This window comes from Danio aesculapii, chromosome 18, assembly GCF_903798145.1.
Source record: "Danio aesculapii chromosome 18, fDanAes4.1, whole genome shotgun sequence".
NCBI lineage: Eukaryota > Metazoa > Chordata > Actinopteri > Cypriniformes > Danionidae > Danio > Danio aesculapii.
Window position 1 is genome coordinate 41,133,197 of NC_079452.1, and position 288,358 is coordinate 41,421,554.

General features: G+C 35.6%; 10 protein-coding genes across 13 annotated transcripts in view; 6 read left to right on the plus strand and 4 right to left on the minus strand.

Moving 5' to 3' along the window:
• Window positions 1-25,633: 25,633 nt before the first annotated feature.
• Window positions 25,634-40,690, plus strand: si:dkey-246g23.4 (uncharacterized protein LOC559426 homolog). Its single transcript, XM_056478567.1, is given in 5 exon segments — window positions 25,634-25,874; window positions 28,333-28,476; window positions 33,254-33,583; window positions 33,586-34,062; window positions 39,702-40,690. Coding segments are annotated over 5 exon segments (1,371 nt in total). The 5' UTR covers window positions 25,634-25,654; the 3' UTR covers window positions 39,902-40,690.
• Window positions 40,691-53,333: 12,643 nt separating this feature from the next.
• wfdc1 (WAP four-disulfide core domain 1) lies at window positions 53,334-79,948 on the plus strand. Its single transcript, XM_056478998.1, has 7 exons — window positions 53,334-53,756; window positions 72,367-72,562; window positions 72,733-72,816; window positions 74,456-74,596; window positions 74,739-74,789; window positions 74,888-74,951; window positions 78,611-79,948. The coding sequence occupies exons 1-6, from the start codon at window positions 53,625-53,627 to the stop codon at window positions 74,944-74,946; spliced, it is 663 nt and encodes a 220-aa protein (XP_056334973.1). The 5' UTR covers window positions 53,334-53,624; the 3' UTR covers window positions 74,947-74,951; window positions 78,611-79,948.
• A 1,646-nt stretch (window positions 79,949-81,594) lies between these two features.
• On the plus strand, window positions 81,595-98,953 carry utp4 (UTP4 small subunit processome component). Its single transcript, XM_056478568.1, has 17 exons — window positions 81,595-81,686; window positions 82,522-82,687; window positions 83,293-83,481; window positions 84,347-84,431; window positions 87,663-87,752; window positions 87,835-88,046; window positions 90,900-91,071; window positions 91,170-91,261; window positions 91,356-91,452; window positions 93,861-93,925; window positions 94,049-94,171; window positions 94,336-94,492; window positions 95,717-95,823; window positions 96,426-96,521; window positions 96,603-96,788; window positions 98,508-98,618; window positions 98,707-98,953. The coding sequence occupies exons 1-17, from the start codon at window positions 81,643-81,645 to the stop codon at window positions 98,821-98,823; spliced, it is 2,109 nt and encodes a 702-aa protein (XP_056334543.1). The 5' UTR covers window positions 81,595-81,642; the 3' UTR covers window positions 98,824-98,953.
• A 705-nt stretch (window positions 98,954-99,658) lies between these two features.
• Window positions 99,659-135,149, plus strand: vps9d1 (VPS9 domain containing 1). The gene is made up of 16 exons (XM_056478847.1): window positions 99,659-99,792; window positions 104,330-104,402; window positions 104,787-104,963; window positions 108,483-108,642; window positions 109,450-109,561; window positions 113,543-113,605; window positions 114,221-114,273; window positions 114,430-114,517; window positions 114,963-115,048; window positions 115,139-115,644; window positions 115,861-115,990; window positions 117,828-118,033; window positions 120,621-120,705; window positions 124,979-125,083; window positions 131,041-131,157; window positions 134,070-135,149. The coding sequence occupies exons 1-15, from the start codon at window positions 99,694-99,696 to the stop codon at window positions 131,150-131,152; spliced, it is 2,055 nt and encodes a 684-aa protein (XP_056334822.1). The 5' UTR covers window positions 99,659-99,693; the 3' UTR covers window positions 131,153-131,157; window positions 134,070-135,149.
• A 3,449-nt stretch (window positions 135,150-138,598) lies between these two features.
• On the minus strand, window positions 138,599-145,166 carry si:dkey-238o13.4 (uncharacterized protein LOC560780 homolog). Its single transcript, XM_056478999.1, has 6 exons — window positions 145,042-145,166; window positions 143,918-144,025; window positions 143,685-143,824; window positions 143,448-143,544; window positions 139,494-139,618; window positions 138,599-139,361 (listed from the first exon to the last, which is right to left on the minus strand). The coding sequence occupies exons 1-6, from the start codon at window positions 145,124-145,126 to the stop codon at window positions 139,185-139,187; spliced, it is 732 nt and encodes a 243-aa protein (XP_056334974.1). The 5' UTR covers window positions 145,127-145,166; the 3' UTR covers window positions 138,599-139,184.
• Window positions 145,167-146,739: 1,573 nt separating this feature from the next.
• On the plus strand, window positions 146,740-149,561 carry spata2l (spermatogenesis associated 2-like). The gene is made up of 3 exons (XM_056478228.1): window positions 146,740-146,815; window positions 147,377-147,716; window positions 147,803-149,561. Exons 2-3 carry the CDS (start codon window positions 147,378-147,380, stop codon window positions 149,213-149,215), a joined length of 1,752 nt encoding a protein of 583 aa, XP_056334203.1. The 5' UTR covers window positions 146,740-146,815; window position 147,377; the 3' UTR covers window positions 149,216-149,561.
• Window positions 149,562-150,488: 927 nt separating this feature from the next.
• pdf (peptide deformylase, mitochondrial) lies at window positions 150,489-153,712 on the minus strand. The gene is made up of 3 exons (XM_056478354.1): window positions 153,600-153,712; window positions 152,781-153,397; window positions 150,489-150,675 (listed from the first exon to the last, which is right to left on the minus strand). The coding sequence occupies exons 2-3, from the start codon at window positions 153,367-153,369 to the stop codon at window positions 150,518-150,520; spliced, it is 747 nt and encodes a 248-aa protein (XP_056334329.1). The 5' UTR covers window positions 153,370-153,397; window positions 153,600-153,712; the 3' UTR covers window positions 150,489-150,517.
• Window positions 153,713-155,235: 1,523 nt separating this feature from the next.
• Window positions 155,236-170,141, plus strand: uri1 (URI1 prefoldin like chaperone). The gene is made up of 11 exons (XM_056478634.1): window positions 155,236-155,703; window positions 158,175-158,209; window positions 158,529-158,607; window positions 161,105-161,240; window positions 161,318-161,409; window positions 161,482-161,542; window positions 161,635-161,842; window positions 163,799-164,051; window positions 165,443-165,594; window positions 165,700-165,943; window positions 169,330-170,141. Exons 1-11 carry the CDS (start codon window positions 155,602-155,604, stop codon window positions 169,510-169,512), a joined length of 1,545 nt encoding a protein of 514 aa, XP_056334609.1. The 5' UTR covers window positions 155,236-155,601; the 3' UTR covers window positions 169,513-170,141.
• A 29,466-nt stretch (window positions 170,142-199,607) lies between these two features.
• Window positions 199,608-212,739, minus strand: tshz3a (teashirt zinc finger homeobox 3a). Its single transcript, XM_056478605.1, has 2 exons — window positions 212,207-212,739; window positions 199,608-203,247 (listed from the first exon to the last, which is right to left on the minus strand). Exons 1-2 carry the CDS (start codon window positions 212,325-212,327, stop codon window positions 200,222-200,224), a joined length of 3,147 nt encoding a protein of 1,048 aa, XP_056334580.1. The 5' UTR covers window positions 212,328-212,739; the 3' UTR covers window positions 199,608-200,221.
• Window positions 212,740-236,414: 23,675 nt separating this feature from the next.
• Window positions 236,415-288,358, minus strand: part of mtss1la (MTSS I-BAR domain containing 2a) — a 58,012-nt gene continuing 6,068 nt past the window's right edge. The window contains exons 1-15 of one of the 4 annotated variants that reach the window (XM_056477972.1): window positions 284,387-284,597; window positions 282,868-282,929; window positions 281,934-282,007; window positions 253,389-253,473; window positions 250,930-251,021; window positions 250,752-250,826; window positions 246,940-247,097; window positions 244,678-244,785; window positions 244,454-244,551; window positions 243,078-243,210; window positions 242,401-242,475; window positions 241,370-241,519; window positions 240,964-241,125; window positions 239,921-240,089; window positions 236,415-238,134 (exon numbers count right to left, since the gene is read on the minus strand). In XM_056477972.1, the coding sequence (XP_056333947.1) occupies window positions 237,371-238,134; window positions 239,921-240,089; window positions 240,964-241,125; window positions 241,370-241,519; window positions 242,401-242,475; window positions 243,078-243,210; window positions 244,454-244,551; window positions 244,678-244,785; window positions 246,940-247,097; window positions 250,752-250,826; window positions 250,930-251,021; window positions 253,389-253,473; window positions 281,934-281,952 (2,088 nt within the window). In that variant the 5' untranslated portion in view covers window positions 281,953-282,007; window positions 282,868-282,929; window positions 284,387-284,597 and the 3' untranslated portion in view covers window positions 236,415-237,370. Of the gene's footprint in view, window positions 238,135-239,920; window positions 240,090-240,963; window positions 241,126-241,369; window positions 241,520-242,400; window positions 242,476-243,077; window positions 243,211-244,453; window positions 244,552-244,677; window positions 244,786-246,939; window positions 247,098-250,751; window positions 250,827-250,929; window positions 251,022-253,388; window positions 253,474-281,933; window positions 282,008-282,867; window positions 282,930-284,386; window positions 284,598-288,358 lie in introns of those variants that run through there. The other 3 variants (XM_056477970.1, XM_056477968.1, XM_056477971.1) reach the window with 3 other exon arrangements.

Below are 288,358 nucleotides of genomic sequence, written 5' to 3' on the forward strand. Positions count from 1 at the left end.
CGCACAGCTATCAGCCAATCAGATTCGAGAATCATCAGTTTTTATAATTCATATATTTATATTAGGATGGCGTGGTGGTTCAGTGGGTAGCACTGTCGCCTCACAGCAAGAAGATCGCTGGTTGAAGTCCCGGCTGGGCCAGCTGGCATTTCTATGTGTCGTTTGCATGTTCTCCCGGTGTTTGCGTGGGTTTCCTCCGGGTGCTCCGGTTTTCCCCAAAGTCCAACATGCCCAATAGATGAACTGAATAAACTAAATAGGCCTTAGTGTATGAGTGTGTGAAACGTGAGAGTGTATAGGTGTTTCCCAGTACTGGGTTGCAGCTGAAAGGGCATCCACTGCGTAAAACATATGCCGAAATGTTGGAAAGTTGGCAATTCATTCCGCTGGGGTGACCCCTGATAAATATGGGACTAAGCCGAAGGAAAATGAATGAATGATGAATAATTATATTATAATTTTTGTTTTTACTTGTCACTTCTTCAGCTTTTTTTGCCTTCAGTGTAAACCGACAAATAGCTTGATGTTGCAAATGCTTAGTGACGCTCTAAGCTACAACATGGTCTTTCTCTCCTTAGTCAGGATTTCAGGAGCCTCATTGGGGAGGTGAACTTCTCATTAATCTTACCTGACAGTTTGACCACAATGTACCGCAATGGAATTCTTGAAAGGCACTCAATTGGAAAGTTAAAGTATTCCTCTTTTCTGTATCACTCGGGCATCATCAATGCAGTATTTCTAGTCTAGGTGGAGATTTTATTGATCATCAGAGACCTCAGTGTCTGTGGCAGACAGCCGTGATTGCAGCCATTCCTATTTCTTTAAAGTCAAAGTTTTAAAAAATGAATCAAAGGCTTTCGGTTGCATTTTCAGCATTTTTTTTTCTGAGCCTTACTTCACTGTGGGTTTCCATGTATTATTTATACACCACACAATCCTGAGCAAAAGAGCAAGCAGGACAGTTCCAGCACTCATTCATATGCAGAATAAGTCATGTTCATTTAAAGAGTTCCGTACGATGTGCTGTTGGTTAATAAACTCGCTGGATGTCATAGAGACACATGACTGGATTGCAAGATGAGGATTTTGTCAACTTTTTATGTCAAGAATTAGCTCCCAGTTCGCTAAAATGTTAAAGATTGTGTTGGGATTTCAGGATAGCATGTCATTAGAAATGTTTACTTTTTTTAATCTAATTTTCTATTTTGCAAGATACTAGTATTCAGCTTAAAGTGCAATTTAAAGACTTAACTAGGTTATTATGTTAACTAGGCAATGTAGGATAGTTTGGTAAGTTTTTTAGGCATTAGTGGTTTGTTCCTGCGGATATGTACCCAGGTCTTCATTTCTGAGGACAGCAAAAAACGTAACCGGAGCTATGTATGCTCACAGTTTTTGTTTTTGCAAATCTGCCAGAGGCCACTGTGTACACAGTTTGATGATCTCAAATGTCTCTCGTGGATCCTCTTCTCGCATAAATGCACCAGAGGGCACAATATACACTTTAGTCGACAAGGGGTGTGTTTCTGAAAACCATCATAGCCAACTAAGGTCACAAGTTCTGTCATTACAAACATAGTTAGTTGACTTGGCATTTCCCAAATCCGTCATTGCAACGAACATTCGCAAACTGTGTTGCAAACTTGTACGTTTCCAACTACACCTCTAGAGTTGTAGTTAGAAGCATAGCTCCTGGTTGTTTTATATTTCTAGTTATCCCTATGCCCTATTCATTTAGAATGTTCCAAATTTAAATTTGGATTGATTTAAAAAAGCATTAAAGTCATCTCTCTTAGGTGCAGTGTTGCCAGATTGGGCGGTTTTGAATTTATTTTGCGGGTAAAAAATGACATAGGTGGGTAGTGAAAATATGGGCGGTTTTGCAACGGCGTGCCTGCCAGCCCCGGTCTCCCCTTATAAACCTGTTTTGACCTGTTTACTGGAATCAGTCAGCTACATCTGGCAACACTGCTTAGGTGTAATTTGCTTTCAAAGTATTTTTACAGTTCAGTTTTAGCGATCTTCATGTTTACAATTGTGCTTCTTTCGCAGTGCACTTTGAAAACATTTATGCCGTTTTGAACGCAGCCCTGGCTCATGACGAAAGCTATAGGTGACGGAATTTACATTATGTCTCCAAAGCTTGTGAAATCAAAAATATATAGCATATGTGGTTTTAATGGTTTTAATTTATAGTAGGTTATTTAATAAGAAATGTATCTGTATATGACATGTACGCGTTGGTTAGAACATTTCTGCAGTGGTTTGAATGTGTCAAATTGTAAAAGTAGACTAGACGTTTAAAAAATTTTTTTATGAAATAATAAAATATAAAAATTTTGAATAATAAAAAAATCTATATTATTATTATTATTTAGTAGGATTTTTTTTCTTTTTTTAATAAATAGCCTACTGTAAATTACAATCATTAACAATTTATATGATTTATATATGAGATTATGATACGTGTTAGCTAAGTGGTTTTATGTTTTAGAATAGAATATGGAATATTCTCAATGATATTTAGGAAACATTGGCCCAAATGTGCCGTTTACATATATTTCAGTTAATATGCAAAACGAATGCATACAATTACCAAAACTAATATTGGTAATATATGTTTTTTTTCTAAAGAAGTTGTTACAAGCCCGTTTAGAGCATCATTATGGGCGTTTTATGTTATAACTAACATGGTTCAAACAATGGATCTGTGACAAAGCAACTATGGTTTTGGGAAACACTTGTCACTACATATCTTTTTTCCCAAACGATGCATCGTACTGTGGTAGTTCAGGAGTTATGATGTTGTTTGGGAAATGCACTCCAGGCCTGCTTGTTGTCGTCTGTCTGACTGATTGACCCAGCCCTTCCCTAAACCCAACGATAGTGTTTTCAAAAGCAATCTAGAAAAAGGAAAGTCGTTACAGCCACATGATTTCACCACTTTTTCAACCTGTTGTTTATTTACTAATTGCATTTTTTGCTTTACCTGGTTTCTGGAACCGTTCTTCGCTGGACTCAAACATCGTTGTCTCAGTCAACTCTGCTCTGCGTCCTAAGTCCACTGACATACACAACGAGCCACTGGGCAAACTGGTAACACCAGAAAAGCCGTCCATATGGAGGTAAGCATTTAGCTGGTAGCACCTAAAGGAACAGAAGCCATTGGCGGCGTCAAACCACCCCGTAGCATTCATTTGAAAGACGAAATGCAGCCAGACATACCTCTCTCTCTCTCTCTCTCTCTCTCTCTCTCTCTCTCTCTCTCTCTCTCTCTCTCTCTCTCTCTCTCTCTCTCTCTCTCTCTCTCTCTCTGATTTTTGACAACTGTAAATGCATATACTAGCACTAATGGGAGGATTTATTAAATACTATTTTTAAATGTGGTTTCTTTATTAGCTGAAGATGCAGCATTTTCAGCTCTTCAGCAGGTGTTTGTGAATGATGGCTGTGTCTTAATCCTGCCATCAAATGAGCCCCAAGTGGAGCGGCTGTTCTGCCGATGTCTGCTTGATGTTCTGCTCAGGTACAAAAAGTGTCTTTTTTGTCCCTCAGAGATCAACAACAAGCTGTGTCAAACTGAAACAAGTCTTCCATCATGGAGACAAACTAATATACTTGGCCTTTTTACTGTTTTGTAATGAAAAAATGTGATGCTCTGTCTCTTGGGCTATATTTAAAGTTGCTTCTTTTAAGTGATGCCAAACAGCACATGTTTGGCATCTTACATAAGGATTTAAAAGGAAAGTAGTGCAGTCTGACGTTTGAGACAGAAATTGTTAACAGAAGACAATGAAAGATGCTAGTAGATACTAACACGGTAAAAATTAACATATACAGTAGTACATGACAACTGCAAAGTCACAACTTCACTGCATTGCTACTACTGGTTGCAATGTATAATTATCATTATATAATTTTCCCCTGATTGAAAATAGCACACGTTTTATCAGAGGGTTTATTGTTCATGTCATTTTTTGACTCTTCTAAAGCAACAAAAAACAGATTCTGTTTGCAGATATTTAAGAAATATGCTACTGTAAGTGAACATACAGTACTTGGTTATGTTAAAAACAAGGCAAAAGTCAGTTGTCTTGGTGGAAAACGTAGTATTCATTTCAGTCATGAAGGCCTAAATGAATGCAATCACAGCCAAAACTGCAACCTCCGGAGGACAGTAGAAACCTAAATGCAGATTCAGAGCTATAAAAATACACATGAGGTGATTGTTAATTAGTCAAATAACAATAAATATTAAAAAACGTAAACAATAGCTGTGCATCTTACAATGTAAACTCATCATCACGCAAGCTCACTCCTGTTGGTGTCCTCAATCTGGCAACCTGCGTTTGCATGAAGTCCAAATATATAGTATACAATATTTTAAATTTGGACTGCAGCACCTAGATTAACTAATCCTACATATTGCACCTTTAAAAATCGAGCAGAACAGTGCTCATGGGAATTACACCCAGTAATGCAGCACAAGTTTATTTTTTTGAGACATTTCAAAGAATTACCCAAAAATGAAAATTTCAACATAGGCTCCTTCTGAAAACGTAGCCTTATATACATTTTTGGAGATAATCGGTCTGTTGGTCAGTCAGTCAGTCAGACAGTCGACAGCAGCATCGTGTGGATTTACGTGAGAACAGCAGGTGCGAATGGCACTCGCAAAAGAAATTTAAGATCTCAAAAAGCGTACACACGGGCCTCTGGGCGATTCGCAAAAACAAAAACTGCAAAAAAGCATAGCTCCTTGGACGTATTTTGCTCTCTCCAGAAATGTATATGGGGTACATAATTAGAATGAGCCTGGGTTGGAAAACTTGGTCCCACTTTATATTAAGTGTCCTTAACTAAAATGTACTTACACTGAAATTAATCATTTGTTACAATGTACTTTTTACATTGTGCTTATGATTTACTTAATACATGCATTTAATCAACCCGAGCTCATTCTGAAAACGTAGTCCCGTGGATGTTTCTGGAGACCGCGTAATACGTCGCAGGAGGTACGTATTTGTGCAGTTTTTGTTTTCGCGAATCCGCAAGAGGCCGCTGTGCGCCCTTTTTTGCATCTCGAATGTCTCTCGCGAGCGCCGTTCGTGCCTGTGCCATTCTTGCGTAAACCCACAAGAGGCCGCTATCGAATGACCGTCCATCCGTCCGACTCGCTAAATGATTGACTGGGCGAACGGCCTTTCGGCTGACCCACCCTCCTCCTCCTTCCCTAAACCCAAGCAGTTTTACAGATTGACCAACTAACCCAACAAAAAAAAGCCGTCATTTTCGGATTTTACCACATTCTCAGCCTGTTATGAACTTGTTCACTTTATTTTTTGGATATTGTTTTTGTCTTACCTGATTTCTGGAACCGCTCTTCCCCGGCCTCGAACCTGGTCGTTGTTGTCGTGGTCAGCTCTTCTCTGCGTCTCAAGTCCGCCGACGTACACGACGAGCTAACCGGACAAACTGGTTGCGGCGGGAAAGCCCTCCACACGGAGGTAAGTGGTCAGCGGGCAACCGCGAAAGGGAACGGCGTCACACCGCCCCGTAGCGTTCGCTTAAAAAACGAAATGCAGCCATACGTACCTCCGGCTACATAATTCACGGTCTCCAGAAACGTCCATGGGACTACGTTTTCAGAATGAGCCTGGGTTGTTTTAATTACATCTGTAATTAATCTCTAATTACATTTATAGTTACACTCTTGACCATCCCTTAGACTTTACCCCTTCTCAAAGCTACCCATAGCACCAAACCTGTCCGAACCCTACACTGTAAAACCCAACAGTCAACTTTATCAAATGAAATGCGTGTAGTTAATTAGAAATTAACTGAAAGTTAATTCTACTCATTTAAAAAGAGTTTTGAACTCAGTGTTGAAGGTAATGAGGTAACATCAAAGTTCATGAGATGTTCAATGTTAAAAAACTAAAACAAAAGTCATGTCAGGTCCCAGTGCATGTTTACTACTGGCAATACGATGCTTGTGTGTTGCATGGCTGACTCTAATGGCAATATGTCGTATTACTCATAGTGAATGTGCAACTTGATGACCTGACAAGGAAAGGAAAACATTTAAAACAAAAACAGTTCTTGTTTTTTAGCACACAAAAATTTTATTTGTAAAAAATTTGCATCTTAACCAAGGAAATAACATTGGATGTTTTGACAATGTTTTTGGTTTCTCTCATGACCCTTGCTGTCTATGAAGGATGAGGGAGCTCTCAGATTTCATCTAAAATATCTTAATTCATGTTCTGAACAAAGGTTTCAGGGGTTTTGAACGCCATGAGGGTGAGTAATTACAATCCAGGCTCATTCTGAAAACGTGCCTCTATATACATTTCTGGAGGCTGCGAAATACATCCCAGGAGGTATGTTTTTTTGCAGTTTTTGTTTTTGCAAATCCGCGAGAGGCCGCTGTGTACGCTTTTTCACATCTCAAATTTCTCTCGTGAGTGCCATTCGTGCCAGCTGTTCTTGCGTAAACCCACCAGAGGCCACTGTTGACTGAATGTTTGACTGACCGAATGACTGACTGACTGACTGACCGACTGACCAATCGACTGACCCACCCTCCTCCTTCCCTAAACCCAACCAATTTTATCGATTGACCCGCCCACCCACTTCCCTAAACCCAACCAACGATTTTCAAAAGCGATTCAAAAAAAGAAAAGCCCTCGTCTGATTTTGACCACGTTTTCAGATTTGTATTTACTTGTTTATTTTATTTTTTTTGGATGCTATATTTGTCTTATCTGCTTTCTGGAACTGTTCTTCACCGGACATTGTGGTCAACTCCTTTCTGTGTCTCAAGTCTGCCGACGTACATGACGAGCTAACTGGACAAACTGGTTGCAGCGGGAAAGTCATCCACACAGAGGCCCCGTAGCGTTCGTTTAAAAAAATGAAATACAGCCATGCGTACCTCTGACTACATAATTCCCAGTCGCCAGAAACGTACAAAGGACTTCGTTTTCAGAATGAGCCTGTGTTGAGTAATTAATAACAGAATTTAAATTTTTGGGTGAACTAATCCTTTAAGAGTCATGTCTGTAAACTATGCCCTTAATTGCAGCTCTGGTATATGTGAAAGTGTGCTGAAATCCTGTTATAATTACAAGCCAGTACTACATGCGGATGACGCTAGAATCATACATGAATGAGAGAGTTCAGAAAGACAGGTGGAGGGCCGAAATGAAGCAGGTATCTGGAGATAAGAAGACACTGATGGACACTGATGATTACTGCCTTTAAGGGCAGATTAAAGAGCCGCGTTAATCATCTCATCACCGATGGTAATTAGTTCCAACTTCTAACATCCTTGAACCAATCGATCAAAGCCCGCTCTTAATAGCCTCCGGACAGAGATGAGCTATTCTAGTGGCCATGGTGACCAGAATGATGTCATGTCAGGGAATGTAGAAATGTCCCCGAATCAGTTATGCGACTGTGACTACTGTAATGTATTAATGAACTTCATCAGACCTCACAAAGGATGGCGGTGAATCCATAAAACGTCCACAGAGAAATGGTTCCCTCTATGATTTATTAACACCTTGCTCAAGGTCTGGCTTTTTATACTTCACACAGACTTTCCAACTATACCTTTTTATTTTTAACAGGAGTGGTGGAATGAAAGACAAGAATTCGCTTGGACAAAAATAATTCTGTGACATTCAATATATTCAAAATTTTAATTAAATAAAAATACATTTGTATGTTACCCACATGAAAAAATACTAATTTAAAGTAAATAATACAGTCATTTTAATCCAGGTAATAGCAAAGACTATAGAATACAAAAGACATGTCACTCGTGTAGTTTTAAATGGGGAAAAGTGTAATGGTCAAAATGGCAAATCAAGCCCCGCCTTCTAGTACAGAAGCCAATCATCGATCACTAAAGACTGACGGTTTGCCAGCGGAGGGCCATGTACCAGATGTGAGTTTCTGCAGATTTTCTATGATTCTAATGTTTAGAAATGAAACTAAAGAGACAGTTGTTGTATAATTTTAATGGTGATTCCTAATATGAAAGTTGATCATAAGCTTGGCGAGCAATTTTTTTAAATTTGATGATTCCCCATTCAAACAGAATGACCGAGAGACGTTTCAAAGATGGTCGCCGAGTGAAATGACTTGCCTTAAAGGGATATTCTGAAGTTCTTAAATTAATCTGTTTTGGTGATTCTGTAGTTACTTTGACAAAACAAAAACTAGCAATATTTATATTTGTAGTATACAAATTTCACAGTTCTGTGGTGTTTGTACGACTATAGTGTACGATATACTGCAATACACCACAGTTTGCTGTAGTAATAATTACAGTATACTACAGTATTTATATTTTTATCAGTTCCTTATAGTTAATATATAGTTATTATTACAGTGTTAACTAAATTCATTTACAGTATTAATTAACAAAGAGTTTTAAATATTGTAATATATACAGTATTATACGCTTTAGTATAGTATATAGTTCAAAACACTATAGTATTTACTAAAATGACAATAGTATTTTTTAATGTGGGAAGCAAAATGGAAACGATAGTATTTTATTTAATCTTATTTCTTATATTTTTATATAGTTTTATAGTCTAATTAAGTGCATATAGAGTATAACCTGTTAGTTAATGGTGGTTAGTGCATTTACTAACAATAACTTACATTGTCAACCCAGGCTTATTTTGATTTAGTACCCCTATATACATTTCTGGACAGAGCAAAATATGTCTCAGGAGCTATGTCTTTTTGCGAATTCAGCTACGCTTTTTCAGATCTCAAATTTCTCTTGTGAGTGCCATTCGTGCCTGCTGTTCTCGCATAAATCTACCAGAGACCATTGTCGACTGACTGTCGACTGACTAAATGACTGACTCACTGACCGATCGACAGAACCCTCCCTTTCCCTTTCATAAACCCAACCAATAGTGTTTTAAAAAAGATTGACATATGCAGGTAAGCAGTCAGCTGGTTAGCAAGAAAAGGAATGGCATCATACCACCCCGTAGCGTTCGTTTTAAAGATGAAATGCAGCCATGCGTACTTCTGGCTACATAATTCGCGATCTCCAGAAATGTATATTGGGCTACGTTTTCAGAATGAGCCTGTGTTGTACATTGTGCAATACATTTGCCGAAGGATTTATTAAAGTTGATTTATGTTATTTAATGAAAAACAAAGTCTTTGTAATAACAATGATAACATTTATAAATTAGTAAAAATGTCATGTGCTTCGTAAGTTCAGTAAATCTGGATTGTTTCAGTAATTTAGGTGTTTCTGTAAGTTTCTATTCCCCTAAACATTTTGTATGCATTCATATCTTCGAAAACATTCACAACACTCAGACAAACTAAAATGCATCACAGAAAAGAAAATTTGTTTTTGCAGTGTTATCTTGTCGTTCCATTCAATTTCAGTCACTAGCTTGATATCAGACTTGTAGAACCGGCTTTCATTTCCTTTCTCTGGTCTCTCCTGCGTGGCTCCAGCTGAGATATCATCGCTTTATCATCAGTCTCACTCTGGATCGCTGCCAGATGTTCGCTTGCCTAAAATTAAGAAATCGAATGTTACAAAAACATTCACACCAAAAATGTGTCCACAGGGATCTCCGTGTGCCGCAGAATCAATCAAACCACCGATATCGCTGCCACATTTATCTTCGAACAAAATGATAGTCAGAGTAAAGAAAGCAGTCCAATTGGGCTGAAATTGCACTCCCTCCTTTCTTCTTTCCAATGTCTTTATTAGATATACAGTGTAATTCGTGATCAGTCCTGAGATGGGGAAAGAGCGTCAGAAAAGTCTTTGTGTCCTCTCAGCTGTGGCAGGGCTGGATTGAGTCTTAATCATCCAAACTATCAGCACAGACTGTGAATAAGCCCCTGATGGGCCCTTCATTTCACTCGGGTGGAAATGCACAGAAAAACCATCATCCTATGTTAGTCTCCCGGTGCATGCATATATTCATGCGCGTGTGCACACGTCCACACTCTGACATTTTGATTGGATGTATAGTACGTTTTTTTGTTGACTAAACCTCTCTGTGCTGGTATAAATTAGAAAGCCTTGGGCTTTGAGTGCCATCCGTGACGCTGGGCAGATGGTGAGGTTGAACTCCAGAGTGATGAATCAAGGGTTTGAGTTAAGATCCATGAAGCTGCTTGCAAAACATCAGGGAGTATGCTGAAAAGAACACCCTTAAAAGAACCTCTAGATTAAAGCCTTTATTTATTAAGCCTTTAATAATCAGGGGTCGCCACAGCGAAATGAACTGCCAACTTATCCAGCATATGTTTTGCCCTACTGTAACCCAACACTGGGAAACACCCTTACACTCTTGCACTCACACACATACACTGGGGACAATTTATATTATTTAATTCACCTATAGCGCATGTCTTTAGACTGAGGGGGAAACCGGAGCACCAGGAGGAAACCCACATGAACATGGGGAGAACATGCAAACTCCACACAGAAATGCCATCTGACCTAACTGGGGCTCGAACCTCCAACCTTCTTGCTGTGAGGCCATAGTGCCATCCACTGCACCACCGTGACGCTGCCTGTAAAAAATACTGTGTATATGTTTTACTTGTAAAAAAATGAGGCAACTACTTGCATCCGAGTATTTCAAACTCATTTTATTTTAGTTTGTCCTATTAGACTTTGCATGTTCTCAACTTACACTTTCAAGTAACGTCAACTCAACTTTATCAACTTTATCAATTTTCAACTTGTAGTTTTAAGTTTGTCAAACCTATTCTAATAATCCACACCATTTTTCAAGTAACTATTATTCAGTGAAACTTGTACTTTTAAGTAATGCTAACATAATTGTATTATTTTTCTACCTATATTAATTTTGTTAAATCCCTAAAAACCACACCTTTAAAGTTACGTTTGAGCCGTTTTTCATGCGAGAATGTAGCTGTTTTAAACTCAAATCTGTGGTTTATTTATAAAGATGGTGCGTATTTTTAAATGGTTTTTTTTGTGACCTCCGGTGATGACGGGCGCCAGATCCACATATTACAAATTTTCAGTCAATTCTACTTAAAAGGTACTAATCTAAAAACTCTAAGATAATACATAAAGCATTTAATTGTAAAAAATATGTATTTGCAACAAATTCATAGTAAGTGAGTTACTGAAATGTTAAAAAGTTTTAAAACGTTGTAAAAAATTTATTTATTTGTTGAAAATATTCATTTTTTTCTTGTTACAATTACAAATCGGCTGAGTAATTTGTCTCAGTGACATTTCATACACACACATATCATTTTTCTTTGTTTAGTCAGTGAAATACCTATGTTACATTTTGTTGAAGTTTTTATTTAAGATTATTTTGTTCTGTTTTTAGAGTATTTCCTATCATATTTTTTCTTCTGGTGAAAATTATTTTTTTTAATTTTATCTGTTTTTAATTTTTTAAAACCATTTTATGGTCGATATTATAAGTCCCCTTAAGCAATATATATATATATATATATATATATATATATATATATATATATATATATATATATATATATATATATATATATATATATATATATATATATATATATATATATATATATATTTATTTATTGTCTACAGAACAAACCATCATTATATAATGACTTGCCTATTACCCCAACCCACCTAGCTAACCTAAATATCCTAGTTAAGCCTTTAAATTGCACTTTAAGCTGAATACTAGTGTCTTGAAAAATATCTAGTAGAATAGTGTGGACTGTGATAATGGCAAAGATGAATCAAATCACTTTTTATAAATTAGGTAATAAAACTATGATGTTTAGAAATGTGTTGAAAAAAATCTTATTTCCTTCACAGAGATTGGGGAAAAAATATACAGGGGGGCTAATAATTCAGGAGGGCTAATAGTTCTTCAACTGTATTGAATACATATAATAATAAAAAAACACTAAAGTTATATTACAGAGCTGAAACAGAAATGCGTGTGAAGTGGCTATTAAGACAAAATTTAAATTCTGTCATCATCCCTTTAGAAATTCATTTGTCTTTGGAACACAAATAGGACAACATTTTTACATAAAATCTAAACGATTTCTGTCTCTCCATTGAAAGTCTCCCAAAACTGACACACAAAATTCATACAAAGATAAAAAAAATTAATCCATAGGAATCAAGTAGATTTACTAAGAGAAACTCAGATTTGGGTGAGTAGGCCTTCAATATTTAGACAGAAATATATTTGATAAATAAAAAATGAAGCCAAAAAAAAGTGATCTTGATCATAAAATTGGAAACGGAATATTTATAAAATACAAATAAAAACATAAAACCCCCTGAACTCAGAAAAGTAGCTTCGTATGGTATCAAATAAAAAAGATATTTAAAAAAGGTGATCAAACTCTTCATGGAGAAAAAAGGTAAGGCATTTATAAGCGTATTTTTCATATCTCACTTGGTACTTTTGTTAATGGTTCCCATTGCTCATCAAACACACTACTTCTGAGTCTTAGACTAAGATTTGTGTTTAAGAGCATTCATTGTTCATACGGAATATATTGCAAAACATTGTTTTACTGTATTTTTAATGCATTTACAGGGCTCAGCATAATTGACTACACCCCATTTAAAAAAAAATGAATATTTTGATCCATTTCTCAGTGAATATAGGCAATGTATTTTGGTGCATTTAAACAAAACAGATTTATTGAACAGATATATTTATTAAATTATTAAATAATATTAAATTATTATATTTTAGCCTGCAAACATATTGAGCGATGTAAAGATAATACAATAAATATCAAGCTAAATGTTGCAAAAAATTACAACCTACAAAATTTCAACTAATTTTTTCTATTTTTTTGCTTCTCTTTATTTTTCCTTTTTAAATTTTGTATTTAATATTTTTCTATTACATATAAATTTGGCTATACTAGTTTTTGGACTGTTATCATGTTATTTTGTTAGATAAGCTCCAGATTCGGCATCAATACATCTAATGTATATGCACAAATAAAATATTGTATAGCTTCCTATTAAAATATGAATTTGAAAGATAGATTTGTGAGGGGTGTACTTATATATGCTGAGCACTGCATGTCTTACACTCATCTTCTAGTAAATAAAACAATTGAATGTTTAGAAAACCTCTAATTGCTGTTTATATGGTATGAAAATATCGCAGACAAATTCAGTCATGCAGTTAATGCCCATTCACGATTAAAGCAATTATTATAATGATAATTCTATCAATAACGATATAAACACCACCATACAATAAGCACGCAGCTTTTGTTGTCTTCTTATTTAAATGGTCATATAGATTCTGATTGGCGGCTTTATCAATGTTTTATTGTTACAAAAAATCATTTTAATAAGTGACCCCCCCAAAAAAAATCTTCCATTAACATTGCAGTTGTGGTGTTGTCTTCTGTCTCATTTGCATAAGCTCCACCCTTTCCTCATCCTTCCCTTTAAAGAAGCCTGTGGAGTTCTGACATTATCCCAGCAGACCAGAGAATACACACCTGAAGGCCGCAGGTAAGATTTCTTCCTTTCTATACTGTTTATGTCACATTAACACAGAGACTCTCACAGTCTTTAGGTCAGTTTTCCCTATCAGTGTGTGATGCTAAGCAGTGTTCAGATAAGGGGGGAAGGGATGTTTTTGGTGCTGTGATACCAAATCCCCTCGAGTAGCAGAGATTATCACCAGAGACACCAAAACATAACCATGACGATAACAGGGGTCACTTGTGGTGTCACACCTTACACAGATGAAAACAACAGGATGAAATCAGTTTGAACTAAACAAAATTGAATCCTCAGTTCCATTATTTTTAGCCTCTAGCCTTTAGCCTTGCTAGGTGTAAATTAGCAACATGCTGGTAATATTTTTTTATTTGAAATCAGTTTTTGCCTCAATTTACTTTCAATTTGAATTAATACAATTAATTTAAAACCTGACACTTGTGTTACACGTACAAAATCTTGGTCACCCTTTATTTTAAAGTACAATTCCCATTTAACAAACTATTAACTAAGTTTAGCTCAATGAAATAGAAAGTTAGTTAGGTGGTGGTTGGGTAAGTGGATGGTTGTAGGATCAGGGATATAGAATAAGTCCATACCTTTTAAACTATGCAAAATTCTTAAACAGCCAAATTCTTAATAATAGGCAGATTATAAGCTAGTAGTTCACAGAGAATTGGTATTTAAACTGTTACCATTACATTTAAGTTTAAAGTATGATCTAAATTTTGGCAACAAACATTTCTGTATTTAATTTACATATATACACCATTTTTCTAAATCATTATATTTCAGTTGTACTATGCAGAATATCATAGTAAAATGTATGTTTAACTGTATACTTTATGTATATATTTATGCAAATGTATTTTTACATAAATGAATTATGTATGTATTCATCTATGCATTCTGTCTGTAAATTAAACCTTTGTAATGTTTAGAAATCTTCACCTTTACAAGTGCAATAAAATTGACAAATGACAGACCCTTTTACAGTATTAAATTAATTTAGTTGAAATTATCTTCTAAATTATTTTTACAATTAGCTTAAATTAAGAAATTAATTTCCATTAATTTATAATTCATTCACAATTCATTTTTGAAATAAACCTAACACACGCTTTGTAATCATGTGGAAATTAGTTATAAAATGCAAATATGACATGAATGGCTATCTATGCCAGTTTCCCACTATCTTAAATCAATATATTTTAATGGTATATTTACATTATTACAATGTACTTAATGCCCCATGTACATTTCTGAAGTGGGCTGCATTTCGCATGACGCCGGTGACGGCTTCTGTTTCTTTTCACTCTACCAGCTGACCGCTTACCTCTGTCTGGACAGCTTTTCTGCTGTTACCAGTTTGCCCAGTGGCTCACCGCGTACTTCGGTGGACTTGAGATGGAGAGAGGAGTTGACCGCGTTGACGGGGTTTGAGTCCAGCAAAGAATGGTACCAGAAAGCAGGTATAACAAAAACAAAAGGCAAAAATAAAATAAAGAAGTAAATAACAGGGGGAGAAGGTTGTAATATCTGAAAACGTGGTAAAAATCAAGCTGCTGCGAGGCCTTTTCTTTTTCTGTATTGCTTTTGAAAACACTGTTAATTGGGTTTAGGGAAGGTGGTGGGCGGGTCAGTCGGTGCTTTTGAAAACACTATCTGTTTGGTTTAGGTAAGAGGGTGGGTAGGGGGATCGGTCGCTCAGTCAGTCAGTCAGTCAGTCAGTCAGTTGACAGTGGCCTCTGGTGGATTTACGTGAGAAGAACAGGTGCAAATGGCACTCGCAAGACAAATTTGAGATCTGAACAAACATACACAGCGGCCTCTGGTAGATTTGTGAAAACAAAAACTGCAAAAAAACGTATGGGATGAATTTTACACTGTCCAGAAATGTATGCAAGGGTACATATCAATAATGAGCCTGGGTTGGTATTATGCATACCCAGCCAGTAGATGGCAGTAGATGGCATGTAAAGAATCTGTGCACATATAGTCCTATAGTCCAGCACTGTTGTGTAGCATTTTAGTTTCCAAAATGATGATATCTTGTGAATGAACAGCCAAAATGCATTTAAAAAAATTCTATTTTTAGTTAAAAATGGGGCTGTGTAAATATACCTTAAATAGGCTAGAATAGACTAGTTAGGTTTTTAATATGCATTTCATTCTCAATTTGTAATAACCGTGCACCCCTCTACTGGGAAAGTGATTCAAAAGTTAAAAGCAAGTGTATGCTATTACTTGTAAGAACACCTCATTTGCATTTGCATTACACTGATTTATAACTAAAATTGCCCAGCATCTTTGTGTCCAAGTCAAAATGATATACATTCTGTCTTCATTCTGGAAGAATAGTGCTTGTAGCTTCTGAGAATAGTAATCGAACAGAACAATTTGAGGCGAAATTGAGATTTAGATGATCTTTATGTTCCAAAGAGATGCTGTGCTTCTCATGCTTTTGTGATTCCCAGGTTTTGTAATCAACAGCAAAGCCATCTGGGTAAGTGCAGAGACACCTGTGCTTTTTGGGTGAAAGCCACTGGAGTGGAAGGACTGCCAGGTAAGGATGCCCTTCTAGCAATGACAAAGTTAGAACATACAGTTCAACGTCACAACATGTTATTCCACCAAACACTCACCAACACCATATTGCTAGTACCTGCTCTGTAAAAAATGCTGAATCCCACACAATTCCTTCAGACAAATCGGTTAGGTTAACTCAATTGTTTTTTACAAATTGAAGTAGATTGAACATACTCTAGAAAAAACTCTAGAATACTGTTAATTCAGTTCATTTTAAATATGTAGTTTGAACAAGCGGCACATATCTTTTTCTGAGTGTGGTTGGAACATGTATTGCCTTCGTAACTGCATTCATTCTTGATGGCAAGGATTCAACAAGGTAATCATTGATTTTGGTTCACATTGACATGATCGCATCACACAGTTGTTGTCGATTTGGCGGTATATCCATTATGAACAGCTGTACATCCATTATGCAAATCTGCCATCCCAGCACATCCCAAGGCTGCGCTATTGGATTAAGTTCTGATAGTGCAGGCCATTTGGGTATAATCAACTCATTGTCGTGTTCAATAAGTCAGTTTGAGATGAGCGACATGGTGCTTTATCCAGCTGGAAGAAGCCTTAACAATATGGGCATGAAAGAATGAACTTATTCAGCAACAGTACTCATGTAGGCTTGGTACTAATGGGCCTAATGTGTGCCAACAAAATATCCACCACACTATTACACCACCCCCAAAATCCAGAATTGCTGAATCAGTAAAAAAAAATGCATCCATGCTTTCATGTTGTCTAAATTCTGACTCTACTGAGTATCACAACAGAATACAAGACTCATCAGAACAGACGCCCCTCTTTTAATGTCTAGTTTTGTGAAGCCTGTGCGAATTGTAGCCTCGTATTACTTTTATTTGCTGACAGGAGTGACACCAGTGTGGGCTTCTTCAATCTGATGGTCTGAAGTGTCGTGTGTTCAGAGATGGTGTTTAGCAGATCTCGTTGTAAACATTGGTTCTTTGAGTTACTGTTGTCTTTCTATTTGGTCATTCTATTCTATTGGTCATTCTCCTCTGACATCAAGAAGCTATTTTCACTCACAGAAATGCCTTGGAATCACAGAAGGATGACATCTACCTGGGTTTTGGTTTTCACTTTATCTGAAAGTGTCAGCCTGAGTATTTTTGGGTTTTTATTTACATCTTTTATTTATTTTTAAAACAGTTAACAGTCATGAGTTTGAGTATGTTACCGACCCATCACGAATAGCGTTTATTTAAAAATTGCAGTTGGTCGTGGAACCGTTCATTCATTTTAATTTTTTTTATTTTAGTGTGCCGTGAGTTACAAAAGCCACTGTGCCACTTTCCAATACCTTTTCATTCAATGTTCCACGATCTTCCCATTCCCACACAGACTGCGGATTAGTATCATTCAAACAACAGCTAAAAACAACAGCTAAAAGACACCCTGATCTCTCCTCCACCTCACCACATGACAACTCCAAAACATTATCAATTTATAGTGTGCCTCGCTTGACAAACCACCTGTAGAAAACACACTCTCTGACAATTTAACCGACACTTGCACCAGTTTTGCACATTTGCACCAAACGTTCTTACAACCATTCATTCATTCATTCATTTTCTTTTTGGCTTAGTCCCTTTATTAATCTGGGGTCACCACAGCGGAATGAACTGCCAACTTATCCAGCATATGTTTTACGCAGCGGATGCCCTTCCAGCTGCAACCCAGTACTGGGAAAGTTCTTACAATCGGTCCATATAAAAAAACATTGTCCATTTATAAAGTGTGCTTCACATAGGTGAGTGGGCTTGACAAACCACCTGTAGAAACACTCTTATGTCACAAAAAGCACGTAATTCTTTTTTGAAACAGTTTGTATAATTAGCACTTCTTGTATTGCCTCTTCTTGTTGAATTGCTGAATACATCCTCAATTATAAGTCACACTGGACAAAAGCGTCTACTAAATGACTAGGCTGCATTTACACTGCAGATCTAGATGGTCAATTCCGATTTTGTGACCGTATCCGATTTTTTTGATGACCTGATTACATCATCTTTTAAAAGTGACTCGTATCAGATGGTCTGCATTTACACAGCACATGGCAATGACATTGTGACTAGGAAAAAAAAAGAGCAGGCGCTGACTAACAGCTGATAATAAAAGAGTGCTCTTTTCTCTATTCCAATATGTAATCTGTTCGCAGCTTTTGACAAGCTGTTTTACAATAGTTTATGACAGAAAGGTGCTCAGTTGTCCATCTTCTTTTGATATATAGGATTTTTAAACATTTAGGCATCTTAATGTAATGTCCATGGCGTGATTTATGCACACGATATATGCACTTGTTTTAAATAAGTTGATATTGGTTACGTGGCGGACATTGCGCTCTCTCGCTCTCGTTAACATGCTTAAATACCTGTGCTTAATGACAATATAAAAGCTGTTTTAGTCCTCGTGTATGAGATTTAAGATTTGGGACTCTGCTGAAGTCTGTTCTGAAATGAAAGTGTCAGACTTGACGTCATTCGCTACGGTTTTTAACGATGCGCGACTCGCATTGACAGGTAAAAATCCGATCTACCTGCTTACACTGCAGACACGAGGACACAGATACTATTCATATCGGATAAATTTTCACATATGAACAAGGCCGGAATCTGATTTGAGTAAATCTGAATCCATGTGATTTGTTACTCCTTACACGTACATGGACCATATCCGATATGTGCCACATGGGAGAAAAAAATCGGAATTGAGTCACTTGAACTGTGCGGTGTAAATGCGGCCTAAATGTTACTGTACGTATATTCTCTAACTGTGATTAAGCTACTGTAAGTTTTTACTTCATGAGATGTGTCAAGATTCATATCTGGAATATAAGAACATTAAACAAGATGGCAAGGTCTGTTGACCAAGAGTAGTGTGATGCATATACAGTAAGATCACAGGTAATCAGGCACTCGGCTATATTTGATTACTAACTAGCTGACGGTTGATCATTAAAGTTGATCAACCGTCTGGACAAGCAATCAGTCTGATGGCATCCAGTGTTTAAACCTTTAAAACGAATTAAGCTACATTTAACTTTACAGCTTATCATGTAAGCATGATGTATGTTAACTGTTTTACCGAAATGATCAGTACCTCTATTCATGAAATACACTACTGATCTAAAACTTTGGGTCACTAAGTTTAACCCACAGTATATATTAATATTTGAATATTCCTAAATGTAGGCGGCACGATGGCTCTGTGGTTAGCACTGTCACCTCACAGCAAGAAGGTTGCTGGTTCGAGTCTTGGCTGGGTCAGTTGGCATTTCTGTGTGGAGTTTGCATGTTCTCCCTGTGTTCACGTGGGTTTACTCTGGGTGCTCCGGTTTCCCCCACAAGTCCAAAGACGTGGTATAGGTAAATTGGGTAGGCTAAATTGTCCATAGTGTATGTGTGTGAATGAGTGTGCATGGATGTTTCCCAGTGATGGGTTGCAGCTGGAAGGGCATCCGCTGCGTACAACATATACTGGATAAGTTGGCAGCTCATTCCACTGTGGCAACCCCAGATTAATAAAGGGACTAAGCCGAAAAGAAAATGAATGAATGAATGAAAATATTCATCCTAAAACATTAAACAATGCTTCAATTAATGTTCTGCCAGATAGAACCTTATAAATCCAAGCAGAAAATGACTTTTCAGAATTAGAAGCTTCTATCTGCATTTGCCCTGTTTGTTTCACCCCAATTTGCAAATTTATGAGAATTTTGATCATTTACATTTAGAGTACATTAGGGTCTCTGTCATGTTGATGTATGAAAGAGAACTGTTACACACACACATTGTATGCTATTTGGAATGCAAAAACTTTGAAGCTCAGTATTTCAAAATCATTTAGAACACAGATGGAACCTTATTCCAAGGTGGTGAAATGTACATTTATGGCAAAAATAACATGAATATGTTAGCCAATACCAAGAAAATCATTTCAGTGATTTGAAAAGAACCGGCAAAGACATGAAATAAAGTGGACAACAGCTTTTATGATTGCAGTAGGATATTAATTAATAAATTTCAGTAACAGGATTATTATATTTAAGTAAAACGTTTTTTTTATTACTTGGTGTAAAATAATTGATAGCAGGACATTTTTTTATTTATTTATTTTATTTCCATGAGAAATATCTAATTTTAATTTAGCTTTACATGGGCAAAAATATATTAAAATAATTAGTAAATAAAATATACAAAACTATAAAGTGACAAAAAATACAAAAATCTTCAAATGAAATTATCAAAAACTAATTCATAAATGCCTCACCTTTTTGTCCCCCCCTTCCCGCTTCCTGAAGAGTTTAGCTGGTTAAATATGTTACCTTTTTTAATTCGATCTCATCCTAAGCTGCTTTTCTAAATTAAGGGAGTTTGATGTTATGTATATATATATATATATATATATATATATATATATATATATATGTGTGTGTGTGTGTGTGTGTGTGTGTGTGTGTGTGTGTGTGTGTGTGTATATATATATATATATATATATATATATATATATATATATATATATATATATATATATATATATATATATATTATTTTTATTTTTAGTTTTTTTTCCCTATCCTAATTTTTCTTATTGGCCTGTGATGCAATGTTGTGACTAAATTATGTACATGTGAAATTTCTGTGTATCTGTGCACCAATGTACACGTTCGATGACTGTTTAATAAAAAAGTATATAAATAACTAATTCCAACTATTAATAAATTAGTTTAATTAAAAAAAAAAAGACTTTTTGAAGAAATTAAGGGTTTTAAACAAACATATGGCCTCTAAAGAATCAAAATTGTCTTTAAATCTTTCCAATACCTGTCCAATAATGTTTTAAATCACGATTCACAATATGTGTGTCAAATATTTAGTTATTATTAGGTTGCAACCTGTAATCTTGGACTTAAACTACTGGCAACCTTTTTATAATTTCCTTCTTTATTCCTTTTTTTTTTCATAAACATTATTTCACCCATAGAAATGATAAACAGTCCAGTAGCCTAAATCTCATCTGAGTTTATTGATTATTGTGGGTCATTTAATCTTCCTCTGATGTACTGCTTACAGCAAAAGAAACCAAAGTGTTTCGAAAAACAAATTAAAAGGAAGGAAAATTAAATAAGCTCGAGGGGCAATAAAAACGAGTTTCGTTGATGCTCTCTCCTTCCTTTATGCATGTAAAGTGGGAAAGTGTTTCCTAAAAGGAAGGTTGAACTGTCAAACGAGCATAAAACTGCCAACTTCAAATTCATTCAGCTGTAATTTTTGGCTTCTGGGCAGGCACTTAAACACTATTCATTATGAAATACTGTAGATGGAGAGTGCTATTACAGAAATACTGTGTGGATAAGAAAAACTCAAAGGTGTGGCAGTAAATTAGAAAAAATATGAAAAGCCAGTTATTATAACAAAATATTGAGACTTTCAATTGAATTTAGAATATAAAACTACGTAGAATATAAAATTAGGTTTTCTCTTTGTTCTGTTTATTTAAAATAAGCTGAAACAACACAATTCTTAAGGTATTTTGGGACTACTTAATTGTTATAAGTTCAATATACTTCAATCTTCAAAATTTGAAAAAACGAATAAGTTAACTTAATTCCTTTGTGTTGCACCAACACAAATCGACCCAATAATGTTTTTACCAGCAACCTTCTTGCTGTGATTGTGTTACCCACTGCGCCACCATGATGCACCCGATGAATATTTTTTCTTGTTCAAATTAAACATATAGACTGTGCTAAATATTTTGTCCAATGCAGATGTTAATTTTATGTAATTAATATGAGAATATTTATTGAATTTCTGGTCTTTCCCGCTGTCAACAGAGTCATTGAAATGACAAAGAAAGCTGATCCTGCTGGTCCTCATGCATGAATTTGAAATGCTAATTGGCTTACAGAAAGAACTTTATAGAGCCAAGCTAGAGTTTGACTTTGTAGATAAAACTTTTTTGTTTTTTAAATAAAAAGACTTCAAATGTAAACAACCTATAAAAACATCACATAATGTAAACAAGCTGTCATTTAATAAGAATGTGCCCCCCTCCTTTGCCCACCAATACACCCCCACACTCCTCTAACTTTTACTCCTCACAGTCACTGCACTATTTAACATTTGCACATTTAAAGTTTGCACATATTCATTGCACTGATTCATTTATTTGAACTGTACACACTCACTGCACATGGACATTTGTAATTATGTTTATATATCTGCACACTTCTGCTATTAATAGCATCCTGTATATATATTTATTTATTGAAAATCTCTATTCATAGCTAATACAACCTGTATATAATGTTCATAGTACATCCATCTGTAAATATTACCATAGTTTTTCTATAACTGCACTTTATAACTTATACCTGTATCCTGCACTTGCTGCTATTGCACTGCTGGTTAGACCGAAACTGCATTTCGTTGCTTTGTACTTGTACATGCGTAATGACAATGAAGTTGAATCTAATCTAATCTAATGTGAATAACTCAATTTTTGACAAAAAAATTGTCACATAGAACCTAATAATTCTAAGGTGACGATTTGACTTAAGTGAAAGCATTTAATTATAGATGCTATCACACAAAGCACATTTTAGCTTCTCTAAAAACACAATTTGCAGCACTGAATACACCAGAAAGCTGATCATATTTTATCATAAGGAAAGCATAGTTAGAATTACATACAGATTCAGTTTTTTTTTCTGCCTGGAATGATTGCATCCATTGTAGATTTGCATTATATGAAATATCCAACGTAACAGGGTTGCAAATAAACATGATTTCGTTGATAATTAATAGAGCATTTTTGCACATTTTGTTATTATGCTTTAAGGACTAACTTTCTCCACATGTTCAGAGTAATCCATTTACTAAGCAGCTTGTTTACTTGCCGGTCCAGAGTTCAACCATGTGCGCAAGTTGTGCAACTCCTGCAGCACAACAACAAAAGCTCACAATAATGGGAAAATAACGGAATCATGGAATAACACCATTTGGGATTTTGTAAGTATGAATTTAAATACTTAGAGCCATTCCAGTAAATGCAAATCGTATTCATTTATAAAATGTGCTTTCTGAAAAATATGTACTATAATGAAGACTGTAATTAGATCCTGATTAATCACATTTTTTTAATTATACACTGTAAAAAATGTCTATGATTTCAATGGAGAAAAACTGTAAAATGCTACGGTAAAAAACTCTAACTTGTTTAACAGTAAGTTTCCTTATATATAGTGAATAACTGTAAACTCTCTTTTCTAGAATTCCCTGCATGACACTTTATTTTTGCATGCTTTTTTGTTGACACTATGGTTCGTTTTATTTTTTTCTCTTGAGTTATGCACATTGGAGTTTTAAGTAACATCTAATGTCGATAAATAATGTTTATTGCATAGCTTTAATATTATGTGTGTTACCATAATGATATTTTATAGTTGTGTGAAAGACCATGAGCATCTTCTATATACCAGTATGCTGCTTTGCTTGTGGGAAAAGTTATTTGTGATGAGCTCTCGTTCAGCATATGACCTTCTCATCCACACCTGCTTGTGGTTGAGCTTTTGTCTGTGTAACATTTACTCCTGGAAATGCTATTGTAATCATTAAATAATTACTAATAATAATTAGAACTTTAACTGAAACCTTACTTAAAAACAATACTGCCTACAATAATTATCCACTAACAGTCAAACTATGTGTACACATTTTCAACTGAGTGCTTGTCTATCTGTGTCTACACCTGTGTAAGGTGTGTTTTTCTTTACTTATTTGTTGTCTTTCACATATGTATTCTCTTTCACGTATTCATTGTCAACATTGTTAATAGTATATTGTTGTGTTTTGGAGTATGTTGTTGTATTTTGCACTGTCTGGAGGCAGCAGCTAAGCTTTTCACTCATCTTATTACACGTATTGCTGATGATGTGACAATAAAAGAGATTTGATTTGATATAATTATTATTTTATTATTATATTATAAGATAAATAACAGATAATTATAATAGATAGATTATATTCTAAAATAGAAAGGTCTTTAAAAATTGCACTTTGCAATAAGGTTCATTAGTTAATGCATTTACTAACATTAATTAATCACGAACAACACTTGTACAGCATTTATTAATCATAATTGAACATTTACTAATGCATTATTAACATCCAAGTCCATGCTTGTTAACATTAGTTAATGCACCATGAGTTAACATGAACTAACAATGAACAACTGTATTTTCATTAACTAACGTAAACTAACATGAACAAATACTGTAGTAAATGTATTGTTCCGTGTTTGTTCATGTTAGTAAATGCATTAATTAACATTAACTAATGAACCTTATTGTAAAGTGTGACCATAAATAGATATTGTTTTGTATTATAATTATATAAGTATTAATAAATAATGAAATATAATTATTAAATGATTATTTCAGTAGGATTTAATAATAGTTTCAATATTGTTTTTATTTTGATGTTTTATTTATATTTTTTGTTCATTTGTTTGGTCTATTCTGTAATTTATAATATTTTATTGTACAGTTATACAAATATTTATGGAAATACAATATACTCGAAGAGTGCATTTTTTTACTCTTATTCCTCCTCTAGAATCTCTCCATCTTATATATTTAAAAGTCTGCACACTAGGCAGGTTTCCTCCCACTTTTATACTTCTTCCCGGTGTTTGACCTTTGTATCTGTGTGTGCAGCTCTATGGATATGCAGTGTCAGTGAAGCTGAATCAGGCAGAAAGTGGACACATGAATGAGGGATCTTTCAGCCAGCGGACATCATGAGAGGTAAGATCCAGCACATACAAAACCACTAAAACCTTTCAGCCTTGATCACATTCAGAATATAGTGGCTTATAGTATTTTAATACATAATTCTTATAATATTATTAATAAAATATGTAATAACTATGTTCACACATACTGGTCCGATTTTTACCTGTGTTTTGTTCTTGTTTATTTATAATATATTTTAGAAAACAAAGTTAAATGACTAAAAATAGCACTTTATAAAAAAGCTTTTTAGACATAAAATTAGCTTGCATATATTGAAAAACAAGGTCAAATTTATGCAAGAAACTTTTTTTGATTTGGGTTTCTGGTTTGCCCAGCATGGCATTCTATAACTTATCACGCTATTCATACACGTGCTATATATAAACACAACCGTTAAACTTGTTGGCTATACTCTAGAAAACACCCTTATGTGGATGACAGAACAGACCAGCATAAACACCAGCTGTACTTTTAACTGACTAAACAAAGTAAATAATCATGTACTACTAGTGTTGAGTTTTGTTATTATGGCATGTAATATAGTTAATCATTCTTCAGTTGTGTTAGCACTTTGAGATAATAATTGATGAACTAAATCACTTTCATGTCATGTTCCTGAGCTTGGAGAACATCATTGCTGACGGAGCATTCTGGATTTATGCTTTTCCTCTTATTTTTGTAGTTGGAGGATGATCTATGTTGGAGGATGATCTATTAAGCTTTCAATGGAAAGGAAGAGAGGAACGGTTGGGCCTGCAGGTCCTCCTCCGGATGGTGGTTATGGCTGGTTCATTGTGCTCTCCACCTTCCTTGTGTTTGGACTGACGTTCGGTGTAATCAAGTCCTTCGGTGTGTTCTTCGTAGAAATTCACCACTACTTTTCAACCTCAGCAACTGCAAGCTCATGGATCACATCCATCTCTGTGGCCACTGTACATATTGGGGGTATGTGCGAGTTTAAATGTTCCACCAGCAGAGGGCTCTATCTGCTCACACTCTCACTCACTTTTGCCTTTGACAGAGTATCCGCCAGCCTTGAAAAGTCTTAAATTTCAAAAACAAAATTGTTGGCCTTAAAAAGTCTTCTTAAAAAGTAAAAATTCACTGAAATATTGTCTTGTAGATCTTGAATCGTTTTAAACTGGTGTTACGATTTAAAAAGGTGTCTAGGGAGAGAAAATGTAACAATTAGGAAATTATATTATTATCACTGAATAGAATGGGTGGATACAAACAAGGACAAACAACGTTAACATTTAATTCATTTGTTTGTATGTAAGGGAATATGATAAAGCCAACAAAACAGAGGCATGTATGGGCTCTTAATTTTTTTCCTTTGTTTATGTAAAACTACCCAATCGACCCAACAGACATCCGATCACCAGCAATACATCTCAATAAAACTTTTATCAAAACTACATTCATAACTAATGTTAGAACAGTCTGTTGTGCATACCTTTAGTTTTTCATCCATTCATTCAATTTCTTTTTGGCTTAGTCCCATTATTAATCTGGGGTCGCCACAGTGGAATGAACCGCCAACTTATCCAGCAGGTTTTTACACAGCGGATGCCTTTCCAGCCGCAACCCATCTCTGGGAAACATCCACACACACTCATTCACACTCATACACTACGGACAATTTAGCCTACCCAATTCACCTGTACCGCATGTCTTTGGACTGTGGGGGAAACTGGAGCACCTGGAGGAAACCCCCACCAACGCAGGGAGAACATGCAAACTCCACACAGAAACGCCAACTGACCCAGCCGACGCTTAAACCAGCGACCTTCTTGCTGTGAGGCGACAGCACTACCTACTGCGCCATTGAAAAGTTATGTTGAAAAAAATGTATGGATACAACTAGGGTCTGCTTATTTTGACACATTATTTAAAATGTAAGGCTAAGAAATAATTAGAATGAGTTTTTTGATGGGGCAAGTACACTTTTTTTCTGTTGAGTGATTTAAATAATTCTTAGTGTTGAACCCTACAGTATATAAGTCATTCCTCATGGTCTTAAAAAGGTTTGACTTGGTGAAATCTGCAGAAACCCTGCTTTGAGTTTAAAGAGAAAGTTCACCCTGAAAATGAGCATATACTAACCTGTATGGGTTTCTATTTTTCTGCTGAACCTAAAAGAAGATGAAAGCTGGAAACTGATAACCATTGATATCCATAGTAGGAAAAACAAATACTACGGAAGTCAGTGGTTACAGATTTTCAGCTTTCTTTTGGTTTCAACGAAAGAAAGAAAGTCAAACAGGTTTGTGACAAGTACAGAGTGAATAAATAACAGAATTTTCAGTTAAACTATCCCTTTAACTCCAGACAGACTGTACATTGTAGAGATTTAATTGTTTGTGAATATCAAATTACCCAAAAAGCATGTTTTGTTTTTAAAAGATGTCTAATAGATGTCCAAACATAGTCGTCTTGGCTAAAACAAAGCTAAATTTGGGCTATCATTGAAAATCTAATAGACATCCAGGCCAAATCTAGACTACACTGTAAAACCTTTCATTGTAAATTTAGAGAATAACACTGGCAGCTGGTTTGCCAGCCACATACTTGGCTTCTACATACACCACTTCTGTAAATTCTGTACACTGTAAAAAATTTCCCTGTAAATTAACAGTAAAATACTGTCAATATCCAATGTATGTGAAGTGAAGCGACGCAGCGAAGTCACGTGATCATGACAAAATGGAGGATGTAGTACGTCTGAGTTCCATTCATACTGTTCACATTCATACTGTATAGAACGTACTTTTATAGCGGCCAAGTAGTGCATTTGAATAGAAATGCAGTACCTACTGAGTAGTAGGTGATTTTGAACGAAGCCTATGTCTCTGTATGTGTGGCCTTCTAGTTTAAAACTACTTCAATCTGTAAACCTTCAAACTTTTAGAAACAATCTTTTTAAAGGCTTAGTTCACCCCAAAATTTAAATTATGTCATCATTCATGCTTCCAACCTTTATGAGGTCCTTGCTTCTGAATAACACAAAAGAAGATATTTTGAAAAATGTTGGAGACCTGTAACCATTGACTTTCATATTAGGAAAAACATGTATTTTTTGTTGTGTTCTAAGTTTTTTTTATACATATTTATTAAAATATTGAGGAATTCCTTATTAACATGACCATTTTTATCTATTTGCACTTGTGATGATGATGTAATTTGGTAAAACCTTTGATGTTTGAGTGATAAGATGCATCCCAAGCTTATTGTAATAATTTAATATGAATTAAATACACACCCATGTTCTCTGAATCACACCTTAAAATATTATGAGTCTATAATAACTATTTCAGTTTGCTAGCATTACAGTATCTGATACAGTATCTCCTGCCGATACACCATATCATGCCTGTGTGTGTCATGTGTGTTTGTTTTTCAGCACCTGTAGGCTCCGCATTGAGTGCATACTTTGGTCATCGTCCAGTGGTGATGGCGGGAGGTCTGTTGAGCAGCGTCGGGTTGGTGCTCGGGTCGTTTGCCCAGGATCTGCTACAGCTGTATATCACAGTGGGGTTTCTCACAGGTAAGAGCACAGGAGCATACGGCTGTCCTCACATATTCACGCTTCAATGTGTTTCACTGTTCATTCACAAGTAGAAAAGGTCATTAGCCATTTATAGCCACTGAATGGGATCTTATTCATGAGCCTTTCAGATTCAGGACATTGCAAAGGGAGAGGAAAAATGTACCCACTTTAGAATTCAAGGTATGAAAACAATGAAGGTTTGCTTGGCTCATTAATCAGTGTTGATGCATTTAGTCTAATTCTTCTTTAGTTTTTTTAATTATTCGTGTTTCATTTAGCTTCTTTTGTAAAAGCAAGTTATTTCTTTTGTTAAATTCAGTTGCTTTTGTTTAAGTGCCATGTGGTTTAGCTGTATATAATGTTACATAATATTCATCCATATTCATACACTCACTGGCCACTTTATTAGGTACACCTTACTAGTAGCGGATTGGACCTATTTTTGCCTTAAGAACTGCTTTAATTCTTTGTGGCATAGATTCAACAAGGTACTCTAAATATTCCTTAGAGACTTTTGTCCATATTGACATGATAGTATCACTCAGTTGTTGCACATTTGTCAGCTGCACATCCATGATGCAAATCTCCCGTTCCACCACTTCACAAAGGTGCTGTCATGTTTAAGAAACCAGTCTGAGATGATTCGCGATTCTTGACATGGCGAGTTATCCTGCTGGAAGTAGCCATCAGAAGATGGGTACACTGTGGTCATAAAGGGATAGACATGTTTAACAACAATACTCAGGTAGGCTGTGGTGTTGACACAGCAGGATGGATCCATGCTTTCATGTTGTTAAAGCCAAATTCTGACCCCATCATCCGAATGTTGCAGCAGAAATCGAGACTCATCAGACCAGGCAACGTTTTTTCAATCTCCTTTTGTCCAATTTTTCTGAGCCTGTGCAAATTGTAGCCTCAGGTTCCTGTTCTTAGCTAACTTCTTAGGAGTTCTTAGGAGTGGCACCAGTTGTTGGTCTTCTGCTGCTGTAGCCCATTTGTCTCAAGTTTGGACGTGCTGTGTGTTATTTTTTAAATTATGTTGATTAACATTATTATTATGCACAATTTACATATCTAGTTGGTTAATTAACCAACTAGATATTTGGTTAATTAACCAACAGTTTTTGTTTGGTTTCTTGTCCAAATATCTAAAAATCCTTAAATCAAGAAGCATTTTCTAGATGAGTGAAAGAATAGTCTTGTTTTCAGAAATTTTGGCCAGTTTTTTGTTGCCAAAAGATCATTTTGCTTACCCCACTGGCAGATTATTTTGCTTATTTTAAGGAAAAAATTGCTTAATTTTGTTGTGTAATTTCTGAAAACAGGACCATATTTTTTTACTATGTATAATGTATCATTATTACTGTTTTATGTTCATTATTTAACAATTTTTACAAATAGTCATGGACATTTTTTAAATGATGATGATGATTATTATTATTTTTATTATTCTTTTGTTATTATTATTATTATTATTATTATTATTATTATTATTATTATTATTATTATTATTATTATTATTATTATTAATAATAATAATAATAATAATAATAATAATAATAATAATAATATAGTAATAATAATAATAATAATAATAATAATAATAATCACAAAATGTACTATTATTTTGCACAATTTGCAGGTCAAGTTGGTTGAGACACTTCGTTACTAAGAGTTTTTTATCCAAATATCAAAAAATTCCTAAATCAATAAGCATTTTATAGACGAGTGAAAATATGGTCGTATATATGGTAATATATATGGTTTTGTTTTCAGAAATAATGTTTTTTTTCTTGACAAAAGATTATTTTACTTACCCCCCAGACAGATTATTTAGCTTATTTTAAGGAAAAACATATACAGTTGAAGTCAGAATTATTAGCCCCCCTTTGATTTTTTTTTTTCTTTTTTAAATATTTCCCAAATTGTGTTTAACAGAGCAAGGAAATTTTTACAGTATGTCTAATAATATTTTTTTAGTCTTATTTGTTTTATTTTGGCTAGAATAAAAGCAGTTTTAATTTTTTTATTATTAATTATTATATATTAGCCCCCTTAAGCTAATTTTTTTTTCGACTGTCTACAGAACAAACCATCATTATACAGTTTTTATACATATTCAGTTAAGCCTTTATATGTCACTTTAAGCTGTATAGAAGTGTCTTATTATTTATTTACGTATTATTTACTGTCATCATGGCAAAGATAAAATAAACCAGTTATTAGAAATGAGTTATTAAAACTATTATGTTTAGAAATGTGCTGAAAAAATCTCCTCTCTGTTAAACAGAAATTGGGGAAAAAATAAACAGGGGGCTAATAATTTGGGGGGGGGGGGGTAATATTTCTGACTACAACTGTACATGTATTTTTTTATTTTCCAACAATATTTTTCATTCTTTTATGTTTTATTATTATTATTATCATTAATATTATTATCATTATTATTATTTTTATTGACAAAAAGATTTATAATTTTGCACAATTTACATGTCAAGTTAGTTGATACACTGCAGAAAGATTGTTTTGCTTACCCCATTGGCAGATTACTTTGCCAATTTTAAGGAAAAAAACTTAATTAATTTTGACATTATTTCTGAAAGCAAGACAAATTTTTTGCTTGTCTAAAAAATGCTTCTTGATTTAAGAGTTTTTAGATATTTGGACCAGAAACAAGACAAAAACTCTTAGTGAGAAAAGCATATTTTGCACTGAATGTAACAATAGCACAATGTTTTAAAGTGAAGGTGTGTTCAGAGAGTCAGTGGTAGTAGATGTTCTTATTGCACATAACCTTGCAATGCTTTTGTCCATTTAGCCAGCAGCATTTTTACAATGTGCTACCTTTGAAAAATGAATGGATAGTCAAAGAAATAAATGCCTGCATAGTGTGCAGTGTCCTCATATTGGCAAGTGAAGAAGCCTGGAAAAACTTTTTATTAATTATTTAATTTTTGATCTTTTGCTCAATATAATAACAAAGAACTAACAATAGTAAATATTAAATATTATAGTAAAAGTCATGCTTTATATTAATGTTAATGTAATCACTCACATTGAGTAAGAATGAGCAAATCTTGTACAGTATTTACATTACATTCAATATTACAATCCAAGTTGTGCTTCTTAACATTAGTTAAGAGTTAATAAGGAAAACCAATAAACAACAATGTATTTGGTTTGATTTATATTAATGAATACTGTAAATTGTTTATTGTTCATTGTTTGTTCATGTTAGTAAATACATTAACAAACTTTATAGTAAAGTATTAACAAAATATATTTAAATATGCATGTCCACAATTATTGATTCTCCTTTCATTTTTAGAAGCAATTTTTTATGTATATTCCAATCTGTACAGGGTGGTAGGGCGACGCAGTGGCGCAGTAAGTAGTGCTGTCGCCTCACAGCAAGAAGGTCGCTGGTTCGAGCCTCGGCTGGGTCAGTTGGCATTTCTGTGTGGAGTGGGTTTCCTGCGGGTGCTCCGGTGCTCCCCCACAGTCCAAAGACATGCAGTACAGGTGAATTGGATAGGCTAAATTGTCCGTAGTGTACAAGTGTGAATGAGTGTGTGTGGATGTTTCCCAGAGATGGGTTGCGGCTGGAAGGGCATCTGCTGTGTAAAACATATGCTGGATAAGTTGGTGGTTCATTCTGCTATGGCGACCCTAGATTAATAAAGGGACTAAGCTGAAAAGAAAATGAATGAATAAATTAAATTATTATTTTTCATTATTATTATTATTATTATTATTATTATTATTATTATTATTATTATTATTATTATTTTACTTTAATGGGAAAGAAAATCACCTATTCTTTGGCATAAAATGGAAATTACTGAACATACACACAGGAGCCTGAGAAAAAAAATGTTCATTCTGAAAACGTAGCCCAATATACATTTCTGGAGATCACGACTTATGTAGCCAGAGATAGGTATGGCTGCATTTCGTCTTTGAAAAAAAAACGCTACAGAGCGGTATGATGCCGTTTCTTTTTGGAGCTGTTGCACCGATTACCTCTGTGTGGACGGCTTTCCCGCTTTTCTTTCTGTATTGCTTTTTAAAACTGTTGGTTGGGTTTAGGGATGGAGGAGGATGGGTCAGTCAATCGGTCAGTCAGTCAGTTGTTCAGTCAGTCGACAGCGGCCTCTGGTGGATTTATGAGAGAACAGCAGGCGCGAATGGCACTCACACGAAAAATGTGAGATCTGAAAAAGTGTACACAGCGGCCTCTGGTGGAAAACAAAAATTCCAAAAAAAAGTAGCTTCTGGGACATATGTGGTGCTCTCGGGAAATGTATATAGTGGTAAGTTTTCAGAATGAGCCTGGGTTGGAAATTTCAGATGACACTTTAGTTTTGCATCTGAACTCTTCATATGTATTATATAGTGACTGTTGTATCTAAATACATATAATTTTATTTATATATTTTTTGTAATGTGGACCTAATATCTGAAACCAAAAAAATGCACATGCTCATATTTGTTCATATTTACTAAGGATGTAATAATAATATTGTATATATTATTGTATATTCACATACACTGTAAAAAACGCTAGGTTCCACACAATTCTTTCATGTTGTCTCAACACTAATCAATTAAATTAACTTATTTAAATTTAATTGATTGAACATAAAACAATTAAAGTGTCCTCCAAAAGACTCAGGAATTGTGATGTTTCAACTCATTTTAAATAAGTAGTTAGAACAAGCAGCAAAAAAAAGTTTGAGGATAGTACATGTCCTTTCTCTTCTGTCTTCTGCAGGGTTTGGCTATGCCCTGACCTGGACCCCCACCGTCACCATGCTGGGCTGGTACTTTGACAAGCGGCGTCCGGTGGCCAACGCTCTGGCCAGCACAGGAGAATGTCTCCTCACCTTCATCCTCACCCCGTCCTTCCAGCTCATGGTGGATCAATTTTCCTGGAGAGGAGCCATGCTGATCCTCGGAGCTCTGCAGCTCAACCTGTGTGTGTGTGGGGCTCTTTTAAGACCACTAAACAGACATGATTACATTAAGGACATCACTGATGAGAAGGAGCACAAGCTCTCTAAATGTTCAAATAACAGGGCAGATTCAGATCTGATGAAGGTCAAATCATTCGATATGTCGACTACACACTAATCGCTAACTCTCGCTTCATGGTCTACTCAATGTTTGGCATCTTCGCTGCTCTGGGTTTCTTCGCTCCATCTCTTTTTTTAGTGCCCTACGCTCGCAGTCAAGGAGTGGAGGAGTACCAGGCTGCTTCGCTCATGTCCATCTCTGCCGTGCTGGATCTTCTGGGCCGGGTGTTTTTTGGATGGGTGGCTAATCTGCGGCTGGTGGAGACGGTGCATCAGCTGATCGTCACAGTGGTTTTGTTGGGTGCTGTTTTATTGTTGTGTCCGCTGGCGACTACATTCACACAGCTGGCGCTGTTCAGTGCAGGATACGGGCTGGTGTTCGGAGCGACCGTTGCTATTCACATCACTGTGCTGGCAGAGGTGGTCGGGGTGGAGAGACTGGGCAGCGCACTGGGCTTCTTCATGCTCATCCGCAGCAGTGGCGGCCTACTGGGACCACCTTTGGCAGGTGAGAGGGACTTTAGACAGTAGGGACTGAGAAATGAAGTTAAAGACCTCATGTTTTATTTACATTATACGTTTAATTATGAATTACATTTATTTATTTTTGGGGTATGCTACTTCACCAGTATAATATAATATAATATAATATAATATAATATAATATAATATAATATAATATAATATAATATAATATAATGTAATATAATATAATATAATATAATATAATATAATATAATATAATATAATATAATATAATATAATATAATGTAATGTAATGTAATATAATATAATATAATATAATATAATATAATATAATATAATATAATATAATGTAATATAATGTAATATAATATAATATAATATAATATAATATAACATAACATAACATAATATAATATATGTTTTATTAAATATAATTATATGATGGATATCTGATGATGGATATGATGGAATCTAATATAAAAATTAATAAATAAAATTTTATATTTATTTATATAATATTGTCTATTTTTCTTTTTTATTTCTATTAGCATAAATGTATTAAAATAAATTATTATATTATATTATATTATATTATATTATATTATATTATATTATATTATATTATATTATATTATATTATATTATATTATATTATATTATATTATATTATATTATACTGGTGAAGTAGCATACCCAAAAAATAAATAAATGTAATTCATAATTAAAAATATATTATATTAATATTATATTACAGTTGGTATTGTAATGCAGAGATTATTGATAATATAAATTTAAATTGCATATTAAATCAAATATATACAATGCTGGAAACAGTACATAACAATTACATTCAATATGCATTCACTGGCCACTTTATTAGGTACACCTTACTAGTAGCGGGTTGGACCCCCTTTTTGCCTTCAGAACTGTCTTAATCCTTTGTGGCATAGATTCAACAAGGTACTGGAAATATTCCTCAGAGATTTTGGTCCATATTGACTTGATAGCATCACGCAGTTGCTGCAGATTTGTCGGCTGCACATCCATGATGCCAATCTCCCGTTCCACCCTATCCCTAAGGTGCATTATTGGATTGAGTTCTGGTGACTGTGGAAGCCATTTGAGTACAGTGAACTCATTGTCATGTTCAAGAAACCAGTCTGAGATGATGGCGTGTTATCTTGCTGGAAGTAGCCATCAGAAGATGGGTTTACTGTGGTCATAAAGGGATGGATATGGTCAGCAACAATACTCAGGTAGGCTGTGGCTTTGTATGATGCTCAGTTGGTACTAATGGGCCAATATATCCCCCACACTATCACACTACCTGAACCGTTGATACAAGGCAGGATGGATCCATGCTTTCATGTTGTTGACGCCAAATTCTGACTCTACCAGAATGTTGCAGTAGAAATCGAGACTCATCAGACCAGGCAACATTTTTCCAATCTTCTATTGTCCAATTTTGGTGAGCCTGTGCAAATTGTAGCTTCAGTTTCCAGTTCTTAGCTGACAGGAGTGGCACCCACTGTGGTCTTCTGCTGCTGTAGCCCATCTGCCTCAAGGTTGGATGTGTTTTGTGTTCAGTGATGCTCTTCTGCATACCTATTCTCCTCTGACCTCTGGCATCAAATAGGCATTTGCGCCCACAGAACTGACGCTCACTGGATATTTTCTCTTTTCTGACCATTCTCTGTAAACCTCACAGATGGTTGTGCGTGAAAATCCCAGTAGATCAACATTTTTTGAAATACTTAGACCAGCCCATCTGGCACCAGCAACCATGCCACGTTCCAAGTCAGTTAAATCACCTTTCTTCCCCATTCTGATGCACGGTTTGAACTGCGGCAGATCGTCTTGACCATGTCTACATGCCTAAATGCATTGAGTTGCTGTCATGTGATTGGCTGATTAGAAATTTGCGTTAAAGAGTAGTTGGACAGCTGTACCTAATAAAGTGGCCGGTGAGTGTATATGAAATACAAAGAAGTAATATAACATAAACTTTATCATATAAAATGTGTGATTTGTTTTTTCCCTTGGTTGAGTGTGTATGATGTTCACCAGCTCGGCTCTCTGAGGTTACCCCATGCACTGACATTTTACATACACAAGATGTCCTGTTTTATTGTTTAGAAAGCCCTTTATCATCCTAATGCATTTCCTTCCCTCATCATATTTCTTTTGATAAGGTTTCTCATTAATGCCTGACAGCACTCAATTTACAGTAATACTATGTTATCTTCCGGTAACGCATTGCCTATCAGAGGAATGCACTCAGCTATTGTGTTAATTTCATGGATTATTGGTCACTGCATAAATGGCTTTTCCTGTTTCAATAGCAGACCGCGCTCGGACCAAATTTAAACCATTCATTTGGTTTCATTGGCTGTAATTTTTCAGTGCCACTCAGTGCATAAAACGCACAAACAGCAGTGGGACGATACACCAACAGAGCACTGAAAAAAGTGACCAGCGATTCAACAAAAGAAACAACCAGGCAAGAACAACAATGCATATCATAGCAGTAATTGATTAGTAGATGAAAAGCTCCGATAGGGAGACTTCAAATAGATGAGTTTGTAATATGAGGAAGATTCCATTTTGCCCAGTTTTTCTCGCAAGAACATCTGCCAAAACATGGCACAAGTTGGAAGATTCATCACCCCAAACAGCCAAAAACCAGGCATTTCAGCTCTAAATCTTCCAAGAAAATCTCATCTGTCCATTTAGAGACGTCAGCTGCCAAAAACCGCGACCATGTCTGTATCCTGAAAGACTAATGTACTTAATATGAGTCTCTTTTTGGACTGTCAGCACAGAATGATGTTTGGGAGAAGAGGAGAGGCTTTCTTTAAGCACTACGGGTATTTTTCCCAGCTCCCAATTCCTAATTACACCATAAATGAACTCCGCTGCAGTTTTTCTCAGTGAGTTTGGAAACTCTTTTACTGTGGCGTTATAAAAGACAGCTCAAACACTCACTGTGCCACTGACTGTACAGGGCGCTCTATTTCATGGGGCTTTAACTGATCGATTATTTTAAATGAACGTATAGCGCATTCAGAAAGCGTGAGGTGGAATGATGCACGAACAACTGCAGGCTAATTAGTGGTGCTTGGGCAAGCGTCACTATTATGCACAAGCAATTACCCAGAACAATCTACAACCCCATACAAATGCCCTTGCAGTCACCTACAGCAGCCTGATATTTTTACGGAGAGTTTTGCATGAGGAAATGGCAGTTTCTTTAGATAATTAATCATTTGGATAATTGCAAACTAGAATTATTTGACTGTTCATTTCAGAAGTAAGGAAAAATTAAAGTACATTATTAACCCTTGTGCATCATCATACACTCATCATACACCTAGCGCAATAGGGTGCAAGACATGTTTGGTGCGATGTTTTGTAATTTTTTTAGACCAGCGCAACCCTAATTTTCACGTTTTGCACCGAGTTGTTTAAATAGCAAATCCATTTGCGTCACAGTGTTGATTCATGTGCTGCCACTGTGCTGGTCTATGAAGGAGGTGTGTTAGGGCGCATTGTTGGCACATTGCTAGTTTGAAAAACTAAAATAGACTGCGCCAATTACCAAATAAAAACTGGTCTAAAGTCCAGTGCAGACCGCGTTCGTTATGCGCCTATGCAGGTTCAAATGCTTAATACACACAGGATGTACAGCAATACACAAATAACTTTATTTATTCATTTTCTCTTTGGCTTAGTCCCTTTATTAATCTGGGGTCGCCACAGCGGAATGAACCACCACAAATAAAAACCATTAAAAATAAAGGATTAAAATGTTACAAAAAATAGTATTTTCTACATAAATATAAAAACGCAATGGTGCAGTGTGTAGTGCTGTCACCTCACAGCAAGAAGGTAATTGGTTCAAGCCTCGGCTGGGTCAGTTGGCATTTCTGTGTGGAGTTTGCATGTTCTCCCCGTGTTCAGGTGGGTTTCCTCCGGGTGCTCCGGTTTCCCCCACAAGTCCAAAGACATGCGCTATAGGTGAATTGGGTATTCTAAATCGGCCGTAGTGTATGTGTGTGATTGAGTGTGTTTGAGGGTTTCCCAGTGATGGGTTGCAGCTGGAAGGGCATCCGCTGCGTAAAACATATGCTGGATTAGTTGGAGATTCATTTCGATGTGGCGACCCCGGATTGATAAAGGGACTAAACCAAAAAGAAAATGAATGAATGATAAATATAAAAACCACTACCTCCATGCCTTCTTCATCTCAAGGCACTTTATTCAGTTTATTTGTTTGCTGGAAATTAGGACTGAATTTAGAAGTAGTTTGAAAACAAATTTTTGCGTTTAACAAAGGAAATTAAATTATTAGGCTAATGATGTCTTCAGTGGAGTGTGTACAACACCGCGAACGTAAAGGAGTAAAGAGTACAAGTAAGGGAAAGACAAAGTAAAGATGGTCTGCAGATGGTCTGTTTAACTGTTTTCTTGCTAGTGAAGTGTTCAGTTTTTCCACTTACAAAATCTGCTATGTAAATAGCAAATGCACCATGGCGCAGGTCAACTGACTCTTAAAGGGAATGGGAGATGAGACGCTGATTGGTTTAATGCACATTATGCTCAAAACACACTCATAACTCATTAAGAGAATAAGCACAACCCTGTTAGACCATGTGCTGTGGTGCAAAGCGTATTTTTCCATACTTAAAATTGCAAAAGTGGATTAGGACACACCCTTAATGCTTTTGCGCCATGCCCTTTAGACTTTGCGCCTATGTCGTTAAAATAGAGCCCATAGTCTTTACTATTTAAGTGTTTTGTCATTTTGGCTGTCTTGAAAAAACATTTCCTTTCAGAAATCTTTTTTACACTAGGCATAAAATATAGTTACACTCAGGATCTTTAGGACAAAAATGACCCCTTAGAAATCCATTTAAATTTGCAAAATTTAATCTCGTTTAAGCAAGATGCATATATTTTTGTTCATTTATATAGTAATAGTGATTAGCACTTAACCTCGTTAAAACATCAATAGTTTGAGTGATGGATGATTGTGTGGGATGAGGTGCATCCAAAATTACATTTGAGATTTGGGTTCGAAACATTGTGTATTTCAGTCTCCCGTTTTTCAGACCCATCTTCCGCCACCCTCCTGTTTTGTTATTTCTTTCGGAAAACTCCCGGAATTTCAATTTCACAGCCCCATCCGTAACTCTAATTCCATCCCCGCCTCATCCCCCTTTTTGGTACTAACCCCCGGGTCGCCAACTTTGGTATAGTATTACTTACACCACAGTACACAGTACCCAGTTCTCAACAGTGTTATTCAGACACCTCCCCCCCTTCCCTCGGATTTTCATGGACAAATGTTGCCAGGTATGGTGTAATGTCCCATACAGACCTAGTCAAATACATAGCAGTTTCAGAAAACCTCTGCATTGGTTGGAGTTTAATAGGGAGAAAATGCACATGCAGGATGGATGTCTAAAGTTCATTTTCCTTGTTGACAAAAGAATCCAAAGATATAACAATATAATGGTTTCATGTTTTTTTTTAGATGTATATTAATTGCTTTTTGTTTTCCTGCATTATTTTCAGCATTAATTCAGTGCGTTTGTCAAGCGCAGCTTTATCTTCAGGTTAAATTGACAGCAATTAAGTCATTTCTTCCCCTGTCTACAGGAATCTTCATAGACAAGATGAGTGACTATGGCGCTGGTTTCCTGATGGCGGGTGTTGCTCTTCTGGTCTCCACCCTCTTTCTGATTGTGTTACATTTCATGAACAAAAAAGAGACAGAACACGAAAAAGACATCTGCTTGGAGAATGATGAAGAACACGAGGATCTAAAAAACAGGAATTACGATTTAGGAAAAATTTAGAATTTAGGATGTTTACACTTTTGTAGTTCAAAGTTAGTTGTTTATAGACTTTGTATTTTGGTCAGTGACTATGTCAGATTATGCGAATTTGACTAAATTTACAGTTGAAGTCAGAATTATTAGCCCCCCTTTTCATTTTTTTTTCTCTTTTAAATATTTCCCAATGTTTAAAAGAGCAAGGAAATTTTCACAGTATTTCCAATAATATTTTTTCTTCTGGAGAAAGTCTTATTTGTTTTATTTTGGCTGGAATAAAAACAATAAAAAATTCTGTAAGCCATTTTAAGGTCAAAATTAATAGCCCCTTTAAGCAATTTTTCTTTTCGATTGTCTACAGAACAAACCACTGTTAAAAATGATTTTCCTAATACCCTAACCTGCCTAATTAACCTAGTAAAGCCTTTAAATTGCACTTTAAGCTGTATAGAAGTGTCTTAAAAATATGTAGTCAAATATTATGTACTGTCATCATGGCAAAGATAAAATAAATCAGCTATTAGAGACGAGTTATTAAAACTATTATGTTTAGAAATGTGTTGAAAAAAATCATCTGGGACAAAAATAGGGGAAAAATAAACAGAGGGCTAATAATTCAGGATGGCTAATATTTCTGATCTCAACTGTATGTGTCATTGGCATATTACACGTGGCTTCACAACAAATCAAGCGGGTGGAACTTACAAACTTCCAGAAACAAGACTGTAAAAACAACTAAAAAGAAAGCTACTAAAGGGGTGAGTTTTGCTCCGACTGACAGAAAGGCTGTCATTGGACACACTCCTGCATTGCAGGAGACACGAATGGTGTCAATTTTCCAAATAGAACTTGAGGAATCATTTCAAGCCGGAAGTTGCATACAGAAGACTTTATAATTGTTCAATGTCACTGATGTGATGGAAACAAGTTTGTGGAGAGCTGAAAAAAAAAAATTCTCTCAGAACATCATGAAGCATCAGAGACATAGCATTTATCATGACATAGTGTGTGAGATAAAACAATGGATACTAAACAACCCTAAACATGTCATATGGATCAGGCCAAAATTAGCTTGAAATTGTCTAGCCAGAAGCAGGCATTTATTTTATGTGAAGTGAAGTGAAGCTAAAACCTTTTGAAGAAGCTCCGGGTGGCTGGATGCAGAATACTGTAGTAGGTGATAAACTCTGCCCTTCAATATGACCTGTTCTTAAAAGATTGGAGCATTTTAGGCTAATTTTATACACTGGAAGGAAGTAGAAATATGCTGTCTATCTTTTTTTTACAGACTATGCTCTTAATGACGAGTGAACGGTTTTTCTCACCCAAATGAGGCATTTGATGGATTCTGGGAAGTCTTCTTAGAGTAGTCCTATAATGATGCCATTGCAAGCAATATTTCATCAAATCAATGGCTTCGGCACTGTGTTAATGGACTAATGGAAGCTGACTTAGTGTTTAGCTACAAAAATGATGACATCAAAAACAACATCTTGGGCATAACTTTATTATAGCCTATGTATTTTGGTCTGTCTGCCTAAAATTAAACAGTCCTGTTTATTCTGGCATGGCATCATATTTTAGCAATATTTTTTAGGTGTTCTGACTTATTTAAAAAAAAGATTAGAAAAAATAAAAATAAAAACAGTTACTGAGCGCTAGTAGAGGAGGTTGCAACATGGGGCAGTTGTAACAAGACTTATTCCTCCATTCAGGAATGAGCTAGTGTAATGATATGCATACTACATATTATCAGTTAGATTCTCCTTCAACCAGAAAGAAATCAGCGATAAGTGACAATTCCTTCAGTATAAAACTAATTTTGAGGTAAAAAAAAGAGGATTTTTTATTGTTCAGAAAATTTCTCATGCTGTCTAAGCTGTTTTTGTGAAATATTTATCATTCATATGATTTAAATCAATATTTATTCAGATAGGTATATGACTCAGATAAGTATATCTATCAAGTGTTAAAGGGCACCTAGGTTAGACCTTTTTTCAGATTTAATATAAGTCTTTTGTATCTCCAGAAAGTGTGTGTAAAGTTTCAGCTGAAAACACCCATCAGATTTTTTATTAAATTCCTATTTCTACATTTTTTCACTGGGTGGTGGTTTTGGTGTACTGCTTCTTTAAGGCTAGTCCTCCCGCCCACCGTTTCTACGTGCCTTTCTGCGTGCCTTAATCTCCTCCCTCGGCAGCGTCAGACAACAGACAGACTTAAAGAAAGCAGATCTCACGTAGCGTTTGTGAGAAATACTACAGTAAGAACTTTACCAATGAGTATTTATTGTGCAGTTGCATGGCAGTTTCACACAAAGTTCACGCGCGCACACACACCGCAGCAGACACACACAGACAGACAGAGCGCCCGTTTAGCTTTGCACTCTTTTTGCACGCAAATGTGACAGGATACAGGCTAATCTTCACTGCTGTATGCATATCTGTTATGTTAATGTACAAAACCTGATTTAACGTCCACAAACCGGGATTGAAGCGTCTGCTTTTATAATTGTTCTGAGACGCGGCTGTGCTGATGAAGTAAAGCTAAGCTAAATCGCTGTAATTCATTACACACATGCTCTGTTTTAAAACATTTTAAACATGTGAAATTTACTCTTGATCACATTTGATGATGATTGATGATCCTAACGAATTGAACACACATTTTATTCCCAGTTGCTTTGCGCACGTTCTCTCTTGCTGATATGATTATACATGTGACTACCAGGACATGTTAAAACCTGCAGCTGTCAATCAATTCGGTGGGCGGGGGGACCGCACTCCCTGGTCCACCTTTTTTATGTTGTTAAATTGAAAAAATTTCCACAAAAAACAGTGCCTAAGAAACTGAAGGAAATGCAAAAAGTGTTGCAACTGCCCCCACTCTCCCCTATAATTCCTCTGCCAACAGAAAATAGCCAATCATTTCATAGGATACTGAGCAAAATTACCACCCAATCACATTTCCATATCGATCAAGTTGAAGACCAAGGCTGGACTTGAGATGAAGTCGGAAATTAAAAACAGTTACAAGTGGTGTACAAAAGAAAAACAGGAAGGAAAATTAGAAGCCAAAGGTATGTTGAAAGAATTACACTGAAAAAAATTATTCAAAGATAATTCCTTGGATTTACTCATCTTTTTTACGTTAAGTGGTTGTAAACAATTTATTTGGGTTAAATTTAAACAAACAAATTAAGTTGAACATTATTAAATTTAAATTGTGTGTTTAAATTCGACACAAATAAATTGTTTGCAACAGTTTTGCATGCAACACTTTCAGTGTAGTACAGCATCGCATCTCATATAATCACTGAACTTCAACCACGGAATGACGTCAATAAATCCTTTGGAAAACCATAAAGCCTAAACACAACATGGTATGTTTACATCGGGAGAAACAATTGAGTAGATGTACAGTAGGGATACAATATATCCATTTTGAGGTGGATAAAAAAAAAAGTTAAATCAAAGTTGTCAAAAGACAATAATGGCTGCTCATTTTGGTTTAAGGACAACTTTGATGAAAGATTTTAATCCACTTTAAATGTTGACCTACTGTATATCCATCACTTATTACTCTCTGATAGGGGTAAACCTGGCCATCCTACTTAAATCTCAGTTTGAAAGATGGACTTCGCTCCCATCCACAGGTCTGAGTGTCAAATACACGTCCCTTGTTTCAGAAAACATTCTCGCCCTCTAATGGCGAGTAAGGTGAAACGCTTCTGGGATGACTTCTGAAAACTAGTCTTTTTTAAACATTGTACAAGTTATTATGCTTTTGAAAACTTTACCTATATTTTTTACAACACTCAAAGCCTATAAGTACAAAGTTAATGAGTACACTTTTAGGACAGCATAACTTAAAAGTGCGTTTTGTTTTACACAAACACCTTTAAATGAGCTTGATCGTGCATCTATAAAAGAGATGAATGTGTTTCTGAAAGCATACCCTGAAAGCCTGCTGAAGAAAACCACACAATTGATAGTAGTGTCTAGATCTTTCCTGTTTACACTGTGGGATGAAACGTTAACCGTTCAAAGCCAAAGCATCTTTACGAGATATCAAAGCATATTTCTCTCTTCGCAATAATCTGTTCCCAGCATCTGCACTTTGATGTGTTTTCTGCATGCTGGTCTGTCTCACAGATAAATGACTTTCCAAATTGGAAGAATTAAAATAACAGAAATAAAATGCAGCATGCTTGTTAGTTGCTGTGAATCTAAGAAAACAAACATCGATCTGGACAAATAGAGCTTCCAGCGGCATACAGATGAAAATCTTAATCATGTTTTAGTGTGTTTTTTGTTCCATTTTATTGTTATTTTTAACAAATAAGTATTGACAGCAAGCACAAAAACATGCCACTACATCTGGAAGGTAAGAATTGAACTTAAAAATGTCCATCACCATTTCCGTTGTCCACAAGAGAAGGCTCAAACATGTCTCTTGAATGCTGTTAATACACAAATAAACTTTGGAAGAATTAGCACTGCTGATATGTCTGGTTTAGGTCAGGACTGCCTTTAAGTTTTAGGAATGGTAGTATAAACCTAACTTTAAACCTTTAATTATCTTAACCTTAGGTAATTAGCAATATTGATTCTATACTTTTGTCTTTCATAATATAGACATTTTACAGTGTAATGGAGAGTGTTATAGAATGTATTAACGTTAAATGATCCTTAATTATGTTTTTGGTCATTTTGTTATGAACTTTTTTTAATTGTGAACAGTTTCCTGTAAAATCTACTGTAACTTACTGGCAGCAGCTCGCCAGTAACTTACTGTAAATCAAATACTGCTGAAATGCTGTACAGTGGTCCCTTGTTAATCACGGGAGTTACGTTCTAAAAATAGCCAGCTATAGATGAAATTCACGAAGTAGTCAGCTTTATTTTTATTATTTACAATTATTTTATTATTTACAATTATTTTAGATGTTTTAAGGCTATAAACCCCCTCGCTTTTCTCAGACAGGCATTAATATTTGAACAATTTTCTCTCGTTTAAACATCCTTTGACGGTGCAGAATGTTTTGTCAACATTGTGGGTTTTGTTTGGGAGAAAACTTGCAAACATACTGCACAGCACTTCAGAGATTTATGTAAATTTGGCAAGCTGAACGCATTCTGTGTACTGTACAGGAGACACGACACAAAGGAGATTGGTTGGCAACAGTCTACAGCCAATCAGGACGCAGAACACAATGCGCTGTAAAAAAAAAAGCAAGTCAAATGGCTCAAAAAAAAATCTGTGAGACTGCGAGAGGTGAACCGCGTAATGGCGAGGGACCACTATGTTTACATTTACAGCGCTATTTATCTTGCTGTATATGTATTTACAGAATGTATGTATATCTACTGTAAAATATAGTCATTTTCACAATGCAACTTTAAAATAATGTAACCTATAAATGTCCTACATTAAAATACAGTTAATTTTACAGTTAAATACTGTCTAATTTGCAGAAATTGTTAACAGTGTATTATTTTTTATATCAGCTTATCTTGTTTATATTTGTGCTTTGTAACACAGGCTCATTGTGAAAACGTACCCCTGTATACATCTCTGGAGAGCACAAATTATGTAGCCAGAGGTACGTATGGCTGCATTTCCTCTTTAAAGCAAATGCTATGAGGTGGTTTGATGCCGCCGATGGCTTCTGGTTTTTTTTTCAGGTTACCAGCTGACTGCTTACCTCTGTGTGGACAGCTTTTTTACTGTTACCAGTTTGCCCAGTGGCTCACCGCATACGTTGGTGGACTTGAGACACAGAGAGGAGTTGACCGTAACGACAGGGTTCAAGTCTGGCAAAGAATGGTTCCAGAAAGCAGGTAAGACAAAAACCACAGGCAAAAAATTAAATAAAGAAGTAAATACCAGGGTGAGAACATGGTAAGATCTGAACTTGTGGTAAAAACCATGGCTTTTCTTTTTCTGGATTGTTTTTAAAAACAGTGTCAGTTGGCTTTAGGGAAGGGGGTGGGTTTGTCAATCTGTGCTTTTGAAAACACTAACGGTTGGGTTTAGGGAAGGGCACAGTTGGGGTTATCTCTGGTGGATTTAGGTGAGAACAGCAGGCACAAATGGCACTTGCAAGAGAAATTTGAGATCTCAAAAAGCATACACAGCGGTCCCTAGTGGATTCATGAAAACAAAAAGTACAAAAAAAGTACCTCCTGGGACGTATTTCGCGCTCTCCAGAAATGTATACAGGGGTATGTATCAATAATGATCCTGGTTTGTTTATTTCAGCTTTGAATGATTTCAGTTTTAGTTGACAATATTGTTTATTTTTATATCATATATCTTTTTATTACTGACAATACTGTTAAAGGAGTTATAATTTCTAGCATAAATCGAACATGTCGATCTATATAGTTTTTGACTTGATCGCATCAGCAAATCCCAAAGAGAATAAGGAATAATGCCATAATGAGAGAAAGTAGAACTCCTGCCGTTTTCCTGTGACCTGAGCTATCCTTTCTTTTAAACACGGTTGAGGCGATGAGTCCTTTGAAGTCATGTAATTGGAAACAGTTGATGGGGTAAAGTGGAATAACGGATCCCAGATCTGTCTCTCCAGCCGTAAACCGTGGCAGGCCTCTTAAACTTGACCTCGGTGTAGTTCAGGCTCCCCAATAACCTCAAAAACAGCCGGTCAGAGTGATGCATTATGGCAACATTCAATGAAGTCTTGAACTGAAAACTGAATTAGACCTAATCTAATATTAAAGACAAAAAAACGACCCAACAGAAATGACAGCAAATTTGTAAATCTGTTTCTGAAACTCAAAGTGAGGGTAAACCGGATAGATGTGACAAGCTGTTTAAAAAGTAAGAAATAATAGAAACAGAGTATGTACAGACTCAGCAAACATAACCTTTCAGTGGTGACAGGCAAACACAGACACTCCCGGGCTGCTTTTCCCAATAGTATCATAAGCGTGTGGGTTCTATTGCCTATTTTATTGCCTCTTTCAATACTCTAAGAAAATGCAGCTTTGTATTACTGCACTAAAAAGGAGAGGTTGTGTTTCAAGGTAGAAAAACCTCATGATAGATAACAATTTGAAACCTGCAGTGTAAAAAATATCTGTTATTAAACAGTTCCTGTATTTTTTGATTGTTGTTATTTGGATTATGGGACCTTGATCTTTGCTCTAAAAGTGATTTTCATATATAAATCTAACAACAAAACTTTCTCAGCATATTTTATTGTATATCCTGTCATTTTTCACATTGGAGATGTTTCTGAATATGATTGTGCAGAATATTTAGCTTGAACGTGTATTTCTGTAAATATTCTGGAGCCTAGTGTTTTGCTTGTATTATGTGTTTTTTTTTTCCAAAGTGCTGTTAAATAATTTCATTTTATGAATTATCAAGCCAAGGCAGGTTTACACAATGGTAATTCAAAGTGCTTTACATAAATCAAGGACCACATTTCAGCTTTAAATGTTATTTCATGTTCTCTGAGGAAAAAACTCACATATTGGATGGCCTGAATTCAAGGTGAGTAAATTAAAAGAATAGTTCACCCCAAAAAATGGAAAAATAACTCACCATTTACTCATCCCCAAGTGGTTACAAACCTTCATGGGTTTCTTTTTTCTGCAGCACACTAAATAAGAGTTTGAGCTTGCGAAGTTCATGTCGTGCGGCGCTGCGAAAAGGGGCAGGATTAAACAAGATGATTAGACCAGTGTTTCCCAACCCTGTTCCTGAAGGCACACCAACAGTACACATTTTCAACCTCATCCTAATCAAACACACCTGAATCAACTTATCATAACATCAGAAGAGACTCCAACACCTGAAGTTAATGGGTCAGAAAAGGGAGACATCCAAAATATGTACTGTTGGTGTGGCTCCAGGAACAGGGTTGGGAAACACTGGATTAGACATTTAAAACAGCGAGCGATTGGTCCATGCTTTGAATTTCTGACCAGAGAGGTCATGTTTTGATCCTCGATTAGTTTCACGCAGTCAAGTGATGCAATTTCGCATTGACGAGTCAAGCTTGACGCATGACCTTGCGTTTCCGGTCTGACGCATTTGCGTGCGTATGAATGGAAGTCTATGGGGAGAAAAGTCCAGTGTGACCGCAGCTTCAGTGTCAAAGCCAGGCCAAGTTCTCCCCATTCACATTCACCTAAAGCACCCGGTGCATAGTCACCGCGATCATCAAGATCCCTCTCACCTGCCTACTAATCACTCACACACCTGCACGTCATTCCCACTCATCACTCCAGCTCCGTAAAGTCCCTCATCGTCCCTCGCTCAGTGTCCAGCCTCGTCGCATGAAAGAAGGACAAACCCTCACGGTCAGTGAATCCTTATTTGACTAGTTATACTTATCTGTCTGTTTCTTGTTTATCTCCAGTGTCTGCGTCTCTTCTCCTTCCTAGTGTGATTCCCTCCTGCTTCTGGTTGTGTGTTTCCCTGCTTCCTCCGTGTTCAGTGTTCCTCATCAGTCCTCGATTCCATCCCATTATAGGTCCACTGCTCACCTACGCAAGATAAAGACTATACCTGTTCGCTACATTCCTGTTCATAACTCAAGTACTGTTATTCATACTCACAGCTCTGGTCTTGTCGCCTTTCTGTGACATTAAGGTATTTTGAAGAATGTCTGAAACCAGTAACCCTTGACATCAATGGTAGAAATAAATATACAATGGCTACCAGTTTACAAGATTATTAAAAATATCATATTTTGTGGGTGGCGTGGTGGTGCAGTGGGTAGTGCTGTTGCCTCACAGCAAGAAGGTCACTGGTTCGAGCCTCGGCTGGGTCAGTTGGCTTTTCTGTGTGGAGTTTGCATGTTCTCCCAGTGTTCGTGTGGGTATCCTCCGGGTACTCCGGTTTCCCCATCAATTCCAAACATGTGGTATAGGTGTATTGGGTAAGCTAAATTGTCCATAGTGAATGAGTGTATGGGTGTTTCTCAGGGATGGGTTGCAGCTGGAAAGGTATCCGCTGGATAAGTTGGTGGTTCATTCTGCTGTGGCAGAATGATTAATAAAGGGACTACGCCGAAAATGAATGAATCATATTTTGTATTCAAGTAGATGGTGAGAAAATGATAACAGTATTTCATTTATTTTCATTCAGCTTAGTCCCTGTATTCATCAGGGGTCACCACAGTGGAATGAATCGCCAACTTATCTAGCTTATGTTTTAAACAGCGGATGTCCTTCTAGCTGCAACCCAGTACTGGGAAACATTGAGGGGGAGTACATGACCACAGAATGTTCATTTTTGGATAAACTGACCCTTTAAGAGTGTGTGGCCAATCGTGTCACTTAACCTTCTGTGTTTGAAGTTGAACAGAAAGATAGCATCAGTGGGATATGAATTATGAATGAAAAAAATACAGTGAGGCCAGACAAAGGGAGACACACTGCGTACAGAGAGAGTGAACTTCAAAGGAGTGAAAAATCAAAGTTGGAGAAGAAAAATCTGGAACGCTGGAAGGATTATACTGGATGAAGCCCAAGAGGTGTAGCTCTTCTCCTTAACTCTCTCCTGTCTCTGGCCTTCCTGGTTGTTGGGTGGGCCTATAATTGGGTCAAATGGGAAAGCCTGCCCTAAACATGACAGACAGGAACAGCTGTGAAGGGGTTCATTCATACAGTCTTGAAAATCCAACTTTTCATTCCGTCAAAGGTTTTTATAGTGGAAGAAGATTCTTCAGATTATTGAAAATATTTTATTTATTTATTTAGTTTTACTACTGTAAAAATATTATAATTATTATTTTAAAGTGTACCTATTATGCTATTTTCTACTTCTAGAGGGCTTCTACACCCATGCAAGGTTATTATTATTTATTCATTCATTCATTTTCAGCTTAGTCCCTTTATTAATCAGGGGTCGCCACAGCGGAATGAACCGCCAACTTATATAGCATGTTTGTAGCAAAAATGTCCTGAAGCTGGTTGTCTTAAAACTTAAGTTGAGTCAACAGTGCACCTGAGTGTGAGTAAATGATGAGAAAATGTTCATTTTTGGAAGAACTACACTCAAAATAAATTTGCTGTTGAAACTTATTTAAAATGAGCTGAAACACAATTCTTGATTTTTTTTGGGGGGGGGGGGCTAATTGCATTTTTTACAGCGTATTAGACTTGAAAGTTATATTTTTGTTTATGTTTTCATAACACTAAATGTACTCCCAGTGCTGGGTTGCGGTTGGAACGGCATCCTCTGCGTAAAACATGCTGGATAAGTTGGCGGTTCATTCCACTGCAGCAACCACTGACAAATAAATGGACTAGGCCGAAAATATGATGAAATAATGCATAAATGTACTATGCAGTTTTACTATTTCATTTCACTTTTTTATAAAACATTTTTCAGTCCAATTATCAAAAGTGGTTAAATAGTAGCAACTCCATTATACCTACTGCATTATTAATTTAGCACCATATTAATTACAAAATAAGTTGATCAATTTTAGCAGAAACTCAAATGCAGAAAGCTTCAGTCCTGGCAGCAAGTGGAAATATTTTCATGACCTTATAACACTTACTGATGAATAATATACCTGTGAAATGCACAATATCTCACAGACATTAAACAGCACAATTATGCTAACTGTAACATGCATCAAACTGTACTTGTGAACTATTTCTTAATAGTGATTTTTAGGCCAAATTTCTGTGTTTTTCAATATCTGTTTTTATCAAGCTTTTGCAAAATGATATAAACAGCACTTCATCTTTTTGTTTTTGTAGCACAGAACACAAAGACGTTCATTTTATTGACATGCTAACAACACGAAGCAAACTTTTTTTTTTTACAGCCCTGAAATACAACCGCAGTGTTTGAGGGAAGTAGATATTGATCATCATCAACCAATGAAGACAATATATGTGGTACACCTCCAAAGACACGGCTTTAAAACAATATCCAAAGCAAATTAGAGATTTTTGGGATAATATTTAGTTGTATAATCACACCCACCATATCTACATGTGCCTAAAAACACACACAGTCAAGCCCATATCACTTACATGCACCTACATGCAAGAATTGTATTTGTTTCAAAGCAATAGACATAAAAAGAGAGAGAAAGGACATCATAGCATTCTTTTCTTGCAGATTTATCTTCTTTCTTTCTGGAGCCCAGTGAGGTCGAACCCCTATTTGCTTTTATCTTCACATAAATCACGAAAGCTTATTTCCACAATGCACCAATCATGCCGTACAGATAATAAAAGGCAACAACCCCAGGAACACTGGCTATTTTCAGGATGAGCAGCATTACGGTGTGAAGGTTTTTCACACATCAGATTGAATTTTACGGTGGCGTGGTTTGTGTTTACTCAACAGATGCTTTGGAGTTGTAAGGCAGTTTGGATTTATAGTATGTGATCATTAGAAAAAGAGTTTTATATTGTGACAGTGTGTTCTTGATCTGATTGAGCAGGTTTGGGACTGATTGTATCAGAGATCTGAATAAAAATCACAGATGAAAGGAATCCGAGCTGCTGTGCTTCAGATGACGCATGTGCATCCGCTGGAGTCACTTTAGACATGTTTCATTCTTTCCTACATTTGTTATTCATTCATTTAGAAGTCCACTGTCAAAAATACTACAGCAAATAATTGTGAATAGAAAATCTGTCTGTCTGTCTGTATGCTTGCCTGTTTGTCTGTGTATGTCTGTCTGTCTGTCTATGTCTGTCTGTCTGTCTGTCTGTCTGTGTATGCCTGTCTGTTTGTCTATGTATGCCTGTATGCCTGTCTGTCTGTTTGTATATGTCTGTCTGTCTGCCTGCTTGTCTAAGTATGCCTGCCTGTCTGTCTGTATGTATGTCTGTATGCATGGGTGTATGTCTGTCTGTTTGTCTATGTATGCCTGTCTGTTTGTCTATGTATGTCTTTTCTGTCTGTCTGTTTGTCTATGTATGCCTGTATGTCTATCAGCCTGTTTGTTTGTCTGTCTGTCTGTCTGTCTATGTATGCCTGTCTGTTTGTCTATGTCTGTCTGTTTTTCTATGTATGTCTTTTCTGTCTGTCTGTTTGTGTATGTATGTCTGTCTGTTAGCCTGTTTTTTGTCTATGTATGTTTGTCTAAGTATTCCCGTCTGTCTGTATGTCTATCTGTTTGTCTGTGTGACTGCCTGCCTGCCTGTATGTTTGTATGTATGCATGGCTGTATGTGTGCATGTCTTCCTGTCTGTGTAAGTCTCTGTCTGTCTGTCTGCCTGCCTGCCCATTTGTCTATGTATGCTGTCTGTCCGTCTGTCTGTATGTAAGCCTGTCTGTCTGTCTATGTAGACTTGTCTGTCTGTCTGTATGTAAGCCTGTTTGTCTGTCTGTTTGGATGTCTGTCTGTCTGTTTGTCCTTTGTCTATATGTGTGCCTTGCTGTCTGTCTGTCCGTCTATATGGATGTATGCCTGTCTGTCTGCATGCCTGTCTGTCTATATGTATGTCTATCTGTATATTAGTGTAATTTTTAAAGGTGCTACTTGAGTTAAATATTTGATAATATTAATAAAACAAAATGAATTTTTTTAAAATGACCTGTCCGAAAGAAAACTCACAATTGCCTCCAACATGCAAAAGCAACATCCATGTTAAATTCTGACCACATGCAAGGATTTTATTATTTGTTTGCATTTAGACCACTTTAATCTCTGATTTTAATACTGAGACTTTTAACGTTAACCCTAGTGAAAAAAGCATATCTTTAATAAAAAAAAGCTAACTTTAACAAATAAATGTGAAAAACATTTCTGCCGTTAAACCTTCAAATGTAAATTCCCACATAAACTTCCACTACAAATATATACATTTGTGTATGAAGGACATGGACATATTGTCTGATTTGAAATAATGTACATTGTGTGAAGTTTAGAAAGCCTTTTGTTGTCTTAACATATTTATACCTATTACCCTGGTATCCGCTTCAAGTAAAATAAGTGGTGTTAAAGGTTAGAATGGACTTGGCATTCCTTGTCTTTTTTTTTTTTTCAGCTCCTGCAGCAGGGGTACAGAAGGGTACAGAGAGTGTGGGGCTGGAGGCGGGATGTCCTACTTTTGGAGGGAACGTGAATTTTCAAAGACGAGTGGCCCCTTCCTTAGAATTCACCACATGCTTTCATTCTGTCTGCTTCTTCGCCCAGTCTGTTTCATCCTATGGAAATGAGCACAAATACAGTCCCAAAGAAACCTCAGTGTGATGGTTCAAGGAATAACTTCCTCAAAACAAAAGCAGACACGTGAAATATTATATTTTCTCTTGACCTTTTGCTTTGACAGAAACTTCACAGATGAAATTCCAAATGAAGACATGCAAGTGTGCAGCAGGCCATGAAATGACTTGATAAAGATGCCCAGCTAAAAGGAAAAGTGTAAGAAAATCTCATTCTCTCAACTTTCGTCCTCTTCACTCCCTCCCTCTTTCTCATTCCCTCCCTCCCTCTCTCAGAGTAACCATGTGCTTTTCGTGTCAGTAGACACATTTAACCCTCTCCTCAGTAATAACCCATGCACAGACAGCTGTCTCTTCTTCTTTCTTTTCCTTCTCTCACTCTGTTTCTCACTCACTCTTTATGCTACTAGAATCTCTCCTGGATTGGAATTTAACAGGACAGAGAATTTGGACAGGAAGCCACAACTTATAAACTCATTCAACAAGCAAGAAGAGGACATTTTTGAACAGGAGGACCAACTGTAAAAGTTTAAGGATTATTGAGAAAGAAAAAGGACAGTCAGGCTGAATGAGCAGAATCATGCAGGGCTGTCAGATGTGGACTGGGTTTGTGCCGGTTCTTTTGGTCTGTTTCTTTCTTCTGTTGGAGTCTGGTTCAGGGAATTCACGAATGATCAGGAAGAGGGGACTCAACCAGAAGGTAAGCATTCAGAGAATGTTTGTGTTTGTTCACATGTGTTGGACACTCTATAGAGACTTCTTATACTCACCCAAACATGGATTTATTTGAACAAAATTTAATAAAAACTCTAATATTGTGAAATATTTCTACAGTCTAAAATAACATTTAAATGATTTTGAAATTTTATTCATTCATGTTATGGATATTCGGGTCCCATCTGGGGTGCCAATTATGTTACGGTCCATACTTAAATACGACTCGTGATCCTAAGACAATGTAACATAAGCAATGGCCAAAGTGCTCCAAACGAAATTATTTATTATGATAACATAATCAGCAAAACAATCCAAAATGACAAGAGATGGGGAGCCTAACAACATTATAAATGACCAAACAAACCTAAAGCAGGTTGGGACTCCCCACTCCAAACAAATATCAAAAGAAAAGTATAAAGGAGAGCACAACAATAAAGCCGTCAGAAACTGTGGTAGCGTGGAGAAATGAGCGAGAGCAAGAAGTCCACTTCTGTCCGTTTTAAAAACCTGACGTCACCAAATCAACCATTAGAAAACTGAAAAGAGAAAAAGACAAACAAGATCAATTGAAAGTAATAATCACGGGCAGGAGTAAACGCCACACCTAATTAAAAGATTTTATTTTTAAGATAAACTACACTCAAAAAATGTCATTGCTGATAGCAGGTTTGGCATGCTGTCCCGGGAGAGATCCCTGAGCTCTGAGATAATTGAGCCTAGGGCTTCCACCTGGTCAATGAGCATGTGAGATCAGGAAGTTCTCGAGAGCTCCCCCTGGTAAAGGAGGAGATAGGGTGGATGGGGGGATTCTTCAAAAAACGATGATGAGGGTGTAATGCTAGTCCAGCTATTTATAGTGAGTTTGGAATGATCTGATTAGCTTACAAATTATTACAGATGAGAGACCAGCTGCGATCAATCATATCCCGTGCCCCTCTCTAAATTAGTTTATGAAACTTAACTTGAGTTGAAACAACATAATTCTTCAAAAAATAGAGTTTTCTTTGGGAGGACAAATTAATAATTTTGTTCAATCCACATAAACATGTAAAACCGAATAAATTAACTTAATTCCTTCATGTTGTCTCAACACAAATCGATTGTGTGGAAGCCAGCTTTATTTACAGTGTGCAGAGTATAACTTTAAAGCCACTTTTATCAATTTTAATATGTCGCTGCTGAATAAAAGCATTAATTTAACTTTTTAAAAGATAGCAATCAATTTCTTACCCCAAACAGGCAATGACAGTGACAGGCAATACCATACAACTGAATCACTGAATTTGCACTCTACTACAATAATACTTGTTGGAAAAACATTATTACTATGGTATTACTATAAGGTGAAATTACGATGGTGAATCAATGAAACTTTTTTTTACTAAACAGCAATATTACATATTTGTAGTATTCAGAAATGACACCATCAATTGTACTTCCATTCCCCACTTAGTAAAGCAGATTTTCCAAATGATGCACAAAATTATGTATTGTCATTATTTATTCGACAAAGTGGTTTATCTCACAAAATCTGGAAAGTATGTACACTACCTGACAAAAGTCTTATCGTCAATTCCAGTTGTAAGAGCAACTAATAATAACTTGACTCCTGGTTGATCATTTGGAAAAGTGGCAGAAGGTAGATTTTTCCAATGAATTGTCTGTTGAACTGCATCCCAATCATCCCAAATACTGCAGACGACCTATTGGAACCTGCATGGACCCAGGAGTCTCACAGAAATCAATCAGGTTTGGTAAAGAAAAAGTCATGGTTTGGGGTTCCATTCAGTATTGGGGCATGTGAGAGATCTACAGAGTGGATGTCAACAATAACAGCCTGACATTTGTGCTGCTCATTACATTACAAACCACAGGAGAGGGCAAATTCTTCAGCAGGATAGCGCTCCTTCTCATACTTCAGCCTCCACATCAAACTTCTTGAAAGCAAAGAAGGTCAAGGTGCTCCAGGATTGGCCAGCCCAGTCACCCATGATGAACATTACTGAGCATGTCTGGGGTAAGATGGAGGAGGCACTGAAGATGACTCCAAAGAATCTTGATGAACTCTGGGAGTCCTGCAAGAATGCTTTCTTTGCCATTCCAGAAGACTTTATTAATAAGTTTTTTGAGTCATTGCAGAGATGTATGGATACAGTTGTCCACGCTCATGGGAGTCATACACAATATTAATTATTTTTCCACTGCAGCATGACTTTATATTCTATACTGTACATTATTTCTGTTAAATGACAAGACTTTCATCTAACTAAAGTCAGACCTTACTGTCCTAAATAAATAATTAAAAGTCAAGCCATGATCATATTTTTTAGGTAAAAGAAGCGTAATCTAGAGGCCTTTGCCTTTCATATAAGCCACTTCTTATACCAAATGATTAACTAGAAGTCAAATTATTATTTGTTTTCCTAAAGTGACACGACTTTTAGCTATTTATTTAACAGCACCCATTAATACAGCATTTTCTGTAACCCCTGACCAATCTCTCACATCAGCTTTGGTTTTTTTTGCTGACTTAAAGAACCATTCTTGAGGAACTACGCCAGTTGTGAGATGTTGAATGAACATCTGCCATGCAAAAAAATCACCAATCCAATGTTTGAATCTTCTTACTTTTAAGTTGCATCACCAATTCTTGGCCCAGCTTCAGTTCCCTGACTGATGGATGGAGATTCGCATCAATAATTTATTGATGGGCCTGAGAATTAGAATCCCCTTGGATAATATGAAGTCATCCAGAAAAGCTTCCCCAGACATATAGTTTCAACACCAGGCTTTACTGTTGGCGGGATTTACTTTTCTTAGAATTCCATGTTGGCTTTTCTCCAAGCATGCCGGTTTTGATTATGACCGCATAAATATATTTTAGACTCATCTGCCCGAAGAATGGACTTCCAGAAGGCCTCATGTCCAAATGCTCACTGACAAAGTTGGCAGCTTTGTTCGTTTTTGAGAGCAGAGGCTCCCAGCAGAGCAGAGCAACCCTCCCGTACAGTATATGTCATATCTGTTCTGTTTCCTCTGATTGTAGACACATGAACATTTACAACAGATGCTGTCAGCAAGGTCTGCAGCTCTCTGGAAATTTGTGGCCTTTACCTCATTTATTCATTTTCTGGTGCTTTTTGACAATAGTTTCATTAGGCGTTAGACTCTGCACTTCTATGCAGAGTTGTGTTCATATTGAATGCCCTATAGATGATTTGTCTTACAATGAAGGGATGTAGGTCATAAGATATGGCTTTCCCAGCCAATTTTCAGGTCTGGCAGGACCATTTTTAGCTTAGCTTAGAATCATTGAATTGGATTTGATTATTAGCATCTCGCTCAAAATGTTTTGATAATTTTCTAATTTAAAGCTTGACTCTTCTAGTTACATTGTGTTCTAAGACTGACAAAAATGAAAGGTTGCTAATTTCTAGGCCAATATAGCTAGGAACTTTACTCTCATTCAGGTACAATGATCAAGGAACTTTGCTGCTGTACCATGGCTGCAGCAGGCGCAATAATATTACGCTAAGTAATGTTACCTAGCTGGGGACTACTTCGAGATGTATACTAACAGTTTTGTATTTATTCTTCAGCCACTGGATGAAACTAAATTTCTTTAATAATAAGATTGTATTGGGTGGCACGGTTGCTCAGTGGTTAGCTCTGTTGCCTCACAGCAAGAATATCGCTGGTTCGAGCCTCGGCAGGGTCTGTTGGCATTTCTGTGTGGAGTTTGCATGTTCTCGCTGTTCACATGCATTTCCTCCAAGTGCTCCAGTTTCCCCCACAGTCCAAAGACATGCGCTCTAGGTGAATTGAATAAACTAAACTGATCATAGTGCATGAGTGTGTCTGAATGTGAAAGTGTATGGGTGTTTCCCAGTACTGGGTTGCAGCTGGAAGGGCATCTGTTGCATAAAGTTAAGAAGTTGGTGGTTCATTCCGCTGTGACAACCCCTGATAAATAAGGGACTAAGCTGATGAAAAATGAATGAATGAATGAATGAATGAATGAATGAATGAATGAATGAATGAATGAATGAATGAATGAATACGATTGAATTGATTGTATTTTGACTAAAGGTTACTGGCTCCTGTACATGGACATGACACCAACAAAAATAAACATTTTGTTTTATGAAACTAATATTTATACACCAGTCAGGTTCAGTTACATTTTAGGATTAATTTCAAAGTATTATTATTATTTTTTATTATTATGTGTGCTCCCTGATTACAAGCAGATCATAATGAACACATCAAATAGAAATACCAAAGGTTCCCTCAAAACAAAGAGAAAAGAAAGAAAGAAAAAAAGAAAGATGATAAGAGTAAAGGGGAGCCTGTGGCCATGAGAGCTTTATTTCTAGCAACACCCCTGTCCAATACCAATATACCAGTATTTTGTATCAAGGTGCACGTTATTAAAAGATGTGATGTACATTTCATTGGAAAATTGGCAGAGCCATGTGTCTGTTAGTGAAGTACTCTTGGCAGAGCATGGCATCTGTTAGCCTGTAAGGGGTTTAGGGCCATTAGAGTAAAAAAAGAGATCTGGATACACAGTGTCTCTGACTCCAGCAGAGTTGCTGTGGTTACTGTTGAATACTCAGACAGTATAGTATGCTCTTTCTCTCTCTCTCTCTCTCTCTCTCTCTCTCTCTCTCTCTCTCTCTCTCTCTCTCTCTGTGTGCGCGTGAGGGTTTTTGGGCGGGAAGTTTCGGGGCCTCTGCTCATTAGTCCTGATAAGTGTAGGCTGGATTGATAACAATTAACAAGGGATGGCAGGAAGGAATTTACAGCGGATGGATATCCCTTCCCAGCTGAATAGATTACAGAGTCATTTCTGATTATGGTTCTTTAGTGTAATTCAAGATTGAAAAGATTAACAAATAAAGTCATTCACAACAAGCCACAGGAAAAAAATCATCTTAGTAGCTTATTTTTTCAGAAAACTATATGCATTGTTTTCTCAATTTGACCTCAAAACTCTCTTATCTTTCCAACTGGTGTAAGGAAAAGCATATCTGCTTTATTCCCTCACAATATCAGTTTTTTTTTAATTTTATGGGAAAAATAGTTTCCAATAAATAAATGATCAATATCTACATTAATCTTAACATATTTTGATTCTTTTGTCTGTTTCAGCTCGATTCATCACACCATTGTATGCAAAAGATGCAACTGCATAAACAGACAATTTACAATCTGTTTGGTAATGGACGAAGATAAATATAACAAACTATTTGACATTAAAGTCGCCAATATAACTAATGCAATAAAAACATAAATCACATTTATAAGTGGAGTTTCATACAGTGGAGCACATTTTATTCAGTGGAGTTTAACGCTGAATACACTGGTGAGCAAATAAAGGCAGATTCTACTTGACTAAAGTCCTCTATCCCTCAGGTGACCGTATGCACATTTTAAACTAAATCTGATTATTGACACCATTTAAATTGAAACATTTATTTTTAGTTAGTTTTTTAAATTTGAAATGACAATCTCTAAACCATCCCCATCATTCTCCCTCTCTTCTCCTATGTGAAGGCGGGCCAAATCAAAGTTTACTATGGGCCAACTTTGGCCCACAAGCCCTAGTTTGGGCATCTCTGGTTTTGAGCAATGTCATATGACAATTTAGCAGAACAATAACATTCATATTACAAACTAAGGCCCAATCCCAATTCTACCCTTTCCCCTTACCCCTACCCCTCATTTTGCACGTTCACGTGAAGGGGTAGGGGTGTCCCAATTCTCTTTAGCTTGAAGGCATAGGGCATAAGGGGAAGGAGTAGATGCCCCTTCACACTGCTATTTTAAGGACCACAATCGAAACCAAGGGGTAAGAAAATTTCCCAGAATACACCAGCTACAACAGCAGCATGGCTGCACACGGTATATGCACAGTACAGTTACGATCTTATTGCCACATTATATGGTTATGATAACATGATATATGCCTTCAGTGATTTCCTGAAGATAAATACCAAAAAATAATGCAAATGGAATAACTACAGCAATCGCCATCGTCGATCTCATATGAAGCAAAAGATCGCGATGTCATGTGCAGGTGTTGTAGTGCTGTCCCATTTCTTAGAAGTAAATTTTGAAGCCCTTCCCTCAACACTCAGTTTAAATGGCCAAGGGGAAGGGGTACAAAAATAGAATTGAGTTCTTTTATGGGGTGCCTTGATTAGTGGAATTTTATGTGAAGTATTTTATGCAAGTAAGGTTTTTTTACAACATAGGCTCATTCTGAAATCCTAGCCCTATACATTTCTGGAGATCATAAATTATGTAGCCAGAAGTATGTATGGTTGCATTTCATTTTTTAAATGAACACTAGGGGGCGGTATGACGCTGTTCCTTTTGAACGCAAGTGGGTGGGCGGTTCAATCTGTGCTTTTTAAAATGCTATTGGTTGGGTTTAGGGAAGGGGGAGGGTGGGTCAGTCGATCTGTCAGTCAAATAGTCAGTCAACAGCGGCCTCTTGTGGATTTATAAGAAAAGAGCAGGCGCGAATGGCACTCGCAAGATAAATTTAAGGTCTCAAAAGGCATACACAGGGGCCTCTCATGGATTCGCAAAAACTAAAACTGCAAAAAAAAAAAACATAGCTCCTGGAACGTATTTGACAGTCTCCAGAAATGTATATAGAGGTACATTTTCAAAATTGAGCCTGTGTTTGCTTTTTAAATAAATAAATTAACGCACACATAGCTTAAGCAAAAGCTTATACAATTGATAAACAACTACAAAACTCTGTTCAGTTACAAAATCAGTTTCTCCTTGGAGAAAATAAATGCAGCTTTTACTTCCAGAAGCTTACTGTTGTGCTCTGTCTTCCCCAGCTGTCATTTCTCTCTCACTCTCTCTCTGTTTCTGTGGACTCATTGGTGTGAACTGATGGCTACAGTGCTATAGCAATGAATCATAATTAGGTTCACATTGAGGGTAATTGAGATTATTGCACTGGTGTGACCTCTCTGAGAAATACAGCAATATCGTAAGTCAGAAGTAGCTGAGCTGTGCCGCACTTTCAGGGTTTTGCAGCTTGGTATTGTTTGAGGGAGAGAGGAGGTGGGTTTGAGCCAGCATTCTGCTGAGCTGGATTTTCTGGGTGGGCCTGAAGCGGTCCAAAAGCCAGCCTGGTCCAACTGGCTCTCAGCTCTCTCGTGACTGCAAACCATGAACTGTTTATCCATTTGAAAACATTTGTGGTTAAAAAAAAAAAAAAAACTGTGGCAGAACATTTCACAACTCTGACATTATACGTTACACATTAGCTCTTTTTGGAGGGTTTTCGATTCAAGTTTATTTGTATAGTGCTTTTCACAATAGTTATTGTTCCAAAGCAGCTTTACAAAAGGTGCATATTATTACGTTATAGTCAAAAAAGGTGTTGTGTAGAGGGTGGACAGTATATAAAAATAGTTAGCCTGGAGTTATACAGTAAATAGTGCCAATTCCAAAAAGGTGATGTCTGTGTATAACACATTTTTCAATTGGGCTGAGCGATTTGGGGAAAATATCTAATTTGTGATTTTTACTTTTTGTTTGTTTGTTTGTTTTTTACATATTGTGATTTCAGTTTGATTTGCGTTTTTTTTTTAATTATTTTTAATTTTGTTATTTTGTGGTTAAGCTTTAGCTCAATAATCTGTATTCTTGCAGCTAAAATGCAGTAAGTGTTAGTTAAAAAAGGAACTGAGGACAAATTAACTTACTCCAACATTTATTCAAATTTGTTTTTAAATATTCAGAAATTAAGCACACATTTTTCTCTAAAGCATACAGTAAGCACAAATAAAATTACCTCACCATTTTGTAAAGAAGTTCAACTCAAATTAGGGAGATAGTGTAGCTTATTATAAAAACAAACACTAATAATTATAAAAATACAGCCAAGAGCCTTTCTGTTGCTTATATTGTCTAAAAACAAAAAGATTATCACTACACAAAATATCAAGATATTCAACGTACAGCTGTGGTAGAGGTGTATATCTCATATCCAGCATTCGGATGAGGTTTTATTTGATCTTTTTTTAATCCCTCTTTGGTCACTGCATTAAAAGGCGACATATTTTTAGCGAGGTAATGTGTCATGGCATTAGTTATCTCCTGGTGTCTTCGTGATGTATTTTCATTTGGCGTAACAGTCGCAAACAACTCTGAAGTTGTACTTTTGCTATTGCTCGCTACTAGATTGAGTGTCATTGGCAGTACTTTTTAGTTGACTTTTTAGCAAGACACTCCTCATATAGCCACCTGTGGTGCTTTTTCAGGTGCTGGTCATTGTATTTCCTGGTGATGTGGCAACAATTCTGCGACAGCTCTTACAAATTACCTGTTTTTGTTAAGTGTCTGTGCCTTTGAAACCAAAATATTCCCATATTATCAACATGCTGTTTTTCTTTGATATTACTTAATGTATTAATGCTAATTAATGAAGCGGCAGACACCATGATGCCACTCGTTCACACTTTTCTGTTTGTTTGTTTTTTATTGTGGGCGTTCCGTATAGTTTGGTTGCGCAATTTTGATTGGGCAGAACGAAAGTGTGCCCGCTCAGTTGGCTAGTAGGACTGTCTCACACAGACGGCAGTCACGCATTTGCTCTGAGTGGAGGAAATTAAATTATATATATTTTATATTGCAGCCTCTTGCGATTTTTAGTTAATCGCAATGTTTCAAATCGTGATTGTGATTCGATTTCGATTAATTTTTCGATTAACAGCCCTATTTTTCAATGAAGTGGTTTTTTGTATTTTTTAAGATTTTGTGTTCTCCTTGGAGGGTTTGCCTTATGAGGTTAGTTTAGTGTTTGTTTTCTTTGCTACATTAAAATGCTATGGTCATATTTCTCATTGAACTTTGTAAATATTGTTACAATATATTCTAATAGGGATTAAATACTCTTTGTGATATAACAGGTCAGTTTGTGTGTCTGCAGAATGTGTAGAGTCATAGACGAGATCATTAACTTTTCTCAAAACTCAACTTTTTCTCACCATCATCAATCTCTGAGAGTTTTTCTTCCTATTTCAGGTTCGGTTGACTTTTTAACCAGTTTTCGTGCCAGTTTGTGTAGAGCATGTTAATGTTTTGCACCATGAATTGGTTTTGTAAGATCTTAATCATTAATAGTATTAATGGTTCGATTAACACCCTGAAACTTCTTATCTTCCAGTGTTAACCCATTTGTGCCCAGTTTTTAAAATGGTTTCATGTATGTAGTCTTGTTAATAGTGTCCTATATAAACATTTGCATTTTATTTTCTCCAGGTTTTTAATTTTTTTTTTTTTTTGTCAAGAAAATTGTTTTTGAATATGCGGCAACTATAGCTGCCGGTGGGCAAATATGTTGTAAGAACCCTTCAATGTAAAATTTGAATAGGAGGAGAACATTTAGCATTCTAACTCAAAACTGCTTTCAACAGATCAATTCATATTCATAAAGTATTTTCAGTGAATCTTACTTTTGTAGACATCTGATGGAAATAGTTAAACAGGTTAGTAATAAGTGAAGCTGCTTATTCTGTCTGTGGAGTTGTTTAATGATAACGATGAGCTGAGATTTGAGTTTTCAGTAGAATTCCTAAGGCCATGTACACAGGTATTTTTTGTAAACGAAAAAGTTTTTTCTAAAAAACAGACCCCAGTGCTTTGAAAATCTTCACCCTGACAAGTGTTTTCAAAAATTTGGGTTTCAGTGACCTGATTCTGCATTTATTTTTGTATAGAAAAAAGCTGCAATTTAGACAATACCCATGTTTTTGTGGACCGCAGGACCTAAGGTTGTGACTGAATTCAGTTGTAGTTTTGTGGTTTCTTCAGTGATTCAGCTTTTTAACAGCAGGAGTTCATTATTCTCTGTTCAATCAGCACTTTAACTCTGCTCCATTGATATTTTAAGTGTTATTTCCCAGTGGTAGAAGTGAATTTTTCTCTGAGGATTTTGCTGTGAATCAAATTGTGTATCTAAAAGTCTATTTTAAAGAAAAGATATCAGTTATAGAGTTAAGTTATATTTAGATGGGGTATTATGAAAGCAAAAAACATTAAACAAATTCAGTATTCTTGGTTTATTAACGTATTAATACATTAATCCCTAATTCCCTATGATTTATATATTTACAAGGTATTTGCCAACCGGCAACTATAGTTACTGCTTGAACTTTTGACAAAGTATACAAAAAACTATAGATGTCTTGAAAGATTTGTTTTGTTTGGATGAATCTAGAGACCTTCATGATTATGTTGATATATAATTTGTGAAGGAGAAAAAAAAATTGTAACATGAAAATTGACTTTATTTGGGAGGGTTTGCATCCTGAAATTAGGGTTAGGAAGTTGAAGGCCTCATATGACAGGAAGTAAATCAATTCCTTTTTTTCTTTCTTGAAATCTTTTATTTGGTTGTTTGCTTGCATGTCATTCAGAAATGAAACATGGATGACATGTAGAAAATTACTTATAAAAGGAAAATTGCAACTATGAACTTTGGCAACTATGCCTTTAATGGGCTTAAATGAGTTAAAAAGATACTTGTAAAAGTATAGCTTACCAATTGACAATCTAAGTCAGTTATTAATAGAGTCAGTATTTTATTATTACAAAACTGCAAAACGTGAAGATTCATATTCACTCCTGTAAAAAAGGTGCTAGAAAAGAGCTAAAAAGAACACTTTTTGGTTGTTGTAGAATCTTTTTTGTTTCCTCAAAAAATCTCCAGTTGTTTTTCATTGTTTGAAACATATTTTCATAATCCTAAAGAACATTTTAGAAAGTATTATTTGTGAAATGAAAAGTTACTATGGCTATTAAAGGCTCTTCATCAAACAGTTGATATTATTAAACAATCTTAATTTTTAACAGTGTAACTGTTTAAAGCCAGTCAATTAAACTGTTTTGCTATAACACCAGACAGAAACTCACAGAAATGGAATAATTTATTTGACTAGCAACCTGTTTAAATGAACTGCATGAACTTTTTAGATCATCAACTTAACTCTATATAATACCCAGCATAAGTCCAGGCTGATGCAGTTGTGCACAGTCATGTGTTGTGTAGTGAGTGAGTTTAATCCCAGTCAGCTGAGAAGACTGTTTAAATGCTCTCTGAAATGGTAATATTTAAACTCCATCAACCTCATATTTCTCAAGAAAAAGATGGCAATGCCAAAACTTGGCTGTTTTTGCTAGTCGGTTGCTATGTGGATTGCCCGGTTGCTGCTATTGCTCGGTTGGTTGGTGGTTACTCGAGTGTTTATATGCAGTTGCTAGGGTGTTATTTCTAGGGTGTTTTCAGTGGCTGTTAGGCAGTTTTCTGAAGTGCTAATGATTAAAATTAGGTTTGTTTAGCAGTTATATGCAAAATCCTGGTGAAATTGTTTGCATCACCATTCATTTTAGCAATGTAGGGGAAATAAAGTAATGCTGCTAATTTGATATAGTTCAATTCAAGATTATTTGTATAGCACTTTTCCCAATAGCAGATTTACAAAAGGTGCACATAATTGCATTACAATCCAATTCAGAAGGTTACCATAACTTTATTAGTAACTAATGACTTTAAATAATTAACTTGTAGCTTTTAAATGTTAAAGTTATTAGATTTATAGCATATACAGTTGAAGTCAGAATTATTAGCCCCCTGAATTATTAGACGCCCTGTTTATTTTTTCCCCCAATTTCTGTTTAACGCAGAGAAAATTTTATCAGCACATTTCTAGTCATAATAGTTTTAATAACTCATCTCTAATAACTGATTTATTTGATCTTTGCCATGATGACAGTAAATTATATTTTACTAGATAGTTTTCAAGACACTTCTATACAGCTTAAAGTGACATTTAAAGGCTTAACTAGGTTAATTAAGTTAACTAGGCAGGTTAGGGTAATTAAAGGGGCAGCTTAAAGGGGCCAATAATTTTGTCCTTAAAATGTTTTTTATTCTAGCCGAAATAAAACAAATAAGACTTTCTCCATAAGAAAAAATATGATCAGACATACTGTGAAAATTTTCTTGCTCTGTTAAATATCATCTGGAAAATATTTAAAAAAGAAAAAAATTCAAAGCAGGGCTTATAACTTCTGTAGGTGATGTCAATGTGTACATGCTTAATGAAGTCATTAATTGCTTTAATGCAGTCAGTATTGAGGTAGTCCAAAATAGCCAACATCCCATGTTCTACTGTAAGTTTTACTGTAATCATGAACAACACAGGGGGAAAAGTTTACCAGGAAAAGAGGTGAAACACTGAAGCAAGTGACCTTCACCCTGTCCCTAATCAAGCCTTCTGTTCCAATCCTCAGATCTGTCAATCATCCACAAACCCGCTCACTCCATTCAGCTCAGACCGAGTCGAGACTCTGAAGCACCTGAGAAGTTGTAAATACCCAGAACTTTGCAGGAAATGAACTTGCAGATGTCTAGACTTAAATCACGGCACACTAGTGGAACTTGGGGAGAGAGAGAGGGGAAAGAGGGCTATTTAGTTTTCCTCTCGTAATTATCTTAATGATCTCTTGGAAGACCACACTACGGTGTGCTAAGTATGTCAACATGCATTTAGTTCAAATCTTATTGTCCACACTAACAGGGGCCTCAACCCAGTGAACCTGAAGGATGTCGAGCTGCAATGGGGCGGAGTTGCAGTTTAAGTAGGAATTGACTAATGTTTTGTGACTCCTTGAAGTCTAATTTGGCAGTAGGGATATTAAAGTCTGCATAAACCCGAAACTGCGACCATTTATTTATTTATTTATTTATTTATTTATTTATTTATTTATTTATTTATTTATGTATTATGACATAGTTCCTAGAGAAAACCGTGGGCATGGCTTGTTTTTTTCTATTGTGAGCTGATTTGATGTTGTAAAGTAGGCATTTCATTCAGAAAGATCAGGAAAAGGATTTTGGGAGAGTTAGCAGACACCTCCTCATCATCATCATTTCTGGTTGTTGTCAAAATTCAAAACTGTTGTCAGTTGGAGGGGCTTGGTTAAGTATGTTAGCCACGGCCAATACTCTGTACAAAATATAGATTTTGGGCCCAATCATACACCCGGCACAATAGCACACAAGATGTGTTTGGTGCGATTTGTTGCTATTTTCAGACCAGCGCAACTGTAATTTTCACAATTTGTACCACGTTGTTTAAATAGCGAATTAATTTGCACCACTTTGTGGACTCGTGGGTGTGCCAGTCCAGAAAGGAGATGTGTTAAGGCGCATTGTTGGCGCGTTGCTATTTTGAGGAACTGAAATAGACCAATAAAAAAAACAAAAGCTGGTGTTAGTTATGCACCTATGCAGGTCCAAACGCTTACACATTGCTTAATACACACAGGATGTACAGCAATACACAAATATCTTTACTTATGAAAAAATTAAAGGATTAAAATGTTACAAAAATTATAATTTTCTACAAAAATATAGCCCCCCTCCATGCCTCCATGTCGGGGGCTTTTCAGTTTATTCATAACAATTAGCATTTTTATAATGTTGTTGTTGTTATTGTTGTTATTATTATTATTATTATTATTAGTAGTAGTAGTAGTAGTAGTAGTAGTAGTATTTATTATATGCATATTTATATTTGTTTTAATAAAAACAAGTTTAAGTTTGCCCGCTTGTCGGGTTTTGGAGATGTATAGAATAGGATGTGGGTTTGGATATAACTCAGTTTTTTTTACCACAATTCGTTATTATTGTTAATTTATTCATTTGCTGGAAATTAGAACTGAATTTTGAAATAGTTTTGAAACAAATATTTGCACTTAACAAACAAAATTAAATATGTAGGCTCATGGATGTCTTCCGTGGAGTACGTACAACACTTATCCACGAAAGTAAAGGAGTAAAGTAAAGAGCAAAAGTAAATTGAAGAGAAAGTAAAGAGGCCGAATGGAGGAGGCTCGTTCTTTTTCCTCACGCTGCAGATCGTCTATTTAACTGTGGGGGGGGGGGGGGGGGTTTCCGCTAGTGAAGCATTTAGTTTTTCCACTCAAAAAGTCCGGCATGTAAATAGCAAATGTGTCATAACGCAACGGACTCTTAAAGAGAATGGTAGATGAGACTCTGATTGGGTTAATGCACAATTTGGTCAAAACGCACCCATAACTCATAATTAAGAGAATAAGCACAACCCTATTAGACCATGCGCCGTTGCACAAAGCGTATTTTTCTGTTCTTAAAATAGCAAAAATGGATTCGGACACGCCCTTAATGCTTTTGTGCCATGCGCTTTAGACTTTGCACCTAGATCGTTAAAATAGAACCCATGAGTTAGGAATTGAACTGAAAACAAAGAGGTGCATTTTCAGAAATGCATTTTAGATTACATGGCAAACTTTTTTCCTAATGACATGAACAGATGAATTGTTCACCACAAAACTAGCAATGTGAGCTAACTAAATCCTATGGTTAGTTTTGATTTTATTTGTACTTTAAAATGATAGGCTGCTCTTTGTTAGTGTCGCATACATTTTTCATCAGAAAATAATTATTTATTTTTTAAATAAGCAAACTCAAGCTTATTGTGGGTCCACAATCTTAACTAAATGATTGCTGTTTTAACAATTGTTCTGTTTTTATTTGTGTAAAAACTTTTTAAAATTTGCATTAAGGTGTAGAAAGCGGCATTGTTTTCTGATCAAATAAGAAGCCCAGAACAAGCGGTTGTATAAAGCACTGATATCTTCAAAAGAAGGAGCCGGATATCTGAAAGAGATAAGCAGAAAGACGTATACAGCACATCATCAGGGGACCTCTTCCAGACAGGAAGAGCACACCACCACATCCTCTCTGTTTCATCCAGACTCACTTGGGAAAATATTATCTGTATGTTAAATAATCAAAAGCAGCCGGATCCTAACGGGCGCAGATATTTTTATTGTAACACAGCATGCGTAGCTTGGGTGATGGCTTGCTTCTGTAGTCTTTGCGTATTCCCTTGGTCATACGCTGTAACTAAAGACGATGACTAATACGAGATCTGTGATTGGTCAGTTGTGATGAGTGTGGGCTGAAGTGAGAGCCAAAACGAGGGAATTGGTTTAATTTTCTGGGTTTTTCCAAGGTGTTGGTATGTGGTTGCTAGGGTGTCGCTAGGCAGTTTGCAGAGGTTTCTGTATGATCACTGGGATGTTTGTTCAGCTTTCTGTGTTATTGCTAACTGGACAAGTGCTGTTGTTTGCAGAATATCGGCTATCAACCAATAAGATTCAAGAACCAGACAGAACTGCTGTAGTATTAACATACACACATGCACACAGTACAGACGCAAAGGCACTGCTGTGTGGTTGCTAGAGTGTTCTTTAGAATTGCTAAAGTGTTACCAGGTAGTTGTTAAAATGGTATGGTGGTAGTATTGCTATTTTGTTTCCGGATAATTGCTATGGTTTTGATTTTCTGAGTTGCTATTAAGACATTGCGCCAACCTGATTTCACCAAGTAGGACATACCTGGATTAACATGTCAATCCTGGAACAACATTTCAATCAGCCAATCAGAATGAAGGGATACAATGACAGTTTTATGTTAGGTTTAGGCTTACGGTTTATGCACTTCTACGTTATCCAACTATTATTCCCCTCTGATTTGGGGAATAATTTACAGTTATGGTTGGGTTTAGGTCGGGAAAGTAGGGAATAGGTATGGATTACTTTTTCGAACAAAAATGATGGTCCAGGATCAACATAGATGTTAATCCAGGATCGCATCGTACTTGGCAAAATCGTGACATGCTAAGACATTGCTATGTTAGATTGATAGTTTGCTATATGGTTGTTAAGGCACTGGTATGTGCATTTATTTTATTTTTTTTAGCATATCTGCATAATGTAATCATTTCTGAAGAATCGTGTAACACTGTAACACTGAGTGGAAAAATAAACCGTACTGACACCCAATTTTTTTATTGTTGCGGTAACTGTATTTTGTTCTTGTAAAAAAGACAATAAAATCTATTCTAAACTAATTACAAAAACAACCACAACAGGCTCCTGCCAAACATTTGCTTTCATTTTAGCAGTTTGATCGAAAGCAAAGCTCTGACCTTGCCAAGCAACCATGCTGAGTTCTTAAGATGCGTGTAGTTCACAAACCCATAAATTATTTGCAAACAAAATCACAGCCACATTTCGACTTAAAGTTTAATAAAAGGCTTTGTGGAGAACAATGAAGTGCTGAACACCAGCCCATATCTGTTGTCTGCATTCTCATCAGCTCTGGTCTGGAGTTTCAGCAGGAGTTTAGTATACTTGGCCAAGGTAAGATAAGTGGAAGTGGTGTTGAACTGCAAAAATGAAAGAATGGAGGAGGACTGTCTGAGAGAGCAGAGCACCCCTGAACAGTACCTCAAGTGAAAACTGAACCCTGGCTCAGACAGATCTATGAGCCCATTGAGAAACCCATGGGAGGAAGAAAACTAGAGTAGGAAGACCAAGACTTGGATGAAAATACAGCATCTGTATTATAGGTATTATGTTTCTGAAAAGTAGACCCGTTATGTTCATTTTTTTATCCAGAAACCAAAGCTACTTTAGTGTCTGGTGATTGAATGAATGTTCATTTACTCACTGTTCAGTTACTCATTTATTTGTCCAACCTCTCTCTCTCTCTCTCTCTCTCTCTCTCTCTCTCTCTCTCTCTCTCTCTCTCTCTCTCTTTCACTCAATCCCATATTCATTCATGGATTTATGCACTCACTAATTTAATCTCACTCACTAATTAATTTACACATTCATTCATTCATTCATTTACTCTAACACTCAGTCATGCAATTATTGATTGATTGATTCACTCATCAACATTTATTCACTTATTCTTTCAAGCTGAATAATCACTCATTCACTCACTCACTTTCTCTAACATTCACTCATTCTTTCATTTTCACTCATTCACGCATTTGTTCACTTATTTATTCATTCACTCACTATTTATTTACTCAAACATTAATTCATTTTATCCGTACCGCAAATATTCACTCGCATAACTCAATAAAATATTCATTTATTTATTAATTTACTCGCTCACTTGCTCACCTGATCACCCATTCACTCACTTATGCATTCATTCATGCATTAATACTCATTCTTTTATTTATTCGTTCCCTCACTTACTCAGACACATTCATTTGGTCACTGAATAATAATGACTAATAATCACTAATTATTCACATATTCAATTATTTATTCATTCACTTCATTCATTTGGTTACTGACTAATGACCCACTCACAAATTCATTAAATCATTAATTCACTCACAAAAGTATTCAATCATTCATTCCCTCACTCATTTATTCATTTACTCCCTCACTCACTCACTTACTCACTCACTAATTTATTAAGTCACTGACTAATCGCTCTAATTCATTTAGTCATGCATTTGCTCACTCACAAATCATACATTCCTTCACTCAATTATTTATTTATTCACTCATTTAAACACTCACTCATTTGGTTACTGACTAATGGCTCACTCAATAATTCATTCAATCACTCACTTACAAATTTATTCAATCATACATTCCCTCACTCATTTAGTCATTTACTACCTCACTCACTCACTAATTTATTAGGTCACTGCCTAATGACTCACTAATTTATTCAGTCATTCATTTGCTCCCTTCATAATTATACATTCCTTCACTCACTCAATTGTTTATTCATTCACTCATTTAAACACTCATTCATTTGGTTACTGACCAATGACTCACTCGCTAATTCATCCAACCATTCAATTACTCACTCACTAATTCATTCAGTAACTCACTAATTATTCATTCATTCACTCATTTAAACACTCATTCGTTTGGTAACTGGCTAATGTTTTACTCTCTAATTCATCCAATCATTCATTCACTCAACCCCTCACTAATTCATTCAGTAACTCACTAATTATTCATTCATTCACTCATTTAAACACTCATTCGTTTGGTAACTGGCTAATTTTTTACTCTCTAATACATTCAATCACTCATTCACTCTCTCACAAATTTATTCAATCACTCACTCACTCACTAATTATTCAATCATTCACTTAAATATTTATTCATTTACTCATTTAAAGATTCATTTATTTGGTTACATTTGGTGACATATGACTCATTCTCTAATTCAGTCAATCACTCACTCACTCACTCACAAATTTATTCAGTCTTTTATTTATTTACTCACTTGTGCATTCATTCATTCACTGGTTGATTAGGTCAATGACTAATGACTCACTAATTCGTTCAATCATTCAATCACTCACTCACTCTTTTATTTATTAATTTACTAATTTAAACACTCATTCTGACTATTACTAATCACTTGCTAATTTGTCTGATCATTGGTTCACTCACTCACTAATGCATCTATTTATGAATTCATTCACTCATTCATTAAGTCACTGACCGATCACTCACTTGCTCACTAAATTATTCACTCAGTCATTCTTTCATACTCATTCGTTCATTCATTCATTTGAAAAGCCGCCCCACATCAGTGTCTTGATGATGGTGTCAAATGTAGCCTATATTTTTTTTCATAACATTTCATGCACATCGTTTTTTTTCCTGTCTTTCAGGACTATGAGTACCCGAACCACCCTCAGACCCCTCAGCACCAGAAGAACGACCGATGTCCTCCGCCACCGCAGATGCTGCCTGAGCGAGCCTGTGAGGTGCCAGGCTGTCGATCCGATTCTGAATGTGAGAGACACAAACGCTGCTGCTACAACGGCTGCATCTACGCCTGCCTGGAGTCTGTTCAACCTCCGCCCGGTGAGAAAACACACAGATCTGCTTAGTAATCAATAGACACCACACACATCTGCTTTAGAATTACAGTGCGATATGGATTTTACTGTAAGTTTCTGAGCAGAATGTGTATAAGCTGAATTGTGAGTACTTTTGGCCTTGCTGGTATTGTGTATTGATTTGTCTATGCTTAGTGCTGGACTGGTTGGTGCAACCCAAGCCGCGGTGGTTGGGAGGGAATGGCTGGCTTTTAGACGGACCAGAGGAGGTTCTGCAGGGTGAGTATTGATTAGTCAATCAATTAATGCATAGTGTGATGTGGCACTGACTCACTATTATTTGTTGCTGGATCTTAGTCAGGTTTGACACGGTATTGGATTTTATTTGAATGAGGGTGTGAAAGGATAATTTTTTTTAAACTAATTTATAATATAATATAAATATACAGTGCTCCAATATATTTGAGTACACCCCCCACAAATCTCTCATTTAAATTAACATTTTCTATAGGATGCTTTACAATATTATATTTGTGCATATACATTAGACTAGTTAGCACTTAAGCCAAATCGGCATCTAATCTGACAAAATATTTTACAATAATGGTGTAAAAATTAGTAGCCCAAATTTATATGTCAGGGAAAAATATTAAATAAAATTTTCAAAAACAGCAAAAATCTAAAAAAATAAAATAAAAAATGTATAGTGTATGTATATATGTATATGTATGTATGTTTATATATATATATATGTGTGTGTGTGTGTGTGTGTGTGTGTGTGTGTGTGTGTGTGTGTGTGTGTGTGTGTGTGTGTGTGTGTGTGTGTGTGTGTGTGTGTGTATATATGTATATGTGTTTGTGTGTACATATATATGTGTGTGTATGTATGTTTATATATATATGTGTGTGTGTGTGTGTGTGTGTGTGTGTGTGTGTGTGTGTGTGTGTGTGTGTGTGTGTGTGTGTATGTATATATGTATATGTGTGTGTGTGTACATATATATGTGTGTGTATGTATGTATGTTTATATTTATAAATATATATTTATTTATTTTTATATAAATGAATACATAAGGGTTAAGCACAACGGGGTTTGTTAATGTTTGGGAATTCAAGGGGTTCATGAAAGATTTATATAAATTGAAATGTTATTTAATTTTAAAACATTTTATTTTAAATTTGTATTTATTTTAAAATCATTTTAAATAAATGCAAATCAAAATGAAACTGTAAAAACAAGTGTTTTATTGTATAAATATAATAATAGAAAATAATATAATAAATATATAAATATATAAAATAAAACATCCTTCACTAAATAAAAACGGTTTAATAATTACATAAGAATTATATTAATTTTTATTATTATTGCAAGTCTCTAAAAAATGAATTTCATATTATATAACTATATGTATTTGGTATTATATTAAAATATGTTTAAATATCAAACTATATATGAATATAATCTTTTATATTATCTAAATCTGTCTTTGACTGCCTCTGATTTTTTTCTGGTAAGCAAATAACATATTTCTATTTTTATGAAATGTTTTGTGATATGTTAAACTATATAAATATATTTAAATAACTTTTTCTGTGACACATTCTATTCTATTGGTCAGGATATATCCTGACATCATGTAAAGCCATCCCTATACAATGGCATTTATGACCATTTCTAGCAGCAACACTCTGCCATCTGCAGGAGGACTACTGTTATTACTACCCAGAACACATGAATCTATGTGTGTATGCATAAACAGTGTGCTTGTATATAAACATATATGTACTGCGTAAAACATATGCTGGATAAGTTGGCGGTTCATTCCGCTGTGGCGACCCCAGATTAATAAAGGGACTAAGCCGAAAAGAAAATTAAGGAATTATTTATCTCCACTTTCTTTGTCTTTATGTGTAGCTGAAGCCTGCAGCACCACTGAGGATGGAGATGAGCCTTTGCTCTGTCCCACCGGATATGAGTGCCACATCATCAACCCAGGAAACCCCTCCGCTGGTATCCCGAACAGAGGACAGTGCATCAAACAGAGGGGAAACTCAGGTCTGACTTCATTCACCGTACATCCATACACTCACTCATACATTATGCACTGTCTAGGCTAGATACTATTAACAAGTTTACATTCTCTTCAGATCAGCAGATTGTGTCATTAATATGTTTAAATGTAAATAAATTCTTCTAGATGGACGAAGCCTGAGACACAAGTCCTTCAAAGATTACAAGGATTATATAGGTTGGTACGATCACCTTTTCATATTGTCTTTGCAGGGCAGGGAGGGAAAGAATAAATCTGGCATTAAACTTACAATGAAATGATTCTTTCTTCATCAGGAAGTAACTCGAACAATGCAGTGAACTATGAGAAACATCAACATAAGCATTTGGGGTGAGACTGGTGAGTGGAGATTTACTGTTGGATGTAATTCATGTGGCAAGACACTGCAGGTGCATAGAGGGTAAAGAAATTAAGTAATATACACTCACCGGCCACTTTAATAGGTACACCTGTCCAACTGCTCATTTACGCAAATTTCTAATCAGCCAATCACATGTCAGCAACTCGGTGCATTTAGGCACATAGACATGGTTAAGACGATCTGCTGCAGTTCAAACCGATCATCAGAATGGGGAAGAAAGGTGATTTAACTGAGTATTCTGCATATTTCAGGAACTGCTGATCTACTGGGATTTTCACACACAACCATCTCTAGAGTTTACAGAAAATGGTCTGAAAAAGTGAAAATATCCAGTGAGCGGCAATTCTGCAGACAACCGAGGTATGGAGAAGAGCATCTTGGAAAGCAAAACACATCAAACCTTGAGGCAGATGGGCTACAGCAGCAGAAGACCACAGCGGGTGCCACACTTATCAGCTAAGAACAGGAAACTGAGGCTACAATTCGCACAGGCTCACCAAAATTGGACAATAGAAGATTGGAAAAAGGTTGTCTGGTCTGATGAGTCTCGATTTCTGCTGCGACATTCTGATGGTAGGATCAGAATTTGCCATCAACAACATGAAAGCATGGATCCATCTTGCCTTGTATCATTGGTTCAGGCTGGAGGTGATGATGGTGTAATGGTGTGGGGGATATTTTCTTGGCACAATGTGGGCCCATTAGTACCAATTGAGCATCGTGTCAACACCACAGCCTACCTGAGAACTGTTACTGCCCATGTCCATCCCTTTATGACCACAATGTACCCATCTTCTGATGGCTACTTCCAGCAGGATAACGCGCCATGTCATAAAGTGCTAATCATCTCAGACTGGTTTCTTAAACATGACAATGAGTTCACTGTACTCAATGGTCTTCACAGTCACCAGCACTCAATCCAATAGAGCAGCTTTGGGATGTGGTGGAAAGGGAGATTCACATCATGGTTGTGCAGCCGACAAATCTGCATCAACTGTGTGATGCTATCATGTCAATATGGACCAAAATCTCTGAGGAATATTTCCAGTACCTTGTTAAATCTATGCCACGAAGGATTAAGGCAGTGCTGAATGCAAAAGGGGGTCAAACCCAGTACTAGTAAGGTGTACCTAATAAAGTGGCCGGTGAGTGTATGTATATAATATATGTATATATAATATAGCATTATTAAACCCTTAAATGTCGGCCCCACTATTTTAACATAGACATGAAAATGACGTTCACCTTAAATGTCAAGCTTGCATAGATTTAAAGTTCAAAAGGTTAAAATAAAAGTTATGTGCCTTCAAGTTTATGAAAATAATAAAACAATAAATTTACATTTATTATATTACATAAAATATGAATTCTACAAAACCTTTTTTAGCCCAAATTCAACAGAAAATCAAAGCTAAGTATATATTCCAAATTTGAAGTTGATTTCTCAAAAATTGCTGTCAAATTTTGTTTGGCTGCAGTACCAAATATGACCATCAGATGGCATTCAGTTTCCATTGGTGACCCCATTTCTATGTATGCTTTGAGGAATATGAACCATATTCATTCATACTTTTGACAGTATTTGTAAAGTAGACAGTGGGCGGTTTGGTGGTATTTAATTTGAATTTAGTCTCTAAAAAACATCTAAACAAGTGTTACTTTGGATTGCTGTAGCAAAATAATGCTTTACAACTCTGATGAGTACACTTGTCGCAAATTAATAATTAAATGTTGCTCAGTAATATCTAGAAATCAACTTATGGAAATATATGGATTTTATCCTTAGACTACTATATTATGATTTAAAAATGTTTAAAAATGTAACCACAATTGGTCCCACAGGTTGTAGGGTGACAGTAAATGTGTTTTGATATCTTACTCTTGCTTGAGCTCTTCCAACATATATCTTACTCTTGCTTGAGCTCTTCCTAAAATATCGTCACCTTGGAATTATAAGGTTCTATCTGCGTTCTAAATGATTTTGAGATATTGAGCTTTAAAGTTTTGGCATTTTATAGCAAACAGTATGTGTGTAACATTTGTTTGTTTTTTATAAAAAGTCTTAAAATTTAAACAACTTATAAAAAAACACCCCATAATGTAAATAAGTTGTTATTCAATAATAACATATCAATAACTAAAATTTGACAAATTTCAGATAGAACTTTATAATTCAAAGGTGACTATATTTATTCAGAAAACTTAGACCTTTCCAACGATATAAAGTTTGTCATGATTTGATAAGTATTTAATTGCAATATAGTGAAGTAAAACCAGCATTATCGGAGCGATGATAGTGAAGGGGTTAAACATGCAAATGAGACATTATTTAATTAAATATCTGCTACTTTGCATATAATTCTAGCACAAAAATATGAATATTGGAGGTAGTTTGCTAAAATATTGTGTTTACATATTAGGATCAAAAGATTTTAAAGGGGATTTATTTACTGCCATAATTCCTAAAATGTTACATTCCCAAATTTGTTTCTAGAATTAAAAAATTTAGTTCATTCAAAAATGAATTTCTTCTATTGACAACAAAACATGATATTCTGAAGATTGCTTCAAAAAAACCTTAGTAGGAACAAAAATAAATGTATCCATATAGGAACAAAACAATACTATGTAAGTCAATGGCTGTTTTTTGCCAACATTCTTCAGCGTAATTTTCTTTGTGTTCAACAGAAGAAGGCAAACTGTTTACATTTTTTATGAACAATTTCTTTACATATATAAAACTCTTTTATTCCAGTTTCAGTCACACTGTTGAAAACTAATCAGTAACGTGTATGTCTATGTATGTATTTTTATGTGCATGTTTTTAATTCTTTACTGTATCGGGCTATGCTGAAGTGCTTGAGTTCACAAAAATCCCCCCCTAAGGGACAATAAAGTATACAATCAAATAAACAAACATAATCATATACAATCATATATAATCAGGCAAATCTTTCTGTAAAAACCTTTAGAATATAGGTATGAATAAAACCTTAAAGTTTGATGTATGTAGGTGCTGTTGAAGTGGTGATTTGTGGCTCAGTGCAGGAAAAGAAAACTCATTTTGACAAATAGCCAATGACAAAATACTGTAATTAAAAGCTACCCTACTGAAAAAAACAGCTTAAACCACCATAAGCTGGGTGACTAGTTTTAGCTGATCGACCAGCCTGGTTTTAGAGGGGTTTCCAGTCATTTCCAGCCTGGTCTTAGGTGGTCAGGCTGAAAAATGACCAGCTAAAACCAGCTTGACCAGCCTGGTTTAAGCTGGACATAGCTGGCTTTGGCTGGGCTCCCAGCCTGGCTAGGCTGGTCAAGCTGGTTTTAGCTGGTCATCTCCCAGCCTGACCAGTTAAGACCAGGCTGGAAATGGCTGGAAGCCAGCCTGAAAGTGGCCAAAACCCCTCTAAAACCAGCCTGGTTGACCAGATAAAACCAGCCAACCAGCCTAGGCTGGTTTAAGCTTTTTTTTCAGTAGGGTATATAGACACCAATATTAATAAAGTGTGATAATATATACTATTAAATATGTATTTTAGTTGTTTCTTTCTAATTAACTGAACAAACAATTGGAAAGCTTTAAAATGTGCAGTGTTTTATTGTGTGTTTTCTCTTGTTTGTTTGTTTTATTATTTAGGTGTGGGATCTTTTATTGAGGACTGTAGTACCCAGTAACCGCTGACCCCCACCTGAACCTCATTATTAAATCCAACACAACTGGACAAGCCTTTCTCTTCAGCCTGAAGCAGAAATTGGATCATATGTGGTGCTTTTCTTAGGTGCTTAATGTGGAGTGACAGAAAAACAAAGCTAAATATTTCCTACCTCTAACAAAAGCCAAAAACAGACAACCGAAAGTCTTATAACTGTGTTTTTTATGCTGCTGAACTCTTTGTTTTGCTTTTTTTCTGCTATTTTAACACTAAAATAAGTGTCTTGTGATATATGTCTCAAAAAGGCAGCATTTCAAAAGCAGATCAAAAATGCAATATTTTAATATGTTGAATTGTTGATTTGCTGCTCTGTTGTGATCATTTATTAGTGGTGCTTAGTCGTTAATAATGGTGCTTATTTTCTGCTTCATATTTTGTGGAAACTGCGATACATTTTGCTTTTCAGGATTATTTGATGAATAGAAAGTTCAAAATAAAAGCATTTATTTGGAGAAAAATACTGACACTTTTAATCAGCTTAATGTGTGCTTGATCAAAGTGTTAATTAATTTTTTTTGTCTTGCTTTTAAATGGTGCTTAACACACACACTACAAATATACATCCACAAAAAAATGAGACAGCAAAATGTTTTCAACAATAATCATAATAAATGATTCTTGAGCACCAAATCTGCAAATATTAGTAATTTGTAAAGAAACATTTGACACTGAACATTAGAATAATGATGTTAAAATTATGAATCACGTGAGTAATTCATTCATTCATTTTCTGCAGCGGAATGAACCGCCAACTATTCTGGCATGTATTTGCACTTCCAGCCGCAACCCAGTACTGGAAAACACCCATGCACTCTTGCACTCACACATGCACTCATACATACAGCTAATTTAGTATATGCAATTCACCCATCCCTTTTGGGTCTTTTGGACCGTTGTAAATTGTAATATTATTTCACTATATTACTTTTTTGTTGTATTTTTGATCAACTAAACTCAGCCTTGGTGAGCAGAAGCAAAAAAATTTTCGAAGTAGTTTTCATTTTAAAATTGGGTCACCATAACCAAGTTAAATTCCTGCTGTGTACTCGATTACTGCAAAATATTTGTTTTTCATCTGGTGCTCTGATCAATAACTGTGGTTGTTGTTGTTTACTCACTGTGCAGGTCTGTGTTTTACTCCACAGATGTCAAGATAAGCAACACGAATCTGACTAGTGGGAAAAACACATTACAGTCTTCAAAATATTTTACATCGGTGCTTATTGACTGACATACTTTCAAATAAAACAGTTGAAATATAATCTGATATATTTATATCTGTGTTTTATTGTGTAGCATGTTCATATGTATTGTGGTGTAAAGTATATGGGTCAGAGACATCTCATTTGTGAATATCCCTTCATTAAAATGAAATGACAAAAGAGATAGACAGACAGACAGACAGACAGACAGACAGACAGACAGACAGACAGACAGACAGACAGATAGATAGATAGATAGATAGATAGATAGATAGATAGATAGATAGATAGATAGATAGATAGATAGATAGCATATTATACTTAAAATGTCTAATGATTCAAAGAACTTTTATGAAAGTGAAATAACATGGGTGAAATGTTGCCATAGTGCAACATATTTATGTTAAAATTAAACTACATATTAAGTATATAATTAATATGTACAAATTAATTAGGTATAAAAGACAATATGTACATAATTCTTCATTCATTCACTTTCCTTCGGCTTAGTCCCTTTACTCATCAGGGAATGCCACCGCCACAGTGGAATGAACCGCCATCTTATCCAGCATATGTTTTACACAGCGGATGCCCTTCCAGCTGCAACCCAGTACTGAAACATACACACTCATCCACACACATACACTACGGCCAATTTAGTTGACCCAATTCACCTACAGCGCATGTTTTTGGACTGTGAGGGAAACCGGAGCACTCAGAGGAAACCCACGCCAACATGGGGAGAACATGCAAACTCCACACAGAAATAACAACTGACCCAGCCGGGGCTCGAACCAGCAACCTTCTTACCTGACTATAAGAAAATATGTATAGAAATACTCTTATTTGTACTTATTGTCCATTTTATTATATTTTAATTTATTATCATTGTAAAATTTTGCTGACAAAAATGGTTAAGTTTTGGTTATGCTTTGAATTGTAACTGAAAATTCTGTTGTTACTCACTCTTGCCTTCACTTGTCACAAACCTGTTTCTTTCTTCTGTTGAACACAACAGATAACAGGTTTCCAATATTCTTCAAAATAGCTTGTTTTGTGTTCAACAGAAAAAAGAAACTCATAAAGGTTTCGAACCACTTGAGAGTGAATAAAGTGAGACAATCAAAATTTTGAGGTGAACTATCCCTTAAAAGTTACAATACTGTAATATTTTGGTAGGTCGCTGTGATTCTAAAATGGGGTCGTTTAATACATCATAAAAACATTTTGGAACGTTTAATCTTGTTACACTGAATGACATTTTTAATGTGTCTTCTATAAAAATTTTTTTTAATCATATATGGTTAAGCCGTTACACTTTTATCTTACTGAGACTTGGACCCAATTTTCTTTTAGCCATGCGGTTCAAAAGGTCTTTCGCTTTTTATGAGGCAGTATTTAGCCTCATTATATCTTAAGAAAGAGGAAAAAATAAACTTTATCAATTTATTTCATATTATGTCAAGTTAATACCAAAGTAAGGGGTTTGTTAATGTCTGTTGTAACTAGAATAAAAGTTTTTGATCGGTATTTGAATTCATATAGTATTTATACGACAATTTTGGTAATTATTTTGAAATTCTGTAATATTTAGTTGTGTTATCATTTAACTCGCACTTCGTTCGAATAATAAAAAGTATGGGATTTTCACTATTGCTATGACACTTTTATTTTGAAATCAGTATTTTACTTCCATTCCGGGTCAAGGGAATCAACGTGGTGCATCCTTGCAGCTCAACGTGCACTGGTTGTAAATGGTAAAACATCCGAAAGAGAGTGAAAAACATACAAAACGAGGGTAAGAATCGAGATTGTACATTTGTACTTTTATTCTGCTTTAACGGAGCATACGCACAATCAATGTGCCACCTAAATCAGTAGTTAACTAACTTTAGCTTCAGGGACAAGTCAGAACATGATGTCAGTAGCGAAGTTTTCAGATAGATTTGCACATGTTCGATATTTCAACAGTTAACTTGACATTTGAAGTTATATTAAAAACTAAGCTCTTCCAATAATATATATAACGTTACCAGACTTCGCTATAAGGTTCCGTTTCTTAACAATTGTAAACGTGAGCTGTCAATGAAATGTAGCTGTTACAGCACCTTATCTGTCATTGTTAATATCTGTTGAATTTATTATTAAAGTTACCAGTTACGATATCAATTAGCATGTTTTTATTCATTAGCAAAAGCAACAACAACTAAAGTAAATAAATATATGCTGTATACATACACGGTTCGTTGTTAGTTCATGTTAACTGTCATCAAATAAGCTCTTATTATAAAGTCTTATCAGGATTGAGGTAAAGTTAGATTTATATACACACATTCGTTCGTTTTTGTAAACAGTAACAGACTTTAAAACTAAATTAGCATTAACCTTATATAATTGACTGAACAATGTTGTTCTTTGATAGTATTTGGCTGCTAATGTAATTTCCATATTTTGAATTAGCAATTAATACTTTTCTGAAATTATATTACAAAGGAGAAAGTAAGGAGAATATAAAACAAACTATACCTCGATCTTATCATTTTATGACCTCTCTATTGACCAGTGAACTCTGATTTATCTTCTCAAAATATCAGACTTTTATTTGACATAGAATATTCTTATGATTTTCTCAGGTCAGCGATGGGGGAGTTTAAAGTACACCGAGTTCGGTTCTTTGAATACATGCCATCAGGAATCAGAGCTTTGGCTTTCAACCAGCAAAATGAAAGGATGGCAGCTGCGAAGATGGATGGGTCAGTGGAGATTTTCCACTGTTCGGACAGATTTTTCCAAGAAAAGGTACATAAGATTTCTGTTTTAAAAGGGAGTAGTTCACCAAACAATGAAAGTGTACAAATTTAATAATTTGCTCACAATTTGCTCGAGTTTCTTTATTCTGTTGAACACAAAAGAAGAGGCTGTGAAGAAAGCTACAAACTATTGACTTCCATAGTAGAAAAAATAGATCCTATGGCAGGGGGTCTCAAACTCGACCTTGGAGGTCTGGTGTCCTGCAGATTTTAGCTCCAACTTGCCTCCACACATCTACAAGGATGCTTCTAGAAAGCCTAGTAAAAGCTTAATTAGCTAGTCCAGATGTGTCTGATCGGGGTTGGAGCTAAAATCTGCAGGACACCGGACCTCCAGGACTGAGATTGAGAACCCCTGTCCTATGGAGATCAATGGTTTCAGGTTTTCAGCTTTCTTCAAAATATCTTCTTTTGTGTTAAACAGAAGAACGTCAAACTGGTTTGGAGCTAGTGAAGGGAGAGTAAATATGACAGACTTGTACTTTTATATCCTCACTTGTAAGTCACTTTGGATAAAAGCATCTGCTGAATGAGTAAATGTAAACGTTTTAAACAGTGGACTGTATGTTAGAGGTGTGTTTCCTGTGTCCACAGATCATCCCTGGCAGACAGCAGGCTGGGATTGAAGGCCTGTCCTGGGTTGGGGAGCGTCTGTTTAGTGCAGGACTGAATGGTGTGATAACAGAGTATGATCTTACAAACCAGAGGGTGAAATACACCATAGATGCGTATGGAGGGCCAATCTGGGCCATAACAGGCAATCAGCAAGGAACACACTTGGCGGTAAGTTTGGTTTGGTTACTACGATCATGTATTCAGTAATTCAAGTGTCGCTGAAGATGGGGTCTAATGATTTTGATGTATGAATTCCATTGTATTACACAATGAATTTTGCAACATAGACAGTTATTGAACTAATTTAAATCTACAGTGGATTTACTCTTGTTGAACAGCACTGTTGTCATCTGTAGAACTTCTTATAGTAAAATTGAACAAATTTCTGTACTTTTATAGGGATAGTTCACCAAAAAGCTAAGAATTCTCTCATAATTTACCTTTTACTCATAACAAACCTCTTTTACTTTCTTGTGTTGAGCACAAAAAGATATTTTCAGGGAAGCTTGAAGCCTTAAACTATTGACCTCCATAGGATTGTTTTTTCCTACTATGGAAGTCTACTATGGTTACCGGCTTTCAGAATTCTTCAAAATATCTTTTGTGTTCAACAGAATAACAATAAAGAAACATAAAAGTTTGTAACCATTTGAGCTTGAGTAAATAAATTTTTGGGTGAGCTAGATATTGAACATGACTATATCAATGATGGCAATGTTTGCAGGAATTTAAATTTGTATTATTGATATACTGGGCTTGATTCGCATGATATGACAGTTTTATTATCTTGAACAGATGGGAAGGAAGCAGTGGTTTATTTACAAATGTTTCATATGATATTGTGATTTTGCACATAAACTAAGTTTGCAGCACTGGAGGGAAACATTGCAACTCAACCGTTTGTGTGGAATAATGACACACGTCAAAGAATCATTGATAAAGCAATATGTAAACATACAAATAAAGATAATTTATCTTAAAGAAAGGTGCCATAAGTAAAACTTTTAAAGTTTTTGAATTTTTATGTTTGCAGGTTGGTTGTGAAGATGGAACTGTGAAACTGTTTGAGGTGAATGAAGACAAAATACAGTTTGAGAGAAATCTGGACAGACAGAAAGGTGAGATTGTTATTCATCTGTAAGCCTCTGTTTCCACCTGCCATTATTGTGTTCAGATGGGTCTCCTGTAGGGGTGGGCGGTACACCGGTGTCATAGTCATCACCGGTGTGACATTGCGCCACGACATGGATTTTCTAATACCGTCAATACCGTGATAAATCAATTATGCTCCTTGAACGGCTGCATTTACATCAATAATAGCTAATTCTAAATAATAAGGCATTCAATTTTCTTCAAATGTTCAGTTGTGGTCTGAATACATGTCCTTATACTACAGGGCTCGAAATTGCAACCATTTTGGTCGCATGAGCGCCCGAAATTTAATCTATGCGCCCTCATAATATATTTGGGAGCATTTGTGTGTCTGAATTAGGACTGTGACGGTAATGGAAGAAATCATGCGGTATGTCGGTTAACCGCGCAGATATATAAAAATAAGCATTTTTAACGCACCGCTGTAATTTCTATATCCCAGTCCCTTTATCAACATGTTTAATACAAGTCATTATTTTAAAGATTATGACCTGAGAATATGATTTTATCTCAGCGCTGCACTTTTCTCCTTCGCCCTCCCACTGAGTTCAGGTGACGGAGTGTTGTGAAGTAGTTAAACTCTCCTCAGTTTAATTTACAGTGTCAAACTGGCACAGGAATATCAGTATATTAATATAGGCTTTGCTAAAATGCTGGTCAAATGTAGGTATTTTTTTACAGAAGCTATTAACAGACGCGCATGCTGCAACCGGTGATGAGTCAACAATCGCAAGTATTTTGACTTATTTAAAGTAGGCTATGGCTATAGCATATAATAATTTTGTGTAAAGACATTTATAAAAAAAATGTAGCTAATATATCACAGGGGTTTGTGTAGCAATTACAGTGGAGCATTAATTAAATCCTTTTTTTCCAGTGGAGCGAAACAAACACTACACAGTTGTGTAGCGGATGGAGACGCACAAAAATATACAATTCAGATATTTTCGTCGGCAGAAAAATATTCTTTGAACAAATTTTGTTTTGTACAATTTGTATATTCAGTTTCTAATATGGAATCTTTGTTAACTGTATGATCAAAATTAAAAGAGCAGCCTATTCGAAATATTCGAAACTGAATATTTCACTTTTATTTTATTTATATTACGATTGTATTTAACAGGCCAGTTTGTGTTTTGGCCGCGGCATATAGCGGACCCTGAGGCACATCGCTTCACTTCAGTTTATTAGTTATTCTTGTTTATTTTGTAAATAACTGACCGACAAAAACTAAGATACAAATTGTACAAAACTAAATTCGTTCAAAGAATATTTTTCTTCCGACGAAAATATCTGAATTGTATATTTTTGTGTGTCTCCATCCGCTACACAACTGTGCCGTGTTTGTTTTGCTCCACGGAAAAAAAGGATTTAATTAATACTCCACTGTAATTGCTACACAAACCCCTGTGATATATTAGCTACATTTTTAATAAACTTCTTTACACACAATTATTATATGCTAAAGCCTATAGCCTACTTTAAGTAAGTCAAATATATGCGATTGTTGACTCATCACCGGTCCCAGCATGCATGTCTGTTTATAGCTTCTGTAAAAAAAGACCTACATTTGACTAGCCTTTTAGCAAAGCCTATATTAATATACTGATATTCCTGTGCCAGTTTGACACTGTAAATTAAACTGAGGAGAGTTTAACTACTTCACAACACTCCGTCACCTGAACTCAGCGCGAGGGAGAAGGAGAAAAGTGCAGCGCTGAGGTAAAATCATATTCTCAAGTCATAATCTTTAAAATAATGACTTGTATTAAAAATTTTGATTAAGGGATTGGGATAGAGAAATTACAGCGGTGAGTTAAATTGCTTATTTTCTGTGGAGCGATTGATTTGAGTTAGTAGGTCTGCTTTATTAAAATAAGCTTAAAATAATAACAGCCTATGCTGGTTATAAAAAGGATTCAGTGTTTTCGTTTTGTAATCTAAATTTGTAATTTAAGTGGAAAATACTCAGGGCAGGCCTTTTATTCCTTTTATTTAGTTTATTCTGTTTTTCTATACAATCCTGAAACCTCACCTAAAGTTATAATAATAATAATAATGGCGCAGATGACAGCGATCATGACATGAGGTAAATGTTGATCCGCCAGCTGAGATCAATCTAGTGTTTTCGGAGAAGGTGCCCGAATCTCGATGCGTTGCATTCACCGCGTGTTCAGCGCAAATGTCCGCTAAATATAAAGTCTAATACTGTAGACATCATCGCCAAAGAAACTCACCTTTACTAAGTTTACACTGAAACTACAGCTCATAACAAAGAGCGGAATTGCGCCGGTGGTCATCATGAGAATCCTGCTCTGTCTGCTCATAAATTGGTGCGGCTGACTCGCCTGCTTTATTCCACCAACACAGAGAAATGAAGATCAGCTCATAACGAGACTGAGCATTTACAATGACCCAAACCAAAACGTTTAAAGAGCGATAGAAGTGAGACTTTCTTTTGTCCGTTCTTCCTTGAGGTGTATATTATTTTGCTATTGAAAGTAATACCGTGATATTATACCGTCACCGTTCAAAAGATGAAAAGTACCGTGATATTAATTTTAGGTCATATCGCCCACCCCTAGTCTCCTGTATTTTAGATTTTTGATCCTTCTCTCTTTTGAATGAACTATGTAATATGTTTTTCGGGCAAGCAGAAATGTAAGTGAATTAAAATGATGTGCATGGCAACTACAATTTCAACTGTAATCTATGCAATGTGGTACAGTAGAGCGAAGATAGACTAGCTTGTTTTGTTTATTTTTGGTGCATCTTGTATTGATCGTGTCAAGTCAGTAGATAAAGTGTTAGGTGGTCTATTGTGGCTTACACTTGAATTCAATTCAAGTGTAATTGTAAACAAATGAATTCCTTTTCAACCACATTTAGTAGTGCTTAAGAGAGAATGAGTTTTGTATTTAACAGCGTTCATTAAAAAAAAAATCTGATTAATAAAAAACAGCTTAACACTAAGTGTAAATGGAACATAAGATACCTTATAGTCATTTTTTTCTGTGCTTATAACTTAAAGCTTAGTGTATGCACATCTTGATTTTTCTATGTATTTATACATTATTTACTCTTTTAGTTACAGTAAATGCTATTTATAATGTGCAAAATGCCATAGTTGAGTGCAATCTAACCTTAAAAATAGATAAACTGCATTTCAGAACAATGTCTGATTACTCTTATTACAGGCCGGATTATATCTCTGTCCTGGCACCCTTCAGGGTCCAAAATAGCTGCGGGAATGATGGATATGATCCAGGTTTTCAATGTGGAGACAGGTAAAGAGCATGGCTCTATTATTAAACATGTTGTATGAACTGGTGAGTGATGATGTCATCAAATGTTTGATTGAATTTTTAGGCCACTCCATACATCGGATATTGGTGGACAGAGGGTTTGGGACGTCCCGTGGTAAGGAGTGTGTGGTGTGGAGTGTAGTCTACCTTTCAGATGGGACCATCATCAGCGGGGACTCTGTGGGAATGGTGAAACTGTGGCGGGATGACACTGGTACACTGATCAAAAGCCACAATATTACAAAATCTGATGTGCTTTCATTATCAGTGTCTCAGGTGAGAAAATGGCTGCATGTTGATGTTACAGTATCACATTTATGATTTCAAACAGTACTGTCCAAAATAGGGCTGGGCAATAATTAGATAACGATAATTATCATGATATATATTTTTTCGATAAAACAATAATGACCGTTCGATCATATTTACGCACTATGCGTAACGCTAGGCAGGCATTTTGCAGCCTGCCCTTCCAGGTGCCACATGCAGTACAAGTTACTGTAGTTACCCGGCGGGTATTAAAACGGTCCATGCTTCCAAATACTGATGTCCATGTGTTTCATTTATTGAACATCGTGAAAACTAAAAAAAAATAAACAAACAAACCGAATGTTTTACACAAACACAATCAAAAGGACATCAAAATAAACAAGTAATATACAACAATGGTTAGTTTACCGTGTGGGCCTGATAACCAGCTGTAGAATAAGCAGGAGCATTTAACAGGTGCCTGCGTTGAGATCTTACTTTGCTGTCCATACAAACTTTCACAGGTTAAATCAATCACGAAAGATCATGTGACCTCCGACTCAAGCCAACCGGAAACAAGGAAATTTATAACATAAACAAACCAATACACATTCAAATAGTGAAATACAAAACAATAAACAAAATACAAGCTGACCGATCAGCGTCAGCTACACATACAGTGTTAGTTGCACTTGAAGGAGTAAGAAAAAAATAAGGTAAAAAATGTCACAGACATTGTTGACAAGAAACGTCACTAGACTTTAGTAGTCTGGAGCTACTTAGTTTTTTGCAATCCGACACAAAACAGAGCAACGTGACAGCGCAAACTCCACAGACGACTTGTTTCATCAAAAGCAGGCAACACCACAAACATTGTTTCATTGTTTAAAACAATACCACCCTTATGAAGATGCTAATAAAATTACACACCCAAACAAGTGTTGGTAAACCAGCGCAATCACCCAACAGAGTTTCATGTCATAATTTTGGAAAGCTGTGCCTTACAAGAAAAAAAACCCCGAAAAGACAGATGAAAGATATGACAGACAACACGATCTTAAACACATCTCAATGAACACTTGATGCTTGCTGTAAACTACAAGCTGCATTATTTAAGGGCATTTGTTACAACTTTAATAGGAACTTTTGTTGTCAAGCTTGTTTCCTTTTTTAATATTAAGATATTTTATTTGAAACCTGTAATACCACTATTTTCCCCTATCAACGGTAAAATAACCAGCCTTTATATATTTAAAGGACATCATCACTGAGGAGAAATCAGATGCTCAAGACATAATCTTTAAAATAATGACAGACGTTTACAATAGCAGCGGATCATTAATTAAATCCTTATTTTCGCAGTTGTTTAAGCTGGGAACAAATAAAAAAATATTCACTTTATATATTTTTCTTTGAAAATGTGTCTTTTTGCAACAAATTTCGTTATGTATAATGTGTAACTTAATTTTGATGTATATTTTGTTGGTCAGTTATCTACAACAAATAACATATGAGGTGAAGTGCTTTAAAACAAGCCCGCTATAGTAAATGCTTTAGCGCCAAAACAATCCATTAAACTGTTTTCACGGTTTCAATTTAATTGATTAACGCAGTGCGGTTTGAACAGCATGAGCTGGACAGTCTTTACAAATTATTTGCAGCACTGATAGTATTCTTAGATTACCTCAGAAGAATAAACTCGGTCTTAAGCACGAGAGAGCTCAGAAACTCGTTGAGTGAATAGAGAAGCTTGCCGCATGTCTCGCCGTGATGCATGATGTATAAAATGAGAGTCTGCATAGGACTGGTTAATGTCTATCGATTAAAGGGTTATTGACAATCAATAGATCATCAAGTAATCGTTAGCATCCCTAAATAAAATATATTAAAGGATATTTCACCCTAAATTCCCCATGCTCCCCATTAATAGTACAGTTTATCCAAAACTGAAAATTCTGTCACCATTAACTCACCTTTTACTTGTTCCTAACTTGTTTTCTTTCTTTCTGATGTTGAACAATAATACCCAATAACTTGTAGGTTATGTTTTTGGTTGTTGAAAACTTGAACAGTAAATACTGGATTAAGATAGTTCTTTTGTTTATTATTTATATTTTCAGACAGCTAAAACACTTCACAAAATGTGTTAAACCAGCTGCACAAAGGGATTGGCATGCTGAAAATCCTTTAAAATTGATAGATATAAAGATTTGACATTTATTGTGATAATTATCGATATTGATTGATATGAAAAAATTATCGTGGTAAAAAAAAAAACATTTTTTATTGCCATATTGCCCAGCCCTAATCCAAAAGTTTGAGATTGGTAAGATTTGAAATAAATTAATTAAATAATTAAAAAATATATAATGTTAATATAATGTTAAAAATATATAATATTGCACAAAATGGTTAAATCAGTTTTATTGCTGAAATATTAATAGATTTTTTTTTTAAATTCTTTTAACATTTACAAATATAATATTTTGGTTTTAATGGAAAATCTTCTTTACTGAAGTCTTCAGTGTCACACAATCCTTCAGAAATCAATATAATTATTAGTTGTTAAATTAAAAAATGTTAAAATACAGTGTAATTTAATATTTTTGTGTCAACATGGATCAAACTTTTTTAGGTTTGGGTGATGGGGGTGAAATTTATTTATGAAGAGTAAATGAAAATAAAAAACTGCATTTATTAATCAGAGTTCATCAAATGAATGCTTTCTTGCTAAATAAAAGTTTACATTTCTTTCAAAACAAACCTTACTGATCACAACCTTTTGAAAAATAATATACGTGTACATTTTTGATCTGTTTTAATGACATGCTTCAGGAATACAGACAGTAAGCTATTTTATTGTACCCTCTTGAATGACAGAATGAGGACAGTATCGTGGCTGGGACATCAGAAGGATTTGTGGTGCAGTTCCAGTTTCTCTCTATGGTTTTGGAAAATAATGACAAAGATTGGGTCAGAACCAGAACATTCAGGAACCACACACATGATGTTCGAGCTGTGGCTGAGATCACAACAGCTGTGGCTTCAGGAGGTGAGTTACTTTTTTTAATTCAATGGTTAAAACAGTCAACCAATCTATCAGTTTTGTTTCAGATTCTGAAATGAGCAAATGCATTGTTCTCTTGTCAGGTATGGACACACAGTTGGTTGTGAGACCGTTTTTAGACAAGCATGAAGTGAAGTCATCAGCCTCTAAGCTGCGGAAGATTCAGTTTCCACATGTGAGTATTGTGCATTTGTGTTTTTTTTCCTCATAGACATGTTTGTAATTGACTTTTAATGTGAGGCTTCTTGTTCTGCCCTGTTACATTGCAGAGGAGTTTGGTGTCCTGTGCAAGAAAGGCAGGCACGCTACTGTTTCAGTACCCTGGTCATCTGGAGCTCTGGAGGCTAGGAGAGAGCGAAGGAGAAGGTGAAGATCATATTCAGTGCCATAGCAGATATAGAGGGACACCCTTAATCGTTCTTTACCATAATTTGTAATAGAGAGAAATGGTCATCCATAGTGAAGTCATAAAACTATGAAAAGACAAGAAAAAGGAAGTATGCAAATTAACACAACTATCTGAATATTTATAGCCAGTAAAATATTGTTTTATTAATAAAAACAAATTCTGATGTGTCTCCATCATCGTCAGAGCAGATGACCTGCTTCATTCCGGACGTCTTTAGGGATGTGATTGTAGACCTACTTAGGCTACTGTGTGTATAACAATGATATTGTGTAGTCTTATAATGTGACAAAGCCTCTGACAATATGCAAGGTTATGAAATAGCTTTGAATGCATGCGCAGCTGTGGACTTTTTCCGCGCTCACGTTTGCATGTCACGCCCACATGCGCTCTGTGAACATTAGAAATACAGCTGCAGGATGCACGTTTGTTATTATTCTCTGCAAGTCATCTGTCCTTATGTCTTCATTACTAATTTAATACCTGAAGGTGTCATAATTTTAGATATTACAAATTTATGAAAATGTATTTTATAATTAATTAAAACGGAAAGAAAGGGGAAAGAACTCTCATTAGCGATGTATGATTTATTTTTTTTTCAGGGTGGAATGTTAAAGTATATTAGGCTATTCAATTCAACAGGACTTAAAATTTTTACAGTTTGAGTTGTTGACTGACTAGTAGTTTATCAATTTGGAATAAAGAGTCGACTAAATTACAGGGAAAGTTATATTCTATGGACACAAGAGAACTAAGTTCTCGAGTTAGTTAGCGGCGGATCTGTCTCGACGTTGAGGTACAAAGTATAAGCCTATTATATATTAAACCTAGTATATATTACTTAGGTGACTATTAAACTGCTAAACATTTAAACTGCTAAAACAAAAAAATAAACTTAAATTGTGTGGCCAATAACAAATATTTATATAAAGAATATTATTTAATATGTATTCAGACACGAACGTATTTATACAAAAGACGTAGTAAAGACATTTGCATGAAGAATAAATACTGTTCTTTTTCATTTTCAGTTTATCAAAGTATTCTAAAATCAGATTGAGGGGCATTCCAGGGTGCTTTAAAGGGTCATGAAACCCTCCCTATCTCAGCAGGGTGTTTTCACACCTCTAGTTTTAAAATAAAAAGTCAGGAAAGTGGGTGAGTCCAGCTTTGTTTAGGTGGGAGTGTTAAGTGGCGAAAGAGGGAAGGGTTTGCATGAAAAGGGGAGTTTCAGTACGTGCACAACAACCGGCAACACAGGCGAAGGGGAGAAATACAGTGACAATGTTTACATGGACATCCGTAATCAAATTATTTGCCTTAATCTGAATAAAACAATAATATGATTAAGGTGTTTACATGAGTTGCTTTCTGAATATTCCTTTTATGATCCCACTGATTAACGTCATCGCGTCACCATGCTATCCACATTTCCAGATGTGAAAAGCTCTCGGGTAATAAAAATGTTCCTTACAAACATATTTTTGATGCGTGTTAGCAGACCACTGTAATCCACAACTGTGGGTCCACACATGAGCTGTGCTCTCATTGTGGGGAAATGGAAACAAAACCTTCGTTGTGGCACATTTCTAAACGCAACACTGACGACCCATGTCTCCAAACAATCCTTATTCTTTCACTTGTTTTAATTACGGTTGGCAACACAACGTGTCGTTTCTCTGCTGTCTGAACACTGTAACAGGTAAATGATGCATATTCTTCGAAGCTATATGATGCATATTAATGAAGTTGCACTTCATGAATTCAGTTTGAAAACTCAAAGACATCATGTACCAGCCGGTGCAGACATCCAGTCTCCATGCATGAATGTTCACAAGGATAGCTTCAAAATTTATTTTCAAATCGGAAGAACAAATTTGCCCAAAATTACCCAAAACAACCAATTTTTCACTTTTTAGTGAAATATATGTGTCCTAATGGTGTTTTAGCAGCGTGGAACATGTATATGACTGTCAACATCTCAAAAAATGTTTTTGGTGTTTCGTGACCCTTAACCAGAGTATTTGAATCAACAGCTATACCGAATACTTTTATTTGTGATCCAACTTTTGTATTAAAAAAAATGTCGGCGCCAGTGGTGTAGTTGTTAGTGCGTTGACACCCTCTCTCTGCTCCCCACACTTTCCTGTCAATACTCTCTACTGTCCTATCAATTAAAGGTGAAAACCCTGAAAAAATTCTTATTTATATATATATATATATATATATATATATATATATATATATATATATATATATATATATATATATATATATATATATATATATATATATATATATATATATATTAGACATTGTTATGAGATGAATCAATTTCATGAATGCTCTCTATTGGTCTTGTTCTCAGGCATACCAGGAAGCAGTTTACTTCTAAAAAGAAAGCCAGAGAAACTGCTTCATTTGAAAGTGAAGGTATTTTTAAACTCTAAAATTGATTTCTGTGAATATCCATATAGATAGTATGCGGTGAGGGTTGTGACATAAGAAGTGCTGCTCAAATGAATGAAGTGATTGAGCTCCGATGTTTCTCCGCAGGGTGAAGATCACATCCGCTGCAGTGCTGTGTCTTCCTGTGGAGAATGGATCGCGTACTCGACCACCAGCAGTTTACGCCTCTACAAGCTACACTGCGACAGTAACAACGTCAGCATCACCAAGGTACAGCAGTTTCCACAGAGCTGCATGAAAACGCATTACATGGTTTGTGTAGAAAAGTGAACTTCATGCCCTTTAGTAAAATGCCCCATGAAAAGCTATTAAGTGGTAGTTTTAAGCTATCAAGTGGAAGTAGGACTGATGTTTTTTTTTCTTTCTTCTTTCAGATATCCAAACTGCCAAAGGTACTGGGCTCAGCCAGTCAGCTTTGCTTCTCTTCAGACTCCTCCCATTTGTTTTCTGCCTCCACACAATCATCAGTCCACATGGTCTCTCTTAGCCAATCAGAGTGCAAGTTTGTTGCCACCTTTAAAACCAAGTCAGGTGAGAGGACTACACAGTTTTTCTTTTGAGCTGCTGTAAAGTAGCTTTTCCTTCACGTATGCATTTTGTTAGTCCAATATGACCAATGAAGATAAAAGATTATTTCACATAAAAACTGAAACAAAAACATCTCCGTTTTAAATAACTGTTCATTGTAAACGTAAATTACAACTCTGAATTTCAAATTTACAGTTTTTTCAACATTATCACTTTACATCATGTTCCATAACGTAATTGAGAGATTACAACTCAGAAATTTGTGTGTACATATTAAAATGAAGTTTACATCTTATTGTATACTCAATAGCTGTTTTACATTGAGTATCTGAATAGCAAGGGTACATTTACAATTTTCTATCTTAAATTGGTGAGTTTACACTGAGTTTATATTTTGGAATTTGAATTTAACATTGAGTTTACATTAAATTTTACTTGAAATTGTGATTTGACAATAAGCTTACAAATCCAGATTGTGAGTTTACATCCCAGAAAAGAACATTTCCATTGACTTTGTTGTTTGCATTCAGAATTGTGACTTAACGTCAAATTTATGACTTGGAATTGTGAGTTTACACTCCACAAGTGTGAGTTTACAAAGAATTTCATCTTAGTATTGAGAGTTTTATAAAGTGTACATCTCAGAATTGTTGATGTACATTCATTCATTTTACTTTTCAGAATTGCAAATATTACTTCAGTTTCTTACTATTCAGACATATCGCCCATCCATGCTGCCATGTTCACCAAAGTTTAAAATATTCCAGATTACTGGCAGGGCTAATGGTTGGAATAGATAGGGAATTATCCACTGTGTCTGCATTTCGATCCGGGGATTCAGGAGAAGAGAAGTCTGACTCATTTATAGTGTTTATATAAACATGATTATCTTTATAATGATATAACAAAATGTGGCTATATGTATATATGAAATTACGAACAGCCTATTGTACTGTATATGTAACGACATTAAATTACTTAATGTTTCTTTCTTTGCATTTTAACTTTGTGAACTATAAAATCATGCGTCTCCTCACGATCTGGTTTTTAGTCTGGTAAGCCAACTAACTGACAGTTGTTCGTCCTCCCCCTTTTTCCCCGTTTACAGGTTGCTGTTTTTTCCATGGTGGGAATAACCTTTCATAGTCTTTAAAGTTAAAATCAAAATTTTGTCCTTTTTTATTGAAAATGTAAAGATTATGCACCAATTATGTCCTCCTTTTCTAGGTTCCCATCAGGCCATCCACTTACTTACAGCAAGCGAGGATGGCAAATGGTTGGCATCTGCAAACATTGACAATGAGGTTCACATCTACAACCTGCAGACACGAAAGGTGTGTTGTATGACCGCCACAGCGATTGTATACACTTACGGATACATTTAACTAAGGCTGCATGATATTGAAAAATCTGATATTGGGGTTTTTTTTTTTTTTGCTTTCTGAGGAGTCGAACAGTATTCAGGTAGAGTAATGGAATCATAACAATGCAAAAAAATGCTTTTCTTTCTTTTTGTCTTGTTACTAGTCCAAATATCCAAGAAACACTTAGACCAAATAACAATATTGTTTGGTTTTTCACTGTCAGAAGATATACTTGAAAATTCTGAGATTTGGCTTGTTTTAAGGAAATTATCTGCCAGTCGGGTATGTGAAATAATCTTGCTTTCGATATCAAATGTAGATATTTGGACTAGAAACAAAACAAAAATTCGAAGCAAGACATTTTTTTGCAAAAATCTTATAAAGTCCATATAAATACAGTGATTAAATCCAGTTCTGTAGCTCCTGGTCAACTATAATTCGGACTGGGCATTGCATCTTTGCGATGTGACTATTGCGGATGCACACATTGCAATATCGATGCTGAAACGATATATTGTGCAGCCCTACATTTAACACAAATGCATGGTTAATGAAGACCTTGTGTTTTTCAGGCTCATTGCACAGTTCCTATATACAGTTCAGCTGTCAGCGCCATGGCCATCCATCCAACAACAAACTGTCTGTTCATGGTTCATGCAGATCAACAGGTAATCCGCAACCTGCACATGAAGTGGGTATGATTAGTATATCTTCATCTCATATGTTTTTGTTGTTTCATGTTACCACAGATATTTGAGTTTTCCATCGAGCAGAAAGAATACACTGATTGGAGCAGATTGGTGCAGAGGCAAGGCCTTCATAAGATTTGGCTGGAAAGAGACACACCTTGTCTTAATGTGACGTTTAATCAGAAAAATCCTTCTCACGTCATCCTGCATGATATGTACATGTTCTGCATCATTGACCAAAGCCAGGTGAGGCATCTTGTTTTCTCCTAGGCATGGGCCGGTATAAGATTACGCTGGTATGATAACCTTGGATAAAGATATCATGGTATTGTGATGACTGCTCTTCAATATGTTCATTTTAAATGTCTGGGTAAAAACAATAACTTTTTCCTCATTGAACACAATATATTTTATTTTAAGGAACATTTCACATTTTTTGGAACAGTAAAAATAAAAATTTAGATGATTGACTTCTGCTATATTCATTAGTTTTCTGAACAGAATCTTAAAAAGGCATGTTTGGATGTCTTTTCTTTGGAATTAAAGTAAGCCGCTGCATTGTTCAGGTCTATAGCATGCTTTGATGTTGGTGTATAAGTGAAATTCGCATTTAGAGAGTATTAAACCGGTATAAACATCTACAAATAAACAAACATTTTTGCCAAATAGATCAATGTTTTTTTCCCACGTCACCTCATACTTCAATTTCTCATCAAATCTTGACCAATCAAATGCCGTCTAGTATCTGACATGCCACATCCCCTTCAACACGCTTCTTATTTGCTTTTCATTTGATGCGCTTCAGCTCAACCACTCTCACTGGTAGAGCTGTCATAAAAACTAAATGCTATTGGGTGTTTCATTAGGGGAGGAAATGGTCTATGTCCTACTCTGTCCCACCCTTTTTTCATTTTTCAGTTGAGATTGTAAAATAAAAAAGACTAACATCCGAATACTAACATCTAAAAAACCTGATTTTACTCTCTTGAATTCATGGGGTTGTGAACTTAATATTTCTATTTCAGATGTGTTTGATCTGTATGTATTTATTTATATTAAGAGCCCCTATTATACATTACAAAAAGAGTCATATTTTGGTTTTGGGGTCTTCAACAACAGTCTGGTATGCATGTAAGGTAAAAAAAAAAAACACTTTCATTTCCTCATAATATGCATTTACACTCTCATATGATTCGTTCAGTGATTCATTTGTTTCCAAACCCCTTCTTAGCGTGATGCTAATTTGTGCTGATTGGTCCGATGACCCAGTCTGTTGTGATTGGTTGACTGCATTCAGCGTGAGACAGAGAGAAACGCCCACCATGGCTTATAAACATTATTGAAGTAGTCAGAGTGCAGAGTGTATGTGTGAGCCCAGCATCACAGTTGAACTATTCTTAACCATGACACGCATTCAGTATTAATCCACACAGTGGCAAAAGCTGAACTATTTTGAAACTTGACCGCTGCACGTGTGTAGGAAAAGCTGACTGTGGCCATAGCAATGACAAATGGCAGAGGATCGCGAGCTCACAAGCAAATTTAAATCCGTAAACAAAGCGACTCTTCACAGCCTCATCTTTGGGTAGGGAAAATAAAACTAACTTTCCCTCACACTTGTCGTCTTTTTCTTAGTTTCTACAGTGTTTGTGGGCGGGGCCGGGGGTTTGAATTTTCTTGGGTCTGTGCGTGCAACAAATAGGTGGGGCTAGAGTTCCGTATCAACGTCACGCTGACGTGGCTTAAGATTCGTTACCCTAACGATTCATTTAAACCACTCTGAGTCAACTCTTTTATAGATTAATCAATAGATTTAAACATGGTGCACTTTTAGATTTTAAGTTCAGCTAGATATTTCACTTTACTTAGAGCTGTGTCGCGCACTGCATGCAAGGTCATTTTCAAAAACCCATAATAGGGGCTCTTTAAAAATGCATTTACACAAGTGTGTTTTTTTTTTTTTAGCCACTGCCTGATAGTAAAAGTCAGTTCTTGAATCAGCTTACTCTGAGGAGCCTCCCTGAGGAACAGAGGAAATCTTACAGCCATGCTTTTAAAGTGTGCAAGACATTCAAGGTGGGTGTGTGTGAACTGCATTACCTCTTTTCCAGTTCCTGTAAATTTGCATGGAAAGTGCTCAAGTGTTTTTCTTTCTGTCTTGTAGGAGCTCCTGTGTGTTGATGTGATGTGCGATCAATCTCTGGTGGTTGTTGAACGGCCTCTGGAGGACATCACTGCTCAGTTGCCTGCACCCATCAAACAAAAGAAATTTGCCACATAAGATCAATTTCTCCATTTGTATGTGTGTGTGTGACCTCAATGAGGAAGTGTTTTTAAGAGACTGCAAATTGATCCCTGTTTTCCCCATTGCAAAACTGCTAAGACGGTATTAAAGAGAACTATTTACATTACCTTCTGTGTTGTTATTTTGTTGCTCAGAATAAAAAAAGGTATCTTCATATATGTTGACATCTGTGTTAATGTTAATTAACATTAAAAATGCTGTGTAATAGTTTTAGTGTGCGTATATAAAATATTATTTACTTTAAATTATGAGGCTGTTAAAGTGGTTTGTTGAAGTACTGACCTGTATTTAAAAAAAGATAATATTAAAGTTAGAAATGGCACAGTACACACTTAAACTAAAATAAAATATTAATGATAGTATATAGCCAATATTAAAACAATTAACACTAATTTCCATACATATCTGTCATATTAATCGTCACATTTTTAGATCATATCTGTTGATCATATTGTATGACTTTTGTTATTATTTATTACGTAATATGTATTTCAACAAAGGCACAGTGTAATATAATATGACCCTGAGAAACATTAGATTTTATCTTCAAATAGCATTTTGGGTAACCATGCAAATGATTTAACATGACAATTAGGAGTAAGGTTAGAGTAGATGTCAAAGTCAAGTAGAACATTACCAAAGCCCATGCTAAGGTGTTTAAGTGTTGTGTTTATGTTGTTTTCACGTAATCATACCTTAAATTATATTTCAAAGCAACGACTCATAAATAATAAGCGTATGTCGAAATATACATTGTATTTAATCGGCCTTTTATTTTGAAAGCGCAGTAGTGACGTCAGCAGATGCAGTAGCGGTCAGTGAGGCTCACGCGATTGTTTTGGCAGGATGGCAGCTCCTCTCGGTGACAGCAGTCCGAGACCTTTGCAAAATGCCATGAGACTCGTAAAAGTGGCCATTCAGCTGGACACCGGCAACAAACACGAGGTACACATGTTTACATCTTTTAAAACTGCCGTTTGGTCCAGCTAAGTAACGGGAGTGACGTCAGCGTAAACACTGACAGAAGCCCAAAATTTTACCAGCATTTACCCCCAAAACAACAGCTGCGGGAAAATGTGCTGATAATATCTTGTCAGGGTATAAATAAATATTCAGTGTTGATGTGGAATGTTTACATTTTGATGTCAGTCAGTTTATTGTAATTACCTCTTTTTTAGTATCCTGAAATTAGATCATCTTTATTAAAGGTTTGGCAAGGCTAGTTAGAGTTCATCTTGTAATAAACACAAATACATTTCAAAGTAAATAAAGATAATGGAGTTTACATTACATTATAGTTCTAGGCAAAAGAAGGTGTCAAATTTTCTTTCATTTTATCACTATAAACTATTTCAATGTAGTCATGTCATTCACCCATAAACATTTCCTGCTTGTTATCAAACTATTTTTATAACTGCAACAAGGCAATTCAAACATAATTTAATGTTAATACATCTATCATAACATTATTAATATGTGGCTCTTTTTGCATTCTCAGAAGCTAGATAAATTAAAAAATGTAAAACAGGAAATACGTTGAGACCATTGTTTTTATTTACATCCCTCAATATGGTCTATATACACTATCTCTAAATTGACATATGCTGTTTTATTTTATTGTATATTATTGTTCAAATAATTATTGTGTATTATAAGTAGGGCCAGATGGAATCTGCGGACGTTTTTTGCTATTTCTGTGGAGAAATTTGGTAAAAATCTGCGGATTTCTGCTGAATTATTTTGGGAGTATCATAACTAAAACCTTAATATGTGAAATAAAAAATAATATCTTTTTAACTTTTATTTAATGTTTAAAATGCAAATCCAATTAGATTAACTTTATTTGGTAAACAAAGCAAGTCTCTCATATAATACAACTCTTTACTTTTACTTTACAAACTGCATTGTATATAAATCAGATGAACATTTTCATATTAGTCAATAATATTACTGTAATTAATTTAAAAACTGAATAAATATAGATTTACACACATTTACTCAAGTAAATAAACAGAACTAAGGATGGGCTAAAAATCTGCAGAATTCTGCGCGTGCAGATTCCGTGTGGGCCTAATTATAAGTAACATTTTACAACAAGATCTCACTAAACATTAGCTAATGCATTAACAATATGGATATTTTAAGGGACCCTGAATGTTTAAATAAAACAATTGTTCATAGTATATTGAAGTGGCAGCAATAACAGCATCATCATGCTGTGTTGTATTATTCGTTATCAGCATGTCTGTGTTGTTTTTCTTCCGTCTTTACAAAATTAACCACTACATATAACACCAATAAACCATGGAGGTTGTTGTTGGTTTTCCCACACTAACCATAGTTTAACAATGGTTTTTGTAGTAAAACTGGTTATACAATCAATGCACTAATTACCTCGTTTTTACACATTTACTTTAAAGAGCTTCTATTATGGGTTTTTAAAAATGACCTTTCATGCAGTGTGTAACACAGCTCTAAGTGAATGTAAACATCCAGCTGAGGTTTAAATCGGAAAGTGATTCATGTATAAAATAAAGAGTCAACTTAGAGTCGTTTATATGAATCATCTTGGTTTCAAATCTTTAGCCGTTTCATGTTGACGTTGACACAGAACATTGGCTTATAGGTTGTTTTCAATCACATGGTTTTGGTGACAAAATTCAGATGGAGGGCTGGAATTAAAAAACTGAGTGGGAGACATTCAGTTTTTTTAAAGTCTGTATTTTTACGATTTATACCATATTTCAAAGGAGATATAAATAGAAAATAGCCACATATGTTGGGCATTATCCTTATATCATGAAGAGGGCCGAGATTTCTACTGAACTAAAATATATTTGCCTGTCATCGAGGCGGTATATACTGTATAAGCTATTATGTTATATGAAAAATACTATAGTAAATACTATAGTGTTTGGAAGAATACTATAGATAATTACTTGAATTAAACTGTAGTAGTAATTATGTTGTTGATGTGGTATAACACAACTGTAGTAATAAACAAATGATTCAATAGGCTTCAGTTTTCTATGCTATAATTATACACCGTCACAATGCACCACAGTTTATACTAACTTTATTTATTACAGTTTATCAGTTTGCTATACTACAGTATTCTGTAGCATTCACTAACAACGAGTTGTACACATTATACACTTTACCGTGTGGTTCAAAAACATGTTTATTTATTATAAATTACTATAGTTTTTCCCCATGTGGATATCTTCCAGACATCATGACATAACAGATGACAGCATACAAAAGCGTGGACGCATAGTCTGAATTATTATTAATATTTTTGTTTTGTAAGGGGGAAAAAGTGCTCCACAATAATGACCTTCTTGTTTTGTCGCAAGGGTTGCATTTCTTTTTTGTTCAGCCAATGAACTTCCCATCCACAAACATTCACCACTGCTGAGCATATAGATGTTAACGTTACGGTTGTTTATTCCGCCGAAACCCCAGATTTGGATTATTACAAAACAAGACGGAGATTTCATTGCAGCGATTACATGGCAGGGAGAATTATTTATATTCTGGATTTTGTATGTGTGGTGTTTGTATCTGATTTTCATATAACACATCTACACAGCTATAGGCCTGTATATAATCTTCATTAGTGCTGTCAAATGAATTATAGCATTCAAAAAAGTTTGTACACGTGGATGTATTGATCAAATGTTTATTACATGCCACATTTTCTTCTGTTTTTCAGCCAGAGTCTTGAAATTTCCCCCTTTTATGAGCAAAAACTTTTGGAAGTCTATAAAAGCTGTTTGGCATTTCTTATTTCGGCCGATCTTAACAATTAAAAACAACATAAAACATATATATTTTGATGTTCTGATAGCGATGTAGAAGACATGGGCGTAGATTTGCTTTTGATATTGGTGGGGATCTAATTTGACACCAAACCCCCCCAATTGTGAAATTGAAATGTAACTTAACATTTAAGATGTAAAGTTAAAGGAATGTCTGACAAAAAAAGTACTTTAATAGAGACTTCCATTTACTGAGGGCTTATTTGTGCGTAATCACTTACCACCGCATCTGAACACATCTTTGCAAGTTTAATATTTCCATTTATAAGCTAAAAGATGACTTTACATGTTCATGTTCTTTTCCTTCTCTGAGGGTGCAAACATAACAGCACATGTTCTATTTCACACTTAAAAAAAACGTCAATAATAAATAAATCAAATACATTCATTCATTCATTTTCTTTTCGGCTTAGTCCCTTTATTAATCTTGGGTCGCCACAGCAGAATGAACCGCCAACTTATCCAGCATTCGTTTTATGCAGTGGATGCCCTTCCTGCTGCAACCCATCTCTGGGAAACACATACACACTTATTCACACACATACACTACGGACAATTTAGCCTACCCAATTCACCTGTACCGCATGTCTTAGGACTGTGGGGGAAACCGGAGCACCCGGAGGAAACCCACGGGACTGCAGGGAGAACATGCAAACTCCACACAGAAACGCCAACTGACCCAGCCGAGGCTCGAACCAGCGACCTTCTTGCTGTGAGGCGACAGCACTACCTACTGCGCTACTGTGTGGCCCAAATCAAATACAATTAGTAATAAAAACAACATTAAATCAAGCATGTCTTATGGTGCAAAAGTAAATTTACATGATTTTACTTTGACAAGGAATGGATGCAGACTTCTGGAAAGGGGGGAGGCATATGACACGAACCATTTTATCTCGATTGTTGTTTTTTCATAATTGTCGTGGAGGCCAAAAACGAAACAAATTTTTTTATTAATTGCCCATTGGTGGACATATGGTAGCGAACTTGACTTCAAGTGACTGACACTTTTCTTTGAAATGTAGCTGCTTATCTCCATGTCTCTCCTGAGTCTTGCACAGTAAGCCTGACTGGAAAATTTCCACAAAGCATTATTTTATTTTGGAGGCGATCAAACTATTGGTGGGGACATTTTAATAACCTGTGGATATTGGTGGCGACATGTCCCCTCCATCCATGCTAATTCTACACCCTTGGTAGAAGACTCACTTCCTGCACTCCATCTGAATTTCCCACAACATCAATGACGTCATATTAAAACAACCTATATGAGGTGCCGGACCCTGGAAAACTTAAAGTCACCCTGCTTCCCTGAAGGTGATCAGACCAATCATCACAGATTAGCACAATGCAAAGGAGGGGTTTAGAAAAATGAATCGCTGAACAACACATATGGGAGTCATTGGGATAATTAGGTAAAAATAAATGCACATTATAAGACAAAGAAAGTGTTTTTTTGACCTTGCATGCATATCAGCCTGTTGTTGGAGACCCCGATACCAAAACTAACATTTAATAAAGCGTAATAGGGGCTCTTTAACAAAAAAGGTTAATCAGAACATCGAGTAAAAACTGCAACTTAACTCTAAAGCGCTGAGTTGATGAATAGGTGCAATAAAATCTTCTTTCCACCCACTGTGGTTATTTATTTCCTTTTACAGGAGGCATACTGTGAATACTTAAGAAGCATTAACTACATCTCTCACGCTCTGCTTGAAGACGCCACATCTAAACGTAAGTTATTCACACTTCAAACCAGATATCTATGCTTTTAGAGCGCAGAGGTTATGTCACAACACTTTTAATTTCCTCTGTTAGTCATTGTCATGAGGTGTCAGCCAGCTTCCTATCTCAAAAGAGAACAGTAGGACCTTTACGGAAGAGATTTTATGTGTCAAACAACTTAATGTGCTTCATCATGACTACACAGTGAATGCATATCTTAACTGCTGATTGCATTAAATGGTCCTTAAAGCTACATTAAGATAAAGGTTTGTTCATGATTAACAGGTTTATGGAGATTTGCCTGATTGATCACACAGGAATACATCTCCAAATTGGGATTGTTTGAATAAGCAGTGTGTGAGGCTCGTGACTCTTATGCATGTTGTCTTGCAGAGGAGGGAGAGATGGAATTTGTGGAACTGGAGAAGATGGTGAAACTGGTTGAGCAATGTCTAGAGAGGGTCAAATCATGCATAATAAGAAAGCAAACGTCCCCTCCGGCTGCCACCTCCTCCGCTCATCTGACCATCGTTCCAGCTATGAATGCATCAAGCCAGCCCAAAATGACAGGTGAGACTTTATTTTCTTATTTTAGGAGATTAATGAATTACTTTTAATTTGCTTAAAAGTGAAGTGTGTAGGTTTGTCACCTAGTGGTTGAACTAGGTATTGCAGTCCAAATTCAATATATTATAGAGCAGGGGTTCTCAAACTCGGCCCTGGAGGTCAGTTGTCCTGCAGATTTTAGCTCCGCCTTGCCTCAACACACCTGACTTTGGTCTTTTGAATCTATTACTTGTTCTCAGGTATCGTATTTTGGCTGAGCGCAAAGATAAGTTAATAATGTAACCACATACATTTTGTATATTGACAGCTTGCCTTTATTTCCTATAATGTATAAACTTATTGTACATTATACTTTTATAATGGCCATTACTGATTATTAAAATTGATATTCAGCAAAAGAGAGGGTATGTTTCATTTTTTCAATGAGAATGAAAGTAGGCAGTAATGTTATAAGCTCCGTTTTGTTATAAATATGAATACAGTGAAGATGACGGTCATATAAATATGTCCACACTGACACGGAGCAGCAGTGTTTTAGAATGAAAACGTTTTCAAAATTCTCTGCTTTTGCGGCTCGTAGTGTGGACGGATGGCGTAACCGTAGCAAAACTTATGCGTTTTAAAACTAAAACGTATTAGTGTAAACGGGGCCTGAGAAAGGGTTATTTTCCACCCGGCCCCTCCTCCTATGACTCCACACAAACAAAGGTTGCCAGATTGACGACATCAGTAGGAGCAAGCATGCCTAATGATCAAGCCGTACACTGTTAGCTGCTCAGCTATTGTTTACATTTGTAATATTTATATTAATTGCTAATTAAAAACCATTGCATGTTGATTTTTATAACTCTAACTGTGTCTCATTTCGGAGGCTGAAACTGTCCTCCAGAATTTGCGTTTGTTTGGCTGTGACTGCATATATTGCGGAAGCCTTCATAACTAAATAAAATACACTGTGTTTTCCATCAAGGCAACCCATGGTGCTAAAATATAATTGGGTACGCTGGCAGTGGGCGGAGTTTCACAGATCAAAACAAAGACATTCTGACATGGAGCGCACATTTTCAAAGGAGAATAACTGACTTTAGCATTGTTTTATTTACATTTTTTTTTTTGTTAATTATGTTTACTTACCATGTTTCTTAAATATCTTAACTATATATACAGTTGAAGTCAGAATTATTAGCCCCCCTAAATTATTAGCCCCCCTGTTTATTTTTTCCCCAATTTTTGTTTAACGGAGAGCTGATTTTTTTAACACATTTCTAAACATAATAGTTTTAATAACTCATTTCTAATAACTGATTTATTTTATCTTTGCCATGATGACAGTAAATAATATTTTACTAGATATTTTTTCAAGCTTAAAGTGAGATTTAAAGGCTTAACTAGGTTAATTAGGTTAACTAGGTAGGTTAGGGTAATTAGGCAAGTTATTGTATAACGATGGTTTGTTCTGTAGACTATCAAAAAAATATATAGCTTAAAGGGGCTGATAAAATTGACTTTAAAATGGTGTTTAAAAAAAATTAAACACTGTTTTTTTCTTGCCAATATAAAACAAATAAGACTTTCTTTCTCCAGAAGAAAAAATATTATCAGACATACTGTGAAAATTTCCTTGCTTTGTTAAACATCATCTGGGAAATATTTTAAAAAGAAATATATATATATATATATATATATATATATATATATATATATATATATATATATATATATATATATATATATATATATATATATATATATATATATATATATATATATATATATATATATATATATGCATGGTGTTGTAAAAATCTGACATTGCAATATTTTGTTTCTCTGCAATATAAATTGTGATATGAATACAATTTCACCAGATGGCTTGAATAGCTCTATTTAGAAAGAAATCCTCATTTTAGATTGATTGGGTTGATTTTGTAAGGGAAAAATAATACAATAGAGCAAAGAACAAAGTCAAATAAACAGTGCTTTATGGTTTTCCGGTGAATCAAACAGTATTCAGTTACAGATATTGAATATTGATTTGTAAAATAACTCTGTATAATCTCTATTGTATAATATAATAATTCAGCAATTCCCGAATGCTTTAAACTCTATTGAAATGCCTTTAAAACACATTCAAATGATAAACTTTTAGTCTGTTATGGTTATACTTTGCAATTGCTCCACAAACTCATATATTCTTAACTTTTGTGCTGATCAATTAAAAAGCCAAATCAACATTTTATATCTTGCAACGTGAATATTGCAGACAAACACATCGATATTGAAAAATGTATATTCTGTCATCATTCACGTTTTACTTGTTCCAAATCAGTTTGGAGTTTTTTCCCTCCTGATAAACACAAAAGGTGATTTTTTTTGAAGAATGTTGGAAACCAGTGATTTATATAGTATTTGATTCCCCCACTATCAATGTCAATGGTTACCAGTTCCCAACATTCTTTGAAACATCTTCTTTTTTTTTTTTTTTTTTTTGAGTTTAACAGAAAAAACAAATCAAACTTATTTGGAACCACTTAATGGTGATGACACCATTTTTATTTTTGGGATCACTATCCCTTTAATGCACCACAAGCAACAGCAATGGAAAGTTACTGCTTCAAAACATCATGCAGTGACGTTGCAAACCTTGAAATGGAGACTTTCTCTTATCTCTTACTCATGAAAAACAAGTATTCCTTGAAAACACTCAATAACAAGATTATAACAATAAGGTTAGAGAAAAAATAATGCTAAAGAAATAATTATAGAAAAATATTAATAATAAAATAATTTTTAAAATGAAAAAGACAAATAGTAAAGTGGTTATTATTAACTATTAACTATTATTAATGATTAAATGATCAAATAAAAAACCATATATTAATAAATAATTATTTTCAGTGAGTGATTATATGAATAAATAAAATAATACATTTTTTTTAAAGAATATGAAAGAAAAGAACATAACACATGAATGGTTGCTTTCCTGAAGCAACACACACAGGTTGCCACAATGATCCTCAGATCCCTCATTAGATGGCATATATGCGTTTCATTTAGAATGATTTGTATGTATTATAATTATTATAAATGATTAATTATTTGTAATTTTTCTTTTTAAAATAGACTTTTTTGTTCTTTTCTATCATTAATTCTTCCATACTTAAACCAAACGTTTGAATGGTATATTGTACTATAGTTTATATTGTAAAATATTGATATAGACTTGTTTAAATGTTTCATCTATTCCCCACCATGCAAGATTTGTGAAGAATCATGTCATACTAGGACTCTAAAAAATCACATAAATAAATTAATAATTTTCAAATATAAAGGGTTCTTTTAGGCTGTAATAATATCTAACAATATTTACTGTAATCAATTAATGCAGCCTTCTTTTATAATTCTTACAAACATGTTTATAAATGTTTAACAGCATATACATAGTTGTTTTTATGAGGTTATGGATTCATCAAAGCTATTATACTGTGTTATATGTACAATGTACAAACTTTCTTTCTGTAGAAACACCAAATGAGGTATCGTTGCTCTCTGAAACTCAAGATAAGGAACTGCCCACAAGACATCGTAGAGTCCTCTCTGAGGGAGGGGAGGTCGGATCCCCCTTTCTGCCACCTGAAGTTTTTCAGAAACTTCAGACTGTGGAGTCACAAGACAATCGAAAGTAAGTCAGTAAGCCACAGAGTTTCATAACAGGAGAATGCGGAGGATCCTTTAGGTGCAGAGTCCTGATATCCATTGATTGATGAGTTCACATCTGGTTCCCAGAGATATGCTGTGATGTATGACACACAAGATAAGAAACATAAACATGACATGAATATCTCTGAAGAAAAATATGTTCAATTTCTTCTTAATTATGCTATTATGTCTCTTTATCCCAGAGGTTCTACATTTAATAATGGTGTTATATTTAATATTTCACTTTACTTTTCTCCATTGTGGCTGTGCTTTTTATTTTATTTTATTAAATGCCCCAAGAACATAATGCTTTTACAAGAGACAGAATAGCAACTGCTAAAAACTTGTAAGAAAAAAGTATACCTGTATTTTTTATATATTTAATGTCTTATTTATTATGTTATTTCAGTAATAATTCCAAAGTTATTAACAATACAATATGTTGAGTTTGTGTTTCATCTGGATGATGCCACTGGAAGAGAATGTTTTCTTTCAAATGTAAATAATTATTCCTATTTAAAAAATCCAAATGTCTTGTCCACAACTTTCAATGTTTGGATGTTCAGTTATTTTTTTTTTTGGAATTCGTGGTTTATTTGATGCACATAATTTAGTTACGTGCACTTCCACCGTTCGCTGACCCAGACGATTGATCTTTCAAGGCTATCAGCTCTGTGAAAGAGAAGAAATCTATTCTGCATCCATATGAAGGAAGTTTGTAGAGCACCACATTCTTTACTTGTCACTGGGAGTAATCACATTAAGAGGTCTGTGTATGTGTGTATGACAGGGAATTAACGCCTATTGAAGAAGCATCACGTCTAAACCAGAAACTTAAGGCTAATTACGAAGCACGGCTGGCAAGACTAACCCCTGGTCAGGCCACTCAAAAAACCTCACTGGTAAGTCTAAAATAAGTACATGTAAGTTTGTAAAAGAGGACTGTAAAAATGTGTATGTTTACTCTGATCTGGGAAATGAATACATCAATGCGTATATTCTTTGTACATATGGTTGAAGTCAAAATTAATAGCCTTGCTGTGAATTTTTTTTTTACTTTTTCAAATATTTCGCAAATGATGTTTAACAAAGCAAAAGATTTTTCACAGTATTTCCTATAATGTCTTTTCTTCTGAAGAAAGTTTTAGTAGTATTTTTTTCAGCTTGAAAAAAGCAGTTTTCATTTTTTTAAAACATTTTAAGGTCAATATTATTAGTCCTCTTGAGCTATACATTTTTTTCGATTGTCTACAGAACAAACCACTGTTATACAATGATTTGCCTAATTACCTTAACTTGCCTAGTTAAGCTTTAAATTGAACTTTAAGCTGAATACTAGTATCTTGAAAATGGCTAGTAAAATATTATGTACTGTCATCATGGCAAAGATAAATGAAATTAGTTAATTAGTTATTAAAACTATTATGTTTAGAAATATGTTGAAAAAAATATTTTCGTTAGGCAAAAATTGGGGAATTAATTATTCAGTGGGGCTAGTAATTCAGGATATCCAATAATTCTGACTTCAAAATCTAAAATGAAAGTCTTATTTTTAAACTTCAAGTTTTAAATCTTTAACTCTTTTTTTGAGAGAAAAACCTATCTTGGTATTTTAAGTATTATGGCAACAAATAAAAAAAACAATTATAATAAATGCTGGAGAAGGAGAAAAACTAAATAAATAAGCTTATAAAAAGGGCAGATTCTGTTGTGGGGTGTGTACTACCCACTATAGAAGAGATTATACATAATCGAATGATGGACAAATTTGTCAGTCCCCTTTTTGATACAGTCCAAGCGTGTGCAAGCTCTTTTAGCTCAAGATTAATTCAACCTCAGTGTTACAGGGAGTCATTTTCACCAGCAGTGATCAGATTGTATAACTAATGTCATACTAGGTGAGTTATGCTGAATTGTAATAGCATTGGTTCGAGCCCTGACTGGGTCAGTTGGCATTACCGTGGAGATTTGCATGTTTCCCTGTGTTCGCGTGGGTTTTCTCCGGGTGTCCGGGTTCCCCCACAAGTCCAAAGACGTGTTATAGGTAAATTGTCAGTAGTGTATGTGTGTGAATGAGTGTGTATGGATGTTTCCCGGCTGGAAGGGAAAAATGTGTGTATAAACAAGATACTAAACCAATAAATTAGTGTTTTTTACCCTATTATTGTTATTATTTTTTATTGTCTTTTAACAATACAATCATATTAACCATAACAATGGATGACATCAAGTGCAATAATAAACAAGGACAATTAATAATAATAAACATAATAAAAAAGATAATAAAAAACAGTGTACAGAGGAAAACTATCAAATTAAATAATATTTACAAAGTCCATATAAAATTTCATGGTTTTAAACACTTTTTTTGCTGTAAACATTTTGTAAAGTAGTAATTAAACAATTTAAGTCACAAAGAAAATTCTGCAACTTAGGTAATGATGAAGAAAATTTTGATTTGTGAATGTAATATTCACCCAATAAAATAAATAAATTGCCTATAATTTGTCATGAGAAACTACAAATTATATCACAAATGGAAAAATCAATGTTAAACTTACATTTTGATGTAAAAAAGACAGGAAAATCAGACCAAAACACTTTTAACGTGGGCATTTGACAAAAAGATGATCAATCGAATCGATACTTGAGTTACAGAAGACACAATTTGAATTAGGATTACCAAATTTAGATACAATCTCGTTTGTGGGGTAGATATTGTGTAACACTTTTAAATATAGTTCTTTAACTTTGTTGGGAACACAACATTTGTAAGATAAGAGCCAAGCTTTTTCCAATTAATTTGATCTATTAGAGAATTCCAAAGAAATTTCCCCCTCGGAGTGATTCTTTTCTTTGACTGAAACACATTTCTTAGATATTTATTAATACATTTTTGGTCGTAAATGCATTTGTCGTTTGTTGCCTTATTTTGCGCTTGCGTGGAACAGCTGTGACGCCACACCTCCTGTTTTAAATGGCTTTGCGCGATTCACTGAGCTCACATGTCCTTGTCCATGTGCTGCTGTGACGCCAGGGGTGAATGCGAGATTCAGCCGGGCGAACAGAGCCAAAGTTTGACCGCACAAAGATACTTTATTATACGATTGCGGTCGCTTGAACAGCTCAACACTATCGTAGTTTAATGAGCAATATCGCCTGTGCTTTCGTTTGAGTTTTGGCGGCGGGTCAATCTTTGTTTTCGGCGGGATTCAGTCTTGTCAAGTTATCAACAATGATCCGTAGACGCAGAGAAACAGCAATGGATCTCCGCTTATATTGGAAGAAACTCAAGACATTTTGGAAGGTTTGTTTTTGACGTTAAGGTTGATTATTATTATAATTTTTTTTGCGTGTTGTGAAGAGAAGATAACTGCTGCTGTTGTTTTAAATGTGTGTTTTTTAATGTTACGCGATATTAAAGTTATTTTAGGCTATTCGGGTTGTTTTATACAGTACGTGCAGATTTGTTAAACTTTATATTACTGACTGACAACTTTGTCATTTTTGTAGTTGTTTATATTGACATTTTGCAACACTAATAAAACAATATTAGGCAAAAGTTAGTGGAATGCAATGCATCACTTGTAGAAGCAGTGGTGTCCAGGTAAAGTCTGAGTGAAATCTAAAGTTAATGTAAAGAGTTCAGATGCAAAAACCTTTAAGTGCCGTCTGAAATGTGCAGCGAAAATGAACATTTTTCTCAGCCTCCTTTTTGTTGAGTTATTTCACTTTAAAGACCATGAAAATGACTTTTTATTTGCTATAAAAGTGATATTTATTTTGCTCCTGCACATTGGGAGAATAATTAATCTGTTAATCCTCAGAAAAAAAAATAATAATATAGGTAATCTTTAATCAAAGACCAAAGTCATTCTGTTGAGGTCAGTTTGATGGCTTCAACCACAATTTACTTAACCACGCCTAGTTCTAGTTCTGAGATCTCTTTACCTGTTTGCATAGGTTTTTGGAATAATGTATTTGGTGACATAGATTGGGAACAGTTTCGCCTTCAGAAAATTTTTCTTATCTAATAAAGCTGTCGAAGTCTCAGTCAAAATCATTAACCCAATAAATACCAAACTTGCTAAATTTAATAACAATATTCCCCCTAAATGCTCATTTTTGTACTCAATATGACTAAACTAAATCATTTATTTTGGGAGTGGACTTACTGTAAAGTGTTTTGGGTTGACTTTTCCAATTTCATAAAAAAATTCTTATTTCCCAACTTTTGTATTTCCCCAAAAATTGTATTCTTTGCTTACTCTCTGAACTTAGAATCTTCTCATTGTAAATTTTATATTAATTTATTGCTTTTTCTGGCTAAATTTTACATCCATAAATGTACATTTTCAAAGAAACATACTCTTTTATTTTCAGAAAGGACTTTGATTTATATGTAAACTAATTTTAAAAATTACTTGTAAATTCGTGTTATTTTTTAAAATTTTTTTTATAAAAAATTAACCATGCCCCTCGTTTAAATTTTAAAAGGTTTCTTTTACAACATTGATGTAGTTTAATCAAAATATGTTAAGTAGACTTAAGTATTTGTTTAATTGTTTAAGTGTAAAATCCTAAAATAAAAATACTGTGGTGAAATAAATGTACATGTTTTAAAGACATGGCGAAGAGCAATGGTATTTATCGCAGTACTAGTCTGGTTTGAGACCCACTTTATATTGCATCTCGATCAGGCAGAAGATCATTGATTTTAAACAAACCAGATCCTAAGCCAAACCACCAGGCACGATAACTATAAATATTCTTTGTTTTCTTACACCAATGAATAGTTAAAAAAAATGTAAAAAAAAAAAAAAAGCTTAATATTGCGTAACATGCATAATAACGATGGTCTTTGTTTCTTTTTCTTAATACAGACTCTTTCACTCCAGAGGCAGATGATGGAGAACCTGATAATAGCTAAAGCCAGACAAGATGCCGTATCCTTTCCAGTATTCTCATTCTGATGATGTGCTTAAATTCATTGCACTGGAAAGCAACTCTGTTGTATGTTTGTAGTTGAACATGTTAAAACATTGTAGCTTGTGATGCTCTATTTGGATTGTTCTTGGGGTTGTTTAAGATCACTTTTTCAAGTCAATAACTTGTCAATTAGTTATGCCATTGTAAAGAATATTTCAGAAGCTTGCAAGTTCATCAATGTTTTTTTTTTTTGAAGTCTTTTTTTAAGTTTAAACATCAATGGTTGACCTTTGAGATGCTTTTGTTACAAATGTCTATGAGGCAAGGTTTCAGATTATTAACACTGCTGTCATCTTTTATATTTTCCCTGCTAAGCATAATATTTTTATGTATTTATTTGTAAATATTCAATGTAATTTCAGGACAAACTTATCTTTTTTTTTTCTTCAAAATGCTCTGCCTTAATACTATGTGGAAAAACTGAAAAGCAAACATAATGCTGGGCAAGTATAATCAATATGTATTGAGCAAGGTTTGCCTTTTACTGATTTTTAAAAATTATTTTTGTTTTTTTGTTTCTCTGGATGTGGTAATTTTATCAAAGTGTTGAGAGTTTTCCTGAGCACTTGCAGCTTCAAAGGAAAATGGAGGAGAGGAGACTCCGGTTGCAGGAAGAAGCTAACAGGTGAGGCTTTATAGAGCTATTCAGATGGTCATTTGTGCCTTATATAGAGTTGCTTGCATTGTAGTGCATGACATATGAATAGCAAAAGAAGCCCTGTTTAAATTTTCTATAATTTTACTGTATTGATTTGTGTGCATGAAATTGTTCATTTTGTAGGAGGTTTGCCACCTGTGGTACAATGACACCCGAGGAACAAGAGCAGAGAGTTCTCTATGCAAGTGTGCTTGAATATGAACAGGATCATGTAAGTATTTATATTTTGTAGCATATAGTTTGTATGCATAATTATAATACGCTTGTGCACACACTTGTGTAAAATGTTTTGAAAGACACCTTTTCTTAGCAAATCTGTAATTATTTGATCAAAAATACATTTATATTACAACATTATACCTATATTGTCAAATATAATTGCGATTTAAAATAAGTTTACAATCATTTTTATATATTTTAAAATTATTTTGTGACTGAACTAATATTTGTTGCACAAGAAACATTTTTACAGCTCAAAACACTGACATTTTTTGTGGAAAGTTTTCATTTTAAATCTAATGAACAACGTTAATTTGAAATGTAAATATTTTGTAACTACAGTTTTTACTTTCACATTTGATAAGTTTACTGCATCCTTTCTAAATGAAAAACTAATGTATACATTTCCTCTAATTATTTAAACAATTTAATCTCAGGAATGGCCAAAAATTTGGAAAGCCAAGCTTAAAAAGTCTCCAAATGATCCGGCACTGGTTTCAGGTCTTATCGCCTGCCTTCTCAGGTAATTCCTTGGTGTTAGATCATTTGTAAGAAAAAAAAAAATTTTTTTCAATGACTTGTATCATCTGTTTCCATCCATTCCCGATCCCAGCTACCCAGACCACCCAGTCATGAAGTTACTGAAGAGGCTTCAGTATCGGGTGTATAACAGACTGTATCCCATAGTGAGCCAGTGTTCTCCTCTAAACACAACACCTGGTCACTCGCTATCCTTAAAGCCTTCCCGAAGTGCCCATAGCCTCCTCCTCTCAGACTGTCCTATCTCTCCACATCATCAGCGGAGCCCCTTTAAATCTGCCCTGACACACAGCTTATCTGACGCCTCCATCTCCCTTTCCCCGTCTCACGATCTCAACGCCAACGACACCAAGTCTGAGGCCGACCCTGACGATTCCTCAAGTCTGCTCACCACGGACAGAGAAAACTCTTTTGAGGATCTGGAGAAGTTTCTTACTCAGCTGGACTGGGTTCCTTCTCACAGTGGTGATGATGATACAGACCCTGATGTGACCTTTGAGTCTCAGATTCATGACCTTGAGGAACGTGCTCTAAAAGAGCATTTGAAGGCCATCGTCAAAGACATCCACAATGCGATTGGTAAATAATTGATGGTTATTCTATGATTGTAACTATATACGTGCAATAGTGAGCCTTGGAAATCCCCTGTTATAGCCGGGGGTATCTGTACGGTTGTATAATGCGTTTATAGAGTGTCATAATCTACCGTAAACGTGTTGGTCAAAAGGCTCTTTCATGATATGTACTAGCCGGCTTATTTTCTGTGGTTAATGGATTTGTTTTTGTGTGAAACAGATCGCCTGCTGTCTCTCTGTCTTCTGTCTTTTGAATGTCTCAACACTGCAAATTCTAAGGACCAATGTGTAGCCAGCATGGAGGAGGTGTTTTTCACACCTATTTGGCGCCCTCTGTTGGCACTGTTTAGGTAGGCCACAAATAACTTTTTTTTTTTATGTAATTTGAAGGGTTTTCAAGGTTTTCAACATTAATGATGATATAAATGTCATTTTGCATTGTTGCATTATATATTATTATATTTAACCATTGTGTGCTGTTTGGGAGGTTTTCATCCTCTCTGGGCTGATTTTAAGTCTTAATTTGGCCATAAATTTCTCTGTTTCAAAAAATGGAATGATTTTTGATGACAGATCTTATTTTGACACATATTTTGGGAAATTAAAGAGAAACTGTACACTCTGGGTTAATTTACTACCCTTTCATTATGTTTGTGGCTGTTTTTTCCCTATTGACTTCCATTGCAATGACATTTTTGATCGCAAAGCCTTGACACTATATTATTATGTATTCATAATAAGGGGTGGGTTTAGTATTTTGGGGGCCCTAAGCAACTCTTTCTATTTTAATTTTTATTTATTTTGCTGTTTTTTTTAATGTCATTCAATCTTTTTTTCCACGTTTGATCTTAATGCAAGCTCTACATTTTAAATGATTAGTTTTCTTAAAATAAAAATATTTTATACATTTTTATATATATATATATATATATATATATATATATATATATATATATATATATATATATATATATATATATATATATATATATATATATATATATATATATATATATATATATATATATATATATATATATAAAAAATTTTAAATAAATTTGACTGCTGAACTGCTCTATGATTGGGGCTAGTGGATATTTTATAATATAAGTACATTATTATAATAATATTAAAACATAATATGACAACATAATATAAAACTGACAACAACTCTTGGATGATTTTTGAAGAACGAAACGATCCTTGATCATGTCAATCATCAGCTAATTCAGTAATCCACATACGAAGAATGGACCCCAGATCTAGGAACAATATATAATCAAATGTCCATAGAGAAAATAATGAATGAAAACATGACATGAAAATAGGGCTGGGCAATAATTTGATAACGATAATTATCACAATATATATTTTTTCGGTAAAACTATAAAGGCTGTTAGATTTTTATTATTTATATTATCAGACAGCTAAAACATTTCACAAAATATGTTAAATCAGCAGCATTAAGCGATTGGCGTGCAGAAAATCCTTTCAAATTAATAGAGATAATATTTTGACATTTATCGTGATAATTATCGATATCGACTGATATGAAAAAAAATTATCGTGATCATGACACTAGTTCCTTTTTTCCTCATGTTGTCATGTTATGTGCTTCCATTTCCATCACAAGAGTTAAAAAAAGGTTGCCAGACCTTATAAAATGTCTCAACAGACCCTTTGATTGTATGCCTTATTTTTTCTACTTAAGCTGAGACATCACTTCTCTTATCCAGTGATTGTGTTGGTGGAATCTGGTCCTTCCATTTAAACTATATCAGTCTTCTAGCCAAAAGAGAACCAAAGGCTCACTGTAGCACAGATTTAATGTTTAAATAAATATTAAAACAATATAATACACATAAACATGAACTTAAATGGCGTTTGTCATGAATATATATTGTATTATTCAAATTTCAGATTACTACATTGGAGGGTAGTGTCATTACAAAAATGATCTAGACCTTGTGCAGTAGATGGCACTATTTAGCTAAAAATCAGTACTTTTAACTTGACAATTTATATCATATACTTGGATTTCAAGTTACAGCATGCTGAAAGTAAATCAGCAGTGATCCGAATAATCAGAAATGAATCCTTCCTTTCTGCTGCTCTCAAAAATTGGTTATTAAAGCACTTTATGGTTGCTGTATGGTAATATCTTGTATGCTTGCTCTTATGCTTCAGGAAGGTGCATGGAGAACGGGAGCTGGCTGTGGAGAGCAGCATGCGTCTTTACCATCATGTTTCACCTAGTGATGTTGGTGTTGCCTCCAAATTGTTCCCAAGAGACCCAGCTGTGCTGCATGGTTCCTACCCATACGAGTCAGCAGTACAGGAGCTGAAGCTTGTGTGTAGAGAACATTGCCCTCAGAAGAAACTGGAGTGTATTGGTAAGATGTCACACGTGTACAACTATATGGCATTTCAGGACTGAAATGGAATTAGAATTTAGATAGATCACACTTTTTAGGGGAGATCAACCCACAAATGTCTTGGCTTCTGTTTATCTCTGTATGTTACTGGAAAAAAAGAAAAAATTTCTACCACAAGATAAACGTCATGGTTTGATCAAATTCTAGAATCATTCATTTCTTTATTTTTTTTTTTTGCTCTATTTTTATTTCTCTTTTTTTATGGAAGGAAAAAGGAAAAGAAAAATAATACAAATAAAAAAAATTATAATAATAAAAAATTCAGTAACACATGACTTAAATGAACAGTTGACTGGTCACATGTTTCCTTACAGGTCCCATAAACACATATAAAGATTAGTTTACACTATTTAAAGGCATAATTACAGTCCATGTCTCCCAATATTGCAGATATTTGTCCATTTGTAGTTTTAAATAAAAGGTTATCCTCCATATTTTGAACGTTAGATACGATATCCAACCATTCAGATTTTGTAGGGGCTTCGAGTTGTATCCACTTTCGAGTTACAGTTTTCTTACTGGTTGCTAGAGATATTTTTAATAAATACTTTTACCATTAAGTTGGCTGCAATTGTTGTAAAAGAAAAGTCCACTCTATCACCAAAAATATTTTGTATTTCTTGCATTTCATCCTGCCAGTATGACGGAATGACTGGGCAACTCCAAAATATGTGAAAGGGGTTTGCTGAGTCTTCCCCACATTTCCTCCATCACTGTCCCCTGTCCTTTTCCGGTGTGTGCATGCATGTTAACTTGGGGGTTATAAAGTATCTGGTAAGATTCCTCCTCCAGAAATCTCGCCACATACCAGAGCTGGTTAAGCTGCTTGTACAGAGCAGATATTTAACCAATCTTCCTCTGAGATAACTAGGTTGGATTCTCTCTCCCATTTTAGTCTGATGTCATTTTTTGATTGTTCCTTGGTGGATTGGATGGAAGAACACAATTTTGAAACAAGTCTTCTATTGTCTTTGTTCTTATAAATGTCAATAACTAAATAGTTAAAGTGGGGGAATGGTTCTCCAAACATCTAATCTCACCAATAAAGTAGGTCCTGGTTTGCAGATACCTAAAGAAATCACATGTATCCAGACCAGAGATTTTCTGAAAACGATTTAATCCCCCATTTGAGGAAATTAAACTGAAATAAGTGATGCCAGGCCTGTAGCCAGCCTGGTGAAAGGGGTGGTTCTTTTTTTTTCCTCAAAAAGTGGACCTTTTTGCGGTTATAGTTCTCATTTAGGCGACTATTTAATTATGAGATTTAAATACTTAAATATTTAAAAAGCAGTTTTAGTTGAAAGATTGTCGGATGGTCATCATAACCAAAAAAGGACGTTTTGAAAATTCAAGGATAACAACAAAAGCCAGGGTAGTATTCAAATTAATTTTAATATGGGCTGCTTTCGGTGCTTCACACCTTTTCTTTGGTCATTTTTTTGATTCCAAGGTCCAAGATGTAGAATAAAAGTTCCTTGTAAAATGTTTTCTCTTTTTAAAAATGATACAGTAGCGAAAGATGACTTCACTTACATCAGATTGTATGTTTTCTTGCACAGTTGAATGTTGAACTCATGAAAAAAATTTGTTAGCGTTGGCCAAAACTGATTAATTGAAGTCACACCAAAGTCACAGCCAACAGAGGATTCTACTTAAAGGTCTTAAAACGTTTTTCGATGGCATAAAATTATTATTTTCACAGTTTGTGCTGGCATAGCACTCAAAAAAATACAAATGAGCTCATGTATTTGACAAATTTTGGACCCTTGTCGGTAAGGGGTGAGTTTTTCGAACCACCCGAACCCATCCCACCCCCCCGGGCTATGGGCCTGCAAGCCTATACCAAACTTGAAATCTACCCTACAATCATATTTCCCCTAGAGTTATATTCTTGGGCTCAGTCTAAATAATAGCAGTATGTAATAAGTTATATTTATCTCAATTGACATTTTATATAACAATTTGATTAATGACTGTATTATCGGACCATGAAGAAAATCGGGTTTAACAATTTTTTTTTTTTGTTTGTTTGTTTTTTATTTGTCACAAATTGACTGTCATAAGACTTGGTATATCATTATGACTTTTTATAATTATAAAATCAAGTCTGTTATCTTGGTTGTAATTGTAGCAGAATTAAATAAAGGCTATTTTCATTTATTTTGTTAATACTAAGCTGAATTTGAGAAAATCACAGTTAATGGCGAAATTGAGTTACTCTGTTGTCACGTATAACAAATTATGATATTTCATAATTAATTTGGACTAATATGACTTGATGTCAATTAATTTTGACCACCATCATGATCACATTAAGAAGGCATGAGGTCGAATCAGAAAAGGAACAGGAAAAGGAAATCAGAAATCTCATTGTTTATTCCTAATAGAGATGTTTTTTTTCTGTTTTTCAAATTTGTGTATTGGTGTTTGTAAATTGTACCTTTCCATAACTTTTGAAAGATTGATATGGTGTATATATTTGAGAAGTTCAATGATAGGTAGTGTTTTCTTTTTTTTTTCTTTTCCATTGTGCTTTTCGTTATAGTTCGAACTCTACGAATTATCTGTGGCTGTGCCGAAGACTACCGCCTTCTACAAGAAAACGACCCACCACCCAGATCAGCCGCTATGTGAGTCTTATAAAGTGATGTTGTGATGCTCTGTTACTGTCATTTTTACAGAAGTAGAAATAGAGATGAAGGAACTTAATGCTGAGTTTGGGAACACTATTGAGAACAATCTCCTGCTTGTCCGCTGGCCTTGTGTCAGACTTCATCAGACCCTACAGAGGCCAAAGCTCAGCAGGGGTTTCGTCTTGACCCTCTGGCCCCCGCGGGGCACTCAGAGCTCACTTCCTTTCTAAGTGGGTCGCCCTGTCTGGAGCAGACTTTGGCCTTGATGCACTTTGAGGGAGGGTCTGAGTGCACAGCTGCTGAGGTCAGCTGATCCAATTATTATATTCAAAAGTGAGCTTATATACTGCAAGATAGAGACTTTTTGCCTCTGAATTTGTTCTAGTTCGTTAAAAGTTTAACATATTTGTTAAATGAATTGATGTCATTGAGATTAAAGTGTCACTTTTTCTAATTCAAAAACCTTGAATTCTGTAGACACATCATGAATGGGTGTGAGAAACACTTTGATTTGTGGGTTTATTTTGTGAGATGATTCAGGTTTGTCAGGGTGAATGCATTTAGCTCAAATTCCCTGTTAAATCTCCCACAGACCTCAGCTTCAGCTCCAGAAAAACATCTTAAATTTGTTCTGTACTGGGAGATTACGTGGGCCGTTGTGATGTTTGTAACCTCTTGACTCTGCCACACCCATCAAAACCAGCTGCATGTTCATCTTTCTCACTCGATTTCCTGCAATGTACTAGGGAATATGGATAGAATGAACATGTGCATCATACAGTATCTACATGTGTCTCTTTGCATCAGTTTGCAGAGCAGTGGCTTGCTGCTGACGCACATGCGCAGCGGTTTAGCACCCCATGACAACGGATTATGTAGATGCTTGTTTTTAGAGCACCGTCTCTAACTCTTATGGTTGACTTGCAGTTGTGGTACTCAAAGATCAATGTTTAGCTGAAATGTATCCGTTTGTCAAGTGCTAATCTTGTATATCCATGAAACTGACTCCTTCATGACACATTTTTCAGATTTTGGGGTAACATCAAGGGGATGTTTATAAGAATGTCATGAATATGAATGAGAGTTATGCATGCTTATGACGACTGCCATTTAAGTGTCATTCGGTCAGCTATGTCATTTAAATGCACAGATGGGGTCGTTTGAGATGACTATGACAACACAAATACATCACAACCTGTCTTTGAAGTAGGGCTGCACGATTGATTGAAAAAAAGATCATGATCTCGATTCGATCCTCCACACGATCTTAATTTTGCTTTTCTACAATTCAGCCAAATATATTTTCAAGGTCAGGAGGGAAGCGTAAAGGCGGTCACACAAGTCTTCACATTGTTTTGTATACGTTGCTCAACAACATGGACGCGGTGTTCAAAGAGTCAGGGTGCTTTCACACTTGGTTCAATTGCCTTAACCGTACCCAAGTTTGATTGTCCCCCCTTGCCACCTCCTTGATTGGTTTGTGTTCACACTGTCTTTTTTTCTTCTGAATCCCGGTTATCGAGCTGATGTTGTGTGTGTATGGCTGTTGCTAGGTGATGGACATAAAAGCAGTCCTGTTGTCACCAAGGTACAGTACTTGATACACAGACACATGAATGAAAATGATGAAAACAATAGTTTGTTGTACAGTTGGCGGTTCACTTTTGTTATTTGGTATGATTGAATTCATACCAGAAGTGAACCGGACCCATAGCTTGCGTGAACCATATCCCAGACCACCCAGGTAGACTCTGGTACGGTTCGTGGGTGCGCACCCAAGTTCAGAAGACACATTCAGAATGCTTTTATATTTGGTTCAATTGCCTGGACCATATCCAAGTTTGATTGTCCCCCCTTGCCACCTTCTCGGTTGGTTTGTGTTCAAACTGTCTTTTTTTTCCTTCTGAACCCCTGTATGCTTGCGTCATCGAGCTGCTATTGTGTGTACAGCTGTTGCTAGGTGACTGACATGAAAGCAAAGCGCCAAAATGGAAAGACGTCTGCACATCGCGGTCGTTTTGCTTTTACTGAATCTTTTGGTTTTGCACATACAGAAAGCAACTCATGTCCATCTGCCGCAAAAATATTATAAACGTTTATAACTGCAGGCGATGTCTGCAGAAGCTGTTTTTGGAGAAGACAAGCAGACATTATCACTGTGTTTGCCCTGGCTCACAGACATATACACACACACACACGAATGAACGTTATGAAAACGATAGTTCGTTGTACTTTTGCCGGTTCACTTTCATTATTTGGTACCATTGCATTCATACCAGAAGTGAACCAGACCAGAGTTCACGAGAACTGTATCCCAGAACACCTTTTTTCAGCTGGACTCTGGTACGGTTCGTGGGTGCGCACCCGAGTTCAGAAGACATGTTCACACTAGTTAAACGTACCATACACTGACATCAAACGAACCCAGGTGCGGACCAAAAGTGCTAGTGTGAAGGCACTCACATACTGTATTTATAAGGTATAATTCACCTAAAATGAGATTTCTGTCTTAATGTAATGACGTATTCGCGGTCACAAAATCACACATGAGCTGATGCACGTGTTCCTGCCAATGACTACTTTAGTGAACAGAAGCTGTATAGGCTGTGAATAGCAGGTAATTCAGTTGTAAAAAACGTTCAGTTTGTTGCAGAGTGATCATTTGGGTGCATGTATGAGTTTATTTATTTTTTGTTCCCCTCCGTGACGGCAGCCATGACATGAACCGCACTCTGCAGTGAAAGTAAAACTGAAATTGTGCACATCATTTAAGCGATCATATTGCATTGTAGAATTATGATTATGACAATTATTTGATATCTTTTTTTCTTTCATAGTGAACAGTGTTGTGCATGAAAATTAAACATTTACTGTGTCAGTATAACTATTCTAGCTTATATAATGTTGAATATAATAAAAGAGGCAATCAGATAATGACAAATGTTTCATTTTACCAGTGAAAAATGGTCTAATAATGGTAAAATGACAAGCAAATGTCTCAAACATAATTCAACTTCTGAATAGTTGTATTCTCATGTCATCACTTTACTGGCAATGAACAACCAGGACAAAGTCCACCATTCCAATTCTATACAAAATGTAGCATTTAAACCATAAGTAGACCTACACATAGGCCTAATATTATTATTGTTGTTTTACCATATGTTTGGCAAATAAAAATAATAATGGCCTACTCATATTAACTTTTTTTTATTAATTCTTAAATGATTCTCATTTTAGCCAGAATCATGCAGCCCTACTTTGAAGTATTTGAATAATCCATTTAGTCTAATTTAAAGCTATTTTTGATAACTTTATTGTTATATGATCAATTGTGATATTCATTCTTGGCCATTCTCCCCACTACAATTTTATTTTTCGGGCCATTTACTGTTGGGTGTTTTCCATTCCGTGCTTGAATATCAGTTTAATGATTGGGCTACAAAGGCATCTGTGATCCGAGTGTGTCATTGTGAGACTTGCCCTGATTTTGCCCTGGCATCACAGCCAAGGCGCATTCTGCCTTTTGTTTTGCTTTTAAGTTTTGTTTGGTTGTGAGGGAGAATCAATGTCCTCATGCATGCATGAACATGAACAATTTAGCCATTCTCACCCTTTTTCAGTTATTTTATTCTATTGTTTCTCCTCTTTCTCACTCGTTCTTCTTTTTGGATTACATTTGCTCACACTTGAGTTTATATTGTTGTGTCTCTCTGCACAACAGTCATTTCCTCTGTCTCTCCATCTTTGTCTTATTCTTTTGTCTTTTAAGCATGAGTGGGCATATTAGTCCTCATTACATCCTTTTCTTGCAAAGTTCATGCGTTGACTCGCTTTTTCAATTTAATGGCTCTTATACTTTGGTTTTATTTATTCTAAAGTTCACATGACTAAACTCTCAAGCAGTTGAACTTCTGCTCCGATTGTGCCGTAATTTAACAAACAGGCTTGAACAAGCTAACATTGGCGTTCTTCAATCACACCTTCCTTGTGCATGAGTGTTATTTTATTAGCAGCAGAAGTAATGCTGAAACTGAAACAGAAGTAATGATGAGGATGGTATGTAAAGCTATTCTCACCTGGATGAAACATATCGGGTGTCCTGCAGTCTGACAGGAAAGGGGACACCCGGGTGCATTCTCACGCAAGCGTCCATTTAGTGCTCAAATCATGTTTGTGTATTCCTTGAGAGTAACTTATCCTTTAAAGAAATTAATTCATCCGTCTACTTCATATTTAATGGTTTAATTTCTTCCATTGTTTTTTCCAGAGGTGCCGATGACCTGTTGCCCATCCTGGCATTCGTGGCTTTGCGCAGTGAAATGCCTCAGCTTGTGTCTGAATGTGCTGCATTAGAAGAGTTCATCCATGAGGGGTATGTACGCCGAGTCTGTACCTCATGCCTTGTAGCTTAAAATTATAGTTCCCGCATAAAATGATAATTTAACCACCCTCAAGCCATACTATGTGTATGACTTTAACATACCAAACCCATTCAACTAAAAGAATAAAGTAAAAGGAAAAATAGGAAATAAATGAGGAGTTCAGATGCAAAAACCTTCAAGTGCCATCTGGAATTTTCTTCTACAACAGGGGTGTCCAATCTCGGAAGTTCGTAGTATATATAGAAAATGCTTTATCTTGTTAAGGTGTGTTTAATTGGGGTTAGAACTAAAATATGCAGGACATCGGCCCTCCAGGCTGAGTTTGGACACCCTTGTTCTACAATGAGCATTTTTCCTCAGCCTCTTATGTTTATGTTCTGTTATTTCATGTAAAAGTGAGGAAAATACCCTACTCTTTGCCATGAAAGTGAAATTACTGAATCGAAGCATAGGAGCCTAGAAAACATTTCAGATGGAACTTTTTTTGCATCTGTTTTTGCATCTAAACGCATCAAATTTTCCACACAAGAAAATGTTTAGCAGATTTTTTTCATGACTTATGGTTTTGGGTTGGTCGACGAAACTGCATATCAATTTTGATGGATTTTTTATTTATTTATTTTTTATTTTTGGTGGAGCGTCACATATAAAAATTACTTCCACTTACATGCTTATATTCACAACCATATATAATTGTATACCACAAAACAACCACTTATAATTGCTTGATTTTAATTGACATGGCCTTTTTAACATTACAAATTTGAAGACTGTTGTTTTTGTTTAAAGGGGTGGTCCAGAGTGTATTTTTAAGGCTTGTTTGTGTTTATGGGGTGTGCTCAATGTGTGCTCATGCTTCACTTGTAAAAAATGTTTTTTTCCATAATCTTTGATTATGTACAGCTACTCAGCTAACATGAAAACGATTGTCATATTTCCTAGTTCCTCTGAAAGGCTTGCCCTCAAAACGCTCTGATTGGTCAGCTAACATAATGTGCTGTGATTCGTGGATCAGCTCCATGTCATCATGAAGCGTTATGCCCCTCCTAGCACGCACTGTGCCTCTGCTGTGTAAACACTGTCTGTCAGAGTAGATGTTAGCAGTATCAGTTTGTGCCTGAATCAGACAGTAAATGAAAAGGACACAGCTGAACCTCACACCTGCTCTCTAAATTAAAATCTCGTTATTTTCGATGTAGAACACACAAAAGTGGCCGCATAGAGAGACACTGCAGTGCTAATGAAGATTGTAGCTGTTTACAGCGGTTTGACGGATGAGTATGAATTTGTAGCTAATTTAACGGTTTACATCCTTTCTACAACATGCCATCATTGCTAGAGACTATGCAGGTAATAGATCAATTTTAACAAATAAAAATACTTACAGGTTGTGGCTCTGAATCCACAGGAGTGTTTAGCCGAATCCAGCACTGAACTGTGAGAGATTCAGGAAGTTGTCCTTTGTCAAATGCTAGCTATATCTTTTTTATAATTGTCTGGAACATAAATAAAATTAAGCTGTAAGCACTTCTCTCTTTAAGTCATGTCTTTTGGAAGCCCAAATACAGAAACAGAAGAAGCTCTGTGGAAAAAGCAGCGTTTGGACAGCATTTTAGCTATAATATTACAGTGCCTCTGGCCACACCCCTTGGCTACGCCGGGTATATGCGCATAGTGAATTCGCGTGGTGAAGCGTTGGTGATCTCACTAGCCCGGATATATTTTTTTGTAGTCCCCAAACTTCATTTGCTGCTTTGCTAAGCTAACTCTGTAAAAGCCAATGTCTCCCTTTGCATTAAACTTTGAGTGTATTACATTCAGAGATGTTGTTTATGCTCACACAGCTACATTACACATCAACTAAAGTTTAAAATATTATGATCTAGTGGACCACCCCTATAAGTCACACTTTAATGAAATATTGCATGTTTAATTGGATTTTTTTATGCACTGAGTGCAATTATTATTTATTTTTTGGTTTGTACTAATGATGATTGATCGAAATGAGAGGGAATTTTTTTTTCCAAAATGTTTGCAGTTTGTTAAAACAGCCAAACTGATTTAAAAAAATTAAGTCAATTTCCCAAAGAAATAAATACAATGTAAACTTAACTGTTTTAAATACTATTTTCTAGTATATTAATGTATTTGTGATGTTTATCAATTTTGATCATTTTAGTGCATTCTTGGTAAAGTGTTTAGAACAAAATCTCACTGGCATGAAAATATAGCAGGAAATGCAAGAATGTAAAAGTTTGTCAGTTTGATTATAAGCTAAATACAATTTGTCACAATGGGTTAAAGATCTAGATTTGTAGCTAAAGTAAATATTTTGCAGTGGAGAAGGGGATATCTCAGGCATTCTCTAAAACAGATTGGCTTTGTCATTTTTTTGGCATCAGTTGTTGATAATGTTGGGTTAGATGAGGCTGTTTGGGAATTTTGGCTTCTCTCATCATTTCATGTGCCAGTCATTTGGGCATGTATCAAGTATCGACAGAACACCAGCTCGCTCACTACCAATAATCGAAATGTCAAGTATCTCAGAATATTTCAGCTAGAAAATACCCTCCAGTCTGAAACGTGGGAATGAACTCCTAAAACAACATTGCAGTTCACACAGGTAATGTTACTCCAACTTTCGTGCCAGCTTTCATTTTTGTGTGTGTCTGATTGTGTGTGAAGAGTAAATCAACGAGATCTTGGGTCAAACGGTCACCTACAAAAATGGTTTCCTGAACGGCATTGTGGGTATTCCTGTCACCCCTCCTGCGCTGTACTCTCGCGTGTCTGCTCAGACCACAGCCCTGAGCTCTGTTTATCAGTATAAAACTGGACATTTTTACAGGCTGGTTAGATCGCCTCTTAACAAGGAATGTTGGGGATATTCTGGTTTGGGTTTTCTCTCCCTGTAAAAATACAAATAAAATCTCTTTAGATGTTTATGCAGCTTGGTGGCTTTGAGCTGAGGGTGGAGCTCTCTACAGCGTGAGTGAAACTGTGATTAGGAAGTGTGCTCCTTTTTAGACCCATTGGACAGGTTTTGTTTTATAGGGACTACTGTATGTACAGGAATGCAGATGAAGTGTCCCCATTAATTTAATGTTTTAAAAAATAGCATTAGGCATAGGGCGGGATAAGATTCTAATGGTATGATGACCTTGGATGAAAAATAAAACCCTTTCCTAGTATTGTGATTGCTGCTCTAAAATATGTTTTTTTTTTTTTTTTTTATGCTTAGGTAAAAAAAAACAGCAGCATTGAACACAATATATTTTATTTAAAAAACATTATTTTGGAAGAGTAAACATGTGAGGCTAAAGAGTTAAAATACATCATTGATCCTCTCTTATCTTCGTTAGGTTGAAAAACACAGATTTGTTTACAACGCATCTCGAATACCTTGAAAAGGTATAACAATTTTAGCGGTTCTGGTAAACCTTGAATCTGGTTATCATCACATGCCAAATATGGAAAAAATTATGTTTCACTAGCTATGTTTCCATCCTAAGAGGGGAATTAGATTTATGCGCAAAAACTGAAACTTCTATTTAACTAGTCATAAGCTGCATCCCAAATTGCACACTATATACACGCTCAACAGCATAGTTGTATGCATATGTATGTAGTGTCGTCCCAAATAAAACACAATTTTTTTTCTTTCTAAGTGGAAATTAAAACCGCTTCCTACATGTTTGACGATTGCCAAATTTAGTGAAATAAATGACCAAACTACCAAATAATGCCTGCCATTAGTATAACCGTCGGGAGGCGATATAATCACTCTCGTAGGATAAAAAAATGAAGTAATCCAACATCAGTGCCCGAAAGCTCCGCCCCTTCCGCTAAGCTGAATAAATGCATCAGCTGGGTAATTAAAGTGCACTTGTTATTTTTAGTTTTCAGTGTGAATACATTACTTACACTATACTACAAAATGGTGAAGAATAGTGCATAGGTATGCAATTTAGGATGAACCTACAGAGAACAAGATCATATCTTTCTGATAAGCTGGTGCCAAATATCAAAAGGAATTTGCTGTGGCAGGAGAATAAACCGTGGACTCTTTTTGTTTTCTAATAATAAATTACCTAAACCTCAGATGACAAGGTGAACTCAATGAATGCATGGTGGCTTTTGGAGGCATGGGATGCTCTTTGGGACAGTTCTAAAGGGTAATAATACTGAAGCGCTGTGATGGCAAACTTTGGCTAAGGCATTTTAGAATGTCCAAAACAACATTTTAGATATTGTGTAATTTTGTTCATTAAAGCAACTTGTTTTTTTTTTGTTATCCTAAACTTGATTAAAATAATAAAGATTAAGTGATCATAGTGATCACTACTGTTTTAAATATTTCTATTCATATATTATTAGTAGGTCCACACGGAATATGTGCATGCAAAAATTTGCAGCTTTCTGCAGATTTTTAGCCCATTGTTTTGCGTGCGTGTGTGTGCGTGTGCGTGCGTGCGTGCGTGCGTGTGTGTGTGTGTGTGTGCGTGCGTGCGTGCGTGTGCGTGTGTGCGCGTGTGTGTGTGTGTGCGTGTGTACAGTTGAAGTCAGAATTATTTGCCCCCATGATTTTTTTCGCCTATTTCTGTTTTACGGAGAGTTTGTTTTTTTTCTAAACATAATAATTTTAATAACTCATTTTTATTAAGTGATTTATTTTATCTTTGCCATGATGACAGTAAATAATATTTGACTAGATATTTTTCAAGACACTTCTATACAGCTTAAAGTGACATTTAAAAGCTTAATTAGGTTAACTAGGCTGGTTAGGGTAATTAGGCAAGTTATTGTATAAACATGGTTTGTTCTGTAGACTATCAAAAAATATAGCTTAAAGGGGCTGATAATTTTGACCTTATAAAGGTTTTAAAAAAATTAAAAACTGCTTTTATTCTAGCTGAAATAAAACAAAAGACTTTCTCCAGGAGAAAAAATATTATCAGACATTCTGTGAAAATTTCCTTGCTCTGTTAATTCTGACTTCAACTGTATATTCAGTTTTTAAATTAATTTAGCTATTATTATTGTGATTATAATGGTAATATGAAATTGTTATGCGATTTATTTACAGTACAGTTTGTAAAGTAATAATTTCTGTCTTTTAGTAGTTATATTATATGGGAGACTTGCTTTGTTAACCAAATAAGTGAATCCAATTGTATTTGCATTGTGAACAACAAATAAATGTTAAAATGTATTTTTTTATTTCATATATTACGTTTTTGGTTATGATACTCCTAAAATCAATTTTTTACAAAATTCTCAGCAGAAATGGCAAAAAATATCCGCAGACTTTGTCTGGCCTTATTCATAACTTTGCATTTTGCTTGCATTTGGTTTTGAAGCATTGGAGTATTACATGTCTAATTATAACATTTTGCTGATGTTTGTATTATAAACTGAAAAATAGAAAAAAAAAAATTACATTTTCCTTTCAACAGTCTATACACTTGCTGGCTATATTTCCTGGACCGCTGTTTTAGGCATCCAAGACCTTGTCCTATTTGAATCCTCAATTCTTAACTATTTGACTATCTTCCAGTTAAATACATATCATATTTGAAGCTAAATTAGCATTATCTGTCCCACAGTGCTCAACACCTATTTTATTTTTTATGCTCCTAGCATAACCGAGATAAATCAGCTTTAAAATTAAAGGCTTCATAGCTTAAATAGTTTAACAAGACGGTAGATATATAGACATTCTTGAGTGAAGTGTTTTTTGTTTTTTTTGTTTTTTGAAAAGATCCTGCTCTTTGGATTTCTCATTTTCTCCTCTTTTCACATTCTTCGACACTTTACATGATTACTCTTGGCTTGAGTTTGATCTCGTGTCTCTGTCTCATTAGCAGAGGGTTCATCTGAAGTTGGAAAAGCTCTTGTTTTCCCTTATGAGGAGAATCACTAATGTGGTGTTTATTTTTGTGCGCAGGTATCTGATCGGAGAGGAAGGATACTGCCTGACCTCGTTGCAGAGCGCGTTGACGTATGTAGAGTCAATGTTGCCGAGTGGAGCTCCACCGCCGGCTGCCAAACCCACCTGACAGAGGTACAACCACTGACTTTATACACTCACACTACCTCAACATTGGTGTAAACTAAAAAACTATAGTCAGCCTGTTTAAGCTACGTTTTGGATCACAGCCTTTTTTCTTTTATTTAATTATTGTTATTATTATTTTTTTTAACCATAAGTTTTTAGTTAGCTATACTAACTCTGCTCTGAAGTTTTTCAATATTAATTGTCTAAGAACATTTAGCAGTAGCAAATGTATATAACACAAGAAGCTAGTTTAAGACATGTTTAACCCTGTAAGACCTGAGATGTCAGAAAATAGGCAGAAAATTCACATTTTCTGGAACTGAGATGTTTATTAAACCATCTAGCAAACAAACACATTTTTGCCATATACATTTTTTTGCATGAAATTTATTTTAAATCACATTTTGAAACAACTTTTTGCTCTCAACAAGTTAATTTTAATTACAAAAAATAACTTTGCCCTTGACATTTTGACAACAAAGAACATTTCAGGCACTTTGTTTTAACCTGTTACCTGTTGTCAAATCATATACAACATGTTTTTTAAAAAAGTATTGATCAGGTTGATATTACATATACAGTAGGTCTTAGAAACTCGTGTATCAAATATGATATGTTCAGCTCTATTCACCTTATTCTTCGTGTACGAGCGGGCGCAGCCATTGGAATCTTTTTGGCTTGAGACTTCCGCTCGCATTCATTTTTAGACATTAAAAACTGCTCATTCTGCTGCTTGATGTTGCAAACTGATATTTTCTTATTATATGATTCTGCTTTGTCTGTATAATCATGCAAACACTTGTTTGTAGAGCAAGTAGTTTGACCGTTTTCTGAAGTTTATTATTCCTAGTCATTTCTTCCATAGGCGACTGAATCGAAAGGTCTAAGACAATTGCAAAAACAAGCGCACTTCCACATTGACGAATAAGGTCAATAGGGTTAACTGATCTTTTTAAAATGTCACTTGTATTTTAGGATTTCTAAATTGAAGTTTATAAATATTTTAGTCTAATATTAACCTTAAATGTTGTTTTTATTTTTTTAATTGTACGACTATTTAGATATTGATTAGATATTGATTCATCATTCTATCATCATCCCCTGTGAAAATCTATCATTTTCTCACACTAACCTCTGTTTTCAAAAGACCTTTGGGAGAAAGTTATAGAAAGGCACAGGTTAGAAGGCTACAAAAATATTTCAAAGGTTAGAAGAGTTATTTGGATTGTGATTTGATTTCAGACTATATGACAAAGTAATAAGAATTATTATTCAAAGGGATATGATGATTTTCTATAAGCACTGTATGTATCTATTATGGCTAGTGATAGAATAATAATAATAAAAGTACTAGAATATACATTTAATTTTAATAATAACTGAAACTAATAAAAAACACCTCAAATAACAAAAAAAAAAAAAAAAAAAACTATTTAAACCATTAAGTAATTCTGATCACGTAAATACTGAATTGTTCAAGTTTTGAAAACTGTAATTACTCACTGCTAAATTTAAAGGGTTATTTTCCCTATCATTACACAAATATATTGTGTGTTTTTGTTCATGGATGTATGTTTGGTCATGGATGCATTAGTGTGCATAAGATAGGGGAGAGCGGGGACGAAAGTAACGGTTAGCTCCAAATTTTAGTTTTTAAGTGCAAAACGCAAATTATTGTATCTGTTCTTTTTCCTTATTACAAATTGGGTTTCTCTTTTTATGCATTACAGTAATGATCAATCTACAGGTTATAGTGCAGTAACACATCCTTAAGTTTACAATGTTCAAAAATAAATCAGGTTTAAATGGCAAGAGTTCCTGAAGGGACGAAGGTAACAGTTATTTATGTCCCAAAGACACCTTATTTTTCACTTCCACATTAGAGTTTGCAGTGTTTTGATTCAGATGTTTATAAAATGAATGCATGTTGGCAATAATAATAAAAAATATTCAAAAATAGTAGATAATTTGAACATTTTGCATTGTTGGATTGCTTTTGAAACATTTGATGGAACTGAAATTTAAAATAAATGTTATTTAATATTTAATATTTTTTTTTCCCCAAAATAAAGGACAAAATGTTTAAAATAAACAAGATTATGCCAGTAAATCTAGCAAATATTGTTGTTACTTTTTGATCCACCAGTGTGTTACTTTTGTCCCTGATAGGGTCAAAAGTAACAATCGATGTGCAACTTTTGTTTGAGGTGAAGTTATACTGGAGTTGTTCTGCATTGATACAACAGGGGTCTATTAAAATCAGCTGTTATTTTGTGAGTTAGTTACCACAGCAAAAAATATATTTCTGCTACAATCTTTTAAAATTAGTTTATGTAAAATGCTACTTCCGTCCCTGCTCACCTCTACTACATTCATAAAACTTTTGATTCTTATTTCGCAGGATAAACTAAACTAATTCTACATGACCGTGTTTATCAGAACTGTTAATTTGTCTGTATATTTAACTTAACAGCTGACATTTTGATGCTGCCTCACATTTAAACTCATGTTCAACTATTGCTGAGCCATTTTTAATGAAATTGTAAAGTGAGTGTCAGGGTGGTGAATCTGGATCTTCTCCACACGTGCTACTTTGGATGCATTACATCGACCTCACTGAACTTTGAACTTCACAACTTGAAGTGTTTGTTTTTTTGGCCACAGGGTGAAATTTCTATTTAAGGTCGTGTTACTGAAATAATGATAGTCTACGGTGGCTTAAGTTCTAATTAGATTACCCAATGGAGACTGTTAAACATGCCAAAATGTCAAACAAGCTTTCAGCCACTGCCAGAGCGATTGAGAACACTTTCATTCACTTTTACTTGAGGAACAGTCTCAGCTCTTAAAGTATCTGGCTGGCTCACGTTGTTCTCGTTCACCCAGCTTAATTAGAACCGCTTGTGTTTTGGTTCCAGGTGCTTTAACCAACAGAAAACATCCCGTCTTGTTTTGAAGGAGATGCCGCATCTCCTTTGCTCAGCCTGTTCAGTCCCAGATCAGGCCAGGCTTCGAGTTCTGTTCGCATCGTCCCGATCTGCTGCTTTTGAGGGACTGGAGGGGGCTATTCGTCCTGTTTGGGCTCTACAAGTTCATCGCAATGTGGTTCGAAGCGAGATTGTGTTAGTACCAAAGCAGAAAAAAAGAAAAAAAAGAATATTTATATGAGCGTGATTGAAATGAGCCAGATGTTACATAGGGAAAAGATTAGCTAAAGTTTTTTTTTTAATGTGTATATTTTGTAATTCCATTGGCTTTTTTATTTTTTGTCAATTTAATTTCACAAAACTTTTATGAAAGGAAATATAAATGAAAGACTAAAGCACTATTAGCATTTGTCATTCTATTTATTAAACAAAAGATAAGAGATGATCTTTTAGCTCAGGATTTTAGCCTCAGAATGGACAGAGTCGTGCTAGAAAATATACCACTAAGCATCAAGTGATGTAGTGTAGGTTTTATGTAGTTTTTTATATATGAAAAAAAATCTTAAATCATTATTTAAATGCGTTTCACTACTTGTCAAGAGTAAAATCAATGTGAAAAAAAGTATAGATGTGCAACAAACACTAATGCTGCTATGCCGTCTGTAAAATCAGACATTACTTGAGGGGATTTGATACAAAAAAAAAAAAGGCTTAGTAAGTTGTGTGCAAAGGCAGTAATAAATGTAAACGTCTGTTAGAGCAGAATGTTTGTTGCTGAAGACTGATAATGTGAATTATGATGATGAATGTAAATATAGCCTCTTTAAGAGATGGCGACCGTGTATTTTTTTTTTACAAACCCTTTCTGAGTTCGTTGAACTTAGGATTGGATCCTGCACATGAGCATGGTTTAAAAATGCATGGCATGTGGATTTTCTAACAATAAAGACATATGTAACTCTTTTGAGAGTTCCTGGATTTATTTTAACGCTCCCGACCACCTTTTAATCGATCGGTTGAAATATGTGAAGGGCAAAGCGATGGCTGGGAGAAGCGATTGCGCGGAGGGAGGCCGGGACGCCTGATGGGCAGATGGCTGGATTGTTCCGAAAGTTTCCGGGCCAAAGGAGAAAACATGCCACTCTGAATCAGGAGGCTTAACCTCTGTCCTAGAATACCCTCTGTGTGGATGACGATTACTCTAATGGCTTCACTGTGTGACTCTTTGTCTATGGGCGGCCTTTTAAATCCCTTCCAGTCCACTTGTCTTGTCCCTCTATATAAATGCCCCAATTCCTGTCTGTGTTTTTGAGTTGGCACCCAAAATAGTCTGTGACAAGCCTTGGGGTTAAGCATCAAAACACAGCAAGAGTGCTTTGGGAAAGTTTGCAAACGCTGATCTGCAGTATACGAGTTTAATCCAATCTATATGGAAATAGATAATGTGGGTAGATGGAAACTTTCATTCGTCAGTATGGCTGTGAAGTAATGAGTTAGTCGATCTATTCAATACTTTTGTGTTTTCTAATTGCAACAGATTCTGCATCCATAACATTTCAGGGATTACAGGGATAATTCAGAATTTTGGAAACTGGTAGCACTTTTAATAGGTTTAAATTTTCAGTAATTTATTCCCTTCGTATATACTATTTCGATGTTTTATTTAGTAAAGAAATATGGAGCTTAAATGCGAGTAAATTTTCATTTTAAACACTTAACTTTGCTGTTAACTGTAATTTTCTCATCCTCATTGTTCAGACTGATGTTAAAAGGTTTGTAAGAACATGAGGGTGAGTAAATGAAAGAATTTTCATTCTGAGATGAACCGTCCCTGCGAGTGTGAGTTTTGTGTTTGAGAAAACTGATCAGGAACCATGACTTTCTGGCTCTTGTCCTGTATGGTCTCACGGAATGGGACGCCTTTGGTTGCCAAAGTGGATACTTGGTTTTCTGTTGTTTTTCATTTTTCAATTCCCAAACTATTTTTGAAATAAGGACTACAAGTCAGATAGTTAATGAAATCCAGGCAGCTAAAGTCATATCACACCCACAACTTTGTGGCTCATGTCACGATATTGGTTACTTCAAAGAAACTTGGAGTCTGGGAGATTTTTCTCCTTTTTTTATTATTTTTAATTTCATCAGACACTCAATATAAACGTGCTGGTAATTAATTATTTCACTTGTACATGTACTAAAGTAATAGACGCTATATTTAGGTTGTGTAAACAGACTGGTACACTTATTTTGGTGTGTAATTCAGATTTAGAGGCAGTGTTCACTCAACAATGAAGATTGTCATTGTCTACTCAACATTACATTGTTTCAAACCCTTGTGATTTATGCAAAACACAAAGATAAATGAAAGCTTGTTTGCATCATAAAAAAATAAATCGGTGTGTCCACGGGGTCTTAAAGTCTTAAAATATCTTACATTTCAAAAACTATTTTAGGCCTTAAAAGGTTTTAAATTTTCAGAAATTTTGTTAATTTTAATTTTAAGCAGGTCTTTCGGGCTGATCAACCACCAATAATCCATCTCAATAAAACTGTAATTACCTTCCTTACAAAAGCATTTGTTTAAACATTCTCCATATATTTTAGACAGACTTTTCTGCACACATTTTTTTATATTGTTTTTGGGCTTAGATTTAGCTTGTTTTCACACATTTAAAATATGTGGTTAAGAAATGACTTAATTACTTTTTTTTTTTTTTTTTTTGATGAGGCAAGTTAAAATCTTTTTGTTTTTTTCAGTGGCCCAACCATGACATTAAAAAAAAATCCTTTGCATTTAGCCCTATAAGTCTGAAACTTGCTTCATAATGGCCTAAAAAAAAAGTGTTAAGTTTGACTTTGTGAAACCTGCAGAAACCCTGATAAATGCAACTTGTGTAATGATTCATAATTTATAGAGCCATAATCAAGAATTAATTCCATTATCTCACAATTTCAACTCAAGAACTCGCAAATTAGTGTCTTGCAATTATAACTCTCAGAATTATGAAAGTCAGAATTGCAAGATTTGCAATGCATTAACTTGAAATTGTAGTAGCGTCGAAATTCATTCATAACAAAGAAATTGCTAGCAGTTGCACAGAAATTTTTCACAACTGATTTTTTTTCACAGCACTGCAAAAAATAAAAACTGCAACAGACTTTAATATCTCTCAATTCATCTTGTCTTGTAATCTTCAGAATTATGATGATCAGAATTACAAGAGATCCTCAAATCATGAGATTCACAGGATTAATCAGATTTTTTGCGAAATGTGAACTCAGGAAAAGTGTTCTTGCAGTTGAGTTCAACTAAGAATTACAAGTTTACTTCATTAATTGTACATCCTTTTTTCAATATTCACATTTTTAATCCATTTGTGGAAACATTCATATACAGTTGAAGTGAGAATTATTAGCCCCCCTGTTAATTTTTTTCCCCCCAATTTCTGTTTAACACATTTCTAAAGATAATAGATTTAATAAATCATTTCTAATAACTGATTTGTTTTACCTTTGAGATGACAGTAAATAATATTTGACTAGATGTTTTTCAAGACACTTCTATCCAGTTTAAAGTGACATTTAAAGGCTTAATTAGGTTAACTAGGCAGGTTAGGGTAATTAGGCAAGTTATTGTATAACAATGGTTTGTTCTGTAGACTATCAAAAAATATATATAGCTTAGAGGGGCTAATAATTTTGACCTTAAAATGGCTTTTAAAAAATTAAAAACTGTTTTTATTCTTGCATAAATAAAACAAATAAGACTTTTTTTTCCGAAAGAAAAAATATTATCAGACATACTGTGAAAATTTCCTTACTCTGTTAAACATCATTTGGGAAATATTTAAACAAAAAAATAAATTCTAATTCTGACTTCAGCTATATATCCATCCATATATTTTGTATGTTTTTGAGTAACATCTTGAGAATGTTTTTATCTTTTTTGTTCTTGAGCAAAGATACCCAAAGTTGGCCCCTTGTAACCTTTGATTTGGCCTATCTGAGAAGATAGTGAGAATGATTGAGTGGGTTGGGGGATTTTATTGAAAGCAAAAAAGCAACCTGAAATTACATGTTGTAAATGAATCTGAGCTTTTAAAATGTAAATACTGTCAATCGACTGATAGAGGACTACGCAGAAGACATCGCCGAGCAAATCAAGGCCAAAACTAGTGTAACTCAATTCTGTTATAAATGAGATATACTGTATCAGTTAATATAAAGCAATGTTTTCTAGTTATTGTTAAATATTCTTTAATAAATTAGGAAATTACTCATGGCAACTCTAATTACCTTCGGCCCACTAGCCTCAATCAACTTTGGTTTTTGGCCCTTCATAAGAATAAGTTTACGCAGCCCTGTTCTAAAGTCAGTCATACAGTTTTAGGACCACGCATAATAACAGACTGTTGATTTTTGGTTGACCCATCACTTTTAATAAGATGATACAATGCAAAACCACAGCCAACACACTGACAAAACCTTCTCACCTCCTTTCCTCTCATTAATCAGACACATTTTCCTTACTTCAGATTCTTTTAATGGCAAATTTACATTCTTTACATTCATGTCGTTAAAGCGTTTATGCAAATATCATGACAACAGTAAACAAAGACTGCAATGTCCTTCAGTCTGGAGGCCGGCCATTTCTGAATCCCTCTTATTACGGGCCACACGGCTGGGAATAATTGGAGCCGTGGAAGCAGCAGCCAGATCAGTGAACGAGGGCAGAGAGTCACGCTACGGGGACGCAAGTGTGCCAACAACCTGCCATGTTTTTCTTTTCTTTTTTTTCCTCTCCCCTACTCCAAGCACGAAAAAGCGTTTGTTTTCAGATCCGTTCTCACACACGTCTCTCTTCTTCAATGTCAAGTTTACATGTCTAGGGCTGCATTTACGCTCGACTGCACTCCAAAAGCATCTGTACCATTCCATCGGCTATTATACTGATTTGTTTTGAGCACACAGAGTATTTCAAGGCTATGACTGTACTATGACAAAAAGCTGAGGACTTTTCCGATACGCAAATGTTTGGTTGACATGCAATAAAACGATACACGCAAGACTAACAGGATACAAAGAGGAAAATCTGACAGGGCTTTATTACAGCTTGTCTTCCAACATGACTGTTTTTAGATCGGCAGGACAGCTCACGGGGAACACTGTGTGGGATGTATTGCGCCGCTCCACCAGCGTAGCCACAGCCTCCCCTAAATCCAAGTGGTTCAGGTACCCAGGGGCCATTCGGTCTGGGGCCGCCACACCTGTGTTGATTTTCACCTGTTGAAAATGAAGACCGAGGAACAGATATGAAGAAATACTTTCATGAGGCTTCTCCAGTCATTCTACAAGTTATGGCTGGAGTTTTACCCTGTAAGTGACATTGTTTGGGGACACACATTGCAGACGTACCTGGTTGAGTTTGCATGGCACCTCGGGATACTCCTCACGCAGGACTTGACAGAAGGCCAGAGCACTGGCGGCTCCTACAGTCAGAAACCCTGTACCGGGCATCAGAACTTTCTCTCCAGCTCCTCCTGCACAACAGAACAAGCATCGGTATTAGTACTTATGGTCCCACTTTACAGTGCCCTCCGAATATTGGCGTCCTTGGGAAATGAGCATAATGAATAATGGATTTGTGTTGTTTAGCCTTTTGATCTTGCTCAGAATATAAAAAATAAAAGAGGCTTGAGTTTATGGATTACGCTTAAACAATTTGTGGTGATAAATGTCCTCGATTTGTATTTTTAGACTAAATCTGAATGAATTTTTTGCGAATTTTCTTATTTTCTGGCCACTCGTGCAATACTTTTAACAGTACATAGGGACAATATCCTCTTAAGGCCCAAAATGCATTTTTTTTATTTCTCTTTGCTATTTGGGCTTTTTAGAAGCTAATTAGAATAAATACCTATGTATCATCTTTTCATACAATGTACTTTTATAGTAAAATGATGTCCATATATGTGGACTCGTGGTCTGAATTTACATAAAACACTTTTTCTTGAATTTTTTTAATGCATATTTAACATAGACTTTTTTTTATTTATTTTTTTGCAACTTGCTTTGACTATCAGAGAGTAAAAACTATTTTTTTCCCCATTTTGGACTGTTAAAAATAGTGTTTGGGACATTTCATATGCTGCATAACAGTTGCAGGATGGTACTGTATGTCTGTGACAAAATATAAAACATTCAAAGTATTTTAAATAGCCACTTAAGAGCTAAAATGTCCTGTCCATGTATGTGGACACTCAAGCCCTTGGCGGATATAGTCACACGTCCTCTTTCATGTTTCTTTATAACACTTAAAGGTGACTGGATTTTTTTTTTAAGTATTGCCCTGCTGGTGGAAAATGGGTATCAGTCATGTTTTTACTGTTTTATTTTAGTCACTTTCCAGTTTGTAAAGCTCAACAGCCTTTTGCCACAAATCACATCTGTTTCTTTGGTTTTATATTTTGTGCCAATCAGGGGTGTCGCAGTAAATGCTTTGAGCTACAGTTTACTTTATATGTAAGGGTAATAATTAAAGAGTGGTAATCCCAGAATTAAGACCTTATTCTCTATGTACTTCTGAACACGTTCCTCAGTAGAGCTTTATGTCTAGCAACACCAATCACATGTTTTTTTTTTTGGTTTTATATTTAGTATTTATATATTTAATCAAATTACATCTAATTTATTAATCAAACTTATGTTTTCAGTGTTTTGAGGGATATTGAGTGGTTCTCAATGACATTTGTGACATTAAACCTTTTAAGGGATGACCATGAAAGACTGCACATATTTTTTATTTTACTGTTTAACCTCTATGTGCAAGCGAATGCATTATAAAATACAAACTACGCATCTAGTTTTACAGACACCTACAGTACAAATGCCTATTTTACAAGAAACATGTTTGGTGAACACTTACGCTGTCTGTTGGTGCTCTAGATTTGCTGGTTTTTGGTGCAAACGTGCATTCACAATGGTATGGACCTTCATAGGGGTGGTCAAATGTATATTTAAGTTATCTATTATTATTATTAAAATTATTTAAGATCAGAGCAAACTATTTCTTAACTATTAAAGGGCAGACCCTCATACATCGTGTTGATGTCTTTCAGCGGGGATCAAGTGTTAGTTGGGGGGTCTGTAATTCACTCCCTGGTGGGAATTAAGATGTTATTCTCTATGTACAACCAAACTCATGCCCCAGTAGAGCTTTAGGTCTAGCAACACCGATCACATCTGTTTGGTTTTATATTTGGCGCCAATCAGGGGCATCGCCACAACCCATTTACTGGGACATGTGGCCCATTAAATGCTTTGAGTTACAGTTTACTTTATATGTAAGTGTATTAATTAAGAGTGGTAATCCCAGAATTAAGATGTTTTTCTCTATGTACATCCAAACCTGTGCCCCAGTAGAGCTTTAGGTCTAGCAACACAGACAATATTAATAGGCGGACATTGTATATTACTTTACGTGTCTGTTAATAATGCATACTTCCATTATTATACAATTTTAGGTACAATTTCACTTTTGTGTTCAAGTTAGCGACAGGTTTGGGGGTCTCACTGGTCTGGGTACATGTTTAAGGGTTGACTATGAACGACTGGATATGTTAAAAATAAAGGTTTCAAACCAGAACTTCACTGTGTATATAATAACTGATTATCACTACCCAAATAACCTTTAATGAGAAAGTGTATAGTTTGAGGAACTTTTAAATAGTCTAGCTTTTTCTGCTATGTAAGACCTTTAATGAAATGAAAAGTTTTCATGGATGTTGAAGGTTCTTCATGAAATCATCAATGTAAACTTTCATTCATTCATTTTCCTTTGGCGTTGTCCCTTTATTCATCAGGGGTAGACAAATTCATCAGCGACCCCTGATGAATAAAGGGACAAAGCCGAAAGAAAAAAGAATGAATGAATGTTTACATGGATGATTTCATGAAGAACCTTCAACATCCCTGGAAACTTTCATTAGTCCCTTTATTCATCAGGGGTTGACACAGTGGAATGAACCGCCGACTTATCCAGCATATGTTTTACACAGCGGGTACCCTTCCAGCTGCAACCCAGTACTGGGAAACATCCGTACACATACACTTTGGACAATTTAGTTTATTCAGTTCACCTATAAGACATGTCCTTGGACTGTGGGGGAACCCGGAGCACCTGGAGCCCGGACCACGCCAACACGGGGAGAACATGCAAACTCCACACAGAAATACCAACCCAGCCGGGACTCGAACTAGAAACCTTATTGCTGTGAGGCGAGAGTGCTAACCACTGTGTTGCCCTTAATGTACACAAAGAAACCATCGTTTTAGTTTCCATCATTTTCAAGTACTTAACAAATAGCCAGTCTTATCTTTGGCGCTGTTTGCACCTGGTATCATGTATTTTTGTCAGTTAGACCACAAGTGGACAACACTAAATACAAGCATAAATGGGTCCTAAAAGTTTTGAGTTTGTCCGCGTTTGACCATGTAAAATAAAAGGTATTCGAAATCCATTTGATCAGCTTTTAGACATATAAATGCTTGTGTGTTCGAACATCCATTGAAGAGCATCCCCTCTCTGCTTGCTGACCCAATTCATAACCCCAATAAAACCTGTTAGTGAAGCACGCTTGCCAGATGAGACTCAAACGTTTCTGTTTATTTATTTTGAAGGCAAAAATTCTCGTACCGCTCCTGATTCTAATACAAACCCACAGCCGTCTTCGTAACTCCATATTTTAAAGCAGCTTTTGCGTTCAAGTGTATATTGGGCGTGGATATATTGCGACATTAGATCAACTGATCAGAGAAAGGCCATACATACACACTCACCTCAAATTAATAAAGCAAAGAAGATTAAAACAGCAGCAAGTGTTAATGGAAATGTGAACATAGCTGTTCAATTAATCGAAATTTAGTTTGATTTTGGCTTCCAATGATTATTAAAAAACATGAATGAAAAATGTCTCGTGATATATGAGCATGTGGAAGTGAAAACAAATGGTGACAGTGCACTATTCCTGCTATCGAGTGTCTTTATCATTATTAATCAAACATAAATGACAAGGACAAAATCACTCATTGCCCTTGACTGGAGGATTTTGTAGCTTTAATAAGAAACAAACCAAGCTTAATTTTGACATTGAAGAGGCTTAAAGCAGAGTTTGTTTCATTAGTATATTTGTATTCTATCAAATTTCCTTTCCAAAATTGTGAGTGTTTTTTGTTAGTTTGTGCCATTCTGCTTTATTATTAAAAACTGAAAAAACAAAACACATTACCAGCCGTAAACAGTGCCACAACATTTTTTTTTCTTCTTCAAATAACTAAACTTTCACTCGGCATATGTTTTGCTGGACCTACCTGTGATAAATGTGTAGGTGCCGTTAGGATCATCTCTCACTAGGGGAAAAAATGCTTTCCAGGACACAAATGTGCTGAAAAGAAGAGTCTCAATAACCTGTTGACCAGAGAGGAAGAGTTTGAGCAATGACTTGACAACATGGAGTAGCGGATACACAGATCAAAATGTGGATAGGAATGCTGCCATGTAAATTTTACTAAAAAGGATCAAAGAAAGGCTGTGAGGGTTAGTCTTACCCAGTGCAGTTCCTTAAGAGGCTGTGTGTGCGGTGGTCCGCCCTGCCACCAGCTGAATCCCAGAGATGACACCACATCTGTGATCTTTCCCACCGACTTCAGCAAGGCCTGTTTCACCTCCTCAACTCCGTCCTCTGAACCTGATAGTCATCCCAAATCAATCAGACCTCAAAGTGTTGCAAAGATAACGCAGATTAAAAAAAAAACTAAACGCAAAGGGTGAAGATACCTACCAACATTCCCAACAAAAGTAATCAGGTTACTTTTTGTGCCAGGTGAAACGAAACCTTTGAGTTTCTCCAACTTGCTGCCGTCTCTGGAGATCACAGCGACCTTGAAACCTAAATGTGTTTGCGTAGTTACCAAACATGAAATACACAACTTTTGAAAGTATGTTTTTTATCAAAGAAATTGATTTGAGCTGTTTAAAATAAAAGAGAGACAGCGGTTTACATTTTTTGGACTTGAAACTTCTAATAAACTAAAATGGCAGGATATATGATGACTTTACTTTTTCTGAAACACTTTAAACAGGAAACTACAATTGATTTGTGCTGGGACAACATGAAGGAATTAAGTTAACGTATTAGTTTTTACAAATTTAAGCGCATTGAACATAAAACAATTCAGTTGTCCCCCCAAAAAATTAAGAATTGTGTAGTATCAGCTCATTTTTAATAGGCAGTTTGAACAACCAACATACGTAAATCTTTTGAGTGTAGTGGCCAAAATGTGGTCAAATTAGTGTTATTATGCTTATTTGCTTGCCACTATGTTTATATAAAATAATAGAGATATAGGCTATTATAAGAGATTAGAATGGCTCTATCACTATCTATTATTAAATCACTCCTACAAACATACCTATTTAGCTTGGCTTATTCATATTATTTTAATAGTCCTTTCTACTGCTTCATTTATAAATTTAATCAGTCATTTCTCTTGGCTCATTTTTATGTTTTATTTTCTGTCTTTTTATTTTGTCTGTTGTACAGCACTTTGGTCAGTCTTGTGGCTGTTTTGAAATGTGCTTTATAATTAAATGAACTTGAATTATTATATTATATTATATTATATTATATTATATTATATTATATTATATTATATTATATTATATTATATTATATTATATTATATTATATTATTATAAGTAACAAATAATTTAACATTCAGGGCAGATATATACATTCAAACAATGCCCATTTATAATTATTAACATTAATACTATTAATAAGAAAAAAAAACTGTAGCTGTAATGTATTCATACATAACTATAATATATTAAAGTATTATAAAATAATTAATATAATGTATCATAATGCTAACTAGGTAAATATTGTGTGCAAATAGATCTTACCTCTGTCCAGGAAAGCTTTAACTATCCCGGATCCGACAGTTCCTGCTCCACCGAGCGCTAAAACCACCCTGTCCCCGTTTGACATCGCTGCTGCAGCCGTCAGACGTCTGAGATTGATTATGGTTTATGGGGCTCATGTCTCCTGCTGCTCAAGATATTTAAATCAAACCGCAGCAGGAAAGCCACACCCACTTCTGAAGGACACTCCCACAGATTATACATACTTTTATTATTTATTACAAACCGTTTATTATTATTAATTTCAAACAGTTTTTATATGTATAAATGTTACGACTGAAAGAAAAGTGATACTGAATAAGTAATGTATCTGTAGAGAACAAAATTTCAATATTTAACCTTAAATGTAAGGAGTAGGAATAATATCATGTTCAGAACTGAAAATACCAGCAGTTAATAATATTATTTAATTATAATTAATAATAATATTAATTACTGTTGCAGTCGTTGCTATAAATTACCCTTATATATTATTACCAACTGTTTCATCAAAGATTATAGCGCCCTCTTGTGAACAATCACGAATATTTACTAAATTAAATAAGCATTGCAAACCGGAAACTGCAAACAAGTAGTACAATTTTTTTTTTTTTTTTTTTTTTTTTTTTACTTTAGTCACAAAATTGGTTTATTAATTTTGAAATATAGGCCTATAAATAAGGCCTATAAATAAATCATCAAATGGTGAAAACATTTTTTACACTTTTATTATTTAAAATTAATTTCATTTTATTACATATATATATATATATATATATATATATATATATATATATATATATATATATATATATATATATATATATATATATATATATATATATATGCATATGTATATATACACTTATACTTATATATATTTACAATCTCACAAAACCAAAAGGTATTACAAAATCACATTATTAACATTATGGGTTAATATTGTCAGTGTTTTTTTGTTATTATTTTTTTATTTAGGTGTCTGTATTTAATTTACATAACATACATTGTCATAAAATAATGAATCAAAATGCGATAATTAGGCTATTAATCAATATTAAAATGCATAGTAATATAATTAGTATACAATCTAATTAATAAAAATAATAATACATTTCATTATATAACGAGTATAAAATAATTCATTATAAATTTGCGGATAATGTTGGCAAAGAGCTGATTTCATCTGTAGTTTAAATCATTCCAAAACATCGTAAAATATCCATTAAAATTAGAACACTTTAATACAGTTTTGAAAACAGTTTTCTATATAATTATATATCACAAATATAAATCATTTTCCAATACTAGGTTGAGGCCGGAAGGGCATCCGCTGTGTAAAACATATGCTGGAATAGTTGGCGGTTCATTCCACTGTGGCGACCTCTGATGAACCAGAGACTAAGCCAAAGGGAAAGGAATGAATGAATATAATTCATATGTCTTTGTTATTCTACGTGAACTAATAGAACATTATTGTGTTTATTAGCATAGTATCAATAACATAATTTTGCCAACAGAAAAAAAACAGCTCAACATCGTCAAATCAATGCGTTCAGATGTGATAAATATATAACACATGGGAGTTTATTTATCCTTCATAAACTATCGTTCATTAGTTTTCAATATCATAAAACAGTTCTTTTTAAGATATGACGACCTTTAATTTTTCACGTGAGCCGAATACGGAAGTGATGTCATAAAAAGTTTTTCTGCTGTGAAACATACCGACCTCCTCGCAAGCGACTTGTTTTGGACGCAAACGAACATTATTCAGGTAATAAAAATCGTTTATGTCTTTCATAATAGTGCGGTGTGAACGGGGATGTTGTGTCATGAGCTTTGTTGATTTGAACTCCGCTTATAAAAACCGTCAGTGGCTGTTTGTGTTTGAAAAGTCAACAAGATACAAAGTCTGTAAAAGTTTTAACGCAATTTATGTAGCTTATTTTTTTAAACAATGAGATATAGATGAAATATACATACAATTTTCAGTTATTAATTACAAAAATAAGACGCTACGTTTAGATAATTACGAAACTAATGTTTTCCATCTTCACTTTCGCTTTAGTAATTGTCTTAGAACTAACGTTAGTATATCAAATTATCTCTAAATATTTTTTTTCCCACACGTTTTCACATTTCAGCAGTCGAATTAATTGTTTATTCAGGTATTTTAGTTTTGGGGTTTGCACACTGTACACACTACGACTATTAATGACTTAATTGGGCTCTTTCTCAGCTAAATGTAGCACATGAACACTGTATTTTGATCAGGAAGTAATTACTGTTGTGGCTAATTTGATTTATTGATCAGTTGTTGTTTTTTGCTTTAAAGGATGAGTTCTTTTGCTCATAAAAAGACAGAAGACGGTCTCACCAATAAGTACCATTATAACTTGAAAAGACAAATTGAAAAGGGGGATCAATTTTTAGTATGTCGAAACGAGGATCTTTGTAAAGAAACACAGGCACTCCTTCGCAATGCCAATGGCCAGAAGATACACAATCTGTTTAGATTAGATACGCTGATGGTGATGGACAAATCTCTCCGATCGTTTCACTCAAAAAGTGGCCAAAAGGGGCTTGAGAAACTTTTCAAGGCCTTTGAAGTGTTGGAGCTCGCCGCGTTAAACCTTTACATCTACCCGTGGAGAAGAGAGTACAGACTTGTGAAGGTATGTTGTAAAACTGGAGTTAGGCTTACGTAATAACATCTCGTTTGTTGTTTTCACCGTCTTAACATAGTCTCCTCTCTCCCAAGATGTTTTCAGGTATGTTCACCCATTTAATCAAACCAACGTTGACCCCTCAGCAAGCTAAAGAGCTTTTTGGTTTGCTCGGATACGAGCCTTCGAGTAATAACCAAGAAGAGGAGTTGGCATTGAACTCCAAACCAGTTCCTGCTGATTTCTTACTCAGCCTGGCCTGTGGTTTCTTTGTGGCTCGGATGGAGTGCCAGCTGCTGCTTTCTGCCTCGGGCTCTGTGAACAGAGACGTGGAGTGGGTTCTGCAGCTAATTAAGGAGAGGCAGGTGGGCCATAGTCTTCAGCTAGCATTAGAGAATACTAACGTCAAGTCAGAAGCTGCTAGAGCATCTGATGACATTGTGACAGGTGGAATAGACAATGAAGTGGATCTGTACACTGCACAAGATGCTTCTCATGGAACGTCAAGCTCTTGTTCGCCACCTCACTCTCCTTATAGCAAGTCTTTTCGCAGAGATCCCTCACAATCAGACATTGGGAATAATGATGATGCAATGTGGAGAAGATCACTCAGCATTAATAACCCAGGTCCAGTAGAAAGCATTGGTGAAGATCAATCTGAAAGTGATGCACAAAGGCGAGCAGCAAAAGTCCCATGCAAATGTATCACTCCAAATGCTTTTTACATCTACGAGTGTGAGCAGTGCAAAGACATCCACAGTTCATCGTGTAGCCATCATAAGGAGTGTACTATCAAAGGGCATACTTGTGTTCTGAGCAAATACAAAGTTGAAGATCTCAATTTAACACAGGCTCAGCCAAAACCGAGCAGGGAAAAGTCTAAAGATTCCATGAAGACACATAGTTGTGTGGCCGGTTCTACTTCCAAATCTTTTTTAGTGTGCTACGACTGCCAATTTATACATGATCATAACTGTGACTACATTAAAAAATGCAGTATGAATCACAACGTGCAACCCACAGGACAACTACATCTCCCTCAAGAAGATAGAGCAAAGGCCCCAAATCAACATACTTGTCTTACCGCCAAAACCGTTATCTATGCAATCTGTCACACTTGTAACTATGTCCATGATTGCAAATGTGAATATTTGCAAATATGTATGAAATATGTACATCATGTGGAGTACTCCAAGGAAATGGGTGATTCGGAAACAACTTGTGCACCAATACCTTATCATCCCGGGTGTTGGAAAGGTAACCATCGTGTACCTGAAATCATATGCCTCACTTGTAAGGTCTTTCATTTTCCTCTGTGTCATGATGGACAACAATGCTCTAAACTACACAACATACAAGTTGTTGGAACTGAGTGTGTCATTTGCCACAGTTGTGAACTTTTCACTTTTTGCAGGTATTGTGGTGCCCCCCATTGCAAATTGTGTTTCTATAAAAACACCTTGTTATGCAGATGTGGAAAATCTTTAGTTAGCTGTTCCGCTGTTTAGCTTGACCACGTCTGGTTGAATTTTAAAGTCAAAAATGAGCAAAATGAGTCTAAAATACTGAGGGAAACAATGTAATCTGTTCTCTTATTTCTTTGATATCAGAAATATCTTAAAAGTTACAAAGTTCACTAAGAATAAGTCTGACTCTGTAAAAAGTGTCTATAATTGTTTTTGTTATTGGATTGTGTGATGGCCAGTCCAATATTTTAATGTTGTGGAAGATTATGTTGTTGGGTCCTAGATAACTAAGCATTTTTATGTGTAAAGGAATATACTGCCATATAATTACGTAATAACACATTATCTGTTATTTTGATAGAATTACAATAAAGAGACTGAAAGAGCATTCTAATTCGTTTATTTTATTATTAAAAAAATAATATCCTACTGGAGATGAAGAGCTGGATAAAGTCTCCATATACTGATGCAGTGTCAAATATGTGAAAAGTGTATGGAGTCAATATAGGGCCATTAATACTTAAAGAATATAAAAAAATAAAGTATTGAGCACAAAATAAAAGCAAATCTCCAAAAATCACAAAGCACAAATCTAATTTTGAGAAATAAAAGTGAATTTTACTAACAAAGAAAAAGGACTGCAAAGGGAAAATTACGTTTTGAGAAATAAAAAAATGAAATTTGCAAACAAAGACTGAACTGCAAATAAAAATCAAGCAAAGCAAAAAAAACTAAAATATTTGCAATAAAAAAAAAAAACTTTTTATAGCTTTGCTGTAAATACCCAAGTTCCCTTGACTCAAATCAGGGCCACAAAGTGAAACCTGCAGAAACGTGAAGTGCAAAGTTAAAAAAGCATCGCCTAATCACGGTTGACTAAAAAGCTATTCAAAATGAGCATTGCAATTGACTGGAGTTTTTTTTTTAAGGCAATGCTATAAAAAGGTTTTTTTAATTGCAAAATGAAAACAGTATCGCAAACTTAAGGTTAAACATATGCAAATATTTACGTTTTTTTGCTCTGCTTGATTTTTATTTGCAGTTTTTTCTTTGTTTGCAAATTTCATTTTTATTTTTCAAAACTTAATTTTTCCTTTGCAGTTTATTATTGTTAGTAAAATGTATTTTTATTTCTCAAAAATACATTTTTGCTTTGCGATTTTTGGAGATTTGCATTTATTTATTTATTTTTGCTCGATACTTTTTTTGTTTTCAAAACTCTTTTAGTATATATGGCCCTAGATTGACAAAATTCATCTGTGGTTGTGAAACGTGATACAATGGTTCTTTCAGATAATACTGTATTGATGAGACATTTTCTCTGAAATCAAAGTTCCCAAATCTTTATTCGTTATGCTCCTCCCATTTTACATTAATAAAGGTTTTGCTGTCCATGTGATCGATATATAACACTCCATTAAGATGATCCATCTCATGCTGCAGTATTCTGGCTGGCCATCCACTGGCTTGCCAGCTGACCTCCTCCGCTTTCTCATTAAGACCTTAGGAAAGAAGATAAACTGCTTTGATTTGATGCACAGAGGATAATCAGGACACAGAAAATCTTTGTCTAAATCAGGGGTGTCCAAACTCAGTCCTGCAGGGCCGGTGTCCTGCAGATTTGAGCTCCAACTTGCTTCAACACAACTGCAAAGATGTTTTTAGAAAGCCTTGTAAAGCTGCAGTCACACTAGAGTTTGATCTTGCGAAATTCTGTAGTACGGCACTGCGAAAAGGGGCGGGATTAAACAAGATGATTAGACATTTAAAAAAGCGAGCCATTTTAAATTTCTGTCCAGAAAGGTCATGTTCTGATCCTCGATTGATCTCATGCAGTCAAGTGATGCGATTTCGCAGGTCAGAGTTCACCAAGCTTGAACTTTGCAATGCAGCGAACTGCGAAACATGTCGCATAAGCTTACGTTTCCAGTCTGCCGCATTCATGTGCGTATGAATAGACGTCTATGAGGAGAAAAGTGCAGTGTGACTGCAGCTCAAAAGCTTGATTAGCTAGCCCAGGTGATAGGGCTGATTGGGGTTAGAACAAAACTTTGCAGAACACCGGCCCTCCAGGACCGAGTTTGGACACCCCTGGTCTAAATCATAGGTCTCAAACCTGATTCCTGGAGGGCCACAGCTCTGCACACTTTTGCTCCAACCCTAATCAAGCACTGCTGATCTAACTAATCAAGGTGTTCAAGACTACTACAGACTATTAAGCAGGTGTGAGTTGGAGCTAAACTATGCAGAACTGTGAAAATCCAGGAAGTGAGTTTGAGGCCACTGGACTTAAGAGGGATAGTTCACCCAAAAATGTAAATTGCTATTAATTTACTTAACCTTATCCCATCCAAGACATAGGTGACTTGTTTTTTTTTCTTCAGTAGAGCATGATGATTTTAAATTAATGGCTACCAGCACTTACAGAGACATATAAACATATATTAGCAAAACTAAACTAATACCCTTGGTTTCTGATGAGACATTAAGGTTTGTCTAATGAAGCTAAACGACTGTACAAGAAATAAAAAAGTAACAACAAAACTGTAAAAATGCCTATGTCTTCCACATCAGGACGAGTGTTTACTGTGGACAAGTGCGTTGTACTGCCCATAGCAAATGCACACCCTTACATGTCATGGAAGAAAAAAACATTGGCATTTATACAAGTCATTTATTATAAATCATAGAGATTTTTGGCTTACAAAATTGTTCTTGGAGTTTTGAATTATTAAAATGAACGACTGAAGTCACATTGACCGTTTTGACAATGTTTTTGGTTCCTTTTCTGGACTTTAAACTAGGGCTGCACAAATTTGGGAAAATCTGATATTCCAACGTTTTATTGTTCTGTGATAAATATTGTGATATGAACACAGTTTCGCAAGATAGTTTAAATAGCACTATTTGACGGTATTCATGTACAGAAATTAAATAATCACAATGCAAAACATGCTTTTCTTGCCTTGCTTTGTTTGGTTTCTAGTCCAAATATCTAAAAATTCTTAGATTAAGTCAAAATATTGTTTTATTTTCAACTTTTGAAGAAATAAGTCAAAATTAAGAGTCAAATTATCTGCCAGTGGTGTGAGTAAATCTTGTTTTCACCTTGAAATGTCTTGAAATGAAATGTCCTGCCTCCTGGTCAACTATAATTCAGACTCAACATTGCATATCTTCTTGCATATAGCGGATGTGCACATTTCGATATCGATGCTGAAACAATACATTGTGCAGCTCTACTTTGAACGTCTTGGGGATGTTAAAGTCTATGGAGGGTCAGAGAGCTCTCTGATTTCATCTAAAAATACCGTAATTTGTTTTCCAAAAAGAAATGAATGTCTCGGAGGATTGGAGGGGCATCAGTCTGAGGTAATAATAACTATTTTCATTTTTTGGTGAACAAACCTTTAATCTACAGCCTTGACTAACAGTCCTCAATGTAAAGACCTTAATGCTTCATCAGGACTCACATATATATTTATTTTGTTAGCCTATACATCACAGATTACCACATTTTCTGCTAAAAAACTTCTTTAAAGGTCACCTACATCTTGGATGAGCCAAAGGCGAGTAAAACCCTTTAATATAGGTTGACATCTTTTACCTGAGACTTCTACAGACACATATCGTGGGACAGATGCTGAATACCCAGAGATGCTCTCACACGCCTCTTGGAAGATGACTGTGCGTCCGTCTAATACCCGTAACTGTGGGTTTATAAAAATCATAAGAGGCACTGCCACTAGACCTCGAGCTTCAACAGAAGCGGTTGAGCTTTCCTCCAGCATTTTCTTAGGATACTCCAAAGCTAATATTCGTAAAGGAACACCAATCTGAGGTGCGCTCAGACCGACACACTCCAGCTTTCTCATCACCTTCACCAGGGTTTTTATGACCTTCTGTACTTCTGGACCCTGAATGGCTCCGGGTTCGACTTCTGCCGCATGTGAACGTAAGACAGGATCTCCAACCTGGCAGACGTGATTGTATGGAGGAACTGGTGCACCTTGGACTTTCCTTTTCATGTACTGTAAGTATGAGCGCACCTTGACGTTGGTAGAATGAGTGCGTGGAGATGCAGTACGTGTGAATGCTGACAAGGGCAAGAGTATCCTAACTGGATTTGACTGTACAACATGATTTGTCTGACTTCTTAAGACAAGATGGGAAAATGTCCTGCAGTGTCTGATCATGACTGGATAGAAAGCTGCTCTTTTTCAGCTAGAGAAAGAAACAAGGTAATATTTAAAAAGACAAAAAAATGATTAGAGCAATGGACGTGAATGCAATGACTTTCAATAGTTTGTCTTGTTTTAGGTCAATAAGCTGAATGCACATAAAAATAAGTACAAATATTTTCCCCTGACACGCTTCAGAATTGTTTTAACTCGCAAAGGATTTATATTCGAGTGTAATTACTCACCAATTCTGTAACAAAATCCTTACGTTAATAAAAATAATGAGTGTGGAAATGTGTTTAAGCGCTTAGATACACTTCAATGTGAGAACAGACAGGGGCCATTTCCGGAAAACGTTACTACGAGCTGCATTTTCTTCAAAATAAAAGTCTGCGGGCATACATTTTAAATATCTATGGGTATACACATCGAAATATAGAAAGAGAGACATTCTCAGTGGGTATATGCACACGGACTTAAGTGATCCCAAGTATGGCCATTACCTCAACTTTTTTATTACAAATAAGGCTAAAAATATCATTTAAATTACTTCATAGAGTTTATTCCACAAAAATATTTCTACGAAAATGTAAAATTGATATTGACTTAGAATGCTGTTTTTGTGAAAGCTTTAATGAAACTATTTTACATTTATTTTGGTCTTGCCAATATACCCAACTTTTTTGGATTAATGTTGAAGCCTTTCGCTCATAAAATTTTAAAATCAATTTCCTTCTCTTATGAACGTGATTTTGGATTATTATGTTAAGGATCACTCTTCAAAAGATGCTGGTTTTATTATAAACTTTATTTTATTATTATGTAAATTTCACATACATAAATCCAAGTTTGCCAAAAGCAAACTTCTCTTCTTGGTGCTAGAAAAAGAGATTCAAATGTATATAAATGTATATGATTTCTTAGTCTGAAAGTAGAAAAGCAATTAAAACAGTATGCTCCTCCTTTAACATTTGTGCATATTTTTTGTATACATGCATTTCTTGTAGTAAAAGTGCATTCAATAACTCTTGTTAATAAATTGGAAAAATGTGTGTAACATATTTGTATGTACTTCGATAATTATGTACAGTCCTGTTTTTTTTTCTTTTCTTTTCTATTTATTTAATTTCTTTTTTCTCATTTATTATATTCTTGTTGAGAAATGTAAAGTGATTTTGTTGTATAAAAAACTGTACATGGTTCTTGTTAATAAAAAAAAAATACATGGACTTTTAATTTTCAGCCAGCTTTTGGTCAACTGTCTTTACAAAATCGCCACGTTTAAGATGTGTTTTCTTTAAAAATCAGGGACATAATCTTTTATAAAATTAAGAATATCACATCCAAAGTGAATGAACAGAAGCTTCAGGATTCACTATGCAAAAAGAACAGTTAATGTTAATATCATAAGCCTTTTAAGATTGCACTGGTTTGGATGTCATCTATAAATCAGTTTAAAGGTAACTTCTATGTTATTGTTTGCTAAAAAATGTGTGGTGTAATGACCAAACTTTCTTTGTATAGAAGTCTTTTATTTTGGTCGAATCACAAATTATACAACTTCCTGTTTCAAAATGTCACGTGATGTCGGCGTGAGGATTGTTTACATCCTCTTATCAGCTATCCATGTTTTCATTTAAACAAATCATAAAGTTAACAGTACCTAGTTTTACTATTAAAAATATATATACACGTGTTTTTTCCCCAAAATAAGCGACCACTTTCGTTTATTATCAATTTTATAGAGTGACGTTAATACTAAAAGTTGTTTATTTAACTTAGTTTCCGCCAATAATTATGTTCAATCCACGAATAACAAAACAAATATAATGCAGTTAAGCATTTAAAATGAAACGAAATGAAACGAAAACTATAAGGTAAATGAAAGTGAAATTAAATAGCAAAAGTAGGACTAGGCAATCACGTGCTTGCGTCGTAGACGGAGAGCGATATCCAGAGCACGTACTACATCCGTGAATAGATGAACATGGCGCAGGGGAAACAGGCCGTCGGTGGACTGTAAACAAGAGGAAATTTCGGGATTAGATTGACATCGTACCATGCACGTGTGAAATGGTCTCAATCTCGATATACTGGACGACTCGTTCTGCTTCATTGATGACTACGAGGCGACAAATTGAGTGCAACACATCACATTGCATTCATAAACATTTCTATAGGACTTCAAACCCCTGAGCATTCATTGTTTTGGATATTTAATCACACAAAAACCTTGCTTGATTGTGGATGACATCCTTGCACGAGCAAATGGCTGCAATTGGGAAAGTCAAACGGAATACGAGTGATTTGCCTCGAGGCGTGGAGAGGTTGAAGGATGAGCACAGGAAGGTCAGGAGTAATGTTTATTTTCCATAACAACAACGCATTCATGCATATATTATTGTTGATGTTCATGAACGTGATTATTCATCAGCGTTTGAATGATTTGTCGTCGATTTTATGTTGTTTTTGTAGTATATTTGCAGCGTTGCGCGTTTCATTCTCTGGAAAGTTCTTTGTGTATCACGTGTTGCCGTTGGTTTTCTTTTTGCAAACAGTTACTACATTTTGTTTGCATGTGTGTTTTTGGTGCTTTGCTGTAAAATCCACCTGTATGTGTTTACATGAAGCGTATCTTGATGTTAATAGCAAATATTACATGTAACCTTAAGTTTAATCAACCACATGGCACATGCCCACGTTGCCCAAATGTATATAGAGCAAGCAAAAGCTTATAGTACTTTTACAGTAGAAGGTGAAATGCAAAGGAGCCATTGTGAAGGTAAGGTTTAATTGCCCTATTTATATGTGCATAGAGTGAAAAAGAGTAGGTGAATGGCGCAAACACAATGACTTTGACCCATTTGTTCACAGTTGAAGATAAACCCCAGTTGGCTGGATTTGAAAGTTACGTTTGACCTGCTTTCATTGCAGCATGGACTTGTCTTTGGAAGATATGAAAATCACTGTTTTAGAGTCCTTGAGCAACAACATAATAATTATAGTTTTGTCTTTTACATTATCATAATGGTTACATTTAGCTTAAGACATTTCCCATAACAGAAGTGTACGATCATCTTGTCAGGTATATTTAGAACATGTATCAATTGATGACATTAAAATACTTAAGCATTACAGTGCAACCCCAAAACAAAATATTTGTAACTTTCAATCGCTATTCTCTGCCAGTATCATTCTAGCCACGTAAATTAGTTTATTTATATACAAAAGATTGTTTTATAATTTTCATTTCTATCTAGATAGATAGATAGTGAGACAGACAGACAGATGTGTGTGTGTGCGCGTGTGTATGTGTATATGTATGAGCAATATCACACTCGAAGCAGTGCAATATGGCTATATATCGGCACTTGTGGGAGGATACCCAAATGTTAACCGTACCATACCATTCTTTTGGACCGTTTCCACTGAGTGGTACTATATGGTTCGTTATGCTTTTATGGCTGTTTCCACTGGCAAAAGGAACCTTAAAGCGAACCCTACCATACCACTTTTTTGGCCCGTTTTCACTGACTGGTACGATATGGTTCGGTATGCTTTTATGGCCGTTTCCACTGTCAAAAGGAACCTGAAAGCGAACCGTACCATACCACTTTTTGGATATCCTTTTGCCTTAGTGTCCCACCAGTGACCATATACAGCCATACCACACTGCTACGAGTGTGATATTACGTTTATACAACAGTTTGACGGCATAATCATGCAAATAAAAAAAGAAAATCAAACACGGAGAGTCTAAAAATCCTTTTGTATGTGGAACTACTTTCTTCTGGCATTCCTTCAGGGGGCATGAAATGCCATCAGTCTACAGAGATTTCCCAGTATTTTTCTGTTGTAATTGGGAGATCACAATAAATAACCCCGAAAAAGCCAAACACTACCAGATTACAATGGTAAATATACAGCACTACAACATTCAAAAGAGAGAGAGATTGTGTAGAGATTGACGTAGTGTCACTGATTTATAATGATTTGATTAGCTGTAATTTGAAAATTTTTCCACCTCTAAGCGCTTATGTGGTCTCTGTCGCCATATTGTGGCGAAACGTCAGCCCACTTTGCTCTGCTTAATGACAGACTAATGGCTGCTGACTCACTGAATCTCCGAAATTATAAATATTTAAAATAGGCACTATCCTTATAAATAAAATGCACAGTTGCAATCTAAGCAACTACATTCTCGACTAAAAAAAAACTTCAAAGTGCATTATGTTGTCCAACTGCTGCAATATTTGTCAAACTGTAGTGAGTTTGTTGATCTGCTGTCACTCTATGTGGGTGGAGGAATACACAAGAGCGAAGAGGCAGTACGAGTGCTGATATTGCAGAATATTGTATGGCTGTCATATTAAACAGGGATTTGTTTAATTTTTGCGTACTTTCATTACAGTTTATTTAATCTTTCATTTTCTGTGTATACAATCGTAAAATCACATTTTTTCTAGAATAAATTTGGATGCAGACACCATCTTGTCTTTTACCTGTAGAACCTGTAAACATTGTGTATATTCCACCCCAATATTTATTCATATTGCAAATTATAATAAGCATACTTTTATTATATTATTTCCATGACTGTTTAGGACATAATTATTGAGAAATGACAGAGTAATGAGATAATATGCAAAAACTTGCCCCACTTTTCACAAGGAACTTTCTTGACTGTAGTTCTCTATGATGGCCAGTTCACGCTTCTAGAACATTACTGATAGTTTAGCAGTGATTGTCCATTGTTGTCTGTGGTATTATGAGAATTTCAATAGTTATGAAATGATGCATTGTCTTTGTGTCCACAACAGGTGGTAAAAGATTGCAGAAGTCAAATTGAGCACTGGTGAGTGTCCTCGTGTAGTTCAGCAAGTTTCTCTGTTGTCCATAACATTATCATCAATGTCAGTGTTTCTCAGAAGCTTATTTAATGATTTATTGCTTGTATCGTGTTTATATTTAGAATTGAAATGCTATTTATAGTCTTGAGTATGACTCTCTATATAAATGCTTGATGGTTATGACAAAAGATTTGGCAGGTCTTTTTATATTCCTTGTCAGTATTTTAAAAAGACATTCACCAGATGGGACAGAAATAGAAATCGTATGGCAACAAACAAGTATTTTCCTTTTTAAGTGATTTGTTTTTTTTCTGTGACTGACAGGGAAAAAGTGGGAAAAGACTATGAATCTCTTCAAGATCGCCTGAGGACCTTACCTGACAAGCTGTCTTATGATATTATGGTATGAGGCCACACTTTTTAAAAAGCTCAAAATGAACATTTACTGACTATTTACTCACCCTCAAGTGGTTCCAAACCTTTGTGAGTTTCTTTCTTTTGCTGAACACAAAAGAATATATGTTGAAGAATCTTAAAAACCTGTATGAAGCTTGTATTTATTAGGTTGCATTTAATACACAAGAAAGATTATCTATTAATCTACACCTCAGATTATTATAGGGATGGAAATTTTCCACGGGTAAATCATATTTATCGTTTTCAGCCAATATAGAATTTTTGCTATCGCATTGGTTCTGAAAAACATGGAATTGGATCATCCATCCCTGAATGATAATTCAATTAAACACTCATTCAAGTGATTCATTCAATTAATTTATTTGTAAACAAAGGAACTATGAATGTTAGGGGTGTGACAAGACGCTAACTCCACGGGACACAAGACAAGACAAGATTTTTACACAACAAAAATATATGAATGTAAAATATTTTGTTCAACTGGAAAAAAGAAATCACAAATTGCGAAACTATTTAGGTGCTTGTAATGATTGTTATTTTACTTTTATTTGAATGAATTCCATGCTGTAAAGGACATGCAAACACTGCAAAATATTTAGCTAATATATGAATGGAAAATAGTGTTTATATATAATTTTAAATATTAGCAAAATAAGTAAGTCCTAAACATTGGTAATAGTACTGCACTTCAATAATGCAACTGAAATAGGATTATTCCGCATGTCTTTGATTTGTGTTTATGACGATTATGGCTTTAAGCATATCTAAAGTGCTGTTACATCGCATGTTACGAGCCGCGGTTACTGTGTGGCTGCAGTCGTAGCAGCCGCCCTCTGCTTTTGGATGCGGCAACTTTTGAACTCCAATGAAGAAAAAAACGGTTACGTCCACTAGGCTTGGGCGGTAATATGGTATACCGCGGGATCTAAAAAAAGCAACGCTGTCAGCTTCAATACAGTTATACCGTCATAAAAACAATGCACTTAAATAGGAGACAAGTATTAAATATTTATTTAATGCCTAAAAATGTGTATGCGTGATTATCATCATGGGACAGTGTGGAGGAGAGAGAGAGAGGTGAGGTAAGATTGCGAGTCGCGCACCAAGTGACCTTGTCTCGAAAAAGAACACAACCTCTGCAGTTTGGCAGTATTTCCGGTTTCAACTCCCACGAGAAGGGAGACGTGGTAAAGACGAACTAGAGGTCTGCATTCCCGCTGCTGTACTGCGGGAGCTGTGGGACCTGACCAGATTTCTTGCGGTGCGGGAATAAGTTTCCGAATAAAGCGCGGGAGCAGTCGGTAACTGGTGTAATATAAACGGGAGCAGGCGTGCGGTCTAAAAATATCGCTCCCGAGCGAGCATGCGTGTGGATGCTGTTTGTTTGTTTGTTTTGTTTTGTGTGTGTGTGTGTGTGTGTGTGTGTGTGTGTGTCAATGAGAGTGAGCGTGATGTCGCTTAGTTCTGTCTGTGTGTGTGAATGAGAGAGAGAGAGAGAGAGCGTGATGCTGTGCATCGCTTGGTGGTGTGTGTGTGTGAATGAGAGAGAGCGTCCCACGCAGATCTCTACTACAAACAAGACAAACAGGTGACCGCGAACCTAAGGTCGCATATACATTATTCAGTTTCTGATTGGTTTAGGCACAAGCCAACAGTTTGGTGACGTCTGAGCCTTACATCATTTTTTTTTTTTTTTATTATGCACGGTAATACCGGATACCGAGGTAAAATAGGCAGGAGGTTTGACGGTATTAAAATTTGGATACCGCCCAAGCATAACTTCCACTCACCCATCCAAGCAAATGAGTGATGCACAACTTCGAGGCCAGCCTGCCAGGTGTGTGCAAAGCACTTGATTTGAGGTTCAAATCCAATCCTGCCTCCAATCTTAAGTGCTAAATTCACCCTCACGCTCCATCATAACATCACAACTCATGAGACAACTTTTCATCTCGCTGAAAAATCTTGTTGCGAATTAGACTCACTAATTCTCGTATTCCGAGATCTTGTCACATCCCTAATGAATGGATTATTAAGATACTGAATCAAGTGATTAAATCAGTAACTGTTTAATCCGAATTAAAAAACTGAAATGTTCCTCTGAGACACAAATGTTCTGTTCCAGTTAAGGTTGGTATTTTCATAGCTTTAATTAAAGAGTCATTCTAAATGCATCCTAATAATCTTCATCACACACTGAATCCTTTTGGACTCTGTAAGATGTGTTTTTGTGAGTGACGTTGTTAAACAACACATCATTAAAACGACAATTGCAGTATTATCATAGACAATAATTATCTTACTCCTCTACAGACAACATAATTGCAGCACATGCTCATAATAACAATGATAATATGTGTTGATTTTGATGACATTATAGCTATCTATCTATAGTTATTGTTTTTCTTATGAATGGGCCTTTGCATGTCAAATTCCTTAAAGTCCTTTATGTGCTCATTATATGGTGTTTTTTTACACTGTAGGTACCATTTGGTCCCTTGGCTTTCATGCCGGGGAAGTTAGTTCACACTAATGAGGTAACGGTGCTCCTTGGGGATAACTGGTTTGCAAAATGTTCTGCTAAACAAGCCGACACACTTGTGGAACACAGAAAGAAACGTGAGTTCGCATTTTTCTACTAAAATTTCCCTTTACTCAATTCATCTATTGACCTGAAATATATACTTGTTTTCCAGATGTCGAAAATGCACTAGACGACTTACAAAAAGTGATGAAGAACTTTCAAAATAGAGCCGATTTTACAGATGACCTTAAAAAATTGTCTGGCGTAAGTGTCCGTAGCATGACCTCAATACTGTGTGATTTATATGGAAACCTCACATTATTATTTTCTTAACAGGATACTGGAGATTATGTGGACATAAGAGAAGAGGTAGTAAATGAGGAGGAAATTACCAAAGGTAAATCTAGTATTCAGGTTATCTTTAAATGTTATAAGGCTGTTTGTATCTTTTATTAATCAGTAAGCTGAACCCTTTCTATGCTTTGCCAGGAAAACATCGCTTGGCCCACAAACCCAACTCCAAGCCGAAGCAAGAATATATCTTGGAGCTGAAAGATAACAAGGAGAAAGAAGATGAAGAAGATGATGATGATGATGATGATGAAGAGAGAAAGGCCAAAGTGCTGTCAGAGGAGGAGCTGTGGGCTCGACTTGATGAACTAGAGAGACAGGAGGAATTGCAGGACCAGAGATACCGGTAAAAACGCTCATTAACTAACACTGTGTTAAAAAAATCTGTAAAAATATGAATTAATTGTTCTAAATATTTACAATATAAAATGTTTATTGAACCCAAAATCAGCATATTGGAATTAGGGTTGTCACGATACTGAAATTCAATTCCAATCGGTACTGAATTTTAAAAATGTCTATTTCCTGCAAACATTTAAGCGCTGTGGAGCACGCTGATTTGCTATTGTGTTCACATGCTCAACAGAAATGACTGTGATTGGCCGTAAAGGTCATCGGTTCACCAAACTCACCGCTGTATTCTGAGTGTAACCACAGATGCAGGGACAATGGAGCATTTCAAAGTCACGTCGATCAGCTGGTTTGTCTATAAGCTGACATAAGAGCGATTTGCTGATGAATTGCGGCTTTAAAACGCTCCAGTGTTCCTGGATCTGTGGTTACACAGTAAACCGCGGTTCGGTTCGGAGTTCAGCGAATCAATGACCTTCACGGCCAATCACAGTCTTTTCTGTTGAGCATATGAACACAATGACAAATCAGCTGTGTTTAAGAACGTGCTCCACAGGTTAAATGTTCATGGGAATTTTAGTACCGATTGGTATCGAATTCCAGTATCGTGACAACCTTAATTGAAATACGTTTTTATGGGTTGTGTAACACTGAAGCCTTGAAACGATGCTGAAAATGTAGCTTTTATGTCACATGAATGGATTACATTTTAAAATGTATCAAGTCAATCCAATAAAAAAAAAGAAATAAAATTTAATATGCAGCTGGGACAGTAAGTATTGAACACGTTATGTTTTTCCTGGGAATAATTTTTCTAAAGAAGCTGTTGACCCAGATTTTGGTTAAAGCTCAAACAATATAAACATCTGAGAAATTTGTTGTGTGTAATAACAATGAAATGACACATGGAGACACATGAAAACTGAGAAAGTACTGAACTACTAAAATGAATTTAATACTTTATATAAAAGACTTTTTTGATGAAGGCAGCTTTAAGATCCCTCTCATATGGAGAATGAAAATCACATGAATTGCTCAGGTGTAAGTTTTTCACAGACTTCAACAGAGGGTAAACATCTTGTTGCTTCTGTGAGTCTCGTCTATCAAATCTGATCTTTAATTTGTATTCTCTATTGGATTCAAGTCAGGTGATTGGCTGGGCCATACTACAGCTTGATTTCCTTTCTCTGAAAGCATTTGAGAGTTTCCTTGACTGTGTTTTGTGTCATTGTCTTGCTAAAATGTACACCCTAGTTTCATCTTCATCATCCTGATAATGTAGATGTTGGACTGAAGCAGCTAATTTACAATGATGATGGGTAGAGGGTTGCTGAATAACTACTGAGAGATTTCAGCTGCTGTCTGGGCTTTCACTGCCTTTCTAAAGCACCCTTTCTTTATGTGTTCAATACTTTTTTACCCAGAGTCATTTTTTCATTTTATTATGCATAACTTGTATACTAATTAGATTTGTTTTCTTTGCATATATGTCTTTCTTTGGTTGTTACCAACATCTGGGGAAATTAAGTCAACAGCACCTTTAAAAAATATGTTTTCTGAGAATAATTCTGACTTGTTCAATACTTATTCTCCCTGCTGTATTTACTATGTTTCCACCACTTAATTGTGATTTTAATGGCGTATTTATATATTCATGCAATCCTAAACCAGCCAAGGTACCAGCAAAACAACACAGTAAAATATTATATAATTGTTATGTAAATAAATCCATGTACAAAAAAGTATTAAGAGATTTAGTTTTTCTAGCATGCTAATGGAAGATTGACATTTATTTGAAAAGCAATCCTTATCCATTAATGACAAATATGCATAAGTAAATTAAAAAAAATACAATAAACATACTGAAAAGTTCTTGTTAAACCTTTTACCTGCAGATTTTTAATAGTACACTCACAGATTTGGTCTATTTTGTTTCTCCCTGTTATACCAGATTGGACAGCACAGACACTAATGGAGAAGACACCACTTCCTCCTCAGAGGAAGAGAAGGAAGCAGATGGTGGCAGTGATGTCCAGGTTAATGGCCATCAGAAGGAAAATGGCTGGAAAGTGTCATCTCTCACAGCTCAGATGAACGGCACTAATGGCTCGCACCCTGAGGAGGAGGAGGATGAAGACTGTGAAGAGGAAACTGACAATGGTCTTCCAACTATCTACTTTTCTCACACTGTGGAATTCAAAAAGGTTAGTCAATATCCTCAGAAATTCCTGTTAGATCATTTTACAAAAGCTATATTGAAAAAAGCTTTTAATCATAGATTTAATAAATCATTTAAAAAAATTCTAATTGAATTCATTTACTCCACCTCCATTTGTTTAAAACCTGTTTGAGTTTTTTTTTTCTACTGTTCAGCACAAAAGAAGATATTCTGAAAAATGTTGGAAACAGTAGCCATTGACTGGCATAACATTTTTTTCCTACTATGGAAGTCAATAGCTATGTTTTCATCCAAAGATGTGAATTTAATGTATGTACAAAACTGGAATATCGCATAAAATATTTGTTAATAAAGCAGCGTTTCCATCCAACAAGTCAAAGAGAACAAAATCGTCATTTCCTGATAAACTGGTATCAAATATAAGAAAAGCAGAATTTGCTGCAGTAGGAGAATCAGTGTCAGTCTTGTATTATAAATTACTTGTGCTTCACATGCTCAATACAGTCAGTGCTGGCGGTAATAATACAACAAACAACATTTCTGACAAAAACAACGTTTCAGATATTTTATATTGTGGTCTGCCTGCTGGTTTGGCCGTTAATGCTGTCCGTATCAACTATTTTGATAGCACTTGGTAATCTCCAAAAATCAAATTCATTTATTAAACTATTAGAATTAGCATATTTTATCCATAACCCACAGAGGATGGCAGTTAATTGTTACATTAAAAAACATGTATGTGTTGTGACCCCTGGGTGATTACATTATATTAAAGACACAGCAATAGCTTCGGATGCAGCAGATTGATTTTATGAAAACAAGTTGAAGTTTTACGACACGCAGACTAATCCAACATATGTTTTACGTAGTGGATGCCCCTCCAGCTTCAAATAATAAGAAGTTATGCTTTGCAAATGAGTTTATTAAAATAAGGATCATATGACACTGAAAACTGAAGTGCCTGCTGAAAATGTTTTTCTGCCATGGCAGGAATGAATTTTATATATATATATATATATATATATATATATATATATATATATAATATTATTATTAATTTTTTTTTAATTATTTTTCTTTTTTAACAGAACATAATTTTTGAGGTTTTACAGATATTAGTCTTTTATAGTCCACTCATTGAAATACTATTAATGTTTTATTGGATGACTTTTGAGGTTTTTTGAATCAACCTAAAAAAATGAAAAATCATTCTTGTAATCAATTTCAATAAGATCAAATAAATGGTTACTTGCTCAATAAAGGGAAAATTGTGTTTTTTTACTCTATTTTATGTTAAATTCCACCCAAACCCGTTTTTTAAAACATTTTTGTTTTGAATTTAATTTCTTTCTCCTGTATGTCTTGAAAATAAAACCTTTAGCATAATTATTATAATTTTTCTTCTGCCCTGTGAAGGTAAGGATAAATACAGGCAAGAACACCACCCTGAAGTTCAGCGAAAGAAAAGAACAAAAAGAGCAAGCCAAACATAAAAAGAAAAGTGGCAAAAACAATGGCCACTCTCCTCTTGAAAGTTACAAGATCACAAGCCCAGCAGACATTTATAGGTAACAGGAAACATCATTCATTCACTTTTAGTCACGTCTTTTTCTAGTTTGTTTCTAGCTTCTAGGTTTCAACACATTGTGTGTGTGTGTTTGTGTTTGTTTAAGGGTGTTTGTGGACCTCGTGAATGGAGAGCCAATACCGCGAAAGTCCATCCTGAAGTCTCGCAGCCGTGAGAACAGTGTGTGCAGCGACACCAGCGAGAGCAGCACAGCAGACTTTGAAGAGCGGCGTGCAGCTTTTGGACGTTCATGGAGCCATGATGACGCCATGCACAGCGATACCAGCGATGGCATTACGGAGGAGGACAGCCCTACTGGGACAAGTCTCCACATGAACGGACGCTTTGAGGTACACCTCTATTAAAATGCTGAAAATAGATCTATTGTCTGATTACAAGGTTTAAAACTTTTATCTGATGATGTTTGCAAGACTTTTCCAATCATGTGTGCAGCTTAAAGGCACTGTTCACCCAAATATTAAAACATACGCTCAAGTGTTTTTAAACATTTATAAAATTCTTTCATCTGTTGGACATTAACCAAGATTTTTCTAAAGAACCAGCACCCATTGACCTTCATAGTAGGAACAAAAAATATTATTGTGTTCAACAGAAGAAAGTCAAACAAGTGGAGAATGACTGAATGATTAGAGAATTTTCTCTTTATTTGGGGTAAACTGTCCCTTTAAGCCCTCATCAAGCATGAATAACGTCCCATTATATTTTTACTTTATTTAATGATAATCTGTCACAATACAGAACATTTTACTACGTCAAACTGTGTTTACACTAGTCTGTGTGTTTTTTTAAGCAGCATTATACAATGAAAACACTCGTCCATGTTTTTCAGTAATATGATTTCTGTCCGCAATATACAGTGTTAAATGCATGATGCGTGACCATTCACACTCACTGGGCATGTGCATATTTTGCGGACATCTGTACATGTCCTTTACCAGTTGTGAAACTGAGAGGGAAGAGATTGTGTGATGATAAGGAAATTGGCGAATCAGGGAACGATAAGCAATAATCCAGAGGACCAGTCTGAGATTAACTGTGGAAAGCCATTTCATTTTCAAAACTTTGCATTTCAGTCTGTCTGTACTGAAACGGTACGCCAGCATTTCCAAACTAAAACTTTAGCATCTTCAGCATTTTCAAATGCTCATTTTTGCAGGATGAAGATGTCCGAGAAGGGTGGTTGCCAGGATATAACAAAACCTATAAATATGCACTAGTGTAAACAGTACCTCATATTCATTGCAACTTTAAGCTTTAAACCTCTAACTCTACATTAATGTATGTAACTCATAATTAAGTCTTTTAATTAAGGAACCATCAATTCCACTGGAACACCTTTGTAACCATGTTGCAGTTTGCTTTTAAAAGCCATTTGAAAGACCTTAGCAACTCCCTAGACAATTGCTGCTGTGTGTTTTGCACTGTTTGTTCTAGTCAGACCCCATTGGGGGCTTAATTTTTGTTTCATGATTCATCTACACAAGAACTCTAATAAGTAAGAGTTTATCAGACAAATCAGTTGATGAGATTAAAAGTGAAAGTGATGAAAGCAAGCACAGACAAAAGCCAGCACTGACTTTGTCTTTTTGATTGAGCATTTCAGTATGCAAACATTCATAACAATATTGTCTCATTCACACTAGCAGCGACTTTGTAGCTGCCTGTCGCTCTGGCTGGCGATCTGCTGCAAACACAGGTCTACAGCACAGAGAATACAACCAGCCTCTGAGTGAGCTGAGAGAGAGTCACATAAGCTCTACTGGTGCTCCTGTTGGCTGTTGCTCAAAGTCGCTCTTCATTTGCATAAAGTTGAAGGGTTCTTGCTCGACACGCTCACCTGGTCGCCAGCGGTCGCTGTCACTCGTGTAGACTGAGGCCACCGGAAGTCGCTTGCCCTCCGTTGAAATGAATGGTCGCTTGTCGCTTTGCTGCTGCGAGTCACTCGGAGTGTGAATGAGGATTATCAGTTATTTAGCAGTAGCCTTTGTTTGTGTGTGACTGCATGAGTTTCTTGCTCAATTTAATTATATTTGTTGCTCTGGCTTTGGATAGTCATTGCCAAGGTTCTTCTAAACTTCATGGCAATGCTTTAGCAACCACTTAGAGAGACCATCATGGAGACCACTCAGAAAAGTCTAGAAAAAAATCTTATTACTGACCTACAGCCTAGGTCTTACTACAGAGAAAATGTGAGGGTCTGTTGGAGAAAGTCTACTATAAAACTTGGATCCCATCTGCCTTGATAGTCAATCATATTACAGCCTTGATCTCATTGAATTTCTTTCAGAGCTGTGTCTAATTACTGTTCCAGGGAGAGACAATAGAAATGCTGTAATCTAAATTATATCTAGTGCAGAATTGTTACTCCTATAAATAAGCATTTTTTTTTTTTATGTCAACCTATGAATTGTTTAACGGAGAATATTGGGACGTCTGCATTTTCTCTATTAGTTTATAGCATAGGTCTCAAACCTGATTCCTGGAGGGCCGCAGCTCTGCACAGTTTTGCTCCAACCCTAATCAAACGCAGCTGATGCTGCTAGTCAAGGTGTTCAAGACTACTAGAGACTATTAAGCAGGTGTGAGTTGGTAGTGGTTGGAGCTAAACTGTGCAGAGCTGCGGCCCTCCAGAAATTGAGTTTGTGACCATTGGTCTATACACTTAAAAATGATGTTTGCTGTGTGTTTAGACTATTTGTTTAAAATGAGTTGAAACCACACAATTCTTGAGTTTTTTTTGTTTTTTTTTTAAATCTTTAGAAACTACATGGATTTGCACCAGAAACCGCATAGACCTTATTTTTAGTGAGTGTTGCATTGGAGAAAATGTCCCATTTCTTTTTAAACCTTAGTTGCTACCAGGCCGGTATAAGATTCTGACAGTATGATAACCAAGGATAGAAATATCACGGTTTCACAATATTGATATTACTGCTCTAAAATATATATTCTTTTTAAATGTTTAGATAAAAAACAACTACTATTTCCATATTCAACACAATTTTTTTTAAGAAATCAATTTTGGAACAGTAAACATGTCAGGCTAAATAATTAAAATGAATCACTGACTTCTGCTGTCTTCATTAGTTTCAAAAACACAAATTTCTCTGCAACTTGAAAAGCCATCTTTGGATATCTTCCTTTTCTTTGGATACAGATTAAGCCACTGCACTGGTCAGGTTTATAGCATGCTGAATGTTGGTGCGTAATTTGTATTTCAGACGTTTCCTGAATCGTGGGTTGACCAGTAGCTTTTGATCCAGCTTTAGCTGCTGAAGATATTGTTGCCCTAAAAAACTAAATAAAATAGTTGTAAAAATACACACAAAATTGAATATACTGTAGGCACGGTATAACAGAAAATTTTAGCAGTTTTAAAAGCTTGACTTTTCCAAACCGCTGTAAACCTTGAAACTGGTTATCATCCCATGCCTTCAAATATTGTCAGCGGTTAATTTCACATCCTCTTTGACTTAAATTGCCCAAATGCGTCTCAAATAAACGTACAACGTCGTCTTAATAATTTTTAAAATTAATCTAATGTGGATACACTAACACTTTTTTTTATTATTATTTTTTTAAACATCCCTCTGACATGGACCACATTGTGGCCTGTTAAGTTTCCTCTACAATCACAGCAGTGCGTTTTGCTTGTGTTCTTGCTCAGGCGAAAATAATATCATCAAATATTTAAGTGCCTTTTTGTGTTTTTTAGGCTTTTACTGGCACAGTGATTGAAAAGGATCCCTTGCCTTGCTCAATCCCGCACCTGACCATCGCCCCTCCTGCCCTTCCCACAATCCCAGAGAGAAAACTGGAGGAGGTGGTGCCAGACGTGCCTCAGGAGCTCCCAAAAAGGATGTCCAAATTCAAAGCCACTCGTCTGCATCAGAAATGAGAATCACGTTCATCAGGACTCTGCTTATGAATTCGGTTTTGTACAACATTAACACTTATATTAGACTTCTTCCTCTGCTTCTTGTTCTTCACACTGCTTCTATACTGTCATCTGTCTTATTGCTTTTAAATGGTGACACACAGACTGTTTCCCCCCCAACACATTTTTCTTTTAAGGTCAGCATGGACAGGCTTTTTTTGGTATCTTTTTGAGTGTTGGTTTAGATATATAATGGTTACAAGTAGAATGGAAAAATGTAAAGGCTAAAAACAAATATCAACAAACAAAATAGTGTTCGTGACATCATGACTACTGTCTTTGTTGTGATGTGTGAATTTGTTTTGGGAAATACTTCATTTCCATTCTGTTAATTTGTGAAATTTGTGCAATTTGACCTTTGTTGGCAGTGAAATGGCTGTCAATTTCTTTCAGCTTAAAAAAAGAACTTTTTATTCCTTCTGGGTCCTCTATCGTCTCTTTTCACACCCATTTGTATTATGTTTTTGTATTGTTTACAGAGTTTTGGCTTGGTTTCTGACCTAATGTACATCAACTTTTCTGTGACTCCTGGAAAAACCTTGATGTTACTGGAAAAGAAAATAAATGATTTGGATTATACAAGTGTTTAACTTGGTTAAACTTTATTTGTTTGACTTCACATCAGTGAAGAAGCAACGCGTCATTGTAGTGTTGTTCAGTTTCAGCCGTTAGAGGGCGCTAAAGCGTTGTGCTTTTCAAAAACGAGATGCTAGTCAGTGGAATAAAGACATTTAGCAACTGAATACTAAACATAACCACACTAAACAAATGTAGCTGACTCAAATGACTTTTCTAGTCATCTCAACGTACATTGATCAGACTGACTAAACATTAGGTTAAACTATAATTGTATAATGTATGTGACATTTCTCAGATCTGATATTTTTTGCATAGCTGTTCACATTGTTGTGTTAAACAACCAATATCAGATTTCCAGTGTGAACAATCATGGTCCTAATCTGACATGTGCAGAAGTACAGCTACACAAACCTCAAATGTCTGATTAGCACACAACATGTATACTGCATGATATAACTGAAGCAAGACATCAGATTATGTTCAATATGATTATTATTGCCATTTTTAAAGACAGCCACGGTGTAGCTGTAAATGGTTGTTTTGCTAGTAGGCTTACCAACGTGTAATTTTTAGTGTCTGAAACCTAAAATAAGTGTTTTGCATTGAAAACACTGATAATTTGTCAATATGACAAGCATGGTGCATGTCTCTGACCACTGGTAAATTTATTATGGGTTAGATGAGCAGTCACAGTGGACAGAAGTGTTACTGTGAAGGCTGGTCCATGCTCAGTCCTTATCATGATATTGTTTGCTGAGTCTGATAAATTACTATTACTTCATTTTAATTTGTCAAAATAAACAACATAGACCATATCCAGTCAAGAATTAATCAAAATGAAACTGAACCATTAACATGAACTGTTTTGTTAATGTATTATTTATGTGAAATATTTCATGTAGGCAGTATTTTATTCATTTTATATATGGAATTTTATTATGGTGGTATAAATGTTTATTAAATCTAACTGAACGGTGTATTTTTAGGTTAAAGGTTAATGGTTAGTTAATAAACAGTTGTAGTTCTAGAAAATAAACAAAATGAACTAACTTAATTTTCTTGAGGTATTTGCCCTGCATGCCATTTCACTACTGATCAGCCGCCTGTTTGTAGTATGTAGAATGACGTACCTCGATCAAAAACATGGAAAAAAAAAAAAAAACACATGAATTCCAGCATAACCGTTCACACTTCAGTCTCGTTGAAAAACATCAGATCTGTATCAGATTTAATACCACATATGAAAGTGACATGAATCAGAGTTGAAAAGATCAGATTCCACAGGGGTTTGGGCTGTTCACACTGCCCTGACAAAATCACATGTGAACAAAAAATCTGATTTGGGCTGCATTTGCCTGCAGTGTGAACGTAGCCAAAAATATTTGTTGTCTTGACTTTGTCATTATTTTTTACAGTGTAGTATACATTTACAACAAAATGTCCTTAGGCTTGTCAGAATTTAAATCTCAAACATTTTAAATTTTATTTAGAATTTTACACATTCTGAAACAAAATCCAGAAAACTAAAAATCTAAACTAAAATCTATTTTAAGCACAATAATTAAAGATTTTTTTTTCTTTCAGTAAATGTATAAATGCACATCAGCCAGTTTGATTAGTTATCTGAAATAATGAGCCAAAATATTATATAAATATTAGTATTGTTGATTACGCTCCAATTAATCGTGAGCACCCTGATTAAGGCTGTGCGATATGGGCAAAAGAAACCTATTACGATTTTCTTGAACATTATTGCAATTACGATTTAAATCACGATTTTGTCACAGATGTTTTACAATGTGAATCTGAAACATATTTCCAAAGTAAAATAAATAGACCTTTATCAAAACCTGTAACATGTCTCAAACAGACAGCAGGCAACAAAAATAAAGGTGTAACAAATTAGGTTTAAAACAGTATAAATAAATAGACTACTGTATGTGTGTGCGCACTCTGTTGAACTCAAGTAAAGCCTCAATGTTCTGCTGGACTAGATATCAAAAGTAGTTGAGTATAATTTTCTACGTGTCCACAGATTTTTTTTGCCATGCACAGACCCGTGAAATTGGTAGTTAAAGTATTGCATCTTTTACACATACAAGTCCGTTATTTCCAATATTTCTCAATTATTTCCATATTTAGAGCGACGCGCCTGCTTATTCCAGGGGTACGCAGTTAAAAAACATTTATTTTCAGACAAATTTAATTTAAATAGTTTAGAATGCTGCATTGCAAGTCATATAACAAGAACTGACCAATCAGCTTCATACTTTGTATGTAATCAGTAGCGGATTGTAATCAGTACCGCCCCTGTATGGAATACACGCATATTCTATTAGTAGATTAATTGCCTCACACAGAATATCCAAACACCCAGTGCTTTTTAATTTTCCTCATAAATAAAAGTTGTATCAGCGCTGCAGCAATGTTTTGTTAGTTTGTCATCCTCTGAGAAAACGGTTAAAGGTCACATAGCAATGAAAAAGTAGTGCTAGCGCAAAGCGCGTTGAAAATGCTGAAGGAAACGATGCACATCTTGCTTTGCACATGCTTTTGGACAGAAGATTTGACTGACTTATCACTTGGTTTACTTCCTGTTTCCAAAGCAATCCCACACTACAGGTGTTGACTTTTTTTTTTTTTGGCACTAAGGCAAGTCCTCCAGTGCTGAACTTCATCCCTGTTTTTGCAAGCTATTCAGTCTCCTGTTCTCGTGTTGTTTAGGCGCGCTGTGTTATGATTGGTTCAAATAGCATACAGCGGGAAAATCATGCTGTAAGGCGATTTGGAAATCACGCCTGTCCAAATCACAATTTCGATACGATTTCAATTAATCACACAGCCCTAACCCTGAGTAGCTGCGTTCACACTGTAAAAAATACTGGGTTCCACACAATCAATTTGTGTTAGGACAACATGAAGGAATTAAGTTTACTTATTAGTATTTACAAATTTAAGTGGATTAAACAATTAAGTTGTCTGAAAAAAAAGAAAGTCTTAAGAATTGTGTTGTTAAAATAAGTAGTTTGAACAGGCAGCAAAACACTTTTTTTTTGAGTGCAGATTTAATAAAGATTGGTATTAAACTCAATCCAGGAATCCAAGACCACTTCCAATATTGGAGGATATACTTGTGTTAACCTTAAAAAGCAACTGTAGCTTGTAGGCCTGTTAGCCATGTTAGATAATATACATTTGTTGAATGATGTGATATTTCTCAGTAAATCAATCATGAGGCACATCTCAAGAGTCATTTATAAGGTTCATAAGGCATCATGCACCATGGCATTTAATAAAAGTAGCTCAACCTTCTTGGAAACAAGTATGTCAGAATAGTCCCAGAATGAGGTGACTCGGGGTGCTCCATTATTACTTCTGGCATTTAAAGGCAAGGATTGAGCACTTCTGAGAAGGAACTGCCTCTATCAATGCCTTTGTTTGCGCCGGTATCAGTCACTTATGTTTGACTGCAGACTTATCCATCAGCACATTGACATTTGGACGTGGACAGGTTCTGACTCAGCAGCTGGGCTGAATGCTGCACAGTCCATTCAATTAATTTCTGTCTAGGAAGACTGAATGATTAACTCAAATCTACATTTTTCAAGCATGATATTGGCGCTAGAGGGTTAGATCATCCCAAAATGAAAATCCTGTCATTTACTGTCACTCATGTCAATGCAAACTCATTACACTTCCGTTCATGTTTGCAACATACAATAGGTTTTGGTCACACTTTATTTTGATGGTCCATTTGTTAGATTTAGGTTACATTGCATCTACATACCAACTATTTCTCATTAGATTATAAGTAGACTGTTAGGTTAGGGTCGTTAAGGTGGACAGTTGTAAAGTAGTTGTGGAATCCAAACTGATGGGGTGGACACACGATACAGTTTTCAATTAAAAAGTGAAACGGTTTTCTGCATTTTGGTCATTCATTTATAGGACAACTTAATTTTGAGGCCTGACAACATTTTAAAGCAGGTTTCAAAGTGCAAGTTACTCTAATAGTAGACTGATTTGGAAGCTGAGACTGCATATCTCAGACTTGCAATGTCAGACACAATGCACTCAATGCTGCTAGTGATGTCACTGTGAGGGGTAGGGTTAGGGGTGGGGTTAGATGTGTGCATTAAAGCCATTCCATGCAGCCCACCTTACTACAACACCAAGTCTGCATTCAGTTACTCTTGTCATCTGCATGTAAACTCGCTAGGTGTGGGAGTCCCCACAATGCAATTTAATCATGCTTTTTGTCACAATACAACTATTTATCACGTATGTTGCAATGAATTGAAATTCCTTTTTATAACTTTAAATTGTTCCCCAAGGAAAACTTTTGCAAAATCTGATTAAACTAAACAGAAACCAACACTTTTCTGACCAACACTTTAATCCAGAAAAAAACTCTTTCGAAAAAAATAGAACCAAATAGTATGATAAAATAATCCCGGGATATCAATATCGGTGTCCGTGTGTTGATATATAGTACCTGAAAAAAGTCTTGTCGTCGATCCAATTGTAAGAACAACCAATAACAACTTTACTTCTAGTTGATTATTTGGAAAAGTGGCAGAAGGTAGATTTTTCTGATGAATCATCTGTTGAACTGCATCTTAATCATCACAAATACAGCAGAAGACCTATTGGAACTGCATGGACCCAAGAGTCTCACAAAAATCAGTTAAGTTTGGTGAAGGAAAAATCATGGTTTGGGGTTACATTCAGTATGGGGTGTGCAAGAGATCTGCAGAGTCGATGGCAAAATTAAGTCTGAGGTATCAAGACATTTGTGCTGCCTATTACATTACAAACCACAGGAGAGGGCAAATTCGTCAGCAGGATAGCACTTCTTTTCATACTTCAGCCTCCATATCAAAGTTAATGAAAGCAAAGAAGGTCAAGGATGCTCCAGTATTGGCCTGGCATGTCTGGGGTAAGGAGGAGGCATTGAAGATGACTCCAAAGAATCTTAATGAACTCTGAGAGTCCTGCAAGAACGCCTATTTTGCCATTCCAGATGACTGTTAAGTCATTTGAGTCATTACAGAGATGTATGGATGCAGTCCTCCAAGCTCATGGGAGTCATACACAATATTAATTCTTTTTCCACTGCAGCATGACTTTATATTCTATACTGTACATTATTTCTGTTAAATGACAAGACTTTCGTTTAAGCAGTCAAACCTTACTGTCCTAATGAAATCATTAAAAATCAAGGCATGATCATATTTTATTTTGGTAAAAGAAGCGTAATCTAGAGGCCTTTGCCTTTCATATAAGCCACTTCTGATACTAAATGATAAACTAGAACTAAACTAGGGTTCAGTTTATAGACTTGTGTGAATATTTGACAATCTAAACCCATGCTGGTCAACAATGGAACCAATGAAGCTTTTTAAATCTTCAAATGAATTAAATCAAGTGCTTCACAAAATGTTTCAAAGGGTTCGAAACACCACACACTGGGAGGAACGTCTGCTGGTAAAGACTGTGTGAAAGCAATAAAAAAATCAACCAATAAAAAACATGCTAAATTATAAAAAAAAAAAAAAAAGATAAATGTTTTTGTGAAAGTAAAGTTTGTCAAAGGCTGTTAGATAATAATCTAGATCAGTTTTTCTTAACCACTTTCCTGGAGGACTACCAACATTGCATGTTTTGAATGTCTCCTTGGTCTGTTACACTCATTACAGGTCTTTCAGTCTCTGTTAATGAGCTGAGAAAATGTGCAGAGCTGGTGGTCCTTCAGGAACGTGGTTGAGAAACACTGATCTAGATCTAGCCATTTGTTTGTTCTACTCAGAGCTCCACTAAACAGGCCATAAAGACACCACCAACTACCATTCTTTTTAATTAGGCATATTTTGGTAGGATTTTAAGTAACACATTAGGGCGGTGCAGTGGCTTAGTGGTTAGCACTGGTTACCGTTTATGTATGGAGTTTGCATGTTCTCACCGTGTTTGCGTGGGTTTCTCTGGGTGCTCTGGTTTCCCCCACAGTTAAAGACATGCGGTAAAGGTAAATTGAATAAGCTAAATTGGCCATAGTGTATGTGTGTGAATGCAAGAGTGTGTGGATGTTTCCCAGAGCTGGGTTGTGGCTGGAAGGGCATCCACTGTGTAAAACATAAGTTGGTGGTTCATTCCGCTGTGGCAACCCCTGATAAATAAAGGGACTAAACCGAAGGAAAATGAATGAATGAATGGTTACACATGTTCCATGCACTAACTATAGTAATTACAATGAATTTTGCTTAGTTACATGTAACTAACCCTAAACAACCCACATTCTAACCTCAACCGTAAGTACATTTAATTATTATTACTCGGTAGTTAAAGAAATAGTTACACTGTACCTATGTCATCTTAAAATAAATTGTAGCTCACACTTCATTAAAACTTATACCAAATTTTTTGGCCAAAAGCTGCAGACATTTGTTTAGTGGTTAATCTGGGTAAATATGCATAACTCGGTGAGGTCAATAGGGAGCAGTCTGACATGCATTGATTGAAACGCTGATTCAAAACAAAGGGTTCATAAAGCTTCCACCAACTACTGGCCTGCCATGTATTTAACAAAATTTAGTCGTTTTCACAGATCCATTTGAAAGGGGATCATTTTGGCTATGTTGAAAACATACTCACTGGCCACTTTATTAGGTACACCTGTCCAACGCAAACTTCTAATCAGTCGATCACATGGCAGCAACACAAAGCTTTTAGGCATGTAGACATGGTCAAGATGATCTGCTGCAGTTCAAACTGAGCATCAGAATGGGGAAAAGGGGGATTTAAGTGACTTTGAATGTGGCAAGGTTTTTTTGGTGCCAGATGGCTGGTATTTCAGAAACTGCTGATCCACTGGGATTTTCATGCACAACCATCTCTAAGGTTTACAGAGAATGGTCCGAAAAAGAGAAAATATCCAGTGAGCGGCAGCTCTGTGAGTGCAAATACCTTGTTGATGCCAGAGGTCAGAGGAGAATGGCCAGACTCGTTTGAGCTGATAAAAAGGCAACAGTAACTCAAATAACCCCTTATAGAATGGTATACAGGAGAGCATCTCTGAACGCACAACACATTTAACCTTGAGGCAGCAGAAGACCACACCGGGTTCCACTCCTGTCAGCTAAGAACAGGAAACTGAGGCTACAATTCGTACAGGCTCACCAAAATAGGACAATAGAAGATTGGAAAAAAGTTACCTGGTCTGATGAGTCTCGATTTCTGCTGCGAAATTTGGATGGTAGGGTCAACAACATGAAAGCATGGATCCATCCTGCCTTGTATCAACGGTAGAGGCTGGTGGTGGTGTTGTAATGGTGTGGACACTTTGGGCCCATTAGTACCAATTGAGCATCGTGTCAATGCCACAGCCTACATGAGTATTGTTGCTGACCATGTCCATCCCTTTATGACCACAGTGTACCCATCTTCTGAGGGCCACTTCCAGCAGAATAACACGCCATATGATAAAGCGTGAATTATCTCAGACTGATTTCTTGAACATGACAACGAGTTCACTTGTACTCAAATGGTCTCCACAGTCACCAGTTCTCAATCCAATAGAGCATCTTTGGGATGTGGTCGAACGGGAGATTCGCATCATGGATGTGCAGCGACAAATCAGCAGTAACTGCATGATGCTATCATGTCAATATGAACCAAAATCTCTGAGGAATATGTCAAGTACCTTGTTGAATCTATGCCATGAAGGATTAAGGCATTTCTGAAGGCAAAATGGGTCCAACCTGGTACTAGTAAGGTGTACCTAATAAAGTGGCCGGTGAGTGTATAGCCCATCAATGTCATCTAACATGAATCAACTGTTATTATACTTTTCTTTGCTAAGTTCTGTCATAATTTACACATTTATAACATCCTCTAGTATGCAGTTACTTTGTGAGGACAATTTTTTAAAATGTATCTGTGTTTCACATAAGAAATAGAGTTGTTTGATTGAACACTAGGATGATTATATCATTTTGGGGGCTAGCGATCACTTTTCACCCTGTGTTTTGAGATGATCCTATGTCAGTAAATAATGCAGAGCCGCTGTTGGTGCCTTCTATTTTATGCCACTGTCTCAAGGGTTCAGGGCATCTGTGTTACCGAAACTGTCACTGATAAGCATCGCACTAATAATCGCTTATGGGCTCATGAGCTCCATAACGTCCAGCTGGTCTCTCATGCTGATCCACTGTTTTAGGGGTCAGAGTCTCTCCAAGGTTACGGAGCTCAGTTGGAATATGTCATCATTAGGCTCAACATATCAGCTATAACCAAGCCATAGTGCCTCAGAGTAGCCATTTCACCCCATAATTGAAACATCTGATACTCGTCTCAAAGCAACAGTTATTAAAGGCAATTACACACCAATTAGTTGTGTAGTTAACACATCTAATGGAGCCAGATGGGGAGTATCAATTTATGCTCGAATGACAAACCTGCCCTGGATTTTGTGTGAATGCAATTAGCTGTATGAATGAATCTGGAGGTTTTTATTGCATGCTTGCTATGGATTACTGTTGCTGATTTTGCTATGCATCTTTTAATCTATTTCGCAGCCTATTTTCAATCTCAGACCGGCTAAATGTGTGTAGCAATTACATTAATTTTGGAGATCTGCAGTCAGAGTGTTCTGCTAGGCATGTGTTTGACTGGTAAAACAATAGATCACCACGGGCAGCTGTGTTACCTCCCTTGTTTCCATGGCGATGGCACTGATTGACAGTTGCCCTGACAACTCCATTCAGCCACCACCTGCTAGCTGTCAATCAGACCTGCCATCCTGGGGCTATTGACAGAGCTGTCAGCCCGTGTGAGATGTGCCTGTCAAAGCTGTGGTGGCAGGGAAACATCTTTTTCCTCCATTCACATTGTCTTCTCTTGCCTTCCTCTTAAACTCGAGTTTGGGCAGAGCCGTCCTCTTGGATTTACATTAACATTTAAATGCTGAGTTTTTTTGTTGGCAAAGTGAAAATTGTTATTTAATGGAGTGCATTCAGAGTTCATTTTTGTACTGACATTGGTAGGTGTTCACTGAATGTTTTTTATTAACCCAGGCTCATTCTGAAAATGTACCTCTATATACATTTCTGGAGAGCGCCAAATACGTGCCAGGAGGTACGTTTTTTTGCAGTTTTTGTTAGCACGAATTAGGGTTGGGTGATGTCAACCAATTAGGCATCGTACGATGTCTAATGTGCGATGGCATCATCGTCGTAGGCGGTGGTGAATAAATCTTTTATGAATAATTAATTCATAGCGAATTAATTATTTGAAGCCTACCGTTTTAACTATCAGACTGGCATGGTCTTTGTTTTACCCATAACCAAATCATAAATAAATAAAGTTACACACAAATTACCATCTGTCAATCAATTTTCCTATGGGACTCTGGCATGAATAGGCAGAGTGATCTGTGTCGTTGATCGGCGTCAACAAACTTGGCTGGTAAAAATGGCAGGAACCAACCAACAGTATCTGAGGTTTTCGCTAAAATTACTAAGTACAAGCGCGAAGTTGTGAAAGATTGAAGCAGTGTACTGATGCTCTGACACATTACCTAATGGATTCAAAAGACTGAAGAGTCGTTAGAGACAAGATTAATTCAATATCATGTTTAACTACTATAGTGAGACGCGATCCAGCGGTACATCCTTGATAAACTGTCCAACGTGTACAGTTCTCTGGGGTTTTGTGCTCAAAGCACCCGCTGACTGCTGGAACTCAGACGTGCTCAGTCAGCACATGCCATAGTAAGTGTGTGTGGTCACGTGATGTGCGATTTCAGTGGTATTGTGTGGACAGAGATATTTTCAGAACTGCTAGGTGAAACGCCAGTGTGGACGTGGATCGTTTGCACTCTAAAATGGCATTTTAAAACTAAGACGTATTAGTGTAAACAGGGTCTAAGTGTGTATTTTTCACAAGCAGGTTGCTGCTGCGACGGTGGCGGGGAGGTGGATCGCGATGCTGGCTCAGCTATGGCATCGTCTATCGACCCAACCCTAGTGCGAATCCACCAGTGGCCACTGTGTACGCTTTTTCAGATCTCAAATTTCTCTCGTTCGTGGCTGCTCTTCTCACGTAAATGTTACGGGCCCCAGGCACGGTTGCCACAATAACAAAAAGAATTGTGATCTGTAAAATGAATGAAAACACTGAGACGAAAGCAAGACAGGACCACGCGATTCTTTCTCCAGATTACATCTATTAAATCATTTAAACTCAAGTACATTTCTTTAAATAAATGCATTCTCTGTCCAGCATATTTAATGTATATAGAACACAAATAAAGTGCATTTACATGAATTAGTTTCACTGATCAGATATATAAAATCTTCCTGCTGCACGTTCACTTAAATCAGAGTAGATATCCTACCAGTTACAAATAAGTGCAATATTGCATTAATTTCCCTGAGACATAGTACTATTACAAATGTAAATTATTCAAAAGTATTATTCAACACTCAAAAATACACTAGATGTGCTAGAAATTAGCTTACTTAAACTGGGACTTTGCATTTGAAAGTGTACAGTAACTTTAACAGACCTTATGAAATCACACTGAAGAAATAAAGCTAATCGTAGTAATATTATCAAAACTGTAAACAGAATAGTATGTATGTATATATAAAACTCTCATGTGCTTCCTTAACACGCTATTATGAATTCACTCTGCTTTAAAACAGATCACTGAACATGTAAAAACATTTTAGGAGACTTAAAGCATCAACTGGAGCGATCTGTGTTGCTTTCAAGCAAAAGATAAAGTGTTTACATTTAATTTGCATTACAAACGGACTGAATGACTGCGCGCCAACGAACTCTCGCGATAATAGCGCGAGTCATCGCGAGATTACTCGCGGCCTGGCCTAACACCATTATCTAAAGTGTTTTAACCTTAACTTATCCAAAAGTTATCCGAATCTTCACTGTACAGTTTCTAACAAATATATTCGTTACACCATGTCTAAAACTTTATCCTTTGGCAGTTTAAACACAGTACTGACCTGTAAAATGAATGAAAACACTGAGACGAAAGCAAGACAGGACCACGCGATTCTTTCTCCAGATTACATCTAACCGGAGACCAGGTGTTCCGCCAGTATATGCACCAGGAACAAATAACCGCATTAAAGGTTCCGGTCCCTCTATGCTGTCTCATTCATTATTACTCTTTTTCCTATTGCAGGACATTGCACTAAATGACAAATAACAATTTGCTGAATTAAAAAAAAAGATGTTAGTCTTAATTTAAAGGAATAAACTGTATTACCTATTTATAGAATACATATATATATATATATATATATATATATATATATATATATATATATATATATATATATATATATATATATATATATATATATATATATTTATATCACCAAATGTGGTTGCACAAATTTGGGTGCACCACATAAATCTACCAGAAGCCGCTGTGAACCCACTGACCGACCCACCCTCCTCTATCCCTAAATCCAGCCAACAGTGTTTTAAAAAGCACTGATTGACCCACCCACTGCCTTCCCTAAACGCAACTGACAGTTTTCAAAAGCAATCCAGAAAAAGAAAAGCCCTCATGGCAGCCTGATTTTTACCACATTTTCAGATTTTACCACATTCTCACCGTGTTGTTTACTTGTTTATTTTATTTTTTGCCTTTTGTTTTTCTCTTACCTGCTTTCTAGAACCGTTCTTCACCGGACGCCAACCTCGTCTTCATGGTCAACACCACTCCACTGCACAAGTCCAACGACGTATGTGGCGAGCCACTGGACAAGCTGGTAACAATGGAAAAGCCGTCTACGTGGAGGTAAGCGGTCAGCTGGTAAGCACGAAAAGGAACAGCATCAAAGCGCCCTATAGCCATTCATTCATTTTCTTTTCGGCTTAGTCCCTTTATTAATCTTGGCTCACTACAGCGGAATGAACCGCCAACCGCATATTTTTTACGCAGCGGATGCCCTTCCAGCCACAACCCATCACTGGGAAACATCCATACACACTCATTCACACACATACACTACGGACAAATTAGCTTACCCAATTCACCTATACCACATGTCTTTGGACTGTGGAAGAAACCGGAACACAGGAAGAACATGCAAACTCCACACAGAAATACCAACTGACCCAGTCGAGGCTCAAACCAGCGACCTTCTTGCTGTGAGGCAAACGTGCTACCCACTGTGCCACCGTGCAGCCTCCGCCCCCTAGTGTTCATTTTAAAGATTTAAAGACTTAAAGATTTAAATGAAAGTTTATATGTTTGAAATGTTTTAATATACAGCCTATTCTTATTTTAATACAGCTAGTTTTACACTTGCACAAAAAATGCTCTTATTTATGTATTGTCACCATTGAAGTTGTCAAACAAAGTGCCAGCCATCCGCCAATCAAATGTTTAATCTGTTTTGAGGGCGTTGGCCTTCTAGCAGGCCTCCATCATCACTCATTCATTAGCGTAAATGTAAAGTGCACAGCAGTAGAAGAAGTAACTGATTATTTTTACTTCACATAATAAGTGGTCAGTGATTTCTTGTATAATTTATTGGTCACGTAAATGCTTTAACTGAAGCTTTTTCTTTTTTGTATTTATACATGAATTTTTGAATCCTCGATTGTAAGACGTCCATGCAGGCTGACCAATTAAAGCATTATCTTAGGTGTTTTTGAAGATTTCCTCGTCCTGCCGTCCATGTGTGTAAGTGTCATCAGCCCAGCAGAGCTTTGCTCACAGCTGACAGATGACAGGCTCCAGCTCCAGGCTGACGCTGCAATCAAAGTTCTGTCACACCTGTCAATATCCCGCTGTCAAAGCAACACTTCCTGTGAATGATGATGTGAGATATTGGTGGCGGGACAGGGGGCTAACTGTGCATAAACAGTCACCCCCACCCTCCAGACGAAGCGCAGGCATAACAACTTCATAGCTGTTTATTAGCACTGCACTTTTCATAGGAGTTTTCTTCATTTAGAGCTGCTTAATGAAATGGGCAGGATTTTACTGACAAATATTTTGCCTTTAAGTTCTGTGGTTGTTTTAGTGAAGTAATTCAAAAGTAATGCATGAGGAAGGTAAAGTATTACAATTCTGAGACAGTTGGTGGGTTCCTTTCCCAAGGGTCCTTCCAAATTCAACACAGTTGTTGGTGCCAAGCAACTTCCCTGCTTAAAGTATCATGGCCTGAAGTGTCCATCAGTGGTATCCTTTATACCAAAGGGCCCTTCGAAGTGGTCATTTTAGAGCACTTTGGTTTGGAACTAGGGGTGTTGCTAGGGTCGAAAGGGATATGAGGCATTCCATGAAATCTCTAATATGGATAAAGGCATCCAGCTATTGCTGTAGTTGAATGAATGAAAATAAGGTATGAATAAAAATAAAAAGGGGGTCACTGTGGCGCAGTGGGTAGCACGAAAGCGTCCCAGCAAGAAGGTCACTGGTTCGAGCCTCGGCTGGGTCAGTTGGCATTTCTGTGTGGAGTTTGCATATTCTCCCCGTGATCACGTGGGTTTCCTTTGGGTGCTCCGGTTTCCCCCACAATCCAAAGACATGCAGTAAAGACATGTGTGTGTGAATGTAAGAGTGTATGGGTGTTTTCCAGTGTTGGGTTGCAGCTGGAAGGGCATCTGCTGTGTAAAACATATGCTGAATAAGTTGGTGGTTCATTCCGCTGTGACGACCCCTGATTAATAAAGGGACTAAGCCAAATGAAAATTAATGAATTAATAAAAATAAAAAGGTTTTAACTGACCATTTACACGACTGCGACAATAAATGGTCTCCATATGTTCTTCCAGCCATTTTAGGTATTTTCATAAGAATAAAATTGTTTTATAATCCGATGCTAACTGACATAGCATGTTACAGTAGAACATAGCTATAAAATAATAAGCTAGATGCAGGAACTCAGTGTGATTTAACTGAGACAGAAACAGATTGGCTATATCATATCTAGGTAAATATGTCTATCTATATCATATCTAGAAAGCTAGTTCAATTTACATTTTTCTAAATAACTTGCATGTATTTAAATCAAAATTACAGTTATTTTATTTCAGCAAAACTACACACATTTTATACTGTGAAACAAATATTAAGCTTCACCCATAGTAAGAACTATTCACTTTCACAAAACAGTTGTATAGATGAATTACCAGTTTGTAAACATTCAGGATGCGCGCACAGAGAGGTTGCAGAAAAAAACAGGAGCGCTAGCACTCACAGCGAGGGAATGACATCCTATACTGTACAGAGTTTGTTGTTGTATTAGAAATAAGTTATATTGATTACATATTATATATATTATTTACATAATGCTTTCAGCGTATTATAACTGCTTGTTACCCAGTGATAAGCACAGTTATTCAGCAAAATTAACGTTAACATGAGCAGGTCTGACAGGTCCATTTGTGATAGCACTCTCCCAATGAATATTGGATAAGACGAAATGGCCAAGCATCCAGCCCCAAATATACAATTATCTCACTAAAACTTCAAGTGATTTGACAAGAGAGAAGTTAAAGGCCTACAAGTCTTTGGATGCCCATAATGCTGTTCTGTGTGGTCATGTGCAAGAAATAATGTTCCATGAGAACCAGATTCAAAACTATGTAGTGCTAAAAACCAAGGTTCTGCCTAGCCAAAGACAAGGAAAGAAGACGGAACTGTACAGGACCTGGGTAATCATCAAGAAACAAAGCAACTGTGTTCTGATAGTGAACTGCACCTGTACAGCAGGGTATGTGAACTTACATGTTTAACATTTTATTCTTAGCATTCAGTGTCCGCAGTTGAATTCACCATATTTAACCGTTTTGCTGAAATCATACATTGATTCAGCATAGTGTGAACTTACTTGATATAACATGAAAACTGCAGAGTCGAGCGTTTTTAATTAGCTCCTCACTCCATTCAGCTCTTATGATGGCTGTTAGCCAAAGATGTCTGCGGTTGGCATTAAAAGACATGTGGTGTACAGTAAAATTTAAGCGTTCAATTTTGGACGAATTTGGCATCCTACCGCACAACACAACATGTTTGTTTTTGCAACAGGTATGTGCAGTTGAACCTGTGTAATGTCATGTGTGATGTAGATTGGTAATTTCCCTATTATTACCTCATCAGCTTCATTTCCTCAAAATAATGAATGAATGACAACAGTGCAGTGGCGGAATTTTTGCCGTGTGACAATAGTCCCACTCCCACCTGCCAATAGAAACAGGTACTGGTGAACAGCTGACTGTTTGAAAACCCAACACAAAAGCTGCATTAAGTGCAATATGTGTGATCTATGTGGTAATTTTAAGTACCTGTATAATGAAATAAATGTTATACAACCTATTTTTATTAAGTGCAACATATTCCACAAGGTCAGGAGCTTTTGGCGATATATCAAGGGCTTAATACCCCAAAGCCCCCCTCGTAACGCCACTGGAACTACATTTCAATATAGCGGCAATGATTTTTTTTTTTTACTGAAGTGGCCTTTGGAGGGCGATATAACCCATTTGGAATGCACTCCCATTTGGAGTAATATTCCCAGCAGACACCTTGATGTCAAAACAACAACAACAAAAAACATTTAAAAAAATCTAAAATGTATATTAATTTGATAGTAATTAACTACCTTGATGTTAAAACAACTTTAAATTGGCATCAAAAATGTATTACAGGACTGTGCTGTAATCCATTTTTGACATGTTTTTTGACCCCAATATTAGATGTCAATTTGATGTCATTTAGACATCAAGGTAGTTTACATGCATTGTGATACAAAATCCAGTGTAAATTTGTCATTTGGAAATGAAGAATTATTTTGGTGGTCAAAGATGTACCGAAATGTGGATGTCAAATGCACGTCATTTTGACTTCAATTTGATTCACATTTTTGATGTGTTTTTGGTGTTGTTTAGACATCAAAGTGTCCGCTGAGTTGTAAGTAAGATAAGGATTACTATTACTATTCATTTGTAATTACTGTTTGGAATTATCTTGCACAACACTGATCACATATACAATACTATGCATGTACTTATTATAGTCATTACTTAACTAGGTACAATTCTTAAACCTAGCCCTGAATTTAACCTTAGCCTATGCAGTTGCCATACTTACTGTACTGTACACATGCAAAGTTTAATTAGGTTTAGCAAAGGTGACCTATTATGCAAAAATTGCTTTCGAAAGGGATTTAAACAGTTGTTCACCCTGTTCAGTTGTTCACCCTGTTCACTCTGTTCAGCGAAGGGGGATGGCTAGAGGCGCTGTAATGTTATAGCAGAGAAAGTTAAAATGCTGTCCAAACGCTGCTTTTTCCACAGAGCTTTGGGCTTCCAAAGTACATGACACAAAGAGAGAAGTGCTTACAGTTTCATTTTAATTATGTTCCAGAGAATTATAAAAAAGATATAGCTAGCATTTGACAAAGGAGAACATGCATAATCACTCAACAAAGTGAACGAAGGAGCAGCTATAACCATAGTAGATGCAGCTGTGGATTCAGAGCCACAACCTGTGTTTTTATTTGATAAAATTAATCTATTATGTGCATAGTTTCTGGCGTTAACGGTATGTTGTAGCAAGGATGTAAACAAAGACAAATGTTGGTTGGCACTGTTAACAAATTAACTACAAATTCATATTTATTCGTCAAGTTACTGTAAACACCCACAATCTTCAGCAGCGCTGCAGTGTTACTCTATGCAGCTGCTTTCCCTGCATTCTACATCTCAAATAACAAACTCACAAAAGAAATGTAAACGTTTCATAGTACTTACAAAAGCTTATTTTGAATATATGTAAAAGACACTTGTCAGATTTTATTTTAGAGAGCAGCTGTGCGGTTCAGCTGTGTCTTCTCTGTCATTTTCTGTCTGATTCAGGCACATACTGATAAAGCTAACAGCTACTCAGACTCACAGTGTTCATACAAAGTAAAAGCGCAGGCTTTGTGGAGGTGTGATGCTTTTCCTGGTGACGTGGAGCCAATCCGAGAATAACAGCACATTATGTTAGCTGACCAATCAGAGCCTTCTGAGGGTGGGCCTTTCGGAGGAACTAGGAAATATGACAATCATTTTCATGTCAGCTGAGTAGCTGTACATAATCGAAGTAGCATATATGAAAAAATTATGTGATTTATTTAAAAAAATTTTTACAAATGAAGCACGAGCACACATTGCTTTGCATCTTATAAACACAACCAAGCCTTAAAAATACACTCAAACCCCTTTAAAAAAAAAAAAAAAAAAAAAAAAATATATATATATATTTGTATGGTATTTTGAGCTAAAATTTCCCATAAACACACTATTGGTTTTCTGAAACTTCAGAAAACTATTTTACATCTTGTAAAAAAAAAAAGTGTAATGGGTGAAATTGAAATTCTTTCTAGAATATTTCCCAAGTGATGTATAACGGAGCAAGGACATTTTTCACAGTATTTTCTATTATTTTATATATTTTTTTTGACGGAAGTCAAATGTTTTAGTTTGACTGGAATAAAAATATAGATTTTAAAAGAATTAAAAACTGTTAAAGTCAATATTAGCCCCCTGTAATTGGCTACAGAACAAACCGCTGTTGTCCAATGACTTTTCTCACCTAATTAATCTAGATATGCCTTTAAATTGTATAGTTTAAGCTGAATACTAGTATCTTGTGAAATAACCAGAAAAAGATTACATATAGGTCTACTGTCATTATGGCGAAGATAAATTAAATTAGTTATTAGAAATTGTTTTTTGAAACTTTTCTGTTTAAAGGGCACCTATGGTGAAAAATCTACTTTTCAAGCTGTTTGGACAGACATATGTGTAGGTATAGTGTAGAGATAAGAATGTCATATTGGGGTGATATAAACACATCCAGTCTTTTTTTTATGTTTTATTTAACAACATAAAAACGATGGACCAATTGGAGCGGTTTTCAGACCGACCTGACATAGGAGTGCGGTCCCCCCGCCCACCAATATTGATTGACAGCTTTGTATTAACATGTCTCCGTAGTAATGCGTATAATCATACCAACAAGACAGGACATGTGGAAGCAACCGGGAATAAAAGGTCTGTTCAGTTTGCTAGGATCTTCAATCATCATCAAATGTGATCAAGAGTGAATTTTACAAGTTTAAAATGTTTTAAAACAGTGCACGTGTGTAATGAATTACAGCGATTTACTTCAGCTTTACTTTATCACCACAGCCGTGTGTCAGAACAATTATAAAGGAAGACGCTTCAATCCTGGTTTGTGGACATTAAATCAGGTTTATTTTGTACATTAACATAACAGATATCCATACAGCAGTGGATATTAACCTGTATCCTGTCACATTTGTGTGCAAAAAGAGTGCAACGTGCGCACTGTCTTTGTGTGTGTGACCGCGCTGTGTGTGTGCGTTAACTTTGTAACGACATTATTTGTAACTCATCGTTGCAACTCCACAACAAATACATCAGATAATCATTGGTAAAGTTCTTACTCTAGTATTTCTCACAAATGTTATGTGAGATCTGCTTCTTTCATGTCTGTCTGTTGTCTGACGCAGCCGAGGAAGGAGATTAAGGCTTGCTGACAGGCATGTGGAAACGATGGGAGTGAAGGACTAGCCTTAAAGGCACAGTTCACAAAAACTGCTACCTGATGGAGAGCTATAAAATAGAAACTTCTGAAAGCTATAATAAATAATCTGATGGGTGTTTTGAGCTGAAACTTTACAGACACATTCTGGAGACCCAAAATACTTACATTAAATCTGGAAAAAGGTGTAACCTAGGTGCCCTTTAAAAATGTTCTCAATATTAAACATCACTTGGGAAATATTTGGGGGGAAAAAAGTTTATTTCACTAATGATCTTTTTATTCAACTGTTTACATCCAACTTCCATTCAAATTTACAAACAGAAACCATGTTACACTTATAGATACCAATCAATCACATTTATAATAAGTGCATGTCTACTTTTTTTAGACTTTAAACTAATATCTGCCGACTGGGTTATGATGAGTTGCTTATTTTCCAAAAAATTGACAGGAAAATAAGACGTTAATTTTGTTTTTGCACTTGAACTCCAGTCACGACAACAGCAAAGTCAGTCTTAACAGAACACGAGGATTAAATCAAACAGCCTATTAAAATACGCTGGGAAAATTGACATATGCAATTTAAAGACTGTCTTGCGTTTTGTTATATATCACATTTGAAATCCCATGATTGGGTCAGTGCAGGGGAGGAAGGTTCTATTAAATCTGTCTGGATGAGGCGTTCACAGTTTTAAAGAGTTTACAATATCCTGGCCATATTTCAAAGCCTATCGTCGCCGTTCAGATTAAAGCTGACGCTGATGTCTGCCAACTCACATTAATCAGAAGAGTGTCACAATGGCTTTTGCAACACTTAGAGTCAATGCTAATGATGTCTGCATTTCATGTTTCCTCCGCAGCGCGTTATTAATCATGATCTATGATATTTGCTGTCTGATTGTTGTCTAATCATTCATAAGAGTTTGCGTTTACAGATTTTTTTCTTTCTAAATCTTCGGACATGATTGGCTTAAGCAAACGAGATTTGATTCCTGCCATGCGAAAAGTCCAGTAAATGGAAACTCATGTCTGCTGTGCATTTACATGAAGTGGAATTGGAAAGGACAGGCTCGTCCTTGACAAGTACACCTGTCACTGGGGTCAAGTCAGATCACATTGGCATGTTGTGTTTGGTGCTTGTTTATTTCAAGATACATTTGCTGTAGTGACTGGCTGTCCTGTAAAGCGACGGTGAATGATGTAAGATGTCTTTTCAGATTGTTATTTTGAAATGCTTTATAATCAACAGAAAATGCATGTTGGTCAATCAAATTATTTTACTAAAGTCACTGCATATATGCAGAACTAAAGTGCCTGCTTTTGTGATTCAGATCATTTCTATGAAGTAATAATCGATCATCATTCAGAGTAACAGATACACTGTATCTGTGTAAATATTTAGCAGCATTCTTATTTTGACCTGTACAAACGCAAGAGGTTAAATTAATTTTACTAAAGTGATTGTAAATATAATATAATTCTAAAGTGTCTGCTTTTGTGATTCAGATAGAACTAAAGGTCTGCTGTTATTTTTCAGATAATTTTTGTATAATATTCTATCATCATTCAGAGTAACAAATACACAGTATCTGTGTAAATATTTAGCAACATTCTTATTTTTGACTTGTACAAATGCAAGAGGTCAAGTTAATTTTACTAAAGTGATTGTAAATTTATAGAGCTAAAGTGTCTGCTTTCGGGATTCAGATCATTTCTGTGAAATAATATTCCATCATAATTCAGAGTAACAGATGCGTTTCTGTAAATATTTAGCAGCATTCTTATTTTGACCTGTACAAGCGCAAGAGGTCAAATAAATTTTACTGAAGTGATTAAAAATACAATAAAATAAAAATATAACATAATATATTCTAAAGCGTCTGCTTTTGTGATTCAGATAATTTTTTGTAAAGTAATATCATCGTTCAGAGTAACCGATATACTCAATTCATTCTATTAACTGAACTCCTATTAGTTTGATAACTTAAAATGTTTGTTACTAATACTTTAAATGTTTGACTATATATATATAATATATATATATATATATATATATATATATATATATATATATATATATATATATATATATATATATATATAGTTGAAGTCAGAATTATTAGCCCCCCTTTGAATTTTTGTAATCTTTGAAAGTATGTCTGATAATATTTTTTCTTCTGGAGAAAGTCTTATTTGTTAACATTTTAGGGTCAAAATTATTAGCCCCCTTAAGCTTTTTTTTTTTTTTTTTTTTTTTGATAGTCTAAAGGACAAACCCTAGTTATATAATAACTTGCCTAAGTTATTAAGTTATTACCCTAACCTGCCTAGTTAACCTGATTAACCTAGTTAAGCCTTTAAAAGTCACTTTAAGCTGTATAGAAGTGTCTTGAAAAATATCTAGTCAAATATTATTTACTGTCATCATGGCAAAGATAAAATAAATCAGTGATTAGAGATGAGTTATTAAAACTATTATGTTTAGCAATGTGTTAAAAAAAATCTCTCTGTTAAACAGAAATTGGGGAAAAAATAAATAGAGGGGCTAATAATTCTGACTTCAACTGTATGTATATATATGTTTACAGCACTCAAACCATTTGGTTTCAAAACTTAAATGGTTTGTCGCAATCTGTTTCCTCAAATAGCTTGAGTTATCTTAACTTACCGGGTTTTACCGTGTACAAAAATCTATTTTGACGATTTCTTGTTTATATTGATATAAAAATTACATATTTTCAAACACATTTCTAACAAGAAATGTCTCATCCAAGCTATTTTGATGGATATCCTTAGTTGTTAGTTATTTCTATGTTATTCCTAGTTATACCTGTGCTTTTTTAATGAAAGTTAACTAATATAATTCAATCTTCATTTAAAATTATATGCACTGACATATTTTATCAGAAAAAAATCCTTCAGATATGCTAATGCTATTGTTGTTTTTTTATTAATGAAACTAAACGCTGCTTAAAACAAATGCTGGAATAGTTGGCGGTTCATTCCGCTGTGGTGACCTCAGATAAATCAGAGCAAGACTAAGCTGAAGGAAAATGAATGAATTAAACTAAATGTGATTTAATAGTATGCATTTTTTACATTCCATATGTGTAATTTATTCACCAGCTAGCCTTTTGAAGAACACAATGAGCTGTTCTCTCTCTAAAAAAAAAAAACTACAGATGTTTCCCTTTGTGAATTCCTTCTTAAAACATCATATCCTGAAACGAAGCTGATGGACAGAGTTGACACCTCTGTCTCACAGCTCATGTTATTATTGGGGCATTTTTTCGTGAGGGAAGGACTCACCCTGCCAAGCACACAGGCTGATGTTCACAGCTTTGACAAGATTCTGCACCTCTTTGATGTCTGAATGCGAAGATGTACGTGCGTGTGTTCTCCAACACGTTATCACGTCTCTGTCATTCTCCAGTGCTGAACTGACATGTTGAAGGTATGGGACAGCAGCATAAGAGACTGCGGCTGTGTTTGTGTTCGTGTCTGTGCTCTATGAACAATATTAAGAGACTGCAGCTCAGATATAACTTATATGAGTGATTGAATGGAGTAATGATGTTGCAGGCTTTTCTGTTATTGTTTAATGTTTTGGAGGTGTGGCTTATTAAAAAAATACAGTTTTAATCCTTGATTACGCTTTGTTCTAATTACACCATGTTCTTGGTTCTAGAAAATAAAGATTTTAGAATTCAAGATTTCTATTGAGCACAGTGGCTCAATGGTTAGCACTTTCGCCTCACAGCAAGAAGGTCGCTGGTTCGAGTCCCGGCTGGGACATGGGGGGGGATATGTCCACCTCACTTTTAGAGACAGACCATTTAGAAACAGGTGATCAATAATTATATGAACAAAATTTTAGATCTCACACAGCCGCGCTACAGTGTCTCTCTATGCAGCCACTTTCCCTATGTCAACACATATTACTTACACATGCTTATACCGAATATATGTGAAAGACACTTGTCAGATTTAATTTTAGAGAGCAGGCGTAAGGTTCAGCTGTGTCCTCTTCATTTTCTGTCTGATTCAGGCACAAACTATTCGGCTAACAGCTACTCTGACTGACAGTGTTTACACAGTGCAAAATCGTGACACTTTTCCTAGTGATGTGAGGTCGATCCGCGAATCACAGCACATTATGTTAGCTGACCAATCAGAGCCTCTTGAACCTCTATGATTATCGTTTTCATGTTAGCTGAGTAGCAGTAAATAATGAAAGATATATGAAAAAAGAATGTGTTTTTATTTACAAATGAAGCACGAGCACACATTGCGTTGCATGTTATAAACACAAACAAGCCTTAAAAATACACTCTGGACCACCCCTTCAATAAACAAAAAAAAAAATCTCCCTTCAATAAACGAAACTCTCCCTTTAATTAAGATGATAGGCTATAACTGAGTTGACAATTAAACGTTGTAACACTGGAATCTGCTACTCTGTAAAGCAGATGAAAGCTGGCAGTGACGCTGAATGAGAGGTGGCCAAACATGATCATGACAGTCAACAAGAAAGGCCAGACAAGCAGACAGATGTCCGATCAGTGATTTTCAAAACACCGTATTTCAACTCGCTCAATGTGTGAATAAAGAGGACAGGAAGTGGCAGTTTGGCAGCTCCAACCAGGAGTGTCACACTGAATCGTGTCCCCTGCCATCTCAGGACGGCCCAGGAGGTCGAGTGAAGCGCTCGGCTCATGCTTTTCTGGGACGTCGCATCTAAACGCCACCTATGTATGCGGCTGAGACGTGCTGAGCAGGACGATGGACAGAGACGAGACCATTACCACATTTCCAATGAGCCCTGACAGAACATGAGCGGATGCCTTGTCAAATCATTCTGAATACACGACGTCAGAAGTCATGCCACCATGTCAGACAACTGTGGCCATGGTGGAGAGCTAGCATGCAACGATGTTCAGCTTCTCTTTTGAAATCTTGACAGATTTCCAGTCAAAACGAGGTCATCTCAAGTGAAACAAGATAGACAACAAAACATTTGAGATCATGAATGTGCTTTCCTTTTGTGTTTATATATCTATGTTAGTATTCTGTGATCTTGAGTAACATTTAAACATATGTAAATTTTTTAGGTAATAGGGTATCCGCTTTTTAAGCTAAAGTGTAAAACAGCTTTTTAACTTTTCCACAAATGATGAATGTGCTCTTTTTACAGGTTTTTAAATGTTTTTAAGCATTGTTTTGTTGTGACGTATGCAATACTGTTTCCAGGTCCAAGCTGCTACTCATTCAACACAATCTCACGGCAATTCGTAACTTTTTGATTTAGTGGCTAATTCATATGAATTCATACAATCTAATTCATACAATTTAGTACGATTTGCTCATCACCCAATGATGGTTGGGTTTTGGGGTGGGGTTAGGTGCCACCCCTCCTTTTTAAAATCGTTCATTTTCATACGACTGAAATCATACGACTGAACTGAACGAATTCGTACAAATTAGCCACTAAACTGACAAAACGTAAAATACTTACGTTTTCTCATGAGATCAGGCTGACTCATTTGAATTGAGAAAATATTCATTTATGATCACTTTTAAGTCATATCACACATTAAAGTGAATTTTATATAAAATCATGGTGTGCACATCAGTCCCTGGGCTTGCTGCATCACATATACCAAAATTTTAACAGTTTGTAAAAAATGAATAACTTTCTGGCCATTGGATATTAGACATGGACATATATATTGTGACGGTGATTTCCGAAAGTATTAAATCGCTTTGTAAACGTTTATTATTACCATTTGATGAGTCTCCCCATACAGTTTGATAGAGCGATTGGACCCGGAAGCTGTTTTGCATGACGTCACAATTAACAAGCGTAAATGCGCAGATAGTGTTTGTTCCCATACCGATAAATTTCCGGTGAAGGTTAATGTGACTTTTCTCAATTTTATACAGTTTTTTTTTACAGTGTTGATGTTGTAATGTGATTAAAATGCAATCAGTTAAATAGACTGGGATTAATTTAGTTGTTCAACCGTAAAACGAGATAAAAATACTTAAACGCACGCGGTCATCAGAATCAGCAGGCTAGCGCAAATCTGCATTGAAAATACTGGGGTAAAACAATTTTTCATATTTTAAAGATATGGCGTGGAAAAATGTAATTTAATGCAGTGCTTCTTGTACATTGTAAGACCCACTTTATATCAGATATCAATCAGGCAGTGAAGGTCATTGATTTTTAAAGAAAACAGACCTTAATGCGCCAATTTTGTAATGACATACAGATCACCAGAAGCGTTTGACTCAGATTTCTGAAAAATTCTAAGTCCTTTTACATACTTCTGCATATACTCTATTTCCATGTTTAAAAGGTAATTCATAAGGTCTATTGTTATGTGATCTGATACATTTGGATCCAACAGTAGGGGGAGTGAAAGATGGTGTCTAAATAATTTATGTGCACTAGAAGTATAAAATCACTTGTTAACTTAAGTTTTGCTGACCAAATACAATTTGTGCAGTTTAATAGAATTAAAATGTAAACATTAAAGTGGCTTGTTATAGCAGGGGCTCCCAAACGTTTCAGCCCGTGACCCCCAAAATATTCATGATTCCATATTACATGTTATAGCACATTATTCGATTAGTCACCACGCTATCCACATTTCCTCAGAAGTTTCATCTAATTTTGGGTGTTTCATATTTAATTTGCCACTTTCACTTTCATTTAGGAACATTTCATGCATGCCCCTTGTGACAAACAAGATATTGGATACAAGTATAAACTGCTGGAAGAGTGTTGATTTAATGGAATTTAAAACCTTTGCCTTTCGCGATGCAGGTGTCTGTGGTCCTTCGCTGGCGCAGAGAGGAGTGTTAAATAACTGTGTTTGATTTGACTATGCTGTCAGAAAATGCAGTGAAAATCCTACATGAGGCAATAGTTTGATTAAGGTCTTTAAATGTCTCTATACTGCACTTCAATAATGCGACTAAAATCGGTATACTCCAAATCTCTTAATTCAATTTCTGTTTAGCTCGATTATGACTTAAGTCAAATTAAGGTCATCAAAAATCGCTGTTTACATGGTAGATTCTTAATCAGAGTATCGTCTTAATTATATTCAAATCCAATATTGGTGCTGGATTGTTGGTGCCATCAATGTTCAGTTGTGGCCGGTATTTATTTTTAATGTGTTTGATTGCCATAAAGTTTTAAGAAAGTTTAACCTGGTGCTATAAAATCAATCTGCTGCAGCTGATTGCTGTTTTGTAATCTAACGTGAACACACAATCTTATGAAATTGGCTCTATGCACAGCTAGAGTTTTAAAGCCAGCGATCAACTTCCGGTGAAAGCTTAATGGGACTATTTTCAATTTCACAAGGTTGTTTTTACAGCATCGATGTTGTAATATAATTACAATACATTCAGTTAAATAGACTTAAGCATTCATTTAGTTGTTCAAGCATAAAACAAGATGAAAGAAACACAAGCGCCGTCAGTAGCAACAGGCTAGCGCAGAAATTCTATTGAAAATACTGGGGTAAAATAAACTCATATTTTAAAGACATGACGGGGGAAAATGGAATTTAATGCACTGCCTCTTGTCCAATCTGAGACCCACTTCATATCGTATATCTAACAGGCAGCGAAGCTTGCCTAATTTTAAAGAAATCAGATCTTAAATGGGACAATTTTGTAAGGGAAAGACAGTTCATCCGATTAAATTAAAAGGCTGATGGTTGTATATTTGCATGTTGTTGATTTTCTTATGTAACTATTAACTACTATTTTTATCTTCTGTAGGTTATGAATAAAATGTGATAATTCTTAAGTAGTTTAATAAAATTTATTTGACTTTTGGAAATCACCAAGCGACCCCGTCATTGTCCTGCGACCCCCACTTTGGGAACCACTGGACTGCACTTCTCCTTAAATTCTTGTTCTAACTATGCTAAATATGAAATTTTTGGTATTTGAACTATTGTTACATTTAATGACATTTAAATTAGCGTCATGATACAAATGTATTAATCCACTTGTTAAGTGTGATGTCATGTGAAGCGTCCTCTGGGTCCAAGCGCTGTATCAAACTGTATGGGGAGACTCAACAAATAGTAATAATGATGAACGTTTACAAAGTGATGTAATATACTTTTGAAAATCACGATCACAATATATACATCCACGCCTAATATCTGATGGCCAGTAAGTGATATATTTTTTTATAAATTGTTAAAATATTGGTGTCTGTGATGCAGCAAGTCCAGAGACTGATGTGTACACCATGATTGTATATAAATTCAAACGAGTAGCGGCTTGGACCTGGAAACGCATTTCATACGTCACAACAAAACAATGCTTAAAAACATTTAAATAATGTAAAAAGAGCACTTTCATCACTTGTGCAAAAGTTAAAAAGCTGTTTTACACTTTAGCTTGTCATTTCTCAGTAGTTCTGTAGGGTAGCACATCCAAGAGTTACACCTTCAACGGAAATAATTAGTTTCTAAATTTTGTCAAGAGAGGCAGCTCCTTATATATATATATATATATATATATATATATATATATATATATATATATATATATATATATATATATATATATATATATATATATATATATATATATATATATATATAAAATCAAACTGACCAATACTGAAACTTGTTCTAAGTGAAACATCCATCTCAGTTCTCCTGAGGGTTTTTTGGTATGCTCAAGTTTACAAAAATGAAAAATACGCTCTTATTTATACACCAACAGATCTTGTTTTAGACCTCCCTTTTCTTGCAAATATAGCTAGATCAGCCACCGTGTTCCTCTCAAGCGTTTCACTTGCTCAGCACTTCTCTCCCAAGTCAGAAATGTTGCTTAAGGTATCACTTAAGGTGTTGGAAAACAGGATCAAACGGATTGATACACAGCTTTTGACATGCTATTTGAGCATGTAGCTCACTATAATTGGTCGTGTCATCATGCATTAAATTAACAATGTATGGTGTAATGCCCTGAAACGAGTGTCTTTTGCAAATCTGTCAGATATCATGCCAAAATGCTCTTGACAGCTGTCTGGGGAAATGCTAGTGAATAGCGATTCAGCTGCTCAAAATATTCCCTGTCCAGCTGTTAAATATTTTGGATTTACAACAACTTTTTTTTTGAGTTGGTTTATTGGACAGAAAAGGGGATGCAATGGATTTGGGTGCAATGCACCATAGTTCTTCATGCAGCTCACTTTTACATTTCACAGCCATCAATGACTGAAGCAATATCGCATTTAAATAATATTTAAAGCACTTGAGAATAAATGTCACCCAACTTGATTTAAACCTACTGTACTTCACTAGTGTGCCAATTTCGCATTCCTTAAGAAAAGGAAAATGACCTTAACCCGTACCCTTGTGCTGAGAATAATTCAGCCAGTGTGGACTCTGTGGGCAGCTGCCTTGATTCTGTCCCATGAGTGCTCTGGAGCTGTCATAAACTGTCACGTCAACTCAAGTCTGCTCACAATATGAACTGACACTCAAGTAGCGGGTGAACATGATTTCCAAGAGGCCACGATGAGATGAAGAGCGTGCTTGCTCAATGATCAGTTCCTTCAGCATTTTCCTTCAGCTTAGTCCCTTATTTATCAGGGGTCACCACAGCGGAATAAACCACCAACTCTTACGGCATATGTTTTAAGCAGCAGATGCCCTTTCAGCCACAACATAGTACTAGGTAACACCCATACACTCTCACATTCACTCATTCACTATGGCTGATTTAGTTTATTCAATAGCACCTATAGTCTTTGGACTGTGGGGGAAACCGGGGCACCCAGAGGAAACCCACACAGAAGAACATGCAAACTTCACACAGAAATGCCAACTGGCCCAGCTAGGACTCAAACCAGCAACCTTCTTGCTGTGAGGCGATAGTGCTAACCACTGAGCCACCGTTCCATCCCACTGATCAATTTATTTCAGGTTTAAAATTACAAATATTCCGAGGACCCCACCAGAACTAGCTATATTTGAGATCATATATAATTTTTTTCCAGGCATTGGCCCACATGCTATAGTTATTCTAACATCAGACAAGATGTCAGACAAGATATAAGGATGACGTTTGTACAGCATTTCACATCAACTTTTTTTTTTTTTACAATTGGCACATGTGTCAGAATTCCTGTTCAAACTTGTCTGATCAGGTTGAAGCTTATTGCACTGTCAAACGTAACTCTCTTCTCATTAGTCTAGCCCCCTTCCCATCAGTGCATGCGCTCAAATTAGATTGACATCCAAACTGTTCAGATATACAAAGCAATTTAGATGATATTCATTAGAGCGATGACATAGGCTGATGTGACTCTGACAGGGAGCACTTCTCTCTTTTTCTCTCTCTTATTTTATTAGCACTGAGGCGTGACTACCCCCACTGAATTCACTGTACCAAAAGAACAAAACAAAAAGACACAACAATATCAATAGTTCTGTTTGGCGATACTGGATGGAAACCATGATTACAAGGAGTGTGTAAATCTGACTATATGTTTGGGCATGGATAGAGAAAAAGGATCTGCTTCAGAGAGAAAGTAATTGTGACACAATAATGAGATTTAATGCCTTGATGGCTGATCAGACTCAAGTATGCACTCTAGGGAACAAAACGTTCCCCTTGGATGACTATTCAAAGATTTGGGTTTAGGTATTAAAATACACATATCAGCTCTTAAATGACACCACGTGCAGAATATTAAACAGTGACTAAAAATATTAATCGTATGATGGGCTGTTGAGTATTTGAGAAATAGACAAGCAGACGTTTTTTTTTTTCTTTTTTACTTTTTTCCTATAAAAAAAACAGAATTTTACATATATAAGATGGCATGCCTCATTCAATGTATTAACATTCAACAAAATGGTGTCATTAAAACATGTCGTTAAATAGTCTTTCTAACAAATCAGAAAAGAATAAAAATGAACGGGTGATACAAATATTAAGAGAAAAGGGGATCTGTAAAAATGCAAGTCAAGGCAATTTATATCAACGGCACAAAGATTAAATACTTTTACTTTATACACAGTTCTTTAGTTATACATCTATAAATAAATCAGATTCCTTATGCAAGAACAAATAAAGTATTGTCATATGCAAAATGAAAGGAAATGCAAGTCATATTTTAGAAAATATGAATAAGTTTATCTGTACAAATGTACATTCTTTTCTTGTCAGAACAGACCCCTTATAAATAGGAAATCACTGGGAATGTTCATAGGTTTATGAACATAAATGTTTAAGAATGTTCATAGGTTTAAGACTTATTTACATATCGATTTCTTACATGGAAGCTGGCATTAGCTAGCTTAATAACTTTAAAATGTGTTTTTTATGTTACATTACCATGACAACACCAATAACCACAAGGCCAATTGTGCCAGTTATGTTAACGCAACAGCACATAAGTATAAGTTTGTTCTATATTACGTGTATGTGGTTTTTATTTTACAAAGCTGGCACTGGTAACAGTTGCTCCTGACATCCTCTAGCTGGCGATTTAGCAGGAAGCACAGGTTTTATGGGAGTGCTTTTAGAATGCTTTGGGATCTTCCGGTTGATATCCTTGGATGTAATTTTAGCCAAGTCTTTCATTTTAAAACCAAGATGAGACTCAAGGTGACAGATGTACGTAGAACGAGCTTGAAACTGTGTTGCACATTCACTACAGTAGAAAACTGGGTGTCCTGAGTCAACATTCTTTATGAACTTTGTTCTGCCTGTTCGTCTCAGCTGATATTTCACATTGGCAAGCCAGTGGCTGATGGTTGTCATAGACAGACCAGTTATGTGTGATATGACCATCCTTTCCTGGGAGCTCAAGTCTGATATCACATACTTTCCATCAGCTGTCTGCCTGAGGCAGGACGTGAACTGAGCCTGCAAAATCAGCAAGTGCTGGGGTTTCCAGTGCGACTGCCTACCTTTACGTTTGTGCACTCTGGACGTATCCTCTGCCTCTTCTGAAGTACGAGAACCCTCAATTTCTGACTGCTCTGGCCTACATACAAGTGTTGGTGGCTTCGAAACTCTAGAGTCTGAGAGATTGCGCAACATGTCAGAGATGTCAGAGAGAGCATTTTCACGCAAAGGACTCACTGGTGTGAAGATTTTGGGACTAGTTGATTCACTTACAGATGCACCAGATATGGAGGAGCTCAAAGCTTTGCCTGGGACAGAGGCAGTTGTAAGGTATTGTTCATTTTTACCTTTGGACAAGTCTATCGGCTGGTCTCTGCAAATTTCATGGCAGTTGGAATGTAACTGGCTAAGTTTTGTTGAGTGTCCAGATGGACCGGCAAGAGCGGCCCTTTCCGCCATGCTGTTGCTCATCCTGAGAAGCATACTCATAGGGTCCTGGACAGGCCTTACCGGTTTGGCAGCTTTACCGAGATGAAGGTTCATAACAGACTGAAGGGCACTTAGAGGGCTGACAGAGGGTTGTTTTGGCTCAGGCTGGGCAGAGAGTAAAACAGAATCATCATACAGATTTGAAGTGGAGGTGGGGTCTTGTTTGTGCTTCTGAGTTTCTTTTTCCTCTGTTTTACCCTCAGTGATATTGCTCATAGATGTAACAGTGATCTCAGGACTTGGAGATTTTAACATCAATGATTTCCCCTTCAAATTTTGCAGCTGTGGATGTGGGGATCCCTGCCCATTCAGATCCTTCAATTTTCTGTCTACTTCAGCAACTTTTTCTGTTATATTCTTTTCAAGTTCGTCCACCTCACTGACTTGAACTGTGGTTGATAAAGAACTTGGTGAAGAGCTTGGAGAAATCAAATTACTTTTGTCTAAGGACTGGACTTCCTGGCTACTGGCTGATTGTTTTAAGGAAGAAATATAGCCTGGGTTGTGGAGAGCAGGCTTTAAATGGTTTCGTAACTGATAAGCTGCATGAATGCTCTGGTAACCGCCCCAGCTTGGGGCACCCTTCTGTGCTTTGTTAATGGCTGATGTTACTGTATTCTCCAGTGATTTAAGAATATCAAAATCCATTTTAGGACTCTCCTTCAGATCATCTTCAGTTAAGTAATCAGTTTTTGCAGACGAACCAAATTTCTGCTTAACATCATTTACATTTGCAGACTCCTTGGGCTCACTGCATTTCTGAGAGGTAATTTCTTGTGTCTTGTTCTCGTGGTCTCCAGTTGCAATGGATGAGAAGGATGACGACTCCAAAATTCTTGTGGCTGCAAGAGGGGAAGAACATGTTGTCTCTGACTGAGACTTCTCAGACTTACTTTTGGGATGAGGAGTTTTGTCTGTCTTTTGCAAAGATTGGGTGACTTTTAAAAAGTGGCCAGTCAACATCATGTGAGCACTCAGCTGCTGCAAAGAGTCATGTGAAATCCCACACTCCAAACATTTCAAATTCTGAGACTTGAAGTGTACACCACGGCTTGTTGTCTTTTGATCTAAGTCATCTTTGATATTTTGTTCAGAATACATCTGAAAAAGATCCCTGGTGTGCCCTCCATTGAGACTTCTTGTCTGCTCTGTGGTGTGCAAAGATTTTGAAACATCCAGCTCCACTGGAACCCTCTTCCTGAACGAGGACACAACTTTAGCAGCAATTGCCGTTCTTGGCTCTCTCAAAGGAACCTTCTGGTAATGCTTAGTTTTTATCATGTGCACGCTGAGGTCTTGCAAGGATTCAAAAGAGTGTCCGCAGTACATACATCGAAGGACTTTCTGAGCATCTTCCTTTCCCTCCATCTCCAAAAGAGAACGCTTACGTGGCTTGGACCAAGACTTGCCACCCTTACTAGAACTTTCGAGGTTATCATCACGGTAGTGGTCGGTTTCATTCATGTGAACTGTGAGATCAAGAAGCGTGTCATAAGCTGCACTGCAGCTTTTGCAGTGGAACTTGCTTGCACCAGTAAAGATGGATCCATAGAGTTTAGTGCTTTGTCGGTAGAGCTGCACAGTTGAGAAAATACTTGGTTCAAGTGCTATAGGTGGTTTTTGAGAGACCTGTTGGAGTGTCTTTGCAATAGCAGACTGATGCCAGTCATAGCAGGTGCGTCCAGGACTGCTGTTGCTGCTACTGCTTCCACTGCTACTGGCCGGTCGTTCATCTGTATACGACTGAGGAGAATTCAAGCTCAAAAAGGACCAATAGGGATTATTGAGAAAGCTTTTGTAAATTGCCTTCATCTGTTCAAGGCTGTCAGTAATGCATACAGAATTTTCAGAACTGTCTTTTATAACGTCTTTTGTGGCCTCCTCATTTTTGATTATGGTACTCTCTGCATCTGACGTGGGGTCACTTGATTCACTTATGTGAGATTCACTGTCAACATCATGACCTGATAGCTCAGAGGCAGAGGAATCTTGTTCGTCCACTGGGTTTTTGAAGTCCTCTGCCAAATCATTTTCACCCTGTAGTTTTTCCTTGGTCACAGGACAATCACTTTCAGTGCCTTCAGTCTGTACCACTGTCTCCTTACCATTCTCGGAATCATAAGCTATAAGGAGAAAAGAGAGAAAAAAAGTTACATAAGTAGTGCTGGAAATTGCTTTTAAGCAACTGCTAAACATATAATCAGGCTATTTACAAGAGGTTGCATCTGCTACCATTCACCTCACCTCTCCACATGTCCACATTTAGACACACCTGTACACATATGAAGAGACAAACAGATAGTGGAAAAAGGTGGACAGATAGATTGAGAGGTTAAGGGGACTGACATAAGATGGCGGCACATAAGCCACCTGTCACTTTGAATCCCACCTGACGACTGTTCACCTTGGACAGGTGACGTGTTGGGAGAAAGGTGTCTGCTCGAGCACCTCCAGATGACAGATCCAAGGGGACGCGGTCGCCCTTCTCTCTGCCAGCTGCCCTCACACCCTCAAAAGAGCCCATCCACCACCGTCCTCCGGGACTGACGATCCCGTCTCCTGACAGCCTGTCCCCTGCTAGTTTGACACTGTCACTCTGACTCCGTAAGTGGAACAAATGCCCCCTTGAAAGCCATACCAACCCCCCTGTCTCTGTTCCACTCTATTCACTCTTGTTTGTGTGTGCACTTGTGATTATGTTGCTCATGTCAAAAAGAAAACACTTGACATATCAGATGTTTGGAAATACAGCAGGCCTTGAATTACAAGCTAACATGGTGTGCCGCTGCACGTGTGATTCAAGTATATTGTGGCACGCTAACGGCCTCTTTTCCGTTCTCTCTCTTACAAGATACACCACAGTCTTGACAAGAGTGTTAAAGCACAAATAGCTCTCATTCCAAATGATAATACACAATCTCACAAGCCTGCGCTTCTCTCATTTAGCCTCTCACTGGCTGTCAGCCAGGCGGCCTGCAGGATGGGGGCTCTAAAGGATAACTGGCAGGTGCAGGCCAGTCTTATCCCCTCTGTAGATTTGGATTGTCACTAGGTATCCATTACTTGCCAATCTCCTCTGATCGTGCCCGACAGCCTTGATCAAAAGATGTCATTTGAACGGCCTGATTTGGCATGAACTCCAAAGCAGCTCGAAAAGAGGGTGAACCAGGTGTAACTACAATGACATGATCATTTTCCTGCCCTCTCATATCCCTGAGACAATTATGGTGACACACTGAGGGTCCCCAGTGGCAAATTGCTTTTTTCTTGTACAAATGCCGAACACTATAAGAGTGCAACTTTTTGGAGGGTATTTTGAGCCAGGCAAAATGTAACAGAGGCAATTTCTAAAGTGAATTAGAAAAAGTTAACTTTAACCCAAGTTTTTTTTCCATCCATAAAGATGTTTTAAAGTCTTCTCTCATAAAAATCTCAGGGAATATAAATCATCCTAAGAAACCATAAACAGACAAATTTGTGTATCGAAACCCAACCTCACCAAATTATAACCTTGAATGATTAATAATTCGTCTCAGGAGGCACCTACCATAACCAATTATTCTCAAAAGGCTTGATTGACAGCCTGGATGATTTATTAAGCTAATAAAATGTGATGTGTGCAATGAGCTCTAGCAAAACAAAAAAACAAGAGACTTTAGTGGCACTTGATTTATGTAACTGTGACATTTGTCATCATGTGGCCAGTCTTTAACCCACTCCAACTTAGGAAAAAAAGCATAATTGGCTGTTAAATGATATCATACTCTACATATTAACAATTGTTTAATGTGTATGAATAACTGTTTTACTCCAAGCCTGTACAGAATCTATATATGTGCATCTACTTATAGCTGCTTTTTATGTTTCTAATACCATATCATTCTTACGTGAAGTGAAAATCAAAGTTGGCTCATCTTTATGTCACTGTATTTAATTCTATACAGATATCTTGTTAGGTAACCCTCCAACAATACCCAATAGGTTGATAATGATGCTGGCTAAACGGTCCATAGATACTGTAGCTTTTCATCCTCCAAGCTCACATGACTCACTCATAACCTCACAGTAAGATACAGATTGAGGCTAACTGTGAGAATTGTTCTTGCTTGAGGCCATGCTAATGTGCAACACATGACACTTTGATCAAAATAAAGCAGCATTCAGGCAACATGTCGAGATGCCCCATGCCAAAAATAATGTTTTTTTGTTCAAACGATGCGAAGAACAGAGCAATTTTTTCAAGTCAATCAAAGTGGGGAGCCAAATTAACAAAGAAAAGCACTGTGGGTGAACAACTTTATCCTGGGTCTTAACCTTTCTGGTTGTTTCTCTTTCTGTTGGAGAAAGTTAAAACTGACCATTTGCAGTAAATTCACGAAGGCAAACAGTCTCTGCTGACTGGAATTCCACCGACCACAAACGTCCTTTCAAGGGAGATATCTCTCTAATTATCACTCTGTGTGCCTTTGATTCCTTTTCCCCCTTGACAACAGTGTGTCTGATGTGCCTCAGCTGCCAAGAGTGATTGGCAACAATTCTATGTGTATCTAAGCCAGCAGCTGCTGAGATGATGGCCCAGCATCAAAGAACTCAGTGAGATGGATGGCACTCATAATTCTACTCTGCAGGGACAGGGTGGGGGATGTTGGGGGCAAAAACCAACATCAAAAAAAAAAAAAACCCAGACTGTCACCCACCCACCCCCAACCTTTCAAGCAAGGCTTTGTCCCAGAGTTACCCTCCTTTAATAAGCATCCGATAACTAGGAATTGAGTTCACAGGACACTGGAAGGGTTTCTTGGGAATGCAATACCAAACTCCCAATCTTATTCGGCAATGACCACCCGGTGGACAGCTGGTGTCTCATAACAAACACAGAGAAAAAGCAAAGCTATCCATCATAGAGAGGACATCTAAGACCCTGTGCTCTGTCTATGCCTCTCTAACTCTCAGGTTACAGGCTTACATAGCCGTCCAAATAATATTCACTGTGATAAATGGTCCTCTAAGCCGCCTACCTCTCATTAATCTCTTTCTTTAAAGGAGCATCCATCATGGAGCAGGGCTAGAGCTGTGGGAGAGAACGCTAGAGTTCATTTACAGGCCAGCTGAGCTTGAGTGATGCATGTCATTTTAAGCTCGGACGGGAATGCGCAGACGTGAACATGTATAAAATGTCCACCTATGCAAATACCCACACAAAATACGGATGCATGCACAAACATGCATTCTTGACAAGCAAAATCCATGATTGACGGAATGATTGATTCCTTTAAAATGTGGTTTGGTAGGTGAATTGCAAGACTTTCCCTCTTTTTCGCTAAGGTAGAAATTATCATGCATTAAGCTAAATTAGAACTCAATTGTCGTTTCACTTGCTCAATGTGTAATATATCTCAATCTGTCATCGGCACAGGGCTTTCAATGACTTAATGACTTAACAGCTTAACTCAGCAGTGTGACAATTTATTGAATTTTCTTGCCCGTGTCACTTTCTTTTAGACTTTTTAGACAAAACCTATACAGCACCACCACTGCTCAGCTTTTAAACATTTGACCTGCATCTCTGACTTCTTAACTTTCTCCCCTGCCTTTTCTGTCTAATTCTCAACAATATTTCTCCTTTTCTTTCCTCCCTCTGCGTCTCGGAAAGCCTGTGTGATAGATGACATGTGTCAGGATGCCAGAAGTAAAGGGTGGCAGCGTGATTAACGGCTCTGTTGAAAGGGTAATTGACGGTTTGGCATTGTGCTGATCTTCTCCACCAGGGTTTGGTTTCTGGACCCCTGAGGACCAGACTGACTCATTTTTCTAAAATGGACCGCAAGCTAAAAGCCACCTCCCATGAGAAAAGAGATGGATTCTTGTCTTCTTAACAGAAGATTGATGTCTTCATTGTCTACGCAGCAAAGTAACATTCATATAAGTTTACAACTACAATAGATTGCATGGTTCAAGAGTTTGGATAACAGGTCAGATGTGACATTAGTTTTTTTGTGCCATCGATTAATTTAACTTTAATAGGATATTCATACATATATAAATGTGAATAAATGAAGTAAAAAATAAGAATAAAACCACGGTGGCTCAGTGGTTGGCACTGTTGCCTCACAGCAAGAAGGTCTTATGTGTGGAGTTTGCATGTTCTCCCTGTGTTTGCATGGGTTTCCACCGGCTGCTCCGGTTTCCCCAACAGTCCAAAGACATGAATTATAGGTGAATTGAATAAACTAAAATGGCCGTAGTGTATGAGTGTGAATGAGAGAGTGTATGGGTGCTTCTCAGTACTGGGTTGCGGCTGGAAGGGCATCCGCTGCATAAAACGTGCTAGAATAGTAGGCAGAACAAGAGACTAAGCTGAAGAAAAATGAATGAACGAATATCAGAAAGTTGACCTTTAGGACTCTGTCAAGGTCACTAATATGTCATTTACACTTATGCATATTTGATTGAAAATGCCTCAGTTTGGTGACGGATACGCCTAGTGTAAATTTGCGAAGTCCGGTGTAGCGGATCCAACATGTTACCAGAGGAGGGAAAGGTGTCGCGAGTGAAGAGGGTTGGGGAGTTGCGGAAGAAAGAGAAGAGCTGGGAGGGGGGTGCGTGTGTGAGGAGGGGGATCCGTAAAATGAGGTTCCCGGCTTGTTCTGGCACAAATGAAGCCCTGGTGAGGCCCGGCATTTGTGACTATTATGCAAGTGGGTAGACTTCAATGGCGGCAAAAATCTGAGCATACCTGTGAGCGTGAATTGTCACAATTGTCACATGAGTTTTTGGCTGTATAGTGTGGGCGAATATCGTTTTTATTGGAAGCACAATTAAAAACGCTATTCTGGATGAGAAATGGTTGTCCCCAACTGAGCCTAGTTTCTCTCGAGTTTTTTTCCTTCACATTTGTTAATTGGTGAAGTTTGTTCCCTGCCACTGTCACCACTGGCTTGCTTGGGTTTAGGACTTGTGGAGCTGCGCATCGATGGATTTGCTCTTCAGTGTTTGGACTTTCAGAAGTGAAAATTAAACCACACTGAACTGAACTGAACAAAACTGAACTTCAACTCTGAAAACTGAACTGACACAGTTTCAATCTACTAGAACTTCTATGTTAAGCTGCTTTGACACAATCTACATTGTCAAAGCGCTATAGAAATAAAGACAAAAAAAATGAGGAGCATTTTAATTCTACACACACTAATTCTAAACGCACTAGTGTAAACGACACCTAAGTATCTGAAATTTTCTTTTAAACGACAAAATAAGTTAAATTCATGTGCTGTGACTCAGAAATGACCAATTAACAATTCACTACATTTGTAAACCACAGAAGTTATAAAAAATAATTTTTTTCCCCATTTTTATAAAATTTTAAGAACATTCAACAAAAAATATGCTAATATGTTAATACCAGGGCATCACGGTGGTGCAGTGGGTAGCACGATTGCCTCACAGCAAAAGGGTCACTGGTTCAAGCCTTGGCTGGGTCAGTTGACATTTCTGTGTGGAGTTTGCATGTTCTCCCCGTGTTGCTCCGGTTTCCCCCACAGTCCAAAGACATGTGGTATAGGTGAATTGGGTAAGCTAAATTGTCCGTAGTGTATGTGTGTGAATGAGTGTGTATGGATGTTTCCCTGTGATGGGTTGCAGTTGGAAGGGCATCTGCTGTGTAAAACTTATGTTGGATAAGTTGGCGGTTCATTCCGCTGTGGCGATCCCAGATTAATAAAGGGACTAAGCCGAAAAGAAAATAAATAAATGAATGTTAATTCCAAATGAAAGTTTTATTAGTAGTCGCGTTAAAGGTTTTTAAAACAACAGGAAACCATTATGAGTACACAGAATACATATACTTTACCCATTTTGAACTACATTTTTTTTTTCATTTTATTTATCACGTACACTCATACTTTATTGGGAAACACCAAAGTTTGGCTTGGCGGTTAACTTTTTTGACGTAAAAATGTGGTAAAGAAAGCAGTTTTATAGATTAAACTGAATATTCAGAAAATAACAGAACTGTCCATAATAAAGCATCACTAGCAGTTATGAACAAATTAAACTAACGAACACACCATCTGTGTGCATGTGTGAAATGTGTCTGCAGGAATGTGTATGATTACTTTAATCTTCTGTTGCAGCCGTTGTGTAAATCAATGCAGTTCTAGCAGTTCTGAAGCTGTTGGCAGTGATTATAGGCATGCCTGGCTGGAGAGGTATGTTGACACTGGTTGGGATTAGGGAATGGTGGGCCTCTATGGTTTCCTGGCCTTTCATCGCTGCCACCATCAAGCTCGGCTTATGCGTCACATCCACGCATGACTGATGGAAGCTTGTCCGGCTGACCTGCCTCGCAACTTAGATCTGACAGCAACTGATTTTACCTTCAGAAATAGGGAGAAGGCAGGGCCTGGAGTCGCGCCCAAAAAGAGCCTGAGAACCGAGAAAATTTTTGGCCAGGGTGGCCCATGGGATTTGCGGAGGCGTGTCCGATTAACTCACATTATCAACCCACACACAGACAGAGAGAGATCTAACTTACCGAGTTGAAGGAAAGTACAACTCTCAAAATAGATTTGATGTCTAATCTGTCGTTCCAAATATGGCTCAAAGCCTCACAGACAGATGAAAACATCCATTTCAGACGGACTGTAGGTGGTTCCACATGTTCAGCTCCTCATTACGGTTCAGAATCGTCTACATTCCAGACAGGCACCAAAAGGCTCATTTGTCACATAAAGGTGCTAAATTGGGTTATAGCGATAGGAAAGGCCAGCAGGAGTGGCTAATATCAACTTGATTACATCAAGGGAGCCCAAACCTAATATGACTTGGTGACAGACGCACAGCTTGTCATCTCCAATCATTACACCTGTCAGGAATCCATCAAGTTTACAGCTAATTAGGCATGCTCAAATTAAGCAAAGTTTCTTTTTACGGAGCCGTGCAAACCTTTAGGGCACGAAAAGAGAGATTGCTCTGACTTCACCTAAGATTGGCTATTGAGCTTTACATCCTTTACAGACAACAACAATGCATCACAATCAATAATTTAGTCACCATTAAGCTAAAAGTAAACAGTCCCACTTTCAGTGTGAGGAATGGCTACGTACGCCACTGAAGGCGTTCATACCTGTAAACCATAAACTCTCGCTTATAAACCTCACGGTCACCACTTTGCACAGCTTCCACGAGTGAAGTTTGGTGGAGCATACTGATGAAATAAAAGCCCAGGCAAGCTTATGGGAAAAAGAAGGAGAGCACTCACATGGCCTTGCTCTGATTGACCATTAAAGCCTTTGATGGATGAGGCTGTCACAAGGATAACAATTAAATCCAACATGAGACAAAGCTGTTCTGACAGGCCAGTCTAACAGAGCAAGCCATACCCCTCCATTAAACTCCACATCATCTCTGCCTCAAACACACACACGCACAAACAGTGAAGGCTATATAATAATGGCTTTGTATCTCTGTTTCAAAGAGAGCTCTGCTATAAATATAAAAAATGCCCCACAACTCCTCCTCTTTCAAATAACAAGATAGGATCTATTCTATTAGGGGGCAGATAATGTTTTAGGTAACATAAAGGGGATTTTAACCATTCCCAACTTAAACAAAATAAGAATAAACCTTAAGTCTAAAACTGTTGTATAGAGTTTATATACGATTCAAAGATAAATGAGGCTGTATAAGGTTAAAACCGTCTCAAAAATATTATATTTGTTTAAACAACGTCTATTCCTTTTTTGTTTAAATAAAACAAAACAGAGTGCTCACAATTTATGTAATTGGTTTTTAAGGAGTAAATGTTTTGCAAGGTAAGATATATTAACATAAAATATGTTACAATTTTATATGGTAAATTTTATATGTTAAAGTATGTTTAAAAATTGCATTGTATTAACGTTAGACCATTTAAACTAAAGTGTTTTCATCAAAATCGAGTTTGGGGGTTTAGTTTTCTTGTCACATGACAACAAAATGGCTTCCTGAATTTCCGTTATGATGTCAGTTTTGAAAATAATAATATGTAAAAAAATAAATAAATTATGTATTCCAAACAAACTGCAATGATAAGAAACAAATTTGTGCAGAACAACACTGAGCTAAATGCCTACATTTTCAGTGTTTTCATTGGGTTTTGTACATAACTTGGTACTTAAGATTACACAAAATCTTATCTCAACTTTAAATATTAACAATAACAAACATTGTTGCATCTCTGAAATATATTAAGATATTTATAAATGTCACAAAACCTAAATTTATATATTTACATGGATGCTAAATGTAAAAACAAGTTTTGATTTACATGGTTTGTGTGTAACAACAGCTACTAATACTTGAATAATATGAGTTTTTTAAAATAAAACACAAAACGGAGTGCCCACAATTTATGTAATCGTTTTTTAAGGAGTAAATGTTTTGCAAGGTAAGATATATTAGAATGTTAAAATAAAACTTTACAGTTTTATATGGTAACATTTTTATATGTTAAAGTATTTTAATTTTTTTATTGTATTAAAGTTTGACTGTTTGTACTAAAGGTTTTTCATAAAAATGTCAAAAACTTAGCATTGACACACAGATGAGAGTTTGGGAGTTTAGTTTTCTTGTCACATGACAACAAAATGGCTTCCTGAATTTTGAATTTTTATGATGTCAATTTTAAAAATATTAATATGCTTTTTAAAAATAATTTTAAAATACTGTATAATAACAATCATGACAAAGTAGCCTACTTTATTATAACATGTTTCTTTCTCTTTTCATTTGTGCGTACAATATTTACTCTGACCAAGCCCTATAAAAAAATCTAAATTAATAAAACTATATAAAACAAATGACAACATTCTGCAGTTTTCACGTTATATATTTGATTAACTACTGACATAAAAGTAAATAAATCAAACAAAAAGTACAATCCAAATCAACATGATGAAAATGTGTGAAAATAACATTTTGTCCGATAAAAGAAATAGCCAAAAAAAAAAAGAGCTATTGTACAGATAAGCACAGAATGCTTTAAAATAATAACCACAATAGGACAGATGAGCATCTTCATAAAATCAGTTCATATAAACTTACCTGCAGCTCGTTTCGGCGCCTGCTGTTTTCTCCTCGGCATTTTACGCGCAGATTGTGTCTGTAAATACGCAACCTGAAAGGATATTCTATTAAATAGGCTCCCAATTAAACGTGTCACCATTAACCAACACTACGGCGCGGTCACAAAAGCTACGACACTTGGCGTTATGAGGCATAGGAGACAGCCCAGGTGCTCCGTGTGTTAGTCTTTGTTTAAAGCCCGTCCGCTGGAGTGATGAGGGGAAACTGCGCGGCAGGACAGGAACGCCTCGCCGCGCTACGAGTTTGTCACGTCACTCAAAAGTCCGCGGCAAATGATTCCGCTTCCCTCAAAACGCAGAAAGGGGGCGTTCACGCGTTTGGAAGCGTTCGAAACACTTAGATAGAACACAACAGTACAGAATAGAACGCTGGAGTTACGAATACGTTAGAAGTTAATAGAAGTTACACGCCGCTTTTATCTCGATAAAACGCTTATGGCGCGAAACCGTGACGCAGCGACCGGAGACATCATTCATGTGTGCCCTGACCAACAGTTAAATAGCAGCAGACGGTCCTGTCGGTCACTCCCACGCACATATAACGCAGTCTTGGTAGTTAGCTCAGCTCACAAGATTTTGAGACACTGCCAATATGTCACTTAAGAGCGCATTAACAACACTGCTTACACTGACAGGAAGGAAGGATGTAACTTAACCCTTTAACGGGCACACCCTGGAAAACAATGGAGTTTTTGGGACAGCAACAAATAATGTTTGGTGTTCTTCAATAGTTTTTAAACATATGCATTTTGAGGCGTCCATTAGCCTAATAGTTAAAGTGCAGTTTTCATTCCGTGCTGACGGTGAAATAGTGTTTGACGTAGAGATGAGTATTACTATATTTTAGGTTTTAGTTTTCTTGTCACATGACAACAAAATTATTTCCTCAATTCTTTCCTTAAATTTTTACTTCCTTAAATCTTAAAATTATTTCCTTAATCCTTAATTCTTTCTGAAATTCTTTCATTAATTCAGCTTATGCCCTGTTTTTATGTAAAATAAATTTGTTTATTTTAATTGTTATATGAAAATATGCTATCCATTCAAAGATAAAGCATAAACAATCCAACATTATGAATGAAATTATGCATTTGAAAATTATGTATTCTAAAAAACTGATAAGCTATGCATTTTTCAGAACAACACAGAGCTAAATGTAAGAGATGCCTCAATTTTTGGTGTTTTAACTACGTTTTGTATATAACTTAGTACTTAAACTTAAAGATTACACAAAAGTCTTATATCAACTTTAAATATTAACAATAACAAACATTTTTGCGTCTCTGAAATATATTAAGATACATTTATAAATTAAGATATTTATAAATGTCACAAAACCTTTATTTATGCACACACTGTAAAAACATATGATCAATTAGCCATGAAAGCCTATGTGTTTACTTCATTATAACTTATTAAACTTAATTTTATGTTACGCCAGCTGTTTTAAGTCAGTTTCACATGATATAAGTTAAATGGACTCATAAGGTTCATTTGATTCAGCTTTAAAAATTAAAGCAACCAGGACTTTTAGTGTGTATGTTAAATGTAAAAAAAAAAAAACACTTGTGATTTACATTGTTTGTGTGTACAATGCAGCTATTAATACTATACGATTATCCTAATATTTTCTCAAATGTTTCTTTAACAGAAAATATACAGACAATTCTGCATCTTACTGTCTTATGGATTAATAAACCAACAGAATCGAGCAAAGTAACAGACTTGCTTTCAGTAATCACACAATCAACAATGAAACGGCATATGCTCCAAAATAAATGCCTATTCTTTCTCAATTTTTTTGCTATTCTTTAAGCCTCTTATAAGGTCAAATTCTACTGAAAACCAATAAAGAAGCATGTTGTGCATGTCTTGCTTGTATTTCCTGCAAAGAGTCCCTTGAGTAATCAAAACTGCATGGCCAAAACAAGCTTGCCCTGAGGATTTTCCTTTACAAATCAGCACTGTCTGAGGATGTCTTTTTAAGTACTGTAAAGTCATTCAGATGTGGGGTCAGAGTTCTGACCGTGCCATTAAAACGCAGGCAGAGACATAGTGCTCTCATTTAACTGCTCGGCTGCATCGTATATCATCCCACTGCCACAGAGCTGCATTAGAGAGGATCTTTGATTTTTACTTTTAGAGCAACATAAATCAAACGCAAGGCAAGGTCTGCTTGTGACATCCTTGTATTGGTCCTCACTGAATGGGATGGAGAGCAGTTGGTGACCGAGGTCAGGAGAAACGGATATGTTGTACTAAACAAAACATAGTTGCAAAATGAACTAAAGAAAATACTATGCACATGTTGAAGTTTAGTTGTATGGTCAAACTATGGTTATGTATTGGCGCGTTGTTTGATTCTGTAAATAGCTTTTTATCCTTGTCCATAAAATTGAAAAAGAGATGCATTGGGAAAAGTGTTTCATGTTTTAATATTTTTTACACAAAGAAAAAATATATATTTTTTAATTTTTACACTTTCACCCACATAGATTTCTTTTTCAGATTTTATAACCCATTGACCAGCATCTAGCTCTCTGCAACTCTCACATGGTAGCCCACTGTTCAGTACCTGAAAATGGAAAATCTAAGTTGCTGCCGGAAGTGGTGTTAATGAGACCAGCAGGGGGCTCTTAACCTGTGTGGATCCTAAAGCCCCAGTATACTGAAGGGGACTCTATACTGCTCAGTGAGCGCCGTCTTTCAGATGAGACATTAAAACTGAAATCCTGACTTTCTGTGGTCGTTAAAAATCCCAGGATGTTCTTTGAAAAAAGAGTAGGGGTTTAACCCCGGCATCCTGCTCAAATTTGCCCACTGGCCTCTGTCCATCATGGCCTCCTAACCATCCCCATATCGTAATTGGCTTCATTACTCTGTCTCCTCTCCCCCAGTCAGCTGGTATGTGATGTGGGGGCTGGTGTAAAAGGGCAGCCATCGTGTCATCCAGGTGGATGCTGCACACTGATGGTGGATAAGGAGATTCCCCCAAAAGAATGTGTAAAGCGCTTTGAGAGTCCAGAAACCGCTATATAAATGTAAGGAATTAAAGGAATTATTATTGAATGGTTTGTTTAGACGATGTTTACTTTTTTAGATAAAAAACTGTATTATATTCTTGGCGTCACGGTGGCTCAGTGGGTAGCACGATCGCCTCACAACTAAAAGGTCGCTGGTTTGAGCCTCGGCTGGGTCAGTTGGCATTTCTGTGTGGAGTTTGCATGTTCTCCCTGTGTTGGGTTTCCTCCAGGTGCTCTGGTTTCCCCCACAGTCCAAAGACATGCGCTATAGGTGAATTGGGTAAGCTAAATTGTCCGTAGTGTATGTGTGTGACTGAGTGTGTATGGATGTTTCCCAGTGATGGGTTGCAGCTGGAAGGGCAAAACATATGCTGGATAAGTTGGCGGTTCATTCTGCTGTGGCAACCCCAGATTAATAAAGGGACTAAGCCGAAAAGAAAATTAAAGAATGAATATTATATTCTTTAGCTAAAAGGCCAAGCTGATTTTTTAGATTATGATTTGATAAAGACAATTATCAGAAAAATCTTATTTTAATTATTATTTTTTACATTATTTTAGAAAGCAGTTATTTATTACTCAGGACAAATGTGAAAAAATGAGCCAAACATCAATATAAATTAAAATCCTTTTAACAATTAGGATGCATGACATTTCATGAGAGAAATAATATGATTTTAAAAGGGGGGATTTATGTCCTGAATGTCTGCAAAGTGAAACTATTACTTTGTACTCAGCATGAAATAGGTTCATCAAAGGAAAATAAAGGAGAAATAAAATAAAATAAAATCTATGCTGATTGAATTAAAGATATAGATCACCCAAAATGAAAATCCTCACTACTCACCCTCAAGTTTAAAAAAAAAGATGAAAACCCGTAGACATTGTCTTCCATAGTAGGAAAAAAAATACAATGGAAGTCAATTGTTACACGTTTCCAACATTTTTTAAAACATCTTCTTTTGTGTTTAACAGTAGACAGTAACTCATAAAGGTTTGAAACAAGGTTTGAGTAAACAATGACCTCGATCCCAAACTACCATGAATACCACCAAAACGGTCGCAAAAAGTCCATAAAGATGAGGGTCAAGTTGCTCATTTTTTCAATTTTTTTCTTCTTTTTTTTCCTTTGCTTGCGCAACGATGTCAGGGCAAACATTAAGGAGGCAACTGTCTCATTACCCTGACCTCTTTGGTCTTCCTCACCTCAGAGCAATCTTGTCAAGCAGCATCTGAAACTAGAAGGGACATCAGCCAGCAGGACACCCACCCTCCCTACAGCTCACAGGAGGGTGTATTTGAGCCACATGTCCATCAGTCCTGTTGTGAAGATTTCATTTTATCCCGCTCTCCGCCACTGTTTTGAGAGGTGCTGTCCTCCACTTTGATCTATGATGAACAGATGACCTTTTTCCCAAGTCAGGTGTCTGGCTCTGTAACATCATGTTCTAACAGTGTGTCAAAACAGAATGGCTCACCTTCTCTGAGTCTGCTTATTTGTCTTAGATAGACTCACAAATCTGTTTCGAAGAGATCTGTGATGGGGAACAGCGGCACCTGGGTGTATTATAAATGTTAAAAAACGAGAGAAAGCGCTGATGTCGATTAAAGCAAAGTGGACAAAGTATCTGGAAATACTGCTTTTAGCAATTCATTTCGAGTCTGTATTGATCAGACAGAGAGATTACAAGCTTCATCCTCTCGGAAGCGTTGATCATTCTTTAATCAATGCCACAATCAGGGTGTTTGTTCTTAACCCTGCGATAATTCATTGTAACTGCAGTATTGGCTATAAAACGGAATCAGCAATGCCTTTAATGCAACTAAACCTGCATTTTATGAGAAACATGACTGTGTGGCCACTTATATTTTAGAAACTACAGGGCTCAGCATGATTGAATACACCCCATTTTAAAAAATGAATATTTTGATCCATTTCTCAGTGAATATAGGCAGTGTATTTTGGTGCAATTAAACAAAACAGATTTATTAAACAGATATATTTATTAAAATAATATTTTAGTCACCAAACCTATTTAGAAATTGAAAGATGATAAAATTAAACTCAAGAAAATATTGCAAAAAAAATTTAACCTACAAAATTTCAACTAAATCTTTAATTCTTTTGCTTCTCTTGATTTTTCCTTTTTTTAAAATTTGTATTTAATTTTTTTTCCATAACATAAATTTGGGTGTAGTTTTTGGACCGTTATCGTAAGTTATTTTGTTAGATAAGCTCCCGATTTGGCTTCAGTACTGACTAATCTAATGCATATGCACAAATATAATGTTGTAAAGCTTCCTATTAAAAATATGAATTTAAAAGATAGATTTATGAGGGGTGTACTTATATATGCTGAGCACTGTATAATGACATTTAAACAAATCTCAAATTTATTATCACAAATTCTTTACATTTGAGAAATATTTAGTAATTCAATGCTAAAATCTACAATTTTGCTGTAGCTGCTGAGTAAACACACACACAAATATAAAACAGTAGCATAATAGCATGTGGTATGAGGAAATTGTTCACTGTAATTATATCAGGACACAATGTTTAATCTTATATCACATCACAGGGTGTATTACATATTATTTTACATACCCTTTGTATTTAAACTATTCAGTTTAATGCACATATATAGCTAAAATAAATAAAATGTAATACACAGTTATGTGGTTCTTAACATCTTTTTATTAATTCAACATTTGTGAACTGGTGTTTGCTGTAAATCATTAGAAGCATTTGTATTAAAGGTGCTGTATGTAAGTTTTTGACTCTTCTAAAGCATAAAAACACCATATGTTTGCAGATATTTAAGAAACATGCTAAATGAACATTCTTGTTTATCTGAAAAACATAGTTAAAGTCAGTAATTCTGCTTTAAAAATGTGTTATGTGCCAGAATGTCTGTCTTTGTTTTGGTTCTTTTAACTCGCCCACTGCCACTTTAGCCATATATTTCAATTATATTGCCTTGTAGGAAAACCGTGTATTTCATTCATTCATTAATGCGCCTGTGACCAAAATGTGACCTCCAATGGACAGTAGCAGACTCCAAAATGAGACGCAGATTCCGAGTTCCACATGAGGTTATTAATTAGCAAATAATATAAATATTACGAGGGTAAACATTAGGTGAGCAGGTTACATTGTAACCCCGTGTCCTAACAACAAGTTACGTGATGAGATTTGCAGTGATAAGCAATTTGGCTGGTTGCAACATATGAAACACGATAGAAATTTAAATACAGCCATTCAGAAGCAAAGAATATGCACTCACTCTTGAAATGGTAAGGTTTATAATCTAATTAACACATATTAAACCTCTTTAAAATTATTAAATGCACATGCTAATTCACTGATATGTTTTGGTTTTGAGTCACAGTTTTAAAGTTCAATTTCAAACGGTTTATTTTGTTTTCAAGATCTGAGGTGACCTATCTGCCATTGCTTTCAATAGTATGGCAATAAATGTCAGGTAAAACGGCATTCAAACTCACATTGTTAGCATTTAACACTGAATAAAGCACATGAGGTGTACCTGAGGTGATAACTGTAAGTTTTCTTTTGTTCAGCTGCAAGAAATTGAAGCCGTTTCTAATATATTAATTGGAGGTGTTGGTTAGAACAAAAACTCATTTTAATATGGAGAATATTCCTTCTACTGGGTGCCATTGCTTTTATTAAGAGCACAAATTAAATCAGCCTATAGTCTTGATAGTCAGACTCTCTCCTGTTGGTCCTCAATCTGACAACCTGCACTTGCGTTTGTTTTGATCCAGGAATGCAATACCTAATTCAACCACTGGGTGTCAAACTTACATACTGCACCTTTAAATCTATAATCATTTAATTGTCTCAGGAATCGAGGTTTAAATCAAGAACTGAATCAAATTGAAAGGAGAGCTTAAGAATCAAATCATATAAATAAATGCAAAACATTTTTGGTTAAAATAAATAATAAACATCAGATTAAAATACCTATGTAATTAAATATGTATGCTACATAAATTAATAAATATACTGTAAAGTGCAACGTAAAAAATGTAGGCTACATTTGACAAATACTCTAGACACAAATATTAACATTCCACAGTATAATTTTAGGTTAAATTTAATTTAATTGGGGCTTTAATTAATGATTACATTTTTGGATGGAGTTTATTCACATGAGGATAATTATAACGCAGTTGCATTTCCACTTTTTACGAGATATACGACTACAAACGGTTGTCGGTAAGGTGTTATAGTGTATAAATGCATCTAACCATTTGTTAATGCTAGTCTTTTTCCATTTTTCCATCTGAATCAGAAGTTGTAAAACGATCGCAGAAAAGAGTTTACTTCCACATTGCATTAATTCATTCATTTATTTTCCTTCGGCTCAGTCCCTTTATTCATCAGGGGTCGCCACAGCAGAATGAACCACCAACATATCCAGAATATGTTTTACACAGCGGATGCCCCAATTTAGTTTATTCAATTCACCTATACCGCATGTCTTTGAACTTTGGGGGAAACGGGAGCACCTGGAGGAAACCCAGGCAAACACGGGAGAACATGCAAACTCTACACAGAAATGCCAGCTGAACCAACCGAGACTCGAACCAGCGACCTTCTTGCTATGAGGCAACAGTGCTAACTATTGAGCCACCATGTTGCCTTCTGCATTGCAGAATAGGACAATTGCACATAATTTTTGTGAAAAATTAATTTATATATTTTTAGTAAAATTGTTGTATGTGGCTTTGGTGTATCAATTATCAACTGTGTAATCACAGTTTTAAAACAAATACCATGGTCAGTGTAAACCAAACAAATCTGTCTTTAACTTACCATATAAAAATACTTTTTAAAAGTTTTATAGTTAATCTTGGGTTTATTATCATAAAGGCCATATACAGATATTAAATAAAGTCTGAGAAATCTTCAGTGTCTTCCCTACTGCAGACATTTAATTTATGTAGTTATCACTGAGAAATGTTTCATTAATACGAGCACATCACATTCACATTTCCACTAATCCGACTTCCTCTCCGGGATGACAGCAGAGCGGCGGTCATAGGCCGCTCTGAATAGATAATTAAGTCTTGATCTTGAAATATAAATGTACAGATGGGGCTTATGGCAAAAAATGGAAATTTCTCACCTTTAACCAGCATTAGTTTGACAGTGACGCAGTTTCCCCTCAGTGTGAGAATACAGTGGGCCGGGTTCAGTCAGGTGAGAGGTGACAGGGCCGTATGGTGGATCTCCTGCCAGTGACAGGCTGTCATTTGGAGATGTGTGCCATGTGGCTGTCTCTCAGCCTGTCTTTGAGCTGAAGGATGACCCCTCCTGCTCACTGGGGCTTCACCGGCCATGCCATTGCTGTCTCTCAGCTTACACGTCTGACAGGAGACATGACGTCCCAGACACATCGACTCTATCTTCAGGTAGGCCTGTCCTGCGCTTCCTCTGATAGTTCGGGCAGGGAGAGAAAATGAGGGAAAGTGTACGTGAATCTCCTTCCTCCTGTAAGTATAAAACAGGTCTGGCATTATATTTAAGACATTTACATACCAAAGGCAGTGCGTGTCTTTCAAACTGGGTCTGATTGAGTGAAGGCTCAAGGTTGAGTGTTTTGATTGAGGTGAAAGGTGCACTTATTAAGATCTGGAGGATATTTTCACCCCCCCAAAAATCCATCACTGTTGGCGTAAATGCATTTTTGCAATTAACTGGCCTTCCTGATGGAGTAATTTAACCTGATTTGTGGCTATCGGGAGGAGGACAAAATGTGTATCCATTCTCTGATAACAAACAAATACATCACAAGCATCATTTTCTCACAGTAAAAACATAAAGCTTAGCCAAGGACATAGATGCGTTTTATATGCATAATGTACATGTGTTTAGATGTTGGGTGTAAAAACACAAAACAATAAAATTGAACAAAGGGTTGAATCCACCTGAAATTAAGCCTAATAAAAACATTGGCCTGCGTTAAACTTATTTGATGATTCATGAAAGGGATACTTCACCCCAAAATACAAACTCTTCCATCATTTACTGCACCCTCATGTCATTCTAAACACAAAAAAATATATTTAGAAATATATATGAAGAGTTTAGATGCAAAAACCTCTTAATGCCGTACAATATTTTCTTTTAAAATTAGCATTTTTCTCCGACTCTTGAGCGTAGGCTCAGAAATTTTACTTGTATAGTGACGAATAAGTTCTTTTCATTGCTTTTAAAGTGGAAAAACTTGAACATAAACAAAAGTGGCTAAAATATGCTCAATTTAGGAGACATTTTTAGATTGAATTTAAAGGTTTTTGCATCTTAACTCTTCATATATATATATATATATATATATATATATATATATATATATATATATATATATATATATATATATATATATATAATAAAAATTAATGGTAACGTTTTACTTGAAGGGGTGTTAATAAGACGGTCATGAATCATTTTTAATCATGGCATGACAAGTCATAAATGTGAATAAGCTTTTATGCATGATTATAACAACTGTTATTGTTAAGTGTCATCCGCTCAGTTGTGACATTTTAAATGTAAAGATGATTATTTGTTATGACAGCTTGACACAAATACATTGCAACCTGTTTTATGACAACTTGACATTACTAAAACAACAAAACTCGTCATAAATCTGTCATAAACATATAAAAATAAATGTGAATTTTCATGACTTCTATTTTATAACAAGCTGAATTTATCATTAAAATGTCATTAAATATTAAAAGACGCTGTTAAAAAAATATTTAACAGAGTAATGACACTTTTAATGGGACATTTTATTAACAAATACAGTTTGTTCTACTGAAAACGAGATCAGAAAAATATTTGTGACACAATTATAATGCCTCATGACAATCATGTTTATGACAGATTTATGACAAGTTTTGTTGTATTGGTAAAGACAAGTTGTCATAAACTAGGGGATTGTGCTAACCACTGAGCCACTTTGCCGTCAAGCTGAAATCCAACCCATGTAACTATGCTTTGCAACTGCGTAATATTAATTAATTTGTTCTGAAGTCACAATCTGGTGTCTTATATCTCATTTGACTTCCCCATGTGCTGTGCTTCATGTGCTTTATGTTTGCATCATGTGATTCCTTTGTTCCATTTTCCCGCCGTTTGTTAATGTTCATGAGTTTCAACTGTGTTTGTTATTAGTTTAATCATGTCCCTTGTATTTATACCCCTGAGTTTGTTTAGTCCCATGTCTGGTCTTGTATTGTCTATATTATTGGTGTCACTCCTGTGTGTATATGTTCCAGTGCCTTTAGTAAGTGTCTTTGTTGATAAATTCGTGTATTTTGATAAATCCTGAGTTAGTATACTCAAGCAGAAAATTTAGAAATTGCTCCACAGGCCAAACCTAAAAACATGTGCCAAAATATGAATAAAATACTAAGAAAATATAATCTTATCAACAAAGAACTTATTATATTTACCATAAATGGTATTGGGGTTACATTTAGCAGTTTTAATGGGGTCATTTTTGTCCTGTAGGCCCTGAATGTAACTTTTATTTTATTTCTAGTGTAAAACAGATTTTATTTACAACAATACCTGCAACGACTCAATCTCAAATTACACGTAGCTCTTTAAAAACTTCCTGAGAGGGATTGTAACCTGCTGCATCACAGTCTGCTCTGACAGCTGCACATCCTCAGTCCGGAAAGCCCTTCAGCGGGTAGTCAGAAGTGCCCAACGCGTCGCTGGACTCGGCTACTGGCCATCCAAGACCTCAACAAGCGTCGCTGGCGGCAAAGAGCTCTCAGATCATCAGGGATTCAGTCCACCGCAGCTACAGTCTGTTTTCCTCCCTGCCATCTGGAAGTCACACAGACACATACAAACACCGACCGCAAGGCTAAAGAACATTCTCTTCCCTCGAGGAGTTGCATAAGACAAACTCTGATCTCTCATCTATTGTCATCTGAATAACTCTAACAAATGCACCACATAAAGACACTATCAAACCTCTGCTTCATTTCACCACTACTACATTTTAACTTATAGGGATATACACATATATTACTGTATATGACATGGATATGTGAAAATATTCCATCATCATTCACCAAAACTGATTTACTTATGTAAACCAGATATATTTAATTAAACGTTAAACAACACTGACTTAAAAAACACTGGAAAAATTTAAGAAACCATTTTAATTTTATTATCAGTTCTCTGATATACAGTGGAGAAAATAAATATTGAGCACGTTACATATTTTCTCAGAAAACAAATTTCTAAAAGTGCTGTTTTAGTGCTGCAAAGAAATGGATAAACACAAAGAAAACAATATGAACTAGTTTACAAATTATGTTACGTGTAATAAAATTAAATAACACAGGAATTAATTGAACACATGAAGAAAGGGAGGTGTAGAAAGGCAGTGAAAGCCCAGACAGCAGCTGAAATCTCTAAATAGTTATTCAGCAACCCTCTGCCCTTCGTCATTGTAAACAATATCAGTTGCTTTAGTCCAACATTTACATTATCAGGATGATGAAGATGAAACATGAAAATTGGACATTTCAGCAGTACAAATACTTCATTACTGTATAAGTAGATTTTACTAGTATCAGTACTTTACTCCACTATTTATTTTTCTGACAACTTTGTTGGCGAACGTGGATGAGATCAGCGATGTAAAGATGGCTGATGTCCTGTACTGGGTAACAAGATGCGGTTTGGTCAACCCGATGTCAGGTAAACAAGATACACATTTCTGTTCAGATCTGGCATTTAAATGGGGTTAAAGCCTTTTGTCCACTTCCGACCATGGTGTACTGATCTTTTAATCTTTAACAATCTTTAAAAAACTTTAACAATCATGTGCTTTTTGATCAACGTTTGTACAGTTAGTACTAAAGCAATTAAAAGTGAATATGTTGTGCATTGAGATGTATTTTCTGTTTCCAATGAGTTCATATTTCCTAAAACAGAGTTTATACTCTTTAACATGTATTTTAAATACACGGTAGTCTTTGTTAGATATATCATTAGATGAATATTTCAGAAAATCAAAAGTATTTATATTGGGTGATTTATGAACCAAAATATAATGCAAAGGATCAGGAATTTATCATGTGAATAAAATGATGATGCAAAAATGTATTAACAGCATTAATAATTTTATTAATACTTTAATAATAACAACTTTAATACTCTGAAAACAAATATACAAAACAAAAAACCAAACAGTAAAATCATATGAGCAGCAGGAGTGTTGCTGTTTGAAGAAAATAAAGCAGCTTTAACATAATGCATATAAAATATTTGTAGTCAAATACATTCAGTTTATTTATTTTATCAAAAAAAAACTGAAATATGTAAATGAAGTGTTAAATTTAAGACATTTGTTAGTTATGAATAGATATAGGCCTACAGGATTATGTTTTAAAGTATATGAGCGAGTGGCAGCTGTTGTTCTTAACTGCCATATACTTTGTGTTCAGGTGATGATAAACAGGGCTTTTTTTGCCGTGAAACTTAAACAGATATTAGTAATAAATACTTTTTACTGAAGTACATATTTCAGGCCATACTTCTTTACTTTTACTTGAGTACAAAAGTGTAGTCAGTACTTCAACTTTTATCAGAGTAGTTTTAAACATACGTATCTGTACTTCTACACTGTAAAAAATAAATTGCTGAGTCGGCGCAGTAGCCAAGTGGTTAGCGCGTTGATATATGGTGCAGTAGCATGTCAGGGCATCACGAGTTCAAATCCTGGCTCGAGGACATTTCCCTACTCCACCCCCCTCTCTTTCTCCAACTTTGCTTCCTGTCCTAAATACTGTCCTATCTAATAAAGGCAAAAATGGCCTAAAAAATAATACTAATTGTTGAGAAAACATAAAAAACAAGGCAACTTGATGCTGTAAGAACTTTGAGTCATCTCAACAACTGTTTTTAAGTTCTTCTCAGTAACAATATTTTGTTCAGCTAACATAATTTAGTTTATTCATGCAATGTTGATTATTGTATTTTACTAATAAAGATCTTCTTGCCAAAGCAACCGAAGCAAGTTACTGCTATTGAGTCAATAATTTTTTTTCTCTTTAGTGGATGATTTTTTTTCAAATTTGCTAAATAAATTAGTACTAGTTAGCATATCATTCTGTTTTTAATAATTTTACTTAAAAATGACAAACACAAACTTACTACTTCAATTATTCATTTTCTTTTGGCTTAGTCCCTTTATTCATCAGGGGTCACCACAGCAGAATGAACCGCCAGCTTATTCAGCATATGTTTCGCACAGTGAATGCCCTTCCGGCTGCAACCCAGTACTGGGAAACACCCATTCACACCTGTACCGTATGTCTTTGGATTGTGGAGGAAACCAGAGCACCCGGAGGAAACCCACGTGATCACAGGGATGCCACCTAACCCAGCCAGGTCTCAAACTAGCAACCTTTTTGTTGTGAGGCGACCAACTTTTTGTTGTGTGTGCTGCCAACTGTGCCACTGTCACCCCTCTTATAAGCAACAGATAAACAAGCTTAGTTTTTGATTGTCACGTCACACATGCGCAAATTATTTATTCCTGTGGTGCTCACGGCGACCCGAGTTCGATTCCCACCTCGCGGTCCTATGCCGATCCTTCCCCTCTCTCTGCTCCCCATGCTTTCCTGTCAATACTCTCTACTGTCCTATCTAATAAAGGTGAAAACCCATAAAAAACATACATCTATTAATAGCAAATGGGATGAAAAGTTAATCGCTCATTTTTTAAAGAGGTTTAAAAGTGATTCCAATACTGTTAATGTACTTTTAATGATCATATTGTGCATATAATTATAGCATCGATTTTTAACTGAAGTTAAAATGGTTAAAGGAAAAAGAACAAAAACTTTGGCTAAATGCTTTTGAAATTAAATTAATCATTTTAGAGACAAGCATAAATCTGTTTTACTCTGTTTCTGGCCCTAAAGCAAAAGCAATGAAAAAACAAAGGAAGTGCTCTTTGTTAGATGATCTGTCTCTTAAATGAAGTGTTTTATACTTTAGGGTAACATTAAGCAGGAAAAGACTATTGCACAGGAAATGTCTGCCTATAGGCATAAAAACTAGTAATTAAAATACAATTTGTAAGTTTATTAAAGGCATTCCTTTATAGCTTTAAAGTGCATTGCAACAGAGGTATATTACACAGTGTTAAGTTAGTTACTTTAAAGAAAAAATAATGAATGATTAATTTCTAATTACATAATTACAATTGTATATAAATATGTCGCCACTGGCTTGATTGGTTTGGGACTTGAGGAAGTGCGCATCGGTGGATTTGCTCTTCAGTGTTTGGCTATTCAGCAGTGAAAATTAAACCACACTGAACTAAACTAAACTGACTGGACTGACACAGTTCCAGTTTACTAGAACTTCAATGTTAAGCTGCTTTGACACAATCTAAATTGTACAAACAATTGTAAAAGCACTATAGAAATAAACATGAACTGAACTGAAATATATTTTCTAATTACTTTGTCTAAAAAGTGACTTAGTTACTCAATAAGTCATTTAATTACTTGACTAAATATAAAAAAATCTACATAAATCTTGAAGCATATACAATAGATATTGAAATAGAAATTTGAGTCAAACAGGACCTTTTAGTTATGTTTAAAAAAATCACTTAAATTTAAAACAATATATGTAATCTATTAAAACACGAAACTATTAAAATTGACGACATCATATTTTAATACCATAAACTAACAAATTTCTAAAACATTTGATAGTTTCTTAAGCATGTGCAGTTGTCGGAGTTAATATGCATAAATAAATCATATTAAATATGCATATTAAATCACCTAAAATGAAAAGTAATCCCTTTACTTTTTTAAGACACTGTTAACGATTTTTCTAAATTACACAGTATTTAACTGTATGAAGTAATGAACTGTATTTTACTGTCGGACAGTTATGAGGTATGTTACTGTATTTTAAAGTTGTATTTTGAAAATGACTGTATACTTAACATAAATATATGCAATATTGTAAATACATATACCGCAAGATCCTGTAAATGTAAATACAGTATTTTTGCTGTAATTGATTTACAGGTACTGGCAAACTGCTGCCAGTAAGTTACAGTAGATTCTACAGTACATTGTTAACAGTGCAGAAAAGTAATCACAATAACCAGTTATTTGTAGGGGCAGCACGGTCATGCAGTGGGTAGCACAAATGCCTCACAGCAAGAAGGTCGCTGGTTCGAGCCTCTGCTGGGTCAGTTGGCATTTCTGTGTGTAGTTTGCATGTTCTCCCCATGCTCGCGTGGGTTTACTCCGGGTGCTCCGGTTTCCAAGTCCAAAGACATGTGGTATAGGTGAATTGGGTAAGCTAAATTGTCCGTAGCGTATGTGTGATTGAGAGTGTATGAGGGTTTCCCAGTGATGGGTTGCAGCTGAAAGGGCATCCGCTGCGTAAAACATATGCTGGATAAATTGGCGGTTTATTCCGCTGTGGCGACCCCGGATTAATAAAGGGCCTAAGCCGAAAAGAAAATGAATGATTGAATGAATGAATGAATGAATGAGTTACTTTTTAGCTAATTACACCCAACACTGACTATACACTATATATATTTTGGTAACACTTAAAATGAATGGTCAATTAGTTAATGTTAGTTAATGTATTTACTAACATGAACACACAATTAGTAATACATTTATTTCAGTATTAATTCATCTTTGTTAACGTTAGTTAATAGTATTTAAGTTAAAGGATAATTCAAGTTAATTTACAATGCATTAACTAATGTTAACAAGCACGATTTTGGATTGAATTAATGTATTAGTTAAACTATAGATTAGTTAATGCTTTACAGGATTATTCATACTTAGCTGATGTTAGTAAATGCATTAACTAACGTTAACTAATGAACCATTATTCTAACGTATTACCTATATTTTTGTATGTATTCCCCTAAATACTTAATAAATAAAAGCAAATGTGGCAGATTAAACATTAATGAGACATATTATTAATCATCATGAGTAAAATGAACGCAGAGGGAGATAGTCAAACAGGGTGTCTTTTTTTTTAAAGATGTAAGCACATTGTCCTCCCCTGCTGCAATATCAGAGTGTAGCTGGACATATTTGCATGCTCAGCGCTGTGTGTCTGCAGTAATTCATCATTGGTCTCTGAGGTATTGAAAGCATCAGCATCCGTCAGCAAGCTTATGTCAATGGCTCTGTTTTTAAAAGAACAAAAGAATTATTTCTCATCAGTACAGCACTTATTTTTAAATAACCTGTGATATGTGTCTCCAAAAATATCCCCAAATGCAATGGCAAAAAATATACCTAATTGTCTGTAAGATCGCAATATTGGCATAATAATTAGAAAAATAATCAATGGGCAAACTGTGAGACCGTGTAATGAGATTGTAGCCATGTCCAGGGCAGTAAAAATCCTGCAAAAGATCTGCTTTAAAAACACATTAACAAACAAACAAAAATTATTTTAAAAATTTATAAAAATTCATGCTTTATATTCTTAATAAATTCTCTTATGTTACTGTATGTAATCACTTTGAAATGATTGACATTATATATGCTCTAAAATACGAATGTTTTATTAAACAACGTCGGGAATTCGTAACACAACTATAACAATTATGGTGCAGAGGAACTAATACTGGAATCCCTTTCACAAATATTTTTTAAGCTGATAATCTGTAAATACATTAACAGCCAATCAGAATCCACTCTGCATTGAAGACCACGAAAAGACGAAATCAGACAAAGAGCAAAGCAGATGACAAGGACAACCAGATGTCTGTTTTCTGGAACCCAGGCTCATTCTGAAAACGTACCTCTATATACATTTCTGGAGAGCACCAAATACGTCATAGGAGCTAGGTTTTTTATTTTTTTGCAGTTTTTGTTTTCATGTATCCGCCAGAGGCCGTGTGTACACTTTTTCAGATCTTAAATTTCTCTCGCGAGTGCCATTCACGCCTGCTGTTCTCACTTAAATCCACCCAAGGCTGCCATCGACTGACTGACTGACTGACTGACCAATCAACTGACCCACACTCCTCCCTGAACCCAACGAATAGGGTTTTCAAAAACACCGATTGACCCGCCCACCCATTTCCCTAAACCCAACCGACAGTTTTCAAAAGCAATGCAGAAAAAGAAAAGCCCTCACTTGATTTTTACCACGTTTTTAGATTTTACCACATTATCACTCTCTTATTTACTGGTTTATTTTATTATTTGGCTTCTGTTTTTGTCTTACCTGTTTTCTGGAACCGTTCTTTGCTGAACTCGAAATCCGTCGTCATGGTCAACTCCTCCCTGCATCTCAAGTCCATCGAGTACATGGTGAGCCACTGGACAAACTGGTAAAAGAAGAAAAGCTACGGAGATACGCAGTCAGCTGGTAAGTGTGTAAAGGAATGGCGTTCGTTTTAAAGATGAAATGCAGCCATACGTACTTCTGGCTACATAATTCTCAATCTCCAGAAACGTATATAGGGCTACATTTTTAGCCTGTGTTGAGATTGTCTCACATAGTGGGGTCTTCATGCCGCCCCTAGCAAGATGCCGCCCTGGGTGATCGCCCACATTGCCCATGCCTAAATCCGCCACTGGGATGAATGAACGAACGAATAAATAAGAAAAACAAAAAATGTACTGAGTGGTTTTTACGGGTAAAGATGAGCTACAATAATGACTGTATTAATTAGTTAATCTAGGCCTATATCTATAACTAAATAATATTTCCCCAAAAGTCCAGCATGCGGTTAAAAAACAAAGCCGTTACCCAAGTGACCCTGTGCAGCTCTTTTCTGACTGACCCTCTCTAAACAGCCCCCCTCCCCTCCAGATCAGATCGCATTGCTCAAGATGTGTTTATTTCTGCTGCGCTGTCTTGTTTGCGACGTGCCTCCATCAGTATACAGTCATGTCCCGCATTTGCAGCGGAGGAGCGCGGATAGGCAGACGAGCGCGTCTGTCAGGGAAAATGACACGCGTGCCACTTTGCTGTGCGACTGACGGCGGGATGCGCACCAGTGTCACATCCCTGTATGTGTAGCCCGGAGCGGAGTGTGGGGGTCCCGTCCATCAGGAGGAGAGGAGGGGAGGGGAGACGCTTGACGGCGACGGGCCTGTGATGAGTGACTGAGTGAGTGAATGAGTGACTGGAGCCGAGCCGAGGCTTTTGCATCTCCTCATTCTCACGATCTCCAGCTGCCACATCAAACGCCTCCTTCAGCCCGCGTCCGGCTCTTTATCCCATCAATTAGATTTAATCGCAACGATGGGTCACATAAACCCCGCATGCGGGTAATCTCGGGTCCTGCTGAACAAAAGTACAAAAGATCAAAGGAGCCACCAAAAGTAAATGAGAACACGCACGTTTCTTTGCAAAATAGCTACAGTTCAAGTACATTTCATTAATACATTAACTATACATTTAGCAAACCGTACTAGTGTTTTTTGAGTGTGCTATTTGGATACTGAGAATTTTTTATTATAATGGCATACTTTACACTAACCTACAATCGTTTACGTTTTTTTTCTGCTTTATAGACTATAATACACTGTAAAACCCAAAAAGTTAAGGAAACTCAAACCATTTGAGGAGACTGATTGCAACAAACCATTTAAGTTCAAAAACTAATCCTAATGAGTACTGTGAACTTAATCCATTTGAGTAAATGAAGCAATTTGAGTACTGTAAAACCCAATAAGTTAAGTCAACTTAAACCATTTGAGGAAACCGATGGCTACAAACCATTTGAGTTAAAAAACTAATCTATCTAAGTACTGTGAACTTACTTTATTTAACTTGAAGTAATGAGGTATTTGATTAACTCATTGCCTTTAACACTGAGTTCAAAACTAACTTTCAGTTAATTTTGAGTTAAGTACACTCATTTTATTTGATAAAGGTGACTGTTTGGTTTTACAGTGTAGAAGTAAAATTGTAAGAATATTGATAATTTAGGAGTTAATAATAGACCACATTTTGTAGTTTATAAAAGTAACTATTGTACTATATGTATATTCTTGGAAAACTAGAAAACTAATGTTTTATACTGAATATACACTTTTCTTTAAGTGAACTACTACACTGTTAAGCCCAATAAGTTAAGGTAACTCAAACCATTTGAGGAAACTGATTGCAACAAACCATTTAAGTTCAAAAAACTAATTCTAATGAGTACTGTGAACTTAATCCATTTGAGTAAACGAAACAATTTGAGCAAAGTAAAACCCAATGAATGAAGAGAACTTAAACCAGTTGAGTACTGTAAAACCCAATAAGTTAAGGCAGCTCAAACTAAACAGCTCAAATTAAACTGATTGCAACAAACAATTTGAGTTAAAAAAACAATCTATATGAGTACTGTGAACTTAATCCATAGGGTTCATACGGTCATGGAATGTTGACATGGAATTTTCCAGGCCTGGAAAAGTTTTGGAAAAACAAAGTTTGGGAAAAGTCATGGAAATGAGTTTAACAATTATCTGTATACTTGAATTAGGGCTGCACGATATTGGAAAAATCTGACATTACCATATTTTGTATTTGTGTGATATATATTGCGATGTGAATACAATTTCACCAGATGATTTAACAGATTTATTTGGATTGATAGGGGGGATTTTGTAGAGGAGTGAATCTCAAATAATATATAACAACTAAATTACAAGCACAGATAAATAAAATATAATAAAGATAAAAGTGAATTATAGTTTTTCAGGTATTCACTATTCGGGTACAGATATTGAATAATCAACACTGTATAGTCCTCACTGTGTATTATTTAAAGTTACAAAAAACTCACACATGCCTTAAAGGGACAGTTGACTCAAAGATTAAAATGTACTCACTATTTACTCACACTTCACTTGTTTCAATACTATAGGAGTTATCAAATTACATTCTTTATGTGTTCATTTAGAAAAAGAAAAAACTCATTTCAAAATGTTTGAAATAAGGGAATGGTGTAATTAAAATGGTAATACATTTTTGGGTTAACTATCTCTTTAAAACTGCATGCAGATGATAAACTTTTACTCCATTATGATTAAAATCTTTAATAAACTATAATCCCAACATTGTATATCCTGCAATGTGACTATTGCGGATGCACACTGCAATATCGATGCTGAAATGATATATTGTGCAGCCCTAACTTGAATATAGGTTAGTTGTCTTTACTTATTTTCTGTCCTTGGCCAAAAACTTGCTCTCACATTGTTTGTGCTGTGTAAGCATTATCAAAATTATTTTACATAGATATAAAAACTAATTTAACTAAATAGATTGTTGCGTGGTCTATGATATACTGTAATAAATTTGAACGTCATTATTTTTCTTATTATTTATCATGTATATGTAGACTACATTAAACATTACGTCATGAAAATGTACTTGAAAGTTCTAGAAAAGTCTTGGAAAAGTCATGGAATTCTAGTAGTAAAAATGTGTACGAACCCTGCTCCATTTCAGCTGAAGTAATGAGGTATTTAATTAACTCTTTACCTTCAAAACGGAGTTCAAAACTCTTTTCAAATGAGTAGAATTAACTTTCAGTAATTTTTAAGTTAACTACACTCATTTCATTTGATAAAGTTGACTGTTGGGTTTTACAGTGTATCAAACCATTTATATAAATGAGAAATTCTAGTCTTGCACTTTAATTAATTTCTTGAAACAGGCCTTTAACTGTAGTTTAGATAAATGTGGGTTCCGTTTATACAACCAGCAAAATTCACAGATTTGTAATCTCTCTATTTTCTTTGTTAATTTTTTAAAAACAATGTTAGTTAGTAAACTTTACTTGTCCCGTAGGGAAATTTCATTTGCAGCATACTCTCACAGAGACATCTGACATTTCACATTTGGCATTTATACAACTAAATCATTTAAAAAACATGGTACCCCTACTCTAAAGAAATATCCAGTCTACTCGCCATCAACTGAGGACAAATTAAAAAACTTAATTACTTGAGGTATAAATGATAATTTTGTCCTATTTCTTACGCATCTGGGAACACAATATCAACAACCAACAATTGCATGGTGTATGATAAAGGATGTCTCTCATCATTGACAATCATGATAGCCTTATTTTGTACTCTTTCTGTACATATACCTGTACTATCGATACTTTATTTTATTCCCAACAATTTACTGGCTGTTGTTACCACCTTCCCCAGTGACCTCTTCTGGGCCTCAGAAGCATTTCCATACCAACAGGTCACACAGAATGTTGCAATACTTTCGATAATACCACTATAAAACATGCTCAACAAGTTTTTACTAACTGAATGTGCTGCCCATTAATTAATGTGGGATGAGTTTGGCTATGTGCTCTGTTTCTAAAATCAATAACCATCTCTTTAGTTTTAGGTATATTTAGGAGAAGGTTTGGATTTTCACACCAGTCTAAAAAGAACCCCAAAGCTGACTGTGAACAAAACATTCAAAAGAGTAAACACAAAGCCTAGTTTACTTAAAATACTAACTGTATGCATTTATACATGTTAATCAAAATAATTTTAAGTATAGGGTAAGCATATAGGGTAAATATACAGTATATAACAAGTCTAGTCTACTATTTAATTCTTTTGAAGTACAGAAAAAGTTAACTGAAGGCATAAACTGAATAAACTAAAAGGAGGTAGACTAATAAGACATTTGTACAACTTTAAAAACAAATTCAGGGTATATGCAGGAATCCTAAAGGTAATTTCAATGCTTTTTTAAGACTTTTTAAAGACCCGCTCAGTATATTTAAGACCTCATCGCCACTTCAAGTTTTAATCAGTATCAAACCTTAAACTTAATAAACATTTGTAATTAAATCAATGGAGAACAACCACGCAACATAACTTAGATAAGCTCGGTAACAAAGCTTGAAAGAATAAATTACTTGGTTGTTTTCAGCGACAGGCTTCAGCCACAGTTTAAAGTCTACATTTTGCCATTTTGCCGTCCTGCGTTTGCCGCAAATTACGTGACATCACCCGGACGGAGGAGCTTGGATCGAGCATGGCGTTTTTGGTGTCAAACACTCTGGACAACGCTTGAACAAAATGTAAGACCTTGCAAAACACGATTAAGACTTTATAATACCTTTTACGGGCCCCCATTTTCTTATAATTTATCTTTTAATACTTTTTTAAGACCCCGTGGACACTCTGAAATTACTGTAGGCTAGTAAAGTATATCACATAGTGCTTGTGATATAGACCACAATATTACACTGTAAAAAAATGTTGGGTTCTACACAATCGATTTGTGTTGGAACAACATGAAGAAATAAAGTTAGTTCTTACAAATTTAAGTGGATGAAACCTGAAACAATTAAGTTATCCCACAAAAAACCTCAGGAGTTTTTTAAATTTTAAATAAGTAGTTTGATCAAACAGCAAACATAATTTTTTGAGTGTTGATTTTCATTTACTGCATCTATACAGTATATATAAACATAGTCATGTGCATTACATGGCATTCCAAAATCTAAGAACACCATGGTATTATTGATGTATTATTCAAAACTGTATTCAGTTTATACCATATACTGGAGTACAATACGATTGTCCATTTTAAAGGACTTCAAAACAGACAATAGCGTTATATTATACAGCATTAAAACATGGTGATAATACGGTACTTTGATATATATCCTATTACTGTCTGGCAATAATATTGCAAACAAACATGGTCCTACAATGATATATACCATGGTAGCACCTCTCCCACACAAATTAAGGAGCTTACACCACCTGCTGGACAATTCCTGAAAACATCCCATAAAAAATGTATGACATTTTCTAAAATGATCCACAAGCATTTAACAGCTTTATTGTTCATCAATAACAACCAAAATATCCTTACTCTGCACTAGTACAACTGATGTGCTTTATTTGGCAGTTTACAGCATGTGCGGTGATTCGATTGTGTGGTCCATCTGAGTCTGAGCTGCGGTACAAGCCGTTTTGTGCAGCTTTTCAGTTGAGAACAAGACTTTGGCTCTTTACAATAGTTACACGAGGGAGAGGAAATGTCTCAAAAACATAGCAGTTACATAGAAGTAACATAAAGAACATAGTCATTACAAATTTGCAACTCCAAAAAGGAACAACTGGCTAGTATGTTAATACACATATTCAACTTTACATTCTCATCCTTCAGGCCATAGTATGTCCATCATAATATGTCCATCAAAGAGATATTAGTTCAAATCTGGTGAGTTTAACTACAACATGAATAGTCCAGAAGAGCATCAAGTCCATACTAGGGGTTGCACAGACTGGTTGACTTAAATGCTCTGCCATGATGCTTTTTGATTGACGTCGACTAGGCGCGCTGTACAGATTACTTGGTTGTTGACCTGAACTACGAGACAGCCTTACACACGAAAGTAGTTCACCAAATGAAACTGCCCTCAGATTATTGAATTTATTTAAACTTTACTGTTCGCCTCACAGCAAGACGGTTGCTGGTTCGAGCCTCGGCTGGGTCAGTTGGCATTTCTGTGTGGAGTTTGCATGTTCTCCCCATGTTCGCGTGGGTTTTCCCCACAAGTAAAAAACATGTGGTATAGGTGAATTGAATAAGCTATTTTGGCCATAGTGTATGTGTGTGAATGAGTGTGCATGGATGTTTCCCAGTGATGGGTTGCAGCTGGAAGGGCATCCGCTGCGTAAAACATATGCTGGATAAGTTGGCGGTACATTCCACTGTGGTGACCCCTGATGAATAAAGGGACTAAGCTGAAAATAGAATGAATGAATGAATGAATGTTTACTCTTATGTCAGTGTGAACTTTAAATCAAACAGAAATCAGCCACGAAGATCGCTCCATGCAAATACCCTAGAGCAGATGCTAGCCAACTGCATTTACGCAACACTTGAAAAATGATGTGATTAACTGTTGTCCTCTGCAAAGCAGATGCTTACATATTTTGTCATAGAAACTTGAAACGTGCAGCCCTGTAGGTGTGGCAAACTTCATACCTTGTGTAAATATTATCGCAGGTGAAAGTAGTGAAGATGTACACAGTGAAGAGGCATCTGATAACCAAAATGAGCCAATAACCACGAAAAGGCCAGACTTAAGCTAATATTTAGAGTAGCTTTTTGGCCCACACTATTATCATAGCAGTAAAATATGCCACAGAGCAGGACTCTGACTGATGCGTTATGCTGTTATGAAATAACTTGCCATGAATCTATTCTATGTGCTGATGACTTATGCATGACTTTTGCACTAAATTGTTTTGTTGTTACATTCTTAGTAGAATGTGAAGTAATCAATGTGTTGACTCTGCATATTGCAGTAAAATTAGTGCTAATGTTGTGTTGTTAATGAAATAAGCAGTGTTGACAAGGCATTTGTTTTGCACTAAAATGAGTCCTTGGTAATGTTTCACTGTTTTTGCAACGTACAATGAGGTGTCAACATCATCTGTATATATTTTTTTTGGAAATTGTAAATTGTGGCATGTTGCACAACAATTGCATCTTGTGTTTTATTGATGACATCACCAGCGACTAGTCGACGTCGACTAGAATTTAATAGCATAAAAGTTGGCTTCAAAAAAATTTGAAGTCGTTCAGCCCCTAGTCCATAAGCACTCAACTCATAACATCGATTCTAGCATTTTAGTTAGGCCCCGATCACAACAAACACATTTTTATATGTGGTGAGATAAATGGTTTTAAATGGTTGTCAATTGTGCCGGGTGCCTCACATTTTAACCACCTGTTGCACCTCACATTTTTGACGGAGCGTTCAGTGCACCTGCAGTTGAAAGAAGTCAACTCTGTGTGTAAAAAGTGCCCAACGTCACGCACTCCAGCACCAAGATCATTGATACAGTGGTTGCCTAGCAAGATAAAGGAGCAACGCAGTGCTTATTTCTAAAGTCAACAAAAACACATTTTATTTAGCTTATTCAGTGTGATCGGGGCCTTAGATGCCAGATTTTAACACTGAACCTTCTCCATATTTTTTTACATATATTGTTCCTCTTCATTTGAAAAGTTAATAGACTCGGCTGGACTATCGCATGATCCTTGGTGCAGATCTGTCATTGGAACTCACTTTCCTGAGACGCACTCCTCTGCGGATGGTCTTCAGCATGTCCTCTCCTCCCTTTTCATGCCCTTCATCCTGCTGGAGGCTCTGGTCAGCCTGTGGATCTGCAGGGAACGGGAACTGGCCTTCGCCCAGAGCGTGAGCATTAGCCACCAGCTCTCCAATCTTTTCCACCAGACTATGGCGATTGGCAGCAAGTATCTGGTCTTCTTCTGAACTGAAGCCTGCAGCTCCAGGCGGTTGGGAGTAGACGCTTCCGCCCCCAGATCCCCATGTTGGCAGGCTCATTCGCTTTGGAGAAGCTTTGTACTCTAGTATTTCCATCGAGTCGTCATTATACAGGCTTTCCTCACTTCCATTGTGCTCTGGAGGAGGGCTGGGGAATCCAGGTGAGTCTGGGACAGTTGGCGTCTTTACCGGGACTATTGGCGGTCGGATGGGAATGGGACCCACAGTGGAAGGGGTGCGCCTCACGTTTGTTTTGGACGAAGGGGTTCTACGAATGGTGGCTGTCCCTGAGGCGATGATGTTACTTCCTTTCCCATTGGTTGTAGGGCCGGCCAGTGCTCCATGAAGCCCCGCAGTGCTGGCCGGCCTCTTAGTCTGGATCATTCGCCGGTAGTTTTGGGCCAGGTTGCTGTGGCGGGGGACGGTAGAGGACTTGTCAAAGTCTGTTTGTGTGTCGTTATCAGCGTCGCCGTTCATGGAATAACAATCATATTCAGATCCTGCAAAGAGGAAAGGAGAAGAGATGTCATTATCTAAACCAGGGGCTCCTGGAGGGCCAAGATACTGCAGAGCTCAATCTAGAGCCTAAAGGGTTTGATAGCTGGTTGAGGTGTGTTTAGTTGGAGTCTATAGGACAGTGGCATTCCAGGACTGAAACAAACACCTTGGCTGTTTCTCAATTCCAAGAATGCTGAGAATGGACTCGTGTTCTTGTGGAGACCGTTCTTGTCGTTACCTCGGAAGAACGAACTCAGGAGACCAGGAAAACAGAGAACGCGTCCTCTGAGAAATGAGATGCTGTGTTCTTCCTGATGTGGTCACATGACTTTCACGTGTTTTTAGCTGAAAATTATTTAAACATTACAGCATTTATACAATGATTAATTGTTTTTCCCGTTTTCACAATATATACTATGCATAAAGACCTTACAAATATACGTTGCACCATACAAATAAAACTTTATTTTAATACGAATTTCAGCAAATAAACACCCTTAATGTGTTTACGCCTTTATTAAGATTTTCATGTTAATGTTTATTTTCACTGTCTCATTTAGGAAAGCTCTTGAGACAAATAAGTTATATCTCTGAACTTTAATAATAAATCTATATAATATGCTGCGCTTCCCACCTCTTTTATTCGGCCGCAATGACTTCTGGTAACGAATTTTGAGCTCAAGTCTGCATCGATGTGTCCTCAATATCAAGAACACATCCGGGAACTTTCACGTGTCCTCCATTCTTGCAGTCTTGGGTTTTGGAAGTAAACTTTGACAGTTGATGATGATGTTACACAAGAACACGAGGACGCTAGAAAGCTAAAGAACGCATATTGAGAAACAGCCCTGGTCTTAAAAAACAGTAGCCATGTTTCAACTATTTATGTGCATTTCACTTAATCAGTTCAAGTTGTTATACTGGATTCACCCCAAACACAGAGTTCTACGTCGCCCATTCTAGTTTTCTCACAGATTATTTTTTACCTCAAGTGAATTTTGTGCTAGTACACACGATTTACATAAAATTAGGTAACATATAACTAATAAGTGCTCAACAATAGCTTAAAGTAAGACATTTGTAAATCATGCCCACAATGTGATTAAAAAGCAGTAACAAACTAGTATACCTTGCTGACATTGTGCAGGGATTAGTAAATCTTAAACTTAATTGAATTTCTATTGATTGTTTGGGTTATGCAGTTTTACATTAATAGAGTACCATTTTGTTAGCTCAGCAACATACTAATTACTGTTGAAAGTATGCTATCCACATCCAGTGAGGAGCAAAATGGAGTCTAATGGAGTCATTTTCTTTGTCGAGAAATTCAAACTGCTCATTTTTCCGTACTATTTCTCTAATTGAAATAAATGATTTCAATAAAATAGATAAAACTATTTTTAAATTAATTTCTATATATATTAAACAGTTATATTCTTTCAAAATAAGAGTCTGGTTATCTAAACAACTTTAGGATAAGAAAATAATACATTCAAATTCAAATGAAGGTAGTAAAAATATTAATTATATAATTAGTATGGCCTCCATGTTTATTTACATTTATTTGCAATTTTCTCCTAACATATTCTTTGTGGTGAACTAAATTTTTAACCCTGATCTATTTTGTTAGATTAATACATAAAACAATAAACCAGATTTGCACTTAAATCTAATTATATAGCATCCCAATAAAAGAATCAATTTAAAATCTAAATGTTTTACTGAGAAATGTATCAGAATGCACTTAGTTCAGCTTTGTGTTGATGTGTGGTGTGGTGTGTGTGTTACCCTGTGAGGGGATGGTGTCCTCCGAGCAGGACGGTGTGGTGTTTTGTGTGCTGTATCCACTGGAGTACTGAAGAGAGTCACAGCTGCTCTTCTGCGCCTGCTCTATACTGAGGCCACGAGTCAGAACCATAGCCAGCTCACTAGCGGCCGACGATACCAGCTTACCATGCTAACACACAACAACAGAAACATGGAAAATGTCAGAAAAACTCTGTCAAACAAGATGCAAGAAAGTCTTCAATGAATGTTCACCAAGGCTGCATTTATTTGATCAAAAATACAGCGAAAACAGTCATTAGAGATAGTAACTCATTATAGGTGGGGTTGGTTTGACATATGTTGAGTTGTGGAGCCTGCATATTTCTCTGTAATTTATTTATTTTTTTATATTTAATTAAATATATATATATATATATATATATATATATATATAGAGAGAGAGAGAGAGAGAGAGAGAGAGAGAGAGAGAGAGAGAGAGAGAGAGAGAGAGAGAGAGAGAGAGAGAGAGAGAGACATTAACAATGTAACCATGAAATGATATGTACAGTTGAGGTCAGAATTAAAAGTCTTCCTGCGAATTTCTGTGTAACAGTGCAAGGGTTTTTTCACAGTATTTCCAATAATATTATTTCTTTGGGGAAAGTTATATTTGTTTTTTTTGGCTAGAATAAAAGCAGTTTTTAATTAAAAAAAACATTTTAAGGTCAATATTATTAGCCCCCTTTAAGCAATATTTTTCGATTGTCTACAGAACAAACCATCGTTATACAATAACTTGCTTAATTACTCTAACTTGCCGAATTAACCTAGTTAAGCCTTTAAATTGCACTATAAGCTGAATACTAGTATCTTGAAAAACATCTAGTAAAATATTATGTACGGTCATCATAACAAAGATAAAACAGATATTATTATTAAAACTATTATGTTTAAAAATGTGTTGAAAAATATCTACTATATACTATCTAAAATATACAATAATTTAGGCCAAATATTTATGATTTCAACTGTATATTCTTTTCAGCTTTGTATTCAACTTGTACCTTGGCATTGGCATCTTTAGAGTTCATCCTAGCGAGCCTGTAAGTGTCCTCTGGGTGTGTGTGTGTATGTCCTCCTGCCCCACTAGAGGGCTCTGCAGCTTCAGTCCTGCGCTGCTGACCGACAGATGACTGCTCATACTGACCGACCTTTGACCAGTCCTGCTGCAGGGGAAAAACTGGGTTCAGGGTCACTGAAATATAGCCAGAACTGCACACAACCTGGATTTACTCATTCAGTACGTGTTTACTGTAATGAAAATGAACCAGGAGCCGGATGTTGGTTAATAATGAGAAACGGATGAGCAAGCAATTAAATGGGATGAGATTAAAACAAACAAGTTAAAATGAATAAAAATAACAGAGCATAAGAAAACAAACAAAAGTGGTGCAAATGAAAAAAACGAACCTTCCAGTAAGGAATCTTTGCTGTGGGTGAAGGGGAGTTTGATCCTGGGGATTGATTATATGAAGGGGACGCAGGAAGAATGTAAGAGTGAGGCCTGATGGACTCATTAAAACAGTGAGACGGGCGAAAGGTAGCAAAGGATGAGCCCAACTGTGGATGACAGGATGACCAGTCAAACATGGAGAACTTCAGTGAAAAAAACCCCAACAGCTTGATAATTCATCAAAATCACTCAAACAGCTGTCTTAACTCTTTTTATGCACAATATATATATATATATATATATATATATATATATATATATATATATATATATATATATATATATATATATATATATATATATATATATATATATATATATATATATATATACACACACAAAATATGCACTGTCATATTTAACAAGGGATCCATTGCATAAAATGATCCATTAGCAGATTTTTGTTTCATTAAAAGAGATGTAATATGTAATTATATATTAGATATGTAAAAATGTAATTATAAGTATATTTCTTTAATATGTTTTTTTTAATAAATCAGCATATTATAATTATTTCTGAAGGACCATGTGACACTAAAGACTGTAGTAATGATGCTGAAATATTTTTCTTTGCCATCACAAGAAAAAAAAGTATTTCAAAAGAATCATTTTAATTTTAAACTTCAATAAATTATGAAAAATGTATTTATTTTTGTTATTTTGAATAAACAAATATCACCTGGTGTGCTTAAGAAACTCTTTATTTTTCCAATCTTTTGGTGGTTGTTATATTCAATGGATTTTTATATTATATGTTATAAATATATTTAATAATAATTAATTTTATAGTTAATGTTATATGTGACGGTATGTTTAAAATGGTAAAGTTAAAGAAATATGAGGAACATAATTGCAAATCATGAAAAATCTAATAAAAATAATAATAATAATAGTAATAATAATAATAATAATAATAATGACAACAGAATATTGGGATGTACATTAAATAAAAAATTAACCAAAATTCCAATCTTCGAATAACACTTACTATTGTGGGAGAGCCGCACTCACTGACTGACTGACAGGTTTCTGAAGCCTCTGAGGACGCAGAACTGGACGACTTCTGTTAAATATAAGGACAGATAAGTGAGGCAAAAATAGACAATATATAAAAACAAAACCAAGACACTGCATCAGAGATGCCCAAACAAGGGACTGCAGGCCAAAGTTGGCTCATGGTAACCTTTGATTTGGCCCACCATCCCATCTGAGAAGAGAGGGAGAATGATGGGGATGGTTTAGAGGTTGTCACTTCAAATTTAATGTAAACTTTTATTTGATTGTTTTATTGTTAAGCTAATAAAATGTAAAAACTAACTGAAATTAAATGTTTACATTTAAATGGTGTCAATTAGTCAGATTTTTTAAATGTGCATACTGTCACACAACAGGAGGTCTTTGGTGAGCAAATCAAGGCAAAGGCAGATTCTGCTTAACTAGTGTATTCAGCATTGGACTTCACTGTTATTAATGTGATTATGTTTTAATTGCAATAAGTTCTAATTAAAAAAGTTATACTGCATTAGTTAATGCGATTCAAAGTAATGTTTTCTATTTATTTAGAATTATCATGAAATAGTTTATCAATCTATCAATGATAATTGGTTTTTAGTCCTTTATACGAAAAAGCTTGGGAACCTCTGCACTAAATGAAGGAGTAAGGACCTGGCTGGTGATGTCAGATGGCATCGGGGAGGGGGGTTTGGAGTGAACATTCGCATCTTGAGAGACGAATCCAGAATCATGAGAGGAGACGCTGCTCAGACGATGAGCGCCACCCGGAGGAAGATGAACCAAACTGACAGGAACACAAAAAAAAACATCAGTGTTTTTTGAAATGCAAATAAGAATGTCTCAATGCAAATAAGAATTGTTAAGAACACACAAACAATATTAAAAAAAAGCTTTACTGGCATCTATGGAACCTTTAAAATTCATGGAATGTTTGATCCCACATAAGGAATAGTTCACCATCTGTCATCGTTTACTCACCCTTCACTTGTTCAACATCTGAGTTACTTTCTTTTGTTGAACCCAAAGGAAGATATTTTGAAAAATGTTGGTAGCTAGCACCCATGGACGTCCATGGTAATTTTTTTCCTACTATGGAAGTTGATTGGTTCTAGCAACCAGCATTCTTCAAAATATCTTCTTTTATCAAGAAAGAAACTCGGATAGTTTTAAAACCGCATGATGGACAGTAAATGATGAGGCAATTCTTATTTTTGATTGAACGATCCCTTTAAATACTTCCTCAGTTGGTTGATTGCATTAAAACTAGCACTTTGGATATGCAAATAAACTCAGGTTCAAATTTCAGGTCTCTTTTTATCTGTTGTAATTCAGAAAACACTGAAAAAGTCCACTACACTTTCACAATTTTGTAGAATAAAATGTGTGTAATTGGGCAAATTATGTGTGAACAAATGCCTCACTAAAAACCTTCAGAATACAGATTTGGGGTGTAATAGCTGCTAAAGTGGAGATTTAAGCAGGAGAAACTCACTTTGAGAAAAGGTATTTGAAAAGATATACTGTAACAGAAATCTACAAACAGCAACTGATAAAGTGTGATGAAACACTCAAAAGTGTATTTCACTAAATCCCTAAATCTCTAAATGAGATAAAAGTGCATTTTCACCAGCAGTGTCTTGCCTTAAAGGTTATCCACACTCATAAAAAATAAAGGTACGCAAGCTGTCACTGGGGTGGTACCTTTTCAAAAGGTATTAATACCAAAATCCATATTAATACCTCAAGGGTACATATTAGTACAAAAGTGTTTTTAGGTTCTAATATATACTTTGGAGGTGCCAATATGGACCCTTTAAGTACAAATATGTACCTTTTGAATAGATACCACCCCAGTGACAGCTTGCGTACCTTTATTTCTGAGAGTGCAGACTAAAAAATATAGATTTTAAGGACTGTTCCCTGTAAGATTCTTTAGGAAAACCAAAGATGGTTGCTTATATTGCACCCCCCTTTGAAACTACCATTTTTAGAAATGCAAAAAAAAAAAAAAAAGATAAGATAAGCACCTGCAAAGGCTGCTTTTTCTGGATCCGATGCTGCTGGGAGAGGAAGGAGGTGTCTGGTAGGACCAATTATAGTCAGACCCTTTAAGGTCCAAAATCACCTAGAGGAAATCAGAAGTAGAATTTGTTCTTATGGTGTGTGTGTGTGTGTGTGTGTGTGTGTGTGTGTGTGTGTGTGTGTGTGTGTGTGTGTGTGTTAGGTGATGTTTATGTGTGTGTTTCAGCACCTGTTCACTAGCTTCTGGTAGTTTATGGGGGTCAGTGGTCAACACTGTGAGGTCTTCAATGATGGCCTGAAGATGAGTGGCTTCTCCCAGCATGGCAATTTCACCCACCTGAGGAAAGATGTAGATTCATATCCTTTAGAATTTTCATTTTAGTAAGGCAGCAAATACTTCTTCCTCTTATTCAATTTGTAAAATGTAATATCTAAGTATCTCATTCATTCATTTTCTTTTCAGCTTAGTCCCTTTATTAATCTGGGGTTGCCACAGAGGAATGAACCGCCAACTTACCCAGCACATGTTTTATACAGTGGATGCCCTTCCAGCTGTAACCAATCACTGGGAAAAACCCATACACTCTCATTCACACACATACACTATGGACAATTTAGCTTACCCAATTCACCTATAGCGCATGTCTTTGGACTGTTGGGGAAACCGGAGCACCCAGAGGAAACCCACGCAAACACGGGGAGAATATGCAAACTCCACACAGAAATGCCAACTGACACAGCCGATGTTTGAACCAGCGACCTTCTTGCTGCGAGGTGACAGCGCTATCTATATAATGATTTATTTTGTCATTACATCTGAAAAATGTTATATCTAAACTCAGAAATCTGTGTTTGTATGTTTCTATAATAAATGTGACCCTGGACAGGTGTATCTTTTGCAATAGTTAAAAATGCATTATATGAGTCAAAATGGTTGATTTTTCTTTTTTGCCAAAAATCGTTACAATTTTAATGATCATTAAAGGGATAGTTCACCCAAAAATGACAATTCTATCATCATTTACTCACCCTTCACTTGTTTAAAACCTTTAGAGTTAAAAACTCAAAAGAAACCTGTAACCATTGACTTTTATAGGAAAAACAAAACCATGGTAGTCAATGGTTCCAGGTTTTCAGCTATCTTCAAAATATCTTTTTTTGTGTTCAGAAGAAAGAAAAAGTTTGAAGCAGGTTTGAAACCACTTGAGGGTGAGTAAATAGTGAGTAAAACTTTATTTTTGGGTGAACTATCCCTTTCAAATCATGTTCCAGGAAGGCATCCTGTAACGCCCCATTCATACGGGGCATCAGTGTCAATGCTTGACAGAGGGCGTGTCAGAATTGGGGCTGACACGATCGTCATAGCAGCGTCAGCCAATGAAATTAGTCAGTAATAGGCCACTGCCTGAGCTGGCGTATTTGCATACAGCGATCTGATTGGCTGACGCTTCCGTTGGCGCTTGAAAAGTTGAGCAAGTCCCAACTTCTGCAGCGAGCAACGCCTCTGAAACGGCGCCGACGGATCCACAATGCAGTTCGGCAACGCCTGATGTCACCTATTCAAAGTGAATGGGAAGCGTTGAAGCTGACACCTCGTGTGAATGGGGCGTAAATGTCTCACTGTAAATTTCTAAATGTACTTTTTTGATTAGTAATACGCATGGCTAAGGACTCAATTTGGATATCTTTAATGGCGAATTCATCAATATATTTAGATTTTTTGAACCCTCAGATTTCAGATAGTTATATTGTTGTTTTTCGGCCAAACTTTGTTCTGTTCTAACAAACCAAATAAACCAAATAAATCTCAATTTCCAAAAACTAGCACTTGTGGTCATGTGTTTCAGGGTTACAAATGTTACATGTAAATAATTATATGTATTTACTTTTACATGTGTGATGTTTTACATTATGCACTGAAAATGACAGTAGCATTTCATTTACAAATATTGCAGCAATAATTAGTAAAATATTTTATCCATACTCATCATATATTTTATACAAAACAATGTGCTTATTTAAGCTTAAATTGAAATAACTAACACTACCAGTCTTGTACGAGATCAGGCTTCACTTACATATACTTAACAATAAAGTGATTGCAGTCTTTATATATTATGAACATATAGTTAGAAGTCAGAATTATTAGCCACCCTGTATATTTTTTACACAATTTCTGTTTAACAGAGAAGTTTTTTTTAACACATTTCTAAACATGACTGTTTGTCCTGTAGAGAATCGAAAAAATTGCTTAAAGGGGAAAACAATATTAGCCTTAAAATAGTTTAAAAAACAAAAGAAAAACTGGATTTATTCTAGCTGAAATAAAACAAATAAGACTTTCCCCAGAAGACAAAATATTGTCGCAAATAGTGTGAAAAATTCCTTGCTCTGTTAAACATCATTTGGAAAATATTTGAAAAAGAAAAAATGTTGACTTTAACTGTACATCTTGCTAGACCCCCTCAAAGTAACTTTATTGCCCTCTCACCACCACAGGCTGCAGGAAGCTGATGAAGGTGCAGTATCTTCCCCTCTCCTCCAGCAGAGCTCGACGAACTGCCTGCTTCTCCGTCTCCTCCATCAGTAGATACATGTCATTCACATCCTGCATGGCACTGTTTAGCTGCGGCTGAAGACCTCCACGACCTGAAACCGACACACAGACACAGAGAGTGAGGACACAAAACAACCACTGAAGATATCACTGCCATCCCATAAAATTACACAACCGTTCAAAAGTTTGGGTTTTTTATTGAAACGAAATGAACTATTCAGCAGACTTGTTTTAGAGTCAAATGATTTTTCAGAAATCATTCTAATATTAGTGATTATTATTGTTATTATTATTCGGAATGAACCGCCAACTTATCCAGCATCGGTTTTACGCAGTGGATGCCTGTCCAGCTGCAAACCATTACTGCAACATCCATACACAGTCAGTCACACAGATACACTACGGCCAATATAGCTTACCCAATTCACCTGTACCACATGTCTTTGGATTTGTTGAGCAAACCGGTGCACCTAGAGGAAACCCACACAAACACAGGGAGAACATGCAAACTCCACACAGAAATGCCAACTGACCCAGCCGAGGCTTGAACCAGCGACCTTCTTGCTGTGAGGTGATCATGCTACCCACTGCGCCACCGTGACACCCTATTATCATTATTATTATTAATGATAATAGTGATAAAAGCAATAATGACTGGGGTAATTATTTTATTTGAAACTACATACAACAAGAAAGCAGTTATTTAAAAATTTGATTTTAATTTTTTTAAACGGCACCTTGATGAACAGAATAATTTTCTTAAAAAAAAACATGAAAAAAAAAAAAACCTGACCCCAAACTTTTGACCGGTAGTGTATCTTTCATTAATTTGGGCTGTCCTTGAGCGTTCATTAGATATAGATGTAATTAAAATTCATTTACTCTCATGGGGTTTATATACATCACAAATGTGTTATTAATAATTATATATACAATGATTTAACAATTACAATTTCTCATTATGATCGAAAAATAATTTTACAGTTTATAGAAATAAAACTTTACATTTTTCATGAAAACTCAAAACTTTTTATTGTCTCCAAACTTATTGTGATGATCCTTTTTACATTTCCGGGTTTCCAGTAACGGAAGTCATCATAGTTATGTAAACTTAAAGCGCAGTGAATGAGAGAATACAACAAATAATTATTTTTACAATCGCATTTGCTGAAATAATAAAAGAGAAACTCCACACTGATGTTATCGAGATGTTCAGAAAATGAAGACAAAAAAATGTGTGAGACTAAAAACGGCAGCAAGAAGAGAGACCAATGTCAAATTTACTGCCCTCCCATTGACCCTGCATAAGAAACACCTCACATAAGTGCTAATTCTTTTTTTGTATTTTGATGCAAAGATGATATAATACATATGTTAATGAATATAAATGTACATACGTTTTTTAAACCAAAATATTTAATTAAGATTTAAGATTATGTTGACCGTTAAATGCAAGGTCTGAAAAATGAAAAAGGTCTATATAGTATTTTTTTTAAATTTTAGTTTATGACTGTTTTATAAAATTATGTTGTTGTTTTTAATTTTGGGGGAATTTTTTATTTTCACCTGAAATATGAAATGCAAAGTATGCATATTTTGAAAGTGTATATCATTGTATTCAATACTTTACTGTATCAGTATTTCAGCATGGACTATAATAAGAAATGTTTTTGGAGACCAAATCAGCATATTAGAAGGATTTCTAAAAGATCATGTGACACTTAAAAAATAAAGTGTGACTCCTGAATAAACAACTAAAATACGCTAAAACAGAAAGCAGGAACTTTAGATTGTTAAAATATTCAACAGTACTGCTGATTTCCCTTTAGTTTTATGCAGATTTCAGATGCTGCCTTGAGCATAAGACTTCTTTCAACAATTAATAACATTTTTCAAAACCCAAACTTCTGAACAGCACCAAGATGCACTAACTGGATGAACTGAAAATGTGTATTTTCCATTTACGTCACATGAAAACACAGATGTCCCATGGGTCATCAAAACGAAGACAGATACAGGAGGATGATGTCAACACAGCAAACAGGCATTGTCAGGCTTCATGCAAGGAAACCTTCGTGACCATATAATGAAAATAGATGAGTTGATGATGCTCTGAATCTAAACACCCCAGACTCAACGATTGTACAATGTGATGGACTTTGACAACACGGATGCTTATTATGTCTGATGGATAGAATGACAATAAGATGAACATGCTGAGCAAACAATGGAGCATTTGAGAAGACACTAAAACATTCTGATGAAATGCACGCAAAACACCTTGGAATGAAATGAAATCGAGTTTAGTTATGCTAAATGTGATCAGTTATGAAAGAACTGCTTGAATACGTACCTGGTAGCTCTAGAGTTTATACGCAGAAGCCAAGCCAATCACAGTATGAAAGACAGAGAGAAAAACAGCATGAAGAGATCGCAAAGGTGTGAAGAAATGCAAGCGAATGCAATAGCAAGCATGTCTGTTGCACATTTTTGACTCTGTTTATACATGGTGTAAATGTGCATTCTGTCAATGTGATCACAAGTGAGGGCAAAAAAACAAGTTTAAACAGTGTAGGCTTCTGCGGGTATCAAATTTTCTTAATGCGATAAATCGCTAAAGCTTTTATCACGGTATACAGTAGTATCACAATGTGTACCTAAACCAGGGGTAGGGAACCTATGGCTCGGGAGCCACATGTGGCTCTATGACCAAAAATATGTGGCTCTCCAGCTGTCTCTCTTCAGTAATATTTTAAAGTTTAAAAAACTAAAACTGTCACTAGAAATCAGTTTCCTGTTGAAAATACAATTAGAATTCCTTTTTGTAATGTATTTTTACAGCAAAATTAATAAGAACTCTGTTGGATGTGGATTAACTTGAATCGCGACACCAATAAAGGGCAAGCAACTTACATTTTTACTGTTACCTCGTGCACATGAATTCAAACAACAGTCATGAGTGGTGATGGTGAAAGAGAAAAATTCTATAAATTGTCCTTTCTTCATTTATAGACTGGCTCAACATGTGAAGCTTCATATTTGTTTATTTTTGAGTTGTGTGTGAAAAATTAAGATAAATGTCTCCAGTTATTTGACATTGTTATGAACACCACTGCAAATACAAAACTAATATTCTTAAAAAGCACTCAAAATTCACTGTAAATAAATAAAAAATTGACAGCATTTTGAAGCACTTACTATATCAATATTGCACATTTTTATTATCATGATAAACTGAATTATTGAATCATCAAATAGATCTAAAACATAGTCACAAGGTAATCACAAGTCATGTGTGGGGCTTGTGACATCACAGTAGGGGAAAATCTGGAACCGCCTGTTTTTTATTTATGGATTTTTACCATTACAGGCTGGTTGTTTACATACACTGTGGAAATTCATCAGCATTTACAAAAGTGAATCTTTTATAAAACGTCCTCTTCAAAAGTGAACCAAATGGTATCATCTCTTCACTAGATGGTGGTATAATTTACTGGCTATCATAATATCCTCAATAGGGCTACTGTGACACTCTTTATAATCTGGCTTTGACCTAATTAATCTTAGCATCAGAAGTAGTTAGCATGCAAGAGAGAGCTGAGTGAGAAAAGACCCCAGCGTGACACATATTCACTAAATCTTTACCATACCGAACGCAGTAATCCCCTGAACACCATCCACAGAGTGAGTGTGAGTGAGAAGGGAAATCATAGTGCTGACTGAGTGGGGAAAAAACAGAGACTGACCTTTTCTGGCTTTCTTCTGAAGCTTTATTGTGTCAGAAGACTTCTTCTTGATCTCCTGCCTGGAGCGCTTGTACTCTGGTCAGCAGAAGAAAGGTGTAAATTTAGGACAGAGATGTTAGCGTTGCAGAGAGAATGAACAGGTTTGCTTATTGACAGCCGAGAAAATTCAGTCGTGTACCTTTGGCATGGTCTTTATCAAGCAGGGCTGCAGTTTTCTTCCACTCTTCGATCTTGTCTTGGAGTGGGGCAATCATTTTTTCCATTAGAGCACTAATAATGAATAAAAAGGCTAAAATTAAACAACAGAAATAATTTAATCACCCAACACAGTATTGTTTAAGGGCATAGTCTTAAAAATAAATTGAATAAATTAAGAAATTTACAGAATTATATAGCTGGGCATAAAATATACCTTATATAATTGCATACATTTACATTCAAGCCTAAAATTAGTCATAACCTGGGGTATAAATAATTTTGGGCTTGAGTATATTTTTTATGCACAATTTACACACAGACTATGGATTTAAAGTTTGTAATTATTACATTTTTTAATTTGGCAGAAAAATTTTTTTACATTTTGACTATATTTATTTGATAGAAAATATAGTAAAAACAGTAATATTCTGAAATTGCTCTTTTATATAAAGTATTACCTGGAATCTATCATTTAAAAGAGATGTTTTGCTATTTTAAAGGTGCTGTATGTAAGTTTTTAACTCTTCTAAAGCTTAAAAATACCATATGTTTGCAGATATTTAGGAACATGCTAAGTGAACATTCTTGTTTATCTGAAAAACAATGCTGAAGTTAGATATTCTGCTTTGAAAATGTCTGTTACATGCCGGAACTCTATCTTTGTTTTGATTCAATTAACCAGCCCAATGCCAATTATATTTTAGTACTCCAGGTTGCCTTTGTGGAAAACCGCGCATTTCAGTCAGGAAGACTATCCAAACATGCATCCGCGACCGAAATGTGACCTCTGGTGGACAGTAGCAAACTCCGAAAGGAGACGCAGATTCATAGTTCCACATGAGGTTATTAACTAGCAAATAACATAAATAATACGAATGTAAACATTAGGTGAGCAGGTTACAGGTTGTAATTGCATGTCCTAACAACATTCTACGTGATAAAACACAACAAATTTAAATACAGCCATTCAGAAGCAAATAAATGATTAGTGCACTTACTGCACTCCAACAAAATGGTTTACTATATAATTAATAAATATTAAACCTCTTTAACATTATTAAATGAAGATGCTGAATCACTGATATGTGTTGGTTTACACTGAGTCACAGTTCTAAAGTTCAATTTCGAACGGTTTATTTTATTTTCAAGATCTGAGGTGAACTATCTGCTGCTGCTTTCAGTAGATTAATAAATGTCAAGTAAAATGGCTTTCAATCTCACATTACAAGCATTTAACACTGAATATGAGGTGGACCTGACGTAAACATTGTCAATTTATCCTGTTGTTCATGTGCAAGAAATAGAAGCCGTTTCTATTTCAGGTGTTGGTTTTATTTAGAACACGATTTAAATCAGCCTTAGATAAGCCTTTAGGCTCAATAGTTAGGCACACTTGATGTCGTCAAACTGGCAACCTGCACTTGCGTGTGTTTTGAACTAGGCGTGTAATACTATGTTCAACCATTGGGTGTCAAACTTACATACTGCACCTTTAAAACAACAACAACAACAACAACAACAACAACAACATCAACAACAACAACAACAACAACAATATTTTCAGTGACGAGATCTTTCTCAAATGATTTTAATATGCTGATCAAGAAACATTTACGATTATCATTAACATTTATTTGAATTTAAATGCTCTTTTTATTATTAATTATTATTTTTCTTTATTGTTATTTTTCTTATTATAATTAGCTCACAAGTATAATTTTTATATAATCATACTGTTCATTTCTTGACTAAACAGAATTTTTTTAAATATCTTAACTTTTTATCAGTTTACAACCTCACTGTTCAATAAAAGTAATAATAAAAAAAACACATTTTCCACAAAAACAATTTATTACACTGTAAAAAATGCTGCAGAAATGACTTGTGTTGGGACAACATGAAGGAATATAGCCTACTTATTTTTTATAAATTGAAGTGGATTGAACATAAAACAATTAAGTTTCCCCCCAAAAACTCTGTTTCTGCTCATTTTTTAAATAAGCAGTTTGAACAAACAGCAAACATAATGTTTTGAGTGGACAATTTCTGAAGAATCATGTAGGAAGACTAGAGAAGTGATACTGCAAATTCAGCGTGCTGTCCCAGAAATAAATTATGGCTGACACATCTCCATTTGTGTTCCACGGAATAAGTAAAAACCATAATTATTTTGAAATCATCTGGAGATTAAATGACTAGGAAAGTGTGCATTTCCGAGTGAACTGTTCCTTTAAGGTCAAATCCATGAGCTAATTCGGTCTCTCTGAAGACGACAGGCGCTTTAAAACATCTGAGCAGGTTGATTGATCTATGGATGTTTGCTTATCTCCGCAGTGGAAAATCAATGACTGGCAGAGACATAAAATCCTGTCTGTGCGTCTGACTGGCGGGGAGCGAGGCATGAAAGGGATCACGCCATTGCATGGGTCGATCACTCACTTGGTGAAGTGGCGCAGTTTGGCTTCGATGCTGCGGTGTCGCATGCACATCCGGGTCAAAGCCGAGCCGATATCCCTGGTGGCACCTGACAATGAGACAAATGAATGAGCTGAATATGAAATATGAACTTCTTGCACATTTGAAGTATGAAAATGACAGTTTAACAATTAAAAACAACCCAAGTTTACCAATGTGCTTCACAAAAAAAAAAAAAAAAAAAAACACAAACAACAAGAGTTATTCATAAATAAAATCAAGTTAAAAAAATAAAGAAGTTTTAAACATAAAGCCTGAAAATATATTTATGGCCAGAAGGGGGCAGCTTTATCAGAAGCACAAAAGCAACTCCATTAAAGAAAACAAGCATGCACTTAGTCTGTAAAAAATGAACGATAATGGCACCATATTCACAAGAGACAGATCTTCAAAGGCTGCAAATAGAACACTTCCCAAACTGAATGGCTCTAATCCATCATGGAGTGTGCACTCGCTTGGTGACCTTGAGGACAATTACTTAGCGGTGTTAACTTTCCTCTCTGGCCAAGTGTAATTAAAATGGGGTCTTAAGCTATAAAGACCAGCCGGCCTTGGCCTGAACACAACCAGCATTGCAGCCAGAGCTGATGAGATTGAACTCTGATGCTATGAGGGTCAAGAGATGGGCCAAAGTCTCTACTTATAGTAGTTCATGGGCTAGTGAACGTAAGGGGAGATATATGTGATAGATTATGATGGGAATCAAAAATAATGGATCAATTATGGTTTTTACTTCACTGCATTCTGGTTTCTTAATTCATCTACTAAAGATTATTTTAAATGCCAAATGATTATATATGTTGTTAGAAAATCCGTGTAAAACATTTGTTGGCATGGATGAATTTTTTAGAGGCAGAGTCAATGCAATCCAATGCTAAGACTTTGCCAATATAAAAAACACAATTATTATTAATATTACATTTATATTAATATTAAACCAAGCAAAGCAAAATGTCGCATTTTATATGTTTGATTGATTAAAATCAAATTGTCAAGAATCATTCGCTTGGAATAAATTAAGAATCAATCAAACTATACACAAGCTGTGTTAGTTTTCCACTAAAAAGAGCCACATCATTCACATGCAACTGGGCTGTACTGGTTTTCCATTCACTAAAAAGAATCCTTTCATTAGAGTCATTTGCTAGTGAATCAGATTACAGTGGTTCCTCATGTATTTTTTTGATTCGCTAAAAATAATCCTTTCATTAGAGTCATTTGCTAGTGAATCAGACTACAGTGGTTCCTCGTGTATTTTTTTGATTCACTAAAAAGAATCCTTTCATTAGAGTCATTTGCTAGTGAATCAGACTAAAGTGGTTCCTCTGTATGTTTTTAATTCACTAAAAAGAATCTTATCGTTAGAGTAATTTGCTAGTGAATCTAACTGCAATGGTTCCTCTGCATGTTTTTGATTCACTTAAAAAGGATTCTTTTTTAAAATTTTGTCATTTGCTAGTGAATCAGACTACAGTGGTTTCTCTGTATGTTTTTGATTCACTAAAAAGAATATTTTTATTAGAGTAATTTGCTAGTGAATCGGACTACAGTGGTTCCTCTGTATGTTTTTGATTCACTAAAAAGAATCTTTTCGTTAGAGTCATTTGCATGTGAATCAGACTACAGTGGTTCCACAGCATATTATTGATTCACTAAAAAGAATCTTTTTGTAAGAGTCATTTGCTTCTGAATCAGACTACAGTGATTCCTTTTCATGTTTTTGATTCACTAAAAAGAATCTGTATTAATTTAATAATTTGCTAGAGAATCAGACTACAGGGGTTCCTCTGAATGTTTTTGATTCCCTAAAAGGGACCTGTTCATTAGAATCATTTGTTTAAGAACTGGACTTCATGGATGTGCTTTATATTTTTAATTCAATAAAAAGAACCTGTTCAGTAATCTAGTAAACAAACCTGTAACTGCAGAAAGGCATGATTTTTTTTATTCAACAAAAAGGACAGATTTATTAGAATCATTTGGTCGAGAATGGATTCCCTTGGTTGTTCTGTATGTTTTTGATTCACTGAAATAAAAAAAAAACATCAGCTCATTGTAGTGATTCATTTGAGAGTGGTGGTACCTCTGAAAATGCATTATTGCAGAATCAGCATTTCATCTACATCAGCAGAAAAATGCGTGCTGGAGATTCACTAATGGTTTATGTCACATTTGTATATGATTTATTGATTATGTCAGAGCGTTTATACACCAAAAATAAATGTGTGTGTGCAACAAGAAATGGGAGCAGTCCAGAAGAACAGCCCTCCATCTCTCCTTCCAGGTCCAAAGGGAAAAGGAGTGAACCCGGTAAAGGGATATCCCTCCATTCTTCCACTCTGTATCTGCCTTTCCTGTCTGCTCATGTTTCCTAAACACCATTATTACAGGAGAGAATGGGAGAGGCCGGCAATAACCTGCCCTCCTGTAACCACACACACACACACACACACACACATGGTTGCTTAAACACCAGAACCGAAAATGTTCAAAACAAACAGCCTCCCACATGAAAACTCACTGCAAAGAGGCACTTCAGCTCAAATATGAGAACAAGTATACACAGAGTTTGTCAAACCAGTGATATTTTAGTACTTTTAATATACTATAAGTTTGTGCTACCATTTTTATTTTAGTTTGTTACAGTTTTAGTCATTTTATTGTGTTTTGTTTCATTTTGAAATCATCTGTACTACTTTTATAATTGTCTGTTGACATTGTTATTTTTGGCCCAAAATCAGACAGAATTATGTATTTTATTAATGTAAAAATTAAAATAGCTTCTTGTAAGGATTGGGTTTAGGGGTAGGGTAATAGAATATACACTACTTAGCCACTTTTTCCAAGTTTTAGGAACAACAAATACTAACCTGAGTTCTAGTTGATCATTTGGTATCAGAAAGTGGCTTATATGAAAGGCAAAGGCCTGTAGATTAAGCTTCTTTTACCAAAATAAAATATGATCATGCCTTAATTTTTAATGATTTCATTAGGACAGTGAGGTCTGACTGCTTAGACAAAAGTCTCGTCACTTAACAGAAATAATTTACAGTATAGAATATAAAGTCATGCTGCAGTGGAAAAAGAATTAATATTGTGTATGACTCCCATGAGCTTGGACGACTGCATCCATACATCTCTGCAATGACTCAAATAACTTATTAATAAAGTCATCTGGAATGGCAAAGAAATCGTTCTTGCAGGACTCTCAGAGTTCATCAAAATTATTTGGAGTCATCTTCAATGCCTCCTCCTTCATCTTTCCCCAGACATGCTCCATAATGTTAATGTCTGGTGACTGGGCTGGCCAATCCTGGAGCACCTTGCCCTTCTTTGCTTTCAGGAACTTTGATGTGGAGGCTGAAGTATGAGAAGGAGTGCTATCCTGCTGAAGAATTTGCCCTCTCCTGTGGTTTGTAGTGCAATGGGCAGCACAAATGTCTTAATACCTCAGGCTGTTGATGTTGCCATTCACTCTGCAGATCTCTCGAATGCCCCAATTCTGAATGTAACCCCAAACCATGATTTTTCCTTCACCAAACTTGACTGATTTCTGTAAGAATCTTAGGTCCATGCAGGTTCCAATAGGACTTCTGCTGTATTTGTGATGATTGGGATGCAGTTCAACAGATGATTCATCAGAAAGATCAACCTTCTGCCACTTTTACAAATGATCAACTAGAGGTCAAGTTGTTATTTGTTGCCCTTACAACTAGGATCGATGACAAGTCTTTTGTCAGGTAGTGTACAGTCTGTACTTTATAAAAAAAACAATACCTCTATGGGAAGTCCCCATAAAGATAGCTGTACAGGTGTGTGATTCCTATAGAAACCTTCCTTAAAACTTAATCCTGTTTGATATGACGCTTTAAACTCTAAATTTAAGTCAAATCAACACTATATAAAGCATCAGTACCCAAAAGACAAGTACATTTCTTTCTGTTGCCCGATTGGGTGGGACACTGACAGACTGAACACTGCCCAAACCAGGTGACAGCAATAGGAAAGGAAGGTCAAAGATCAGCCATCTGAATCCTCAGTCTGAAAGGCTGTACATAGGAAATGATACGGCAAAAAGAGGAAGAAAAAAAAATCTGTATCCCACTTGGCCCAGACCCACATGTCCACCACAGTGTCTGTCTACCAAGAGAAAGGCCTGCTGTCAGAACACAGTGTGCTGATACAAGAGCACGCACGTCTCACATCCTATTCTCAAAGCTCTTCAACAAGGCAAATCAAGTTCAATACTGCTGCTGTTGAGACATAACAGAGCTGTTCCTGATCTGCAAACCCACACACACACACGCACACATCCATTAGCAGTGACTTCACAGCTGCTTTTCAGCTCAGAAACTTTTATCTCAAAAACAGACCTTCTCAACGTCACTGCTACAGTTGAGATGATATGCTACACAAACACACGGTCTCTCACACACATACACACACCTGCCAGCATCCTCTTCCCTTCCCTCGAGGGATCAGCTGACAGCTCCATCCTGAAAGCTGTATGCAGGAGTCCCCGACCGGACACACGTGACTCCCACAGCCTTCCTCCACATCAGATGCTCCATTCAGACTCCAGCACCTGCCCACCACTGCAAAGCTATTCAGCAGATCTGCAAAGCCTTGAGCAACCATTTGTGTGATCCACGGCTGCATTAAAGGGAACGTTTTTACCTTCATTAATGCACCGTCCTGTCATTTCAAACCCAAATGACTGTCAGTGGGGTTCAAAACAACATTGGTACCAGTGTTATTTCAGTAGCGTAATGAAGTATTACTATTATTAGTAACTATTACTATTATTATTAAGTTACTATTATTAGCAGATGGGTTTCATTTGAAAATGTTTCCAAACACTGCAAGTCTCACATGTGTTTCGCATATTTCACATGTGATTTTTACATGTGAAGCTACTATGATTCTTCTGTAAGGATTCATCACCCTGTGCTAATATGCATTTTGAAGAACCGCATGCACTGTAAACCCTGATAAGTTGAGACTACTCAAATGATTTCAGAAAAGTGATTCCCTCAGTTTGTTTGAGTAATGAGAAAATCGACAACTCACTCAATTAAGTTGACCAAATGAGGTCTCTTAATTTAACTAACTTAAATGTTTAATTACACATAACCTAAAATGGCTAATAGACTAAACTTCAACATTTTTCAGCTTTTATATTCTGTACTTACTCACTCCCAGGGACGTTAAATATCAAAGTTGGTATTTAGCCGCAACATGTTGGTTTTTTGTAACATCAAATTTTTACGAGGTGGGTCGTTAGCCTGACGCTCAACCCCCAACCTGGAGGACCAGGAGATACACACATACACTACGGACAATTTGGCTTACCCAATTCACCTATAGCACATGTTTTTGGAGTTGTGGGAGAAACCGGAGCACCCGGAAGAAACCCACGCCAACACGGGGAGAATATGCAAACTCGAACCAGCGACCTTCTTGCTGAGAGGCGACAACGCTACCCCCTGCGCCACCGTGTCGCCCCTGCTTGTATATCAATTAAGAAAAATTTGCATAAATATGAAATATGAGCATTTAAATATCTACTTACTAATTTAACTTTTCTCTTTTATCAGATAGGTTCAGGTAGTGCCTCTGTTCTGCTGTGCTTCAGCACAATTCACAAGCAAAACGACGGCCTTGTGTCGTATAACATATATCGACCAATCAGCGCGGTTGTTAAGACAGAATTTCAAGTGCAACCATCATTTTAAACGGAGACACGGTAAATCATTTAAAGAAATTAAAATGTTAAGTTCAAGTTTAGAGAACTTAAAATATTAATTAAAAGTTTTTTGCGTTAAACACACCTGTTTATGTTTTGATGCCAAAACTTGGTATTTTAAGTAATGTCAGGTTGTTTTAACTTAATCTTTAGTAATGACAATAGCAGGACTTACAGTGTGTGAAACGAGTGATGGGAATGCAGAATTTTAAATAAAATAGTAACACTTTATTTTGATGGTCCATTTGAGTGTTAGTAGACTGTCTGCTTAATATCTGTTGATACAGACATTCAACAGACATTCAACTGACTATAAGAAACTTTGCAAGTACATGTTAATTTACACTAACCCTAACCCCAACCTAACAGTCTACTTATAATCTAATGAGAATTAGTTGACATGTAGATATGTAACAAATGGACCATCAAAATAAAGTGTGACCAATAAAATTGTCTTAATTTGCAATAAAGTCTAGGCGGATTAAAAGTGGGATTTGGACTTTTAAGGGTGGCATGTTGAAAAGAATTGCTGAATAAACTGTGACGATAACACAAAAAAGCATTGTTACTCACACATTGTGTTGTGGCTTTAGTTGTACACAACATAGTTGAATTTAGCACTGAATCATATTTTAAAGTCAACCCAGGCTCATTCTGATTACGTACCTCTATATACATTTCTGGAGAGAGCAAAATAAGTCCCAGGAGCTATGTTTTTTTTTTTTGCAGTTTTTGTTTTCGTGAATACACCAGAGCGCTGTGTGTGGTTTTTCAGATCTCAAATTTCTCTTGCACCTGCTGTCCTCACATATATTCACCAGAGGCCGCTGTCGACTGACTGTCGACTAACTGAATTTCTGACTGACTGACCAATCGACTGACCCACCCTCTCCCTTCCCTAAACCCAACCATAGTGTTGTAAAAAGCAATCCAGAAAAACAAATCCGCCTGATTTTTACCATGTTTTCAGATTTTACTACATTCTCACCCTGTTATTTACTTGTTTGTTTTATTTTTTAGCTTTTGTTTTGTTTTGTGAGTGGAGAAGGACCGCCACTCCAAACACAGAAGCAAATGGTCAGACTTTGACTGCAAACTTTTTTGCAGTGGATTAACTTGCACAGATTAAAGAGTTACCTAAAGAATAACAATATTCACTAGCAAAATAAACAGACTTTAATTTCAGTAACTCATCAAACCTGCACTGCATGGTGTCTTTTTGAAAATGATATAACAGTAAAATTAAATGAATAAATAAACAGCGCCTGTCTCTCCCAGTGTCAGCCTGTGTCTTCACTGGATGCAAACAGCACAACACAAAAACAGAACAATCAGTGAAGTTACAATCAGTGAATCAGTGAATCTTGTGCTGAAGCGCTAGTTTCAGCACAACTAACAGTAAAGCAATTTCTCATTCGAATTTTGACCAATTCTCAGCACTTCTGATACTTCTGTAGAAATGGAGTTAGTTATATAATGCAAACAGCTTTCTCCCCTCAACATCCCACAAAGTATAATTGTTTGCAATTACATTAAAAATGGGCATTAATAAATTAAACAGAGTCAAATTCACTCCCAACGCACTGGAGTAAAAGCCCTTTAACATAATCACTTTGTGATTAAAGTAGTGGGAGATGAGAAAACAATTTAGAATCTACCCAGAAAGACACTGACATGAAAATAGTTAAATGATACTTTAATATAATTTCAGCCAAAACATCTGATAAAGTAACAGCCTTCACATCTGAACCTAGAGGCAATGGCCATGAGTCTCTCTCTCTCTCTCTCTCTCTCTCTCTCTCTCTCTCTCTGTGGTTGTCTGTCTGTCTGTCTGTCTGTCTGTCTGTCTGTCTGAATGGTTGTGTGTGCAGGTGGTTTGCTGTGGTTTAAGTAAATGGTTGGCACTACAACAGTCACTAACAGAGTCAAGCAGAATTTTTCATGGTTTTCACTCTTTTTAATCTCCCAAAATCTGACTGTAAAAACACTGCCTCACGCAAACTGCAGACAAAACAGCTGGGTAACACTTTCCAGAAAGGCCATGGTAGTTAAAGGTGTGATAACTAAAAATACATAATTATTATGTTTACTGCTGTACTTGCTAATCTGTGTAATAAAAACATTTGAAGAATGCTTTAGAAGCTTTATTATTCATAGGTCATGCTAGAACTTACTGTAAAGTCTGACCTTAACTGAAACAAACTGCAACAACAACTATAATAAAAGTTGCATTTTAATTTAAACCATGTTTCAATTTGACCATATTATTAGCATGTTAATGATTAACACAATCTAAATTGCTTATAATATGGATGTGAAGCTTAAGTTCAAATTTGCTTAAATCTAAAAATAGTTTGTTAGCCAGTGGTTACGGTAGGATTACTTACTAAAAAAAAAGATAACTTTGGATTATCTTAATGTTTGTAATGATAACATTTTTAAATATATAAAAACATAAAAAATATTTATGTGATCTGTCCATCAACGCTGTATTCAAGTGAAAACGAAGTGAAGTTTCACAAACTAATTTCGAGAGGAGCACGTGATATGACTAATTGCGACTGGTCTTTCATCAGCAATCATTAATAAACCAATTAGATTATTCCAAACTCACAATACATAGCCAGTCTCACCTTATGCCGAGTACAGACGGCATGCTTTTAACCCCGATTTGGACTGGCCGACAGGTTTTGAGAAATCACAGACAAATGCCTGAAAGCACAGGCAAATCGGTGCTCGTTCACGCGAGTGACAATCACACAGAATTAACATACAATGACGCGATCTGAGAGAATCAGAGAATTGCCGATGAGTCGCTGATGCCCGTGAGATATTTGGCATGCTAAATATCTGGAGCTGTCGGTGCTTCGAATCATGCCATGTAAAATGGTTGTTGCTAGATCTGATACAGTACATTTGCGGTCGGAGGTTAACGAGACTAATTTGCATTACTTATAAAATTTCCGATTTATTGTATTTTATTAACGTCTACCCCCAACCCCAACCCTAAACCCAACCGTCACAGTAATGTAGAAAGCAGTAGTTGTACCGAGTATTATTTATGTTATCTATTAAATTACTATTAAATTACCCAATAAATTGTATTTTTTAAAGCCTACCCCCATCCCAACCCTAAACCAACAGTCACAGTACTGTAAAAATATAAATTATTGTTATACAGTGTCATTAAAAAATCCTGCTACATTAATGTGCATATTGCACTTCCGGCCGGCCGCTTATCCGATCTAGACTTTACCGTGTGAAATGAGTTTTGACTGAAAATAACATCCCCAATCACCTACAGCCAATGAGAGCAGCATTCACTAGTGTGGGTACCTGCAGGCCAGCGAGAGGCTGGAGGAGAAGTTAAAAGCGCTCCTTTTCAGTTTATTTGGACCCAAGAAATTGAGGAAAAACTAGGGTAAATTTGGCAGGAGCCCTCGTGTCTGTTTGACCGGTCATCTCAGCAATATGACAACCGGGTCAAAAAAATAAAAAACTTGAGGAGAAATTGCTAACTCTCTTCAAACCCAGGTGAGCAAATATGTACATTTTCTACCCCATTAAAGGCTTCTTTCTCCTTATGTAGATAATAACAAACAATATACTACGTGTTTTTGATTGTGAGATGTAGTTTGAATAAAAATGTCGGCGATTCTTCATATTGTAAAGTCACGCAATGTGAAACCCTCTGTCGCTGATATATCTTGCAGTGTAAATAAAGTAGCGACAAAACGCTAGGCCAGATAGTCATGCAGTGTGAAAACATCTGTGACGCGACTACTTTGAAAATAATGCAGTCTGAACTCGGCATTACTCCCTTTATCCTAGTTTTTGAAGAATCCCCCCATCCACCCCATCTCCCCTTTTTTCCTCATTTACCAGGGGGAGCTCTCAAGAACTCACTGAAAAAAGTGTTGCATGCAAAATTGTTGCAAACAATTTATTTGTGTTGAATTTAAACAAACAAATTAGGTTTAATAATGTTCAACTTAATTTTTTGTTTAAATTCAACCTAAATAAATTGTTTACAACTTCTTAAAGTAAAAAAATTGAGTAAATCAAAGGAATCATCTTTGAATAATTTTTTTCCGTGTACCTGATCTCTTTCCCCTTACACACTGTAAAGAATGCAGGGTTCCACACAATTAGTTCATGTTGTCCCAACACAAATAAATCAAGTTAACTTAACACTTTTAACAAATTTATGTGGATTAAACATAAAAAAAAATGGTCCCAAAAAAGTTCCAATGAAATCTCAAGAATTGTGTTGATTCAGTTCATTTTAAATAAGTAGTTTGAACAAGCAGAAAAATATATTTTTTGAGTGCATGCTCATTGACCAGGCGGGAGCCCTGGGCTCAATTACCTCCGAGCTCAGGGTTCTCTCCCAGGACAGCATGCCAAACCTGCTATTAAAATCAAGCAATATCTAGTGTGAACTCTTGAAATTAACAAAATGGATGACTTTTTATTCTGTGTGGAATGCTATTTGATTTTTTTGACAAACTGAACAAACCAGATTTAAACCAGAAACTATATTGAATTAGACCAATATATTGCATTAATGGAAGGATATATTAATTTGAATAATTTAACCTTTTTAAATGAGGCATTGTGAAATGGGTTATGAATGAGGATTCAATTAACGTTTACAAAACATCTCTTTGGGGCCACTAACATATGGGGTCCCGGTGAACATGAAGTGCCTCAAACACATCCGCATAACCTTAAACATGGACATAACTAAAAACAAACACAACAATTTCCTTCTCACGTTTTCTGCCTCCTGAAGAGTTTCTGAGGGTTACATAAGCAGTAATAAACCAGCAGACTAATAAACAGAAGGACTTTATGTCAAAGACACTCTCATACATTCACTCTCACATGAGTATGAGGGAAAACAGCTATAAAATTATAGTACAAAATCAAGGCCTATATAAAACATTCCATAAAAAAGCAATATATAATACAACAATATTGGCTATAAATAACAAATATGCTATAAAATTGCATTGAGAGAAAAAAGCAATGGCACTGAATCGTTTATTTACCTCTATCCAGAATAATACAAGATACAAGAATAAGCAACTAAATATTTATAGTACAAATTGCATATACAGACAAACAGAGCCTGCAGAGTCTCCGTTTGGTCTGTCCACACTGAAACACAACCCTATATCATTTTTTTTAATTTCAACAGGATCTGCAGCATTTCCTAAAGTCTACGTTTTAACCCATATACACCAAAACCCATCCCTAGATTTTTACAACTTATAGGGGGGTCTTTGGAATTTCTAAGGGGCTGTTTACACGTCTGGTCACTTCATGTGTTTTCCTCTGATCAGATCAATCCCTCTGTAATGCATTCGAGATGGATATAAATCAAACCACATCAGGAGGTTCTCTGGGATGCATTCCAGATGAAACTGGTCTAAAATTCATCTGGTTGTTGAAACTAAACAGAATCCAGAATCCAGAATCCAGAATCGTACTAAAATTGCTTCAGGGGTAATTGATGTGTTGATCAATAAAGGCAATAAAGCCATATCAATAAAGGCTTTTTCACTTACTTTTCGAGTGCCTTGGACTCTTTGAGTGCCCTTCTCTACATATATAAACTTTACTCCTCTCAAAATGTAAAAAATAAACATGTGAGAAAGTGCTACGTAACATGCTACATGACAAATCAGAAATAACAGCACTAATGCAACACACAACATGCAACAGCAATGCCACAGATGAGTTTGGGATGTTTGTTTCGCTTTATTAGATTTTTTCGTTTAATTTTTAATCATAAATTGATACAGTTAAAATTAATATTGAATGATCGCATTAACATTAGAGATGCATCAGGTATCAAATGTAGTGCTTACATGAATGGACAGGAAAAACTACAGAAAAATATAGCATAGTTTTTGGGAGAGTAGTTTATACACCAGCCACTTTATTAGGTACACCTTGATAGTAGCGTGTTGCCTTCAGAGCTGCCTTAATCCTTCGTGGCATAGATGCAACAAGGTATTGGAAATATTCATCAGAGATTTTGGTCCATATTGACATGATAGCATCATGCAGTTACTGCTGATTTGTCGGCTGCACATCCATGATGCGAATCTCCCGTTCCACCACATCCCAAAGGTGCTCTATTGGATTGAGATATGATGACTGTGGAGGCCATTAGAGTACAGTGAACTCATTGTCATGTTCAAGAAACCAGTCTGAGATGATTTGCACTTTATGACAAGGAGCGTTATCCTGCTGGAAGTTGCCATCAGAAGATGGGTACACTGTGGTCATAAAGGGATGGACATGGTCAGCAACAATACTCAGGTAGGTTGTGGCATTGACACGATGTTTCATTGGTACTAATGGGCCCAAAGCGTGCCAAGAAAATATACCCACACCATTACACCACCACCAGCCTAAACCGTTAATACAGGGCAGGATGGATCCATGCTTTCATGGTGTTGAAGCCAAATTCTGACCCTACCATCAAAATGTCGCTGCAGAAATCGAGACGCATCAGACCAGGCAACCTTTTTCTAATCTTCTATTGTCCAACTTTGGTGAGACTGTGTGTATTGTAGCCTGAGTAACCCTAACCTCTGGCATTAACAAGGCATTTGTGCCCACAAACTATTGAAAAAAACACCAATTCCTGTCTTAGGACAATTCTGAAATCTTTTTTGATCCATTTAAATGTTGACTACAGTAAATCAATCAATATAACTCCTTCACAGTTTTGAATGATGTCTTGTACATATATGTATGATAAAAATAGATGTATCATTTAGTCTGTAATGATTGCAGAGCCTGGTATGTGTGCTTGTGATGTTTTACTGGAACACTAGTGAAGTACAAAGCCTCCTACAGCCTACATACGGCGTCATTTGTATGCAGAAAAAGACATAGCTTACGTATCTTTAAATAATCTAATTTAAATTAAGTAAAATACAGTGTATCCAATACTTTAGTCATCACTCAAAAAATAATATTTGCTGTTTGTTCAAACTACCTATTTGAAACGTCAAAAATACAATTCTTGAGTTTTTTTGGAGGACAATGTAATTGTTTTATGTTCAATCCACTTAAATTTGTAAAAACTAATGAGTTAACTTAATTCCTTCATATTGTCCCAACACAAATCAATTGTGTGGAACCCAGAATTTTTTACAGTGAACGTACACTGTAAAAATTGCTGGGTTCCACACAAGTCCTTCATGTTGTCCTAACACAAACTGTTTAAGCTAAATTAATCATTTTACAAATTTAAGTAAATTGAACATAAAACAATGAAGTTGTTGTCAAAAAAGTAAGAATTGTGTTGTTTTAACTCATTTTAACACCCCAGACTCATTTTGGATCTCTACCCCTGTATACATTTCTGGAGAGAGCAAACATATCCCAGGAGCTATGTTTTTTTTGCAGTTTTTGTTTTCGCGAATTCAGCAGAGGCCGCTGTGTATGCTTTTTGAGATCTCAAATTTCTCTCGCCATACTCGCTTGTATGCTTTTTGAGATCTCAAATTACTCTTGCCATTCTAGCTTGCTCTTCTCATGTAAATCCACCGGAAGCCGCTGTCGACTGACTGACCGACCAATCCCCCCACCCAACTCCTTCCCTAAACCCAAATGATAGTGTTTTCAAAAGCACCGATTGACCAGCACCCACCGCCTTCCCTAAACTCAACCGACAGTGTTTTCAAAAGCAATCGAGAACAAGAAAAGTTCTCATGGCTGCCTGGTTTTCAGATGTTACCACATTCTCACCCTGTTATTTACTTGTTTATTTTATTTTTTGCCTTTAGGTTTTGTTTTACCTACTTTCTGGAACCGTTCATCGTTGCACTTAAACCCCATCATCGCGATCAACTTTGTCGTAAGCGACAAGCCACTGGGCAAACTGGTAACAACAGAAAAGCCATCCACACGGACGTAAGCAGTCAGCTGGTAGCGTGAAAAGGAACAGAAGCCATCGACGGTGTCATACCGCTCGTAGAGTTCGTTTTAAAGACGAAATGCAACCATGCGTATCTCTGGCTACACAATCGCACTCTACAAAAATGTAGACAGGGGTATGTATTCACAACAAGCCTGTGTTGCATTTTAAATAAGTAGTGTGAACAAGCAGCAAAAGGCAAATTGGCATTTAGTGCAGGGTTTGGAGAAATATATCCTTTTAGTGAATACATGTTTATGTGTCCAAATATAAAAGGACCCATTTTCACAAATCAGATAGTAAATCAGAGAAAACACATAAAATGACCAGTTCTAAACAGGTGTGAAAAGTCTCTGTTTTGGTCCGTCTACACTAAAACACACCCTACGGTTTTCAAACTCAAACTGAGTCTGCAGTGTTTCCAAAAGTCTCAGTTTTCTCCCGGGGTAAAGGTTTGAAAAGAGACAGGAAGACCAGCGACAGTGAAGCTGAGTTTGGCCCCCTGCCTTCACTCTATCTGTTCTCAATTACTCCAGACGTCCCGGTACTCTCTCTGGCACGAGGAGGGGACATGAAGGATGCCCATGTGCGTATGGCTTAGTGCGAGTGTGTGTTTACAGCCTCTAAGACTTCCTGTCTGGGGGAAAGAGCACTGTTGCTAAAAATACTCCACAACCCTCCTCGCCAGATGTGCTTCACATTATGGCCAGCAAAAACACGCTTTTGACTAAAAGAGACATAATAGGGAGCCCTGCTTTCTGTCCGTCTCTCTGTCCATCTGGCTCACTATTCAGGGTGACAGGAGTTCGGTCAGGCGTGAGTTGGAGATTACAACATCACTTATTTTTTCCCTGGGTGCTATTGCGCAGCTTCTTTTACTTTATATAGTGATTTACAACCAGAGAAAGGATTTTTGGAGTGCAACTTGGTGTATAGAGACATCATTTGTGTCAGTTAAGGCTGTGGAATTTGGGCAAAATATTTAATTGCAATTTTTTTGACAGATATTGTGATTTTGATTTGATTTGCGATTTATTTTTTTAGTCAAGCTTCAGCTCAATAATCAGTATTGTAGATTCTTACTCCTAAAATGCAGTGAGTGTTGGTTAAAAAAAGGAACTGAAAAGATATCAACTTATATTAGCAAACAACTCTGAAATTGTACTTTGCTTGCTACTAGATTTCACTGTGTCACTGGCAATACTTTTAGTTGACTTTTTAGCAAGATGCTTCTCATATAGTGGCCTGTGATGCTTTTTTAGGTGCCGGTTGTTGTATTTCTTCGTTCTGCGACAGCTCTTACAAATGACCTGGTTTTATTTGGTGTCTGTGACTTTGAAACCAAGATATTCCCATATTACCAACATGCTGTTTTACTTTTATATTAATTCGCCTATTAATGATAATTAATGAAGTGGCAGACACCATCATCCCACTCATTCGTGCTTTCCTGTTTGTTTGTTTGTTTGTTTGTTTGTATGTTTATTTGTTTGTTTGTTTGTTTGTTATTGTGGGCGTTCCACATAGTTCAGTTGCGCAATTCTGATTGGGCAGAATGAAAGTGTGCCCACTCAATAGGCTAGTAAGATTGTCATACACAGACAGCAGTCACGCATTTGCTCTGGGTGGGGAAGTTAAATAATATGTATTTCATATTGCAGCCTCTTGCGATTAGCTAATAGCAATGTTTCGAATAGCGATTGCGATAAAATCGCACAGCCCTAATGTCAGTGGATAAATGTAACAGAAATGAGGACATCCAAATGTAAAATCTTTAGTTGTGTCAACTGTAAACTGGGTAAAGAAGGACATCTGCAAGCTCTGGATTTAATTCTGGAATGATATTTTTAACCCAATAATTGCAATTTGTCCATTTGTCCAATGAAACAAATGAAGATAATTTTAGAGTAAAGTTCTACATTTAAAGGAGTGATATTAATAAATTAATTCAAAAGAAAATTAGCTTTTTTCTTAATGTATGCGCATGAAATAGAAAATTAGGGCAGAAATTAATGTTTAAATATATGGTATATAGACGCAATTTAAACCATATGTCAAAACAATGAATAATTAAGAGGTTTAATAATTTATTACATGTTATAAATAATCGATTTGCAAAAAAAACAAAAAAACAACCTGAAGTATGTATCTGTATTTATGCTTTTTCTACTTTTCCAATACCTAAACCAAAATATTTTTGTTTATTCTTTTTGTTTAATATTATGTCGACTTAAATGCTTTAATTTATTATTTTAATTAATTCATAATCTGAAACAAGTTATCTTAACTTCAAAACAAACATTTAATATGCTTTTTAAAAATTTAAATGCTTTCTGCATACATAAAATCACTGAAATAAATTTAAATTGATGCAGACACCCAAATGGGATGTCTCTTCACATCATAATTCATTTCGAATACCTCTCATGTCTATATTCTACTCCTTTACCCTCATTTTTCCTTAATCAGTTTTCCAACATCAACTATTTTTTTAATCAAGAAGTAGAACATAGCGTTCTGTTGTTTTAATACTCCATTTTTGTTTTCATGTGTTGTTTTGGCTTCAACAGCTGAAGGGAACTGATTCCATGTTAAACATGTTGATTCTGGAAGCGTCTAAATGCACTCCAGGTTTCCTCTCTATTGTGAAAAATATGTGCGGTAAAGACTGTTATAAGAGGCTTTCAAGGATAGAAAGTGAAGGCTTTCTTTCACTAAAGACTGAAGGAAACAAAAAATAATGAAGGACAGAAGTCCGCTCTCACATCTGTCACTTCTACTTTTTGTCCGACTTTATGATTTCGTTAAGAAGTTTTTTTAAATCATTGTGATATTGGTTCTATATACTCACCGGCCACTTTATTATGTCGCCGGTCCAACAGCTTGTTAACGCAAATTTCTTATCAGCCAATCACACGGCAGCAACTCAATGCATTTAGGACTGTAGACATGGTCAAGGCAATCTACCACAGTTCAAACTAAGCAACAGAATGGGGAAGAAAGGTGATATAAGAGACTTTGAACGTGTACTCAAATGGCTTCCACAATCACCAGACCTCAATCCAATAGAGCACCTTTGGGATGTGGTGGAATGAGAGATTCGCATCATGGATGTGCAGCCGACAAATTGTCAATCATGTCAATATGGACCAAAATCTCTGAGGAATATTTCCAGTAGCTTGTTGAATCTATGCCACAAAGGATTAAGGCAGTTCTGAAGGCAAAAAACCACCAGGATCTGAAGTAGCTGCAAGACTGGGAAAATACTAACGTTCAGGTTTGCTTGAATCCGGTTACCAGCAGCCCAGGAGACAGAACAGTCTGTCATTGAGAGTGAATCAAGCAGGTACTAGATTTTGTCTTACTAAACAGTTGTTGGAATCGTTTTGGTTAATTATACATACTATACCTGACTATCAAAGTTATCTGACATTATCAAAAATCATATTTGGCCATATTTTATTATCATTTTAGTAAATAAACTGCAAGGTTGCTGGTTTGTGCCCCAGCTAGACCAGTTGGTATTTCTGTGTGGAGTTTGCATGTTCTTTCCATGTACATGCGGGTTTCCTCCGGGTGCTCCAGTTTCCCCCACAGTCCAAAGACATGCGCTATAGGTGAATTGGATGAACTAAATTGACCGTAGTGTATGAATACGTGTGTGAATGTGAGAGTGTATGGGTGTTCCCCAGTACTGGGTTGCAGCTGGAAGGGCATTTGCTGTGGAAAAACATATGTTTTGAATAGTTGAATCATTCTGCTGTGGTGACCCCTGATAAATCAGGGACTAAGCCGAGGGAAAACTAATAAATAAATAAACCTTTAAAAATGTGAGAAATAGTATCTGAATCACTTTTAACATGACTGTATACACAAACAACCATTCTAACTGTGCAATAAACCACATGGGAGCAATTTGCTAACCCAAACACCTGATAAAAAGGTGAATCCACCAAAAATGGGTGAAATGTAGCAAGTGTGAATCCGCCGGTATAATCTCGGCTGCCAAGTAAGGCGAATTCTTGCCCATGCCCCACACTCCAGATGGCTGGCAAGGATACATGCCATCTGCCAGTCCAGAGCTGCAGGGAAGATTAGCAGCCCACTGCGTCCCACTGACACACACTCGCACTAACATGCACAAACTCAGCCTGTGTGTCAGAACAAGGTAAAGAGGATTACACAGCTCTGCCTCGCCACTGCAAGCCGAGGCGAAATCGCTTCCAAGCTTCTTCCATGTATAGACATACAGTTTATAAACGCCTCGCAGATGGAAAACACGCACATGCAGGCCCAAGAGCCATCATTAAAACGCACCTCGCTCCAGTCCCATGATGGAGAGCTTTGCGTTCTTTTCCCATGGTGGAGCTCTCACAACATAAGAAATTACCCACGAGACTAACTATACACTTACACAACTAAATCACTATGGGTGGTGCAATGAGCTGACAACATGAACACAGCAGTGTGAGTAGATTTGTCACATTGTATACGGGAAGGATGATTAGGACGGATAGTCTCTTTATTAGTATGCAAATTTATATTTATAGCTCCTGATATTCGTATTGTGTTTTTGTTTTGTTTTGCTTTCCAGAAAGTGACAATTGGTCAGAATAATTGGCCATTTGTGGGTTACTGCACCAAATAATGCTCATCTGACGTTAAAACAGTGCTATTGTGTTGATTACAATTATTATAGACATAGAAAAACTAAAAAAATATATAAATAAATAATCATCATCACGCTAATAATATTCATTCATTCATTCATTCATTCATTTTCTTTTTGGCATAGTCCCTTTGTTAATCCGGGGTCGCCACAGCGGAATGAAAAGCCAACTTATTCAGCACATGTTTTTGCAGCGGATGCCCTTCCAGCTGCAACCCATCTCTGGGAAACATCCATACACACTCATTCACACTCATACACTACGGACAATTTAGCCAACCCAATTCACCTGTACCGCATGTCTTTGGACTGTGGGGGAAACCGGAGCACCCGGAGGAAACCCACGTGAATGTAGGGAGAACATGCAAACTCTACACAGAAACTCCAACTGACCCAGCCGACGCTCAAACCAGCGACCTTCTTGCTGTGAGGCGACAGCACACTAATAATATACGCAATGTAATGTCCATATCGCAGAAAAGAGCAATAAATAAAATTCGTTTTATGTGCCAAGTGTTTCTGTGAGCATGAAGGGCTGGGCGACATGGCCAAACTACATTCTCGATAAATTCTTTTCAATATGGAACAATAACTATATATTTCAATATCAGTTGTTAATGCTACCAGATTTAAAAGAGTATCCCAACAAAGACTGAAGCAACAAAAAATGACAGGGTCCATTAAATAGCATAACATATTTTCGGTGGCCGATAATTTTTGGTGACAGAAAATTCGGTACATCTCAAATATCAACACACTTTTAGATTCCCATTGTTGCACATTTCTGCAGAGTGATTGGCTCTTAGATCAATATAGAGTAAAAAAGTCCAGAGCTTATCATTGTTATCGATATAAACATCGTAATTCGATATAATTCGATAGGATATATATATAATCCAAAAAACATACAAAACTTAAAAATAATAATAACAGTAAGAAAATAAAAAAAATAAAAACGAATAAGTAAATAAATAAATAATAATAGTAATAATAAATAAATAAAAATAAAAAGAGAGTTAATATAGAGTAACTTCCAATAGCATTTAGTTTTGTTTTTTTTGATGGAAGTCAATGGTTACAGGTTTTCAGTTTTCTTCACAATATCAGAAGAAATAAAAATCATAAAGGTTTGGAACAGCTTTAAGGTGTGTAAATGTGAGTTAATGTAAATTTTTTGGTGAACTATCTCTTTAAGAAATCAATATTTGGTCAACTATCCCTTTGAGAAATAAATATTTGGTGGTATAACCCTGATTTTTGATCCCAGAAAATGAAAACATTTGTTATTATCACCAATTGTCATTTTTGCTCTGAATGCGGTGGCATGGTGGCTCAGTGGTTAGCACTTTCGTCTCACAACAAGAAGGTTGCTGGTTCGAGTCTTGGCTGGGCCAGTTGGCATTTCTGTATGGAGTTTGCATGTTCTCCCAGTGTTCGCGTGGGTTCTGCGTGCACATATGCCAGAATAGTTGGCGGTTCATTCCTCAGTGGCAACCTATGAAATAGAGACTTGCCGAAGGAAAATGAATGCTCTAAATGCTACCAATGCTCTGAATGTTGCCAGATCATTTTAACATTAAATAAACATCAACATCTGACTCTATATGGAACCAGCTTGATGATCCGGCCTTCACTAACAGCAACTTGATCAGTATGGAAATGTGATTGGTTGGCTATTTTGTTCTTCAAAACATACCATAACATGATTGGCTGCCATTGATTATGCTAATATCCAGAAACAGAAGAAGACTACAACCAGTGCCCAGCAAATAAGAACTGTTAACAGAAGTGAAACATGAGACAAAACATGTTTTTTTTTTCATTATAAGTCGGATACTAAAAGTACGAGAAAAACCGGGAAGCCTGGTCAGCCCAAGCACAGTGACTTCAACATGCTAATAAAGATCCAGATGAACACAGCATGTATCATTACATCTGACTTGTGTTCCAGTAAACATCCCTCCTCCTGCATTCATCACTGGAAATGAATGTAAGCAAATGCAGCTATTCTTAGAGGCCAGACGTCCAAACGCAAGTCAAACACAGACATCAAACACCAACATGTGCATTAATAGACTGGCCACATCTGCTTTACATAAAAAAAAACACTGACAATAAAGATCACAAACATGGCAGACTGCTGGACTCCTTTCGCTCTCAAAGGAAGAGTCATAGTATAGGAGAAAGGTTTGTAGGATAGAGAGTGATGGTGTGTCGTTTCTTTAGATTGACGTGTCCTGTATCGATATTTATAAGCCTAGCCTACTAACAATTTAGCTTGATGAACGCTTCAGTACTACAATGAACGCAAGAATGGAGTTATAAGTGCTCACATTCAGTCACTAAATTCCAATGAAGCCTAGTGGTCATAACATTCTGGGAATAATATAAGAAGAAAAAATTACAGCATTTATATCTTTATGGTAATTTCTACAAACAAATGTAAAAACATTCAATTTAATACTGCTGTATATTATTATAGTATTTTAAAAATGTAAATTAATGTTATGTTATTTTATTATTAATTATATAAATATAAATTGTATTAATATTTTATTATTAATATTTTTTGTATGATTATTTATATTTTAAATATTAAATATACATTATTATTATTGCCACTATTATTATTATGAAAATATTAATATAAATGCAAACTTTTCATGAAAATTAATACATTGTTAATCTCAGTTAGTTCATTAATGTATATAATATAATATAATATAATATAATATAATATAATATAATATAATATAATATAATATAATATAATATAATATAATATAATATAACATAACATAACATAACATAATATAATATAATATAATATAATATAATATAATATAATATAATATAATATAATATAATATAATAAATATAATGTAATATAATATAATATAATATAATAAATATAATATAACATAACATAATATAATATAATATAATATAATATAACATAATATAATATAATATAATAAATATAATATAACATAACATAACATAACATAATATAACATAATATAATATAATATAATATAATATAATATAATATAATATAATATAATATAATATAATATAATATAATATAATATAATATAATAAATATAATATAATATAATAAATATAATATAACATAACATAACATAACATAACATAATATAACATAATATAATATAATATAATATAATATAATATAATATAATATAATATAATATAATATAATATAATATAATATAATATAATATAATATAACATAGTATAATAAAATAAATATAATATAATATAATATAATATAATATAATATAATATAATATAATATAATATAATATAATATAATATAATATAATATAATATAACATAACATAATATAATAAAATAAATATAATGTAATATAATATAATATAATATAATATAATATAATATAATAAATATAACATAATATAATAAAATAAATATAATATAACATAATATAATATAATATAATATAATATAATATAACATAACATAATATAATAAAATAAATATAATATAATATAATATAATATAATATAATATAATATAATATAATATAATATAATATAATATAATATAATATAATATAATATAATATAATATAATATAATATAACATAACATAATATAATAAAATAAATATAATGTAATATAATATAATATAATATAATAAATATAACATAATATAATAAAATAAATATAATATAACATAATATAATATAATATAATATAATGTAACGTAATGTAATGTAATGTAATATAATATAATATAATAAATATAATATAATATAATATAATATAATATAATATAATATAATATAATATAATATAATATAACATAATATAATAAAATAAATATAATGTAATATAATATAATATAATATAATAAATATAATGTAATATAATATAATATAATATAATATAATATAATATAATATAATATAATATAATATAATATAATATAATTAAATATAATATAATATAATATAATATAATATAATATAATATAATATAATATAATATAATATAATATAATATAATATAATATAATATAATATAATATAATAAATATAATATAATATAATATAATTAAATATAATGTAATGTAATGTAATGTAATGTAATGTAATATAATGTAATGTAATGTAATGTAATGTAATGTAATATAATATAATATAATATAATATAATATAATATAATCACTTCAGGATACCTACGCATAAACAAATTGAAAGTATTAGTGATTAACACAGACTGAAACCTCTTCATATGTTCAGGTCAGTGAAAGGCTACGGCTGTCAGTTATTGGGACGGTCCCGGATTGAAGGGGTGATGGGGCAGAATGTGTGTCAGTGGAAGCGGGTGAGACAGGTCTGCGTCTGCTGTCAATGTTTTAGTGATCTCCAGCTGTGCCAGCGCCTCCAGCCTGTCCCCAATTCACAGAAAACACATGCCTACTGCTGCTCACACTTAATACCACAGATTATACACTGACCGCTTATTGGTCCACAGCAGAAAATCATTTCAGTACTGGAAAACCCACAAAAACAAGGCCATCGCTGATAAATAAATAAAGCAGGAAGCTGATAATGAGTTCCTTCCTTTAAAGCAAGACACTGAAGGTGAGTGTTAAAAAAAACGAATAGTCATCTCTATTCTTACATGTGTTGAATGACAATATTAATAACTGCACAAATTTATCAATCCCAAAAAAATGTTTTCTTCATTGTGTTCAAAATGTTTCAAAATATGCTAATTGGGCAGTGTTTATTTAGATATGCGCTAATTTGCATACATTTTAGGTGCAAAAATATGAACGATAGGGTTTATTGGATAGGAAAGTAGAGAGAATTGACAGGAAAGCATCAGGAGAAGAGAAGGATCAGCATAGGGCCACGAGGCAGAATCAAACTCGGGTCGCCGTGAGCAACAGAGTGCATGTGTCGACACACTAACCACTACACCACTGGACTTTTTACGTGCAATTTTTATTTCTCTTTACTATTTGGGCTTACTAAACATCTTTTAGTGTCATCTTTTGATACTTGTACTTTTAGAGAAAAATGATGCCCATATACTGTATGTGGGCTTGTGGTCCGAATTTACATAAAACACTTTTTCCTGAATTTTTTTAATGCATATTTAACATAGACTTTTTTTTAACATAGACTTGCTTTGACTATCAGAGAGTAAAAACTTTTTCCCCCCATTTTGGACAGTTAAAAATAGTGTTTGGGACATTTCATATGCTGCATAACAGTTGCTGGATTACACTGTACATGTATGTCTGTAACAAAATATAAAACATTCAAAGTATTTTAAATAGCCACTTAAGAGCTAAAATGTGCTGTGATTTGTTTAACCCACGGCAGACTAAAAAACAACCTAGCAAATGGTTTAATGTGTAAACCTCAACAAGCTGTTTAAAAGAACAACCCAGCTTGTGTTCTGTCCAGAATTTACTCTTCACAGTATTCACAATATTTATCTGGGTTACCAAATTATTATGCAAATTAGGTTGTTTTAACACAGCATTTTATAGAGTGTAGATATAAATAAAACTGTAAAGTTTGGTGTGTGAAGCTTTTATTTCTTTTGAGAAAATAGCCTTTAAAGTCTGTGAAATCAAAAAGTACTGTTAATTTTGCTAGCGCAGCTAGAATTCTTAAAGTGAACAATTAATCTGCGTAAATAAATCAGATGAAAAAAGTTTGTTTTGATAATCTTCAGTAAATGTCTTCTCTGCATTTCCTTCTCTGATGCTGGCTTCAGCCACAATATTCTTAACCACACCCCTTTTATCATTAGTTTGCTATGAGTGAATGATGTACCAAAAGAAAGCCCCGCCCCTAATCAATATTCAGTTACAGTTGAAAGTGCATTAACATTCATTTTCTTTTCAGCTTAGTCCCTTTATTAATTTGGGGACTCCACAGAGGACCGCCAACCGTCAACTTATCCTATGTTTTACGCAGAGGATGCCCTTCCAGCTGCAATCTATCACTGGGTAAGTGCACTAACATACTGAAATAAAAGTCTCAGCAACTTCTGGTTCACACTAACTTTAAAAGTAAAGACCTATGTAAAATAAAAAATAAGAACTGTATTTTGGAAAACAAAAAGGCCAAAAGTTCAAAATTAGCAGGTGAATGAAAAGAGTTTTTCTTTTTATTTGCAGTGACTTGCCTTAGAAACAGGGAAAGCGTACCTAAAGGTCTTCAGATACATACATGCCAGTGTATGGTGGAACTGCTTGTAAGTTTTACACAAACGCAGAGTCATAAAGAACAGGCAGACGAGGTCAGAGGTGTAAGTGCTCCAGTGTCAGAGATCTACTGCAGTATTGACATTCACTGAACTCATTTATGGCAGCGCCGTGTGTTTGGAGTCCAGAGCAGAACAAAGCGCTCCCGCAGGACAAACGCAATCAGTCTGGATCACTGGCATCTGGGAATGATTCTGGACCGGGCACATTGGTGAAGCTGGATGGGTGGCTGAGAAAGAGACATGATTTACTCGTCTTACACTTGTTCCAAGCCTGAGTTTCCCGCCTGATCTCACGAGAAAATGTAAGTATTTTTTAGGTTTTGTCAGTTTAGTGGCTATTTCGTACAAATGAGATCAGTCGTACGAAACTGCACAATTTTAAAATGGAGGCTTTGCATTCAACCCTGCCCCTAAACCCAACCGTCAATGGGTGATGAGCAAATCGTACTAAATTGTACGAATTAGAGTGTATGAATTCATACAAATTAGCTACTAAATCAAACAGTTACGAGTTGCCGTAAGATTGTGTTGGAGTTTTTTATTTACGTTGAACAGGAGGGAAGAGATCTTGGAGGATGTTGGAAACTGATAGCTATTGACTTTTTCCTGCCAATGACTATGGCTACTGATTTCCAACAATTTTTCAAATATCTTCATTTGCACTTAACAGAATTGTATTGTAATGCATTGTATAGTATTATTATGTTTTTATCGAGATGCTATATAAAAATAAATAAACAATAGTTGTCCATTTGCATATTTACTAGTATTAACTAGGGCCAGACAGAATCTGCGGACATTTTTTACTATTTTTGCGGAGAATTTTGTAAAAACTCTTTAGATTTATGCTTAATGAATTTGGGAGTATCGTGACTAAAAGCTTAATATATGAAATAAAAAATAATACCTTTAACTTTTATTTAATGTTTACAATGCAAATTCATCTAGATCCACTTATTTGGAAAATAAAGCAAGTCTATCATATAATATATCAACTAAAAGACAGAAATTATTACTTTACAAACTGTATTGTAAATAAATCAATTGAACACTTTCATATTAGTCAGTAACATTACTGAAATTACAAACATTTACACACAACTAAATTAATAGACTCAACGATGTGCTTATAATCTGGGAAATCTTTGGATTTCTGCGTGCGTAGATTTCGTGGGCCTAATATTAACTAATATTTAAGTGGTATATAATTTTTAAAAATATATATATATCCTTATTTACATTTAGAAAAAAAATATAAAAACATTTAATTTGTTTTTATATATTTTATAAATACACTTCCCAAATGCTGTTCAAAGGAGAGATTTTTTTCACCACATTTTTAAAACATAAAATAACTAATTTCTAATAACAATTTTACTTTTGTTCTTTTTTCCATGATGACATTTTACTAGTAATTTTACAAGATACTACTATTAGTACTAGTTAAAGTGCAATTTAAAGGTTTAACTATGAGTACATTTACATGGACACCAATAATACGATTTTAATGCAATTAAGACAATACTACGATTAAGAGTCTACTATGTAAACAGCAATTTTTGATTCATTTAATAAGATTAGATCATAATCGAACTAAACAGAAATCGAATTAGGACATATGGAGTAAGCCGATTTAAGTCGCATTATTGAAGTGTGGTGCAGACATGTAAACACCTTAATTTAACTATTACTGTATTTTCAACACATTTTGTGACAGGATATTCCATACACACATGGCTGTTTGACACTATTCTCTGCACGTACCAAGTCAGTGAAGGACCACAGACACCTGCATCGCAATGGGGAGGTTTTTCTCCTCATTCGCTGTGCGGTATCAAATTCCATTAACACTACACTCTTCCAGCAGTTCATACAATATCTCGTTTGTCACAGGGAGCATGCATGAAATGTTTTTTGAATGAAAGTGAAAGTGCCAAATGCAGTTAAAGTCGACAAATTAAAAATGAAAAATTACATGAAATTACATGAAATTACACTCCGGAGCAAATGATGGTGATGCAGTGCATTAATCGAATTATGTGCCATGTAAAACGGGATCATGAAAGGAACATTCAAAAATGTAAACACCTTAATCTTATTACTGTCTTATTCAGTTTAAGGCAAATAATTTGATTACTGATGTCCATGTAAACGTAGTCTATGTTAATTAGGTTAACTAGGCAAGTTTGGTTTATTTGGCAAGTCATTGGATAACAGTAATTTGTCCTGTAACCAATAAACATAATAATAACATTTTTAATAGGGCCAACTTTACTAAATTATTTTAACTGCTAAATCCAACCAAACAAAAAATAATAAATTCTCTAGAAGAAAACAATATTATATAAAATACTGTGAAAAATTTCGCTCTGTTAAGCAACACTTAATAATAAAATAAAAATGAATCAGAAAATAATTCTGCCTTAAACTGTATATTTCAGCCTAATTAGAAAAGATCTGAGCCGTGATTAATCCTGTCTAACCAGCACAAACCAGTATCTCTGAATCCAAACCAAATTGCCTGATTCATAGATCATAAACCAATGTGTAAAGTAAACAACTCCATCATTATTTCTCTCCCACACACAGAGCAGATATTTCAGACCACGCCGCCTGTCGCTTTAGCTCCTCTGCAAATGCTGTAACCTGGCAGAAGCTGCTAGCACAAAATGAACAGGTCCTTTTCTCCAATGTCCAAAGACAGATTAAATTCCACACAAACTGGTCAAACTACATGACATGTAAAGATCTACTGCATGTACATATGGTGCATTTTGAAAAAGTCAGGCTCCAGGCTGACTTTAACTGTGCTGATCAACACTGGATCTGTTCGGCCTCGTCTGCTCCCTTCAGGCACTAACTGCAGGATTTTAATGGCACAGGAAGGATTTGGTTTCAAAGATCCAATAGCAGGCAGCCTGAAGCACAATTCAACTCTAATGAAATATGACTCTTCTAGTTATCGGAACAAAAGCCAAAGAGACCTTTTCTGATGTATTCATAATAATACTTGATAAAACCGCAATTATTAAATGGCAAAGGCTGTGATTTGATTGGATATATGAACTGTTTATATGAAAATGTGTTGTATGCAATCTGCACAGCCCCAAAAACTGACACATGAATAAATGATTGATGGTTTAAGATTTCATAACAAAGAGTTTTAGACAACCAATTTTACAGCTGCTATGTAAAATAGAATTATTTTTATTTTATTTTTCTTAAGTAATCTTTTTATTATTTTACCATAAATCTTAGAATAGTAATATTTCTTTTTTTTAATCAGTAGTGTTTATATTTTTGTTGGGTAAAAATATATTAACATTTTATAATTAATAAAGGCAACAATAGATAAGTACCAATTCTATTATTACCTGCCTATAATTAAGATATTGGCTGCATTTTAGAACACTTATAAACTACATATTCTGCATGATCTTATTCTACATATTTATTCTTAATCAATATATAAACCTAACAAGCAAATAAATAAGTGGCAAATTGGGAGTTTATTGTGGTAAAAGTCAATGGTTTGTTAATAGCGAGAATTGTACCTTAAAAAAAGTGTGACCTTAATATTACTATTATTAATGACTTATTATTTAAGCCATTTCTGAAATAAAATGACAAATTTTGCCCAAATTGTGCAGCCTTATACAAATAAATAATAAATAAATAAATAAATAAATAAACAAATAACTATTATTATTTATTTTATTTTATTTTTTAATCACATTTTAAATCATAGTCATAATCTTTATCATACAACAATCTACAATTCCGCTGAGATTAGGCTTTGATTGTTTGCAACTGTCCTCAACCCACAAATGTCACAACGATCATTGCAACCTCAAAATTGTAATTGCCAAAATACCTCTGGTATTGGTTGCCATGTCTGCCACCTTCTGAAACGCATCAAGAAACGCTGCGGTCGCCAACACTGTGGTTCTGTGAAAAGAGTAAACAGCAAAACATTTACAGACATCAGCGCCAGCACTGATTAGGAACAGCAACAGAACTGTTGAAAATCAATCTGATTCACATCTTAAGAATGTCCCAAATGCGGACTCATGCTCTTGTGGACTTCGGTCAATGTGCACCCATGAAGAGTCTGTCCCATTTGTCATTTTATGTTTTAATAGGGAGCTAAATTGTTCATCATTTTGTTAAACTTACTCTGATATAGTCTATTACTCAATAGTCAATCAATTATGAAAATTAAAAATGGTTTTATTATAGAAACAATGTCGTAACCGTGCTTTTTTTTATATCATTTATATAACCACCGTTTTGATTCAGATTTCAATGTTAAACTGTGATTGTATCATTATGCCTGCTTCAGACATAGTACGGCAGCAAATTCCTTTGATTGTTACGCCTTAATGCGAGTATAATTCCTAGAGATATTAACCTGGAAAATAGCTTTAATTTTCCATCAGTCTTGGTAAGCATTAAATAGGAAAATGTTAAAAAACTCCTTTTTTGTCACTTTTTAGATGCTAATGGTCTAATCCGATTCAATGATTTATGCTAAGCTAAGCTAAAAGTGCTCCCACCAGACCCAAAGATTGACTAAATGGATTCAAAATTGCTAAAAGTCAACGTTTAAATCTATAAGACTTCTAAAATAAGTCTATTTCCCCAAAAAAGTGTCTGTTCTGGCACTAGTACTGTTTCAAAAGTATCAATTTCGCAACAATTTCATCAAAATAAAACATTATAGTCACCTAGTTCTAATTTAAGGTGACATTTGAGACGAGGCGTGTATAAAATGATTGAACAATAAAAGTTTTGAACTGTTAAATCACCTTAGCTGGGAGTGCAGTTTTGTGGCCTTTGTGATGAAGTCTTCCCACACTGGATAGGAGTACTAGGAATGAAGACAGACATATAAGAGAATGAGTAAAGATGTCAAATCTCAACATTAATACACATACAGGTACTCAAAAACAGGCTCATCTAGAACGTCATGTCCCACAAAGAGAGCAAAACACTACAGATGAGGACCAGATGTCTCATTGAATACAAACGGTCACAACACTCCACCATCTGCTTTTTGGAAGAAAATTCACTGCAAGAACAGCACCAGAATCTCATCCAGGTGACCATGTCTGTCATTATGGCTTTGTATATTGTCAAAAAAGATACTAGTGTGCATACTATAGACTTTTAAAAGAAAAAGTTGACTATAAGATAAGATGAAAGATAAGATTTAGGTGGTGGTTTTATATAAATGGGTTGGACAATGAAACGAAAAGCCTGGTTTTAGACCACAGTAATTCATTAGTATGGTGTACGGACTCCTTTTGCAGCAAATACAGCACCAATTCATATTGCGAATAACAGATACAAGTCTCGCACAGTGTCCAGGTTGGTGGAGGATGTTTCCTGACTTGCTCCTCCAAAACACCCCCAAAGTGGCTCAATAATATTTTGATCTGGTGACTATGCAGGCCATGGGAGATGTTCATCAAAAACACTCTGTCAGCAGTCTTGCTGTGTGTATTAGTGCATTATCGTCCTAATATACGGCACCATTTTCAGGACATAATGTTTTAACCACTTGGTGCACATTGTTCTCCAAAATGGTTCAGTAGTCCTTGGCAGCGACACTCCCATCTAGCATGAGTATTGGGTCTAGTGAATATCAAGATATTGCAGCCCTAAACATCCCTGATCCACCCCATGCTTCACTCTGTGGTATGCTTCTTTGGGGCTTCTCCATACCATAACTCTCCAGGATGTGGAAAGGTCAGCGAAGATGGACTCATCAGAAAACAATACGTTTCACATTGTCAACAGCCCAAAATTTTCACTGCTGGTAACACTGAAATCGACGTTTGGCAGCAGCACGAGCACCAATAATGTAAGTAAACTAACAATAACTAATGAAACCTTATTTCAAGTGCGACCAAACACATATTAAATGCATTAAGAAAAAAGTCAAGAGAAAATATGTGTTTAATGTTATTTATAATTATTAAAATAAGTAAATCATGTGTCACCTACATTGTTTATGTTAAATAAATTGAACTTTGATGTTTTAAGTAAATTTAATGAAATATACTGGTAGTAAATGACTGAACTTAACTAGACTGAGTAAAGAATGAGTAAAGTTAAAACTTAAATTCATTTAGATTCAACATAAAAAATTGAAGGCAGCAATTCTTTTACAGTGTCTATTTTAACGTTTCAAATAAAAAATGTCGAGCATTTATTTGCACAAACAATTTATAGAAAACAAATGAAAAACTGATTATCAGAGGCCTAAGACTTTCACACTGGATCATTTCAGGGGAAAGTCTGTCTTTAATAAACTTAACTTACTATGCGCAGTATGGTGGAACCTTTGTAGAATTGTGCTGACAGCTCTTGTTAAGGTTGAAATAAGGTTGTTTTGCATGGCCATGATCTTTCATTCAGAGGTTAAGACAATCATCTGTCTGGAAATCCTTGCTCTCTATCCACGTTACAGTTAAAAAAAAATAGGTCAAAACTCGCTGAATTAGTACATTCTGGCTTCAGGTTTGCTGACACAGACACTAAACAGGGAAACACAACCCCCTAAAAAGGAAAAGACAACTACTACAAGGAAGAACACCTGTGATATTTCATAAAAAGCAAAAAGAGACAGATTTTTTGTGTGTTTTGAAACTTATTTCTATTTTGCAGCCAATTGTAAAAACAAAAAAGACCCCCTAATAGTCATGCTCTGTTAAAATAGCTCTCTCATGTAGGATATTGTATAAACATCCGATTAATATTGCATAAACGTAGATAATTAAAAAGTCCACATAGAAACATTGACATTGGAAATCACATACTTTCTTACAATATAGCAGGGGGAAAATGTGACTTCATAACAGTATTTATAAAGGACTACACTGAAAAAATTATTAATTAATGATTATTAATTCGATTTACACAGTTTTAAGGTAAGTGCTTGCAAACAATTTATATGGGCTGGATTTAAACAAAAAAAAAATTAAGTTGATCATTACTAAATTTCAATTGATTGTTCAAATTCAGCTAAAATAAATTGTTTTCAAGCACTTACCTTAAATCAAAGAGCATAGAATTACCAAGAGGTGACACTCTAGGGCGATTTGGCTAACAGGCACTAGATGGCGCGGCGGCCATTTTGGAATGAAAACTCCAATAGAACAACAGCATATTCTTAAGTCTGTAAAATAAACTATTAAAAGTGCTTATGATTGTGATAGTAAGTGTTGTATTGTCATCTTTCAGGTTGTATCTCAGCTTTAATGAGCTTTTTAAATAAATAAATAAAAAACAAAGCAGCTGCTTGCCATCGCGACAGCAATAAGATCCAATGGACAGCCGACCGCTTTCACTCCAAAATGGCAGAATCCGGGGCTGTTGTTGGGCGCTGCTGTTGCAATGTAACGTTCTATTGAGTGTCACCTCTTGGTCATTCTAAGCTCTTTGCTTAAATACTGTAGTAAATCCAATCCAAAAGTATGACGTATTACATTCTCTGACATTCTGAAGTGCACATATGATGGACACTTTACTTCCCATGAGGTCGCAGGAATGAGGAAAGGATTTGTCACGTAACCGATGCTGCTAGGTCACAAAATAAATGACAACATATCCAGATTGCATACGCACATTCATATTATATAACACATTTTTAAGCAGTCATGGATTAATTACTTTTCAAAAAGTGATTCTGAATGCAATCAGACAGAGTAAAAAGCTTTATAGCTCATAGGTTTGGGTTCTGTGAGATTGACATGACCTTCTTACATGCTGATTTTTAATTCTAATTTACATTGTAAAATAGTTTTACTGTAACTTTTCATGAATTTAATGAATAAATGTGGAAAACAAAAACACATTGACCCAATTATGAACTTATATGAAAGTAAAATGTACCTTTACTCTTTCCTAAACAGTCAAAGCCATTATTATTTAAATGCCACAGATGGTCAATTAGCTTTTAAGTAACAAGACGAGAAGAACATGAGGAGATTGAGACTGAAATAGATGAAGCAGGAAGGTTGTCGCAGGTTAAGAAGACGCTGTCAATTCAATTTACCCCACAATGGGCATGAGCTTCATTGAAAAATATGATCATCTTATTGGATATACACAAGAGCATATTGTTATTTATCGTTTTGATTTTAGATCAACAAATATTTTCTGACTACACATTCCTTTGAAAATATGAATATAAATAGGTTTTTAAATTCCCAAAAAATGTAAACAATTATGACAAGTTGTGTTCATACTTTTGATTTTCTTGTTTTATTTAGTTCAGACCAAAATTGAAAATCGCAAATTTACTCCTGGTTCCCTTACATGTAGTATTCAGACTGTCATTTTTCAAACTAAACCCAAACATACAGAAAAGAATGTATTTGACATTGTTTGCAATGGAGCTTACCAAATATCCAAGTAGTAATTTTATCATAAAATATGTACACTAGTCTAAACGGTGCACAAATTTCCTGTCACACAATCAAAAAAGATCAGCTAAAACATTCTGATGCCTCTATTGTCACTATGACAAGTAACAATAGGCATGCTTCAGGATTATGTCATTTTTGTGTTCTAATCGTGTGACATAATGTCCTGTTTTTGCTTTGCTTAGAAATCTTTAGTCAATGTTGTGTTGATATTTCAGTTGTACCACACTGTAGTTTGTATGAAAGCAAATGACACATTCTTTCAGTGGCTTTGGTCTCATATTTTGTGCAAACCAGGGTTCGAACGGCAATGTTCACACTGGGCTGCACGATATTTGGAAAAAACTAACACTGAGATATTTTGTTTATATATATATATATATATCTGCTTTATATAGTATATCTGCATAATAAACAATTGGAATAAAAATAGAAGAATTACAATAGAACAAAGACAAATAAATTGCTTTGTGTTTTATGGTTTTCTAAAAGCAATATAACAATAGTTTATTATATAACAGTAGGGTTTAACAATACTGAGGAACAGAAATTCGATGTTAATCAAATGTAAAATAACGTAACATATTGTAAAGTCATTTTCTTTAATAAATAAAAACATGTCACCATTTGCTTTCAGACAAATTCTGGTGTGGTGCGACTGAAATTTAAACGCATTTAAAGGCTTAACTAGGTAATTAGGTTAACTAGGCAGGTTAGGGTAATTGGGCAAGTTATTGTATAATGATGGTTTGTTCTGAGAACTTTCGGGAAAAAAATTGCTTAAAGGGGCTAATAATGTGTTTTCATCATTTAAGTCAGATTAATGCATTCAGGCATAAGAAATATCATTTTTAACTTTAAGAAAGATTTATATATATAAAACGAAGATTATACTCTACATTGCTCTTTTACATTGGACTATCATGTTTGTGTATCTGAATACTGCTAGACTTACAGAAAATCATAATTTATTTGTACAAAATAGTTGCTCTACTGTATTTCTCAGTGTTTGTGATTGGTTTATTCTATTACTTTGTAGACACTCACTTACAAAGTCATCACAATGTATCTAAAATGATTTTTTTTCCCAAATAGACCTAATCATTTCATCTGGTGAAAATATACTCCATGTCACAATATATATCGTAAAAAAAATATTGCAATGTCAGTTTTTTCCAATATTGTCCAACAGTAAAAACACATAAACACAGACATATTCTTTGTTGCTTAAGAGAAGAACTATTCTGGTATTATGATTGGAATCAGTAACAAAGGCCAGATAAGACTTTGAAGAAAAGCCAAATTGTGTGATTATTTGTTAGACTCCATGCTAGTTTATCGCAGCAGCGCAGCTCCTGTGGCCAATGAACACATTAAACAAGGTGACCGAAAGATCTAACATTTTAACCCCGAAAAAACTGAGAACTCTGTCAGCATTTACTTACACCACTTGTCACAAAACTGTTAGGTTCAGTAGATAAAAAGATACTCATAGAGGTTTGAAACCACTTGAAGGGGAGTAAATAATGAGTCAATTTTCAATTTTTAGGTTGAATTAACCCTTTAAAGATGCTATTTGCAGGCCCAATCTGTCCAACCTAGGCTCATTGAAAATATGTGCCAATGACAACATTTTTGAGAACTGACAAATATTTAGCCTGGACTACTTTGTCTAGCAGTTTGTACGAATTCCCTGGAGGGCGCTGTGTACATTTTTTACAAACTTAAATACATTACGGGGGCATGTTTTGTCATTTTCGCGTAAATCCACCGAAAATATACCCATAATCAGGGTATATGCAGGAATCCTAAAGGTAATTTTAATACCTTTTGAAGACTTTTTAAAGACCTTCCCAGATTATTTGAA

Excerpts from the sequence above, each read along its gene's own strand:
- wfdc1 (XM_056478998.1), top strand. The coding sequence starts at position 53,625 with ATGAGCAGAATCATGCAGGGCTGTCAGATGTGGACTGGGTTTGTGCCG. Across the intron at positions 53,757-72,366 it reads AGAGGGGACTCAACCAGAAG|GACTATGAGTACCCGAACCA; the intron begins GTAAGCATTCAG and ends CCTGTCTTTCAG. Across the intron at positions 72,817-74,455 it reads ACCAGAGGAGGTTCTGCAGG|CTGAAGCCTGCAGCACCACT; the intron begins GTGAGTATTGAT and ends CTTTATGTGTAG.
- utp4 (XM_056478568.1), top strand. The coding sequence starts at position 81,643 with ATGGTAAAACATCCGAAAGAGAGTGAAAAACATACAAAACGAGG. Across the intron at positions 81,687-82,521 it reads GAAAAACATACAAAACGAGG|GTCAGCGATGGGGGAGTTTA; the intron begins GTAAGAATCGAG and ends TGATTTTCTCAG. Across the intron at positions 87,753-87,834 it reads GGTTTTCAATGTGGAGACAG|GCCACTCCATACATCGGATA; the intron begins GTAAAGAGCATG and ends TTGAATTTTTAG.
- vps9d1 (XM_056478847.1), top strand. The coding sequence starts at position 99,694 with ATGGCAGCTCCTCTCGGTGACAGCAGTCCGAGACCTTTGCAAAATGCC. Across the intron at positions 114,274-114,429 it reads TTGCAGGAAGAAGCTAACAG|GAGGTTTGCCACCTGTGGTA; the intron begins GTGAGGCTTTAT and ends TTCATTTTGTAG. Across the intron at positions 125,084-131,040 it reads GAAGAGTTCATCCATGAGGG|GTATCTGATCGGAGAGGAAG; the intron begins GTATGTACGCCG and ends TTTTGTGCGCAG.
- si:dkey-238o13.4 (XM_056478999.1), bottom strand. The coding sequence starts at position 145,126 with ATGTCAAACGGGGACAGGGTGGTTTTAGCGCTCGGTGGAGCAGGAACT. Across the intron at positions 139,619-143,447 it reads CACCTACACATTTATCACAG|GAGGAGCTGGAGAGAAAGTT; the intron begins GTAGGTCCAGCA and ends TCTGTTGTGCAG. Across the intron at positions 139,362-139,493 it reads TGCCATGCAAACTCAACCAG|GTGAAAATCAACACAGGTGT; the intron begins GTACGTCTGCAA and ends CATTTTCAACAG.
- spata2l (XM_056478228.1), top strand. The coding sequence starts at position 147,378 with ATGAGTTCTTTTGCTCATAAAAAGACAGAAGACGGTCTCACCAATAAG. Across the intron at positions 147,717-147,802 it reads GAGAGTACAGACTTGTGAAG|ATGTTTTCAGGTATGTTCAC; the intron begins GTATGTTGTAAA and ends CTCTCTCCCAAG.
- pdf (XM_056478354.1), bottom strand. The coding sequence starts at position 153,369 with ATGATCAGACACTGCAGGACATTTTCCCATCTTGTCTTAAGAAGTCAG. Across the intron at positions 150,676-152,780 it reads TGTGTCTGTAGAAGTCTCAG|GTCTTAATGAGAAAGCGGAG; the intron begins GTAAAAGATGTC and ends TTCTTTCCTAAG.
- uri1 (XM_056478634.1), top strand. The coding sequence starts at position 155,602 with ATGACATCCTTGCACGAGCAAATGGCTGCAATTGGGAAAGTCAAACGG. Across the intron at positions 158,210-158,528 it reads AGAAGTCAAATTGAGCACTG|GGAAAAAGTGGGAAAAGACT; the intron begins GTGAGTGTCCTC and ends TGTGACTGACAG. Across the intron at positions 164,052-165,442 it reads ACACTGTGGAATTCAAAAAG|GTAAGGATAAATACAGGCAA; the intron begins GTTAGTCAATAT and ends TGCCCTGTGAAG.
- tshz3a (XM_056478605.1), bottom strand. The coding sequence starts at position 212,327 with ATGGTGACACGTTTAATTGGGAGCCTATTTAATAGAATATCCTTTCAG. Across the intron at positions 203,248-212,206 it reads GGCGCCGAAACGAGCTGCAG|CTTATGATTCCGAGAATGGT; the intron begins GTAAGTTTATAT and ends TTCTCCTTATAG.